Here is a 265,564-nt window from a genome sequence, read left to right on the forward strand (position 1 = left end):
ATGCTGCCAATACCAGCTTAAAGGTAAGACCTTACACCAATACCTACTTTTTTACAAAGGGGCAGTTGACATAGTAGGGAGCTGACCAGATGCAGGAATTTCTTTGAATTTGTCTTGCCTAATGCAAGTTGAAGAGTTTTTTAAAAAAGTAGCACAAATGCATGGGAAATGGTCCATGGAATAAGATGCTCTGTCACACAGGCATTTATGTGGAAGAGGTCAAGCAAAGCATAGTTGCAGAATATCCAGCAGGAAGGTGTTCAAATTGCTTCCACAATTTTTGACATATTGTATTCCTGGCTTAAAGCCCTGGGCTTACATTCTCTAATGATTGCTTACAAAATTGTTGTAAACCAATGTAGGGCCTTCTGCTTGTTCCCACTTTTCCTCCTCCAGCTGCAGGTCCCACACTGTAGGTTATTGCTTGCATCACAGCAGTTGTGGCTGCAGGGAAATCTATTCCACTTTCCCAACCACTGGGAGCTAATTACTGTTTTCCAAGATTAAATTGTACAGGGACTGCACTGACCCAAATCACTGCCTGCCTGCAAAGGCCTTGGCAGTTGTTGAGGCATGAGAAGGGAAAGGATGGGTGTGGGAGCCACGATGTCCTCCTTCCCTGGCTGGGTGAATCCTATCCTGTCTATCTAGCTGCTTTGGTAAGGCTGCCTAAAGCTGTTCCTCCATAATCACTTTGGTGGCAGCTGAAGAAATTCCTCCTCTTCACCACAGCATCCAACACTCCTTACAAACTCCCCTCTCACTGGAACAACTGCTTGGGTGGCTGTGCATGAATTGGGCTGGAGAGAACAGAGCTGCTAGGACTAACCTGGCACTTGCAAGAGGGCCCTATCCATAAGTGCAGAGTTGGTGTGGTTTGTTCCTGGCTGTGTAGGCTGCTGTGGCTGGTGAGACCTATTTGAAACCTTTAGTACTTCTATAAGCATGTGCTTCCTGTCTCCCTTTCTACCATAAGCCTCCTGCTCTCCAGAGATATTGTTATGGCAAAGGCAGTGGGGATGGGGCATGATTTACCAGCAGGACTTTACCAGCTTTACCCAACCTGGACTCTACACAGCCCCAGCTGAGCAAGCATTTGAGGGCATTCAGGGACTGCTGTGTGCCTGGTACTCTTCTTCAAATGCCCTCATGGAAACTACTGTTTTGGTTTCCCCTCCTGTCCTCTAAAGCCTGGGCCAAGTGCAGGCCCCTGTTAAAGACCCCCAGGTCTTTTTAAGTTTGAAAACACTACCTCGTGCTTGCCTGAGGCACAGCTTGGGGAATTGACAGCTCAGCCAGCAGCTGGAGGAGCTCACCCAGAGGAGCCCTTGAGGCTGTCATTTGCACTGGATTTTCTTGCTGAGTGTTGAGGAGGTCAGTTGAGGTTTTGGGTGAGGTTGTTTCTATTTAAGCCTGTCAGTTCTGTGAGACTGGAAATACCCCAGGGAGGGTCCCAAACACCCCAGCCCCTCTGACCCCAGCCATCAGCATTGACCTTGCCCCAGTATGCCAGCCAGGCACCTCCTCACCACTGGCAGGTGTTTGTGGCCGGGTGCACAACACCACATGGGTGTTTTGCAAGGCACATGCCACAGGGGGAACTGATACTGTTTTTTTTAACCCATCTGAGTCACACAAAGTCCAGACATGAGGGCTTAGACAACAGTAGATAATTGGATTGCTTTGGTTTTGGCAGGTCGAATCTTAGCTGTTGCATTACTTATAGTGCTGCTCTTTGAACACTACCCTGGTAGTCATCATTCACCTGCTCTGGCACAACAGGATTTCAGAGACCTCCTCATTTTTCCATGCTTTCCAATGCAAAAGTGAGAATTTGCTGATAATGTTTGATGTGTTCCTGCTGCATCACAGCTGTTACTGCTTTTGAAGCAGAGCTTTAAAGTAAAATTTAAGTCTTTACAACTGCTCCAGTCAGATGGCAAACAGAGAGGGAGGACTATGCTGCTGCCCAGGTTGTTGAAAAAGTGTGGGAGTTGTCCTCCATCTTTACACTAAGGAGGCAATCAACCCTCACACCATGACCTCTCCCAAAAGTGCTGCAGAACTTCTCTCAGGCTTGTGCTGCCACTGCAGGACAGTGCTGGCTTTCTGATGCTGTAGTCTCTGTTTGTGGCCGTACATACATATGTACCTATACTGGAGGGGTGATGAAATCAGAAGGTGACTGTGAAAACTTAATTAAGGCCTGAGTATGTGGAAAAGAATCTTTTTTCCTCCTGTTAACTGAAAACCTGGCTAATGATCAACAGTGGCAGCAATATTTAAGTGAGGCGTTAGAAGGTAATGGTGGGGGGGTTATGGAAAAAAAAATAGCATTTTTTTATATAAAAAGAAAGTATTCTTTTCTGTTTATTAGATTGAAAAAAAAACCAGCATTGGTTTAGGTGCATAAAATGAGGGGGGAAAACTAGAACTAAAAGTCAAGTCTGCCTGGGGAAGCACAGCAGAGAGTCTTTCATGACAAGCCAACCTGGACAGGCAGGAAAGACACACCAGAAGAGACAGAGAAAGAGGAAGAAGCCCCATGTATGGTAGCAGGGCAGCCTCCAGTAGCTACTACTTTTTTACCAGAAGGTAAAAAAGAAATTAGGGGAAGTTAACTTGGTTCTGTAGCTGGGTCTGTTTGACTGTACTGCACCCCACAGGCAGGATGTAGAATGCTTCTGGCCCTGCCAGGGAGCCCAGCTCACCGGGCTTGCTGCTGCAGCCAGAGGCCAGGGAACACAGGCTGGAGACCTGCAGGAGTGATCTGGATGTTTGTCACTTGTTGGAGGCAGAGAAAGATGGCCCTCTGAGAAAGGACAGGGAGAAGGGGATGTTCAGAGAGATTCTGGAAGGGAGGTGGGGGTCTGGTATCCTTGGCAGGGCATGGGCAGGAGAATGATTATCTCTGCAAAGTGTTACAAGTCAGGAAACCTCTTCTGGAGAGCAAAATTGCAACTCCCTCACTTAGAACCCAGAGAAGGGGGACAGAAGAGAGTTAAGGCATGGGCAGAACTCCCTCAGACTGAACCAAGGGACTCCTGAGAAGTAAAAAAGAGCAAACATAGATCCCAGCTCATGACACAAAGCACATTTTGTCCCCAGCAGATGGGAACATTTACTTCAGTCCTAGCCTCTGCTCAGGCCTTGGGAGAGGAAGGTGGAGATTCTGAGCAGTTACTGCTTCTGCTCCTGCCCGTGCCTTGCTCTGAGCACACAGGGGCTCAAGGTGTAGAAACCAAGCGCCTGGTCCTGTCCACACCAGCTGGATGCTCCCAGTCAGCCAAGGACAGCTGGACCCTCTGCTGGAAGACCAGAGGCGCATCTCCCCCTGCAGTGACAGAGGGAATCCAGCTGGCAATCCACTGAGCTAAGTCCCACCCTGCACCACTTTGCTGGGACATAGGTCACCCCTTCTTCATCCCACTCCTTAAGGTACCAGGCAACACCAGACACACCAGTCTTCCAGCTGCCCCATGGACAACTGAGATCCCTGAACTACCCCTTCCTCCATTTTCAGATTCTAGAATCTGAGTGCTAAACATCCTCCACACCCCCCAGCACCATTAGTAACTTCTAACACAGAGCAGCCTCAAGCACTGAAACACCACTAAACAGTCAAAAGATTAATAACATTAATTTTTATTCCAAACAAGACAGAACTACAGAACACCTGTAACCCTCCTGGTCATATTTCATGGAAGTCTTCAGAACACTGGACACACTAACTTACTACTCAAACTATAACAATCAGTGATAGGATGATAGTGCTGCTGAAGGGGTTTCTTCTAAACAAACTAGAAGTTAATGTTTAAGGGTTAACTTTCTAATACAATGCTCAGCTTTGTCTTCAGGTACTTGGCAACAAAAGCAAAAAAATAAGCCTGCTTTAGAACAGCAAGTAGGAATAATCAGAATATGTCATCATACAAAGAGAAGTAAGACTTTAGTAAGGTCTCATGCGGCTTGACGGGGGTGGTGCACGATTCGGAGGGGTAATTGCTATATCCAAATAGTCTCCTATCTGGAATTTCTGAGACTGCAATGTCATGGAATCATCTGTGCCCTTCCTGCCCGACATGGTGCTGCCGATCTCCTTCACCCTGTGAGTAGCAGAGGAAAAGCAAATTAGTTATCAGTGGCCAATCTCTCCAGATGTCCAAAACAGGAACTGCACTGGTTCACAGCTCCCTTCCCATGCCACCCCCTGCACTGCACACATGCAGCTGTGTACTCAAAACACTGGGGTTTTTCTCTGCAGACCTGGGTGCATCAAGGAAAGCTACACCAACTGCTCTTTCTCACAGCACAGAGGAGCCTCCTACCCTATTATGTTAAATATTAGTGAGAACCCCTTACCCCCTGCCATACAGACAAAGCACAAGACCCCACCAGATTCGAAAGCAGGGTACATCCACTGGACACTGACAAAGATTAGCTCATATCATTTTGAAGGAGAAACACCTGCAACAAGATCACTGCTGTAACTCAGGTGCAAGACCTACCAGGAACAAAGCATCATCTCAGGTTGGAGGGCCATGTTCCAGTTTCCAATACAGCAACCACTGCCCTCTAGCACACAGGTTCATAGTTTTGGGAACACATTGACAGGGATGGTCACCAGCACAATTTAAAGCAGTCACCATACAAAACTTCAGAAGTTTGGTATGTGGATTCTGAACTTTAAATCAGTATTAATAAAGAACAATTTACTGTTCTGGTGCCCCAAGTATTCTATTAACTCGCAGAAGAAATGTCATTTACCTATAGCCAGGCCTCTTGAGATCTGTAAAAACAATTGCAAAGTTGAAATGTGTGCCCTTCTTCCGTGCTTCTGGGTAAACTTCTTTCACTAAGCTGGTCAGCTCTTTCAGAGTTGCATCCATCCTAGATCAAACAAACAAACCAAAGTGCTTCACACTCTCAAAGGAACAGTAAAGAAAGCTTCCCAAAACATTTAAGATGGAATCAATATATTGCTACAACTTAACCATATGTTTGTCTGCCTTGGCCTACCTATGTCCACAGTTACCGACTGCAACACCTGGGAGAACTCACCACCTAGGGCACACTGGAGGCAACATGCTCTAGTGCAAATGTGTCTGATTCACTGCAATATTCAGATCAATCTCTTCATCTCTCTACACATTTCAACATCTGCATCTCCAGGCCTCTCTGAAGAGTTGCCATTTAAACAGCAGGAGCCTTTTTTTTAAAATACATTCCCACAAGGTACAGTGTAAGAGTTTCCTCACCTAAGCTGACATGTGTATTAAAATAAGCTTATTAACTGTTAGAGGAAATGTAAGAAAAGCAGAAAAACAAAATAGCTTTCCATTTCTGCCCTACCAGGCAGCACTCCTTTACCCAGCCTTCAACCAGAGCATGGCTAAAGCTCATATCTAGAATTTCAAGAACAAAAGTACTCAGTCATCACAAGTAAAGTGTCTCTAATTATACAGACTGTGCACTCACTCCATGCTTCAGGCAACCAAGAAGCAGTGTGTTGACAGACAATGCCCATTCTGACTTCTGCAGATGGGAAACAACTCAGACACCACCAGCAGCCTGGACAGAGTCCATAAATCCCACTTAGAAGTAAATTAGAACTGCATGCTTTGGTATCCACAAAAATTGATTTATTCAACTACACAATCTATGAGTTACAACTCTGGCAAACATCATGCAGGGTTTAAAAAGCAGCGTAATTCCTTTTCAAAGGCATTATTCAAAATACTACAAAGTCTAACATGTTTGCAACGGAGACTAAGGCAGTTCTCCAAAATAAATCTGAGAGTGATAAGAAGCAGCTCTGTTAAAGCACTGCTACCTGGCCATGCAAAAAGAAAATTCATTACTCCACTCTCAGAGGAGTCTGAGTTAAATCAACAAACCATTCACACAACGTTTCAAGCCTTCTGGGACAATTACATCTGCTGAATAAACGGGGCTGTTGGAACAAAATATGCGCATCAAAGGAGAACCTCTGCGTTGAGAAGATGTGCTGTGATAACCATCGCCACAGCACAAGCCACCGATTACATGCAGCAGTAAATAGGCACTTCGGCCGCACTAAACCTCAGTGGCTGAGCGCTCACTTCCGCGCAAAGCTGCGCTTCCAGAGCTAACTCCTCTCAGCTGCCAGGGCACAGCCACAGCCGCTCCACACCAGCAGCAGCGAAAACTGCCCGGAGCCTGTACAGCTCCTCCTGGCCCCTGGGGCCCAGGCGAGCCCCGGCTGGCCCCGCGCCATGGCCAGGCGCAGAGGAGGTGTCACTCACCAGGTGTAGATCTGCAGCTCGCTGGAGGGCACGTTGCCGCGGGAGAACTCGTCCATGCGGTGGTGCCGCCCATTGTTGGTGGTGAAGACGCGAAGCAGCAGCGGGCACGTCTGGGGGGTGAGGCGGGGGTGAGAATGAGGATGAGGATGGGGATGAGGGCGAGGAGACGCAGAGGTGGGGATTACGATGAGAGGCCGTTCGCCACGCCCCCCCCCCCTCCGCCGGAGGCCTCACGTCGTCACTAGACCTCCCCACTCCCCCCACCCCCGCTATCCGCCCTGGAGCGGCCGGCGAAGCGGCGCGGCACCAGCAGCCCGCACTCGGGACACCTTCTCGCGGTCGATCGGCTTCTCCGGCTCCTTCTTGATCTCCTCCTGCGTCACCCGCGACTCCACCGCCATCTTGCCGCGCCGCTCCCGGATGTCGCGCCGCGCACCGCCCATCTCGCGAGAGCAGGGGCGGGGCGAACCCGGCGGGGCTCCTCCCCCAGGCCTGAGGCACCGCCCTTCCCTCAGGGAGCCGCGGGTCTCGTGCAGGGGAAAGCTGCACAGCGAACCGCTCCAAGAGCCGCAGGGTGAGATAAACTAGCGGGAAATCTACTCAGAATCTAGTTTCCCTTAATATTACATTCAGGGAAAGAGCAAATGCATACGCTTCCCATTTTCTTTTTTTTCTTTTTTTTCTTTTTTTCTTTTTTTTTCCCCCCCACATGTGGAATCTTTTATTAGGTTAAATGTGAGTCTGCGGTCGTGTCTTACAAAAAAAGGGGGAATACATAATATCTATAAAAGAGTACAGAATAAGTGGTTTTGTGGTAGCTTTTAAAAATGTCGAGAGTTGCTTGTTACTCAAAGCAGTGGAGGAAGAGGGGCTCAGTTGTTTTCACAGAATTTATTTTCGGATTACTTCCACTGAATTTATTTCTCGTTTTGAGAGCAAAACTGTAAAAATAATTACAGTTCCCTGTAAAAATAAGCAGAAGCGTGCTCTCAGGTGCAAGATAATCACATATCAGGGACTGAAAGATTTGCTGAGACTGTAGGAGGCTGCCCGCTCCAAACCCTGCTCGAAGCAGGATCAGCAAGGGCTGCACGGATTCTGAGTATGCCCAAGGACGGAGTTCTCTGGGAAACCTGTTCCAGGGCTCAGTCGCCTCTGCAGTTTAAAAAAAAAAAAAAAAATAGAGAGAGAAACAAACAAAAAAGTTTATTTCTTTTGTCAGTTTGTGCCCTTTACCTCCGGTTCTGTGGCGGGACGTCGCTGAGAAGCCTGGCTGTCAGCCTTTGCTCCTGCCCCCCAAGTATTCCCACACAGTGAGCCGTGTCTGTGAACAGCCCCAGCTCCCTCAGCCTGTCCTCGTAGCACACATCCTCACATCCCTTAAGCACCCCGTTAAGCCGAATTTGATGCTATATTATTGCGGTGTGCCTGCACTCCTCACACCATTCTCTGTTGGTGCCTGCAGCAGAGAGCAGCAGCGCCACCGGAGCTGTCGCAGGTTGTGCCGTACGCGCCCCTGAGTCAGGGGGCTCCTGGTGCCTTTGGGCTGCTGTCCCGAGTGTAAGTCTAGCACCACAAGTAAGTATTTTAAGTTCTCCACCATGCAAAAAGCACCTGCTTGTTTAGGTGTTGTAAGTGTTGAAGAACCTGTTCTCTAAGGGTGATGTGGTTTGATTTCACTCTTCTGAACACTGTAGATGCATGTTTCAAAGGTATTATTTATTGAAAAAAGTATTTAGGGGAGGAAAATATTATTAAAATATAAAGGGAGATAAATATTATAAAAATACATTTGCATATTATGTTTCTCTGTATATCATAAAAAAGAAAAAGGGTTATGAGTCCATACTACCAAAAAAAAAAAACAAAAACAAACCTCTTGCATTTCACTCTAATATAAGAAACAGTATTTGGTTTAAAATGTTGATTTGTGGCTCACCAAATACAGGACAAAAGAACCAGCAACCTGCTACAGTTGACCCTCAGTTTTTATTAACTTCCTTTTGTAGTAGTCTGGATAGTGTTGTACAGTTTTTAATCTACATGAAGTTAGAGAAAATCATCATTTTGTTACCATAGGCAATGAGTCAGCCTTACCACCATTTGTGGATTTTGATTTCCCAGGCAACAATTCAGTTTATCACTCCAATAAAATTAATTATATCTGCCATGATAATACACATTTTGGGCTTAGTGTGTGAACTACCATTTCTGAAACAAAGGAATTTATGTCAAGTATTGTAAGGGAACAGCTGTAACAAATAAAGCACAATTCTGTTACGAATCTGAGTAGTTCCTTCTGCTAGAACTTTGGGAGTACATTATTTATGTGAAAATTGACCCTAGTGTGCCTGAGTTTTAAGTAAATTAAAGCATTAATTAATTTATTATGCATGAACTGTATCAATACAATTTATTTTCAGTCTAAAATCTTAGACTCTTACATCATGTGTTTGGAAGCAAAAGTTGAAAATTATTTGGAAATGAAAATGCAGTGATGGAGCTGCAGGGTGTGGGTTTTACTCGGGATGGGGCTGTCTGGTTAAACAAGGCATAACATCATAAACTGGGTTCCCACAGGTTTAGGCTGAGGTCTCATGTGCTGGAGTTGGTCCAACCGCTTGCTTTTGCCAGAGGAGGGGGATTTAGTTCCCGCTGCTTGTGACAGGTTTTTCTCTCCCTTCTGCCAAGCGTAACTCTCACTAGATACTTCCAAAAATAAGTTCCCCAATTTAAGAGAAAATTATCTAGTGGGGGCTGTTTCTCTCAGTTCATTTCACCTGACACTTTCTAAACTGATTCCACAATTGCTACACCTGGTGCAAGGCGAGGGGTGGGAAATGCATGTCCAGGAGCAGCTGGGAGGCAGAGGGAGAGAATAGGAATGGAGCAGGGTGTATCCCTTCAGTGTAGCAGGATGGTTGATTGCTTCACCGTCCCCTCACATTTCCTTAGGTTTTGGGGAGTAAGAGGTCTCCTCTGCTTGTGTGCTGTGCAAAAAATGTCTTTACATGCAAACACGTATACATATAGGGTACACTGTAAGAAAAATGAAAGATTCCCGCTGAGGTAGTGAGGCTGGGTAAGACTGTGCATAGGAGCAAGTCTCCAGCCTTTGCTGATGTGAAGGTCCAAAATATTATTCAAACTTTTCCTGTAGAATACCTGTGGAGTAGGAGACAAGTGGTTTGGAAGCATGGATTGCTCCTGTAAGTATTGTTAACATATGTTCTTAAAGAAGTGGTTATTTAAATAGCAAACTGTGAATTGTTTGTTGGGGCATCTAGGACACGCATGAATGAGATGGCGAGTTGATGCCATTAGGATCTGGGACCGGGCAAAGCTGCCACAGCCTTTAGAGAGGAGCACTGTGGGTCAAGGAGCCCACTGACCTACAAAGCACTTACTGTGAGTAACTTGCGACTGAAAGGGAAAAACAAAAGGAGCAGCTGGTACCGGGTAGCTTAAAACTTTCTAGGTACAACGGAAGGATTGTAGCAAATAACAAATGTCATTGGGAAGATACAGAAAGTAACGGCACAGCTGAGCCCGGGATATCAACCATGGAGGCAAACTCCCCGCCCCAGAAACTAGAAACATTGTAGCATGACCAGAATAAGGAGTTCCAAACGTTTCAGACTCACGAATGTATCGAACGCGAGTTCAAGGAAACTGAATTAGCCTCGGCAGCAGGTTCCCAAGGCTCCCGGGACTTCTGGCTTATTTGCTGTGTTTCTGACTTCTTTATAACCAGGACAATACACAGCTCCTTAGTTTTTCTTCATTGTATGTGTACGCCATAAAGCCTGTTTGATAGAGGACTTGATCTTTATCTTGACTGTGGGAAGTTCAACTACCCTATTCTGGCAACAGCACAGTCAACTTTCAAACATCTTTACAATCAATTGAGAGAGCAAAGTCTCAAATTAGACAGAGCTTCTACTGCAAACCAACTTTAACTGGTGGAGGAAGAGCACAAGCACAACTTCTTTGCAAAAACAATCACTGGTATTTCCTACCTTTTGTGTCATAGTGATGTCATGGGTGTGTTTTTGTGTTCAGAATGCTCTGTGTGAAGTAGATTTCACTAGTGTTTTAATTTCCTGTGTTTTGCACCAAAGTTAGTGTGAATTTCAAGAAGCCTGTCGTGCTGCTAGACAATTACACTGTTTTCATATAAGCTTCAGTTTCTGTTTCCTGTTTTAAATTTAGATGATTTGGGCTCATGAAATGCGCCGTAACTCTTGGGCTTCTGTGGTCCTATTCAACCTGCCTGTGAGGCAGCAGGTGAATGAGTCGGTGCAGGACAGGCTGGTGGGGCTGGGTTGTAGGAAAGGACTCTGGCACTGGATGTGTAAAGCCTACAGAAACCTCTGAGACAGCATCCTGATTCAGGAGCACCAAGACTTAGCTACCTGGGAAGAATCTGTACTTGTATATAAGTTACATATATGTTTTTCTCTTCTTTTCTTCTTTTCTTTTTTTTTTTTCTCTGCAAAGTCAGAAGACTCAGAAAGACTAAAAGTTAATAAAAATGCTTTGAAGGTGATTTACTGTTCTGCAGTATTGCAAAATGGTTTAACTGCTAATGTGACAGTAGCACCAGTCAGGCTGTGCAGATTTGTGCTCGCTCCAGGCACACAGGCAGTGTACGCAAGGCAGAGCCACTGCTGTGCCTTGTAAACAAGCTGCCTCATACCTGCCAGTGTAAGACCTTGATTAAATATTGAAAGTCATTTGTGATGTTGCCAAATGTTATAATTCTGCCATTCTGCTGGAACTATTCCACATCAGGTGTTTCCTAAAAGAGTATCCTCAGGATGCTTCTGTTTCAGTTTCAGAAAAAAATATTCAAAGAATAATGTATTAGGCAGATAAACATTATCACTCACATATCTGTTACTTCTGTTTAATTTAGATACCAACAGCAGTTTGTCAGAAACCTGCAGCATCCACATACTTTTGAGAAAGAAATTAAATTTGTCAGGTATGCTTACTCCTGTTAGAAATACTTTCATAAAGCAAACACACAGGATTGAACAGTAATATTACAAAAAAAAAAATAAAAGAAAATAAAAACACCAACAACAAACCCTGTGATTTATCTGAAGTCAGCTGAGACTAATGTTGGACACCTGGGTATGTGAGGGATTCAGGATGTCCACACTGCCCCTGAGCTCTGCCACAGGCCTGAACAAAGGAGTTGGGAACAGTGGGGATCAATCTTGTTTTCCTTAGGGTGTTGCTTCCCACAGGGCAGTGATAAAGTATGCAGAATGTGACCCTGCCTGCATCCCCTGAGCAGTGTGAGGAGGGAGCTGGAGAGCCACAGCACTTCAGGCTGATGCAGTGCAAAACTGCTCACAATCTAAATCAGCTAAAGAGTACAGCTTATGCAAGAGAGCATAAGCAAAAAATTCTAATGACCACTTGAATTTCACCTGGAGGGGATCAGAACAAACTGTGAGCTTGTAGTTGTCAGCAGAGGAAATCAGACTTCTGTTTTAAGAAAAAGTAACTCCTGGTCTGCCACAAACAGATATTTTCTTCTCTGTACAAACATCTGTGAAGGTGAGATGGTAAGGTGTGCTAAATATTCTATTGATTTTTCATGGTGGAGTTGTAGACTTGGTTACAAAATACAAAATTCAGGAAGAAATATCGCCAGAACCTAAACCTGGGTTTCATTAAAATGTGTAGTCATTTCTCTATAAAATACATCTGCTACAATATTCCAGAAATTTTAGACACACAATAGAGTAATAAACTGCTTTTATAACTTGGGTAATACTCTACCATAGATTCCTGATTTCCCCCCTACTGCTTGTCTGAAATTACCTCAGTAGAAAAACGTTCATACACTGTGAGGGAGGAACAAACGGGTTGTCATTTCAATAAGTGGAAGTTTTTAAATTGTGTATGAGACGTGTTTTATAGAGAGGACAACCAACGCTGGAAGTTGGTCAGCCTGTAATTCACTGCAGATAGTTGGGTCAGTAGTGTGGGTCCCTGCCTGCACTCCCTGGGAGCTGTGTTTCCTGGTTTTCCTTCACTGGTCATCTCCACTGCTGAAAGCAGTGGTGAGAAACCAAGCTAGTGCAAAGGTTTTCATTGCTGGTGCTTTCCCCAGTTGCAGATGCTGCTGCTGCCCACTGAGTGAACTGATTTTTCCTGGGGACACAGAGGCTGCCTGACCCAGTGCCCAGTGCTGGCTGCTCTGGGGCAGCAGCGCTGTCTTCCAAGTGCCCTACACGGCAAAGTCAGTGTGTTTCCTCATAACATCAGCAGCTGGAAGAGATGGCCTTAATATTGTCTTCCACACTTCCTGCGCAGACAAATCCATTCCCTGCTCGCTTCCTGGATTAATGTGATCCTATCCTTGAAAACGACACAAGTCTGAGAAAGGGGTGAGTGTCTCCATCAGATAGACACCTTCCTGTTCACGGTTTGGTGGGAACATTTCCATGAGTAAGTGTTAACAGATTAGGTTGATGGTTATTTCAGTATTTTCCCCCAAATATTTGTTCTTTTCCCTTCCCATGGAAGAATCATATTAAAGTACTTAACCTTTTTCTCCTGAGGAAGAAAACTCCAGCTGAGTGTACCAACATACACTTACTTTATATGCAGCTCCCTGGTTACGCTTCTCTTTATCTTGCCATACACTCCTAGAAGTTTCCAGTCTGTGGCACACACTGTTCCTATTGATAATAGTAAATGGATAAAGATCCTGCATGCCAAGAACAGATACTTCCCTCTTCATTTTCTGCCCCAGTGTGTCGGATCTTAACAGAAAGAACCTCTCTTGTCTGTGGTATTTCACACTGATTCTGCAATGATGAGGGTACTGTTGACAAGTGAATCCTCTCTGGACAGCCCCAGTAAGAGGCATGTTTTTTTCTGGCTTCCTTCTGGGGCTCACAGAGCCCCACAGAAAGTTTATGAGAGCAGTGCATATCCTTCATAAGAAAGGATGATGTTGCGCAAGACATTACATATGTCCTTCTTCCAGAAGCATCATCATAAGGTGTCAAGCAAAACTTTTCTCCAAAATAAGTAGTTCCATGTGCCCAGCCTTGTCAAACATAAAGCAAAGCCCCAGCACCCTGATACAGTTCAGCTGCCTTGCAGAAATATATTTTTTGCTTCAACAAGAAGATCAGAAAACAATTATCTTTCTCTTTTCAGTTTCTTTTGTGGTTTTTCTCTGAATGGCCACTGATGACAAAAATTTCTGGCTGCACTAAATTATCCACATTTTGTCCACAACACATCAAACCAAATTCTTTACTGAATGCTATGCAATATCAATTAACTCTAACAATCTTTTTTAAAGAAGGGAACTGTCCATCACTGGGAGTTTACAATATGTGATGACTGAGTCCAGAATGAATTCTGACAGATTGGTTGCCTCAGAGACACAGTGCTTAGTGGAAACACTGAAATAATCCTAATGGTAGTGGCAGGAATAGTGCCAGGAAAACAGAATGTGCTGTAGGCACAATGCAAGCCAGAATCACTTTGGCTCCTGCACACAGGAACTTCAAAAGTTCCTAGAAAATTTGTCCACACCTATTCCTTAGACTAAGAAGGAACAACCTCTCTACATGACAATGGTTATCAGCTGTATCATATTCCATTTTGCACATGGCAGGAGGTGCTGGGGAAATTGCAAATGTAGGAAGTCTTGCTGCAGAGCAATGAGGGTCCACTGGGGTTGTAGACGAGCAATGGTTAGGACATGGGAAGAAGTGCACACAGTGGCCAGGGTGCTGGCAGAAGAAATCACTGCTTTTACATTTCTTGCTGTTCCTATTGGTTCTCTTGGCAGAGCTGGTCGTGATGAGCTCTCCATAGAGTTGTTGCAATGAAACAGCTTGGCAAAGGCTTCATACTTAAAGAGTTTACAAAAATCTTGCTGCTCTTGCCTGGATTGGGTGAGGAAAGGATCACACAAGCAGCTGTGCTGGCACATCAGTGACATCAGGACCAGAGAGGATGGTAATAAAAGGCATCCCTCTTGAAGTGGTTCAGTTGGAGTCAGAAGATGATTTCTGTCCATAACCTGGTGTTTTCAACTGATGGGCTGTACGATGTGACAAGTTATGTGACAGCATGACAGACTGTGTCATCTCAGATTCCTGTGAGCAGCACTCTTCGTTTGTGTTCACAAGTTGTGTAAGAAAGTGCAGCTGTCCAAAAAAGAAATAAGTGCCTCACATGCTAAAGGGAAAATTCTTACAAATGAAGAAAGGGGGAGGAAAGAAACTATTTAAAAAGAAGTGGATAGGAAAAAAATATTGAGTTAATACTTCTTTACAATTAGCTTTATGTTTAGTTATCCCTGTCACAAAGCTAAGAATATTTCAGAATAATTTCTATAAAACTTCAGGGCATAGAAGAGCATGAGAAATGGCACTTCTATACCTCTTAGATTAGATTTCTTCAATGTGAAGCAAGATAAAATAAGCTCTATTTTATTTAGGCTTAAGGAATGTAAAGGCATAATAATTACCAGCTGATACACCAATTAAATGCGGGTCTTCAGAGTTCTAAAAGATAAAGCATGATTTATTTTGACACTGTCAAAGTTATTAATTGGTTTCTCATAAGAAACCATGAAGACCAGTCAAAATGAGAGATTCATGAGCATCCATCCATCTTGGGCTGCAAATAAAGTGGGAAGATTTCTGTATTTGTGCTAACATAGCTATAGTTTTTCTTTGAGCTGTGGCCAGCTAATGCAATGCCAGTGGAGGCATTACACATTTTTCATTTTATGTTTAGATGGCAGATGACATTTTTGGTCAGCCATGGAGAAGTTCCTACTGCATTTGCACTCAGGGATTTTGGTGAATGCTTTTTCATCCCACCTTCTTTGAGCTTCTCGTCTTAAGTTGGTAATTTTTGGTGGCAGAAGGCCACCAACAATGGGCTATGCACCTGTTCCTGGGAGCTCCAAAGTTCATCCTCCCCCTGCTCTCTTGTAGGCTGTGAGTTACACAGCCCTGTTAGCTCTGTACACATGCTGACAGCTGGACTGCAGGGGATTTTACTGTTTCTTCAGGCTGCCTGAATGAGTCTTGGCTTCTTGCTAGGACAGCAATCTCATGATCCCAGTCACCAGGATTGTGAGTGGCTTCATCAGTGGCTAGCTGGCGGAGATAATAGATGGGAAAAGGTAGTTGAAAGCAGCTGGTCCTTGGCAAAATTGAAAAACATCAGGTGCAACTGTTATTGGCCCTACCTGCATGTCACTGATGGAGCAAGGCTAGAGGGGCACTGCTGAAATGTGGGAATTATACTTTGTGCACACCATTAGCTGGCCCAACCAGGAGTAAAGCCAAAACTATGACAAACAGCAATGCAGTCTTTTGCTAATGTTATAGCTTTTAAAAGACTTCCAGAAAAGATGAGTCCTGCTCTCCTGGCTGTAGCAATGCATACCTAGTCCCATACCACCTTTTCTTTTGCTGCCAAATTTTAAACAAAGCCCTCTGACTTCTGGGGGTAGTCAAGGTCAATATTTGACGAACATGTGAAAACCTTCATGTGAAAACACTGTAGTGCTGTAGCAGAAGAGGAATGAGACAGACATAGTGCAGGCAGGGTGTTCTTGCTCAGGGAATGTGGCCACGGCAAGTCCCTGGAGAGTTTGAGCCATGGCGTGTGCCTGTCCAGCCACACCAGCACCGCCACAGGGAAAAAAATGGGACATTAAAGTTCTCTCACTGCACAGCTGATTCAGCTCCTGCACTGTCCTCATGCAAGGAAATAACACATTTCTCCCCTGAAATGATTTTGTATTTTCCTGAAGGGTTCTTAAAATATCCACGACACAAAGCATAAAGGAAAAACTGCTGGAATTTGGTCCTGCTGAGGGTAAGATAACAATGTGAAGGATATGAGGCAAGGTACCATTTCATTGTGCTTTACTAGTGCTTGTAATTACATCTCATCACTTGCAAGGCCTCTGCTGGCAATATTTCCTTCTAAGAATAGAGCTTAAAGGTATTTTAAGAATTCTATTTGTTGTGCAATTAATAGGGTAACACTTTGTTCTAAGTAAAAAGATCTGCTGTTTTGAGCAGTAACAGTATTTTGCATGTAAAAAGTGGGGAATGTTTTATTGCCAGCACTTTTCCTTACAGGGGGATGAATCACTTACATTCTTGGCAACCAAGCTTAAATTCACAAGAATGCTCAGTTTGATCAACTTCCTTCAAAACACTGAGCTCAAAGTACAGAGGAAAAAAGAGAGAAAGAAACTTGGATGGGCTTGGATGTGGAAGACATTACAAGATGGACATCCAAGCAAGAAGACAATAAATCTAGTGTACAAATTGTTTTGCCCAAAGCAAGTCACTGACTTGCTGTTACAAGAGGGTCCAGTCTAAATTAAGAGAGTACTGGAAGGGAAAAGTAAAACAAGGAGGAAAAGAGCCAGAGCAGAGAAAGAAAACCCCTGCCGATCTGGCAGACATGGCGGATGTTGTGTCAAACATGGGTTTATTTGCTAACAAAACAACATGAATTTTTCACAAAAAATTACCACCCTTCCCTTCAGAATAGAAGATTGTGCTGAGAAACAAAATATGAGAATACTGTTAGTTTAAATGAGAGTAAAGTGCCTATGTTCAGGCTGTTGCTTCTCGCAGCAAAGGCTGAGCACAGGGTGAACCAAGTAATGCCCTCATTGCTCCCCTCCACCTGAGCAATGGACCCCACAGAGGAAGGGGTGGCACTGAAAATGGTCCCTTTTAGTTTTATTCTAATGGATCCTTTTTCAACTGGATTGGTTGCCTGGGCTGGTGTACAAGCAGCCACCTGTGGCACTGCACAATATACCCAAGTGTCACTGGAGGAGATGACAAGAGTAAGGGGACATGGCAGAGAGGGAATGAAGAAGCTGGACAGGCACTGCTACTGTGCCACCTCATTCGTGATCTTCTACACAGAGCTGGTCTAAGGGACATTTGGCCCTGCTGCACCCTTGTGCTCAGGGACAGTCAAGTGGCAGCTTCAATGAGACCAGCACAATTGCTTGTTGGCTGAAGTAAAAACAGCCCAAGCAAAACCCAAAACATTATTTAGTGTGGAATTTCCCTTTCTCTAGGTCATCCTGTGGTCATGCAAACAGCTGTGTCAGTATAAAAGCACGAGAGTGAGGAGTGGTGGAAGACAAGAAGGGAAGTATTGCTGCCCAGTACCTTTTGATTTTCCCCTGCTCTTCACCCCAGTGTACTGCCACCCCTCACCTGCAGTGCACACAGCGAAGATTAAGGTGACTGTGTCATGTCCTGCAGCCAGCAGGACAGGGTGTGTTCCCAAAATATATTTGGTACTTGCTGAACCTCATAAGGGGGCAAAAAAGTAATTGGGGAAAAATGAGAATGTAGAGGCCTAGGAGGGCTGGGCCAGGCCATAAAGGATAAGTGCAACTCAAAGAAGGACCCAAGTTACTGCTGAAGTGTCGGTGTCTTAATAACCTCAGCATCACACAGTAATTGTTATTGTGTGTCTTCAGGATCCCAGTTTCAGTATGTTTCACACTTCTGTCATGCTCTGCAGTGCCAGTGTAGTGAATCCAGTATTGCTCTCCGATTCTGTAATCAGATATGTTGCTTATATGTAGCAAAACCCACACTTTTGGGACACGGAAGGTACTGTGTATTCACTAAGCAGCCACATCCCATTCATAGAGTAAGATCGCTGCTTCCTGGTCTGGTTTCCTGTACACAGATTGTACAATAGGTCAGCACAGGTCCTGGGGATATGTCCAGGTTTTCCACATGTGCAACCTTCCTATCCAAGCTGCAGTACAGACAATCCTCAAACATCTGTGCGAGAAAATTTTCTGGGCAGAAAACGAAAATACCTAGCAAATCTGGAAAGAGGGTAGCCCCAATTCAGAGCCTCCAACACATTATGAAACACTGGACCAAGATCCCAAAGAGAAATGTAAGGAATCTTTGCACTGGAGTTTTTAAGACTAGACAAGTATCTGCCATAGTGAAGTCAGCCTAAACTAGATCCTTCATAGCCTTATTTCCTGTAAGAAACTACTAGTTTGACTCTGCAGCATGAAGAATGGCAAGCACAGTCTGTTCTCTGCTTTGTAACCTGCTCTCTCCTTCTCCAGCCTCTTGCTGGAATCAGTGTGAAACCCAGTGCAGACATTTGGGGCTGGACACTGAAAAAAGGGAGATTTGTATGCAATGAGTCTGTGTATTCATGCATGAGAGAAACTGTGGCAGCAGTGGTGTTCCCTCATAGTAATGCAGAGCAAGACAGAAATGGGATGAAGGTGGTTTTGTTTTTAAGGTTTAAAATAAGCAGAACAAGAGCCAGTTGTTGTTTTGGAGAAGAGGAAAGCAGTTGATGTCAAAATGTTTCACCGACTTGGCAAAAATGCCAAGCTGGCCCTGCCTGCAGAATACAAGGACTTCAAAGGGCTTATCTTGAATAAGAATTAAGGGAGCCAGATCACTGTTTCCTACATGTATTCAGCTGAGGTTAAATGACATGCAAGGCTATATCCCAAGGGTGTGTTTTCCTGCTGATGCCAGCCAAGTTGCTGACACCTCTACCTGCAGGTTTTTGAGATCAGTCTTACTTTAGCTGCATACACCCAGAGGGAGCTCAGTTTTGACCCAGCACCAGGAAGAGTGGGTCACATTCTTACAACTGGTTACTTCAGGAGTGCTGGTCCACGGTGGGAACACTGAAACAGATGGCAAGGCCCTTGCTCCAGCAGTGAGCCGGTACTCAGGAGGGGCGTGTGGTTCTTAAACAGGATGCAGGCTGAATAACCCTTCATTCCTGAAGAGGGTGGTCCCTGAAGGTCAGGGCTGCCTTCAATGGTGTGGCAGCATGAGAGGAAACTGCCTCAGAGGGTGCTTTCATAATGCTCAGACTATGAATAAATTCAGCCTGTTGTACTCTGGGTTCCCAAGTGTTACTCACAAAAAAATGTGAATAAGGAGAATAAGGTTAGGAAAAGAACAATTCTCCAGCTAAACTTTCTTTACAGGATGAACAGGGGTCCTCCTCCCCCCACTCTTTGTCTGATTTCAGACAAAGGGCTTTGCATCCTGTTCTCTTTGCTGCCTGAAAGGAACATATGGATTGTAGGTGATATAAACCTGGAAGAGCTTAGCTCACTAAATACCTGGGGTTGGAAGGGTCCCCTTGATGTGATTTAGTGCAAACCTCTACTCAAGCAGGGTCACCTACAGCAGATTTCTCAGGACCATGTCCAGTCAGATTTTGCAAATCCTCACTTATGGGAAGTAGAGATTTGCAAATCCCCACTTATAGAGGCTTCACAGCTTCTCTGGGCAGCTGAACAGACAGGCAATGACCAAAGACCTGATGTCAGTACAGATCATTTTGACACTTTTTACCTTTATGGTAAATTATTAAAATACAACCTGAATAAATGTACTTGACATTCACTCGTTCTGGTGAGACGGTATAAAATTATGTGGACCAAGGCTGTTCCATACTTAACCCAGCTGCATAATTCTGGGAAAAAGACAGCCAAAGAGACAGTTGGGTGCTACATGGGATTAACACTCTGAGGTCCCATGGGAACTCTCCCAGGGTACTCAGGACAGGAGTAGCCATTCCCCCAGTCAGTGCTGTGTTAATTTAGTGGAAAGGTGACCGAGGGTCTCCGAACCTGTTACGAGAATAAATCCAGAAAAAAAAGATTTTTTTCCATCCTTTAAAACACAAAGAGTTTTCTAAGAATATTTGTCCCTTAAATTCCAGAAGATGAGGGAACAGATAGGGTCATGCTTTCTGTTCCCATGCTTTGGAGCCAACACTTTACCCAGACCATCACTGTTACCAAGGCAGCAACACAGTTCTGGCAGGAGATCTTATCTGAAATCTTAACAGAGGCACATTTAGGCTATTCAAGACAGTTCTATACTGCTCAAGCTAAAGTCAGTGAAATGCTTCATTCAATTAGCGAGCAAACACAGTCTGTCAATTTCCTCTGTGCAGTGCAGAGAAATCTGTCTGCTTCCTCCCCAAGTACAGTATAGCATATCTGAGCCACTGGCTACAGTAATTAGGATGGAGAAACCATTTATGTGGCACTATAAAGGTGAACTGGGTGTTTTGCAAGTACAAAAACAGTAAAGAAGTTCCCAAAAATTCAGAGTCAAACATGGTCAAGAAAAAAACACAAGGCAATTGTCTCCAGGGAAAAATGGATTCTGCAGAGATAGAGTCACCAGGGCAGGTCAGAATGAAAAAGGGAACTCCTGGGCTGAATGACTGGATGTTACTCAGAAACAGAGTGATTTCTTTCCTAATCTGCCATGGACCTCATAGGTGACCTTCAGGAGTCAAGGGTTCTGCTCATGAGGCCTCCCTGTAAAACCGGCATTACTTCAAATCACTCAGTTTCCAAAATAAATGCAGTCTATGAAAGAGAGGCTGGGAGAAGACAAGAGGTGCTGTGGCAGGATAGTATCAGGAGGCACTCAGGAAATGAGAGAGGGAACAGGGGAAAACAAGAGGAAAAATTCTGAAGAGTGAGGGGTCAGGAAGCCAATGGCAAGAATAAGAAATGAGATAGGATCTTTCAAGTGTAGGGGAGGAGAAGGTAGATTAACAAAGTTTTGGTTAGGCTAAAGGGAGTGCAGAAAACCTGAAAGAGAAGCTGTCAGTGAATTACAGTAGCTAAAACAGGTAATGGTGAGAGCATTAGGGAAGAACTGTAGCCATGGTGATAGAAAAGCAAGGACCAGTTCAAGAAGTACTGAGACAGAAAATAAAAAGCTTCAGATTAGGCCTTTCATGAGAGGCCAGTGATGTGAAATAAAAGGAAAGAAGATAAAAAATCCCTCCCTGGACGCAGAAATAAATAGAGGAAGTACAGAAATCAGATTTGAGAGAACTGATCTTTTCATATCAAATTGTGGCAGAATTAATATGTAATAGTAGCAAGAGCTTCAGCAGAAGAAATTTTAAAAGCCACAGGAATCTACAACTGGATAGTCATGAACTAAGTAGATAATTTACCCTCTAGAAAGGTACAGGTAGAAATGATCAGATGCAATCAGGAGAGGAGCATGGAACAATCAGCAGTGCCATATTTCAGGGGCCACCAGACAAAAGTCTCCAACTGTGTATTTTGTGTCACCCACTCTGGACACACACCTCCCCTCCTTTGTCAAGATGAGGATTCAGTGAGATGTTTCAAATGGTCATGATGAGCAGCAGTAACTGAAATTCCAAGTGGCCAAGAAAACAATTCTTGCATACAAACACAGTCTTTCCTTGCATTTCACAACATTGCACAAGGCTTAAAAAGTAATCTCCAAATTTGCACATCTGTATCACTGTGTACAGAGAATGGCTAAACAGAACTGGCATGCATTGAAATTCATGTCATAGCCAGAGCCTGCCCTCTTGCTCCATATGCACCAAGGGCTTGGCATTGCAGAGAGCATTTGAGTGTCTGGACTTATATGTGAATCTTTGAGAAGTGGAAAATAGACAGAAGACTACTCTTGTTAGGATGAAGGGAGTACAAAGGAGCATGGTGAGAAGCTGTATTAATTGCAGTACTTGAAGCAAAAAATGGCCGAAGCACAGAGAAGACTTTTAAAAAGGGAAAAAAGGAAGACCCAGAGAACTACAGGCATGTCAGTCTCATCTCCACACCCAGCAAGACCACAGAGCAGATCCTCCTGGGAGCTATGCTAAGGCACACGGAAAATGAGGTGACTGGTAGCAGCTAACATGGTTTCACTAAGGGCAAATCATGCCTGACAAATTTGGTGGCCTTCTACAACAAGGTTACAACAGTAGTGGATAAAGGAAGAGCAACAGACATAATCTACCTGGACTTGTACAAGACATTTGACATTGTCCCATATGACAACCTCATTTCTAAAATGGAGAAAAATGGATTTGATGGGTGCACCACTAAATGGATTTGGAATTAGCTGGATGGTCACACTCAAATGCTTAAGGTCAACAGCTTAATGTCCAAAGGGAGACAAATGACAGTGGCCTTCCTCAGGGATTGGTAACTGGTGCTGTTTAACAGCTTTGTCAGTGATGTGGCTTAGAGTGCACCCTCAGCAAGTTTGCCAGTGACACCAAGTCGTGTAGCGCAATTAATATGCTGGAGGGATATTATCCAGAGAAACCTTGACAGGCTTGAGAGATGGGCCTATGTGAACTGCATGAAGTTCAAAAAGGCCCACACCTGGGTCAAGGCAATCCCAAGCACAAATAATGGCTGGATGGATTGAGAGCAGCACTGAGCAGAAGGATTTAGGGGTGCTGGTTGACAAGCATCCGGGTGTGTTTTGGCAATGTGCTCTCATAGCCCAGAAAGCCAACTGCAACTTGGGCTGCATCCAAAGTAGTGTGGGCAGCAGGGCCAGGGAGGGGATTCTGCCCCTCTGCTCTGCTGAGACCCCACCTGCAGGGCTGCATCCAGCTCTGGGGTCCCCAGTGTAGCAATGGAGTGGATCCATTGGAGGACCATGAAGAAGATGACCAAAGTGCTGTAGCATTTCTCCTATGAAGACAGCTTGTGAAAGTTGAGATTGTTCAGCCTGAAGAAGAGAAGGTTCTGGAGAGACCTTAGGGCAGGCTTCCAGTACCTGAAGAGGACCACAATGGGAGCTGCAGAGACTTTTTATGAAGGCATGTAGTGACAGGACAATGGGGAGTAGCTTTAAACTGACAGAGGGCAAGTTTAGATTAGCTATTAGGAAGAAATTTTTCCTTGTGAGAGTGGTGAGGCACTACCTGCCACAGGTTTCTCAGAAAAGCTGTGGATGCTCCATTCCTGGAAGTGTTAAAAGGCTGGGTTGGATGAGGCTTGGAGCAATGTGGTCTAGTGGAAGGTGTCCCTGTGTCTCAGTGGCAGGGGGCTGGAACTAGATGATCTTTAAGGTCCCTTGCAACCAACCCAAACCATTCTATGATTCTGTGATTTGTAATCATGGAGATAGAAAAGCAAGGGCCACCCGAGTTTCTTTGCATGTTGTCATGAGATGATAAACAATTAGTTTAGCAATTAAACAATTGGTTGTGATTCTGTGGTTCTATTCACTTTGATTTACAGTGTAACAATATTCCTATTCATGTGTTTATCACATTCCAAGACTCAAAGAAAACTTTACTCATATAAGTTACAGATTAATTTTAACCAAAAATCTGTATTTTAATTATTTGCATATCACATATTATTCAACCTACAGTTTACTGACAGTTTACTGGTGATGAATAAAATCTACACCCTAACATTCAGAGCCTTGCTTCTTTAATCCTGGAGTTTTTATGAGCTCTAGTGGAGTATGTAAAGGTAATGTTGAGCAGAGACTGAAAGAAAGTAGCTAGAAAATTGAAAGCATGTTTAGGACTGCTGTGATGCTTTTTAGATGTGGAACTTTGTATTCCTGAAGTGAACTGAAAGCAGTGGCTGGTGTGGGAAGTTAATTCAAAATAGATGTGGGTTGAAAGACTGTGTGGAAGACTAGGAGACACGCGGTGATAATGATAGTCATCAAACAGGAGCACATGGTGAAGCATTTTTGGAGGGGAAACTCAGTTTCTATGCTGTTTTCATGTATATTATTCTGTGGCAATACTCTAGTAAAGCATTATGGAAAGCTGAGGATTTTTCAGTCTCCTACTGTAATGGATTGACCCTGACTGGATGCTGGTGCCCACCAAAGCTGCTTCTATTGCTCCCCTTCTCAGCTGGACAGGGAAAAGAAAATACAACAAAAAGCTCATGGGTTGAGTTAAGGACAGGGAGACAAAGCAAATTACAGTCATGGGCAAAACAATCTCAACTTGGGGAAAATAAATGTATTATCAATCAAATCAAAGTAGTATAATAAGAAATGAAAACTATTTCTTAAAATACCTTTCTCCCACTCCTCCCTTCTTGAATTCACTCCTGGATTCTCTACATTTTCCCCCACAGTGGTGCAGGGGGACAGGGAATGGAGACTGCAGTCTGTTCATCACATGTGTCTCTGATGCTTCTTCATCCTCGGGAGGAGGCTTGTCACACTCCTCCCCTGCTTGAGTGTGGGGTCCCTCCCACAGGAGACAATTCTCCATGAACTTCTTCAACATCAATCCTTCCCACAGGCTGCATGACTTCACTGACTTCTCCAGCATGGGTCCCCCTCAGTGTCACAAGTCCTGTCAGCAAACCTACTCCAGCATGGGCTCCTCTCTGCACAGACTCATCAGTCCTGCCAGGAGCCTGCTCCAGCATGGGCTTCCCATGGGGCTGCAGCCTCCTTCAGGCATTCCCCCTGTTCTGGTCTGGGCTCTTCCATGGCTGCAGGTGGATCTCTGCTCCTCTCTGGACCTCCAGGGGCACAGCTGCCTCACCAGTGTCTGCACCAGAGGCTGCAGGGGAATCTCAGTGTGCCTGGAACACCTCCTGCCCCTCCTTCACTGTACTGCGTGCCTGTGGTGTTGTTGCTCTCGTGTTTCTTTACTCTTTCTGGCTGCTGCTGTGCAGCTTTTTTCCACCTCGTTTTAAGTCTGTTATCCCAGAGGCATTACTGATATCCCTGATGGGCTCAGCTTTGGCCAGCAGTGGGCGGGTCCATCTTGGAGCCAGTTGGCATTGGCTCTCTCAGACACGGGCGGCAGCTTCTGGAAGTTTCTCTGAGAAGCCATGGCTTCTGTAGTCCCCCACAGCCAAAACCTTGCTATGCAAATCCAGTAGACCTAGACAGGGGTCCTTTCAGAATTTTCCTCAATGACATTTTAGGGGCTGTAAACCTGAACCAAATTTCAACAAAACTTTCTCTTTTATATGGATGGTATGGCACATACAGATGACAAGTCCCAACATGCAATTTTATGTTTCTATTGCCAAGGCCATGTGAAACTTAATCCCCATCTTTCCATCCTGCTTGTGATTATACCAATGGGTCAGGCCAAGTTATTTTTTTGATGCAAGTCACCCACCTCACAGATAATAGCAAATACTTCTCCTGGTTTTCTGGTATCCTTCTTTGCTGATAAAGCTGTGTAAACAAGTGCAAAGCACACAGGATTTTGACTCCCAGAGTACACAGAGGTGTGACTGTAGTTTTTCCTCTACTCAGTATCATTCTTTCTCCCCCAAGAAAATATCCGAGGTTTGTTGACTGGAGCGTCTTATGCTGCTTTGAGATGCCTTGCCAAGTTGTATATTATCCTACTTCCTTCAGGAAATCCAAACAGTGGAGGCTTCCACTGAAGCCCTGCCCCTCACAACTGCACCACGCAATTGCTCAGTCTCAGGCCCTCTCTTACAGCACAAGAAACATGGTGGCTCAGTGCTGGGCTCAGCAGGAGCTCTGAGAGCCTGCCACTTCTGAGGACAGACCTTAAACAGGAGAGTTCTGCAACACTGCTGTGCCAAGCCCAGGTGATGCCGTGAGCCAGCAGCACCACTGGGCAGCTCCATGCTGTCTTGCAGATATGGCAGGTATGCCGATGTAAGGCCAGCTCCATTGGCACAGTCACTGTGAAAAAACAGTTTACTTAGGAAAATGAGGTGAAGCAATAGGCTTACAGCACCACTGGAAAATTACTGTGTCAAAGAGAGGCTAAGCAGCAAGGAACTGAATTTCTGCAGAGTAACTAGGGCAAGACCTAAGTCTTACAGTTTTGCCTTAAATCTTTGTGTCTGAGAAATAGCCTAGAACTGAGAAATTGGACATCTCCTCTGACTGTGTTTTGCATACTTTTGTAATTTTGCTTCATTTTTAATGATGGTACGATCTAGTTTTTGATCATTATTTGGTAGATGAGGATTTTGGTTCTGGCTTTGCTGCTGAATTGCTGTGTTCCTTGTGAATGTTCATGCAGCCTAGCCTTGCTTCTCTCTTCAACTCCTCTGTTCATTTTATCTGCAGAGATGTAATCTCTGCTCTGAAGAGATTGTCCCTTATTGTGGATTTTGGGTAGCAATTGCAGCCTTCTGGTGTACCATCACATATAGCAAGATTAACTGGTATTTTCCCTATACCTCCCTGGAATGTTCTTGTTTAGTAGCTGTTCCACACCTGTGATGGTCTTATTTCTGTTTCTTTTTTAATTTATGATTACTTCTGTCACCTACTTCTCTCACTCTCTGATGCAAAAGCAGACCTTTGAAAATAGAGGTAGAAATAAGTTTTTCATACTTCTATAGCTGACATCTACCTCTGTTTGCCTGTTTCCACTGAAGCCTTATTCAGTGTATCTGGAGTATCTGAATGCTTGTAGTTCAATCTCTTACAGTTCAACTTCCATATTTTATATCGACTCACTCCTTTTTCCTTGTGCATTACTGATGTCAGTCTGCAATCTGTCTAATTCCCTTCTTCTGCACTGTGTCTTTTTCTTAGCCATGTACTTCCTTACCCATCTGTACTATTATTTTAATTGTCTTTGAATACACATTAATAGTGCTTGTTAACATATGCCATGGCTGCTTTTTCTATTCCATTCCTTCCTTTATTCTGTTCCATGTCCAGTTTCTCTCAGCATTTAATCTGTTGAAATTCATTGCTGTTAATTTTTTTCACTTTAGAGCTGACTTAGTCATAATAACAAGGCTTACAGGGAAAGATCCAAGTCTTGTTCAAAGATCTAATCCAAGGCTCATTACCATGGTCACTATTTTCTTGATAATCTTCCAGTTATATTTCCCTCCTTTTACAGACTCTGTCAGATCCAGCAACATCTCAGAAGAGGAATGGTTTCCTCTGAGACCCACATGTGGTAGTCCAAACCACACATTATGCTGGGGACCCAAAATGTGTTCAACTGATATCTAATCTGACACTTCCAGGTCCTTTTCTGAAGTACCACTTTTTCTTGTAAGGCTTTTGATAAGGCAGTATATTAAACATGCTAACTTGTGACTCCATTCAAGCCTTTAGCTGGAAGAACCATTTCTATGTTTGTAAGGTGAGATGGTTATAATCCATCTAGTGTTATCTTCCAAAGGCACTGGACTGTCAGCCTTCACTGCTGAACACCTTCATTAACATATTTATTCTCTCTGGCCATACTTATTTGTCCTTCCTTATCCATCCTGATTATCCATCAGATTTCTCTGGTGAGATGTCTAGAAGGTGTCTTCCTAGTGCTGCTTTTGAGGAATGTGACATTTAGCTTTAGTGATGTTAGTGATGTTAATTAAATGCATTAATTGCAAGCAAGTAACTGACTGAAAATACCCATGTTCAGTAAAGTTTTTTTCACTGCTATTTTACACTTCATTTGAATAAATGGCAGTCTGTCACATGAGTAATTTTTGTCTCTTATTCTAGGGTCTTATTTAATGGGATCAGATCTTTAAACATGACTTAGATCTTTTCTTATGTATGAGTTACTCATGGATAGAGCTGCATAGGGCTTTAATATTAGGCCTTCTAAATAGGTACAGTAAATTATCAGAGAAATGAACACAGTTTTCTTTTACATTATTGCTGAATTTTGTTGCTGAGCTTTGAGACATCAATTTAACATAATGATAGGTCACAGAAAGAGCTATTCATACAGAGATTTCTTAGCCTTTCCAAAGCATGGGAATTACCCCTCTTTCCTTACAGGCAGGGAAGTTCAGGTGAAGTGAAACAGCTTGCTGTCAGTCCCAAAAGGGACAGGGAGTGGAAAAAAAGTTGATCTCTGTTATCTTTGGCTCCACAGACCTGGGTACCACCCCCTCACCCAGATCAACATGAAACCTTTCAGTGGTGTATTAGCCTTCTGAAGCTTTGGATGGCCCCTTACAGCTGCAAAATGCCCCTTCACTGGTGGTGTGTGTGTGGGTGTGTGTGTGCGTGTGACTGTGTGTGTATGGGGCACTGGGAACTCCACAGGCTACACATGTGGCGCATTCCTCCCCATGTGCTCTGGTGCATGCTGTGCTCCTTTAGGAGTTTCCTAGTCTCAAATCCTTACCTTCATACCAGTTGCTCTGGGAATTAAAAAAATGCATCATTTGTCCCTTCAGGACAGGGGTTCCTCACAACTCCTTAATTTTTTTTTTCCCCTCGCACAGACATTTTGGGAAACTACCCTTGTCCTCACCAGTTCCAAAGCCCCTCATTTTCTGCAGCAAGCCAAGGGCTTTGAATACGCATTTGTTCCTCCCACACCTTTTCCTTCTGTCCGGAGTGTGAATCATTCAGAGCATGTGGCAGGAAGGATAAAGCTGTGATGGGGATATCGTTATGCTGGGAGATGCTGCTGTGCCAGGCCTTCAATGAAAAGATAATTGCAGGCTAGATTGATAGTTGCTGGATCTGGATACTGGAACAGCCCAGACCTGTTACCAGGGCTTCACATGTCCTGCGTTACCCTTCTCTTTTTCTCCAGGATCAGAAGGGCACTGCCTAAAAACTTCTAAAATTTCCAGATTGGGTAGCTGTGCTGTTCAAAAGCCATCTGCATTGCATCTGAACAAAGTGATGCCATCAAGCTGATTGTAGGGACTTGAACACTTCAGCAATTCATTTCCAAATGGAGGGCGCAACTGGCTCAGCAGTTCAGCTCCAAATGGAGAGCACAACTGGCTCACACTGGCGAAATTCCACACAAAGTCCCGACATTCCTACAGTCCTCTTGGGCTCTGCTGGGCTCCAGCTGCAGTCAATGATTGATACAAAGTCTGGGGCTGGGAGCAGAGTACATAGGAAAGTGGGACTTGTGAAATTCAGAGTTTTGAACCTTTTGAACCTGTGAGTGCCATAAAGGCAGCCTGAGCATCCAGAATGCCTTACCCAGTTAACCAGTCTGTGTGCAAGCTGAGGCAGTTTCCTGGTTGGATTTGTCCTATTTTGCTACTTTGTGCTGAAATAAAATAAATTTCTGAAATCCCAGGTCTCACATTCACTGCATCTTTGCCACTCCAAAAGAGTGCTGTGATAGGTCCCATAGGCATATTCCTAAGGGGGGGAAAAAACATATACCTAAGCCATACTTAGAATTTGGTTAGAGTTTATTTTTTTTCACCTACTCTATTACTGAAGCACTGAGCCTAACTTTGACCACCAGAAATGCAATTTTGCATCAGGGTTAAACACGTATATTATATTCACATATAGGCTGTGTTGTCTGTACTGAGCTGGAGAACTCAGAAGTGCTGTTCTAAACTGGTCTTGTGTTGGTGGTTTGGGAAGAATGATTCCCCAGTACGACTCTGCAAAGAAAATCAATGTGTTGAAACAAACATTTCAGTGACATTGTAAGGTCTTTTTCCCTTGTGCATCATTCATGTTATGTCACGCTGAGTTGTTCTAAACATGCCACTGATATTCTAAACAGGATGTCACTGTCAGCAAATTCCTTGTGTAAGTATGCTCATACATACATGTGTTAACATGTTCACTATTATTTCACATGTGTGTGTTCCTCCTTTTGAAAAAACTAGCAGAGAACTAGGCATTGCTGATGATATTCCTGGTTTACTTTTTCAAGTTTTCTGAATGGGTTCAAGCTTTTATTGGCAATTAGTACTGCGTAAAGAAAAAGTTCATCCACCCACATCATAATTATTTGGTTGTTAGGAGTATTTTTAGCAGCATGATCTGGTAACTGGTTCCAAATACAATAAGTTTAGAAAGAGACACTGCGGCCCAGCAAACAGTGAAACAAGAGTACAAGGAGGGGATGAGGCAACACACAGCATCAGATGTCAGGATGGAGCTGCACAGAGCTCCCACCTCCCTCGTTGTTGCAAGTGGGTGGAAGGAGAAAGAATGTGAAATAGTGGATCTGTGGTTCTTCCCACTTGCCCACACAGCAAGACAGCTGCTCAGGCAATTCAGCAGGTGAGTGCTGTAATCACCATAGACCCAACAGCATCACTCACTGAAGCAGAGCCATGAATAAACACAATGACCCTTACTCATGGCTGACTATTATCTAATAGTCTGAGAGCAGATTTGCTGTGCCAAACAGCCCAAATTGTATTGTTCTTTGTATGGAGCATCTTTCCTTCTGGAGGTGCCTTACTGGGGAGAAGATAGCTGGGAAGAAAGACTTGACAGTAATCTCCAAAAGCTTTACAAAGACCAAATCATGTTTTAACGAGTTGTCGTATCAACCTAGCTGATTTCAATTTCTGAATTGCATTTCTGAGGAACAGGATTTCCATTAATTAGGGTTTCTAAAAGGGTAAAAGCAGAAATTGTCTACAGAGTACCTACACCTATGGTGCACCAGCTGTATATGGACACTTTCTAGAGGATGGATGCAACCCATCTCACCTGTACTTGCTTCTCTGCCAGTGGGAATTCTATCCCAGGAAATCTGTGCAAATGCATGAAATTCATAAAGTGCAGCTGGCTGGAACTAGGAAGCAAAATAGTGTAGCTGAGTCTCATTCCCAGATGGATCGGAACACAGTAGGAAAACAAACAATTCCAAAGGATAAAAGTAAATTAAAAAATCTGTTTTACCTAGATTTAATAAAGTGCTTAACAAGCAAATCTTACAAAAGAGTATTATAGCACAGAGTAAGCAATTTTTATCTTCATGCTGTTCCTTTAAACCAGCCTGAACTTTGCTGGGAAAAGGTCTCAAGCCATTGAGCAATGTCTGGTTTGGGCAATCGTGTTGCTATGCTTCATCGGATAAGCACAGCAGTAATTCAGAAAATGAAGCCATGCTGCATCTGTCATATCATTTAAAATTTACTTCAGTTTTGCAGGTATTTGAAGATTGCAAAACAACCCACATTTTCCTGTAATATTCTGCCAACACTGGAATCTGGTCTGAACCTAATGGATTTCCTTATCTTTAGCTTTCCAGAGTGAGGGGCTTCCTCTTTCCCCCCCCACCCGGCCCTACAATGTGTTCCACTCAATGACACTATTGAAATTCTGACACCAATTTATATACAGTAACTGACTGCCTTCAGATGAGACACTAAACAATTTCTATGCAGCATTTTTCTCATGGAATACAGCACTCTGTTCTCCCCCCAAACCAGCACTTTTATAAGCACTATATTTTTATAAGCATTATTCATATATAGGCACTATTGACAGTTTTACATGGAAGACCTTGCAAAAAAAAATTGATGATAAACAAGTTCAGAGAAATATCCTGAGACAGGACTGCCCATGAGTATATAACTTAGAAAAATAGTCTCCCTGGCTTGGAAAAGGCTGTAACTATAGCTCCCATCCTAGAAAGACAGTTGTTATGGACTTCTCTTTATACGTGCTTGCAGTCCAGTGGAAGACACTGGGGCTCGGTGCGTGATTAAACGTGTCTTAGCAGTTTGCAAGACTGACATTTTCCCTGCCAATCTGAGCAGCCCTACAATGAGCACCTCTCAGCTGTGCAACAGGATTTTAAGAATTCTGAAGAATTTCAGGACTGCAGGCTTCTTCCATGTTAATGATCTAAAGATAAATGCCTATAGGTAAGGAAGTTTACTTTCTTATGGTTTTTATGCTGTATCAATACCCCCTGGTTATGACTAGCATGTATATCTGTCATGCTGAAGGGTCAGAACCAGCCTCCCAGATCCAAACATTACTGCACTTGGGAGTGTGGGGATTATTTCTCATTGTGAATTGTCTTTATTAAAGACCAGAGAAATATCTAAAATCGTATTATTCCTGCTTTCATGAAAAACAGGTTCACAGGGGTACTTTATCACTCTCTAAAGCTTCCTGAAAGGAGGTTCAGTGAGCTGGGGGTCTGTCTCTTCTCCCAGGTAACAAACAGCAGGAAAAGAGGAAATGGCCTCAACTAGTGCCTGGGGAGGTTTAGACAGAATCTTAGGAAAAGTATTTTGTCTGAGAGGGTGGTGGGCATTGGAACAGGCTGTCCAGGGAAGTGGTGAGGTCACTAGTCCTGGAAGTGTTCAAAAGGTACACAGATGAAGCACTTGGGGATGTGATTTACTGGTGAGCACACCACCGCTGGGTTAATGGTTGGACTGGATGATCTCAGAGATCTTTTCCAGTCTTAGTGAGTCTATGAATCTGGTTCCAGGTACCTCCATCCATAACAAGGTCAAATATGAAGTTTGCATCCAAATATCCTTTGCAGCTTAGTTCTGCATTTTTGTTCCAGATGTGAATTCCCTGTCTGTCCTCTGATAACTCAGAGCTCCATCGTCTCCTCAGCATTATGAAACAACATGAAAAACAAGTAAACTCCTCAAAAAAACCTCAAGCAAATCAGAAAAAAAAAACAACCAAGTAGGCATTGATAGTGTTGTCACTTTATGTGCCTGGTTAGTCCTGGATGAATGGATACTGGTAGGAATAACAGTTATCAGCACAAGACCCTTCAATTTAAATGAGTTTGGAGCATGGGATGAGTGGAAGAGCACTTCCAAGTCCCCTGTCTTGTCCAGAGAAGCTGTGGATGCCTCATCCCTGGAAGTGTCCAAGGCCAGGCTGGATGGGGCTCTAAGCAACCTGATTTAGTGGAAGGTGCCCTCCATGGGCAGGGGGTTGAAACTAGGTGGTTTTAAGGACCCTTCCAATCCAAGCCATTCCATGATTCTTCCCCAGCCCATTTCACCTCAACAAGTGGAGGCAGTGCCACTCGTCTCCCGCCAAAATCCAGCCAGGAGTTGCTGTGACGCGGAGTGGGTTTTATGAGGGGAAGGAGCGTCACTTCTTACTGCCTGTAAACCTACGGACGGGCGCCCCGAGGGGACCGGCGGGCAGAGGGCAGGCGGCCCCCGCCGCCTCGGTCCCTGAGGGTGCGCCAGCCCTTCCCGGCCCTTCCCGCCCTGGAAGGCCCTCCCCCCGCTGGAATGCGCCGGGAGGGGAGTGGAATGACGCGGGCGCCGCGGGGTCACGTGGCGCGAATGGAATGCCAACAATGTAGCGAATGTCCCGACTGCGCCCCGCACTCGGCGCCCGGGACGGCCAAGGGGGAAGATGGAGAGCGGCCCGCGCCGCCGCGGCCGCCGCCGCCGCTGAGCCGCGCCGTGCCGACCCCCGGAGGGCGAGCGGCGGCGCCGGGCGCCCCGGGGAGGTGAGCGGAGAGGGTGCGGGGGGCGCGGGCTCCCCCTCAGCCCCGGGTGGGAGCGCTCCCCATCCCCCAAAACTGCTCTGCGCGGAAGGAAAAGTCCTGTGGGGAAGCGGGGGGCGCGGGTGAGCGGAGGTGGGTCGGTCCTCGAAGTGGCAGCGAGCGTCCCGTGTGTGAGTCCCCTCGTGGGGGCAGCCTGGGCGCCCTGCCCGCACTCTCCGACATTTTCCGGACACTCGTGTGACAGCGCAGCCCAGCCCCGGCCGAGCGGGGTGGGGGTCCGCCTGTCGGAGGCCTCTGCCCCAGCTGGCCGGAGTTGCTAATAAATGGCCGGAGTTTATTTTGGGAGCTTTCTGCCCACGAAGGGAGTGTGGGGAAAAGGGGCTCCCGGCGGTACGGGGAGTGGGAGGCGACCCGCCGGGGCCAGACCTGCAGGGCGGGTGTCGCAGGGAGCGAGGGCCCCGGGGAGCCGGCCGGGGCATCCGGAGCCCGCGGGGTCCCGCCTGGCCGCGGCGGGGGCCCCGCTGTTCCCAGTCAGCTGAAGGTCACTGCCAAAACCCAGCAGCTCGGCACCCTCTCCGCTGCCTCGTGAGCGGTGTGCGTGTTGAAATAGCCCTTTCCCCGGGAAAGGCACTCGCGCAGATGACGCAAAAAGGGCTCGTTTGGAGTGTCCGGGCTTTGCGGTCACTCGCTGCCGGGCTGCTGTGGAGGGGGGAGGTGAGCTGTTTCCCACAGCCCTGCCTTGGGCCAGTGCTTGTGGCTGGCAGTGGGACACGGGCACAGAGTCGCTTTTGGGCAGTTCTGTTAGCGGGAGGAGAGGCAGAATCGTTCTAGGGAAATCCCCTTTCCACTTTTCTTCACTTCCACAATGTGCACACTTACAAAGAGAAGCACGGTTTGTATAATAATAAAATTCCTGACACGCTTCCCCCCATCGTAGCCCTCCAATACCAAGTGAGCAGTTCCTCCTTCCTTGAACTGGTAATCCAGAAAAGCCCCCAAAGCGATCCCTGTAAATTGAGAGAGGGAAGGAAGTTGTAGCAGTTTCTTAAAATTTTACTCCTTCCTATGATTTCAAGTTCATCTCACTCCAGAGCCTGCACAGTTTACAGGGAAGCAGCTCACCAGCTCGGGTGAGCTTTAGTTTCTCGCCTGTGTCCCAGCTCCACAGAGCCACCAGCACACGCAGCCTGTTGGTGAATGAAGGAACGAAGGAACGGGAATAGGTAGTGCTGCTGGGACAGCAGACATCAGCTTATAATTTCAGTGTGTTATTGATTGGTTGTTTGGTTGTTGACAGAGCAGCTGTTGGTATTTCACAAATGAAACAATCAGTTACTCAAAAATTGTTTAACTTGATGTAATTAAAGTAATGCTGCACCTGCTTGAAGTGTCATGTCTTCAGGATAATGGACAAGCTTCTAATAAGTACTGAACATGTAAGATTTTGGAAAAGAGCTTAGAACTGTTTAGTCAGAATGGCTAACAACTCAATATCTACTGATGGCAGGAAGGCTATTGATACATTTGTGCTGCAGGCAAGGTGCAGATTAGAAGGATTTGAAGTTATCCAAATCCAGATGTACAGTTAGAAATGCTTAGAACAGGACACACACTACATATCTTTTAAAGCATACAACCATTTTATTTTTTTTCTGAAAAATGCAAATCACAGGAAGATATAAAAAAGCCAGCAGCTTGTCTTCCCTTGTAAATCATCTGTAATATTTACTGTTCCTTTTTTTTTTCTTATCTTACATATATAGTTAAAAAAAACCCCAAACCTGCAAAATATGAAACAGGTTTTCAGCTAGCTCCAATACTTACTGTTGTTGCCACTCTCATCCATATTATCTAAATGAGCAACATTTCTTTCTAGTTTAAGCAGTATTGTAAATGTAAGCTGAGGAAGTTGCCAGCTGGCTTGACCCAGCATTATTAGACTGGAGCTTAGGCTAAAGGTCACAGAAGTTCTTTATGTGAAGCATGTGTGTAAGTGGGAAAGCAGTCTTTTGCTACAAAAAGGTGGGGGGCTTGTAAGCTTTCCTAGCGTGTCCCAGGCCTGAGGATTGGCACAGGGACTGAAAAGGAAGAACAACCCAGAGGTCTAAACCAAGCCATATGGTGCCTGCTGCTGTCAGGAAAAGAGAGACAATTATAGACCAATTAATTGCTCTGTATCTTCTAAGCACTAGCTAGTTGTGATGTAATCCAAAGAAGGCTGCAATACTATTGTGTTTTATTTTTTACCAAGTCAGTGTATTATCTTTTGCTATATTCTGTCCAAGTAGAAAAAAATCTGTTCTTGAGATCCTGCAGTTGCTTTTGTCTTCATTTGGGACAGTGAAAGCTTGATCTGTTACTGACCAATAGCTGGTTTGTGGAACCATCAAGATCTGGATGAACAGCTTTAGCACTTCCCTTAAAACAATTGGCAAATGTCACTGCCACTTCTCTGTGAGTTACTATTGCAGGGCATTCATGGAGAGCACCGTATGGAGGAGCTCAAGGCCTCAAACACATTATAGGTGTTTTTTGCTAAAGGAGAGTTTAAATCCTAACAAAAAACATTGACTTGAGTTGATCTTGAGTGATTAATCTTTGCTCCTGCAGTTCAGACTGGTGAACCATCATAGAAGAGTCTGGGGTCTGACTGCACTGTTGCATTCCAGATCTTGGTCATAGAGGAAAACTAGAAGTGGACTCTGTCCTGATGAGGAAGTGGTGAATGTGTCCTAATTCTGTTTGGCTGCACAGCAATAAGCTGTTTGCTTGGCAGTGAGAAATGAGGGTAAATACATGGAAATGCTTGGTTTTTGGGAAATGCTACTGCTATCACAACAAAGAGTTTTAAGTATGAGCATGGGAAAATAAAGAACAATGCTTCCCGGAGAAACCCTTTTCAGTGATAAATGTTCTATGATCAAAAGTGAAGCACCTTTAAAAAAAAATCCAATTGACTTCTGAGTGCCAATGAGAAATCTACAGTGTGTTAACCATCCTCTGTATTTGCAATTTGGAAAGAGCTGAGTGGAATTCTTCCCTTACCAGCAAGGTGGCTGGAGCACCATTCAGAAGTCACTTTGCAAGTGCAAATGGCAGCAGAAGAAGCCAACTTGCATAACCAGCATCAATAGCTTGCATTTCTGATTAGGCTGTCTTTTTAATCCTGTTCCAAATCGTGTTCCAAATCCACCATTATTTTATGTTTGTATGATGGTGATGCATAAAGATTTAGTTAAGGTAGGATTCCTGTTGTAAGGAGATTCTTGCTGCATGGAGATCACAAATAGTACAGTAGCTCAGCTGTGCTGCATAGGTGTTCTCTGTTGCATGTTAGAAGAGCTGACGTGAAGCAGAGAACATAGAGCTGTCTCAAAGTCTTGTTTTTCTGTGTTGGGATGCTATAGGATCTGGTTCTTCATCTTCTGCTCTTACTGTGTAGCTCCATTTACCCCTCTTTTCCCTTTCTTCCCTATAAGGCACAGCTAATGAAATACCATATACCCTTTCCTCTCTTCTTTCCCCTCCCCCCTTCCTTCCAGTTCTGGTGAGAACTGTTACCTTCAGGCTTTGCTAAGTTATTCATATGGAAAGGCAAAATTTCTTGTCTTTCTGTTATTCACTTTGTTATTGAAATACTAGAAGTCACTATGCTTAGAGTCATCAATATTTCTGTTATAAATCTCTTTCATAAACTTCTGAAACTGTGCTCAGCTAGTGTAAAACAAACAAAATCTTAAGTAGGGGGAAAACATTATCTAAGCATACTCTTCCCTAATTATGAAATAGGATAGGCTTGTCCAGAATTCGGTTATGCAATTGGGCAGGAAACCTGCCACAATTAGGTACTGTAAAATTCTTAAATTAATTTTTTAAACCTTAGTTTGTAGGAGTTTAATTTTAATTTATTTTGAAAATTAAACTTAAAAGAAAAATGAGTTATTTATTGGTTTTGTTGAGAAAGCCTTCTAGAATCCTGTTGAAAACAGATAAAGTGAAAATCATTAAAGGGTATCCAACTGTGACAGCTTAAGAGGTTAAACTGATTCATTTTCACTTGATGAATTGTCATGCTGTCGCTTCACAGGCATTTAAAATATCAAATTAATTGAATGTACTTTTAAATTTTCTTTTGTTTCAGACACTGTCAGTCTGCAAAATGATTCCACAGATTTTAATTTTCAGTAGGAAATGTGAAGATTGTGATCTGAAGTAAAACATTGGCAGAAATCTCTTGAGAATTTTGCCTTTTATTCTTCCCTTTGAAGGATTATGTTTACAAGAAATTGATACCATCAAGTGACACTTTTTTGAAATAATTTAAAAGAAACAAAGAATAAAGCTGTATTTATGCTCAGAGAAAACTGGATCAACAATGAGGCCAAAGACTTTTCCTGCTACGACATATTCTAGAAACAGCAGACAAAGGTTGCAAGAGATTCGAGAAGGTTTAAAGCAGCCGTCCAAATCTTCAGGTCAGGGACTGCCGATTGGAGCAAGCAGTGAAACTTCTCTGGACCCTAAGATTTTAATAGGGAAGGATGCTGCTAGGCAGCAGCAGATGAGACAAACACCCAAGTTTGGACCATATCAGAAAGCTCTACGAGAAATCAGATATTCTCTGCTGCCCTTCGCTAATGAGTCAAGCACCACAGCAGCTGTGGAAGTCAACAGGCAGATGCTCCAGGAACTGGTGAATGCAGGTTGTGATCAGGTACGTATGAGCTGGGAATGGGGATTGGCACTGCCATCAAAACAAGTTTATATTCTGGGCTGAAGAAAGGATTTCGATGGTGGCTTTCAAAATCATGGAAATGCACTGATTCTTCTGGCAGTCGTATTGCTGTATGAGCAGCAGAGCAGACGGACTTACTGGGGACAGACGTGCCTAGTGTGGGGTTCATTTATGTTAAAGACAGTCATGGTGACCTCTAAGATTCTTCTGTGATTTCCCCAGTTGATATATGAGACTGAACAGGGTAGCTTGTTTCTTTTTTGTTTCTTCATTTTCCCTGCAATGCTTAGTAACAAGTCTTAGCTGTGAGTAGCAGGGTGGAATTTTGTGTAGCACATCTAAGCCAAACTCACTGTCAGAAATAACTCTAAGAAATGATAGACACAATATCTAGTATTTGAAGAATCTCACTTGCTGCTGGCTAGAAGCAGGAGGGCTTGGATGGATGCTGAGCTGACTGCAGTGATTCTGTCCACACATTTTCTTCTTTGCTCTCTCTGCTTCTATTAGGTAGTAGCACTGCTCAGATCAGAGACTTGATGTAGAGATGCTTTTTTTTGTCATTGTGGGATTGATGGTAGAATATATTCTTGATTTAAAGGCCTTTCACATGGTGCAGAACACAGTGTTTTTATACTGAGCTGCATTCATCTTGCTTGTGCTTCCAGTGTTGGTGTCAACTTTCATCTCTGTTCAGAAGTAGTTCAAAATTTTGCTTTTTAGAGAAAAAATGCTGGTTTGAGTTCAGATTCTGAGTGTTGTAGGAACACTTTTCCAGTGTCATTGAATAGCAGTTGTTGACAAGCTGAAACATTTCCATTTATAGTCCTTGATATGAATTGGAAAGATTTAAAACCAAAGTGTTTTCAGTGGCCTCTCCTTGATTTCAAAACTTAGCCCCCCATTCACTCATGGCAGAATATGAGTCTCTTGACTCTCCTAGACTATATTCTGATTCTGTATAACAAAACTAACATCAAACATTATTATAAACAGTATAAGAGTATGCACTTCCCTGGAGCTAGATAAATATTAATTAGTGCTGTTTCTATGCCAAAGAGTTTATGCTATACAAGATAATCAGAGGTAGAGTAGATTACATATCTAATAAGAAGTGCTGCAGAACAACTAAACACTTCCTAGTCCAGCAGTGAACCAAGATGCTGTACTGAATTATTTAACTGGAGGAGCCAAGGATTTTCTCTGATCTCTAGTATGCCATGCAAACAGTGTTTTTTAGAGCTCTAGCCTCTAAATTTCCCTAGCTGTTTAGGATGGGAACACTCCCTGTGCATATGAGCCAAGGTTAAATGAGCACAGCTGGATTCTGGATTGGAAATGCACATTTGGTAGGTTACAGGGACAAATCGTTCACACACAGAACTTGGCTTGTTGGACTGAAATCTTGGAAAGTGCTTTGAGCACACTACAGCACAGTAATGTTAAACCAGTGTATAAAACAGAAATACCTGAACACCTGTTAAAATGTCTTGGTATTCAAAGTAGTGTAATGAAGTATATGTGTAATTTTTTTTATACATGCAGCTATTTTGACTTCAGTGTTGTACAGTGTTATTGCTGCTTCTAGGACATTGAACCCAGTTCTGACTCTGATGTGGAGATTTTTGTTCCTTAAATTTTCCTCACATTTTTGGTTGGGCCTTTTTTGTCCCTCCTCATTGACCATGATCCTTCCATCCTCCCATTTGTTGTTTCTCTCTAGCTGTGACTTGTTGCCCAGCAATGACATTATTTGGCCTATTCTTTAGGTGTGTTTGGCACTCAGGTCTAGGCTCAACCAGGATCACATTTGGCTAGAGTCCAAATAGAGGTTTCAAGACTGGAGTCCTGTGAATAAAAATGCTGGGCTTCCTAGTGTGAATCCAGACCACATGAAGATTCACTGTCCTGAGGGGTTGTGAGTGAGTGGAGCTTCTTGAGATGATGTGAATGGTATCTGACCTTGGAGGTGGCATGGGGTAGGGGGACAGACCTGATTACTACCTCTAGATTCTTATTTTCCCCTTGGAGCCTGAGCTGTTTTGAATGAGATGCTGAACTTTCTCATATCATGTATGTATTGTAAATCAGTGATCCCAACTGTCCCTGCTTGTGAATCAAAGCCTTTGATTCACAAGTCTACCTACCCTGTGCCTACCACGTGGACATCTTCTGCAGACCTGTAGACACTTAACAGATCTCTGATTTAACAGAGAAGTGAGGGCAGCTTCAGTTTCTTTGGGGATGTTTTTATTTACCTCTGAGCACAGTGCTCGTGTGAGGTTGGTAAATGGGCATTGAAGCCCACACCCAACCTTCCTGTTTCAAAAGCCAGGAGCAGCTGTTTTTCAGGTTAAGGATTTCAGTCCATGAACAGCTAATGTTCTACTTGAGCCTTCCACTAGAGCAAGCCTGCAGAATACAAAATCTTACCTCTCCTGATCCTGCTTCATGGTACACAAATCAGCTGTTCAGCAGCTGCAAGCATCCTGAAGCATCTGGCACTTTGTCATGAGAAGCTTTAATCATGAGCATTCTAGGAAGCTGTGAAGTAAGAGTAGAAGGCTATAACACTCAGTTTGATCTTATGAAAACGCCATTTTCTACCTGGATTTGGGCTGATACTTTTTGGTGTTCTAGATGGAGCACTGAGAAGTAATGCTAACCTTGTGGGAAATGTGGTGGACACCATGCAAGGATCAGGATTCTTCTGCAGTCCGTTTATTAGGCCACAATAAGGATTTTTTGAAAGGTGAAAGGAAGTAGTGACAATTGAAAGGAAAAGAATTTTAGAGGCTAGGGAAAGGATACTTCTATTTAATACTATTACTAACTCCATTCATCTCTCATATCTATAGCTTTGATTTTAACAACAACTATTTCACATCCTACAAGAGATGTTGCTTACTGGGGTTTGTAGCTCCCTGTTCTGCCTAAAGTGACTCTTAAGATGAAATTTGTTTTATTAAATAAAAAGGAAACATAACATTTTATTACTTTATTCTTGCTCTATGAAAGTCCTACACAGCCAGGAAGTTCATTATCAACCAATTGGTAGACTTGACAAGTATATGAAATGCAGTGTAATTCATGAAGTAAATATCAAATTCTCGTGTCTTTCTGTTGCAGTCATCATAGGTGTTACATGTGAAAACAGACTTTTTTTTTCTTTTTAACTGGTTAGGAAGTTGCGAGTATTCTTTTAAATTGCCTGTTTTCTTCCAGAAATATTTATTTTTCAGACATTATGTAGTTTATGATTTTATAGTGAAATCTGATCCCCTAAACTTAATGGGGACTTCACTGTTGAACTGAAAGAAGCCACAATTACATTTTTTTCTTTTTTAAGAGATAAAAAACAAAATAACACACATAATTAGTCATTGTTTTTCTGAAACAAATGGAGCAACTTGTCTGTTGTTTGCTTAAGTCATTTTTGCAACAGTAATTATTTAGTGAGTCTCAATCAGAAATAATTAGTGCAGCCCAAATAGTTTTGAAACTCACAGAACATGACTGCAAAAGACCAGACCTTTTTCGTGGTAAAAGCTTGAAGCCAAAAGCACACCTAATATGCCATTCTTCAGTAAATAAAAGTCCTTGGGCTTGGAAGTGTAACCTGCAGTCGGTGTAGGAGGACAGGAGTGTGGAGGGTCTGTCCTGTGGGATGGTAAACCACTGGAATCACCTGGGGCAACTGGGTGGCGTTTGGGGTGTGGTGGTAAATGCAGCTGCTGTTGTGGACTGAGTGTTTCTAATGAATAGATGCAATTGAGTGTATGATCAGTGGCATTCCAACAACCTGAATGGGCTGTACTGTACTTACTGTACTTCCTTAGAGCATAAACAGCCACTGACATTGTAATTCAGAGTGGGCTGCAGCAGTTCTAGATGAACTGTGGAACATTACACACTTGTCACTTCTGTGGATTTTTTTTTTTCCTTTCCTCAAGCAAACTTTCCTTTGAGTAAAGGAAGCCTTTTCTGGGTGAAAATTTCTAGACATGGTTTGTTGGGGCAGGTATTCTTAAGAAAAAATCATGTTTTAGGATTTTTCACCAGCTACATACTGACATTAACATGCTATCTGCCATACAACTATGAATATGGGAACTGGGGAAGTTCTTATACTTTATTTTCTCCAGAGGCTTTTATGGATATCTGGAGTAAAACATGTACCCCCATGCCAATATCAGGGTATTTTGAAAGGCAAGATCTGTCCATTAGTTACTAATTGTATTTTTTATGGAAATGGAATGCTGTCTGTGGAACAGTGTAATGTGTGTAAGAATATCAAGCTGACTACCTTGTCATCAGTGTTGTGCTGAATTCATGAGATTCAGTTTGTAGAAGTGGGGTGGGGTTTTTGATTGCTTTTTTTTTTTTTTTTTTTTTTAATTCCTCCTTGCATTCCAGGATTCTTTCAATCTCTTCATCATGGCTTACCTTCTTTTTATTGAACCCATTCGGCAAAGATTCTACCCTGCTTTGGGAATGCTGATTGGTTTCAGGTTTTGAGGATAGGGAATAAAGCATTTCTCTCAATACAAACAAATATTTGCAGTTCTTTAAGTGAGGAAAATTCTGTCCTGCCAAATAGAGCTTGGGCAAAAAGTCCATTTTTTTGCGTTTAGCATGTAAAAACTAGTATTCTGTTCTTCCTGTTTGATATAGGTCATGCTTGTCCACCTATGATCCATGTGTCCTCGAGCAGTGTTACTGAGCAGTAGGACTTTCCACCATATTGTTGGAGTGATGACAAGAAGCAGATACAGTGTAGAGTTTTGTTTGGATAACAGATTTGCTGAAGCTTTACTGCAGTAAAATATCTGTTGTGATGTATTTGTTAAGAAGATAAGTCTAAATGGACAGCTTGCCTTCAAGGTGACAGACAGCAAATTTTGTAATAGTAAATAAGAGAATTCATTTCATAATATTGGCCTGACCTGTAAAAAAATTTTGTGTTTGCTTGAGTAAACTTTACCTGTGTTAGGAGTTTTGCCTGCCCAGCCACTTAACAAAACGTCCAGGATGAGCAACTTAGTCATCTTCTGGACATTTTCAGTCCAGATTATTTGGTTAATGAAAAATGACTGAAGAATGAGCTGTTATAAGATTGCCTGGGGTTGTTCTGTGGGACTTAGGTTAAAGGTGAGGATCACAGAATATTTTGAATTGGAAGGAATCCACAAGGATCATCAAGTCCAACCCTTAAGTGAATAGCCCATACAGGCATCTAACCTGTGCCCATGGTGGTGTTAGCATCATGGTCTGAGCAGCTGAGCTAATGTGGTGCAAGTCATTACAAGCTGTGCTGCTTGTAGAAGTATTTTGAGTTACAGGGAAGATAAAAGGGATGTTCAAATGAGGGCACTCACTGCTGAATGCAGGAGAAAGGTTTTATTTTAGCAACTGGAATAAATCTGATAATTCAGGCCAACAGTCTCTTGGGTGTTCCATTTGCATCCATCATTTGAAGGTAAGTTGTTCACTCTGCCTTCTCTTTACGAGATGTATTGAGGGCTTGTTTCATAACCTTTTCCTACACTTTTTTCTTTCTAACCTCCCTTTTTGGTTTCAGTCTTTCTGAGAGATTTCCAGTGTAATGCAGTGCTCTTCCTTCAGAGCATGTAACGGAATGTGTTTTCCCACTAATATGCCTGAGGTTAGCAACTTAAGTAATTTCAGTTCTTAGTTGCTTCAGAAAAAAAGTGAGTCAGAGCTTTCCAGGGGCTGAAAGCAAGAGGTGGAGATTGCTCTTCAGCTGATAGCTTGACACCTTTCTCTCCTAAGCCCTTTCTCTTGTCTCCAGTCTTCCTGTGTTTCTGTTACTTCTTGATGATACTGGCTTAGTGAGCATACTTAGAGTCTCTGTCATGACACAACTCCCACAGTGTATTTGAGTAGGTGCTCTTGGTATTGTTCTGTGTGAGCATGGCTTGGAATATGCTTGTCCTGCAGAAGGAAGAAAAGTATTTTCCCTTGAGTTTTTGTGGTGGTGGAAATATCTATTAACAGTCATAAGTGATTGCATGTTCTCCTTTGCATAAGATTTGGCAGCTGGGCAGTAACATTGCACTGAACAAAAGTATTTTAAACTCTGCCCTTAATTCTTGTTAGTCTTTTTTCTTCTTTATCAAAGTATAGAATAAATTACATCTTGGTAGTAGGATTGTGTTTGAAATGACAGGATGGGAATCAGATGCTAGACTTCAGCTGTAGTTAAGTGTGAATCTTAAACTTTAGAGTTATCTTAAACTTTCCTGTTACTCATATCGGATAAACATTCTAGGAGCTTGAGAGTTAATATAAAAATAAAATTTTATCTTGCTCTAACAGGGTACAGGATTCATTTGCACTGGATAATTAAATTGTATTTATTAAAATTTAATTGCCAGTAGAATTTTGAGCTACGGATTTTTATTATTTTTTTTTTGTGAGAAAGGAAATTGCTTCTTCACAGTCACTAAAAAATCTGCCTAAGCATTTACTTCAGTCTCTGAATAAAAAGCTCTCATGACCAAAACTGAAGACTGCCATTATTATTCTAACAGGAAGCTGATATCACAATAGTAGTAGGGTGTAACTGTTCCTTTTGCATTTTTTATGTTGTTCTCAGCCTAAATATCTGCTGTTCTTTCAGCTTGTATCTGAGAGGAACCAGTGTGATTTCATATTTTATGCTGAAACTGAAAAATAGCATCTCTGCATTGGGAGAGGGATGTGGGGTGTTTTTTGCTTGTCTGTGGGGGCTCTTTTCTTTCTTAAAGAAATTGAATGGCACTTAGACATTTCTGTGGAAGGACTTGATACAAGTCCTTGTATACAAGACCTTGATACGGTCATGCTACGGCATGCTATGGTCTTTAGGGGTAGGTCAAGGTATGCATTTAGAACTTAGCCTAGGAGTGTTTTTAAGTAGTTACTAAAGTTACAGTTAAACGAATTAAAAGCTTATTATTATTTTATATTATATATACAATATATTATTATATTAAAGTAGCTAATTGAATATCAGTACAATGAAAATAAAAATTTGTTGCTACTCGTGATATGCAGGTATGTGCCATACTTCTGTGGAGGGATTTTTTTTTTTTTAATTGATTTTCTTTTTCCTAAAGCATGAGCAAATAGACACAAAATAACATACAATTACATTCGTTTTTCCTCAGTTTTTTCTTTCTCTACCCCCATTTTGAGCAGATCACAGTTTGTTGGTGCTCCCATGGGCCCAGCATTCAAGTTCTGCTTGACAGCTGCTTGTGGTGGCAACTCCTCTAGAATGTCCATGTCCCATGTGTGTTGTCTGTGTGTTCCCCCCTAGTCTCCCATAAATCAGGCTCCAGTACTTTGCTCCTTGGGGGCTGCCTGCCTCTGTGATTTGCAAATGCTTGTATGCAGTGCTGTCTGAAGTAGATGAGATGTGAAAGAGCCTTTCAAATCTTTTTACTTAGTGGTGCCAGCTGCTGTTCTTCCCATGTAGTGGATATGTCTATTAATTCCCCGTCATTGCCTTGAATCACTCTTAAGAAACAGCTGGTTAGACCCAGGTTTTCCTTTCTTTGACCCCGGAAAGAATTCTGAGTGGATTACAAGCTGCCTGTGGCTATAGCTACTCTAGAGTAGATGTTCCACAATAAAGTACTGCTGGAACAAATGGAATTTGCACTAGTGAAATCAAGCAGGGACAGACATATGATCACTATTTGCTTAAAGCTACAAATGTTTGTGTTAACTTGGGCTTTAAACTTACGTAGGTTATATGTATAGCATGTGAAATACATCTAACTTCTTTCACTGTTTTTGCTTCTGTTCATAACCTAATTGTGAGTGTAGATTAGATCTGACATTTTTATGTTGCTTGGAGCTGAGGCTTAGCGTGGGAAATGCTGGCCCTTATTTCTAAGTTTTTATAATTCCCTAGCTTTTTGGAAAAAAAAAATTAAATATAACAATGCCTCTGATTGCCATATTAGAAGCTGAAGTTACTGTGGCATTGTGGTCTGTGGTCTTATCCTAGTAGTAGCAGTCTCATGTCCAGGCTTGAGAGAGATCTTAATTTCCCATCTCCAGAAGATGCTTTAACAAAAGCCTGATGAAAGTCAGCTAGTCAAACTCTTGCTGTCTGCCTGCTCTCACATCTGCTGCACATCACCCAAAATACTGTTGCTGATAGAAATATTTTTGACTTGATGTTACTGAGCAGCTTCTGTTGAGGTGGTTCTGTCAGCTCTGAACTTGGTGGGGTCTCCCAGCTATGGCTGCAGCACAGCAAAACTGGTTTGTTGTTAATGATCTTGTCCTGCCATCTGGGCAGTGACTGGCAGTTCACAAGAAACTCCTGGGTTACAAACTTGAAATGAAATTTTCATGAATTTCATGAAACTATGAAATTTGGTTTCATACAAGCAATGCATGCGTGTATATATATGTATTGGGATGACTGCAGTGTCTGCATGGTACCAGCTGTTTGTGAAGAATTTAATCCACAGGATTTGGTACTGCATTGAAGAATTATTTTTCAGTCTAAGGAAACAATATTGTAATGTTTGAGGCTATGTTCTGCTTCCCTGCAGTGTTAGAGGTGAATTTTTCCTGATGAGAAACTTGTGCTCTTCATTTTGAGTGAATCCAAGTAATTAAAAATATTTCTCTAGGGAGGCAAAGAATGAAAAGAACAAGAGAGGATATGAAAATACTTAAAAAAATTTATTTCTAGGTCAATTAATTTTCAGAAGGCTGAAACCAAAGTACGCTGTGTACCTGTAACTTCATGAATCAGGTAATGGCCATGGCAAGGACAGTCTGTGAAAATAACTCTGTTCTGTGCTGCTGCTTTGTCTTTAATTGTTATCAGTGTGTGTATCCATGTGTGAAACTTGCTGTGATACACACAGTCACTTACACACTTAAAGAAATACAAACACAGTGGGAATTGGGAAGATGGTGAGATTTAAATATATGCTGTTTGAATGACCAAGCATTTTGCAATTATTTTCTGTACCCTTCTTTATTGTCCTTTTCCATATCCTTCATTATTCTAATACATGATTTGTAAATTCCTCATGTAATCCAGAGCATGCAAAGATGCAGGGTCTTGCACCTCACACGCGTAAAATGCTAGGAAGAAGACTGCTGCTATTGGGTGATAATATGGTTAAGTTTCTGCCCTTTGAAGACACTGACTTTAGAAGGAGAACTTGCAGTGTAAAAGTACTCCTGTAAAAGTCTTTATATGGCTACGTTTGGATTTTATCCACCATTTGAATCTGTTGGATGGGGGTTATTTCAAAACAAAAGAAAATGTCACAGAGACTCAGAGATCACTGTTGCTTTTCTGCAGCTTCATTCCCTCCCTGTTTTGTTTTGTTCTCCTACTGTATCAGTTCTTATCTTCCAGGCTATTCAAGTCTATATCTTCCTTTCTCTACCTGTTGTCCTATTGCATTGCTTTTTCTGCTCCACTGGTTTGAATGACTAATATTCAACACCTCCTACAGGCCTTTCTCTGTGTGCCTCTGAATACCCTAAATGAGTTGATTTTTATTTTTTTATAATTGCAAATTACTAAGGAATAACTCTTTTATAGACTTGAGCCTTTAATATAAAAATAATTGATGTGACGTGTTAAAGAATCATAGATGCAACTGTAATGTGACTTTGCCAGCACACCTTGTATGTTTTCATTTCTGTGTCTTTTCTTCCATTCAGTGTCAGGGCTTCATAGGCTGTGCTTAAACCAGCCACCTGTCCAATTCATGCTTTTCTTCCAGCATTGCCACAGTTGCTATTCGTTCCACCATCCTGCCAGATGTCAGCCTGATAAAGATGCATAAAATCCAATTCAATCAACGTAACTGGAACCTTTGAAATACTAATTTGTGTGGGGTATCCTTATTTAAAAAAAAAAAAAAAAATCTGGTTGTACCAATTAAAAATATAAAAAGTTGTGGGCAAAAGACAGAGACGTTTGAATCAAGATAAATTCACTCCATATTGGGATATTTTTGTTTTGGCACCAAATGAGTGTTTCTAATGATATGCATTACAACTTGTTGGAGCCTGTTTTTTCTGGTTGTCCAGAACAGTTCAATTCTATTTCAGATGATCTCTGTATTTTGGATGATCTCCTGACTGCCCATGTGATCTGTGCTGCCTAGACATGGTAGCAACCTGCTGGCTGTGTGCTGGAGCAGGGTGGAATTTTTCTCTTTCTTCCAGCTGCTTCAGTGATTGCTATGCTGTAAACTCACTTCCGTCTCCTTCCTGTGATCATTTCTGGCACGCTGGCTATCTCTCCTGTTTAGAAAATATTTTAATTGTATTTTTTAATGCAAGCACTATGTCCATTGAGTGCTTTCTGGAGGGTTTTCATGATGAACCGGTGAAACATGTGGTGTCGCGGTCATGCAAATAGTGGAGGGAAGCTATTGGTGCAGTATCAGTGCAGCAGTGCAAATTGAAGACCTAGAGCCTAGGAATCTACAAGTGGACAAAGGTCATCAGTGTCAGCCAGGACATGTGACGAGCTAGCTCCCCATACTACAGGAGGACCTCTCTGGGAAGTGCCAGCAAATTCGAAAGCAAACCACAGGAATTTTCATTTGCGTTGGTGTGCCTCCCCCCGCCCCTCATCTCTCTGTTTCCTGAGAAGTGAACCTTCAGGGCTCTTAGCCACATGAAAGTAACTAGAAAAAGTATTTTTTCAGTATTACTTTGGTGCTGTAAAATCATTTGCAACAGATTTTTTCAGGAACTTGTTTTGTAAGCGTTTGAAACTGGTGAAGGTTGAGAACTTGCTGTTGCAGGCCCTGCTCCTCACTCAGGCAGAAATGGGTGCTCAGATTTGCTGCCAGGGAGAATCTGTTGCCCCCCAAGCTTGGAACACCTCTGCTTAGGAGGGAGAGTCTGGGACATAGATGTTTTGGAGGCAGAGCTGCCTTCTCCCGGATTCCTGGGAAGGTCAGAGTGTCCTGCTCTGTGTTCAGCACCTCCAGTAGCACTGTTCTGGGCAAATAGTGCTACATGCTTAGCAGGATTTCTTGTTTTTTTACAAAGAACCATTTCTTGCTTTGAGCAGGAGGGTTTGTGCTCCCAGGCTCACCACTGTGTAGTGGCCTATGAATTCAGTCTTCACCCTGCCCTACACAGGCCAAACAGCAACAGCTGTAGCATCAGCACAGCATCTACACCTAGCTGGGGCAGGCCAGTTTTCTTAGTTTCTGCCATGCATATAACTTCCTTCTCTTACTCCCTCCCATTAACTTAGGGAAGCAGGACCATTTTCTAGCGTTAGACAAAGCCCTGAGTCAAACTAGTAAAGCCCTTCTTGCACACAAACTATTGAGCCCATGAATTTGGGGAAACTCCTGCCACCAAACAGATAGCTAGTTTGTTTTGCCACATTCACATAGTAGTTTTGTGGTTTCCCAGTCTGAGAAGAGGCTTTTTTTTTTTTTTTATTCTTTCTTTTTTCTTTTTGACTCATAAATCATGGCAGCTAATGGATAGAGGGAGTATTGCTGTTGAGGTTTAAACTCTGACAGGACAGTGATATCTGACAATGATGATGGCCAATGGGAAATGTAACAAGGATGAAGCTCCTGCTAAAAAGCAGGAACTGGGTGTGTGAGCAATGAGGATGATGCTTGGCATTTACCTGTGGGGAAAGGGCAGCTGGGTCTCAAAGGTGGTAGTGCTGAGCTTAACCATTAATAGCAAACTGTTTGTTTTAACTGGAGTATCTGTCTTGAAATAGGGTGTTAGCAAAGCCCTTCTCTTCCACTCTGCAGAGTGGAAGAAGCAGCAACCTGAGCCTGAACTGCTCTCTGCACACCAGGGAGAGCAGTGTGGGGTTCCCACCACAGTTCCCCCAGAGTGTGCCTGCTGCTGGCTCTAGCTGGCATCACCGCAGAGGTGCTTTCCCCACCCCCTCAGTTTACTGAATTTAAGAGCTCCAGGTTACCTTGCATTATTTCTTCCCACCCTCTTTTCAGTTTTTTGTTTGCTTGCTGTCTAAAGTCATATTTAACCCCTCATTCTGCCCACATGCTCTGTTCACAAGGCTTAATTGTTTTTCTTACCTTCAGGTAGCACCCTCCTCTATTCCAAATGCCTGGTTTCTGTGTTTGTTGCAGTGGTTGTTCTTGTTTTTGAGAAAATAAAGGACTTGCTTTTCATGTAAAAATAGCTTTATTATTTCCATATGCAAGGAGAAATCAGGGCAGGCAAGTTTCCAGGTTAGCCTGGAGATGGGGTTGAATAGTGAAACCCGCTGTTCCAAAAATGGGCTGGAGCCGGCAACAGTTCTCGATCTGCTGAGCAAACCTAACTGCCTTGGAGGGAGGCAGGATCCCTTTTTTGGGTGCACATACTCCATGCCGGTATTTTGTTTCAGAGGGGAGTCAAGCATTGCCATAATGAGCATTTTATTCTGTTAAGTGGTTGTTTGTTTGTTTTACTGTTTTCTCATTTCTCAGGTTCTTTTGGCGATTGTAGGCATGAATTTTGCATAAAGGATTACAAAGGAAAGTTTCTTAGGGCGTAGTTCTATACTGCAAGAATATGAAGACGTTTGCAGGAGTGGTCTTGTTCCAAGATTTTGCTCAGTTGGCAACTGTACTTTGGATTTTGTTGTCTGTGGTAGACTTCTTGTGAATCTTATTGCCATGTATTTCTATATTTATGTGAATCTGATATGGATCTTTTTCATCTTTATACTTTGCTAGGTCATACTTTTACTTCCTTCAGACATGTTTTAGATGTCTCTTTAAGGCTTTTAAAATTAGTCAGCTTGAATTTTTCCTTTAGCTTCACAAAAGTCACTAGAGAAGTAAGAAAAGCACTGGAAGGGAATTACAGGCAGCATCAAAAATGTTCCTTCAGAACAGAAAAGCAGATTTAACATGAATTAAAAACTCAGCTCTGTTTCAGAGTTGCAAAAGCTTTTCTATTCACCAGAGAAATGTTAAAGCTAGTAATTTTTGGCATAGTATTGGTCAGGGAAGCGTGACAAAGTGCAGTGGAATGCACTGAGCTGTGATCCAGCTTGTAGTGTTATATGACTTTAAGTGTATGGAGCATTGCAGGAAGTGCTACAGGGGGATGGGAAGGCCTTTTAATTTCATCAGCTACTGAGTAACAGTGTCCTCCTTCTTCAGACCCAGCCTGCAACAACGGGGAGTCCACCTTGGTTGCTTGGGTCAGAAGAAAAAAAAGTGAACTTTTTACCTGCACAATCTGCTCAGGACCTATCTGTTGTCTGAGCACTGCAGTGTAGAATGCAGTGAGATGAGAAAGTAGTGTGAAAGAAGAGCAGTGTGTTTGGGATTTCACACTGGCTGTGCATATAAACTGGGATTGCATCCCCAGCCCCACCATGAATATGAAGATCCTTGAGCTGAATTTCTGCCCTCACTGGAATCAGCTGTAAAATTCCTAGTGATTTCATCAGGCCAGAATTTTGCTGCCTATTTTGAGCAATAAAAGAGTCCTCCTGTTTCACCAGTACACACACATGCTAAGTCCATTTACTTAGACTTAGGGTTTGGCACAGATTTTGGCCTTAAATGGAAGTATGTTCAAATCTCTTTAATATTGGTAGCTTGGATTTCAGATTACATGGATGACTGAATAACCAGTTATAATAACCAGCCAAGATATTCCTGTAACTTGTAGCATACCTGGTATTTTCCCTTTCTTCTCTAAATTATGATGTCAGTGTTCACAGATTTTTCCAAGCACTTGTAATGACATTATAAAAAAAGTGGTTGTACCTTTCCTAGCAGAACATGATCTTTGGTTTATGATTGCATGTTAGAGACTGATAAAACTTCCGTGTGATACGGATGGTATTACCAGTGTAAATAGCTAACAAGAGTTTTACTCTTTGCTTCAGATTTCACATTTGCATTGCAATGATAATCAAATAAAAAGCTACCATTTCAGTCTGATATTGAGTAAAGCTGTTTGGTGCAACATCATTGTAAAAAATTAGGTCTTTACCCAGAAGGTATTACAAGCTGGATTGATTTTTCTAGGGTAGAGATGTAAGAAGGCTGCAATGCAGAAAAGATGAAAGGATAATGACATTCAGTGGTTTTATTGTTTGCATAGAGATCTCTGTCATTCTTACTGTCTTCTTATTTAACATTCTACAAGAGGAGACCTTGAGGTTGTACTGAAAAAATGGCTAAATGTTTAGTAAATGAGTAGTCAGCTGGTGGGATGTCCCAGTCCATACGCTTCAGGTTGGAAAGAATGCAGTCACTTGGCAGAGAGATTGCTTAAATGGGAGCATTGTAATATTCACTGAAAGCTCATTTGGCTTTTAGCACGTAGATCCTATTTAAAATTTAGGCTGTCAGATTATTACAGTTTAGGGTACTTATACTCTAGTTTCCTGGCTCTAAACTTTCGCAGAGAAAAGCTGCAAGTTGAAAACTGACTATTAAAATTGATATACAAGAATCGTTATAGTCACTCAAGTAATGGGCTACATATGGAACTACTATGGCTGTATTACTGTTTTACTTTGCAAGGCAGTACTTCGGATAGTTCCAGCAATCTCAGTTATTGCATGTTCTGAAACACAAATCCTGCCCAAATTCAGGTTTTTACACATAGTTTTGTATGTGTGTGTATATATATGTATGCACATACTTCTAAGCCTGCCTGTTATTGGCCTCTATGGTTAGTTTCAGAAGATAGTGGCAGACACCATCTTGATTAAAAGTAATTAACCATAATGCCAACAATTTTAAATGCTGATGGATGCCTTGGAGAAGAGGAATAGACAGTTACAATGCCTGTTACAGGAAGCAGATGTTGGCCTTGGAAGCACAGCTTGAACACTGCTGTTCAGGAGTCACTGCATCTGTGATGCTGCATCTCACAGTACTGTCCAAGGCAGTGTGCACACAGTTGGAAGCCCAAGTAAGTGGAAGTGAGGAAAGACCATTTCTCTGAAGCTGTAGAAACTGCTCCAAGATGACCTCTCAGTGTAATGTGAACCTGATCATCAAAATACAGGGAGCCATCTCCATGTATTATCACTGTGGAGGCTTGGCTTTGTTTTGCACTTGGCATGCTTGAAGACTACGAACACATATCTTCCATGAACCTGCAGTGTGCTATGATGCAGGGACATATTTAACAGTACTTGGCAACATGCTCGCAAGTTCGCAATGGGTAGGAGAACTGTCTCCACCCAGTTCTCTTAGAGCAAGTTTAGGAGGTTGAAACATGATTGCCTAACCAGGCATATGTCCTTACCTTTGGCAACTTTGTCAAACAGGTGCATAGAAACTGAAAGCTTTTCACTTCATGCAGAAATCAAGACATTCACCTGTGCACTACTGCACACTGTTGAATCTTAGTTTCTGGAACTCTGTCATAAGAATCCTCCCTCCTATGCCATGTAATGTTGGGCTTGTTACTGCTAGTGTTACCCCATTAAAGCATGGACTAATTTTCATTACGCTTCTGAAATAATCAAGGAGAGTATTGCTCAGTGTGGTTTTGCTGTAGGCCTCAATTTTAAAAATGTTTCCTCATGGAAGAAAAGTGATCGCTTGATTCTTTTTGTTTCTTAATATATTGCACCCTTAAAGATCTTAGAAGAAACACTGCTGTCTTTAAATAGTATTTGTGCAACTGAGCATGGGCTGTAATAATAATAATGATGATGATAGGAATTACAGAACCATAGGATGGGTCAGGTTAGATGGGACCACAGTGGGTCATCTGGTTCAACTTTCCTGCTCAAGCATCCTAGAGCACATGGCACAGGATTGTGTCCAGACAGTTTTTGAATATCTCCAGTGAGGGAGGCTCCACAGCTCTGGGCAGACTATTCCAGTGCTCAGTCACTGCGCAGTAGTTTCTCCTTATGTTCAGCTGGAGTTTCTGTGCATCAGTTTCTGCCTGTTGCCTGTTGTCCTACTGCTTGGCACCACTAAGAAGAGCCTGGATCCATCCTCTTGACACCCTCCCTTTATGCATTTGTACACATTGTTGAAGTCCCTTCTGTTTTCTCTTCTCATGGCCAAACAGCCCAGCTCTCAGTCTCTACTCAGGAGAGACGCTTCAGTACCTTACTCATCTTTGTAACCCTCTGCTGGATCCCCTTCAGGAGCTCTGTGTCTTTGTCCATGTACTGAGGAGCCCAGAACTGGACACAGCACTCCAGATGTGGCCTCACCAGGGCAGAGTAGAAGATCAGGATCTCCTCCCTCAGCCCGCTGGCACTGCTCTTCCTAGTGCACCTCAGGATCCCACTGGCCTTGGTCACATGGACACTGCTGGCTCATGGACAGCTTGCTGTCCACCAGGCCCCTCAGGTCCTTCTCTGCAGAGCAGCTTTGCAGCAGGTCAGCCCCAGCCTGTGCTGGTGCCTGGGGTTATTCCTCCTCAGAGCAGAACTCCACATTTGCCTTTGCTGAATTCCAGTTCTTCTCTGCCCATCTCTCCAGCCATCGAGGTCCTTCTGAAGGGCTGCACTGACCTCTGGGGTATCCTCCCAGCTTTGTGTCATCAGTGAACATTTACCTAATGATACTGGGCCAGGTATTGAACTTAATAGTAGTAATGAAGCATGAAAAACAATTGGCAGTTCTCCTATCAAATTATATAGGTTGGAAGCATTGGAAAATAAGAGTCTTCTAGAAGTTTGAGTAAAGGCTTGAAGGAGAGAGGTGAGGAATAATGATCCCCTGCCAGCATTACTGGAAACTACTAAGCAAGTGTGTCAACACTAAGTGACTTTTTCCAGAGAGTGTATCTGTTTGAACCTTCTCAAACTCCTTCCTCAGACTTCAATTGTGAGAGGAGGATGAGTAGAACCATGTCCAGTGCTCTGCTTTCCTCCCTCTCCTTTGTTTCAGTTTAATCAGGTTCAGACTTCTCTAGAGTTCAAAATACTGTATTTTCATAAGAAATAAAGTTGTTGTGGAATAGGTCCAATATATTCCAGAGTGTTACAGGGTTTTTATTGGCTTGATACAGTGAGATTTTTTTTCCTTCTCCTGAGGTTTAAAATTACTTGTCTTACATGTTGATTTATAGCCTGTCATGTAAGACTGTTTCCCCTTAGCTATATCTTTTTAAATGATCGAATGTATTTCTGAAAAATGTCCTAGTTTTGCCTTGAAATATTAGGTGATAACTGCACAAGAAAAGGAGGGATTAGCTTGTTAAACTTAGTATGATACTAACATACAAAATACAGCAATTAAAATCTTTCTTAAAGTAGCACAGAGAAAAAAAAAAAAAGTAGAAAGAAAAACCTTTTGGTCTGAGATATCACAAGTGTATTTCCTTCACCTGGGAATCTTGTAGGCTGGTGTGAAGGAAATAGAGGAGACTCCTGGGCTGTAGCTCCAGGAGAGCAGCTTTTGTTGCTCATGCCAGAGCCACCCGTCTTCCCTCTTGTTTCTCCCCAGTTCATTTTTGCAAGCTGTGCCAGCGCAGTGTTTGTGGAGCTGAGCAGTGACTGATCCAGGTTAAAAATAACTTTTTGGGGATGATAGGAGGGACATGAGCACAATTGAGAGGTACGACAGGGGGAAGGCACAGAAAGCAGCAGAGAAATTGAGAGTGATGGCATCTGCCTTGGCTGTCAACCACCATAAGAGGAAATGCCGAGAGAAAGCTTGGCCTTGTACTCACATGCTCTCCTCCTTCCAGCTGTGCTCCAGAAAGGGCCATCTGCTCCATGCTGTGTTATCTCACTCCTCCTCTTGCCGAGGTCTTACTGTCCCAGCTGAGCTGCTGCTGGAGTTAACCCTAGCTGTCTTGGGACAAAATGCTTCAACAGCTGAATCACAGGTCTGTGCTAACCCAGCTGGCTCTGGTGGCAAGTGTGGTCAGGCAAGAGGGAAGCAGGCAAGACTTCCAGCACAGGGAGAAGTGACAGGCAGCCAGGGACAAGACAGAAATAGTTTTCTGCCAGCACACTTGCAGCTGGAACAGCTACATGAATAGTAAGTCATGAATGCTAAAAGTAGTGATGTTTTCTACATTGCTGTGCTGATTTCGTTGATGGCTTGTGGCAGGTTTGTGAGATGATACTAATGTTAAGGAGGTGGCATTGAGGATAATCTTCCCAGAGGATTTATTTTCTTACAACAACCCAAAATACATCTCACAGCTTTTGCATGTGGAATGGACTGAGAAAGATGCCTCTTCAGGACTCTGTGTTCTGACTATTAAAATGTGCCACTTGGCTGGTAGCCATCAGAAATAACATTGAGGTGGACTGAGTAAAGATACTGTTAAGGAAAAAAAAAAAAAAAAAAAAAGGACAATTTCAGAGGTAATGTGAAAACCTAGAAAGAAATAGTTTTATATTTTCATGTGTACTTTTGAAAATAATTGCACAATAAAAACAAAGCTGGATTTAAGTTCCTTTCAGTTCTGGTCAACACTATCTTACATTTGTCCCCTACTCTTCTGTGTTGAGCTGGACTTAGATTCCTGCTTATAGTGTTTGTCTAGGCCACTAATTAAGGCATGTGTTACTAACTGGCTTAAATTGCTTTTTCACTTATTTATTTGTTTGTTTTTTTATTTCTACACTTCTCTATTCTCGTGGGGCACAGTAAAGGAGCAGTGGAGTGAAGCATTATCACAGAGCAGAAGTAGTCTTTTCTTCGTGCATCTCATCAGTTTTGGGGATCTCACTGGGCATTTCTCCCTCCCCCCGGTAGCTCCTGATCTGAAGAAGATGCAGCTGCTCTCTTGGGGGAATTGTTTACCTCTCTGTGGAATCTCGTCCTGGTCAGCTATGTGCTAAGAATGTGAATAATTTTGCTGTGGCTGCTTTACATGTAAAAAGCCAGACCTTAAGATATTTTATCCAGCTGAGGCCTTTTTTTCTTTCTCTTTTTCTTTTTTTTGCCTCTAGCACTGGTAGATTTGAGAGTTTTATCTTGAAACTGCAGAAAGCTGTGGTAACTTTGAGTGTTATAAAACATTTAGTACAAAGAGATATTCTTGTAGCCTTGAAAATCATTAAATGCCTTGAAAATCATTAAATGCCAGTCAGTGCTGTTTAGCAGTTCTTACTTTTGGAGCTGTAGTATGTATATGTGTATATGTATTTGATAGAGTTAATGAAACTAAATCAAGAGCTGCATGGAGACTTCTGGCAAATGTCTAATGAGATCCCTAGTGCTGCAGTGTATATCGCATTACAAGATTGAGCATATTGATTTTAAAATGTTAAAAGCTGAACAAATGCCTTTTTATATTTTTGAATGAGTATTTGGGGGGTAAAAAAGAAATACAGCATTACAACTAACACATAAAATTCAAAAATGCCAAGAAAAATTTTTAAAATAGTATTTTATGTAAAAGTTTTGCCTCTTCCTACTCTGAACAATAAATACAGCAAGTTGCCTTGCACAGAACTTGCATTCTGTGTGTAAGTATCTCTACAGAAAAATATTAGGAATCTTATCTCAAGATAAAACCCAGATGTTTCTTCAGTCACGTGAGGTGTCCTGTGTTGCACTGGGAGGCTGAGAGAGAAAGTAGTCTTCATATGTCTCACAGTAGAGCTGTATTTCTCAGATATATTCTTTCTTTTAGACTCTGCATTAATGCTTGATGTCAGTTGGGGTCCCATTGTGATACAAATCCTCAAAGGAGAGAACAGTTCACTGGTAATACATTCCAACCAGATATCCTGGAGGTTTTGTAAGTTCTTTTAAAGTACTCCCCAAACAAAAATTAGGGGAGCCAAACTCTCATAAATTTCTAAAGGCCAAATCAGGAATACACTGGAAACTTGTTTGAAAAATTGTTGGTACTTGACCTTGAAAATGAATGGGCAGCTTAATTTTGCTGTCTTCACTTGAACTTTCCTTGCCTTGGAGGTTTTAAAACAACATTTCAAAGTTCTAATGGTTTAAAACTGAACAAACCACCATATAATGTTACAAAAAAAACCCCAAAAACAGGTAGAGGAATATCACTTTGAATGTTAAAATCTTAAGAAGTAAAATAAAACTTGTAATGCCTTAAGTAGGTAGCACTCAGTAAAAGTGACAGAGGCACCATTAACAGAAATAGGTGCAAAATTTTTACAGGTTGTAGAGTTGAATATGGAGAAATGCAATAAACAGTACTAATGCATTGCAAATTTGCAGCAACACATAACTTTGTGGGTAACAGCTGTCTCTGGTAGCACAAAAAAAACTCTTCCAGTCTTTGACACAATTCTTTTCTATGCTTTGGGGCTTTATTCCTGGACAGCAAACTTTTTAACTCATCTTGCTGATGTAAATACCCAGTTTACAAGTTTCTCTTATCCAATTTGTCTAAGAAATTATTTGTAAAGTCTGTGAATATCTGTGAAAATCCTATTTTCTACATAACTCAAGATATATATATATATCTTTTTAGTAGAAGGAAGAGCAATGGGAAGCCCTCATCTTGGTGTCTGTGACCATTGAAAAGAAATGCTTAGATACACAAATAGTATTATTGTAAATGTAATTCCAGCCAAATGCATTTTTTGCTAATGCATGAGTGAAAAAATTAGCAAACATCACTTGCTGCTAATGAAGAGGAATAAGCTCATCATGAAACCTTCATTGAACTGCTATTCTATCCAGCTTGATTTAGTCACCCTGATAGAGTAAGAAACTGCTGTCTCCAAAAAAAGGAAAAAGGGGAGAAATGTGTGCTAGCAAGAAGGGGTCCGTGCTGTCATTCTCACAGCTCAGGATGTGAAAAGAAGGTCTAAGGGAGGGCATGGATGGCCTACTGATCTTGCAATATGCCCTGGCTGCTAATGGGTGTAAAGTAGTAATACCACAAAATATCCCCCCTGAGAGAAAGAACATGTAAGAACCCAATTCCAAGAGTAGAGTTAAATGACAAATGGCCTTTGCACAGCAAGGTGCTGCTTTTGTGTGAATTTGTCTTCTTAATGTATGTAGTGATTTAAGATTCATTGTAGCAGGAATAGGTATAGTTTTGGTTTTTATCTTTTAGGATTGCACACCTTGAGTGTAGGGACCCTCTTCTGGACTCCCAGAATGTAGAGTAGGAGGTTCATTTCTTATTCATGGCTGGATTTCATACATGAGGATTTTGGCACACAACTGGCAGTGAAGCTGTCCTGGAGCACTTTTCTGGAAACAACAGTGTTGTTCTGCTGTGTGCTGCACCTTTTCCTCAAGGCTGAGCTCAATTCTGCCTCAACCTTGAAGATGCCTTCTGAGCAAAGCTCTTTGTATGTTCTGTGTGTGTTGAGAGTTTGTGAGATTCCAGTGGAATCAATAAACTCCTGAAGGCAGCTTGCTATGACTTTTCTTTCCAGGAACTTGTATAGGTTCTTTGCTGGGTGCTGCAGTGTTATTAATATCCTCAGATTAATATTTACATTGGTCTTAATATCAGCATTGTTGGCTGAATTTGTGTGTTTCACTAGGCTGAGTCAGACAACGGCAAAGTGGAGGAATTAGTCTGGCTGAAGTCTACCCATTCTCTTGGGTGAGAAAACTTTCTGATTGCATTGGCAACATGCACAGTACCTTTCCTGCTCTGCTAATTACTTCAATGTGCTTTATGAAGAAGTGGTAATAAAACACTTCCTGTGTGTGTTATTTTTATATTTTCAAGCTGAATTCTGTCTTTAAATTTAGATTCTGGATTCATTGCTGCTTTCTGGATATAAATCATGCCAATCCAGAGGAAAGTTTCAAACCAAATGGCAACTGGGTTTTTGAACCAAGATTTTGAAGATTCTTGCCCCATGCATACCTTCCTCCTAGTTATAAAGGCTGTAACACCTGATATTGTCTATTAGCTTTTGGCAAACTCTGTGCTGCTCAGTGCTTCTGCTGAAGGGGTTGTTAGCTTCTCTTTACATCAACTCAACTGCTTTACTGTTAGGATAAAGAAAGCAGAAAACAGGGAGATGGGAGGTGTGCCATTCAACACTTTAGTAACGCAAATTAAAATCCAGAGGCTTAGTAAAATACTCTCCACTAGCTGTGGAGAAAGGATTCTGTGCCATGTAGAAAGGATTTGCTTTGGAGCACTAGATAGATGACTTTAGTTCTTTGTGTTACAGTTGTAAGCCTCAAAGTCTGCCCAGTGTTGGGCTTGGTATGAAAAGGAGATGATGAGTGTGATCACACCCCTGGTTATTAAAAAACGTGAAGAAAAACCTGGAAGGGGGTTTCAGTGAACATTACAGATTATAGTGGTGCTTGATTTGAGTCAACTCATGAGCTTATACTTGAATTTGTTTACTGATTGAACTGTGTTTCTTTTTTCTCAGGGTTCAAAAGCTATTGTAAGATGTTACCTTACCTTTGCAATACTAAGGTGTGGATGAGTGGTGATGTGCCTTGCCTTGTGGAATCAGGAGAAGCTCTTAAGCCACAATGGTTAATGCAAAGCATTGGCTGAAGAACTGTGTGGCAGACTCTGTAAACCTGCCAGTGCTGTAACTTGTAAATACTGCTTATAACATGATTATAACATGACTATAAGGTTTCTAAATTAGCACATAATAGTGCTCCTTCTCCAGTGCTAAGGATTAGGAGAGATTTATCCAACTTTCTGTCTGTTGATGGATCCAACATGGGTCATTTGGTTAGACTTGAACTCTAAATAGTTTAAATAGCTCTCCAATGAGTGTACTTAAAAGAGTAATGAGGAATACTTATGGCTGTATATACAATTGTTTGTTCTAAATTAGAAAACTTTTTCAAAATAGGATTCTTCTCTTGTGTCTGTGTAGGGCTTAGCACAGTGCAGAAGGCTTTGGGGTGCCATTACACAGTAGAAAGGATTTTGTGCAGTTAGGAGATAATTTGAACACTGCAGATGTACAAATACACTTTTTTTCCCTCTTCTTTAGTCTATCATTAATGTAAATCTGACCCCTTTGAATTATGGAATATGTATAGTCCTCGAGTACTACACGTGTTCAAAATGGAATGCTATGTGCTTGTTCCTTACAACTCTCTGTTGATGTGGGATCTGAAGCTGTGTGTTTTCCAGGAGAATTGTCTGTACTCAGGGAACTACTATTGCCTATTACTGTTGGCCAGGTAATAAACCTGCTCCTGATTGCTAAACCAGGAGTGTGTGCTCTTTGAAAGGCTGGGAGAGCAATCAGTTGCCTTCAGAAAGGGGCATTTGAGGTAGGCAGCAAATCACCATGGATCTTGGATGTTTACAGTATCACTCCACCAAATATCTGGGGAAACAGGGCTTATGCCATCAGCTTTTCAGACACTGATGTGCTTTTTCTAAGGCTGGTGTGGACAGGGAGAACAGGTTATTTGTCACTGTTCCTCAGGTATATCTATTAAGTTGCCTGCAAGATGAAGTTCTCTGCACCCTGCTTCCCTTCCTCTCATGCCTATGTCCTGGCTGGAAAGAGAGCAGCTCAGGTCTGTTTTTCCTTCCCAGCCTACTTGAAAAAAAGGAAAAAAAAAAAAAGTGGTATTCATGGTGCTTATTAATTATTTTCACTCTATTTATTATTGTTCTTAATGTTATGGTCTCTCTTTCCTTGCCTGTTTCTTCTTTCATGGCACTTGAGCTTTGTGCAGAGGGCAGTTTTGTTACCTGGAGCAGGACCTCTTCCACCTTTCTTCAGCCTTCCCCTTTCCAAAAGCTTCCCTTTGGCCTCTCCCTTTCCAAATCCTTTCCAGAGTGGCTGATGTGCTTCCAGAAACAATTCAATAAATGTATATATAAATATAATTAAATTACTCATTTTATCTGACTGATGACACAAATAAGAGTCTTAATTTTTACATATTGCTTTTAGGGGGCTCACTTGAAATCAGATTAATTTAAAGAAAATAATCTACAGACCTGTGCACATTATGTAATACCTGTATGTGTGTCAGTACATACACACACTCTCTGGGACATCAACAGGAGTTGTCTGATGAAATTTTTTGATTGGATTTGAAAATAGACATTGCAATGCACGTGTGTTTTCTCTTTAAACAGATTGCATCTCTTGCATAGTTCATCAGAACTTCTTGAAGTGTTTACATATGCACCCTTTGTCTGGAGATGCCTTGTTATAAATACTTCATTTTACAGGCATTTGTTTGGAAATATGTTGAGCGGCCGTGCTTGGTTTATTTCCAAATGTCTTAACTTTGGGACTGTGGATTGGCTTACAGCCTGAAGTTCATATCTCTCCTTTTCAGGGGAAGAACCATATTTGAACACCTCTTGGAATAGAAGAACTATCTTGTAAAATGGGAGGTGTCCCCCGTGAAACACCCATGGCCAAACACACTGTGTCTTGCAATGAGCTGTGGTGGGGGAATGGGCTACACAGGCTACACTATACAACAACAAACAAATACCAGGAAAAAAATAAGTTCTATGCTGCTAGGTAGTATAAGTTGCATTGTGTTAAAAACCATTTTGATGTAACTGGTACCTTTTGTGTTATCTGTCAAGAAGCTGTGTCGTATTTCCAGTTGCTGTTCTCGACTCTTTTTTCTCTCTTACCCTTTATAAGTTGGTGAAGGTGTTATGGTAGCTGCTCTTTATAAGTACCCTGCTGCTAAATCTATATAGCACTTTTCTAGGAAGAGCTTACATAGTTTTGATTAGTCATCAACTTAAGCAGAAGCAGCTGGGAAAAAAACAGTAGAAAAGTCTTTTCTGTGATACATGTGAAAGAACTTTGTATTCACTCTAGGACTAGGAATATAAAAAACCTAAAGTGATAGATTTCAAATGTTGGTATGACTTGTCTGGTTCATTTGATTCTTAACCAGAGTTGTTTTAAATCCTAAAATATATTAGAAACACTTTCTTCACCAAAAGATGGATTTTGTATGTGAAAAAAAGTAACAAGATGATCTAGTTACTTTTGTTTTATTTTGTCTCATTCCTTCCATAGCAATAGCAAATATGGCTATGGAAGGAATATAGTTAGACATCAGGAAGAATTTCTTCACAGAAGGGGTGATTAAGCATTGGAGTGGACTGCCCAGGGAGGTGGTGGGATCACCATCCCTGGATCTAGTTGAAATGGTGATATTCAGTCAAAAGTTGGACTCAATGATCTTAGAAGTCTTTTGCTATTGCACTGATTCTGTGGAATGTGCCATATTTTGTGGCTTTGAGGATAAAGGTAATTTATTTCAGAGTTGGTTTGTGGTGGTCATGATACAAGTGTTTCCGTGCTGGGATCCAGTAGAATTGACACTTCAGTCCTCCAGCATCTTTGTGCCTAGCACTCCAAGTTGCATATTTTGGTCTGTATTTAATCAACTTACTTGAAGAATAAGTTATCATGCTGTCATAAACGAAGCATTAACAGGACCCAATTGTACTGAATGCTGTACAAAGAGAGTAGTAAATATATCCATCTTCTGTAGGTGACTGGCTAAATAAAGACTAAAAGTGTTGGAGGGCAAACGGAATGAGCAGTGGCATAGCAATCACTGTCACATTAGATTTATTTTTATTTGTCTTTCTTCTGATAGGGCATCTACCAGAGCACTGTATCATTCACAAAATCCTCCCTCTGTCTTTTGCACATACTCCCGTTGTTAGTTCTGCTAATATCTCTTGAAAATGTGTATAAAAACCCATCTGGTTGAAGTTGTTCCATATCTGCAATTCCCCATTCCTAATTTATAGTCATGTATTTTTTTCATATGTTGATGTGATTTAATTTAGTGAGTCATATATTTTGTCATGTGTCTGTATTCATTTTCTGAATGCCCAGTTTTGTGTATTAGAGTGTGTCTCCTCTGCATACTTTCACCCCTGGTAAGTCTGGTATGAAGGGGGGAAAAAAGGAAGGAAGCACTCTGACAATGTGAGTTGGGAATGCGCAGTCAGTACAAAGCAGAGCCAGAGCATCCAGCTAAAGTAATGGATGACCTTCAGAGATGGAATGGCAGCAGAATTGAAAATAATTCAGGAGCACAAAAGGTAGAAATGCTGGAAACAAAAACTGAAAGCCAGGATTAAAGCCCCAAGTGACTTTACCACAAGGATAACTTTTCCACCGCTGTTGGCACATCATCAAGAGTGGTGTGTGCAGCTCTTATCAAAATCATGTCCCAGTCTGATCTTTTATGATACAGAGATGGGCTACTACACCAAGAAAGGGAACAAAAATCCCATTTGAAAAAAGAAAACAAGTTCAGCTCTGGAGGTCAAGCTGCAAGAATCTCTTAGGATGAAGGAGGCTCACTGTGTAGGTAACAGCAGAACTGCTGTGAAAAGACAAAACTGAAATCAGAGGTAATAAACTGACCCTTCATAAACTAGGCTGAGAGGGAGGTTTATTACTGCCTAAACAGGATAGCTTTGGAGGAGTTTGTAACAGGAGCAGTGGGGGCAGAAAACCCTTAACTAATCATGGGGTAGATGCCCCTTAGGTTCTGAATGGGTCACATGGTTTCAGAATGGACTAAGTGATGCCGTGGCACTCAGTATGTTTCTGCCTCTGCTAATTTCTTCCTGATTTTTGATGCACTAAAACTGAAAGGCACTAATGATACTCAGGATAATGCCTTAATTATGTAGCTAGAATATTTTAATCAAGGTTATGGTAGACATGGGAATTTATGTGCAAAATTTAGCCCCTGATGTTAGCAACCTGAAAACAGGCAAAACAAAAGTAAAGTACAAAATTTGATGAAGTGTCCAACTAGAGAATTACAGAGAAAATATTGCAAAATAGGTTTCTCTGTTCTGTGGGGCTGCAGCAGTTCTGATAGGGTACATTGTACACATTGTTTCCTGAACTGCTTGGGTTTTGTGTGTTTAAAATCATGAATGAAAAATCCTACAATGGGGGGCTATCACAGAAAGGCTTGTAATCAATGCTGGATCATCTCTTTTGGCATGAGCTTTATTTTTTGCCCTTCTGCAGGGAACCTGTATCTGTTTCCTGCATCTGTCACCCATCCTTTTTAGTGAATGGAAAGCAAGTAATTAATTTTTGTTGTTGTTAGCAATTAATTACCCTTGCCAAGTTTTGGAGGACCTATTGTCTCCTTCAGACACAATGTTCTTGGGAAAAAGTCTTACTTATTGTAACCTCTTGTGCAATCTTCACTTGGATGATAAATACATCTTGGCAACGGGGAGCTTTCTGAATGAAAAATGTTGCTGGACAACCCTGTAGTACAGCAAAAACGCAAACCTCTGCCAATGCTGGTGGAGTGCAGCCAGGCAGGAGGGTAAAATGGGGAAAGCCTTTCACACTGCCTGCAGAGCACAGAGATTAAGTCTTTATATGCACACATCCAAATATCTGTTTACCATCAAACAAGGATTTTTCCTATTGAGCATCTGAGCTCAAAGGTGGCCTTCCTTCTAGCAAAATCTTGAAATCTGTTGGAAAGCTGCCATCTGCCAGTGCAAGACTGAAGAAGTAGCAGAGAGTACGTGGACCATGTAGCAGTCAGGATTTGGTAGCCCACTGTAGGAATTAGCTGGGAAACTCCACTCTCCCAGTTTTTTTCATTTGAGTCCACAAATCTGGGATCCTGCAGTTTCCTCAGTCTGTTCTGTGGTTCATGGCCTGACTTTGGTTTTCCATTAGATCTGTCCAGAACCATAGCTGACCACTGAAACCCCATTTTAATATTGCAGCTGTTACATTCATTATAGTGTTGTTAGAGTTAATTGTAAGTGCACATTTTTTGGTAAATGCACATTTTGTAAATGTACATTCCCCCCTGTAGCTCTTTACTTCTACTTTTTCTGGTTGATTTTTTCACCAATACTTAGTGAGTGATGTCTGGAAGCAAAAAGGTGCATTAATAGCCCTGCACAGAGAGATGTTTGAATCTTCCAAAGGGAGGGAACATAGAGAATGAGTTGGGAGTTCTCCATTCTCTTGTGGTTTCTGTGCACACTGCCAGTGGCTGGTGTTTCTCCGTAGGCCTGGCAGCTGCTGTGGGGCAGCAGAGCACAGCCAGCAGCCAAGTTTCTCAATCCATACTGCGGCTGACAGCGCTTGGCCTCATGAAAAGGAAACAATCTGAAGCAGAGGGCCTGATGCAGTGTACCTTGCAGTTAATGGAAATCTTTGTTGACCTCAGTGGGAGCTGGACTCGATCCTGTGCCTACTTGAGTGTTTTGGCGTTGGCTACAGCTCCAAGTGGCTTTTTTTCCCTGGCTCGTTTCTGATTCCTTTTTTTTCCTTCTCTTTCTAAAGTGTACTTACCTTCAAGTGGTGTAAAATCAAGACAGCTACATCCATGTCACTGTATCTGGGCACTTTTATCCTCACCCAGTGTCTGTCCTTGCTTCCTCAGCCCTTCTACTGTCTATGTATTGATTTGCAAGATTTTGGCATTGATTTTCTTCCTTTTTGAGCCATTCTGCTGCTTCTCACAAACACCTTCCATCTCACTTAAGCCTCTGCTCTCCAACAAGTGTAATTGTTTAATCCATCTTCTGCCCTCCTTCCTCAACTTCAAAACAGTCCTTATATTGTTTTCTGGCAAATGCAGCCCAGGCCCCATCCCCAGCTGCCAACAGAGAGCCAGCTTCTTTCCCCTTCAGCAAGCTCCTGGAGGCCAGCCCTTGGCTGCCTCATGCCAGCCACGCTCCCTTGCTCGGCAGAGCTCATCTCTGTGATCCTCAGCCACACATCAGGATGTCTTCTGTCCCTAAGGATAAGGTGTTGGAAGCAATGGAGCTCTTTTCAGGGGACTGCCAGAGAGAGCTGTGTGCATGGACAGTGGCAATGGGAAAAACGATGCAGAGGAGGACAAAGGCTAGCTGCAGCACTGCTGCAGCTTCTTGTTACCCTCCACTCTCCCTGAGTATCACATGCCCCCAGAGGGATTTGTCTCCTGCGTGGAGAATTGTGATTAATTGTAATTTACCTCTGAGGAAAATATTTTTCCTTTTGTATGTGCATTTTTGGATTTCTTTTTATATTTTTGGTCGCTCTCCATTTGCTTGGAGATGATGTGAGGTTTTTGTGCATTAGTATCAGAAACTGGGGATATTGTGTAGGATGCTGTACAGGAGAAGAATCAAAAATCAAAAGAAAGGGGTTCTTTTGAGCCACAAAAAAACTTACTTCATTTTTCCAGCAGTAATGTAAATGCTGAGCAAACAGGTGTTTAATGAGGAAACTCTTTAGAGGGTGGGAGCTGACCTAATGAAAGATGAGAAGTGGGGAGCTGGAGCACGGGGCTGCTGTTGCACTGGGGGCTTGAAAGGGTGAGATTGCCCCTGACACACCTGCTGGTCCCAAGCTCTTGCTGGCCTCTTATGTTATCCAGCTGTGCAAGTGGAATGTGTTGTGCCTGTTCCCTCACATTATTCCCATGAAGTTTAAATATGAATCTCCTAAACTGTCCTGAAAGTAGAAGGTGCAGCTTCAGGAAGGCCAGTGCCATTTTTACTCTGCTTTACAGACACAGGCAATGGCAAAAGATGAGAAAGTTACAGTATGCTTTCAGAGATAATATCACTATGGTGGTGATAAAAATTTCTCCTATTTTGGCCCCTTTGAATTGTTTACAGCCAGCACAGATCAGAGAGGGAGAAATGGACCATGTAGGCTGCTTTGTTAATCATTAATACAATTGTTACCCAACATCCAAACCAGCCCAAATGTGCTTATAGAGAACATTTAATTTAGGAAACTAAGACTTGTGACCTAAGGCTAGATCCAACTGCTGTAAATGGGACAGAATATATGTTAGCAGGAATGTGAAGCAGGGCTGTAAAGCCCAGAGTCCCTGGATGATGAGAATGGTGAGCACTAGGATGTGACTTTGCTAATACTTTAGAAATGTATCCACAAGAAGAGGAAAGAAAGAGGAAAAAACATTGTGGGAAATTCTTTCCTTCATACATAATATTTTTCTGTTGATTTAAAATTGCCCTTAGTAATGTGTTGATGCCAGTGAAGTAATTCAGCTATAGGAAATATGAAACCAACTACTGCCTTTCTATGAATTATGAGTCATAAATTGTATGGAAAATATTCAGCTTGCTATAGCTATTCCACAAGCAGAATCTCTGACTAGTGAAGAAACTGCTGCCATTTTGGGGGGAGTAGGAGGGGTCTGAGTTAAGCAAAACAAGATGTTAAGTGCCAGCATGTGGCTCTGTGCTAAGTGTGAATTGGTGTCATCTGAGATGGGCCTCCCTTGCTAAATAAACAATTAGCGGGTATTTGACTCGTACTTGCCGGGTTGAGTGCAGCGAAGCTGCCCTTTGCTCCTGCTGGAGTTCCCTAATGCCAGCCAGTGCCCAGAACTGACCCGTGGGAGAGCCATGCACCAGTGCCAACCCAGCTGCCACATCTGCAGCCAGTCAGCCAGGCCAGAGAGGCACAACCTCCATCTGATTCAGTGCTCAGTGGGCAGGCTGTAATGACAGAATCCCCTTAAAAATAGCAGTAAAGTGGCAAGAGAACAGGATACTGACATTTGCAGGCAAATCCTTGGTGGTGTTCCTTTCATTCAGCTTCAGCCATCTAAGAGCTGGGAGTTCAGTTCAAGTTAGTTCTCTAATCATTACTAAGGTTCATCTCCTTTTTTATCTGTTTTATGAATTGCCTTTTGGAGATGATCACAGAAAGGTCCTGCTTTTGAGGTAGGTATCCAACTTTTGATGGGTGAAATTCTGTGAGTTCAATACAGCATTAAAGCTCTGGATTTCAGTTTCTCCATCATTTTAGAAAAGACCATGCAGTCTCATGAGGATTTGTGAATTTTGCTTTGCAACCATACGGTGCTAGAGTTATTGAAAGGTGTTTAATATACCTGAGCTATAACTAAAAGTATAAACAAATTGCAAGGAGCTGTAGAGCAGGAGTAGCTAACCATGGTTGTGTTTGAAGTTTAGCTGGAGCATTCATATTTGCCCCAGTTTTAGTTTTCAGGCTGTGTGTCTGGCACCCATACTAACTTCTCAGTGATGGACACGTGCCCAATAAAATACATCTAAAAAGACTGACGGTGTAGCTTTCAGTTTGGGATGCCCAGTCATTTTCCAAACAAATAGCGGATGATGTCCCAGATGTATTGAAAACAGCATTTTTTCTTTCTTATTGACTCTAGTAAGCGGAGATCAACCCCTGCCTAATTAGCTTCTCTGTGGTATTTGTGAAAGGCTAAGTTTTTACTGTGTCCAGGTGTGGCTGAAATGCTCTCAAATGCTAACAGCTAAATTTTCATTTCATCCAGTGTGAAACTATGCTGCCTTTTCCATACTTGATTCAAAGACTGTTTTAAGGGCTCTCGAAGTACACGTTTTAATTTGAGGCTATTTAATTGCTAGAATCTGGGGTAGGTTGTGCGTTTTGTTATTTTCTTCTTGTAATTTTTGAGTTGGTAAGGCATGCAAATGCTTTCAAAATACCAAGTCCATTTGGCTTCAGGCAGCTGTGATCTGGTATTTAAAATGTTCCTATTAATGTAAGAACACTTACTGCTTTCCAGCTTGCAGTCTATCGTTTGGGGTTTGTCACAACGTGATTCAATTCTTGTTTGCTTTGTACAGGAGATGGCTGTCCGAGCACTGAAGCAGACAGGGAGCAGAAGTATTGAGGCAGCCCTGGAGTACATCAGTAAGATGAGCTACTTGGATCCTAGAAATGAACAGATAGTACGTGTAATTAAGCAAACTTCACCAGGTGAGCACGTTGGTTTGTTGGTTTTTTTTTTTAATTGTCTTCTTCTTTCTTGCAGTAAGGTAGTTTTTAATGTAGGGTCATTGCTGGGGGGAAGTGTTGGACAGCAGTGTTCCACAGCAGTTTTGTTGGAGATGATGAAGTGAACCTGGCCTCACAAGGGATACAGCTAGCCTGCTTCCAAAGAGCTGCCTGTGTACACATTCAAAGTCCACCTTCTTAAACAGAAATCTGTTGTTCAAATCCAAATATTCCCCCATTGGACCAGAACAGACTAACTGGTATACAAATCTAGGGGGTGGACTTTGTCTCTTGACATCAAGATTATTTGCACAGCTTAATTATGTGTCCCAAAAAAGGACAGTTATTGCTGCTACTTTGTTTTGTGGCCTCTGATAAGGGAAAGCAAAGTCAGCTTGCCCCCAAGGCTCCACATGAATCCTGCTGATAGAGATGACAAATGGGTCTTATGGCTGCCTCCCACTTCCAGGTCAGAGTAGCCACTTTTCAGGATGCTTTGGATTGCCACAGCCTCATCAGTGCACTGCACTGTGTGCCAGCAGATGAGCTGTCAGAGGTGGTGTTGTAATAACAGCCTCACTAATGCTGGCCTTGTGTTATCACAGGAGAAAGCGCTGGCAATTACGGAGTTCATTTTAAAGATCTCTGATCATTTGTCCAACCTGTTTCCATTTCAAAACATTGCATTCTTTATGGTGTTGTTTAGTGTGGTGCACACCCTCAGTGTGCAGAGAGTATGCAGTAACCTGTCTTAATACCATGCACGTCCCTGTGTGTCTGTAGGCAGCAGGGCTTGTGTGTCAGGGTCAGGAGTCAGCAGCTGTGCTCAGGTGTGCTGCATCTGGCCCAGCTGGGACATGCTATACTGCAAAAAGGTTGTAATCCACTCTTCAAGTCTGTTAGTTCAATATGACTATTCTTAAAGGCTCTGTCAAGTCGGGATTTTAAAAGGAAATGGTTTAGGCATAAATGGCCAAGGTCCTGTGATTTGTGAGAGCTAAAGAGCCAGAAGGGGAACAAAAACATAACAGCACAGAATCTGCCCTTGTCTTTTTAGCACAGCCAGTGCTTTATACACCTGCAATTTGTCCTTAGATCAAAGAACTGATGAAAAGTGCCGTTAACACTTCCACTGTAGGAATGCTGCTATCTTGTCTCTGCACATTCTTCAAGCTAAGATTAATATGTTGACACTCTGAATGATTTTCCTTCCCAACAGATGGCAGATGAGTAATATGAGGGGATATTCTGTGTCTAACACATTGGAAGGAATACAGGACAAACTGTATGATGCCTTTGTTTAAATGAAGGAGAAGGAAAGAGGGATTTTTGAGAATGATGGAAGAAAGAGAGATGTAAATGGAAAACCAGTGTGAGCAGGTGGCTCACTGTGCAGAATATGGACTATGTGATGGCCTAGTAGTTTGTGGCAATGTTGGCTTTAAGTTATATAGAAAGTCCTTCCAGAAGCCTTTTTCCTCCCATTGTTGTACTTAACATTCTGCTCTGTAGCTTCCTCCTGTCTGAGAGCAGTGACTGCTAATCCTGGTCCAGCTTTAAGAAACAGGCTGTTGAGTAGTCTGATGAGTTCATAGTTAGGGAATTTGTGCTTCTATTTTCATGATTTGATAGGACTCCCTGATGATTCCTGGCACAAGCATTATTGTGAGCCAGTAGCTCGTTATCAGTAGGAATACTTGGCATCTATAATTTTAAATGTTCAGAATACTTAATTTAGATTTTGAAAGGTATTTTTATAACACAAACTTCCTGAACACTGTGCATGTGTGTGTATGTATGTATAGATGGATGAGTAATACAAAGTAATTGGTTCACCTGAATTGTTTGCTAACATTCTTCTGTGTTCTTTTTATAAAGGAAAGGGTATTGTGCCAAATAATGTAACCCGCAGGCCAAGCTTTGAAGGATCAAATGAATCTTTTCCGTCCTACCATCAGATCGGTAATGCAGCCTATGAAGGGACAGGCTTTGGAGCAGAAGGTGCAAATATGCTTACTGAGGTTCCAAGGCCATACATGGACTATTTAATCTCTACTTCTCAGTCTTCAGCTATGACTGCTCCTGTGCAGCGACCCTCTGGAGTAGGCACTCACAGCACACCAACAAGCCATCAGCAGAAAGCATACCCTGCAAGTATGGAGTCTTCTGTGATTAATTATCCAGTGGCTAATCACAGCAGTCAGGCCTTGCAGCTGCAGGCATCCCATGGCTGCAGCAGCCAACACTACGGCAGGCAGCACATGATGGTGCAGGGGGAACCTATGGGATATGGTGTTCAGCGGAGTCCATCCTTCCAAAACAAGATGCAGCAGGAGGGGGGATATGCCAGTCTCCCAAATAAAGGGGGAGTTGTGCAGAACAATACTGGTCATGCATTTCAGCAGGCACCAGCAAGCCTGTATATCTCACATTCTCATCACAAACAGGCAAGTCCTTCTTCTCATCAAATGCATGTAATATCCAGAGGTCCAGCCTTTGCTAATGATTTTTCAGACAGTCCACCACAAAATCTATTAACTCCATCTAGAAATAGCCTAAACATGGACATCTATGACATGAATAATCCTCAAGTTCAGCAGTGGCAGGCAGCAACACCATCACGCAGAGATTCTTTACAAAACCCAGGAATAGAAACATCTCCACGGCAACATGTACCCTTCAGACCTGATGCCGCTGTGCCAAGCAGAACCAACTCCTTCAACAACCACCAGCAACAGCCACAAGTGACAGTGTCTATGAGACAGGTTCCTCCAGGAAAACCCGATCCTTCCATTACATCTCCGAACACAATCACGGCAGTCACATCTGCTCACATCCTCCAGCCAGTGAAGAGCATGCGAGTGATGAGACCGGAGCCTCAGACTGCTGTGGGACCTTCCCATCCTGGGTGGTTGCCTGCACAGGCACCAGCTGTGGATGGCTTGGAGATCATGGAGCAGCACGTGCCACCGCCTGGAGCAGCTAATGCCTACCAGCTAGATGTGGATTATGGTAACCAGGAACTGCGGTGTCCACCCCCACCCTATCCCAAGCATTTGTTACTTCCTGGCACCTCTGAGCAGTTTGATATCAACTCCTTGTGCATGGGCGTGGAGCAGACTTTGCGTGTGGTTCCCAGTTCAACAAGCAACAAGGCTGAAGAGAGCAGTGAGCGAAATGATAAAGGCAGCAAGAATGCTAAAGCTGAAAAACCAAGCAAAGATAAAAAGCAAATTCAGACGTCTCCGGTGCCTGTGCGGAAAAATGGCAAAGATGAGGAAAAGCGAGAATCCCGAATAAAGAGCTACTCACCTTTTGCCTTCAAGTTCTACATGGAGCAACACGTAGAGAACGTCATAAAGACCTACCAGCAGAAAATTAACAGACGGTTACAATTGGAGCAAGAAATGGCAAAAGTAATTCTTGTTTTGTTATAATAAAATCTAATAGGGTCAAATTGATTATTGCTATATTTAATTTGTAAAAAAAAATTGTAAAGGTAGAATCCACTGAAGTATCAGACCCCTCCCTATATCAGACTATATCCACTCAGAAGTGGATAGGTCTGGGAGGTCTGGGAGGCTGTTTGAAAATCCTGAGATGGGAAATGATATTTCTTCGTAACAGAAAAGTAAAATGAAGCAAAAACACCTCCATATTATAGGCAATAACTTAGAAGGCAGGCTTGAGGCTGAGATAATTCTGGCAATACTTTGGCAGCTCTTGCAAAATTCTTTGCTCTAGTTCTTCCTCACTGTTCCATGGTTGCTGTTCATTCACCAAAGCCGTGGTTCAGCTTGGCAGTCACGGTGCCATATTTTCAGATGACTGTAATAATTGACTGAAAGTTGTCTGTTGAACACATGTAAGTAATAATGTCATGCAAGTAACCATCCTGGACCAGCTTGAACTGATTTTGGGACCATTGCCAGAACTTGTTCTAGAGGCAGGTGTCAGGGAGATGCATTTTGCATGATAGAGCTCCTTTCATGCCTAACTGTAGCTCTCGAATCCAAGCTGACTCTCTGATAGTGCTGCTTAAAACAAAGCTGCCAAGCTCTGATGGTTGGTCTGCCAGTTGTGTTTTAGTTTTCACTTGTGGAAGAGGAAGAGGTTTTTTTTTTCTCCCTTTCAGGCATGACTGGAATATGGCTGGTCTACTTTTGCATTAAAGGATAAGCTCTAAGGAAAGCTGTTATTAACACATAATGGGTAATAATTAGCTACCCAATCTTCCCTAGCACAGTCAGTTTCCAGAGTCAATTGATTCTATGCTCACATTCCACCAGAAAATGCAGGAGTTCATTTGTCGAGGTTAGAATTAAAATAATATTCTTGGAAAATCTCTTGAAACGTTGGCATTTTATTGACAGTTAAAAGTTTTGTCCTCAGTGCAAGTACAGGTTGTATTGTATTGCATGAGTTTAGTGAATATTTTCCTGAGACTGAGATAGGGAATGATCTCTAGAGATGTATGTCTGCATTTAATTGAGCTAGTTCTTCTCTTCTGACTCTTCAGCTTTCCCTTGTTGGAGATAATTCAAGTATCAAGAAAAACAACTCCTTCCCCTAGAAACCTTATCACTGACTGAAAATACACATGCAGAAGGTTTTGGCTATCTTAATACTGCATTATTCTAGAATTAGCAAGAACAGAGCACACTCATTATTTTACCCTAAAAAATAAGTATTTCCTTTATTATGGATTGATATAGTTATCTTTAATTTTAAAAACAGTATTCCTTGTTTTGCTGTTGGCTGTTTCCTTCAGTCTGAAACTTCATCCTACCTGTTGTGCAAGTTTCTGTAGACTTCCCCAATCCTTTATTCATACAGATTTAATTTTTATACCATGGGGATCTCATTGCATCATCTGGCTGCCTACATTCATCTTTAGATACCTAGACTACAGATGTGAAATTAAATCAGCCTGAGCAGCAGCCCTGTGGGTGTATGCTTGGATTTCTAGCCTGCTAATCAGTCAGCTTCAGCCCCCTCCACCCTCCCAATGGCCTCTTCTCACCACGCACTGGTCTTTCTCTCCAAAGTAGTTCAGTTGATGCCAGTTAATTCAGCATTTTGGAACTGGGGTGTTCCAGCAGAGAGAAAAGAGTATGCTGCAGGAAGTGAGTTGTCAGAGCAGCCTGGGGATAAGTCATGGGGTTTCTGCTGGTGGAGGCCACCAGTGGTTCTCAGCAGAGCGACAGACACTGAAGTTGGCAGAGCTGGCACTCTGTAAGCTCTGTCTTGAAAGGTGGGGAAAATCTGGTTGGATCCTGCTGCTTCTCTCTTTTCCAGGAGGTTTCTTCCCACAGCCCTGTGAAATGTTACTTGCAGTTACTGGGAGGCTCTCAGGAGATAGGAGGTGGACAAGCCAGCTGTTCTATATCTTGGGTGCAGAGGGAAAATAATAAATTTAGGAGAGAATAGCACCAGGGTCTGGGCTGCAGTGGCTGAGGAGAGACAAGACCTGAGGATTTTATGTACATATCTTGGGAGGGGGAAAAGAGAAGTTTATAGAAGAGATGCTCAGGAGATCTAAAAACCTTGAGAGCGGAGGCTCTCTTGTATATGGCAGAGGAAGAAACACAATTTCTAAAGAAGATTCCATGGCACTTGGGAGTGTGTAGGTCAAAACCAGCTTTTTAATTACAACACAAACCAAACAGCACCCAAGGTAGGAACTGTTAGTGTGAGTTGCCCTGGGGAAACATTCATGAACAAAGTGAACTGCTGCATGTAGGTTTAAGTTTCAGTTTAAATTAAGCTGGGCTTAAGTGCACATATATATAGTGGAGTGCAGTGGCAAAGTGCACATTTGAAAGGTGTCAACCATGGTTTGTTATGTTGTAGGCCCCTCTCTGACAATATTTCCCCATGCCTTTTTGTTCAGCCAAAAGAGACAGGCATACCAATCTCAGATATTGCAAATTCAGGCAACAAGTTTGGGCACAGTGAGTTTGCCCTTTTTTCAGAAATACCTCAACAGACAGTATATCCCTCATGAATACATCTTTTCTGGCTCTTGGTTAATTTCTCTGAGAAATGTGTTTTGGGAATGCTCATTTATTTTTCTCTTGCTATGAATATAACAGTACTAGCTCTTGTGGTTTGCTTTCCTTTGTAAAGGCAGGCCTCTGCGAAGCAGAACAGGAACAAATGAGGAAAATTCTCTACCAGAAGGAGTCCAACTACAACAGACTTAAAAGGGCCAAAATGGACAAATCTATGTTTGTGAAAATCAAGACTCTGGGTATTGGTGCATTTGGAGAAGTATGCCTGGCCTGCAAAGTGGACACCCATGCCCTATATGCCATGAAGACTTTGCGAAAGAAAGATGTGCTGAACCGGAATCAGGTGGCTCACGTCAAAGCAGAGAGGGACATACTTGCTGAGGCAGACAATGAGTGGGTGGTTAAACTCTATTATTCCTTCCAAGATAAAGACAATTTGTACTTTGTGATGGACTACATCCCTGGTGGGGATATGATGAGCCTGCTGATTCGGATGGAGGTCTTCCCAGAGCGTCTGGCTAGATTTTATATTGCAGAGCTCACTTTGGCCATAGAGAGTGTGCACAAAATGGGATTTATTCATCGAGACATCAAGCCTGACAACATTCTGATAGACCTCGATGGGCATATCAAACTGACTGACTTTGGACTGTGTACTGGATTCAGGTGGACTCACAATTCAAAATATTATCAGAAAGGTAATATCTTTACCCTTTTTCTAGGATGGTATTATGTTACTTGTTTTGAAACAAGCACTTCTTGGCCGAAACACCAGATCAGGAAACTGGACAGTCAGTGGCAATATAATGTGTCTGTCTCTCTCTGACTCACTCAATTAGCTTGTTTCCAGTCCTTTTGCTTCCAATACTGTTCAAAACCCTGTCAGTAATGTGGCTATCCAGTGCAGCAGCAGTAATTTTTCTGTTGGTACTGGTTTGGAGGGTCTCTTGTGGTGGTGAAATGATTTAATCACAGGTATGGAGTAGTCCATATGTCTCCTGCATGTGCTATTGAGTACTGATGTCTGTTGGCAAAAAGGTCATAAACAATTGGTGTAGTTAAGTATACTCCATAGTTCTGTGTCTCCCATATGGAACTATACTTCCTTGTGCTGAGACAGAGACATTTTGTTGGCCTTTTTGTATGGAAAACCAATTGTGAATGGGAGGGCATAAAATAATACCTTGGATTTAAAGCTCAAATGCTGTTCTTCACTGAGAGTAGGAGATGGCTCTGCATCTGGGTAAATACTTCTCTCTTTGTGTGTTGAGTTTTATGACCATGAATGTAAGCTTTCTCTCCCATTTGAAAGGGAGCCATACCAGACAAGACAGCATGGAGCCAAGTGATCTTTGGGATGATGTGTCCAACTGTCGATGTGGAGATAGGCTGAAGACATTGGAACAAAGAGCTAAGAAGCAGCACCAGAGATGTCTGGCCCACTCATTAGTTGGAACCCCTAATTACATTGCTCCTGAAGTCCTGCTTCGTAAAGGTAGGTAAACCTGTATTTTATTCCTGTTTCACTACTTTTTTTTTTCCCTTGAATAAGCTTGCTGCTTTGGAAGATTGTCATTCTAAAGGCCACAAACACTTAGCTCAGATTAAGGAAAACTCCTCATGCTCCAGTGTTTAGCATCACTTCACTGACACTGGGGGTGGCCACACTTTGTTTGTGTAATGTCCACATTCTGAGGCCTTCAAGTTGAGGCTGCTAATAAATTTATTGGATCATTTTAATGGTGATATTTTTCAAGTATAAAGCAAATTATCTGTGCTCATGGAGTACAACTCTGACCCCTATCAATTTTCCACAGACCAGTGAGTAGACATCTGATAGTTCTGGATCACTGATTCAGATAGGCCACTTAAGTGTGGATGATGTAAACTTGTGGAAATACGGCCTCCGCATTCCCAGCTGTAACCTGTAGAATCCACAGAAAGTTTTCCACAATTTAGTCTGGAACCCTGCATTCAAAAGCTTAGCTTGAGGAATTTGGACAGTACTTGGTTGACTATCCATGCAGAACTGACATGGGCACTGTAGTAAGGAGATTAGGTGTTTTAAGTTGTCCGCAAGCTGGATCCTAAGCCTAATCTTCTCTACCAGATTTCACATTGGATCCTACGTCATTTGATGACACAAATTCCATTGAAATCAGTGCTTTAATATTTTTTTTTCAGATCTTAAACATATACCTTATGGGTCTTGTCATAACAATTAAGTCATTTAAGTTGTTCCTTTGCTTGAAACTTGCTCAGAAAGTTGTCCATGGCTTTCTTCTGTCTGTAGAGCCTGGCTGTGTCCTTCAGCACCTTTTCAAAGTTGTGGAGTCACCTCCACTGAACCTAGGGTGGACATCAGTTGCTAAACATTTTTGTTATTCTTTGAGGTGCAATTTGTGCTGTGTAGCTGTGGGACTGGACACAAAAAAAACCTCCTTCGTTCTTTCTAATGATAATTTCATGATTCACTATTGTTGAGAATTTATTCATAAAGGTTCAAGGACAACAGGATTAGATCTTCAGTAACAGCAGTAGAATTTAGGTCAGCAAGCAGAAGTCACAAACCTTTTGTCTGAGAAAAGGCAGAAGTTTGTGCTGTGTGTTTTAATAATTAATTGCAAGTAGCTCTATACACATTCTCCTTGGCTAGTGGAGGTCAACCTTTTTGATTTGCCTTTCAGGATACACTCAGCTCTGTGACTGGTGGAGTGTTGGTGTGATCCTCTTTGAGATGTTAGTGGGACAGCCTCCTTTCCTGGCTCCTACACCCACAGAAACCCAGCTGAAGGTAAGTTGAAGCAAAGTTCCAGTCTGTGATAGCAAAATTTTAACCTTTTCCTTCCCTTCTCTTCCATGTACAGGCCTATTCCCCTTTCTTTTACTGGAAAAAGGACTAATAGTTAAAAAAGCCTGATTTTAAATAGTTCTGTGCAAGCACATATTCTTTGCCAGTAAATAAAGTCACTGAATATCAGACTAGAGCTGACTTGTCCAACTGCAGAGATAGATATTAGTTTTATGAGTCTTCTCAACAGAATTGTGATTTTTCAAGCACGAGTTCATCCATTTAAATTCCTTAGGGTGCCTATTAATACCTGATATGCCAGTAACAATTGCAGTTGGCAGTATGAGTGTTTCAAAGTTGAGCAATGATAATTCTTCATTAGAAGGGAACTGTCTCTTGACCACTTTTCCTAGTTTACATTTTGGAGACAAGGAGAAATAATTCTTTGAAGTCATTCCACAAAATCATGTGTAAACTGAGTATGTTGTCAAATCTGACTATGGGAACATTCAGGAAGGAATTTTCCTTTTTAAAAAATGGAATTGTTCCTTTTGTCTAGCCAACAATGTTTCTCTGGTTCATTAGAGTAATTACTAACAGGAAATGCAATCTAGCAGTTGGGTTCTTGAAGCTGTGAACTATGCAGACTGTGAGATGACTTGTTGCATGTGCACTCCTGTACAGTTCGTGTTGGCCATTGGAAGAGTTCTGTTTCCTGATCAGAAGTTCCTTAATACCTTTGTTACCTGCAGGTGATAAATTGGGAAAGCACACTGCACATTCCCTCACAGGTCAAGCTGAGCCCTGAGGCAACTGATCTGATCACAAAGCTCTGCTGTGCTGCTGAGGACAGGCTTGGAAGAAATGGAGCAGATGATATTAAAGCCCATTCTTTCTTTCACTCTATGGACTTCTCTACTGATATCCGTAGACAGCCAGCTCCCTATGTTCCAAAGATCAGCCATCCAATGGACACTTCAAATTTTGATCCAGTTGAAGAAGAAAGTCCTTGGAATGATGCTAGTGGTGACAGCACCAGGACCTGGGATCCACTAGCCTCTTCCAACAGCAAACACACAGAACATGCTTTTTATGAGTTTACTTTCCGAAGATTCTTTGATGACAACGGGTATCCGTTCAGGTATCCCAAACCTTCTGGAATGGAAGTTTGCCAGTCTGAGAAGTCTGATGTAGAAGACAAAGGTGTGGTGGATCAGACTGGAGCTTGTCAGCCTGTATATGTATAAATTATTGTATAGAGTACTCCAGATAAGACTAATCTCAAATCCAATAGGGCCTTTAACTGATCCTTTGGGATCTGATCCTGCAACTCTTGTGAAGGTGTATCTTCAGCTGAGGCTGGAGACATCCTGGGGTGTAAAAAAAAACTTGCAGGACCAGGTCCTAAAGATGACACTCTTGAAAGTTCAGGTCAGTTCTACTGTAAATAACTTTGTTCATAATTACACTTGAAATCCTGGTCTTCACCAAAATCTGCAAGGCCAGCAGTCTGTCATTTCTAGGCCTATTTTTATTTGAGGTCAGTGTCCCCCTTACTCAGATTAACACTTACAGACTTCTGCAACTGTCAGCGTTATTTTTTAAATGAATAAAGAGCACTTATATTTTGTTTATAGCAGGGTTTTTTTTCCTACTAAATTATAGGGATTAACTTTGACAAATCATGCTGCTGTTCTTCTTTTCTACATTTTTATTTTATCCATAGCACTTACTTCACATTTAGGAAGATGCATAAAGCTGAAGAACGTGATGAAAGGTCTCTGTGCAATAATGTAAGAAAGGAAAAAAAAAAAAGAAGAAAAATGAAAAAAGAAAACTGCTCTCTAATTTTCTAAATTTACTGATGCCATTGTATTCACATCGTGATTTTTATTATATGTATTTTCCACATTTCAAAATTGTGACATAACCTTAAAGCTGCTTTATTTCCTTCTGCTTATTGGAGTGTAATAGAAAGCGTGAGCAAGTGGCAACTTGGGTGTGATTTCATTGTCTAGTGTGTGAAGAATGTTGCATGAGCAGTGTTTTTCTATTTGAAATGGCCTTTTCTTGCCATTCACAGGCAGGTCCTGTGGATTCATTTTTCTAAGGGTCTAAAATTAGACCATTTTAAACCGTGTGTTGATAATGTGTTGTGTGGATGGTTTCCTCTTATGATTGTATCCAATATTAATTTTGTAAAACAGATTGCAAAGGTTATACCTGAGTAGTGATGCCGTGGTCTGATGTAATAGACAGTTCTAGCAAGCACATGTCATGGGCACACACATTTCCCCACTGAGGATCAGCAGCCAGGACATTACAATGGAGCAGATTTGTGGGGAGAGCCTGGATGGGGCTGGCTCAGGCAGGGAGCAGCACAGAGGCCGTGGCTCCAGCTGGCAGAGGCAGAACAGCATCCAGACTGGGGCATCTCCCAACACGGGGCTCCTGTAACGCGTCGAGGCCTTGCCTGCAGCTCCGCAGACACCTATGGAACCTGGAGGTATGTGGCTTTCCAGACATCAGACCCCACATGTAACTGGCTGTGTATCCCTTTAGGATCCTAGTGTTTTAGGCACTGACATTGGAAAATGTTGGCATTTTTGGTAGGTCATTCTGTCCCATTGTCTAGAGGTTAAAATGTTGCTGTGGCGGAGCACAATAGGCCTTCATTTCTGTCAAATTATAGGCATACTTTGAAATATCAGTTCTTAACTATGTTAAAATATGCATTTTTCTTGTATGTATACGTGAGAATTATTCAAGATGATATCAGAATACTAAAGATAATTAAGCCATACGTATTTGCATATATATTATATATAACTAAATAAGTAAACACACACAAAAATCCGTAATTCAGATTAGTGTAACAGTCCTATTTAAAGTGATTGACCTAATAACATTTGAGGAAAACACTCCTTTAATGTGTTTTTGCTTTGTTTTTATTTTTAAATCTGGAGCTTCATTATTTTTTCCGTATATTATTCCACATATTATTCCTTAATGTTTTAGCATATCCTATCCATTGTTTAGATATCTAAGCAAAAACATATGAATTCATCAGCCTAAACTAAACAAAAATGATTGTGTATTTGTTTACATTTGTATGAAAGGAATGTTCTGAGGTATGCAGTGCTTGTGTTGTGACAGTTCATGTAAGATTCAGTATTACTGCTTTTTTATATAGTAATGCCATTTTTTTGTTATTTACATCTATCTGACATTCTTCCATGTGGTAGGTTCTTTCTCAGGAACTCAGTTTAACTGTTATTTATTGATATATCATTGCCTTTGAAAGCTTCTACTGGCAGAATTTATTAAAAATCTGAATCAAAATCTACAATGTGTTATGTGTTATTCAATCCTCCTTCAAGATAGAAGTTTCAGTGGGTTTCTTTTTGTAATATTATTGAAGTTGAGCTACAAACGTAAGATTCAAATCTTGTCTCTCCTGCAGCATTTGATGTGGAATCTCCGGGTACCTTCAGACAATTTCTTCTGTCCTCACAGCCCTTAAGAATAAGGAGCAGGATTCCAGGTGAAACTTGGTTTGGAGTGACCAGGTCAGTGGATGGAACAGATACGGAATGGAATAGATAAAACTGAACACAGTCACTTTCTATGCTGTGGTGGTGCTGCCAGGGCAGCCACAACCCTGGCTTGCTCCCTTTGGCAGTTGCCTCTGATTAATTTCTAAAATGTAAATAATTCACCTGCACATACAGAATCTCTGCAACTAAGCAAAACAAGAGAAACCAGCCCAGAAGGAAACAGGTCCTTTCACCATTACTGATTTACAGTCTGTGCTGCAGGGAACAGAAGCCAACTCCCCTTTCATCTAAAGAAGAACTGATTTGAAAAACTGATCTTTCAAGTTTATCAGGCACTGTCTGTAAAAGTCTCTCATCCTTTGCAGACATTTCAGAGGTAAACAGAAACTTGGGAGTAAATTTTATGAAATTTGGGCAAGTAAACCTTGTGCCACATCCTGTGGCTGCCTCTAATTCTTGTTTCTGCTGAACTTCTTGCAAAATCAAGTACCTTCTTTTCAAAGGTTATAAAAAACTCAGGTTTGGTATTAAAATACCTCTTCCTTAAAAACAAAACAAAGCAAACAAAAGAATCCCAAACCCAGATAACTTTATAAAAAACCAGAAAACTATATTGCCCAGCTGCCAGGAACAGAAAGGAGCCTCTTCAAACCTTTTACACCCCATCCCTGTATTCTTCAGCAGGGCCAGATTTGCTGAGCAGCAGCAACAATTCTTGAGAAGCAAATTATTCCTAGTTGGATGCAAAAGAACTGGCAGTGGAAGTTATAACCTGGTGCCTAGCTTGAGCAACATGAAAGCTAAATGAGGGAGAGAAGCATTTGACATTTAAATGGAAATGGAAGAATGAGGCTGTGCAGGAAGCAGGCGATAGCCTGGAACTGGATGGAAAATTGGTCTCACGGGCACAAGAAAATTCTTTTCCCTGTAATTTTTGAGGTATGAAATAACTGCTTTAAAAGCTTTCCTAGAGAAATTGCAACGAGATGAGGAATTTAGAACATATAATTTGGTGTGATCCCAAAATGCAGAAACATTGGCACAAAATGGCAACTGTTACTAAATTTATTATTTGACTTAAAAATAATAAATCTTTCCCACAGGAAATAATCTTAGGAATAGATAATGTAGAAATAGCAACCATTAAAAGACACACACATACACACACACACTCCTCCCCAAAAAATGTAGAAATGTTTTTCCTGGCAGAGAAAACTGCTGCAGCAAAGAACATGGAAACTGTGCCTAGATTGTGTTTCTGTTGTGAGCAGTGAATGAACAGTGGGCAGCTTTTTGTAAAAATGGAGTCCTGGGTTCCATCTTACCAAAGCAAACTGAGGATCTGATCCATAAAGGTGGGGGCACCTTCTGCAAATGCAGCAGTAGCTCCAGGCCTTGCAGAAGAAACTGGAGGCTGGTGACATGGACAACAGAAATTTGAACAGACTGATGAATGCACTGACTTTCAGCTCTGATGGTTTCAAAAGTGCCTTTACTTCACTGTGAGATGAAAAATACCTGTGACAGACAGCACCTATTATTTTCTAATGTGTGAAGAAAGCGGGGCTTCCTGAAGCAGGCCTTGGGTCATCTTAAATGTTTCTCAGATTTCAGTGGGGCTCAAAAAATAGAGTTAAGGCGCACCCCATCTCATCCCCATGACCAAGAAAGCCCCAGGTACTTAGCTGTTGTAAGAAATGGGGAAATTGAATGTGTAGGAGGTACGTGTGGGCCGAGGGAGATAGCTGATCCTATTAATCCATGAGTGGCAGCCAGGAAAAAGACTTTAAAGATGGTCCAACCTTACTGCAGCATGCAGTGGTTACCCCATGGGAGTGCACGTGTTGGGGAGAACATTCTTGGCACCTCCTGTTGGTCTCACCCTTGTTGGGAGCAGAGCAGCCTTCCCAGGGAGTTCTGTTGGACAGGAGTCCTGCTGCACATGTCCTTGCAGTGAGCCAGGCCTGCAGCTTTGGGTGCTGCTGTACAGGGAAGGGAGGCTGCATTGGTGCCCCACTCTCCCACCACCTCCATCCCTGGGCTGCTGTAGAGCAAAGTGGAGCAACAGCTCACCCCGATGCTGCTGGTTTTCCTAGCCAAGCACCACAAAGGAGCTCATCATGTGCCACAAAGTGTGGCCACAGATGGAAAGCTTTTCCCCATAACTCCTGGCTGTTCCTATGAAGGCCACATCAACTGTCAGAAATACGCTTGCCATTAAGTTATAGTGCTTTTTTTATTCCTGCTTTTATGCTGTTGGGCAGTTTTGGATGAGGTTTTTTCCTTTCTTTTTTCAAGGCAACTGTGGGCCGCACAATTCTGCTCCTTTCCAAAGGGAGCTCTGATAGCTTTCTGTGGCCAGAGGGGAAACTGAACTAGAAAGGAGAATGATCTGCAGGGCACTCAGTAACATGGCAAAGTTAGCCCACTAAAGTGGGTTATCTTTAGTAGTGCAAAGTCTGAAAATGAAATCACTGCTCCTGAGGGCAGCCTCTCCTCAGCCTTTCGTGGTGGCCTCATGCTCTGCTGAGTTACAGTGTCTTGACAGCTGCTTTCCATAGCATTGGTCATTCTTGGCCTCAATAGCAGCAGCAAACTCAGCTCAGCAACTGCCTGTGGCTTTTACTGGTCTGATGCCAATTTCTAAGCAGTTAAGTTCACTAAAAAGAGACCTGATCGTGCTCAATAGCACAGCCAGCAAAAAGGAAAGGAGGGAACACGCATTTACCTTTTATGTGTCTAACTTTGCTACTGGGACCTTGGCACAAGGACAAAAGTGTTCACTGGCATTCTTGTAAAAGGCTCAGTTGTCCAATACTTTACAGGTATGTTCTCCAGCTATTTATATGTTTGGGTTTGCCTCAGCATTTGAAGGATGGGTAAGAGGTTTTCTAGGCATGAAATCTAACAGGTAAGAAAAGTCAAAATTCAGCTTCAAAAACGCCTGTGTAGAGTGTAGTTTACCCTGATGTTATGACAGAACTCCAACAAAAGGAAGGAAGGCTTTTTTATAGGAGGAACTCACTTGGGTGGAAATCAGGAAGACTGCAGATACTCAAGCTGACCAGGGACTGGCAGGAAGAGCAGTGGGTATCAAGGCTGGCTTGACAGCTGGATCTGCTTTGGCTGGGGCCAGGGATGAGCAGACAGTAGAAGCATAGAAATGCCACAGTTGGCAGAGACTTCTGGAGATCTGCATTCCGAGCCTCACCATGGGCTGCAGGCTGCACTGGGACTGGCCAGCCAGACTTTTGTCCAGAAAGGCCTCCAGAGATGACACATCCTCCCCGGCACAAGGGCCTAAGGCTGAGCGGAACAGAAGATGGCTATCGCCAACCAGATCTGCGGCTCTCCAAGCCCTTGGGAGCCTGGCTCTGGGGGTTCTGTGATTGTTCTTGGCATCGTGACCCTGCAAAGAAGCTTCATATCACCATGGAGTGTGGTACCACAGCTGCAGGAATGCATGGCCAGACAGTGCCCAGCCAAAGGATCTTGAAGGAAAGTACAGCTAAAGGGCTGTGTGGAGGATTCTGAAGCTGGTGAGGGGTTGGGGCACAGACCACTTTGGCTGTTCCCCAGCCTTTGCCCAGCACTCAGCGGAGCCATGCACAGCCAGAACACAGCTTTCACCTAAGAGGAGCCCATTTCAGAAAATATGCACCTACACAGCCGTAGGTGAATGAGGTGACTGCCACAGATCAGGCACCTTTTCACAAGCAGAAGTGCCAGATAATTGGCAGAGCACTGACAGGAATGATGATCTGCTACAAAACTGGTGGGAGACCCATTGCATGTCACCAAGGGGAGTAATAATGCCTTTTCTATATCTCTCTTCTCAATGTCTGCCTTGTCCCTGCTGTGCAGAGGGACTGTAACACTGACACATGCCAGCGCTCTGCCCCCCAAATGCTTAACTCTGGAAGAATTATCTAAATAAAAGTATCTCCCAGAAGAAAGTCATCTTTCTGTTCCCAGGGATTGGCTGGGGACAGGCTGTTTCCCTCAGGGAACTCTATTTGTGTTGCTGAAGGCCAAGTCCCTGGGCAGAAGGAGGCAAATTCAAATCCATAGTGGGTTTTCTTTTCCCAAAGAAAATACTTCACATAGGAAAATATTGGTTTGACAAAATGGAAATATTTTGAGAGAATTTACCAGTGCATGTACAATCATATATCTAAAACATGGTAAAAATATTTTGTTTCCAAAGAAATCAAACCCCAAAAATGTAATAAAAAGGCAGAGGACTTCTATTTTATATTTAACACACTATATTCAGAATTACAAACATTAAAATGAACTGCTGTGACTGTGTCATTTTGAAGTTTCCAGAACAGATTTTGGAAATACAATTTCGTGGAAATTTCCAACTGTGCATTCCAATTTAGGCCTGAAGGATTGTTTTAACATTCAATTTCCCACATAGCAGGATGTGCCAACTTAAACTAGCTCTAAAAATAACAAAAGAGGTCAAACAAATCCAACTAATATCTGAAATGAGAATGAACTTAATTGACATCCTCATCTCGCATGTGGCTCTGATGTTATCAATCTTCTTGCCCTCTTCTGAAGTTTAATCCATATTCTAGCCAGGGCTAGCAATGAATGGAATGGGAATCACAGCAGGAGGAGTCCTGAGGATGTGATGGTCCGAGCCAGTGCCTGCAGTGCCATTGGTGGACAGTGTCACACGCTGGGGACAGACCAGGAGCACACAGAGCAGTACTCTCAGCCTGAGTGGGGGGCTGGCCAAGCTGCTGGGTTTGCTCCCCACAGCCCATTCCCGTGGCTGAGCCCATGGCTGGGAAGCACCGCCTTGTGAAGTGCCAGAGCGGGACAAGCAAAGGTTATTTACCCTGGCTCGTAGCTGAGGCACTGACACTGCTGTGCACACAGTTTGCTTTAGTTTGTTGAAATGCTGTGGTTTGCTGATTTGGAAATATTCTTTTCTACTCTGGTTAAGTCAGGGGAACAATGGTGGCTGGAATTGGTGTCCCAAGTGGCTGCATGTTTGCAGCAATGCAGAAATATCTTGTTACTGCTGTTTTCAAAATGAACCATAGTCCCGATGTGCTTGGCAGCTTTCCCAGTGGAAGGTAAAGAGTAGTGTAGATGACAAGATGTAGTGATGTGAAAGCATTTCAGGGCTGGCAGGTTTAAGGCCTTTAACCACGGCCCAGAGCAGACAGGCAGGAGCGGGCGTGGTGCAAGGGTAGGAACTGTTACACCTGCTGTGGCACAAGTGGAGCGGTGAGCAGTCACTACTCCTAAAGCCAAGTGGTACCCAAGCATTTGTGCCCATACTAGTGGCCTTAGTGGACTTATGTCCCATCCCCTAGGGATGTTCTTCTGTCCCCACTAGTTGGGAAAGCCTGACACGGGGCCAGTGAGCAGCTATGCAGTGTGGACTGTGCTGGCCCAGGAGATTACTACTGCAGAAGGACATATCTGGGGGACATGGAGCCACCCAGGGTGTTAGCCAAGCCTATGTTTCTACTGTCACAGCTAAGCACGGAACATCAGCTGCCTCACAGGTACCAGGGTAAGAGTGGCATGTGATGCCCACAAGAAAAAGTATTCTGGGGTGCCTCTGCGTTTCATGTCCCTATAAACTGGTGCTGTTTGATGGAGGGGCCTCCTGGTTTCTTTGACTGAACTCAAATTCCACATAGCAGTCAGGACCAACCCCTGCCTTCTGTAACTCTCTAGCCAAAGCCAATTCCATATTCCTAGCAACCTTGCACTTGGCCTCAGTAGTTAATGCAATCACGACCTTGAAGCCTGCAACTCAAAGTCACAACAAAATGAAGAACTTCAAGCAGGTTGGAGGTGACTGGAGGCAGCCTGCTGAGCAACCATGATGGCAGTGCCTCTCTCTTCAGTGCTTTACTCTTGTGTTTGGTTTCTATTAAATTCAGCCCACTTGAAGATCTCCTTCACAGGGTGAGAAACCTGGTGGCAAGCTGCAAAAATTCTAATTGCTCAGTGTGGCGATAGCTTGGAGGGTTTTATAACAGCTGGCTCAATAATCAGCTGATTTAGTACATGGTTTTCCCAAAGCAGACTAAATTGCTTCCAGCACATTCCTGCTTTGGTTCCTGCAAGACACCTTGAGATGACCTTATGCTGCTTGCTCTGAGTTCAGCACAGGAGGTTGGACCTGCAGGACCCCTCCAGCCTCGGGACTCTGGGGTTCTGGGCCAAGGATGGCAAAGAGATTCTGGAGGCTCCCCTGGCCTGAAGGTGGAAGCCTCAGCAGCAGAAAAAAAAGAACCAATTAATAAGATGGAAAGCAGTTTATCTGGAAGAAAACCTCATTTTTTAGCAGCTGAATAGCAGCAGAGGAAAGCTTTAACCATGAAGCATTGCTGTAAGTATCAAGAGGAGGAAAACAGTGCTGATCTGTGGGATTAGGAGTCACTTTGTGGTAAGGACAAGTCGTGGTGTGGCACAGACAGCAACTGGACAACCCCAGTGACAGCAGCTGGAGCTCAAGGGGCAGAGAGCAAACTTTCCGAAACAGATTGCAGATCTCTGGTTCTATCTGCTCTTTTCTGATACATTGAAATTCACTTTGCAGCTCAATGACTGACTTAAATTAAATGATTAACATCCTCACTCTTACAGAAAGCATCCTCATCCCTTTATTATGAATTTAAATGTTACTTTGAATTTTCTGAGTGTCAACATGCATAATCAGGCTTGACTTCCTTTTGAGAAATATCAATAAAATAACAGCTTCTACTGTCAGGCTCTGGCACAACTCCCAGTCATTGAGCTACTTGAAACAACATTTGTCATTACTAAAAACCATTTCTGAAAATAATACGAACTGTGCCATAGAAGTTTAACTGCTGCCCTCTTTTGGGTAGGATAATTACTGCTCATCTCTGTCGGGATGCTCTACCAGCAACAGACTTGGAATTAACTCTGCTTCAGGAGCACAGTGGTGGAATGGTTCTGTACACAGCATAATATCCCTGAATAGCCCAAATTCCACATACTGTTTGTACTTTACAATGTGGCTTGCCTATGAAGGATTTATGCAATCAGTGGTGGTTTCTTTGTCCCTCTGTTCTTCTTCTACATTTCCTGTGGGCACTGAACAACTCTGTGCTGCAGGACACTGTGGATCACAAACTCAGATTGCAGGCTGAGTTTTAAATGAGTTTTAATTGCTTGTGGAATACCAGGGAGAATAGTGTAGATTTATCCAGTCTCCATGGCCTGATTTTCAGATGGCTTTCTCTTGTGCTGGGAAGCCCAGAGTTAATATGTACTTATATTAACATGAACATATTGTGCTTCTATTAAGATTCTTTCCCCTAGTGTCTGTATTTATTTTTGAAGCAAGTAACAGCAGTTAAATGGTCACAAGGGGGATAACCAGAATCTATCAGAGAAGATACTGGTAAATGTCCCGAGACAAAAGCAGTAGAAATGTAGAGGCAGGAAATGATGTTTGAAGCTCAGGGAAAAGACACTAAAGAACACCTGTGCCTTTGCAAACCAGCTTCTAGTTTATTTTTAAATCCTGGTGAAACATTTCCCTTTAAGTCCTTGCACAGGCAGCTACAGCTGATCAGTGAGAAGAAGCAAGAGGTGACCAGTATGGAATCATGGAGATTTTGGGGGAAAATGTCTGTGACTGGTTGGCACGCTTTCCTCCCTCTGCCACTTTTCCTTTCAGTGAACAAAAAGTGAAACAAGGGAGATGCAGATTCAGAAAACATGTTCTGTGGTCCCCCCAGCCTGCCCTCACCTTTGGCTTCACTTGTAGCACTGAGGGGATGCAAAGACTTGTCACTAGGATTACCTTCCCTTCCCTCTCCCTAACAAACTCCTGAGCAGAGGCTTGAAATATGAGTTTATCATATGTCAAATCCATGGAAGAAGCTGAAACACAATGCCTAAAAGGTGTTTACAAGCGTTTTATTTCTTAGTTGCCTCTTCTTCATTTAGACAGCTCTGGCAACTCTCTGGTTGTGATGGCACAGCCATCACAAACTGTCCCCCCATCCCAAGTCCAAATCCCATGGAGTGTCTGAATTCATGGTGCAAAGATGCTCAAATACCAAACCTTGCTCCACTCCTTACAGGTTACTGAGGATCCTTCTTCAAACTGATGCCAGGTTGGCACAAAACAAGATTCTCACTGGAGACAAGGGAGTGCTTATCTGACCAGGACAGACTATTTTGTTAAACATGTTCTGGTATCTCTAAGGAAAAGGGTGGCAAATTGTATCTCATTGAGGTACAGCAGGGTGAAATTCCTGCTCCAGAATGCAATTTTTCAGTTTCTTTTTTCCTTATCTAAAAGTAGATGCTGCTGTATAATTCATATGCTGTGTGAATTTTCTGCAAGAGATTTTTTGATAAGTGCATATATTCATCTTTTAAAGGATGAGGAGGTAGTTGATCCCTCTCTAGCTTGATATTATTTATACAAAATAAAACATCTTTAACATGTGAAATCAAGAAAGCTTCCACTATATGAGAGCCAGTACTCTGATGAAATGGACTGTCACACGAAAGGTAAGAGAAACTTTTGGCTCCAGGAGATCTGAGGTCCATGATCCTGAGCCCCTCTCCTACCTCCAGCCATAAGGCCACTGACTGTGCTCAAGCAAAAGCAGCCTCCTATTTGTTCACAGGTGAGAAAGCTGAGACTTGAGTGTCTCTTGTCCACAAACAGATGCAGAGCTCTGGTCAGAGGTGCCAAATAGGTGACATAGGTGTTGGGTTTTTCTCTAGAGCAAAACTGGTTGTCTCTGGTGGTTCTTTCAACAAAGGATTGCATTTATTGTAAGCTTCTAATAAGATATCCAGCTCACCCTAAGAATTATTTATGGGATCTGGCCATGTATTTTGAGATGACACCACAAGTTCAGGCGCTGATGTCCCTTTTGTTGATCTACTCTTGGTGATTTTTAAGGCTGAGATCTGGATGTCCTCAGCATCTGCTGATGCTAATGAGAGCTGAGAGCACCCCATGAACTCACTAGATTAAGTGCTAACCTTAATAACTGCTGATCTAAATGTTCCCACTCCAGCAGCCAAGGACAGGAAAAATGTTCTGGAAATTTAATTTAATCTCTCAGCAGGAGTGTCCTGCGTGGGGCTCATCCCTGCTGCTGGACTGTCTTCTCACAGAATGCCTCAGTCACCACCTTTGAGGGACCTGCTGATTCCGTGTTGAAATCTCATTCCAAATGCGATCCCTTTAGATGTTATTTGCTTTCACATGGCTACAGCCAAGTTAACCGTGCAAAATTTATGTTCATGGTGTCTACACTGTCATGAACTGGGCAGAGAGGAGGACTCATTGTTTAGTAACTGTGGAGCCCAACAGTAATCACATCCCACAGGCTTGCTAGTTTGGAGAACTGTTTAGTGGAGTAAAATGCAGTGATGGTAATAATCCCCAGATGCTGTAGGAGATAGAAACCAAAGCTGTGGTTGGTAAAGGCCATCTTGTGGTAAGGCACTCGTGTTGTCATTTTAAAATAGTCCATTGGGAGATGCCCTTATGTTAAAAGAAATTACTTGAGCCACAACCTTTCTGCATTACTGGTGGTATTTTAGGGACCCAAAAGTGAAGATGACATTTTCCAGTAGGCACATAGTGGGCGAGGGCTTGACAGAGACGAGTGACAGTCTGGCCCCAGTCACAGGGTGAGCCGGGCTGCAAAGAAAAATGGAGTTTTTTCTTTTTGAGGTAGATTTTAGAAACTTATCTTGTTTTAAATTTAATTGCCTGGCAGTTTTAAAGCAGGTATCCACTAATGCTTTTTAAAATAACTGCCATAGTTATGACAACTCCACAGATATGCTAAAACAAGACTAACAAATGTGCTAAGCAAAGGCTGCCACAGTCAGGTCATCATCCAGAGCAGAGCACAGCACGCTGCTGTACAGCAAGTCAAGGAAGTGAACAGGGTGCTGCCAGTCCTCAGTAACTTTGGAAAATGTAATGGAGATATTCCATTGCTGCATATTTTGGCCAAAGTGCAGACATGTGCATACATTCACTGTTCTTTGAAGCAAAGCCAAGATAGTTGTCACCTCACAAGGAGCTTACAACAAAGTTACACCAGGTTGCAGCCAGCAAAAAACTGATGGTCTTCTGAAATTTCCCAAATATGAAACTCAATAAGGAGAGTTCTTATTTTAATATCTTGCTTTATACCAACAAAGCCTTGAATTTGATCTGAATTATGTATTACTTGTATATTACTCTCACTGCAGGCTTAATTAATATCAGTGTCTAACACTTACCTATCTAATTTTTAATACTCAGTTTTTGGAAAAGCATCTATTCACAGAGTTGGCTATAAGGTCAACTCTGCTTCAAATAACAAGTGACAGCAAAATATTTGAAGAGTAGTTCCAGTACATTTAAAAAAAACCAAACAAAACAATTCACACACAGAAAGGTCATCTCTTCATGCCAGAGAAACTGTATGAATCACTGTTACTCTGGGGACTACTATTGCTTGATGGGTAAGACCTACCCTGCTCTTTTCCAGTCTGGATCTCAGTTTAGGGGTCGTTGTCCCCATCCAACAACCTTTCCATCTGTGGTTATGTAAAATAACAGATTGATGATGGGGAGAACACCAACTGCCTCAGATGAAGAGGAGTGTGCAGAGGACCACTGCTCAAGTCAGACAGAGGAGAAAATTTTTCTTTTGCCTTTAGTTGTCCTAGACCAGCTGTGCTGCCTCCATTGCAAATATACAGCACTCCTGGAATAAATGCAACAATGTCTTACTTGGAAAGAAGATAAGAGGAAAGGAGGGATGGGATCCAAACATAGGCAGCTGGTGTTCTCTTAGGCAGCCTCAGGTAGTCCATGGAGAAGTTTACTAGCAGTGTCTGGATACAGTCCTGACTTAAACAAGTCACGGAGGCTGAATGGTGCTGTGGTTTCCAGAAGAGATTCCTCCAGTTGAGGATGATGTTGATCAGCTGGGAAGCTACATGGCTGCTCCCAGCACAGAAAGGAGTGTTTTGCCAAAAGTACTTCATGAAATAGAGAGAAGGTGGGTGCCTCTGGGACTCCACTTTCCTCCAAACAGTGTCATGGCTTTTCTTAAGAAGCTGCCTCCAGCAGTGACAGATGCTGAAGGGGTCTCTTGGGTGTTCCTCATGCCTCTCTTGCTTGCTCTTGCCATTTCACATCATGACACAGTGCAGCTGCCATCTCTCCAAACACCATCTGTGACAGCAGTGGCCAGTCCTGTTTCATGAGCACCGTCTTCACCAAAATATTTACAACAAAGAAACCGGGTTCACCCCTTCTAAATAAAGGTGGATGCAGTTGCAAGAGTGGCTGAAAAGAAATGAAACTGCTTGTTCCCAAACAAAAGTTAATGCAGATGCCATGATTATTCTATGATTTCAACAACCCTGACAAAATATTACTGATACATACAACTATGTTGGAGTTGGTACATCAGCCTCCAGCGCATTTCCTGACAATTTAGTAATGACCATTTCCTGGCTAATAAACACAGTCCCGTAGTTTATTTGCCTTAATCACCTTGGCCTTCCGCTTCAGAGTTCATCCAGTCCAAAACAATGCTCTTGCTTTTCTTATTTCTTTGTTTGTTTTATTTTTCAGACACATCCTGATGTCATAACTAGCAAAGGAACAGGACAGGGGACATTACAAACATTACATTGTTTGAACTGTTGTAATGTCCCTTTGTTGGATCCCACAGACCTGCCATTGCCTGTTGTGTTTCTTCCAATTTTCCAACATATGAACACTAATGCATATTTTACTTAGATTATTCTGGAGAGATTATTTCTAAATGCAGTTGCTGACAGTAAGTTATACCGATGGCAGTTAATAAAACAAATCCTGTACTAACGGCTTTAAAAAGGGGGAGATTCAAAACAGCAGCCACAGAAAGAATAAACACAGTTTTAACCTGACTCCTGTCACACTTACTGTCTCAACATCCCAACAGAAACTTCCTTCAGCATTTCAATGCCCAAGTCCTTTGAGTGCCAGACATAAATTGACCAAATCTAACTCAGCATCAAACCTCCTTGTTACATATGTGACATTTCTCCCTCCTTTATCTGTACAAAAAATTCATTTGGATGAAACCATTTTCTCTAAGACAAGGTAAAGGGCAATTTTTGGTCAGTATTTCTGTGCACAAAATATCACTTCCAAGCCTTAGAATTGTCTTGTTTCACTGCATTGTACTGTGACACCCTGAAAACTCGACCCCTCTGGCCCATTGAATGGTTAGAGTCTGAGGAAAACCATCCTCTCAGTAAATCATCAATACTACTCTCCTTGAGGCTAACAGAACTGTTTATTTCAGTTGCTCTAGTAATTTAGGCAAGACTGTTTACTCAGATGCTCCCTTTCAAGTGACACGTTCTGTAGAATTACTGAAAAATGTGTTGGCAGACACTCCAGCAAAGAATAAAGTGGAGCAGGTGATTTGCATGGGGAGAACTTCTGCTTATGAAAATGAGTGATGCAACAAATGACCTTGTTTTCTTCCATTAAACTCCTAATTGGGAATATTTTCCTTATGGCAAATTTTCAATACATTATCAATTTGATTTTGAAATTTCAAGTTTTAAGGTAAACTATCACAGGATGGAGAAATCATGTGTAGATACTGATTATAAATTAGGATTGCTACCTTCCATTCACCAAAGCAGGACCCTTACCTACGGTTTTTGATAGTAGCACACAATTACTCTCAATATTTAAATTTGACATTGGTTGTTCATTCACAAAGTTTTGTTTGTTTTTTTTACAGTTTAAGCTGGCTTTAAACTTGAATTTTTTTCATACAGTAAATTCATAATGAAGCGTGCTACCAATGTCCCCCAAATCCCCAAGCCAAACTGAATTCCACCCCTGAGGAGTGAGAGTAATTCTGTCAAACCTATGGTATTTAGGAAGCAAATTTTTAAAATACAAAAGATATAAAATGTATCTCTGTTATAAGATTGTTATTGTTCTTTCCTCGATGGGTATTGTTTGGGGGGGCAGACTAAGCTAGTAATAAAACTGCTGGGTTCCCAAAGCTGTGATGTGACATTCAGGAACTGCACTATCTGAATACGTGCTTGCTCTTCCCATTGACTTTTCAGCCCCATGTCATTCTCTTCCTGTGACAGGGGTTTTTGGATCCATGGGACCTTTGAGATTAGGGAATTAATCTTGCTGAAAAATAAACCTGAAGGGATGACTTCAGTTTGGGTTTTTTTGTGGGATTTTTTGTTTTGTTTTTTTTTGGTTAGGAAAGCTGCCCAGCAAGGGTCAGTGTGCAGCCTCACAAATGCTTGTGCCAGAGCAGTGCTGGAGGCAATGGAGATGAAGCAATGGCAGGATTGAAATGCTGCCTGTTGGATTTGCTGCTGCCCACGGCCCCTGCCATGTCCCCTTGGTTGAGCTGGCATAACTGAGCCACTGGTCAGTACACTGAGAGCAGAGAGCTTAGGCCAAAAGGCAACCCAGTGAAACACTTGCTACTAATTTTAGCTGGATTGATTTTCTGAACCACTTCAGTGCATGGTGACAGGGACAGTCATTCCAGCACAGCAGAGGGGCACAAGGAAGTGCAGGGAATGGAATGATAGTGGCAGGGTGTGCAGGGTGGGGGCTGCCTGAAGTGTTACTCTTGCTGAAAACTGTCAGTGTAATCCTACTGAAAGTAGCTCAGTCACTGCAGGAAAATACATCAGTACATGGGTCATCAGTCTCCACGTTACTGTTTTTCTTTTGGAACAGATCACACATTGATTTCAGAGCATCAGCTTTCACCTCTGATCCTCCTCTGTGCACAGGCTTCCGTGGGAATTGTACTTGGAATAGGTCTCAAGGTTTTGCACCTATGAGACCAGGAGCTCATCAAGAAAAAAATATTATTTCATCAATTCAATGTTATGTTTCCCTTTATTCAGAAAAATACTTGCAAGCAACCGCAATATTAACAGACCTAGTTTGGGAAGCTACGTTCCCAGGAAATTTCATCTGTTTACTACAAATATGCCTTTGACAAGTCAAGGCTGCTTATCTATGAGATATAATACTTTATATCATAATGTAATATTTCAATTTCTTTATGGCTAACCAGATTATTATGTATTTGCTTTTCCAGTCAATGCAAATGTAATTACAAAATAAAACTGCTGTGTGGTTAAATAAATCAAAACCTTTATCTGAAGAAACAAATGCAACTTCACCTGAATTTATCTGCATAATTACGTGAATGTAACTTCCCTGACAACATTACACATGGACAACTGAAAATGAAATCATTGTTGAAATCCTTTTTACTACACATTCCTTTAATACTCTGCTAACTGAGAAAGAAGACAGGGAAGAGAAAGCTGTGACAGCTTCAAGGAGTTGAAGCACATTCTGACAGTGCATTGGCTCATAAAATCTTCATATCCATACTGCTCAAAGTACTCATCTTCAACCCCAGCCATTATGTGACTCCATCTCCTAGATCAGCTGCAGTGCTAAAGGGTTAAGGGGCTGGCCATGGTTGTTCTTGCTTTGTAAAATAACTCTATGCTGAAATGCATGGTCACTAAAACTTTTATGTGTATCTGACAAATTTGTTGAATTGGTACTTAAAAAAAGGACACAAAAATACATAGAAAATTGTGCAGTGCTATGCTGATGTTTAGCTAATATGCCTTCTGTATGAGGCAAGATGGTCATTAGATCTATATGAGAGTCTGATCCAGAATGGGAAAGCCTACATAACTATTCATTTGTTTTACAGAAACAAAAAACTACAGAGTCAAACCATTATTTTATTCCAGATTAAATTTTCTGGAGTTCAAAAGCAGTTGTTCCATTGTTGCACAGAAATTATTAGTTAAACTAAAGATGCTCAGGTTTATTATAATAGAAATTATTAAAGAGAGAACTAAAATGGATTGTAGTGGAGAGAAAATGGAATGAGAGGATTGTCTAGAGGAGCACCTAGAGCCATGAAGATCAATCCACTGACAACTTTCCTTGTGTTCCTGTCAGTGGCAGTTTACAGCTGCCATGCACTAGATCCAGTGTCTCAGCAGTGCAGCCAGGGAACTCCAGCTGGACAGGTCAAAACTGGGTGCACAGCACATAATTGGCAAGCAAGCAGCAACAGTCACCTCTGGCCACTTCCAGGCAAAAACTCTTAACTAAGTGTCATATATAACATAAGTGTATATATAACATAAGTGTATATATAACATAAACCAGACGATTGAGGATACCAGTATCATAAAGTCACCCCAGGACATTAAGGTGAGATATCTTGGGAAGAACTGTGATCTTGCTAAACCCCTCCTTGAAAACAAGGGAAAAACGAAGAGACTTGTCCATCAAGTTCTTAGAACACCATATCTGGGGACCAAAGGGAAACCTAAACCAGGAAAACCAGCTTCAAATCATTATCCCCTAGTTCCCCTATGCTCATACTAGAAACTGAGTGGCAGTAAAAGGGTTTGCTGACCACTTTCTTTAGCTAAGGTTACAGGGTTGGCCACCAAGGTACCCATTTCCTCCCATGTCAAACCTCAAAGCAGAGAAGACAAAGCAGGGTCAGTGATCCCAGCTGCTGAAAGAGGGACTGGCTGGGCATCTCTAGAACTCCTGCTAGGAAGGGCTGGCCAAATAAGTAGGAGGTGGGTATATACGTGGCATGAGGGTATAAACTAAAATTTGTATACAGCAGCCTGAGATCTCCTGGTCCACCTGCAAGATGGAGAATTCCTGTTCCTTATTTAGGATAAGGATTAGCAATTTCTTTATAGCTGTCTAAATTAATTGCCCTATGCAGAGCTGATTCTAGTACTAAGAAAATCCATGGTGAAGTCCCTGAGGGGCTGCTGCTGAAGAACAAAGATGGTATTTCTGCCATACAGACTGCATTGCAAAGGGACATGTCAAGGGGCTGGAGAGCCTATAAATAGATTCAATTTTAATACTTTCATAAATGGCTTCAGAATGAAAAGTAGAGCACACTAATGAAATCTGCAAATAGTTTTCAGGCTACATTCAGTAAAAGATTATTAACAGCGCTATAAAAGGGAAAACTAAATGGTGATACACGGAATAATAAAAATGTCATAAAGTTTTTTACTGGATGACTTCTGGGATTAGCCCTCTAAAATTCCTGCCATATGTGTATTCCTAGGGGTATGTGTGTGCATCAGCTGATTGGGGGACACCTAAGCTACTAAAATGATATGGATGTGAAACTAGTGGAGACAATTTTACCACTTTGGTCTATACATTTCCAACAGCTACAGGAAAAGCAACTCCTTTGTAAAATGTCATCCGGAGTATCATTTTGGTCTGGTGGTCGTTTTTTGAAAGAAGATCAATACATGTCAGAATAGAAAAAACATTATTTATGGAAAGGAACTTATTTATGGGAAAAATCTCTTCTAATTCTATATGAACTCACAAAATTAAGAATAAGGACAACATAATATTCTAAATATACCTAAGATAAACATGAGGAAGCAAGGAAGAAAATCTAATTGGGATAAAGAATATCTATCCATGTGCTAGCAAATATAGTGAATGTAAATAAGCTGGAAGTCAGAAGGATTTACAACTCTCCAAGTCAAACTGTGGAACAGCTGCTCAACAAGAGATGTGAGGACAAGAAAATTAACTCACCTTAGACACTATCATCTTGTGCACGGCTGCACATGACTCTGCAAAGTGCGTGGCTTAAATTTAGGACTCTTAATACTTCTGATTCATCACTATCTGTTTTATCAGAATTACATGACAATTTTAGGCAGTAAGCTTCCCCTCATAGGTGATAGACAACTTTTTTTTCCCTGTTTGACTTCATTAGGCTGTGATAATTATATGGATACTAATCTAATACGAATCTCTGATAAGGCTACCAAATGTTTGGACTGTCTGGTATAATTGGACCTGCTAAAGGATCTTTCTAATGACTCAACACACCATGAAAATTAATACTAATTTTTTTCAATAAAACAGTCAAATCCATGTGGGGCTAACAAGAAGAGTTAATTTCTAACAGTGCAGTGCTGTGATGTGTTGCAGGAGGCAGCAGAGATGTGCAAAATACAGGCAAGACTTTCAGTGGTTCAGAACCAGGTTGCCAGTAGTTATCCCCAGAGCAAACTTGGCAGGCAAGAGTGATGGCCACAGCTCATACTAACTTGTCACCCAGGAATCACCTTCTAAGGTACACTGCCATGTTCCATCCACACAACTCCAGGGAAGAAAGAAATTCTTTGAATATCCAAGTTTATTCTGGAACTGCCAAAGCTGAAAAATCTCCTCATTCTTAGGATGAGCTTTTCAGGGAGCTGGTGCAAACTACAGACCCAAAGTGAAGCAGTAATATGGTTCTATGCAATGATCATTCTGCCCATGGACTCCCAGCTACTGGAGAATCTGTTGGCAGGTACTTCTACAACTTGCTTCTTCTATATACGGTAGAAAAGTAAAGAGAAACTAAATGAGTCCTGTTGCATATTTCTGCTGCAACTTCACAAGTTAGCCACCTTCAGACAGCCTATGTACAGCTAACTACTGGACCTTGCTTTCTCTATTGGAATTGATTTCATTACATGGAACACACTTAGGGTGACTGTACAGAGGACTGGTCAGCTGAGCAGTTAGGTTGCTTTCCAGGGACTGCCTTCAAAACAGGAAATGGCTAGATGATGAACCAGCTTATGAGTACTTCATGGTATTTCTGCATCCAGGAGGAAAATTTTTGAGCTTAAGTTTGTGTCAGACCTCCTGAAGGGAAAACCTACAAAGTAGTATGGCAGCATTTCCAAACACAAGTGAAACAAGCCCGTGGGTGTGTACGTGCGTATGTGTTTGTGCTAGGCTATAAAGGCTGCATTGGCACCTTCTGTGAACTGCCACAGATATTTCACCTATCAGCTTCTCCAGACCACACTGTTTGTCTGAGAGAGTCACACATCCAAATTGGGATGAATTCTCTAGTACTAAGGTGGTAAGTCTTACCTAAAGGTCTTGCTGAGGATTTCCATGTAGGTCCTTGCTTTTTATGCAGGATCAGTGACAATTTGGCTGTGACTTTTAAGTTACTGAAAGGAAAGAAAAGTCACCTCCTAAGCAGATGACCTCAGGGATAAACTAATAGGAGTAGGAAGCCCTTTTCAGGGCTGCATCTTTAGAGCAGGGTGAAAATATAATATTTTCAGAGGAGAGACTAAAGCATCAGTAGTCTAGCCTTTGGTAATCAGAAATGACTCAATCTTAAGTGAATGACACTTACATGAAACAAGTGTCTAGAGACAGTAGCCTAAAATACACTAGTGCTGCATTGATCCCTTTTGGGTTGGTAAGTTTGCCTTGACAACAACTTTGAGATGAAAGAGACAGTAAGCCGGCAGTCTGAGCTGGCATTTGTGTCCTTCAACATAGAAATCTGCTGCATGAAGGTTTTTAAGTGTTTGTTACAGATAAGTTGAAACAGGCTTGCTTAAGCTATCATCCTACCATCTATTATACTAGGAAAGTGCTCCCAAATATTTCAGAAGTCCATGGCAGAGGCAGTGCAGAGGCTGTGTGGAGGAAAGCATACATATTTTCCAAATACTCAGTGTAAGCTATCACTGATAATCTTCCAAGTGTGAATCATAAGCAACATATTCTGATCAACCCGTCATAAATCCTAAAGATAACTCTAAAGGTCAAAACAGCTAAACTTAGTGACTGTTCTGTTGAGCTCCCCCCTTCTCAGCACACTGCAGTGCTAACCCCGACACGTCTGGTTGCCAGACAAGTGGAGTCAGGAAGAAACAGAACATAAGCAGATACAAACCCAAATACAGCAGGTTTCCTGTAAAACAATTAATGCACTCACTTGCTTTAAACAATGCTTAAGCTCTTATTGGTACAGCTTCAAATACAGGAATGAGTATCATAAGATGCCAAAAGTCTATATCTAGTAGAACTGCCCACCCAGCCTACATTTTTTAACTTTACTGACGTGTTGCTATCCAGTGTCAATCTATTCCAATGCAAGGCCTAGCTTGTGAAAAGCCAGTTTAAGTACAAGGTGTGTGCCTCTCTTCTTGGGCAGAATATTAGTTTAACAAATATGGAGTCTGACTCAGCCATCTGTGTGTCTGACAGTCTCCTGAATTCCCCTTCTGCAGGCTGCTGTTCCAGCAGCTCAGCTGATGCTTGGTGTGTGCTGTGGCTGCTCCTGGCCACTGTGACTGTTCACTGCTCTGACAGTGTCACCAAGTTCTGCTCACACACAAATACACTGCACACAAATTCTCTATAACCTCATTCTTAGCCCCTGTATCTTTTCCTGTGTAATAGAGTTAATGATTGGTTTGAATCTTGCTTCCAGTAAGACCCAGTCTTGCAATGTGGAGGTTGCTCACATAAATACCTAACATTTTGCCTCTTCCCAGGTCAATTCCATTCTTAACAAAACTGAGAACTTGAAATTAAATACTTGAATGAGCAATCCAGCTTTGCAGCACTGCTTACTGCTGTTTTGTAAGAAATAAACTGAGAGCAAGTGACCAACAGCACTGGGCAGTACAACAAAACTTGCTTACAGTAATTTTGGTAGAAGCTTTTCCTCCAGAGGGGAATAGTGACCTACTGTGCCCAGGTAACTTGACTGAAGCCATTTTTATGGAAGTCTAGCCAACCTAGTCTAGGTTGTCTGAAGGATTTAATCTGAATTGTTTTGAAGTGTCTGGTGGGAGATTTTGTGTGTCACTGGAGATGAGCATCACAGACCACCGCAAGTGGAAGAGTGAGTACTGGAAACAGTACTCTGAACAGATTTCTGCTAGGCACTGATGAAAAGACAGCGATAAATCAGGAAGTATTGCAGGAATTTATTGCAGAACTTATTTGCAATTTATTTACAGGAATTTATTGCAGGAAATCCAGCAGAAATCCATGCCGTCAAGGTAGATGTTAGGAAAAATGAGCCTGGGAAAGGGAGCAAACTGGATGTTTGCCAGAGAAATGAGGTCTAGTGAGAAAAAAAGTGCAGGCTATGTAGGAAAAAATCTCTTGAACACTGTTGGAAATCAACCCTAGGAACATCTTAGGAAATCAAGCACAGAAAATAAAACAAGATGTATGTCCTGATAGGAGAGGATGGTTCCTAAAGCTTCTACCTAACCAGTGATGAAAGATTAATTCCTCACCAAGCTTGCCACTTTCATGATTGCAGTTGTCATTGTGCTTTTGTACCGGTAAATCCAATTCCCTGCTGACTGTGATTTCCTTACCTCATCTAACTCACTGCTCAGTCACTTCTATTTCCTTGCACTAGACTTTGTCAGATGCTCCTGACCACAGCAGATCTTTGCTAGTTTCATTGTATGTGTGCACAGGACTGATTAACACATTCAAAACAAACCCAAATTCATGACTGGTTTAAACAATCCAATGTTTCATTTCCCTTAATATTTTCATCTTTAGCCCAAATTGGCAGTAGTTGGCTGGTTTCAGCTATGGGAAAAAACAAGGTAGAGAAGGACTACTAGAGCAGGAAGCCCAGGCTGCACTACCAACAACACTCTTTCTGGCAATGAGTCCAAAACTGAACTATTTTAAGAGGATTAGCACCACAAAAGAGGAAAGCGTGAAGGAACAATGTGATGCATCTTTTTTAGCTATCAGCAGAAATAGCTGCAGCATTCACTCTGACTAGATAAATGAACAATCAGCTTTTCTGAGACTAACCAAGAGAACATTAAGATTGTAATATAGCTGAGAGAAAATGTGACTACTTGAATGTGTAATTTTTACTGAAGATTACTCCGCTCAGTCCTGCCACTCAAAATGAGGACAAGATATACCTGATGATGATATGGCAAAATGCATGATTTTGTCTGCACAAATCATATCATTTGTGAAAGAGCAGTAGATTTAACAAACATGCTAAAGTGTGCCCAAATAGGCAACTTCAGGGCAGAAGGGATAAGTACAGACTGATCAAACCACTATGCCTAATCAGGGAACAGGCAGATGGATCCTGGGGCGTCATACCATTACCTAAAATGGAATAACCACCACAGCAGTATAGACTGAAGTCTGACTGAAGTAGGAATCTGGAGGTCCTGGTGGACTGTGGCAAGGACAGAATGAACAGGATGAACAGGGCCACTCCATGAGGATGAATAAGCTGAGGCTGACCACAGGACAGGCAGTGCAGTACTCTCACCAATCAGGGTGCAGTTCCATAGGATTTGGGTAGGGCTGGAGTGGTGACAGGTCTTCTTGAGAGTCCAAGACAAGGCAAGATAATGAGTCATGTTCAGAGTCCAGACAGAAAGTGAAGCCAGAAACAGTAGAAGACAGAGTCAGAGTAAAGGAGAAAGGGTTAAAGACAAAGTTATATATTACACAGGACCATTGAGGAAGGACAACTGATGAGCCATGATGAGAGGAGACTGGGCTTGGCACAGGCAAACGTACAGCACTGCACGTGCCAGGTGAGAGTGTCAGGGCAGTTAAAGCCCAGCCATGCACTTCACTTGGCCTGACAGGAGCCAAGCTAAACATAAGTGAGCAGAACACCACAGCGATGAGCAAGGCTACCTTTATAGAGATATATTAGGTTGTTTTTACAGGCATGTAGCCAACAGCTCAAAAGAAGTACTAGTCCTCTTTACTCAGCACTTGTTACATCACGTCTGGAAAACGACATTGCGCTCTGGGGCCTGCACTATGAGAAAGAAGTTGACAAACTGCAGTGAGTACAGCTGAGAGCACTCAAGTTGGGGGTGGGAGCACATGTCCTGAGAGGAAAGGCTGAGGAAATTGCATTCAGTCAGAAGGCTGGAAAGGGAGCCCAAGAGTTTTCTTCCAGCAACTGAGATTATCAAGAAAATGCAGCAACACTCTCTACTGAGGTACACAGCAGCAAGATAAGAAGTAACAGACATATGAGGGCATTCTGATTTAAGGGAAAAATTGACACCAATCAAGCACTGGCACGGTTGCCCAGAAAGTTGTGCACTCTCCATTCTTGGAGGTTTTCAAGACCCCACTGAACAGAGCCCTAAGAAACTTGATCAGAAGGCTGAAGAAACAGAAGTTGTGTGTAGAGACCTCTTGAGTCCTTCCAACCTGAAAAATACTATTTTTCTATTTCTATTTCTAAAATTTCTATTGCTTTCATGGCTATTCAAGTGTGCTGCTAAACACACTAAGCCACAGGAGAATGAAGGACCTTTGAGCATGCTGAAAAAGTTGTTGAAGAATCTCATTTTGAATACAAGTTACAAGTACAAAAATACTTAATTGAAATAGTTCTTTACTGAACACAGAATTCTTTAAAACTTGGGGTTTTTTCATACCTTTCACAGATTTTTTTTTTTTACATTTTACCTCTTTGTACACAAACTTCTAAGTCTTTAGCTCTGTTTTCTGTTTTTTAGAGTGAGACTTGTTGTACATGACACTGTTTGCCCAATAAACACACTCCAGGACTTACGCATGTTGTCACACTCTCACTACCTTCAAACTGCTCCATCTCTGACAGTTCAATTTTCTTTACATTGATCCCTCCTTTCAGTGCAGCCCTGCTGATCTCCCCACATTCTTCAACTTCGATGTAGAACATTACCCTGAAATGCATGTTCTAGTTCTACCTCCTAGGTAAACCCCAAAATCAATAATTTACATGGTTCTATTGCTACTTTTAAAATTGTCTAGTAAGAAACACTGCCATGCCCTCTTCAGCATTGAAAGCTGTCATTTCTTAGGGGAAAAATACTTGCATTTTTCTTTGGAATAGGAAAGACAGGTCTCTTGCCGTCATTCATTTCCTCGATTCCTCCTTCCACCTTTGGCTATTACATTGTATCATCTGCATGGAAACATTGTCCATTGACACTCAGATTATGTCAGCAGTCTACAAGCATTCAGCACTGCTATCAGCTGGCTCAGCCAGCTGATAAATTCCAAACCTTGCATAAATTCAGCACTTGAGGTCAGCTAATGCCTTCCCATGGCTGAGAGAACTATGGCTGGAAACACCTGGCTGTGTTAAGAGCAGAGTGCTCCAGCGGGTTCAGGGGAACACAACAGCTGATGGTGCTCAGTGCTCTGCACTGTGAGGGCCGTGCTCTGAAGGCGATCTGGACTGGACCTACTCACTGAATGCTCCTTAGCAATTGCAGATTTTCCATTTTGGCTTCATCTGAAGGTATCAAAGCTCCAAGTTGGCTCTAGTGTGCAAACTGAAGTGGAAACCAGATTTGTTTAAATGGCCAACCACTCTTTAACTAAAATACAATGCCAGTGAAGGCATAATCTGAGAGTCCTTTCGCTCCTCTGGGTGCACAGCAGTGTTTCTTCAGCATACCTTTCAGAATTGACACTGTTTTGTGACTCACAACCAATAACATGAAAGGAGCTCCAGGTGGATTTATGTGGGGGAAAGTGCAATTTAGAGCAGTTTTAAATATTGGTGTGGATTTTTTTGTTTGTTTTGTGGGAGTTTTTTGGTTTTGGGGTGTTTTTTGTTTGTTTGTTTTATTTTGGTGCTTTTTTGGCCGGTTTTTTTATCTGCTGTAAACCAGATCATTTGTAAAGACGCTTACCCCCCTCACCCGTCCCCACCACTTTCTAAGCTATATTTTATAAACTCAGCTTCTCATCGCACCACAGATCTGCAAGCACTGCAATGCACAAGGGATTGCCAGCAACCAGCGCCTGCGGCCGCTGGCACCTGAGCTCGTTGGGAAGCACAAGGAAGCGCATACCAGTCTGCAGGGAGGGTGCCAAGAGGACGGCGCCAGGCTCTTTTCAGTGGTGCCCAGCGACGGGGCGAGGAGCAATGGCCGCACTTGAACACGAGTTCCACCTCAACACGAGGAAGAACTTCTTTCCATGGAGGGTGGTAGAGCACTGGAGCAGGCTGTCCAGGGTGGTTACGGAGCCTCCCTCTCTGGAGACATTCCAAACCCACGCGGACACGTTCCTGTGCAACCTGCTCTAGGCGACCCCGGCTCGGCAGGGGAGTTGGACCGGATGATGTCCAGAGGCCCCTTCCACCCCTAACAAACTGCGAGCCGAGCAAGTGCGGTGGCCCGGACCGGCAGCGGCCCCGCTCCGCGGCTCGGGAGGTTCCGCTGAGGGCGGGCCCCGCCCCGGCGGCGGCCGGGAGGGGCCTGAGGGGCCGGGCCGGGCGGAGGGAGGCGCGCGGGGCGGGCGCTGTCCCCGCCCGGCGCTCGCGGTGCTGCGGCGGCGCCGCCGCTTCGCTTCCGCGGCGGGGCCGGGCCGGGCCGGGATTGGCCGCGCGGCCGCCTCGCCCCAGAATGCAGCGCATGGCGCGTCATTGAAGAGAGACCATGATGGCGGCGGCGGCCGCGGCGGCGGGGGGCGCCCCCGAGGTGATCGCCCAGCTGGAGAACGCGGCCAAAGTGCTCATGGTGAGGCGGGCGGCGGCGGCGCCTCGCCCCCGAAGGGGCGCCCGCGCCGGACCTCTCTCCCCTCCCCGCCTCCGTTCCTGCTGCCCTCGCCCCTCGGGCGCGGGGCTCGGGGCGCAGCCCGCCGAGGCGCGCCGACTCCGCCGCCCCGTCCCGCTCCCCTTTCGGCCGGGCTCCCTCCCTCTCTTCCTGTCCCTCCGCCGCCGCGCCGGCTCGTCCCTGTGGCCCCGCAGCCGGGCCGGCCACGCCGCGCCGCTCCTCCATGTGCCGCCCGCTCCCCGCCGCCCCGGGCAGGCTGTGCCGGTTGCCTGCGCCCCGCGCTGCCCGCCCCGGCTGCCGGGTGCCCGTCCCCCAGCCCCCGCACCGCCACCGTCCGCCGCCCAGACCCTCGCCGAAGTTGCCAGTGAGCAGCTCTCCCTCTCCTTCTCGGGGCCGGGGCCCCGGTTACTTCCTGTGGCCGCGGGGGAACGGAGGGAGGTCGCGCCAGTCCCCAGCCCAGCGGGGGCAGCGAGGCACCCTGGGCGGCGGGGAAGCGGCCTCGGGAGTGGCGCGATCCGGTTCCAGAGTTTTCCTTTAAGCGGAGGGGCACCGGGGAGCCGGAGGCTCACGGTGCTGCCGTCTTGAAGCAAAGCCATTAGTGTTACTTCGCACTTGATCTGTTTAATTATCAGTTAACTGTCCCTGCTGACTGTGTGTTGTCTTGCTTTCATAATTGCGTGGAAAGGAAAGCCCATATGGCAAAGATCGGGAGTGTGATGGAGCTGGATACCGGTAGTGACCATTGGTGTTAAAACATCCTAGATTTGCATCTTTGTAAGACTTGTTTGAATGGAAAGCTCTGTGCTGTCTGGTATGGTTTAAAGGTCTTTGTTGCACATCTTCTGTACATACCAAGCTGAAAGCCTTCCTCTCGGAATTTATCTTGCCAAAAAGTGATTTGGACAGAAATAAACTTTGTAAGGTGTTGCTATTAATGGGGTTCCAAAAGAATCAAAGGAACAGTAGCAGAGTTTTTCTGGTATCAATAATTAATCAATAGCCAGAGCCTGAATGATTGTGTTTTAATGTCTCACTGAAGTAGCATGACTGTAAAGTGAGAGGTAATCGGCTTTACTTGTGGGTATCCCATCAAAATATGTGTTACTCCTTGTCAAGTCAAAGCCTGAAGAACACTGACTGTGTTTCCAAGCAGGAAAGTAAAGGTAAATAGCTTGGCAGCAAGCGCTAGTCCTTTTAGAAAAATACTTCACAAAGTATGCCACCAGTGATGGGTTTCAAGCTTTGAGCTGCTTTTGATTTGTGTGTGCTTTACAAAACTTGTCTGCGTAGATTGTTAGATGTTCTGGTAAGGTCTGTGTGTCTGTGTTTTAAAAATAACACAAATGCAGTAATTACTGTGAGAGTTTGACTGCGTAAGGAAAACCGGTAGCAAGTATTTCTGTGTAACAGAACACGTGTGGAACGAAGCTGGTGGTTAAGTAGTTCTCAGTAGCAAACGGATAGCATGTGCAGCAGCATGCTTGACTCCAAAGTCTTGCATCTGTGCTTGAAGACTAAATGTAACTTGTGTGGGCATTGTTTCCCTAGCATAGCTCTGCCAGCACAGAGAGGGAAAAGCAACTAGCTGTGGAGTTGAATTAGGTAAAACCTTCATATCGTGAAAAGGCACAGGCCTCTTATGGTAATGTTTGTGCTTCTGCTGAAGAATAGTTGCTGAACTTGCTGGTAAAAATACATCTTGCAAACACGTGGATGTTAGGATCCTTGCTGAATTTCTACCTTCCTTCCTATAGCCTCCGACAGTATGAAACCTGAGTTGTGTTATTTAGCTTTTTCTTCTTTTATTTCTTTTCCACAGCTGATTTTGGAAGTTTCATAGCAGTAAACTGTGAAGAACTGGTTAGATGGCTCTTACCAAGGAAGCTGCATGAAACAGAGATATTCATTAAAATGATCCATGAGGGTGAGGATCCAGAATCAGGCTTTAAGTAGGGTTGGCTGTGGAAGAGCTGTGAGAACTGTTTAGGGTTATTGCCCTGTGTTCCCTCTCAGCGATCATTGAGTCTTTGGATAGATGCAGCAGAGGAGTGCAGCTCAGCAGGTGCTTCACAAAGGTGGACATGAGACCCCAGAGACTGAAAGAGTTAGGAGCTCTGCTCCTGTTCTGTCTTGCTAGCAACTGTGTAAAAAGAGGGGCCTAATTGTGTTTCAGGACTGCACCTGGACAGTGATGATCTGAATTTCATTCAGCCAGAGGGCAGCACTGTTTGGTTAAAGGTCCGCTTGGGGATGAGGGCAGCAAGTGTGGCGGATGGGAGAGGTGAACTGATCAAGCAAACTGCTGGGATCACTTAGATAGGTATTTATGTAAAAATCTGAGGACTTGTGGGGTGAAGGGTGAATAACGTGGTGCTAGTGTTGGAGGTCATGAGTCAAGGTCAGCACCTTGCAGTGGAGCCACACCTGAAACAATGGGAGAAGGCAGAGCTGTAAATGGTCTGACGATAGATGGCAGAAGGTTTTAACTGGGAAGGGAGCTATGGAGGGATTCAGCTAGGTTTTCTTGTGACAGTCTGTTGCAGCTGAGACAGTGACAATCCTTGCAAAATACAGATGGCTAGGGATGCACCAAAGGTGTTTCAGCATTTCAAAACACAGAGCAGGGAGTGGTGGTGGTTTATTTGCTATTTGTCTTGATTTCAAACTGAAATACTGAGCCTTGAGGAGAATAATGGTGTGCTAATAAAAAGATCTGAATGTGTTTAATTAACTTTCCTTGAGGATAAGCATGGATTACTGTGAGCTCTCTAAACCTTTGATAAGTATTTTTATAATTTTTTTTTTTCATTGCTCTGAGGTAGTTGAGTTTTCCTTTGAAAAATTACTTTTTTAGATATCAGATAAAGCATGCCCAGGTCCTGATCTCCTAAACTGCTGATCTTTAAGGACTTTGCAAACCATGGCATGCCATGTTTGAAAACTGGAAACATTCAATCTTTTCTCTCAGCATGCTTTTCTACTGCTGGAAAGTCTTTTCTTGTGTTGCCAGTAATGCCTTTCAATGGTAGTTCACATTCAAAAGGCTTAATTTGAGAAAGGATTGGAATTTGGTATAAATTGATGAATTGTTACAGAAGATGAAACATATGTTGTCATTAGCTGCCAAATATGACTTTGAAGGCTGGTGCTGTGACAGTTTTCTTTAATATGCGTAAAAGTATTTGCAGTATAAAAATTTGGTATGGTAATTCCTTTCTAGTAAAGCCATGTTGTGTTTAGCTGAAGTAAGATTCCATTAGTGCTTTGCTGTGAAGTTTCTCAGTGCCACAGGCTGATATCCACCTTTGGCCTGTGTGACATTTGCTTAGTAAAAACCATACACCAACATCTGTGTGAACTGAATTAATTTACTCCTCTGTTTCCTACTGGCATGGTGTCCCTTGACCATGTATCTCCTCTCTGTTATGTTCTGTTTAGCTCAGATGGTAATTAATGCCAAATATAATTAGTTCTAGTTAAGCACTGTTTTTTAATAGCTGTTTTCGTGGGTTATTGAAGACATTGCTTGTATTATTAAGGAAAGAAATGTAAATTTCATCCCAGAAGTGAGAGGATGAAGTAGGAAACATGCCCAACACTGTCTAGTTATTGCTGAGAGTTTATTAAGGCAGGTTAAAATTTTCTAGCATCTGGTATTCTCTGACATCTAAATGTAAATTCACAGGTTATTGCTTGTTTACCCCACCTCTCTCCAAAAAGACGTGCTCTGTTCTTACCTGCAGCTTCACTTTCTCCTTTGTGACTCTGTGCAGAAGATATTAATATTGCTGAGATGACATAGGAATTAAACAAGGGAATGGATTTCTGTCAGGTTAGCAAGATGTATTGGCTATCTGTGCAGCCATTTAGGTTGCAGGGCTAGCACAGGGGCACTGAAATTAGATTTTTGGACACGTGCAGAGCTGCTCTGCCCCTGCTAGTGGTGAGCTGTCAGGTTGGCTCAAGTGTATAATATACCTTCACTGTACAATTTACTTGCTAACTCAGACTCTTCTGATATTAGAAATGCCAGACTTCACTTAGAGCTGCACACTGAAAAGAGAAGAGGTTACAAGTTTCAGAAGGGAACATTCCAGCTGGAGAGAAGACAAAAAAAAAAAAAAAAAAGATATCACAGTAAGTGTGTTTGGTGAAGGCAGACTGTGTAGGGAGACTGTGATCTCCCATCTTTGGAGATATTAAATACTTGACTGAACAAGTCCCTTAACAACCTGATCTGACTTTGAAATGAGTTATTTTTTGGGCAGGGGATTGAGTGAAGTAGGTCCAGAGGTGTATGTTAGGCTATTCTATGTGGTGTGGCTCTTGAAAAGTTCAAAGAACATTTGAGTGAAGGCTTTTGCAGAAGAATTCCATTCTTTAAAAGTTTGTGAATGTTCTGTTTTGACTGTGGTCTGTTTCAAAGGGTGCATGTTGGGTATGTGAGTGGGGTGGTATGGATTCTCACATCACCACCTTCTCAGGGTACCACTTAGTTTGTGATTTGTCCTGCTATTCTGATGGAGATTTCAGGTAAAGTTGGGTAGTCTGACAGTCGTCCTACAAATTCCACTATCAGATGTTCACATAAGTTTACAGAATAAGAGAGTGCATTAGTAAGACCAGATTGTTTATACCATCAACCATGACAATTTGTATGGTTGACTCTTTTTGACGTGCCTTCCTTGGAGGTCAGGCCTGTTGCGGTAAGTATGGTCAGAAAATAAAACCCCTTGCTTTCTAGCTAGTCCTCAGAGATCAGATGGGCTGTGTGCAGATAGGCTTAATTTCTCATTTATAACCAGATAGACACTAAAGTCTGGTCATGTTGAATAAGAAATTTCATGGTTGTGGAGTCATGAATGGTCTGTTTCATTGAAGCAGCAGATTATAAGTTCTTCTTGGATTGCTAATAACTGCACTCGACTACAAAATATCAGTGCATAGCTCTGTGTACAAGTGTTCCCGGGTAAGCTCCAATGCAGTCAGAGACGCAAATCTTACCACAGAGTTGTGCCTGCCTTGAGGAGAGGAGAGGGGCAAGCACATTGACTTGTCTGCAGAGTGGGGTTGTAATCTTGTCCTTCCATAGTGGAGAATTTCAAATATCAGTTTTATACTTCTTGGGCAAATGGATGAACGACCGTAGTTAAAAATCATTGGCTTCCTGTTGCCACCATCATAGATGTGGGGTGGGGGATATCTGTTTTCTTATTTTCATATTGGTGGGTGTGGTTTTTAATTTATAAACAAGGGACTAATGAGGGTCTTTGGTTGGTTACCTTCATCAAACTGAGCTACCTATCTTGCGGCTGAAATAAACACATCACAGACCTGTGGTACTTCAGTGTGCTCCTCCACATGGCTGAGTCATCAGTGGTGGCCATCACACCTTCATCAGGTCTTTACTGCCATCGTTGTCTCCTCAGAGGAGCAGATCTAAAGCAAGGCTTGTTGTGCATGGTGAAGGGGCAGTGAGGCTGAGGGCTGGCACAGAGACGTGGGTGCTCTTCTGCACTTCACTGAGGCTTCATCAGGCTGAGGGGCCCTTCCTTCAGCCCAGGCACCATTCGGTTGTTAAGCCTTGCTCAAGCCCAGGTGCAAGGTGAGCAAATGGCCAAGCTTGTGGTTTTGCTGAATCAGCCTCATCAATTCTCCACTGTCTCACATCTTGACATAACCAGCCAGTCCGTTCTACACAAAGACTGTGGCAAACCTTATTCCACAAGGAAATTCTGTTTCTTGTTGCAATATATCTTTATTGTGAGGCAATTTTTCAGACTGTGAAGGATGGCTCATAGTAAGGGTGAAAGGGAAAGATGGACTAGCTCTGCTTTTGTTATGGCAGGTTGCCTGTTAGAAAAAATCAGACAAATGAATCATTCCAATGCTAAGATTTGTGAAAATCCTCCAAGTTGTCACCCATAAGACAAGCAGGATGTATTCTATATTATGGCTAGAATAGACAAAACTTCTGCTCAGATAGGTTTTTTTCCTAGTGTTGGCCTCTTGCTACTGATGTAGAGAGGTCTGAAAAGTTAAGGATGATCCTTTCACTAGTAGCCGCTTTATTTGAATTAGCAATTTCAAAAGCTTGAGGTGTTATTGTTTTTCTCCCACAGATATGTCCAGTTGTTTTTGGAATGCCTTTTTTTTTAATTCTAGTTTTCATATGTATTATTTAGTCTTTATATATATATATAGGTATATATATATAGAATAGGCTTGTCTGAGTGCAATGGGGTTTACAAGTATTTTTGTAAAAAAACAATAGAGTTCTTTGAGTAAAGCCTGTTGTTTGACAATTTAATGCATTCTTAAATTATGAGAAATGACTATAAAGTATTCTGATTTTTATTCTACAGTATCCTTTGTGATTTTTATAATTCTCTATCATATTGCATCCTCCCGTCATCTCTTAGCTAAACTGAAGGGTCTTGTCATTTTCTCATATGGGATATTCCCCCATACATCAAGTCATCCCTCTGTAATTTTTTTATATTTATGGTACTGTTTTTGAATAAACTGACCAGAATTCTGTGATGTAAGTACTTGAGGATTTTAGATGGCTGTAAATTTTTGATATTCTTCTGTATTCCTTTCCTAATAGTACTTAACATTGTACTTTTCTTTATTGCTTCAGAGCAGCAAGGTCATGTTTTCAGAGAACCATACCCAAGCGGTCTAGATTGTTTTTTGGAGCAGCACTGAGTAATTTGAGAGTCCACTGTATATTTGTATAGTTTTTTCTTCTTTTGCTTAAGAGCTGGTATGGTTGGTGCCTTTTACAGGCCCACAGTTCAGATTACAGCCTGGGAGATAAGTACATGCAGCATGCTCCATGCTCGTGAAACTCTTACCTGGGAGCCAAGAACAAATGTGCATGGAGTTTATCTGTACTGAAGTGGAGAGCTGAGATTAGAGAAGTGAGAACTGATGGAGATTCTGATATATTTGAAAAGTAAACATCATGTTTGATGAAATTAAAGTCTAGTGAAATGGGATTATACATGCTTAGGGTTTATTCTTCCTGACTGTTTCACAGAGGGAGTATTTGTTTTTTTGAATCAATATGTTTCACACCCATTTGACATGTCACCATTGCATTGACATATTTCTATATTTTGTTCTGAGTAATCAATGTAAATACTGTATACTTGCTTCTACATTCATCTGCTGGGGAGCTTCATTAGTCCATAACTACATCTGGTTTATTCTTCTTCAGGCACTACCTACTGCTGTTTTCTCTTTAACCTGCTTCTTAAGAGTCTTATCACTGTTATGCTAATCTGTGTTCATTAGTTAATTAACAGCTTTCCCTATGGAGAGGTGGAAGAAATCCTCTTGATTATTAAGTTGAGCTGATCCTGTCACAAGCAGATAAGTAAAATATTCCTTTTCATCAGTTTCTGACACTGTTTTGATTCTAAAAAGTCTGAACTAGGTGTACATAAGAACTCTGCAATTTTGATGTGTAATGAGGTGTATGAGTGGCATAAATCCACATATGTGCTGGGAGAGGTGGCGTACAAGGGAAAGTGTCAAATCTGAGCTGTAGGAGATGTTGGTCCTTTGGACATTGAAGTCAAAAACATCTTATTGAACACGGAGTAGTTGTTAAGATAGGGATTTTAGGGAATGAAGGAAAACTGACAGGAGGATATACTTTAAGTAGTCCCTCTTCTTCCTTTTTCCTGTCTCTCAAAAAGGAAAATCCAAAACTGTCCTATTTAGAGACATAACACTGAGTGGCTGCTGTACAGTGCTGTCTTTGGCTCTGCCAAAACATAGGATAATAGTACACCCATCTGAGTGGTTGCATAGTGAACTAGATTGGGTAGTGAATTCAGGGAGAAAAATGTCTTTTAATTAAAGTAATTTTCACTGTGTTGCATTAGAGACAATTCTACTACCTTGACTGAGATGAGAGAGTTTGCCTATCTATGCTCCTGGAAGAAATTTGGTCAAATTATGTTGTTAAACCACTAAGGAAGTAGCATATACAATTATCTTCCTTTTCAAATAAAAAATTATTTATTTTTTTTTAGTAGAAAATACAGTAAAAGTTATTTAAGTTGGTATAGGAGCAAGTGAATAATGGTTTTTCCTTTTGTTACTTTGTAAGTCAGGTAAGTTGGTTTAGTGCTGCCTTCTAAATTCAAAATTGACAGAACTACAAAAGTGAAAATGAAGAAGGGCTAAAGGTATATCATAATTTGTGCTGAAATTATGAATTTCACTCTTTGTTGTCATTCAGGCCAGCTGTGTTATGTGCAGCTGTGCAAAATGCTAGAGGCACAGCTGTGGTAGTGTTGAAAATATGCCTTATGCCAGGGTCTCTTGAAGGCTTTGTATAATTAATTCATGGCTGTGAAATCAATGAAGTGCAGAAAGGTGTTTCACCATGGAATTTACAGTTTATAATGGCGGTCCCTGGGATTTCAAAAACCTTGGCTAAAGTAAAGAATATCTGCAGTCCCAGGCTTGTGAGTGTGACATAGACTATATTTTCACAGGAGCCTAACACTGAGTGGCAGAGAAAAAACATTACTTGATTTTTTGCTGGATTGATTATCTGCTAGGGCAGTGAGCTGGATTGGCTGTCAGAAGGCCTTGCCAGTTGACAAAGCTAGCACAGGACAGTAATGTGTGTTTAGGACTGGAGAGGAATTACCATGGCTGGAAAGAATGGAAGATCTCCAAGCACCACAGCCTTAGAGTTCTGGAGAGGCAGCCCCTCTTCATTACTGTCAACTTAGACTAGGATCCTGTTGTAATGATGGAAAATGATAATACCAACATCCTTCACAAATGTGTTTTGAAATCTGTTCATTTGAAGAGCTGCAGAAAAGCTACATGGTATTGCATTGGAGTGAGTGGTATGTTCCTCAACTTTGTATTTCAAGTTTTTCGGAATTGGGTAGTTTGATAGATTTTAAGACACAAGGAAGTGATGGAGCCATATTCTGTCACTTCTTCAGGCTGCTACGGAAGGACCTTGAATTTGACTCTTTCATGTCACAAGTAAATTATCCTGGAGCATAACTGGAGCATAGGTTTTTGCTCCAGTAGTGTGTGAAGGAGGGCAGGGGCAGTTTGCAGAATTCAAAAAATGTGTTGCAGCATCATTAACATAGATTGTGAAAATCTGGTAGCTGTGTGGTAGCCTACTCCAGAGGCTGCATTGACCTGTGCCACAGAGCATCTGTGGCTCTGGAACTTAAGCACTGGTTTGCACAAAGATCAGTGGTGCAATTGGATGACAACCAACACTCAGTTGGTTAAATAAACTCTTCCTTTATTACTGTAAAACAATGTTCCAACTATTGTTAATTGTGGCATCAGTGGTGGGTGCAAGCAGTATCAGAGCTAATAAGCAGCAGAAACAACTGTACAAGCACAAACCACGCTAGCTCATTGATTAGTTACAGCAGAGCTGCCACCTGTGTCTTGTGGCAGCACAAGAGAAGTCATATACCTGTCTGAGGACAGGTGGAAGGTATCCAAGCTGGTGGTCTGGGGTTAAGTGTCATCCTCTGGCCCAGCATCTACATGTGTCGCTTCTCTGCCTTGGGCAAGCACCAAAGGCTCTTCTCCTTTTGATTATTTCATTTGGTTCTGCAAAGAGGTGATCTTCAAGGTTTTGTTATGAACTTCCCCAAAACTGATCTGCCACAGCTTGGTCTTGTATTGGTGTTCCTGGCATTCACGTGGTCCCTTAAGTCAATTGCTCATTCATCTTATCACGACTTCACACAGTTGCTGTTGGTGCTGGCAGACCTTGCCTGCCTGCTCTGGGTTTCACCCTATAGCTCAGTTGGTTTCCTCTTGTGTTACACCCCTCATCTAAAAGCCACATTTTACACATTTGTCACTGATAGATTTCATGAGGATGTCTCCACAGCATCTCTTTGTATATGTGTAAACAGGAACTGGAGATCCCAAGTGGGAGCCTGTGTCTGTGTTGCACAGGACTGCTGCCCTGGGAGGCAGGGGAGGAAATACGTTCCCCCTGTGCAGCTTGCTGCTGGTTTCATACTTGGTGCCTTAAAGCTGAACTGTGTTGTTGAAGCCATGGCTGAAAAGCATTGCATTAACCTTCATTGATCTTAAATGCAGAGAGAGCTTTGTGTTTTCTGTGCATAATCATTTTGTTTTGGTTTTTGTTTTGTTTTTCATCAAGGTCTTAATTGTTCATCTTCAGTTTAGCTTTTTCATCTCCTGGGCCATCAGCTTCTACTGTTTATTTCGCTAATAATGTTGCTGCTATTTGACTTCTCTTTCATGGCTGCAACTTGCACTGTTATTGAGGAAATGTGCAAATAAATTTACAAAACAGGCACACTCCTCTCTGGTGACAACAGTATGAATGGTGCTTTCCTCACCTGTCAACAGCAGCCACCAAAGCCCAAGCACAAAAACAAATGTGCTTCTTCCTGAGAGAATTAGGGAGCATAAACTGCAGGCCCTTTATTTTGTGAGGTTAAGTGGGATTAAGAACAGATGTTGGGTAGATTCAGTATAATGAATTGTTTAGTGGGGAATATATAAATATTAAATTCTAATATCAAGAGAAATGACAATATTGTTTCTGGAGCTAGTCTCTCCTGTTCATTTTACAGTAATATTCCCTCTAATAGCACTGAGAATAAAATATATTATTACGACCATATTTCTTCGTGATAATTTTTCAGTGGAGCTTGAATGTGTGGAGCCCTGTGAGTCTTCAGAATTTGAGACTAATTTGTGCAGGTTTCTTAGAGTGAACTCAGGTACTCATTCACTAAAAATTACATTTTCTAAATGAAATCCCCAAACATTTTTGTATGGAATTAAAAAAACCCCGCAACTTTGTCATAGAAAACTTATGTTTAGAAGAGGTTTTCTCAAAATATGTGTCATGTGTCTTCTCTCCTGGTTCAGGCTGTATTTGCAAGAGCAGAGCAAAGTGGTGAAACAAGGTAAAAGTAGAAGACATCTTACTGTCTTGAGCATGTACAATTCTAGATTTTTTTTTGCTGTTTCCCAGTATGGGCAAACTGGGGAAAGGACCTTTTACAAGGTGTGTTCAGTGAACGTTCATAATTTTTCCTGGGTTTGAGTGAAAGATGTTATTCTCTTTACAAAATTAATTTCAATTTCACAATTTTTCTTGGCTTTCTGATCTTCCACCTAATGCAGGTTATGAATGTCTTCCTCTGGCCTCTATTCTGCTCCTCTTCTTTTGCTAAACCTTGACTTCTTGTCTATACCTTGTATCTGTCTTACCTTATCTGTTTTCTTACATGATTCAGGTATTGTACTTGGTGTGTGTTTGACTTGTGTCTGTAAGTTTTCATTAATACCCTAACAGTTAAAAGCCATTAATAAATATAGGCATTTTAGGCCATGCCATTTTGGGAGTACAGTAAACCAAAGGAGTTTTCCACATCAGATTTAGATAAACATTGAAAACTTTCTTATCTGACTTTTAATCAACTCTTTCTAAATAACTATGGTAGGACAAAATGGTTTTGACATTTTAACAAGATTGATGGTGGAGGAAGTCCTAAACTCTGAATTTTGGCAGGGAAACTGGCTGCCCTGTGTGCCTGCCTTTCTTCATTAGCTTGGTGAGAGGAAATGCTTTTTTGATAGGAGTCAAACCCTAAAACATCCAAAAATCAAAATTTATCACTATCTCAGTTTAAATATTTCATGTAGTGATGGCTTTTGACTTGTGTTTTGGGGTCTGAAGTGCGTGGGGGTGACCCCTGTGATGTCTCACTCCACTGCACATGCTTACTGTAGAAGGCTACATGCAAGTAAAAGTAATCCCATCCTTACAGCAGGGGGTGGTTATAGCTGTTCTTCCAGCAAGTAGAATTTGAAATTGAGCAATAGGAAAAAAATAGATAGTATAAGACACTTCTTCACACACAATATGAAAGTTTCTTTTGCAGAAGGAGAGCAGGTGCTGACTGTATTTGATGTATAGCGAGCCTGATAAATGGATCATATATTATGTACACCTCAAGTTACAAACTTTGGAAAATGTGTATTTCCTTTACCAGCATTATTATGCTCTCCTGTCCAGTAGAAGAGGCATCACAATGGTTCTTTCTTTACTTCAAATTTTATATTGAAATTCACTGTCACTATCCTGGCACATTTTTTTTAATGGTGTCTGTGCTGTCTTATAGGCACAGAAATGAGCAGTACAGAGGTGAGCTACTTGAATCTTATGATCAAGTTGCAATCAGGATTTCAGAGGCTGTGGATAGGCTAGGATCTTATCTCTTGCTGGAGAGCCAGGACCTGTCGTGGGGATAGTCCACCTGGCAATGAGGTTTGTGGTGTTCGGTGGTGCTGAGACTCCTTTTCACCCGTGTATTACCCGTGTATCTTCCATGCCTCCTTGTGGGGAAAGAGAGAAGCAGATGGAGTTGGTGGGAGCTGAGGGAGAAAATTGGTTAATTTCCACCAACTCTCCTCTTTCTTGCTTCAGGATAAGCAAGACAAGGTCACTCCAGCTCCAGGCGATGGTCAGAGGATGGTCTTGCCAAACTGGGTATTACTCAGAATTTAAGGCCATCCACCACCAGCCCTGTGATACCTGAGGAGTAGCTAGAATGCATGGGGGATTATTTTCTGCCAAATCTCCCATCTTTTAATAGGATGATCTTGCCTTTACACAGTTAACGGAAACAGGAGAGCAGGACTTGAGGATAGTGTGAGTGCAGTTGTTGTAAGGGCACTTTGACTTTTTGTATCCTTTAGTAACATATTTTTAGGGTTCTGTACTACTACGGTAGTCATGTGCCATTTTTACTGAAGTCAAAGTGGGTTGATTTTATTTGTTAACATTAAATGCTTTGAAAAGGTTTGGATTTTGAACAATGAGATTTTCTGTAACTGTTCTGTGTAGTTACGGTATTTTTCTTATCTTTGTCTTTCTCTTACATAGTGAGTCACGCTTTCTGTCTTGATTGAACTTTCTCTGGCATGCATGGATTGACTTCTTGTTGCTTTGTTGGCTTTTGATGACTTCAAAGGACCACGTGGATTTTCCCATGCCATCAGTCAGTCAGATGTTTTAGAAAAGTTATTTTGCCAAACAGAACTGCAGGTCAGACCTCATTTGTGCTTTGAAATATTAGAAGAGTGAATGTAGAGATTATAAAATAAATAACATTTAATTTAAGGGTCTGAACTGTAACCTCATGTCAGCATTCATCTTCCCACTGTCCACAGCCAGACTATTGTAGGCTAAATATCCATTATGGGATATTTCTCAGATTTAGCTGTGTTGTGCACAAAAATAAATGAAAGGTAATTTCAATGGAGAGCCTGTAATAGTCTATATTTGTGGATCAAATTGTTAGCAGAGAAGTAAAATCTCAGTAGTGTTTGTTGCTTGCCTTGGAGAGAAGTCTTACCTCAGAAGATGTTTTGTTGTTGATGATAATGATTTACTTCGGCTCTTTAGTCAATTGATGTGTGTGTGTGTATATATATAGTATCTTATACAAGGACATTACTAAACTGAGAACAGTTCTTATTACAAACCACAATTTTGCTCCTGTTTTGTTCTTGCAAAAGACTTAATTACATATTTCAGCTTCAAAATACAAAGCAAAAGTTGATAAGAAAAGAATAGTCTTTTTTCCCTATTGTTAAGTTTCTGTATGAAAGCAAGATGTGAGTGAGTAGGTGTGTAGGAGGCAATTCCTCCAGCACTCACACATTTGTTCTAAATATATACTAAAAAACACTGGGCACTCTGGGGTTTAAATAATTCAAGTCATAATTACTTTTGGAGAAGATTTTTTTTTTTTAAATCAAAGGAACTTTTTGTTCAGAAAGACTTAAATCCCCATCATGTTGTCTCTACTGCAGGTTTCATTGGAAGTTATTAATTGCATCTTTCTTACCCATCTTCACAAATAATATTTATCTTTTAAATTGGAGGATGAGTTACTGCTGTAATTTAAATGATTGTTCAAAAAAGTAAGTGTAAAGGAAGTCATTGGAATGTAACTGGAGATGTTTTTTGTGCAAAGTTTTCTGTAGTAACTGTTAATGAAAGCTAGGCAGTCATGACATGACAGATCTGACTGGGACAGCAAAGGCTGCTGTTGATACCAGTTGTCTAAGTTCCTTCTGGCCTTGTGCCCAAGGCTGGAATGTCTGATCTACTTGTAAAGCAGTTGCAGAGCTAAACATGTTCATCTAGTCTGAATTGTTAGCTTGTGGCATCTGCTTCATGAGAGGACAAGACATCCTTGCATCATTAGGTATCAGTGTCTGCTAGAGAAGTAAGGTGAATGTCTAAGAATGAAAGTATGGCTAATTGTCCAGTTCTCTGTGCCTGATCCCTTTATTTAATCTCTTTGATTAGCTACTCTAAGAAGACAAGTGACAGTTTTTGAGTGTGCTGTGATATATTGTAGGAAAAAACTTTATTTGAAACACTTGAAACGTGTTACTGCTAAAACTGGAATGGAAACTTGTTATGGCTTGGCTCCACAAAAGTCAGGGTAATTCAGACTTGGGGGATGCTGCTTGATGTGACTTTGGTAGAGTTAAATTTGGAAATCTCCTTATTCTGACAGTCTGATTTGTTTGTATAAATTGCTTATACAGCAGAACTATTTTGGGGAGTAGCTCTTTTAAGGTATTTGTGTTATTTAAGATAGAGAAATCTGTTTTTAGTGGGTTTTGGTCATCTTGGTAGAGAAACACAATAACTTAAATCTGAATGACTTCTGATTATTTAGTTATGCTGCAGCTGTAACAATTGCTTACATGGGTGGAGTAATATATTTAGCTGTCCTAAATGCTGTATGTGCACTAGTTAAAAATTATTCCTTGCCCTTGTGTTATTTTCTCCTTTTTTTCCTCTTTCTATTTTTGCTTCTACTCCTCAGCTATGTTATCACCATGACATAGTGTTCCCCTGCACATGCTTCTCAAGTTCACTCATGATCTTTCTCCTTTGCATATGCCTCACTATTACTTGGCTTCCCTTCCTGCTGGGACATGTTGGCAAGCCATCTGGGCTTCCTCTATTCCCTGCTTCTCTGAGCATGTCTTGCCTGATGGTGGCTGTCAGCAAAGTCCAGACCCAGCAGTGCCATTGCCATCTGTGGTGGCTTTTGCTTATCCCTGCATCTGATAGAGATCTGTTTCCTAAGCTCTTACCCACTGGGATTCCAGGCTCGCCACAGCACAGAGTCTAGACACCATTCTGAAGAACAAGAATGTCTTGAACTGAGTTTTCATAAGCCAAGAGTGACCAGAGTTTAGCAACAGTTTTATTGTACCTTTTGACTGCAAGGAAGGCATAATTCCCCTACATGTTTGGGAAGCTAAGTTTGGAGAATTTGTGGTGAATTTTATGAAGTCACACTTCAGTAGAAGTATCAGATTTTTGTTTCTGCCCTTGTCAAGTTTGTAATGTACTTCACTTGCAGACGTAAACATTGCCTTTGGCAAGAAGGGCTTTAGTACTTGGCTTTAGTGCTAGCAGGTACAAGCAATTTGATCCTCTTTTTTTTTTTTTTTTTTTTTTTTTTTTTTTTTAACCAAGAAAATTCTCTTAGTAGGCATGTTTGCCTTTCTGTAATCCTGCTGGTGTTTAGGCTGTGATATTCATAGGGGACCTTTTTTGTAGGTGGGAATACTGTGGGTGTCAGCTTAAAGCACTCCAGTGTACTCTATCTGTGTTCTCCCAAGCAGCAAAGTCTGGAGGAGTGCATGACTATTCTTTGTGACATGCTAATTTGCAGGTTTCCCCCAGTGTAATTGTAGGAAGATGCTGACTTGAGTTGTATTCAGTGCTGTCTTACCATAGCAAAAGTGAAAAATCAAAATTTGTCTTAGCAAGTTTCTTGGATTTTTTTCCTGCAAGGAATGAACGCTGCTCACGCAATCCTTAGTTATGTTTATATTTCATCATGGCCAGGATTTTTCTTAGCAAAATGATGATGCAGAAGTACCAATGCAAGCTGGTTAACTAAATATTTAAATAAAAAAAAGACTCCGTTATTGATTTTAATAATAATGTTGTCACTTGAATGGCAGAAGTTGTTACTTTTAGGATACTATCAGTGTCTCAGTGTCTTTAAGTAAGCAATGAGTAACATTATCTGGAATCCACATTGATATTAGAAGAAACTACTAAGCAATCAACTTCAACAAGGTGTTGAAGGTATTGAAGAGGTGGAGATTCAGAGTCAGAAACCAATTCAATCTTTTTTATTTGCCTTGTAAGAAGTTAGACATTTTTTACAGTGAGGGTAGTGAAGCACTGGCACGGGTTGCCCAGAGAAGTCACCCCATCCCTTGAATAGGGAAATATTCATGGCCAAGTTGGATGGGGCTCTGAGCACTCTGGTTGGGTGGAAGCTGAAAGTGCATCTGCCCATGGTGGGGAGTTGGACTAGATGGCCATTAAATGTCCCTTCCAGCTACTGTGTGATTCTGCAATTATATTCTGTGATCTAAAAATATTAATAAAATAATCTAACTTCTAATATTAATAAAAAAAAGTTGTATTTTGTATATCTGTTATGATTGACATGAAACTGCCTGAACAGAATCACTTGGGAGGATGGAATTTGATACATTTATTTTTTAAAGCAAAAAGTGTTTTCAGATAAGAGGAAGGAGCTGAAAAAGCAAACTTCAAATGTGGATGTGGTGTTACTTCTTCAGGCAGTTAGTGGTAAATACACAGTGACTTCAACTTCAGCGTTAATGAACATGTCATACTTGCAACCTGTTTACTTCTTATGTATCTATTTGTATCTCTTCTTTGTATCTATTACTTTAACTTCTTGGCAATTTCTGTCCTGGCAGGTAAGTCATAATTATATTTTTAAAAGGAATATTACTGAGGTAGGAAATGCTTGTATAAAGCAGGTGTTTCTGCATACATAGGTGTAGGTTCAGTTCCTCTGTATACATCTAACTACTCCTATTGAAAACAGAAGAAAATCCCAAGGCCCTTATTCTTTTTGCTTGTGTGTTACATTACTTTCATTGTTGTCCAGGCTTTCAGGTAAGTTTTGTGGTCCTGCAAGTGTTAGTGCTAGTCTGCTACAGTGTTTCTAGCCTTGTCTTTTTTCAGTTTCCCTTTCCTTTGAGTGGATAGCCTCCATTTGAAACAGTAGTCCTGCTGGATCCTATTAGTGGGCACTACTGCTTCTGGTCCTTTTCTGTACCCAGACAGCTTTGGTAGTTAAAAGATTGTAGTTTTATTTATAATACTGTGTCAAAGAGGAACTCTCATCTTATAGGACAGTAGCTTGTTATGCTAAAATCAGAAAGATGATCACTGTCCTGGAGAAGTTTTCATAGGTTACTTGCAAGGCAAAAGAGAGGATAGATGCTCAGAGGTAATGTCAGACAGTAGAGAAAGGAAAGTGATATTGCTGCAAATGGTTTCAAGGTGCCAAAAGAACCTGCTCATTACCTTACAGTGTTTTAATTCCTTTTAAGTTGGATAGTAGAGAGGAGTTTGAAGGAAACAATTAGGAAGAACACAGTGAATGGGCATGTGCGCTCTAGGGGATCTTCCAAACATGATGAATGCTTTGAATCTATTTCTAACCCTATTCTGCCAAGGAGGTGCTGAGCACCAGGGTACAGGGCTCTTGGGCTCACTAAGCCAGTGTTCCTAAAATGTGAAGTTTGCACAGAATATACGTATATGTTGGCCTTTTCTTTAAAGCAAAAACTAGATGGACTTAACTTTCATTGTACAGATAAATATTGTCTGAAGGCAGTAGACTGTGAGCTTTAAGCTCCCTCTGGTGGCTTTACAGTACAGTTCAAACCTTGACTGTTACACTTGTCTGCTTTGGACAATTTTGAGACTTGAAGTTTGTAATGTATTATTAACTTCTTTTAATTTTAAAAATTAATATAGGACTATGATGTGGCATATGCCTTTCCAAGGTGTCAAAGGTCTTCTGTAACTGGACTTCAGAGAAATAGAAGAGCTAAAATAATATAAAGCAAGAGGTCTACTTTCTAGTTAGTAGAAGCATAAAGGAGGTATATCCCATAAAACTTCTCTGGTTGTTTTCTTAGTGGTGCCATAGATTGTAGTGGATATCCCTGAAAGTGTTCTTAAGTATTACAGAACAATGAAAGTACATAGGACCCCTGTATGTCAAACTTAAATATAATGTGTTAATGCAAAACTAGTTTTGGATCAGGTAGCCCTGATTTGGTCTTCTTGCTCTAAGGATGTGAATATAAATTACTCTGGGCTTGCAAAAAGTTATGCTTTGTCACACCCAAAAGATTCATTCTAGCACGGCTATAATTAGTGAGGCTTCATGAGACTGCAGAGCTGTGAGCTGCAAGGTCAGTAGTGTTGAAAGGGAAATGTCACTCCACTCCTTTTCTCCCCATCATTGCCCTGGCTCTGGCACTTGTCTGGCTTTTTGATGTTTATTAGACTAACAAATGTTCATCCCCCTTGCTCCCAGATTTCCTCTCTATCCTCCTTTTCTTTTGTGGACTAGTTGATAGGAAGTATCATGCAAAGAGGTAGCAAGACCATGTAGGTGGGACCAAGAAAGGAGTAGGACCTCTCCTTTTGGTAGCAGAAAGTTATTAAAATAGGTCACTTGTCTCAAGAAGATTGATTCTTAGTTCTTTTGAAATATCATTGGGCAGAGCTGTGTGTTCCTTGAGACTTAAAACTATTCCCAGTCATTGCACAGCAACAGAGGCTGTAGATTGAATGCACTTTAAATGATAACTGGTGCTGAAAAAAAGCAGCCTATCACCACCCAATATATCCCATACTGTGCTGGATTATGCTTTTGTGTTGGGTTATGGTAAACCAGACAGGGTCCAGATGAAAAAATCTGGGCTGATTTTTGGTAATTACTTCCCCAATCTGTTTCAATGTGCATTTGCACAAGTTCTTGTCTATACAATGTGGGGAAAACTTTGGAGCTGCCTTTTTTTCAGTTGGTTTGGTTTATTTACCACAGCTCTCACTGAAGTGTGTATCAAGCTGTTGCTGTGTAGGTCATTCCTGCGTGTTTGATAACCTGCTGCAGATATTTTTTCTGGCATTCTGTATAACTGGTTCTATTGCAGTGAATATAGCTAGAGTCTGTGCAGAGGAGGATGGTCCTTCACACTGCAGAAAACATAAACAGCTGTTCCCATTAGGAACAGTTCCTGCTGCATGCAGGAGACTTGAGGTTACATCACAGAAATATCTGTTAAATCAGATTTCTTGTGGTTTATTTACTGGAAAATATTTCATTTATGTTAAAAGCGTTGGTCTTGATGCTAAGGTCTTGATGCTTTTATTCTCAAAGCAGTGGATCTAAATCATAACTGAAAGATAGATGGCACACATGTTCTTCTCAAACTGCTAGGGACAGGGTTGGAATGTGGAGTTTGGAAGTTCAGCTGAAGTTCAGTAACCTATGCTGTCACCTTGATCCTGCTCTGCAGTTTGGATGTGATCTTCCGACATGTGTGCATGTTCCTTTCTCAAAGGTTAGCATCACTTTTGCTTACCGTTTGTGGTGTCAAGCCCAGTATCTTGTGCTCTGTGTGTTCAGATAAATCCCAAATAGCAGAAGTCAGAGAATATTAGTGGCACAAGTGTAAAGCAGTGTAGTGCTGTGAGCTGCTGATACTTTTTGCATGGCTGTTTTTACCTCATAGGGCAGTGGGGGGTGTTGGGGTTGCTCAGTCAGGTGAGACTGCAGCGCAGGCAGCTCCTCTGTACTTTGTGGGCACCTCACAGGGGTCTAGGTTATTGCATGGTTTCATGCTTTTCCTCTAGCTAGTTTTCAGGTAGAAACTGCACTGGAGCTGGCTCTCAGGAGGAGAGCAGCAGGTGTTACCTGAGCAGCCAGGGTGCCCAGGAGGTAATGGGGTGTAAGCTGAGGAACCACCATAGCCATTCTCAAATGAGCTTCCTTGTCTCTTCAATCACACACAGTCCTCAGGATGTCAACTTTTATATTAAACACTAGATGGTAGTATGTTCCTGGTATTACTTTATTTTTGAAGATACCTTCAGTAATTTTAAAATCGCCTGAATTTATTAGACAACTAAATATTTTAAAACAAATGTAGAACTAAAGAAAAAATAGTGCTTTGCTTCCAGGACTGTGACTGTGCTTAGCATTTAGTGATGTGCAGTGGCATTTTTGGTCTGAGTAGAAAAAGGATTGGTTTGAATTTAGGTCTGACTTCTTTCTTCAGAAACATCATTAGGAAACTATACTTGAATTATTCACTCTCTGCCTGATATCTTGATATTCACGTCTATGTGCATGCAATGTAAATACAGAGTGATATATAAGAAGAGGTAATGCCTGAGAACAAACAGTTTTGCCAAGAGATACTTGGTTTTGGTGTTTAACAATGCAAGCATTTATAAGTTCATGACATTGCTCTTAGTATATTTTTGATCAGTGCTTGAATAACTTTTTTTTTTTCTTTCAGGCACCACCTTCCATGGTCAACAATGAACAACGCCAACATGCTGAGCACATATTCTTATCATTTAGAAAATCAAAATCACCATTTGCTGTTTGCAAACATATTTTGGGTAAGTTTCAATAAATTAAGTTAGGCATATAACTGTAACTGTGCTGTTCTTTTGCAGCTGGGACTATGAACATCAGTTTTGACTTAGATGAGGGGTACTTTTTGATGGAGGGTGAAGTCTATTACTGTCCTTTTTTATTTCTGTCAGTCTCAAAGCTGTAAGGTGTCACTTCATGTAGCTAAATTACTAAACTGATTTAGTAGATTTCTCTTCAACGTGGTTACTGTAATACTGTCTCACCTGTGCAGCTTGTGCAACTGCCAGTGGTGTGGTTGCTTGGCTTTGTGCTTGCTTCCCATTAAATCAGCCAACAATGCAGTTTTATTCACTTATACCAGATTTTGCATTGGTGCTAAAATGAGAGTTTGTGTCCAGTTGAACAACTTAGTTGCTGTTGACAGCCCAGCTGGAGGAAAAGAGGAAAAAGCTAGAAAAGTTTCTGTTCACCTGGTGGAAGCAAGACAGCATTGATTTGTAAATTCTGTTTGATTATACCTGTGGAGAAAGGAAACAGGCAGATACCACCCTTCATCAGAAATTTTTTGGATTTTAGTGGAAGTGCTCTAAATGTGGTTGTGTAGCAAGTTAAAAAAGAAAAATGTTTTTACAGCTGCTATAGAGACTTAGAGCTTGGCAGCTAAATCTGAAAATTACAGGAGCAGTAAAGATGTAAGATTGCTGCTCAGCACTGAGGTATTGACCAGATGTGAGTGCTGGGGACAGGTAAGGGGGAATTTCAGTGAAAACTGATGCCAAGACCTGACAGGGATAACCTCAAAGTTTGCGCAAAAGAACACATGCCAAAACCACAAAAAACAACTTTTCTTTTAAAGAGTTTGCCAAAATGAACAGAGAAATATTAGAATTGTGTTGAAAATATTGTTTTCATACTTAATTAATTCTGCAGTATTTTTTTTGGCAGTTATTTCTAAATTTACTGGATTAGAGACTTACAATGAATGAGTATTATGATGTCAGTATTGCAGACCTACTCCTATGTTATACTGTGATGTATAGACCAGGAGCTTCCTTTCCTACATCCACTCTGCAACCAAAATTTTTCTCTACAAATGAGTTTCTTTTGTGTTTAGTATATTATAGGATTACTGCATGTGGTTTGGAAGACTGCAATCACACTTTTTGCTTGATGGGTCAGCAAAACTGATGCTTCTGGTTTTCACATTGATTTTTAGAGGAAGTTAAGTGAGTGAAAACATCCTTAAGTAACTTTGTTTGCAGACAGTTTGGATCTAAATGATACATTCATCATCAATAAGAAATAAATAATGAAATTTCATGAAATCTTTAATGTGGGTGGTTGGAAGGGTGCTGATTTTAATGCATATTACATCCTTAAACTTTTCATATGCTACCACCATTGAGAAGCCAGCGTGTTTCCACATGGGGCTGGTTTTTTATAGGAATGTAGGCAGTTATAATGCTGAGACCTGGAACTTAGAGATTTTTCAAAACTTTGTGCTTCCTCAGTTAGTATCTGTACAATCTGGACAGAAAGAACAAATAGTTAAGGTTTGGGAGTTGAGGAAGAAGAGGCAGGGATTATGAAATCAGGAACCAGGGAAAGGAAACAAACTGTTCATGATGAAGAATAAAAGAGTTGAAGTGTATTGAAGAGATGTGCACAGGAAGGATGGGTTGGAACCAGAGGACCAAGTAGATGGCTTTAAAAACAAACAGGAAAAAACATGGTCAAGATGGAAACTGGAATGGAGGTAGAGAGAGAGAACAAGGATGATGTCATTTGTGGATAGAAGAGTGTGTGAATAACACAGGGAGAATAATGGAGAAGGTGAGCATATAGAAAAGGGGAAGAGCCACTACTATATTGTTCTTTAGAAACTTGGAGCTGAACCCAAGAACCACAACGCTCTGTGTTCTGCTGTAAGCTTATAGCTGTTCAGTGCACAGGCAAAACTTGTCCTTCCTTTAGTAAGTTCCAGTGGTGCTCTGGCTGATTACAGGCTTACACTGGGGGCTGCAGGTCTGTGCTGTCAGTGTCTGCGGGACTTGGCTCAAAGGAAAAACTCCATCCTTTTTTAATTACATTCTCTTTTTTTCATATGTATGTTTGAGCTTGGTACAGTTAGAAAAGCTGAAGACCCAAGGTAACAAGAATTAAAATTCCCATGCAGGAATAATGTGTGTTAGACATACACATTAATCTTTTGCTTAAGCAGTTACTTAGTTTTCCAAATTAAGCTAAGTAGATTTAAATGTGGTTTATTTGGATTTAAGCATGTTTACCTGTGTGGATTTAGATTTGGATCCTAATTAAATTGCTTTAAAATATTTGAATGTATTAGCTGCTATCTTTGCTATAGAACTTGCATATAAAGGAAATTTATATTATAAACCTGTGTGTATGTAACTGGGGGAAGAAAGTTTGTTTTGTAGTAATTAAAAGCCCTTCATGTCATGATTGAGGTTTTTTTAAATACAGTTTTTCTCATCCTGGCAGGTCAACTGCTATAGCTCAAACTCTGCTTCTTGTTTGGGAATTTTATTTCATCATTTCATATTTCATGTTTTTGCCACCCTGTGGCTGCACCCTTTCTGAAAGCTCAGAATGTTTTGAAACTGGCTTCTGAGATATTACCTGCTATTTCCAAGTTAAAATTTTGAAAAGCAAAGGAACAACAACAAAAATGTTTCTGTAGCTTTCTGGCATCATAGAAATTATATTAATATTCTGGTATTTCTCTTTAAATTGTACTTTGTAGTCACCCAAACTGTTCCTTTTCTCCATAATATGCTTTTATACTTTCCTTAGTGCATCTGTATACATAGTAATACCATATTCAGATAATAATGGCAAATGATTCCTACAGTGTGGTCAAAAATTATTTTTTCATTAACTCAAACTAAATCTGGAAACTTGAACATCATGTAGAACACTTTAAATATACCATGGTGTAAAATTTTTTGCTTGGATAATTAAACACAAATATTACCTGTAAGTGTAAGTGGATTTGGTTCTTTTTATTACCCATGAAATAACATGTATTTTTATGCACTATTGGTTTCAAAGGCAAGCATAGAAATATCCAGCTTTGACATGCCTGTAATATTAATCACTTTTATTAATTAATGTATTGGAACTAAATCTGTCATCTTGTTTATTTTATTCCCCCATTGTGTTAGCATTCTTATTCTGTTCTTTGAAGCACAGACAACTTTTCTCCTAGGTCATTGAATAATACTGGACAATTTGATAATTGGCTTATTATTTCTCCCTCTTTTGAGTTGTAGATTCCTTCTCTGTTTTTATAGCAACAGTATTCCATTTAATAACAAATTACAGTAAATTCCCTTTTTTTTTTGTTGGAAGCACATCCAAGCTGAATACATGTTTTTGTTGCTTTTGTTTTTTCCCACAGAAACTAGTAAAGTGGACTATGTCCTATTTCAAGCTGCTACGGCGATAATGGAAGCAGTTGTAAGAGAATGGATTCTCTTGGAAAAAGCTAGTATTGAGTCACTGCGAACATTCCTTCTAACCTATGTCTTACAAAGGCCTAAGTAAGTATAGAAAACACACCTCTGAACATGCAGCATCCTGCATAAAGTCTGGGTTGTCATTTTTGTTTCCCTGGGTAGCAGTGCAAGATCATTTTAAGAATTTGTATTCTAGTCTTAGCAGTTAATTTCTGTCAGCTTTCCCTGACAGAAATTAACTGCTATTCACACCAAATATTTGAAAAAGAAATGCATTCAAAATTTTATTGAGCATTGATGTCCAGAATTACATGCAAATACATTTGTGTAATTTTGTTTACAGCCTTCAAAAGTATGTTCGGGAGCAGATTTTATTAGCGGTAGCGGTGATAGTGAAACGGGGATCATTAGACAAATCAATTGACTGCAAAAGCATTTTTCATGAAGTCAGCCAGCTGATCAGCAGCGGTAACCCCACTGTGGTAAGTATTTTGGTTTTTTTCTTCAAAAGTTGAGCTGTCTGTATCGGCAGTTTATGTTATATACTGAGTGGCTATGAAATATTTTATACTTCGCTTACCAATTAGTCATTAAGTTGGTAACTATTCACTCATTTACCAAATTGAAGATTGTTTAATGTTTTGGGACTAGGGGGTAATACATGTAGCTCTTAGCTATACAAGGAGACCATATTATTAAGGAATGTTTTTATGAATAGTTGCTTTGAGTGCCATACTTGTGGGTTTGTAGTTTATTTTGGGGTTTTTTTTGTGGTTTTTTTTTAATATTATTATTTGTTTGTTTTCCTTTTTTCTCTGGTTTTCTTTAAACTAATAGTAAGACCTAAAACAGATTTTCCGTTAGCTGGGAGGTTCTTTGCGTGCTCCATTCCCCTTCCATCTGTGCAGTGCTGCACTCTGCTGCGGCTCAGCTGTTGAAATAGACTGCGAGCAGGAGGCATAGGCCTCTGCTGTTCTTTGGGAGACAAGTAGGTGGAGAGAAAGGGGTGTGAGGAAGTAAAACATGGAATGGAAATACAAAACTTATTCTTGATTTAATGTCATACTACTAGGGGTAAGTGTTACCTTCGATACTGAGCTTGAAGTGGAAACAAGGTGTCCAATATCTATCTATGCATTTAGTGAAATTCCGTTTGCTATGCCAGGGGATAAGTTTAGAATAGGTCATAATAGAGGCATGTAACTAGAGCTTAAAGAGAGGTGATTTTTTCTCCTACCAAATGAAAATCAAAGAGTATATAGATTCCATGCTGAAACTTTAACTGAAGCTTTTCTCAAAAAAAAACAACCTTGAGTGAACTGGCTCTGGACTGCTGAGCTTTTGGAGCAGCAGTTATACTAGATAGATGGGAGGGGCAAATGTTTAACTCTGAAAATTCAATCAAAGTGTACTAGAAGTAATCCAGCTCATGTCATGGTCCTAAAAATAGTGTGTCACCTCTGAGTAACAAGTAATATTGCTCCAGGGTATGGAAATTTCATTTAGTCTTGTAAAACTTAATTTCACGGTTATTTACCTTAAGGAAACCATTTTAGCCTTTTGATTCTGCATAATTCAGATAGAAATGGGAACTTTTTAGGAAGAACTGAGTTAATGCTTTTTTTCATGAAACATAGTCTTATTTATTAAAACGCTGTTACAGCTGAGGTTTTCAAGTTTTATGCATGACACTGTGTATGCTCATGTAGTTTGTAGGATCTTTGCATAAAGATACAAAAGCAGCATAAATAGAAACGTGGACTTTGAACTAAGTAATGCACAGTCCAACTTGTACAGTTGTATTCTCTGCATGCACTGTCCACAGACACACTGCACAAAGCATACAGCAAGCTAAGACTGCTTGCTCCAAGCATATCAACCATGCTGTGGAGAAGAGTACGTTGCAGAGGAGCTCTGGCTGGGGATAGGGGTACTCCAAGTTCAACTCACTGCCAAATTGAGCTCAGTTTTTCATTTCCCTTTATTTAATTTTCCTTTTATTTCCCCCTCTTCACGAGTATTAATTTCTCCATAGTTTTTCCAAAATATTTGTGCTTAAGTTTTAAGAATGGTATTGAACATGTCTAGGATATATAATGATGTTTTCTATTATGGTGTGCTAATAAGACTTAAAAAAAAGAGACAGGTGATTCTGCTGAAGCATCTTTTCTATATGGCACAGTATATGGTTGTTAGTCTTTGGTAAACTGGTTATAAGCACATGGTCTCATGTGGTTTATATTATAAACCAGTTCTTATTCACAAAAATGTTCTTGTAATTTTCTGAGACTTAGCTGCAAGAGAGACTCTGGTACTGGCACCCAGGACTGGCATGTGCAATAATAAGCAGTAGTAAAATGGTGTTTTGGCATGGTACCTGCCAAAACTGCTTTCTGAAGGGAGTCAGGGCATGCCTCTTGTATAAACAAGTAACAACTTTGAAAACCTGTATAAAATAATTCATACAATTAATTATTTATTATTTTAGTTATCTTTTCAAATATGGCTGGGTGGTTTTGTTTCTTTACTAGTGAATCTGTAGTGTTCAACCATACCTGTGGGGCTGTGTGGGACTCCCGTGGGGCAGTTGCCTTGCTGCTGTGGGGAGTCTCAGCTAAGAGTGCTTCAGGGTATGGTTTGAAGCCCACATCGTGAAGGGAATGGTGCTTTCAAGAGGTATGGATAGTGCCATGCACTGTCACAGGTGTTTCTGGAGATTCGTTTCTATTAGTTACTTGTAAATGCAGGTTTGCATTCAAATCAGGGAAGATGCTAGGATGTAAGTATTGAAAGAGATCAGCAGATGTTTTCCGGTCCTCTGTGCTCCCCTGTGGAAGGAATCATTCCATTTTTCTGACGTCTTTCCACTGGTGTGATACGCACTCTTGCCTCCTTGTACACTCAAGTTGCAGAAGGATATCATACCTTTGTGACTCCTAATTCTTTTTCCAGTTTCTTTGTCCTTTCTGTATCCTTCTCAGCCTTCTGTTATGACCTTCTGCCCAACCATTTGTGTTGTTCTGCCTGAGGTTTACTACACTTGAAGTCAGCAGCAGGTCACTTCATATTTAAAAATACTTAAAGCTCTCAAACAAGAGCTATCAGCAGCTTTTAGCTGCTGATAATTGCTTAGAGCATGGTACTAATAACACCAAGGCTGTGGGTTGGATCCCCATATGGGCCATTCACTTAAAAGTTGGACTTGATCCTTGTGGGTCTCTTCCAACTCGGAGTATTCTGAGGTAATGGCTTTTTACAGCCATACAGTTTATAATTGAAAGTCCATTTTAAAAAAGCAAAGTATTCTCTGTTTCTTTCTTATTTTTCTTCCCTGTTTGCTGTGAATCTCCTTGATCCATCTTTACCTTGCAAGAATAACATAGGTACTTAATCTTTTCCATTCCCTGCAGCCCTCTACCCACTTTCTATGGGATGTCAGTACTAACTTTGTGATTATCAGAGAGTCCTGCTCCCTGAAATCTTTAGGAATTTTGAGTAATATCTTGTCAGGATCGAGTCTTGATAGTTGGGGTAATAAGGAGGGCAGTGAATGTAGATGGTACGCTCTGATGTGTGTCCTTCTGCATCAAGGATTTGATGTGCTTACTACCTCAACTTCTCAAGTTCTAGTTAAGATCTTCAGAGATGTATGCATTTTGAGGCTAGAACTTGAAGGTATATAGTGGCAAACTGACATGTATGCAAGACTGATGGATGAACTGTTGAGAATGAAAAAATAAGAGGGAGGTTGAAAGGAAGATAAGAAGAGGAATTGTGATGAGAGTAATAAAATGGCTTTAGTGTTGAGTAATCTTTTAATAGTGGAACACAGTGTACATGTTAAGGAAATAACAGGACGATAAGGAGAGTTAATACTCCAGGGATGGGAAGGATGCATGGTTAGAGCCAGGTTTAGAACTGGAGTGTTGGCCTCTGCTGCTGGTTGTCTGCCATTTGGTGCTTTATGAATCTCACAGAAGAAACCTTTGTTTGAGAAGAAAAAGCAAAGTTTTAGTCTGACTGCTGATTATTTATAACTGAGTTTAGGTAGTAATCCTCTAGAAAGACAAAGATTAGCTTTAGAGTTCTTGGTTTTGTTTTTCCTGGCTCCTGTATTATCAATGCAAGCCATCCCTCTGCTTGTGAAGGAGAATCTGTAGTCTCCCTCTGACAGGAATTTCAGGATCTCTTTTCAAAATCTTCATCTCTCTGGGGGACAGAGCTTCTGGCATCAGACACAGTATCATGAGCCAGTCTTAAAATTCTAAATACATGTTTTATATCACTGATTTTAAGATTTTGGAGAATTACGTGGGCCAAGTCTTTCTCAACTATAAATGCCTTCAATTTCTTGACCTTTGTGTTCAAATATTCTGCTTTTGCATAGCTGAAGGATTTCATTTGTCCTTCATCCCTGCCAGAAGGACAGGAATGCTGGCAGCTAAGTGACTGACTCCCAGGAGGAGGATCTGGTCTGCATGTGAACACAGTCAGATTTTGTTTAAAACCAGACCAAGATATGGATCACACCTTGATTTCTTCCAGTATATGTGTAGGCAGATGCAGAGGGGTCCAGCTGCTATAGACTTGACATGGGACTGGGAAGCAGCAGAAGCTGCATTTTTTAAGATCTGCAGTGCATACAGTAGAATGTATTTTAATATAAAGCTCCATATCTGAAGGCTACATATTTTTTTTGTATATGGAAGATTTGTCAAGACTCACTGGGAAAGCTTTGGAATCCTAACAGCTCCTTCTCTTGCAAAATTTTTAATTCTGTTGTTCTGTTTCCCAGTGTTCCTAGTTGGGTTAGAGAGAAGATCCAGCTGCTTCAGATTACCTAAAGCTTCTGAGGGATTGCTGTGAATGGATTTCATGTGAGTGGTGGGAAATATTAATAAGGAAAACTCTAGGCATTCATCTTCACTGAGGTTAATCTATCCATTAGAATGGCTGCCTGGATAACTAGTTATGTTTATTTAGCATTTGCAGTTCTTGTTTCTGTACTTTAAAGGGAATTTTACTTCTGGAAACCTGTCTAGCTGTTACTGTTTCATGTTGTATGGTAGGAATTGGAGAGGCCCTCCTGACTTTCACATTTTGACAAAAACATATGTATTATGCATCCCAAGTTGTGTCTTCTGGTCTAGCAAAATTGTTACCTTGTTCTATGAACCTCATTGCCCTTGAGACATGTTGAGTATAAAAAAGAGGGTGAACCAGGATATTTAGGCTGACAAGTTCTCTTTAAAGGCCTAAATTAGTGTGTTAAATGTTGGTTTGGGAATTTTAGGAATCTAGAAACTATTCCACATGTGAGGTTAAAACTCATTGATAGATGTGTAAGAGAACTTTAAACATAAGTGTTTTTTTAGTAGTTGAATTAACCAGGGTGCTTTTGCAGTTCTTAGATTTTTCCCTTGAAAGGGAACTGGCTTTACCAGAGATGCAGTACAGCAAGTCTCCAGCTTAGTTGCTTAATACCCATTAGAAATGGATAACCCCCAGTTATATTTACACTAGAGCCACAGTTTCAAAGACAGGGCTGGGAAGAGAGGAGGTGTGTTCCAAGTGGTGAGGTGTGCATCCCCTGTTCTATGTACGGCATACTCTCTCTTTCCTCAATTTTGCCATCTTGTGAGACTTGTGCCTGTGGAGTCCCTCACCTGTGACTTCACGGACTCACTGGGATAAAGGAAATTGTATCTTTCCATGTGTTGCAGCATGTATTTTTTTTTCATTACAGTGGTGTCAAACAAATAAACAGGCTTGAAGTGAAAAGCCTCTTTTAAGACATTAGCTGCTTGGTGTTTAGTCATTCTTCCTTTCAAAGGTACTGCCCTTTCATAATAAATGTTTTCAGTAACATACTGGATGTTTGTGCTAGTCTGCTTAGAAACAGCCCCTTCTCCCTCACAGCCTCTCCTTTTATTCTTTGGGAAGATCTGCTGTGGAGCACAGCTGTGTAATGCAGCTCATTTGATGTAGCTGGCAGTATGGCAGGCAGAGGCAGGCAAGAAAGACCAGGAAGGAGTGCTGGAAAAAGTGGGAGGAGGGAGGACACCTAGCCACCCAAGAGCACTTGTTGGGGTGGTGTATATTCAAAGCTGTGTGCTGCTGATGGTGAGCTGCATGGCTAGTATAACTATTCATTATTTTGAGTTTAATTGAAAATCCTGTATTTGTTCATGCAGCTGTGGTAGGAGCGAAGATCCAACTGGTGGTGTTCAGGCAAGAACCTGGAGAAGGATATGTTACTTTTATAAATGGTTTTCAGGCCTTCAACTTCCTTTATGAGATTACTTTTTTTTTCTCTCCTGATTTCTGCTTCACAGCTTTGCCTGTCTCCAGAGAAACAAAGAAAAACATGTTTTGCACCCTGTGTTCCAGCAAACTCTGCCTGGACCTCTCCCATTATTAGTAGAGCCTGCTACTTCCCTTCTCTCTTTGTCCAAAGCCTGCATGCTTCACATGCCACAAGATCCTCTGGCCCATAGTGGTTCACAGGGGAATTGATTTTCTCAGCTCACCCCTGGACATTTCCCTTGGTTTGGCTGGGACCCCCAAGGAAGGGGAAGCAAGCTCTTGCCTCTTGTGCTGCTGTAGCTCTGACATGTTAACCTGGTGCTGCTCATCTGTCTTTGCTCAGTGGCAGACAGGGAATGAGAGGAAAGGAGTGCACTACCCAGCCAGTCCCTTACTGCTGACAGCAGCTGTGGGTCCTATTCCTATCATCCTACCCTGATCCATAACCTTTTTTCCACCAGTTGGCTCATTTGGGAAAGAACAGATAAAAATCTGTGGGTTCTTCCTGGTGCTTGCTTACATTTCTTCAGAATATGTTCTGGTTTTCTTTGGTTGGGAACCACTACTTCAGCTCCTGGGTCCCCCACCCACCTTGCAATACTTCCATGTTGAAGAGTTGGAGTGGCCCCCATTATTCTGTGTACGTAAAGATATTTCTTTTGGCCCTCTGGCTGTCCTCTTAACCTTTCAATTTGAAGTTGCAACTTACGTTCTTGTGATTTAGATACTCTGAAAATGCTAGCAAAAGCAGCTGTGCTTATTCAAGGAAATTAGTATTCCCTTTATAAAGAAAGCCTTGCTTTAAACAACTTATTTAGTAAAATTGCTTTTGATGCATTCTCATTACAGAATTCTGTCAGGAGCAATGCAGCTAATTCTGCTTCTGATACATTTACTCTTTGATTCTTCCTGCTCTTGTGCAAGTTAAGTTTAGATAGTTTAGGGATACTATTAAGTCTTCACATGGCTTTCCTTTGGTTTCAGTAACAGAGTTTACATTATACATATGGAGACAAAAAGTCCTCTAAATGCATATTCAGGCTGGCAGGGATGTAAAGTGATAGGGTAGATGTTATGATTTGCTCTATTCAGGCAAGACCATCATTCTTTTAAATATGCTTACTGCTTTTTCTGTAGGTATAAATGATACTTGCAGAAGGCACTGCATGATATTTTAGGTTTTGTAGTAAAATGAATTCTTTGATCAAACCTCTGACAAACTAACTGTATCTCTGCTCTGAATTCAAAATGAGGAAACAATTTTGGTATTGGAGTTCATTCTGCTTTGTCTGTTGGCTTTATTGCTGCAGAGCTGGTGTACCACATGTCCATTTTTTCCTAGGGTGTATTTGAACTCTTCTTCCTTTCAGATGCTTTGTAACCTAACTACCCTCAAATGAAGCACTTCATTTATTCCATGGGCAGCCCAGGCACAAGTGTGAAATCCCTTCAAACATTACTGCTTTAGCTTCTTTTATAGGGGACATTCCATTTGGAGGAGTAAGTTGTATTTACCTTTTACATCTGAGCTTTATGAATGATATATAAGTGTTGTTTATTGTTAAAATGACACACGGTCTTTCTGTAGTGTCTGTGTTTTATTAAAGCCATTTAAAAAGAAAACCACTAAAAGGATGTTACTACTGGGTGTCTGATTGCCAAGTTAATCTCTTATCACAAGTCCCATTGATCTTCTGTTTGAGCAGCTGAGAGTCTATTTTATGTATAGCGATCTTTCATAAAGTTTATTCCTGGTAATAAAGCTAACTGGGGTGAGTGCCAAGCTATTCTCAGAGGCAATCCTCTCTCTCAACAAGAGAAGGATTTTATTTTGTTAGATGGGCTTATTGTTTGGGTATGTACTTGTGGCAGAACTAGTGAAATTGCTACGGAGTGAGTCAAACTAGGTTCAGAGGTGTACTCTTACTGGTATGAAGTTAATGGCATTGCTGCACAATGGACATTCAGATCTGGCTTTTAATATGATGCCCAGAGTCACTTGCATTTTCTACTTATTACAGTGTGCTATTACTAACTTGCATTGTTTATCTCTCCTGTGGTGTGGCACAAACCTTAAAAAAAATAAATTAAAAAAGAACCAAAAAATTCCCAGCAGAAAACAAATGAACGAACCAACCAACTAAAACCACAGCAAAAACAACCACCAACCAAAGAAACCCCAAAAGCAAAACACAAAAACCCCAGAATCCCCCACCCAGAATTTTATATGTGTTAAGTGCATTCAATTTTTTAAGAAGAAGAAATTTTACTTCACATAGCACACCACAATTGGTTTCTCTGAAATTGTTGGTTTTCATATTTTTGAAATCTTTCTTCTGATAATATTTATGTTGAGGTACTTACTGTCTTCACACCAAACATGTCTGTGTATTAAAAAAATGTAATTCAAAATATTAGTAGTTAACCTTCAGTAAAATTACTTTATGAAAGTCAAGTTTTATTTTTAGTAAAATTTACTTGAGCTTTATTCCAGAGTTTCTAAAATATTTTTGTCTATTCAGGAAAGTTTCATAGATGGCTGGGCAAAAACTCTTTTGAGCTGATAATTGGTTTATACTCATGAAAATGGCCATCTTACTGCTGTGCACAACAGTCTGTATAAATTCCTATAGTCTTATGGCAGTTCTGAGAAGCAGTGGTGGTTTTGCAGAGCTCTGTGCAAATACTTGACATTGCAAAGTTACGGTCTTGATTGTTCCTCTGCTCTTTTCTGAAAGCTGGACTCATGGTGGCTGGCATCTGCCTTCTAGGAAACCAGTCTCAAGCCATCTCACCTCAGCCTGTTGTTGCAGTGAATTTTAAATTACTAGCCAGTATCTTCTCTTTGGTCTTCTGCTCTGGTGATCTGGATATACGGGAGTGCTTACAATTCCTTATGGATGCAAGGCGTAAGTGCAGGTGCCAGAAGCATGTGGATGTGCAAATGTTGCACATGAGGCCCTTGGAATGGCGAGGGAATGGGGCAGGATTTGCACCCCAGGTATTGAAATACCAAGTTAAGGAAGTTGATGGGATGCTGGGAGTTCAGTAGGAGGGAGTAGAGTAGAGGGATGCAGTGTGCCCTGGTATTGGCTGTGAGCTAGCCTGCTGGATAGAATAAGGTGTCTAAATCTAGTAACATCATTTTTCTCCTGTCATGCTTAAAGCAGGTACTGATGTCCCAGAACTATCTGAGCTGGCTCTCCTTGAAATCAGGGAAATAGGTCAATGCTCAAGTGCTCAAGTTGCTTTATTGGACTCTTAGCAGATTCAGTCAGCTTACCTGTCCCCACTGCTCTTTACACTTTCAAAGAGATGTCCCTATCATCAGTCATAAAATTTAACCTTCCTTTTAAATTTTTCCTTGAAGTCAGGAGAAAAGCACACAAAAAAATCTGTAGCACACTTTTACCATGCAGTAGCACATTACTCTGTAAAGAGAAAGGATAAATTATTACATACATACAAACAAACTGGAGAAAAAGGAATGTGCTATTACAGCTAGTATTGTTTGTAATCACAGTGGGAACAAACTTTTCTTCCTATTGTTCCTACCCATTTGAACTTGGTGATTGATTTTCCAGTAACTGGCAAATAACTGCAAATGATGGGTAGCCTGCATAGCTCACCTGCTTGTCCTGTGGTGGTCTGGGTGGTGGCTTAGTGTCCAGATCATAGTATGCTAAAGCAGAAGCAGTTTAGTTTCAGCCTGGTTGTTGTACTAATGGAGCCACTGATACCACTTGGTAATCAGGGTATGTTACAGAGCATCAAAGTGTACAGATTTGTAATTGCAGCTAGTGATGTCCTTATGTCATGAGTCAGTAATTTAAGCATCAAATAAAAACTTGTGTTTTAAACTATTTAGATAGTCATGTGAGAAAACTTTGCATTGTTTCTTTAAAAACATGTATTCTGATCTGAAACATTGTGCTAAAGTCAGACTTGAGAGGCTTTTCTTAGTTGTTAGGGTTTGGTTTTTTTTTACCCAGGTTAATTATTTTCATACATGAGTTTTAATGTTTAATACTTAATACTAGTCTATGCTGTTTTGGTTTTTTTTAAATATTAGATCAAATCTGTATGCCCTCTAACTAAAAAAAATATTTATTGTGTGAATACCTTGCAGAGAAATTAGGAAATAAAATACTGAAATGTTTGAGCCAATTAGAAATACTTCTAGTATAGAAATGACAAAGTTGCAATTTTACTGGAGTATTTTAAATTGTGATGCTGGTTTTCACTGGCTAAATGTTTCTTTAGTCATATGTGTTTGACAGAGCTGCCTGTAAATGAGAAATAGTCTGCTTGAAATAAATAATTTCTTTAAAATGGGAGATCTTTTACTTAGCAACTGATCAGGAATATGCTGATCTGCTGTACTTATGGAGCTTTATTGCTTAGTGGAAGAGAAAACCTGTGTATTATCACAAAGCAACTATGGTTGATCTGTCTGGAACTTATTTAGCAAGTAAGAATGTTAATTTAGTGTTTACTGACTAAGATAACTAGTCGTCTGGGGGGGTCAAGGTACTGACTTCAGAGGCATTTCTGAACAAAGATGTTGCAGTTGGTGGGTGGATGGCACTGGTCTCAGCTGTTGTATGAGCTTGCATAAATAGTATCATCTCCACTTTAATCTTTCGGGTGTTCAGAGGTAGTGTGCATATTTCTGTTTAACCCCTGGACACTTGCTGGCATGCATGACCCTTTAACAATTCCTATCCCTCTGTCCATCCCTGCCACCTTGGCTCCAAACAGTCTGGGAGGATAGCCAGTAATTTTGGAGCTTTTTGTAAAGAACATCTCTTTAACAAAAAGTCTTTTCATTTCAGCAGCATACGCTTTCTATTGTGCTTGTTACAGTAGTGTACACACAAGTCTGAAGTACTACTTGCACCTCCACTGTGCAATACTTGGTCCCCTTTGTGTGCAAGGATCAGTTAAAAGATATTAAAACTGGTGATGATGGTTTCTGGACTTTGGCATCAGGAAAAAAAGCTTTTTTTTTTTGTGTTTCAAAAAACAGCAACAAAGGCTGGAGTGTTTCATACAGCAACTTGGCTTTTAAGTAGTGTTTTAGATAAGGATTTCAATTACCTTAAATTTTAAGAATGAAAAAGGTAATTAAACCTTCAGTCTTCATGAATCTATCTCTCTAAAATTAACATGCCTTTTTCTCACCGATTTTATATCATTTCAGAGACATAATTTTGATAGAGTAGATTTAAGGGTTATTTCTGAGGCTTGTCAATGTGGTGCTTTGGAGGGAGGTACTCAAGATCTTTCAAGTATCGGAGCTCTCTGTGAATTCCTCTCCTATTTTTTTTTTTTTTGATGGAGAGAGAGGGAAAAGATGTAGTAGGTAGTGTTATTGCAGGTGTTGTTTTTGACAAACTTGTATCACTTTTGGTGCTATAAAGTTAATCATGATCAAATACCAACATGGTAAGTGTAGCAAATGCAAAGAAGGGCCAAAACAAACATCAGAGTGTGCTGAACTATTAGATCAATAGAAATAAGTGGACAGTGAATCTTCCCTGAGGCTAATACCTGTAAAGGCCTGTGCACAGGGAGACAAAGTAAATGGCAAGGCTGGGAAATGGTTTGCACTAAGTTGGTTTCATTTGTAATGATTATCACACAGATGCCAGCTTTTATATTCCTCGAATACTCAAATTTCTTCTTTAACGATGGAACCCTGATGATTCCAGAAATGGTTCATCCAAGGATCTATTTTCCAGAAAGTTTTGACTTGTTCTAGTTTGTGTTAGAAGGAACTGAAGTAGTAGTTGTATTAAAATGCTAATAAAAAAATTAAGGACACTGTAGGTGCTATTGCATTATTTGACATCTTTTAGTTATATTATTCCCCCTTATTTTTTTTATAGCAAACTTTGGCCTGTTCCATTCTAACGGCGTTGTTGAGCGAGTTCTCAAGTTCAAGTAAAACCAGCAACATTGGACTAAGCATGGAGTTCCATGGTAACTGTAAACGTATATTTCAGGTAAACTAGTTCTGTATTGATATATGCTACCTCTCTTTCTAAAATTTAACCATTGAGAAGCAAAAATACCTTGTTGTGCCAGCTGCAGTCAGGTACACTGTATGCCTAAAAGCATTTAATAGGGCAAATACTGGAAATAATACAGATACTGGCTACTTCAGGAAAATTGTTAATGTATTTTTTAAAAACTTGTATCAAAAATGTGCAACCCCTTTGTGCCCATTTTATGAATGTAGAGCTACAGATCTTTATGCCATTGGACTCTTTAATTCCTTGGCTACCAATTGCAAACAAAACGAATACTCTGTGGAACAATGATAGTCTTAAATATAGCTTTGGTTTAAAGCCAAGGAGAGCTATGTATGTATTTAAAAATATTATTGCAGATGGTGTAGTCTGGTAGTCTCTCAGATGTATTGTTTGGCCAGTCAGAAATGTTTATATGAAGGCATTGCTTTAAACTGACTGTTGTGGAAAAACTTACCAACTTTTTTTCATGCCAAAGACCAACTTTTTTCTCCACCACTTATTAAAAACATATTGGTTTTTTATCTTTTAACAACTAGTATTTATATGAGGATTTTTTTCATAGTCTTTGCAAATGTAATCAATTAATTTTGACAAAAGGTGGGGTTCTAACTGGCAAAGTATTTCCTATTTTAATGAAAATAGGGTGAAACTGGAAATTTATTTTTCTCTCTGGAACAGTATTTCTTATTGATCAATGTTTCATTAATGACTGAGATACTGCATGTATTGTGTTCGTCCTGACTGTAGGAGGACGATCTGCGGCAGATCTTCATGCTCACAGTAGAGGTACTTCAGGAATTCAGCAGACGTGAAAACCTCAATGCTCAGATGTCTTCAGTGTTTCAGCGTTATCTTGCACTAGCCAATCAGGTCTTAAGCTGGAACTTCCTTCCTCCAAATTATATCCTTTTCATGTCGGGCCCTTTGCTTGCCTTGACTTGAGTCACTTCTTGGGTGAAGAATAAAGTCTTTGCAAGGAGAGTAAAGCATAAGACTTAGAAGCTTTGTGTTTAATCCTTGATTTACGTTTTCTTCTGTTAGTGCTTTTTGTCGCCACCATACTTGCTAAGAGATGCTCTTAGAGAAGCTGCTATTGGTCTTCATTAAAGTTTAGAAGTATTTTACATAAAAGAGAAAGCACACAGATCACCCACCTTTTACAGGTTTATGGTCTGTCTGGTTGGTGCAGGGAGCAGGAAATGTGCATTGTGCTATTTCAGTGTAGAACCATATGGTGAAGAGTCTAAGCCCTGTTCAGTTTTTATGCAGATATCTGATCTGTCTTACTTTTCTCCCTCAGAAGAAGTAGGGACAGGCAAATGCCTCGTCATGTAGGAGTATGCATGTTCATGCAGGTAAACCAACTCCCCATAAAAGAACATGGTATATGCTAGAACACAGAATTTCTTCAGACTAAAAAAAAAAAGTATTTGGTAGCTGAGAAAAGAAATGTCAACTTCATTTTACACTTTCATTTTATATTAATGGCTTTAATGGAAGCCACTGCTTCCACTTCGATATTTTTGTGGTATCTGCTGATCATTAGTCCAGAGAAAGGTGGGGCTGGAAAGTAGAGGAGAAAATTGGAATCAGAAAGAGAAAGGCTCTTAGTGAAGGAGAGAAGAAAAATGTTCAGTCCAAAAAATGGGCTAGACAAATATTGTAGAAGTACTCAATCACACTCTGCATTTATTAGGGGTTTTAGACAGCATGTGTTGTAAATCATTATAGTACCTGTTTTAATAGCCAGACTGCCTTTAAGAAGCTTAGCAAACTTTCCAAGAGCCAAGTTTTTAAGTTGGTTTATAAACTTTTTTCTTAAAACTTTTGAAATTGCTACCAAGTTATACATACTGCAGGAATCTTGATGTTGCTCTCAAATCCACTGTGAAGGATTTTATTTACTTTCCTGGTGTGACAGTCAGAAGGTGATACCTGTGTGGTTTTGTTTTCTTTTAGTCTGTTCATTATGCAGCAGGCAGCAAAAGTAAATTTATTTGAAACTGGATATTCCTTGGTTCACATCTGTAAAGCAAAATGCCTGTTATATTGGCTTTAAGAAAGGTTCCATGGATTAAAAGTAAATATCCCACTTCTATTCATCCCTGAAGTGATTTGGCAGGGGTTCAGAGAGGAATTCAGCGCATGTGCCGATAAAATGGAGACTGTAGTCATTATTGCACCTTATAAAAGTCTTTGGAAGTGGATTTGGAATTTCAAATAGAAAGGAAATGCTCTTGTATTGTGCAGTGGTGGTTCCTTCTGAATTTTAGTCTGGCTCTGTGCAAACTTCCGGTGTAGTTCTAAATACAGCATCATAGAATGTTAAGGGGTTGGAAGGGACCTTAAAGATCATCCATTTCCAACCCTCCCTGCTGTGGGCAGGGACACCTTCCACTAGACCAGGCTGATCAGAGCCCCATCCAACCTGGCCTTGAGCACTTCCAGGGTTGGGGCATCCACAGCTTCTCTGGGTAACCTGTTCCAGTGCCTCACCATCCTCACATGAAGAAATTTCTTCCTTCTATCTCACCTGAATTTCCTCTCAGTTTGTGCCCATTACTCTGTGTCCTTCCACTGCAGTTCCTGAGAAGAAATCCCTCTCCAGCTTCCCTGTACCCCTTTCAGACACTGCAAGGTTGCTACGAGGTCTCTACACAGCCTTCTCTTCTGCAGGCTCAGCAGCCCCAACTTTCTCAGCCCATCTTTGTAGGGCAGGTGCTCCAGTCTCCTATCAACTACATGGCCTCCTCTGGACTTACTCCAACAGTTCCATGTCCTTCTTACACCAGACAGCCAGACCTGTACACCAGGTCTGTAGCCAGTACTCCAGGCTGGGTCTTACAGGAGCAGACGTAGAGGGAGAAATCTCCTTCAACCTTTTGATGCAGCCCAGGATGCAGTTGTTCTTTCTGGGCTGTAAGTGCACATTGTTGGCTGATGTTGAATTTTCCATCAACCATCACCCCTAACTCCTTCTCTGCAGTGCTGCTCTTAATCACTTCTAACCTATTGGTGTGCCTGGGATCTTGGCGTAGTTAAAAAGTGAAGGCTGTAGTTCTTCATGAGCTCTTTGTCTTCAGCTAAGGTTTGTACTGGTGAAACAAGAGAGAGAGAGATCCATGCAACGTGTGGAGCCTTGGAATTCCAGCTTTCCTTTATACATCTAGATAATATGAAGTGGTTTAGGTGTTAGTAAATAAACGTCACTAGAAATACCAAAGCAAGACGTACTACTGCTTGATCTTATTGTCTGCTATTTGGCCTACTTTAGATACTACAGCTGTTAAACAAGTTTTGGCCATTTCTGGAGATCAGATGGACCTAAGTGCTCTTAATGGATCCAGTTCAAATATTTTTGTAATTTCTCATCTACCTGAAATCTTTTTGTTTTCTAGCATTGGATATTTCATTTTGTTCTAAGAATTACAGCACCAGCTTGGGTCTTCTTTATTTATGTATCAACCTGTTTTCACAGAAGTTGGAACTTGAGAAAAGTTGGTCTTAGCTGCCAGATTCAGAAACTTTTGGGGTTTACAGTGCCATGTTAATTGTATTGTGGCATATATCTCTTTTCCTTAAGATGACCTCTTTAACTGTTGATTGTTAGCTCTTGGGCAGTGAAACCTAGCTTGGCTATAGTTTCTAAATAGATAGCACATTACATAAGAATGTAAGAATTGCTGTGTTGATTGATTGGTTAGTGTCCTTTTGGTGTCCTCTTTCCAAATCTTGACAGTACATATGCTGAAGCAATAGGCATAAATTTAATACTTAAAGCATGGAGTAAAATGATCCATTGTATTCTCAGATAAATCTTTTTTCCTTTAGTTGGTATTTCCCCTGGCAAGATAGTATTGATTCTCAGTATTCCCTGCAGCACTACAGTAATCTGCAGTATATTTATGTAATATTTAGCAAGATTCTTGTATCCCCGAAAAGGGGAAGTAGCATAAATGTAGATTAACTGTATGGTGGCTATTGCAAAGTGGCATGTTACTCAAATCCCCAGGTTGTTAGAATACAGTCAAAACATACCACTTCTCGAGAGTTCTGTGCTGTTATAAAACAACATTGTAAGTGTTACATTGTTAAATGCAGTTTTGGACAGTGTTGCCACCAATTGTAAGAAAAGTTCTAGTAAGTCTGTTCTGTCAATTGCTACCATGAAAGATACATTCTGGAGTATCCACCTCCTTGGAGCAGCAAATGAAGAAGCTCTGGAACCTACCTAATTTCAAATTGGAACTCAGTATTTTTAATTTATCATGGGATGTGGTGCCTGCTGCAGTACGAGGGACACAGCACAGTGACCTAGGAAGCCTCCTTTCAGTGATGTCCAGTTTCTCCCATTTCATTTTCCAGCAATCATCTATTGTTATTTTTATCTGCCACCTTGAGATATTAGTTTACCCGGTGTTTGTGGAGGCTTCAGAGACAGTATCTTGTGGTGTGTTGGCTTCTGCACAGTGTCTTTTTTCAGTGCTGTTACAGTATTGCTAAATGTTATTTACTTGTATGGAGCTGGTTTTAACTGCAGCTTTTCTTAAATGAATGCTTCAACTAATTAAGGAAGTTGATCAGTACTAAAAAGTACAGCCCTCTCCTTTACAAAATTTCCTTCAGAAGTCTGACTTTTAGTACATTGTGAGTACCCAAAGTCTCCAGTTAAGAAGCTGAATGTTGTTGGGGTTTAATACACCTTGACATGGACATATACATCCTTTGAAGTCAGGATGTAATTATAAATTCTATCATTTTATTTCCAGAGATACTAGTTTTGTTTATGTTGGGATTTTTCTGTTCCTGGCAGCTATATTCCAATAGACTTTGGCTGAATGTCCTCAAATGTAGAAGTTCTTTAACAGAACATAAGAATTCTGTGCAGCTGTCTCCCATCTACAGAAAGGTGTCTATCCTGTCATTAAGAGCTGTCATAGAAGTGCTTATCCCTTATTCTTCAATATATGGATTACAGTAGATGAATAAAGAGATACTTGAGCTTTAGTTCATGTTTTGGGTTTAGTGCCTGTACTTGCTCGGAGGCAAGCTGGCAAATTTTCAAGTGATTGTAGAATAGGGAGTTTAAAATGCAGGTTATGTAGACCTAGTGGTTTCCACTCTACTAATACACATCATTGCTGTTCCATTGGAATTTTTGATCCCAAGGCAGTTGTATGAACAGACTGAAGCTTTTGTCTGATCTGAATCTTTTTGTGTTCCTTGGCCATGCAGTTAGAGAGCTCTTCATATCTCTGTTTTGAAAATGTCTTTTAAACCTCAAGCCAGGATGAAACACCTGTCTGGGAGGTTCTGTGAACCAGATAGTCCTGCAGACTTTTAAGATTTGAGCTCAGTCCAACCCAGATTGGTAGCATCTGTTGTGAAAGTGCATGAAAGCCACACAGAAAACTCACGGTTGGTTTTGAGGAATGGTTCAAGCTGGCATTGTTGCTGGAAAAGTATCCTGCCTTATCACCTCTCATGAGCATGATGCTGAGCAGGGAATCACCTGGCTAAAAATGTGGTGGGATTTTTTTTTAAGCAGGTTTTGGCCCCTGGTTTGATTTGTTGCACAGCTACAGAAATGATTCTATCTGTACAAAGGAGTAACAATGTAGATTTCTTCAGCTGCTTTCCATAGGCCTTGTGTTTGTTAGCAGCCTGGAATTACCCTGAATTTACTGCAGCAGTCTGTTCTTATCTGAAAAATGAAGAATATCCTGTCTATTACTTGGGATATAGGGCAAAATTCAGTATAACTGAAACAGCTGTATTTAAGAGAGCTGCATTTTACTTTTATCAGACTTTTATCATCTACTGCTCTTAGGTGAAAGCTGACCTAGCTTTGAAATCCCTGATGTTTAGAAATTATTTCTAGGATGCTATGTGTTTTCTTGACAGTCCTTTCTATTAATTTTGGGGAAACCCAAGAACATTGGAAGATCCTCTGAATTCTGTAATAATTGCACTAAACATATTTGCATTGATGTTGAACTTTTTAACAATTAATCTTTCATCATTTCAGTTTTCCTGAATGAATTCTGTAAATCAGTTTGCAGTGTAACATCTTAACAGCATTGATATCAGAAGAGGAAAAGAGACCAGGAATGACCATTTTTGTGAAGGGGAGCTGATATTCTGGTTTCTTGCCCCAATGGTTTTTAAGTTTCCAGTTTTGCAGTGATGGTTTACAGCACCCTGGATGGCAGCTGATGTGGTGGAAAGGTGTAACTCCTGGGCCACATCTGTGTGGCAGCACAGATGTTTTAAGTGTCAGTTAGGCTGGAAGTGATCAGCTTGTATATCATAAGCTGCATAACTATAGCAGCACAATGTACTGAGAGCTGCAGAATCCACATGGGTGGTCATGAGCCTTGGAACTGGCATGGCTCTGGAATTGGCCAGGTTTAAAATTAGCTTGGGTGTTCCTGCACTTCCTACTCCTGTTCCTGCAATCTGAGTCCAGTGTCTCGAACACAATGTATTGTTTCATTCTCATGACTGTTAAGAATACTTGTGTTTAATAATATTTAAGCACATGCTGGTTGCTGGATGTATTTGCTGAGAGTGTGAAGTATGGAAAGGTCTGTAAAGGATTTCTCCATAGGGGGCAGCAAGCCTCTGCACCAGTTTTAGGCAGTTGCTCCTTAGACTCCTCACATGTGTATGGCTCACTAGCTAGAAAGCCAGAGGAGGTCTTAAAAATCCAGATAAAATCAGTATTTAACGTAACACTAGAGGGCAGGTACCTCTATAATGCAGTTTTATATTTTTAAAATGCAAGTCTGAGACTGGCACAAAGTACAGAAATACTTCAAAGAACAAAAGTAAAGTGATTAAAACAACTTTTAAGGAAGATATTCAGACCTTAACACTCTGAGTTTTCCCTCCATTTCTGAGATGTTTTTCACTTCTGTCCACAAACTTATGAATGGGGTTCTAGTAGAATAAAGCTCAGCTTTGATTTTTGAGTTCCAAACTTACTGTTTTGTGGAAGAACAAGCCTTGCCTCTCATGGAAAAAAGACTGTGGGATTCATTCTCAGATACTGGAATTTGTTGAAGTACTGAAGTAAAATATTATAATCCCTCATGACTACCTTAGGATATGAAACATTTTGATATTCGTCTTGACCTATCAGTCCCTTCCTGGGACAGAGGCTGTGAGTGAAAGGAAAACTACGCATTTGTTGGTTTTTTATTTTTGTTGTTTTCATATGTTCCTCCAAGAAACACATAAAACCTCAAACTTTCTTTTCTAAATTAGTTTTAAAATAAAAAAAATATAACTTTGAAAAACTACTCTTATTTTTCCTGCTCCTGAACCAAAACCAAGCACAGAGCTAATGTCTACATGCATAAATTGGGTCAGAGATAAAAGAAAATATCTTTTAACATTATGGTCTTCTCATCTTCCTCTCTAAGCAGTAATATGGACCTTATCATACATTAAGGCATCTAATTATGTTCTATGATTTTTAACAGAGTTCAGTTCACATCACTGAATAATCTGATTCATGCAGAAGATTCAAGTCTCTGAAGGAATCAGTGTCCCAAATCTTGCAAAATGGGTGAAACATTGACATGCTTCTGGTAGCTGTTTGTTAGCCTGAATTTCTGTTTCATTCAAAGTGAATTTTATAAAAAGTTAATCATTCCTCAATAGACCTGGGAATGTTAGAAGTGTTTGTATTATTACCAGAAGTGGTTTACAATTGTTTTTCATTCTGGAAGCAAAAAAAAAACCCCAAACTCTTCAGGATGTCATCAAAGACTAATCAATGCTTACCATTTATCTGTATTATAAGTCTAAATCAAACTTGAGTGCTTAGAAAAAAAGTGTTTTGCACATTTCGTACTTTTTGATTCTTTGTGAGTCTTGACAAGTAAGTTAATTTTGGATGATGAGGATTGTATTTGTCCTATGTACACCCATGTACAAGGTAATTTAGTGCCATTTTTTCAGGTTTGGCATAACTAGACTGCTGTTACTAAGACCAAACTGTAGCACGATGTAAGCTGGAGTATTTTGTGATGTCAGTAAGCATCTCCACAGCCAGTTTCTGCTAATGCTTGCATGCATGTAGTACCTGCTGGAAAATGGTTGCAAGATCTCCACGATAGGTGGAGTCATAATTTGTAATGTTCAGTGAACAGATATTTTACCCACAAATCTCCTACTGTCAGATGTGTCATCAGTCCGTTAGCAGGAGACTAAAATAACTATAACTATAATAACTATATAAAATAAGACTAAAAATAACAGGATAAGGCTGCGAAATAGTGAGTCTTGTTAAAACAGTGACAGCAAACTAGTGCTTCTTCTATTCTACATAAAAAATATTTTGTAGCTGGTCCCCTCTGTAGACTCAACCTAGCAAAGAGTAAATTTTTCACAGATTGTTAATGTGTTTATGGTTGTCTTCTAATAATATGTCCAAACCAATAGCTTATTGGAAAGTCACAGCAAAGGTCATTCTTGTCAGTAAGCGATTTTAAAATACCATTTTGACTAAAGCATTTTAAATTGAAAGGAAAAAAGGCATAGCTTAATTTGCCAGATAAAATTAGTTTTAATTTAGGATATTACTCCTGATAAAGGATGCTTGCATGTGATAATTTCATGCACTTTTTTTGGGTTTTTTTTTTTAGTGAGTAGAACCAAAGCATATTTGATTAATTAAATTACTTCAATTAAATTTACTTCAGATGGAAGTAAAGTAGAAAATGTTGTGACTTTTAGCTTTTCCCCATCTGAAATAATGCAGATCTGGTATAGTTCAGCATACATTGATAATCTTGAAAATTATGAAACTGCTATTATTTTGCACTAGTGTGAAAAACCCTGTTTGTTCTTATGCAGTATAATGTGCTGACAGCAGTCCTGGACACATACCACCAGTGAAGGTCCCCTTGGTGCTGTACTGTGGAAAAAGTCCTTTTTTTTTTTTTTTTTTGGAATGGGGTTTTGCAGTGTTGTCAGGAATTTTGTTTTGTGGCAGAACTCAGAAGACAAGTTTAATTACAAATAAACAAGTTGTGCATCTTGCTTTGTGACGCAATTTTTCATATTAAGCTACTTGCTTTAAATATTGTTCCCTTAAACAAAACCCATCAAAAGTTAAGGTATCTACTGTTTTGACTGATACCACTGTAAAATTTGTTTCATTCTAGACACAGAAATAGTTTCTTATCCACGTTTTATAGTACTAGATTACTTACACTACAAAAGGTAATGCTGTTCATTGCCAGTAAGTAAATTATGTGCAGCTGAACGTGCTGTTACTTACTCTGGCGGCTGGGTTAGAAAGGGATCAAAGAGAATAATGTAGGGTTTAAGAAAGACAAATAAAACATTAGTAAAACTGCTTTAACTTAGCAACTACTACTTGAAATGGGTGATGTCACAAAGGGACACTTCAAAAACATTTTGATTTTTGATAAGAATTATTGTGCGATCAGACTGACAAAGAAATGAACCTGTTTGTTTAAATGTTTTTGCTCATGTCTCTGTTTTTGCAGTACATTTGCAGAGTTTTGTAAATTAAGTTTTAACAAAATACATGGTGAGAGCTGAAATGAGTCCAGCAAAATTGTGTCTTTACAGTGTGCACATTTTTAACACTTACATGTTGAATATGAAGATGCCTTGTGCTGACTTGTGCTTTTGTTCTTTTCAGTGTGATTAGAAAATGCAGATTAATGCAGGGCTAATATATCTGCATTCTGTGACACATATCTGGCTATGTAGAAAAATAGGGTATAGATTTCAACGAGCTATATTTAGCTATGGTAAGGCCTTTTTAAAAGCTGCCAGGAAAATTTTTTAGAAAATTATTTCCTATTTTGTATAAATTTTAACACCTGTTAATTGTGGTTGCTTTTTTCCCTTCTCGCTGTGTCACATTAGACACCCTGGTTATCAAAGTGATCATATCGCTATGGTATGTCTCATAATTATGATCAAACTGTTATCTAACATTCCTGGAGCATTCTTTTTTTCAATACTTAATACCTTTTATTCCTTGGCCTCATGCATGAATTATGCTGTGTATGTGAAGAGGCTTAAAGTTTGTTTCCATTACATTCTTTCTGAATGGATCCTGTTGTATCTAGGATTTTTTTAAAGCCAAGTAGGAATGTTATTGTTGACCTTGACACCAGATAACTGGGCAGACATTATATAGCTATGTTTGAATCCTCACAAAATGTGATGCTAAAGCCAACAGAATCCTGGCGCGAGACCCTCCTGGACAGCAGAGTTATGGAGCTTTTCTTTACAGTAAGTTTCTTTCTTCAACTTTCATAGTCCAGACCACAGGGAAAGCAGCTCCTTCCTGTTCTAAAACTGTTGTTGGACTCTTCCCTTTGCATCAGGTAGGACTGATTCTGTTCACTTCAGCTTGCTTATGAAAGCAGAGAGAATTATTGTCTTTTTCCTAGGGTACTGAATTTGTATTTTGCCTTTTAATTGCTTTGAACTGATGATCACTGGCAATAAAAAAAGGTTTATAGTTATCTCAACTTTTATATGTTTAATACTTCTGGACATGTATTCATCAGACAAAAGCAAGCACAATGAGCAGTAGTAGAGTAGTGAATCTTTCAGATAAGGTGTAATGGCTCTCAAAAGATCAAACAAGTAGTGTGTGTTTGCTGATATTAAAGCATTTGCTCAATAGAAGAGCTGAAAATAAGTAATGTAGTTGTAGTTTTCTAGCCACTTTCAGCATACAGAAATCTGCATCTCTTTCCTCAGCACAAAGGAAATCCACAAAAGTTAAAGTATAATTAGTTAGAAGAGATAAGGAAGAAGTAGTGTTGGGAGAGTGGAATGTAGTACTCACTTTCTGTAACTTAAAAGCCCCAAAATGTTAAAAATGGGTAGAACTTGTTTTGTTTTTACAACTGCTGGAAGCAGTTTGTAATTGTTGCTCATCTAGGACTTTTTGCAGCAACAACATATATTGGCTTATAAATTCATTTGCTATGCAATTTGACTTAGGTTACGTCTCTTGGGATCTGAGAATTCAATGTTCTCAGGCTTTTTTTTCATTTTGCAAAGCAGAGAAATGTGCTCAAAATTAGGACAAAGTTGTTACGAGACAATGTAAATGTAACTCTCCAGTGCTGCTTGACAGTATGTGTTTGGATACATGTCCTTGCTTGACAGGATTTTCGATAAATTTAAATTATTTTTTTACTGCAAGTTTATCCAGCAGTTTTGAAAAGGTGAAAAAAATCACTGGCAGAACTCTCAGCAGCTACACACAATCTGAACAGCTGTCTAGACTATCCAGACAGTTGCTACTGTCAGCTGTGAACCTCCACATGCAAATAACTTTTTGGCTTACATGTTAACCCTTCTTCGTTTAATTGTATGATGTTGTCAGAGTTGCATATCTGTTTCCTTGATTGGTTTACAATTACTTATTTGGGATAAGAAAAATATTTTAATAATATGCAGAGTAGTTTTAATACATTTGCATTTTACTCAATAGCAACCAAGGCTTGCCTGTATCTTATTATTTCTGAATGAATGCTAGCCAGGGCAGTATGCTGTCAGTTCTGGTCTTAGATTCCTGATTTGCAGTGGTTGAGGCTTGCAGTAGTAGCTGGCTATTTGAAGTATTGTAAGTAAATGGTAGTAATTTTTATTCATTTATCCGATCTGAGAAATTTTAATAACCTTGCGAAAGTTGGCAGGACTGCTGTGTTAGAGCAAGAGCCTTCATTTCTAATCTCAGCCTCATGTGTGTGACATATATTGGGAGGGGTATTTCTGTTGCAGGGTTTGTTTCTCCTGCTAGTTTGATCTTTCAGGGATTAACTGTGTATCTAATTCAACTAGTTATGAGTTGGGTGAACTTGCAACTATAACACCACAAAAAAATGGTTAGTGTTTTAACTGTACTTTTTGGTATAATATTGCTGGAATAATTTAGCTAAATTTCACTTCTGGATGAAAAACCTACTCTATATTCATTTATTAATTCAATAAATCTCTGGAAAAAATAGGCACGAGCATAAAAAAAAATTTTAAATCTGTACTTGACCGATTAAAGTAAGAATGTGAGCTTATGTTTACTGAAGTAGTAAGATTCAAATCTAGAAAGTCTCAACAGCAGAAATAATGACATAACAGTTTGCACAAATGCGGGAAGATTACTGTTGGCCTTGTATAATATAAGGGTGTTACCAAGGAAGTGATGCATTCATTTTTGTATATGTCTTCAGTGTTTACCTCTGCTAAAGAAGCATCTATATAATCTTGATTGAACTTGTTGACTAACTTTAGCAAGACTCTATAGCCTAGGCATAGTTAGCATAATAGAGATGACTGTCATTATTGCTGTTTTTAGAAGGAGCAAGCATGTCTGACTGGCTGGCATCTGTTTCTCTCTTTAAGACATAACATTCAATAGACAGTTCAATTTTCAACATGTAGGTGAGCCTTAACTAAATGTTAGTTTCAGTGAGTTAATTCAAGGCTTGAGATTGTGAGCTGAGTCACAATCTTGATGTTTGACACGGTTTAGGGAGTTGCAGAAACCCTTGTATTTCAGCCTGAGTGGAAGTTATAGTACGCTTTTTTTGGTGTGTGCTCTTTTGGATTGAGAGCCATGTGACTGTTGTAAGAACACCCTGTTTTCATGTATTATTAACTACCTCGCTTCCTGAAAGGTACATCGAAAAATCAGAGAAGATACAGATATGGCCCAAGATTCATTACAGTGCCTGGCACAGCTGGCATCTTTGCATGGGCCAGTCTTTCCTGATGAAGGTTCACAAGTTGATTACCTGGCACACTTCATTGAGGGATTACTGAACACTATCAATGGGTATGTATGGCTGCTCTCTAAATTTAGATGGCATCTTTTAATCTTTAGTTTGGACTGTAGCATATCTGTGTGGAGAAGTGGTATGGCTTGCTTATTTCTGGATATAATTTGTGCTTACTGTTGGATTGCTTAAATTGAGAAAGGGCAGATTAAAATAGGTGGTGCTTATTATGAAATAGATTTATTGATTGAAAATGTATCAACAAAAGCAATTCCCTTTTAGCAATTTTCTTAATGGCAAAAACCTGCTGTTTCTATCTATAGAATTGAAATAGAAGACTCTGAAGCAGTGGGAATTTCCAGTATTATCAGCAATCTGATAACTGTATTTCCTCGCAATATTTTAACGGCCATTCCAAATGAACTTTTCTCTTCATTTGTTAACTGCCTCGCACACCTCACCTGTTCTTTTGGAAGAAGCGCTGCCTTGGAAGAAGTGGTAAGTAGCTGCTCTCAAAAAAGTGGGTAGCCTTTTGTACTTCAATTTGTGATAAGCATAAGGGACATGAGAGTTTGGCTATTTTGTTAATATTAATGTTGTGAATTCAGTGATTTTGTCCTAGATATTTCTGAAATCACACATGAGAGGATTTTCTTTTTATTTCACGCAATGTAATGAATATAATTACACACTGCGTGCATCTTTCAGGCGCTGTTTTGATTTCAAGTGCATCTTAATTTTTTAAGTGAATGGATTAATTTAAAATATTAAAGTCCTAAAGTATTGCTGACTTGCTGTTGTAGATAATGAACAAGCTGCAGTCCTGAAAGTTTAAAATGACTACATGAACATATGAACAGACTGAAACTTAACTGCTGCCTAGAGTTCTGAGTCAGGAGTTTCTGTTTGAAGTGAGTGTAGCCGTTAAGATCTGTTGTTAACATCATACATCGAGGCTGTTCAGATCATACCTTCATTGCTGACACAGTTCAAATGGTAATTGTGCGTAGAAATCTAGCACAGGAGTCAAGAGGATATTTTTCTTTTGAACTTTGGTTGTAACATTAAAGAGCAGTTAGCATAGCCCTAGTGTTCTGCTCCTAAAAGTTGCATTAAAAATAAAAACTACCACGGACACATAGTTTAAGGAAAGCAATTTAAGAATTAAGGTGAAAAATCTTGCACTTCAGCTATTTATGTGCAGTGGCTATAGATTTAAAATGAGACTATCAAGATATTAACTGATATTGCCCCACTATCATCACAGAGGATGATTTTCTTTGTTTTGACAGTTTGGCACAGTGACAGAGTGAGTTTGAAAAAAATTATAGAAGTATTTAGTTACAAAGTTGATGAATGTGTTTCTTTACCAGAGAGCACAGGTGTATTAATTAACACTCATTGCAGAACATTAGATCATGTCTTCTCTGCAAGGTTAAAATGTATTATATTTGGCCCAGTGTTCACTTAAACTTTTCATTTTTTTATGTCTTAATCAAAAAATTGGTGTTTAAATTTAGAATCTAAAATACAGCTCCTTTCCAAACTTCATTGGTCAAAATTTGTGTGCTTTTGAGCTTTTCTAGTAGAATATTGAATACATATTCCAAGGTTCACCAATACATTTAGAAATGCTCCTGTAGCCTTTATAAGATTCTTCAAAACCATAGGCAGCTATCATTTAATTTCAAAGGAATTAAAAGGATGTTATTTCCTCAGCATCTTGGTACTTGAGAACTGGAATACGCAATCACGCTTAATGAAAACAGTGCTCAACATGATGCCATTTTATAAAAATCTCTCAGCAAGAGCTTACACTAGCTTGTACCACTATCTGGTGCAATGATACCTTGTGTTGTGCCTATAGAAGTACTACTTTGCATCCCTGAAAAGAGTCTTTTGGCTTAGGAATGTCCTGGCCATGGCTAATACGTTCCCCAAGTTTCTTTTAGAATGCATGCAGGGATACTTTCTGCAAGCTTGTGTGCTGTCTGTAGTTAAGAGCCTTCTGACAGATAAAATATCCTGTGTGTTGGGTTCATTAGAATCCTCAGATAATATTCCTGGAGCTTTTCAGAAATATGAAATACAGCAGAATGCAGGTGTACTCCTTAAGTTTTGCTGGTTGGTAAAACTGTTTTCTGCATATTTCTGCTACTTCATATGCCAGCAGACCATACCATATGAACATGTCAGAAACCCCATCAGGCACAAGGATCTACTTAGCTGAAGACCTGCTATGAAAACTGTCAAAATATAGACATCCTGAATCAAAATCCACAAACCACTTCAAAGCATCTAATACTGATTTTCAACCATGGGGAAAACCCCACAATCCAAGCATTAGGTTTGAATGGTGTTTCATGTTAGCCTGCTATTTGGGCTGGGGAGGTTAGCTGAAATTAGTTTAAACATTTGCCTGAACCAGCTACAGCGGTGCAGGGAGGGCAGTAAGCTTCAGCAGCGCTGAGGATTAGTTTATAGGGCATGGTGAACCAGTAATCTCTTCCTTTAATGGCACTGGGTATGAGAGGATGCTCATCCTTATGTGTTCTTACCCTTATGCTCATGTGTTGAGCTTTGCTCAACACTTAATACTTATGCAGAAGTAGAATCAAATAGTCCTCCTGAGTTGGTAAAGAGTATGAACAGGATGAAAAAATAAAAATAAAATATAATAAAAATATAAAAAAATAAAATAAAAATTAGATCAAAGGCTTCTTTTTCTCAAAACAGATATTAATATATGGTTTCTGTTTCATGATATTTTTTCAAATATCATGTGATAGCAGAGATCATTCTGAATTTGGTTCCCTCTGCTGTGCTTCCAACTCTTTGCAGCTTGTTGCTGCTTGACAAATTTTCAAAGTGTTCTTTCTTCAAAGGATCAGCAAACTAGGAAAGAAGGACCAATTTTCTTTTTGTTTATCATAGAGGAAATTAAGAGGAGCTAAGCATCTTTGCTTTAAATTTACTGAGTTTATCTTGTCTCCCCTGAAGATCTGAGTTTTGGTGCATCAGAATGATTCAGCTCCCAGTCTACAGCATGGCACTTCGCCTGTATGACATCTTTGGTAGCCCAGCGGCAGCTAATCTGAAATAAGGATTGAGATGTCTTAGTAAAGTTTCTTTGGAACCAGATTAGTTCAATATGGATAAAATCTTTCTACTGTTTGGGCATTTATTTTGTGGAGGCACTTATTAATCCTAGATTGCTTATGAGAATATCTCTAAGTGTTGAAATAATTTTTCTTCATGGCATGAACTTTTTTATTACCTTTTTGAATAAATGAATATATTTGCTATATTTGAGTGTATTTTGTTGCTCATAAAAACATGTGTTTATTAGTTTATACTCTCAATTACTCAAAATTATTTAAACTAATATATGTAAGTTATAAATGTAGATATATTACATACGTGTCAAAATACTTCAGGACTGAATGATGGTCTGTAAATTCGTATGTCCTTTAGCTAGGTTTTAAAAAGACATGTTCTGGTGTTCTTCCTAAATTTATGACTTACGTTACTGTTGAATACAATTTTGCCTCTCTCCTTGTCTTCTTCAGGTTTTGTTTTCACAATTGCATCAGTATGTCCCATATTTTAACTTCTGGAAATATGACAAACTTGCAGTTACAAAAGGATGCTGTGGAGCTATCTTGGAATGCTTCCAATGTGATATCAGTTTTTCCTCTTAATCAGTCATCCAGCCAGTGTTTTCTTTTCCTTGCCTGTTCATCCAACCGTGTTAGTAACTTCACTGGAAGTCAGGAATTCTTGTGTCTGGAGCATGATTAAGGCCCTAATATCTCTTTATTTCATCATTGAACCATTTTACTAACCTCTGCTATCTCAGACTAGCTTCTGTGAGCCATCCTGTTGGTTAAAACTTGAGAAGACAATATCTTAGTAGGCTGTTTATCTGTACAGTCACATTGAAATTTTTTGAAGTTGGATGTATTTACAAATGTTCAATTTTTGCATCAAAACAAAAAGTCAATAGTTACATTAAAAATACTTTTTTTTAAAAAATGGCCACTTTGCTGTTTGGATTCTTTGCCTACTACTCAGGACTTTATTTTTGAGAGAAGTTATATCCTTTTGCAAGTTATGTACTATATAGAAGCACATGAATAATTAAAAACAAGAAGCATCAGTTGAAATGCGCTAAGTAATTATAGCTGCAGGCTTATTCTGTTCTAATTAATTGGGTTTTGGTTTGTTCTTAGAATAAGAAGTTGTGATACATCATCAAAACTGACTACTGGCTGGAATAAGGTTTCTTGAACACTTGCAGTCTTGCAGTGATTTCCTCTGGAATCATTGTTTTTTTTCCCTCTCTGTTTCAGAGATAGCAGAATACCTATAAATCTATATGCAGTATCAGATGAAGAGAAATAGCTAGACACATTGACAGGTTTTTAAAGCCTAGCAAGTGTGAAAGCTGCAGTGACCTTTTCAATGCATTGCTTCAGTTCATTATGATATATTTTTAGATGTCCTTGGATCCTTTTTCTGTTGGTTTCAACAGTAGAACATCTGTATAATATTGATAAATATAACTATGTTTCTCTGGTTTAGTTTAGTAAAAAGATGATTTTTTTTTCTCTATCTCTTACAGCTTGACAAAGATGACATGGTATATATGGAGGCATATGATAAGTTGCTGGAATCTTGGCTTACTTTGGTCCAAGATGACAAACATTTCCATAAAGGTTTCTTTACCCAACATGCTGTTCAAGTCTTTAATTCCTACATTCAGTGCCATCTAGCTGCTCCTGATGGCACAAGGAATTTGGTAAGCCTTCATTGTAGTAGTTCTGGATGATAACATACAGTAACTAGTCCATGTCTTTTGGTGTGTGTATGTTATGCAGCTAGTATAGAATTGCCATTTGTGACTTCAGAAATGAAAAAAATTGATGAACTTGTTATTCAGTTGTGATTTCCCAGTCTATTTTTCTCATTCTGGACAGGAACTAATGGATTCCAAAGTTGGAAACCAATTTAAAAAAAGAAAAAAATAAACCTGTATCTTAAATCAATGTGTATCTTATTCTTTCCAGATACAGTGACAAAACTTTTGACCTTCCATCTGGATTAGAATTCTAGTTAAAATTCTCAATTAAATTTGGGGCCTTTTTATGATTGTTGCCTCCCATGCACTATCTTCAAAATGTAACTGACATGATTATAACAGATATTTATATATCTGAAAAAATGTAGACTGACTGTGCTCAAAGCTGAAGAAACTTGGAATATCACGTAGTCCTTTTGGATAAAATAAATTCCTGGTTGAGTTTTTGAACAGTTGACTGTGTAGAGAAAATTTAAAAGTATATCAAGTATTTCTTGAGCCATTGAGAAAGAAAGATGATTAGTCTGTTTGGCAGGAATCTGGATTTACTAAAATAGATTCTTATACAGAAAGTTGGATGTAGATGTTGGATGAATTAGTGATTGCATAGATTCAATTCAATAACTGTATAAAATCTCTCTTTAATTTGATGCTTTGCAAAGGTTTCAGAGATACCTCATTCTGAAAAGCACTATGTAAAACATAATTCTGCTATCTCAATATGTAACAGATGGTAAAATAACAGTGCCAAAACTGAGAGAAATATTTCAGAGGAGAGCTTTGAATTCATATCAGGCAATCTTGACATAACTTGTGTACACAGGTTGATTCATGTCATTCTGTGAGATAAGTCATTTATCCCATGGGTAACCTTTAAAAGCCACAGCTGGCATTTTAGAATGCTTCTTGTTCCATATCAAAGCGGTAACAGGAACTTTCAGTCTCTGCTTTGAGAGCAGAGGCTCATCCTTCAGTAAACAGCTGCAACTTTGAAGTTGCCAAAAGAGAATGATTTGCTGGGTTACATAAAGGAAAGATGAGTTAAGAGCTCTTTGCATAAGGAGTTGTGTGTGGATTCAGTTTTCCAGGGCCTCTACAGAAACAAAGCAGACTGATAACTTTCTCCGCCTCTTGTATTTTACTTTGTTACTTGCATAAATTTTACAATTAAGAGATAAGAAAGAAACACTTTTAATATTTATGCTTGGTTTCTGCATATCATGGTTCATCTGTTCAAGGAATAAGATCTGATTATCATTTAAATAGTTTTATAATGCAACCAAGATAAGCTTTGAGAAATTGAACACAATGCAACTCCTGCAGCAGCAAGAAATAAAGCTGAGATCATCAAGATTATTAGTCTGCTGTTTTCTGAGTTTACAACACTTACTTTTAATGTACTTTTTTTTAAAATTTAGTAGTACTTTTTAAACCTACTATTTCCTGTCAAACAGTAGGTTAGGGAAAACCTTTAATTAAAGGGCTAACATTTATTTCATCATGAAAAATACTACCTATAATGTGATTTAAGTAAGATCTCAGACAACTGAGAACTATTAAAATGTTAGCAAATGAACTGAATGTGGCATTTTGGTACTGAGATTGTGAAATGCTGATTTTAAAACAATATGAACCCATATTGACTCTGTTTAACTCTTCTGTGTCTAATTTAGTACAAGTCTGTTGTTCATGCAAATTACCTTGCAATAAAGAGCCAAAATAAAGCAGAAAATTGTGATCATAAAGAATTTAATAAGCATGACCCTAACTAGTTGCATCTAATTTTGTTGAAATAACCGAAGACTGCCAATGGTGTGGCCTCTCGGGAAGAAGAAGAAATAAGTGAGCTGCAGGAAGATGACAGAGATCAGTTCTGTGACCAGTTGGCCAGCGTAGGCATGCTGGGGAGGATTGCTGCAGAGCACTGCATACCTCTTCTCACAAGGTAAGTACAAAAAGAATAGTTTTGAATGCAAATCAATAAAGCTGTCACATAGGAAAAGCCTAACTTTGCCAAAGCAGTTTAAAAACAGTGAAGCTGCTTTGTTATTTGTCCACAGTTTGCTAGAAGACCGAGTGACAAGGCTCCATGGACAGTTGCAGAGACATCAGCAGCAGCTACTTGCCTCACCAGCATCAGGTTCAATTGACAATAAAGTGCTTGATGACCTGTATGAGGATATTCATTGGCTTATTTTAGTCACAGGTTAGTGAACAGCTTTAAATAGTACTTAATCTGGGAGTCTTATTGCAACTGGAACACCTCAGGAAAAAAAAAATAATCCCTGTATATCAGCTACTCTCAATTGACTATACATTTCATCCCTTAATATGATTTCATCTTACATACAGGACTGGCAGAGTCCTTGTCTTGCTATCATCTGCCTTTAGTAACAGGAATTATCTCTGATGATTACCTTGTGTAAAAAGCTTCATCAATGTCCGTTGGAAATTCCTGCAAGTAATTTTGTTATAGATTTTGAGTTGTGTTATCAGTCAGCCTACTCAAGGAGTTAAGTCTCTTCATGGTATTGTGGTGCTGTCTGGGTGCACATGAATTAATAAGGGAAGCAACATGAGATCAGGGAAATGGTGATAGAGAATCATGTAAGTTCTACACTTTCTCAGCACTGATATTCCATGGCCTGCTATTTTGCTATGTTTTGGGGAATTTAGAGTCTTTCTGCTCTAAATTTAAAGCCTTTTGAAATTAGAGCCTTTTTGGGTTTGATTTTTAGATGGCAATACTTTCTGTATGAAATGTATGAAATATTTGTGGGACTTTTTTGAAGATCTGATGTTCTAGTTGCTCTCAGATGTTGACATGAATGTGTTTATAATATTTTTATAACACTGAGGTGAAGTTTGTAGCTCACAGATAGTTATGAGATCAGATACTGAAAACTATAACTAAAGCTGGATTTAATATTATCTAGATACCAGAGTATTGTATGAAAACCCATGCTTCACCGGATCTGCAGTTGCTAGGTGAGGAAACTATGTTACAGCACATGTACTTGAGGTCTGAAAGACTGACAGATTTGAGATGTTAGCAAAACATCTCCCAAATGATATAGACTCAGTGGGGAAGCTGTAAAACAAGGCTTTTTAACCACATAGCAGAAGAAAAGAATTACCACAAAATCTTTTGTCCCTCCCCCAAGTAGATGAATTGACTGCAGCACTTTTACATGAAGCAAAACTCATCTCTATTGGTTTTTAAATTGCTAGTTTATTTTTCCAGTCTTGGATTATTGTCAATTTAGGTTTTTTTCCTACTGAATGACTTTAAGGATTCTAATTAACTTGTATGCATTTAAGCAGGGTTAGTCAGGGTCTGTACAAACATTTGAGTCTGGTGTGATGTCTGCAGGTAAGCCTATGGATTCTTGAATCAGAAAGCTGTAAATTAACCTAGGGTAGAAAGTTGTGATCACTCTTTCTTTTTTAATGTAAGGCTACCTCTTGGCTAATGATACTCAGGGAGAGACTCCGCTAATACCTCCAGAAGTAATGGAATATTCCATTAAACATTCAGCTGAGGTTGACATCAATACAACGCTTCAGATTCTGGGATCTCCAGGAGAAAAGGCCTCTTCCATCCCAGGGTACAACAGAACTGATTCTGTAATTAGGTAAGAATGCATCTTGTATTATTAAGTGTGTTAACTGCTTTTTCAGAGAAAAAAAAAAATAGAATGTGAGTAGACTTCTTGTCAATGTGAAAAGTAAACAATATGTAAACTTTGAACATTGAAAAGGGAAAGATTGATCTGTTAGTCTTAACAGACATCATGAGCCAAAGTCTTGGAAATACACAGAAATGGTTTTTATATTTCTACTGAAAACCCATCTTTTATCTCTTTCTTACAGAAAATCCTTAAAACTACTGAAGTAAAAAAAGTTGGCAGATCAAAATCTTTAGATAATATATACTCTAAAATTCATTCAGCACATATACAGCTTAAGCAAATGCTTTCCAGAACATCAGTGAGCTTCTCTACTTTAAATATGTGTTACTGTTTTTGGAGAATAATTGCTCTTTTCTCTCTCTCTATTTCTCTCTCTTGCCTTGCATTTCAAAGCCAGTAAATTCAGGTGCTTTTTACTTGATTAGAGTTGAATTGCTTTGTATTATCCTAATCCTTCTGTCCTATTTTGTGAAAAATGAAAATGGTTTTGGTAGTTTCATTGCTTCTTCAAAAACCGCTCTCAACATCCTCACTGTCTTTTAAATCTGCAGATTGTTATCTGCTATTTTAAGAGTGTCAGAAGTAGAATCTAGAGCAATAAGGGCAAATCTCACACACCTCCTGAGCCCCCAGATGGGCAAAGATATTGTATGGTTCCTCAAGCGCTGGGCAAAGACTTACCTCCTAGTAGATGAAAAGTTGTATGATCAGGTAAGGATGTAACTTTTATGAACTTATTTGTGAGTATTAGTAATAATAGTATCCTGTGAATGTAGATGTCAATTTAGCTATTTAAAAATGCAGTGCTAAAGTATTTTTAATGTTATATGGGTTGTGATTTATTTTGGAATTTGTTTGAAAGTTGATGTTTACTTCCATTTGCTAATTTGAAATACAAGTTTTTAGGGGACTCTTGCACGTTTTGCTGTAAATGTGATTTTTTTTTGGTAGCCATTGCCATATCAGAATAACATAGTGCTCCTGGGCTGCATAGTGAGTGAAACTCACTGACTGCAGTGCTGTTATAAGTCATGACTGTCCATCAGAATTTACATTTCATCTCTAATATGGTGATTGGTCTTGATCCGATTCTGAGTTAGATATTTAACACCATCACAAGGTAGTATACATTAGCTAGTGTCATGCTACCTTCTTTCCTCATTCTCATTGTATATATCATGATTTCAACAGTGTGTTTTTTGTAAAGGGCAACTTGTTACCGTGCTTGGACAGCACTAATCATGATTAGAACTTGATCCTGATTTTGCTTATCAAACTAACTGTAATCCAGCTAGCTTGCAGAGGCCACCCGTCCTGAGGAGGTCTTGTTGGCTCTAATTTTTGAGAATTCTCCTCCTCCTCCCCTTTATTTCCACTATTGAAGCAACTAAGAATACTAACGCTTCAGGAGGCCTCTCCTTAACAATAGGTATCACAGACTTCTAGATATTTGGAGTCATGTTATTCAGCTCATACATATAGCACAGCTAAGAATTCATAAAGGAACTAGTTGGACAAGAATTGGATTTCATATTAGAAGGAGATCCAAGTGAAAAACAATGTGAAGAAACAAAACTTAATCTGAGTGTCTAGAAAATGCACACATTTAGTTTGTGTTGACATGTTAAAGTGATTGAAACCTCTATTTAAACCTTATGCTCAGTCATGAGTTCTTAAAGGTAGAAGTGTTAGTGGTGTGCTGACAGGAAGCCCCTGCACACTTACTATAAAGTCTTTGGATTTCACTCTTCAGAAATTTTCTTTAAAGGTAGGAGAACACGTAATTTCAAGGAAGCATATTTTAATGTGCCAGGACCAGAATGTGACATGTTTCCTAAAACAATGTGTAGATTAAAGGAACCATCTGCAGAAAGCAGATGCAGAAAAATTGAGGTGAAAATTAATTTTTACAAGTTTTTATATATGTCAAAAGCTATATTTATTTCTAATAATTTTTGCCACTGAATTTTGAAGAATTATGTCTTAAATTCATGGAAACACTTTTGGGAGGCGATTTTGGGATCTTTCTTTTAATTATTAAAGCTTTTGAACTTTCATTGGCCTTAAAAGCTAGACATAATCAAACCTTTTTTGTAACGAGGTTGAAACTTTTCTTTGTTTTAGATATTGTGCATAAAATTGCAAGATAAATTTGGCAAAGATTTTTTCTATTACACGTATTCTTTGCCTTTGTCTGTGTAACATTTGTGTAATTTAAGTAGGAAAGAAGTGACAGCCTGAAAAGAATTTGCTGACAATGATTGCCATACACTTTTGGGTTCTGGCTTCTGTAAAACTCACTCATTTTAATGCTTTTCTTATAGATAAGTCTGCCATTTAGTACAGCATTTGGTGCTGATACAGAGGGTTCCCAGTGGATTGTGGGTTACCTTTTAGAAAAAGTGATCAGTAACCTGGCAGTGTGGAGTTCAGAGCAGGACCTTGCAAATGATACTGTACAACTGCTAGTAACATTAGTGGAAAGGAGAGAGCGGTAAGTTGCTATACCTCTGGAAGTCAAAAAGTTTCTTTTGCTTCCTTTAAAGTTTTTTGGCCACAGTAATCCAGATATAGGGCACTTCATATTCATGTCTGTAAGTCAAATTACTTTAGTAGCATACTATAACTGAAAAAAACCACCACAAATTTGTCTGACAAGCTGAGGAGTGAGACCTGTATTTGACAAAACATCACCTAATTTTTATTGCTGTTTAGAAGTGCACTCTCCTTCCCTACTTTTGTGTCTCACTCGTAAACAGTGAGAAAGGAAAACTCTCCTGGTCTCCACTCTTATTGCAAGGATTTTTGTGTTGCTGTTAAATTTTATTGATTAGGAGTTCAGATACTGGCTAAACCAGTATGAAATATGTTTTGTAAACCTAATTTTTTTTTTTCAAAATACAGGTTTTTTTGGATTCAGTCAAATTTCAAAAAGTTTTCTTTGATATTGCAAACTGTGAAGCAGGAAGTTCTTGAATGCTTTATTTCTGTCAATTGACAAGCAATTATACGTGAAGTCATGCATTCACAGTCTACTCAAAGACTGTTCTGATGTATGAGGATTTAAAATGTTTAAGGATTTTTCTTTTTTAAAAAAATTAAACCCCACAGGAGCTAGTTTTGGAATAAATTGCTTATTTTATTATGATGTAATGAGACTAAGCTTTTAATCCATGCAATATGTCCATTAACTCTTGTGTATGTGTGTAAAACTAAAGCACATCCCTGTTTTTCTCCTGTATGAATTGATCTATTTCTAGAGTATATGCTTTAAAAATCTGAGAGCTGAGGCATTAGTAAGATGAAAATCAAAAGGCAATTTTGCCTCAGAATAAAGGAATTTAAAAAAATATAGCAACAAAAAAAATTCTGGCAACTGCTAGAAACCTGATGTGCTCTGTTCATACAATTTTGTGAAGTCTTTAATGATTTTTTTTTCCCCCCTCTTTTAGGGCAAACTTAGTTATTCAGTGTGAAAACTGGTGGAATTTAGCTAAACAGTTTGCAAGGCGAAGCCCTCCTCTTCACTATTTGTCTAGTTCTGTGCAGAGAACACTAATGAAAGCTTTAGTTCTAGGAGGTTTTGCTCATATGGATACAGAAACAAAGCAACAATACTGGACAGAGGTAAGCTGTTTTGATACTTCCATTAACTCCATATAAGCAAGCAGTACAAGTTTAGGGAATTTTATAGTGACTGACACAAAATCAATTTGTGTAACATATTTTGATATTTAATACTGATGATTTTTTAAATTCTTCTCTCTTTGATGGTCAGTGTTTGTATCTGTTGTATCTAAGTTTTATCTGGAATATCTCAACCCAGAAAGAAACTACTGGTAATTAATTGGAGGATTTCTGAGGCAGACAGTAGAACAATATATTTGAAAGAGACTATTATAGAAAATTAAAAATTTCCCTTGCACTGAGACATTTCTTCCTTTCATTTTAATTTTATGGTGTTATGAATTATTCTGTTATCAACTGATGACAGTAAGTAAAAAGCTACTGTGGAATGAAATGAAGCTCTTTGGGCCCTGGTTGCATTAAAGCTCAGGTATTTATTACCAGAAACACTGATGCTAGAAAGTAGCTGAAATGGCATCAGGAAGCACCATGTGACTTGGTAAAGCATTTGCCTTCTGAGAATAACATGCTTTTATTGGTAGAGCTATGACACTAGTGATTTAAGGTAAGAGTGTAATACAGTGGAAATAACTGGGGAAAAAATAATTAACTATTTTTATGGAAGTTTCCAAATACAGATGAGGACAAATATTTTTGCTATTGAGAATCATAATGTGGCAAAATAACTGAGCATTACTCTTAATGGTTTCATATTATTCTTAATGGTTTCATTAATAAGCTGTAACAATTTTTTCCCCTAATGGAGAATTTGAAGGGAATCAAATGCTTTGAGCCAGGGAAAGTCATTGTCATTTGTTTAAATGCTACAAAATGACCTGAAATATTTATGGAGGTGCTAATTTTGACACCTGCCTGCAGGCCATGATGGACAATGAGAAGCACTATTCACTACCACTTCTGCTTGCATTAATGTGACAGATAATAACATAACTGAACCATTGGAAACTGGAAGTGATTTATTCTTGTACTGCCATGCCAAAAGCAATGAGTTTGCTAAATTATTTAATCCTCACATCTCATATAATATTATGATTATCTTAATGTGACTTTTCTGAAAAATTTCAAGGTTCTTCAGCCACTTCAGCAGCGATTCTTGAATGTGATAAACCAAGAAAACTTTCAGCAGATCTGTCAGGAGGAGGAAGTGAAGCAGGAAATCACTGCTACATTAGAAGCACTCTGTGGCATTGCTGAGGCTACCCAGATTGATAACGTAGCAATTCTCTTCAATTTCCTAATGGACTTCCTTAATAATTGCATTGGATTAATGGAAGTATACAAAAACACACCAGAGACTGTTAATCTCATAATAGAAGTCTTTGTTGAAGTTGCACATAAACAAATTTGCTATCTTGGAGAGGTAAATACAACCAGAAAGGGAAGGAGGGGGCAGAGTATGTGTGTGTGTGTGTGTGTGCACGTGCATGTGTGTAAATGTGTATACAGTGCTATTCCTTAAACAAAATAAAATGTAGTGATTTTTATGGAGAGAAAGAAAGACTATGTGGACACATCTGTTAAGGAATTCCTTTGTTTCAAAACATACCCTTGTGAAGATTAAAAGCAGGGCATTCAGACTTTTTTTTTACCAATAATTTTTACCATAGTTCATCATTAGTCTAACTATGCATGGATGGCAGAAGAGGACCGACTATGTTGAGTAATTTTATAACTTTTTTTAAACTTCCCTGAAGTCTAGTCTAGGAGTACTGCAGCAGTGTTCTATGTGGCAAATGCCTACCATAGAGACACTGCCTTAGTCTTAGTCAAGGCACTATTAGACACAACAAATTAACAGTTAAAATTTTGACTTTGTGCAATGCATTTGTATCTTTGCACTGTTGGCTAATTTTGTTTTCACATCTGGAAGAGTTCCAAACTGGGTATGCACAAAGAGTGTACTGTGGCCCCAAACTTCTATAAGTAAAGTGTCACCCCATGGGATTTTGTTGGTAATCTAGTTTGTGAGATTAGTGAGGTATGTCAGTCTGTCCCAAACCACTCTTGTCTGGATTTTTGTTAAGACTGAAGAATCAAGAAAATTAATGTTTTGCTCTTTCAGTTGGTATCATATCAATATATGGCCATAAGTGTTCTTATTGTCTAAAGTGACTGTTTCCTTGATGATTTTGTGTACAGTTGGCACAAAAGTGATCATACACTGAAATTAAAATCTTAAAGTATTATCTACCAAGTAATGCCGTCTTAGTGTTTCTCTTTTAGCATATGGAAGTTTCTTATTATGTAAAATTGTTTTATAGGCCAAAGCCATGAACTTGTATGAGGCCTGCCTAACTCTGCTCCAGGTGTATTCCAAGAATAATCTAGGTCGACAACGGATAGATGTTACAGCAGAAGAAGACCAGTACCAGGACCTCCTTCTTATTATGGAGCTTCTCACTAATCTTCTATCAAAAGAATTCATAGATTTCAGTGATACAGGTATTCAGGAATTGGTAATTGATGAACCACATGTTGTTTTCTAAACTGAAAGAACCATTTTGGGGCTTGTGTTCAGTCCATGTAAAGTAAAAGCTGAAGTTTAGGCTTAAATAGTTCAGGATATGGAAATTGCTCTTTAAAGTAGCAAAGGACTTTTCACAATATTCTAACATCTGAAATTATCGCTGTCATAAAATAAATTATGGATGTATGAAACAGCTTGAAATCTGAATGTTGCAAGTCTGAATATGTTGTACCAGCAGTTTTATAACAAAAAACACATAGAGAAGTTGTAGTAGTAAAGTACTGCAAAAGAGCAGATGGGTTGTCTTCTTAGTACAGGATTCAACTTCTGTGAAATGTTGAGTCATTAAAATTCCATCATGTGAGAGTCTTCCGTATTCCTCTTTCACAGAACATGCTTTATGGTTTGTGGGTGTAGTTAAGGGTTCCCTCTTGTATCCCAGCCTGTTACTTTCTTCAGTTAGCTGTGGTGCATTGCTTTTGAATAAGCCAAAACACATTTCCATGGTCCATATCTCACCATGTTCTACACACTTTGCACAGATAACAACCCAGGCAGATTCTGTTTGATACCAAGCATGTTTTGATATTCATTGCTTTTTGGAGATATGTCTTTAAAGAGAGAATCTTGTGCTCTGAAATGCAGCACATTATTTTTTCATCATGCATGCACAACACAAGTATAGAACCAATTTTAGACTTTGTCCATTGAATGGACAACCCAGTGCTTTTTAAAATTTTGCTTTGAGATCTGGATGTTAGTTGCATGGAAAACAGCATGAAACAAAGTAATGTGAATAAAACCTAGATGCAATGCCCAGAGATCAAATCTATTGCGTGTTTTCTGTATACTGCTGCTGACTCAATGCAGGAGTTATAAAAGTAAGGTCACTGCCAGTCGATGGGAAATGTAGGCCTTAACCTAAAGTCCTTAACCTGTAACTGGAGAAAACTTGGCAACATCCAAACTGCAGAACTTTCTCTGTTAGCTCTCCCATATTTTTTTTTCTACTTCTGTTCATAACAGATATTAAACCATATGTAAATATAATATATATATATATAAAGTACAAAAATGCAGTACTATGCTTATGTGTGCAGGCATGAAGCAGCTATCACTAGAAAAAAATGCAATGTTCTGTAATGGAAGGGAGCCCTCAGTATCTGAAGTGTTCTGGTTTAGCATGCCATCTGGTACAAGTGATTATGAAATGCTTAGTCCTAATGAATATAAATATAGAGTGATGTGACAGCCTCCACTCACTAAGTTTCTATTTTGATACAGTGCCTCATGGTTTTGTTTGGAGAGAGGAGACTAGTCCTATTTTTAAAAATGTCTGTATTATAAAGAAATGGGACTGTTCCTTCAATATGTTTAATCTTCCTTTTATACAAAATATTTTTTTTTGTTTTTGCAGATGAAGTATTTAGAGGACATGAGCCCGGGCAAGTTACAAATAGATCTGTATCAGCAGCAGATGTTGTCTTATATGGGGTTAATCTAGTTCTGCCTCTAATGTCACAAGATCTGCTGAAGGTAAGTATATTTTTTACACAGAGCTGGTAGAATATGTAAGCTTTATAGTTATGAATTCCCAGAATTCGTTCCTATATGCATTCCACCTCCATAAGCTTAATTTTCTAGACTTCATAAATGTAAATAACTGTTCCATAGTTCTAAATATTATTTGAAAAGAAACACTGTAAGTTGAGAAAATGTATGTCTGAGGGTCCTAAACAAAACATTTCTTCTAAAAGCAAGTCTCTGTGCAGATCAACAGCCAGACAGGAAATGTGGGTCACCAGAGTGCTTTTTCTGATAGTGTCAGAAATGTGACAAGAAGCATAAACAGCGATATGAGTTAAAAGTAACTCTTTATTTGCACAATACAGATGGCTGTCGATTGTAGGCATCAGCAGCTCGTCAGTAGAACAGTAAAACATGAAACAATGGGACAGCAGCATTTCATTGTTGCCCTGTGTTCATGTTTTTCTTTGAATTAGGGGAACACTTCTAGGGGGTGTCTCAGCTGGCCCCTCTGCACATGCCTTCTCATCCGGTAGCACTTGCTGAGCACCAGAGCTGCGTCCATTTTAGATCAAACCAAGGCGAGGGATATACCCTGGGAAGCCCTCAATTGTGCTTCAAATGCTCACGAGGCTTCTACCTCACAGGACTAGATCTGTCTGTGTCTGAAATAAAACTCCTTTAATTTGTATAGAGCAGATATCAGACTGCCACCATCTACTGTTTAGTAATCTTTTATTGTACCACGGTGTTTGTATTGATACAAAGTTGTAGACATTCTAATGACTTGTTTCCTACAAAAATTCTTTTCTTCAGTGCAAAACATCAGTCATATCTCTTTGTATTGTTGAAAATTATGCCAAAATAGTTACATGATTGAATCTAAAAATACCATGTTTTTCTTTTGACAGTTTCCATCCCTGTGTAATCAATATTACAAATTAATCACTTTCATATGTGAAATATTCCCTGAGAAAATTCCACAACTTCCAGAGGACCTCTTTAAGAGCCTAATGTACTCACTGGAGTTAGGGATGTCATCGTATCCTTTACAGAGCTTGGGAATGCTTTTTAAAAAAATCTAAGTTGCTTTTATAAGGATCTGTTAATTTTTTTTTTTCTTTTCCTATCAATATCTGCATGTATAATTATATATCAGTAATTGACTCTTACACTGCTCTCTGGGGATTGAGAGCTTCACTAGTTTCCACTGAGATTCCAGCATTAGCTGAATTGCCTCTGGCTTGTGGTGCTTGGGCACAGCCTTTAAGTAGCTTAGCATGTAAGTTTTTTCTGGCAGCCATTCCAGCCTCCTCCATTACTTCATTTCAGAGTGTGTAACTTCATAAGCCTTCAGCTGGTATCCCAAAGCCATTCCTGAATTAGTGTCTCAGCTGGTAATACAAAACATTGCTGCTGTTCTACTGGGCTGGCTCCAGAGCATTTCCTGTCAGGGTGCCAATGGGCTCTCCCTCTCATAATGGGAGTACCATTTTCACTAATCTGTGGCACGTGTCAGAAACAGATGAGCTTGACCATAAGGGACTCTTTCTGAAAATGTTATGTCAGAGAGGGTTATGTTACCTTAGGGCATGTAGCTAATAAAAGAAGGTAATGAAGTTGGAATCCTTTTTTCACCCCCTTTTTCTAGCATTTTTTCAGTTTGATTTTTTAAATTAGTAACTTTGTAATAAAAAGAAACCTTGAAACATACAAGCATTTCAGATATTTTCTAGTGTCACAGCTGGGTAGTTTGACCATAATTTAATTGAAATCTGATTTCAATTCTTTAACACCCATTATCAGAATGAGCTCAGAGGTCTGCCAGCTCTGTCTGGAGGCTGTAACACCGTTAGCAGAACAGTGTGCAAAAGCACAAGAAACAGATTCAACCCTTTTTCTAGCAACAAGGCACTTTCTTAAGGTAAGGCGTCTTTCTTGTTACTTTGTTTTTTTGCGTGAAGGTAGCATCCAGAGCCCAAACAGTGGTCATATCCAGATTAATCATGATAAGAGGGCATGAAGAACCGAAGGCTAGGGTACAAAAGAGGATGGAGGTGTAGAGGGAACTGATCCGTTATTGTCAGTAAACAAAAGACCTGAGCCTCTCAGAATGCAATTTTTCTATCCATGCTCTGTACTAGAGATTGACAGTTTTAGCAGTTACTGGTGAAGCTGCAAACAAAAGGCTTCCAGAACTCTGTGAACTGGAGGCTGGGTAGAGTACTAAAAAGGCATGAAAAAGAGCATAGCTGGGAACTAGAAAGGAAATGCTGTCATTTATTCAGTGTATCTAATGAATTACACGTTTTCTTAATTCAATATCACATTCAGTACTTTACTTGTAGGACCATCCATTTTAATGAATTTGGAGTGACCTGGTAGCAACCAGGTTCCTAATAACTGGTAACAAAGAAATTGTAGAATTTGTGTGCTTGTCTTCTGGTTTTGTATAGGCTTGAGTTTTACTTAAGACATCTTTTCTTATAGATGTCTTTTCCCAAACTGACATTGGGATTTCTGAGGATTGCTCATTAAATGCTTCTATCAGACAAGCTGATAGAATGAGAAACTTGCATAATTTTGTCTTAATGTATCTTCTAATTTAACATAGTTTCATTCCTTATTTCTGAAATTCCACTTAAAATTTTAATATTAGTCTTTACTAATCTGTTCCCTGTTTGACTTTCTGTGGGCTATAGGAGTCTCCAAAGCTTGAGGAAAAGTTCTGTATTTTATTCTGCAAGAGCAAAAACTTTTTTCATTATTTCTCTGGCATATCTGCAGCTTTTGGAGAAAAATACAAGTGATGGAGTGTTTCTCTGAAGAACAGTTGATATAAATCAACAGGTTCCAGTGCTTTGAGATGTGAATTTATACTGTTAAGCCAAGAATCAACTTCAAAAAGAACTTGGCTTCTAAATTTCTGGTATCTAAATTAGAAAAAAAAAAAAAAAAAGGCAGCAAAGCAAACAGCAACCTTGAAGATGAGCTTCAGCAGCAAATGTTTGTTAAGTAGAAAATTAAGTTTAGACTTATACAAATACTTCTGTTTTGCGATTTCAGATGGTTTTTGATATGCTGGTACTTCAGAAGCACAATACAGAAATGACAACTGCAGCAGGTGAAGCATTCTACACATTAGTGTGTTTGCATCAGGTATGGCATTCAGACACCCTGAAAAAAAGTCATTTATTAAAGGAGAGTGGTTATTTCTTGTGCACCTGATAAATCATGGAATCATTTGGGTTGAAAGGGGGCATCCTCAGGAGATCTGCCTGTTGCAGCTGCAGGTCTTTGCATTTGTACTTGCTGAATTTCATGACTCTCCAGTCAGCTCATTGCTCCATCCTGAGTGTCTCTAAATGTCAGTCCTGCCCTTGTATGCAGTGGCTGCACTCCCCAATTTGGTTTTGTCCCCAGACTTGAGAAGAGTGTATTTCCTCTCCTCCTCCAGGTCACTGACTAAAATATTTAACAGGACAAGGTCCAGATGAGAGTTCTCGGTGCCACTTGGAACCAGCTTCTAGTGGAACATCAGCCATTAGCCTCAATCCTTTACAGGCTGATGGTACAGGTGTGTTTTTACACATGTAGTAGTTCACCCATTTAGACAGTAAAATCTTAGCTTGATTGCAAGGGTGCAGTACACAGGTACTAAAGACCTGCTTTGCCTTAGGGTGCACTGCTCATCTTAGCCATAAATATAAGTCATTTTGTCAAAGAAGACAAGTTGGTAAAGCATTATTTTCCCTTAGTAAATCCATACTAGCTGTTCTCAGAATCACAGAATATGCTGAGTTGGAAGGGACCCGTGAGGATCATAGAGTCCAACTCCTAGCCCTGCACAGGACCATTCCCAAGAGTCACACCATGTGCCTGAGATCAGTGTCCAAACACTTCCTGAACTCTATCAGGCTTGATGCTGTGACATCCTGGGGAGCCCAGCCACCCTCTGGGTGAAGAACCTTTTCCTAATACTCAATGTAAACTTGTCCTGACACAACTTCAGACCATTCCCTTGGGTCATTTGACTTTCACATGCCCAGAAATAACTTCTAGGAGTACTTGTTTCATGATTTTCTTAGTCATTCAAAGATGATAGACAGCAGCCAGTAATGAATGACATGACCCAGCTGTCTGAACCCTTGGATAGATTCTGTCAGGTCTTAGGAGCTTGCATGCATCAAGATTTCTCAAGAGATCCCTGGGTTGATCCTCTTTATTATGCATAGTTTGTCTCCTCCTTGAACCTTGTCTCTAGTCACACAGGTCTGGAAAAACCTGTCAGTGAAGACCAAGGCAAAAGAAAGCATTGATTATTTCAGCCTTACCTCTTGTCTACTATCATTAAATCATCTATTCAATTCAGCAGTAGAACCCATCTATTCCCTGTTCCTTCTTTTGCTCTTACAGTACTGGTGGAAGCTGCTTTTGTTGTCTTTGTCCTTTGCTAAATTCAGCTTTAGCTGAACTTAATTTTTTTGTCATTGTTCTTGTCCAGACGATGTTTCTGCTTTACTCCTTTCTAGCTGTTCCTGCTTCTGTTTCCTGTACGTGTTGCCCTTGTGCTGGAGTTCAGTCATTAAGTCCATGCCTAGCTGAATCAGTGTCCTTATTGTTTTCCTCTGTATCTGGACAGACCATTTTTGTGCTTGGAAGAGGTTGTCCTAAAAGACCTGTCAGCTCTCTTGAGCTCTTTTTGTCTTCAGAGCTCACTCCCACAGGATCCCACCCACCAGTCTTGAAGAAAGTGACATCTGCTCTTCTGATGTCCAGGTTGTGTACTTGGCTGACCTCTTTCCTCGCTTTCCTAGGAATCCTTAACTCCACTATTTAATGATAACTGAAAGCCTGGCATTAATTACCACATCCCTGACCAGCTCTTACTAGCTGTGAATACCAGACACAAAGTCACACCCCTGGGTAGCCCATCTGGTATGTGTGCAAATGTCAGGGAGCTGATCTGATCTGGAAACTTCCTCAAGTTTCTTTAACTCAAGTTTCCTCAAGTTGCTTTGAGACTACTAAAAGCCCTGTTCTGGAGATTTGTAAAGAGATGGCACCCCAAAAGATGATGTCATCTTTACTGCTTCTCCTCTGATCATGATCCATAAGCACTCAACTAGATTGCTGCCCAGTCTGTAGAAAACCGTCTTTAATTTGAGCTGCCTTTTCACAGAAGTGTCAATCTTCTGTCATCTGCTGTCCTGAAGATCTCTAACAAGCTTCCACTGGTCCCTTGGAACACTCCAGTCATGCCACCTGTCCCACGCATATCAGTGCCTGCAGTAATGTTGCAGCTCTGAACCTGCATGTGGAGATTTAGCTCCTTCTGTTTCCAAAGCTGTACACATTCCTACACACGCATTTCAGGTTGGCCTCCTTTCAGCCTGTTTCATCCTTTCTGAGGAGCACTTTTAAACCCATCACATTTCTTTGTGTTCTTAATACTCTTGGTCTGTCTCTTTACTTACGTACAAGTTGCTACCACTATCCCTCAACATGCCCTTTAAAGCCCTTCCTGCTGGGTTGGCAAGCCTTTGCCAAAGACAATGCTAAGCCACTTCGTCCTATGACTCCTCTCTCCTGTTAGCAGCCCTTATCCCTCAAAGAGGGACTTGTGAGCATGTAAGAGAAAAGGACCTTGTGATACCACCCACAGGTGGCAAGTTCTTTTTGTCTACCCGCACCTAACCCCTCATGGGTAGAATGGAGGGAACTGCCATTCTGATGCCTGTGTCCTTCACCTGTGCTGCCAGAGCTCAGTCCCTTTGGACTTGCTTCAGGTGTGTGCCCCTTGACAGTGTCCTTCTAGTCATGTTTGACATGTTTCTTTGTCTTTTGTTTCTGTCTAAATAAGTATGAGAGTAAATAGAAAACTCTTAGGAAGGAATCTAAGCTCTGTGTCCCTGGGAAGGAACCCTAGAATACTGAGTGGGAGGAGATGAGGGGTATGGAACATGGGACAGGCATCAAGAAAAAACAGTCCAGTTTTCAGGAATAAGCCTATTCTAAGTAAGAGCCAGAAGGCCCTTTGTCTTAAAATTGTCATCTTACACTGCAGTGCAAAGCACTGTACCTTCCTTTGAAGGCTTCTTTAGCCTTACTAAAATATCCAGCCTGGATGAAGGATTTTATCTGGTTTAGAGGTAAGTGAAAGGCTGTGAGGACAGGTGAAGAGGTACTGATGGTTTTCTGTCACAGCCTTTATTCTGGATCTTGTCCTGATGAGAGAAATTGTATATATTGTATCTCTCTCTTCTTTTTTTTAATTTCTTGTTTGTTTAACAGGCTGAATATTCAGAGTTAGTTGAAACATTGCTATCAACTCAACAAGATCCAGTAATTTACCAGCGGTTAGCAGATGCCTTCAACAAGCTTACTGCAAGCAGCACTCCTCCTACACTGGACCGTAAGCAGAAGATGGCCTTCTTAAAGAGTTTAGAAGAATTTATGGCAAATGTTGGTGGACTTCTCTGTGTAAAATAAACAACAAAACTCTATGCCTAATTTAGACCCTTTCTGCAAAATGCACTGAGAAATGCTGAATGCTGACTAAATCTTGTACCTGTCTCTGGGTTCTTTGCAGCCATCTCAGATTCTAGAGAGCCTGGAAGTTTGAACATGACACCATGGCATAGGAGAGGTCAACTTTGAATCAGCTTCTGCTATTATGTGTTAGCTGCAATCTGTTATACTTGGGTGTGGAAAAGAATGAACAGATAATCTGAATTGAGTTTTTTTCCATTTATGCGCAAACAGATATGGGCACAATGAAATAAATGCAGTGCCTTTCCCCCTACACTGGTTTAAAATATAAGTGGTCATATAAACATATGGATTTCTTTTCTACCCAAAATCATGTTGGAGTGTGATGCAGATACATATAAAGCTCGAAACAGTTTAGCTGATTTTAAGCTTTATTTTTCCTCTCTTAAAGTTTGAGTTTGTGTTCCAATGGGGAAGAAAAACCAAATGGTATTTTAACTTGTGTTTAGTTCTGTTTTTCTACATCAACCTGACATTGCAGGTTTAATGCAATGCAGGTTTTTACATTATGTTCTGCTGCCTAAAGTTCAGAGAAAAAAAGGTGTATATTTTTGTTCCCCTAAAATGAACTTTAGGAACTGTAGCCATTTCATTGCCTTAATTTAAAAGAAAAAAAAAAAAAAAGCTCATATACTTTAGGTGAGAAATTTAAGGCAAGATTTGACTCTTGAGAGTTGGTTTAGGATGTTGGCACTGAGCTGCTGTGTACCTGTTGCAGCCCTTCATGTTGACGTGTTGTTTTGGAATGAGTGTCTAATGCAAGGTTCATGTGTAGTTTTACTTTCAGTATCTGTTTCGATTCTCACCTGGGTTGCATGCAACTGCAATGTATTTCTACACTGAACTGTTTGCTTAAGCAATAACAACCCAAAAGGTGTGAATTACTGGCAAACTTTGTAAAGTTGGGGCATTAGCTAAAACAATTATGCTAGCACAGGGGCATCAAACCCTTTTACTCAAGCATGTCTGCTTGACTCCAGTGGAGAAGGGTAATTGGGAAGTCTGCTGTAGGAGATTTTTGTTTTTGCTGAATCCAGTCCCACATCTGCATAGCTCTCCCAGCTGCTCTGTTCTTGCTTGTTTTTTTATATCAGCACTTTAGCTTTTATTATAGCTGAATATAGTGCCCTGAGTATACAGAACCAACAAGGGAGAGCAGCACATGAATATGAGAGCAACTGCTTTGTCTTCTGTCATGAGCCAGAGGAAACTGAAGCAAACACAAATGCTGCATGTCTAGTAAAATGATTTTTTGTGGAAATACCCGGAGGCAGAAGTGGGCTCTTCTGTTTAAGATCTCTGCTAGATTATGCTGTTAACTATTTCCCATGTGTTTTTACAATTTATATAAAAAGTCTGGTATACACCTTTATATGGCTATGTATAGCTTCATGTTTGCAATTCTGTGCCATTCTTCAGCTGTTCATCTCAAAATTAGTCACAATAGCCAGAATCTCACAATAGACACAAATCTCTAATACTGTGCTATAAGTGATCTAAGGCTTTTTTTTTTTGCTTTTTTGTCTTTTAAGTTAAATCCCTAAGTGTCTCGAGCATGGATCCACAAGGCCAAAAATGCCATCTCTTTATTATACTTTTCTCTTTTGATGTGAAACTGATTTCTTCACTGATGTGAAAACTGGGCAAGGGCAGATTTATATGTTACAAAGTGACCATGAAACTTCTCAATGTACCTTCCCAGATAGTATTTTATTTCTAAGATAACTTGCATAGTATTTTATAACAGGGGTATTGCTCTCAATATTTTCTTGAAACTCTAGTGCGTTTCTTTAAAGGATTTCTTGACTGTGCACTTGCACAAAATACAATGATCCTGGCAGATCATTCTGTTCCAAACTGTTGTGATGGCTGAGTTTTTATTTTTAAATTGGGGTTTGCTGTTTTTAAAATTGCTTCTGGAGTATTTCTGAGTTTGTACATTGGATAGAGCAGGAGTTCTGAAACCTCATTTTTTCAGATGAAGGGCAGTGAAGCCTGGGAACATCAGCAGCAGTAGGAGCTGCTGGTTTGTTATTATGTGCTCGATGTCAGGTATCTAGACTGAAGTCTTCAAAGAGATCATAGCAAATATTCCATGTTTTGGGTCTGACTGAGTAACTGATACACTCAGTCATCCTTTCTTTTATAACTAGCTCTGTCACTATTGTTTTATTAATCCTAAAGCTGGCTCACTATTTAAGAATATTTATTAACTTTAAAGTTTTGAAATCCTTTTGCATATTGTGATGAAGGGGAGCACAAATTGAGTTTGTATTCTGGGTAGAGTAATGTGCATATCCATTATTTTTCTTGTCAGGCCCATTGTGTTGTAACAAGCAGAGAGACACAGCATTTTTGAGTATCAAGACTTTAGCTAAAGTATGAACACCCTCTTTCAAAGACTAGTTTTAAAGTTTAAAAATTTCCTTTGCCCTTCATTTAAAAATAATATTATACGTTAAAGAAAAACTGTCCTAGTAAGGATTTGTTTTTGGGTTTTTTTGTGATTTCCTGCCTGATGTTACACTCTCCTGATTTTTAATTTTACTTTCATTCTCATATATTCAACAGGGATCTTTCCATGCCATTTTATGTTTCTTTTAGAGCAATGATAAGATGTCTCTCCTTAGTGACATCCATGAAATGATTGCAAAGGCTTCTGGAAATAAGTCCTGTTCATTCATACTCCTGATAGCTTGGTGACTGTTTCTACCTGAGTTATTTGACCTCTGTATCCCTACCAAAAAAAAATGGAAAAAAGAATCTTCTGGATCTTCTACACATCCAGTTGCTGTAAATCGGGATGTGAAAGCACACTGAGGTCCACAGGAAAGACTCAGACTGTTTGTAGTGAACACTGAAAGCTGATTCCACAAAAGTGTTCTGAAAGTTTTGCAGCATCATTGCACTGATTTTCCATTCACGGTGGGAAGTGAATAATGGTTCTAAAAATGTGCCTGTGTTTTGAAGGAAGAAAAAAGGCAATTCAAACCAAGTTATAAACGCTACATGATATAATTGTAACAAATATATTTGTCTAGACTTTTCTTGCTGAAGCAGATTATTGGACCACTGTTGTCACTCTGACTATTTTCTTTTCCATTTTGCCAGCTCCTTCCCCATTGTAATAGTTCTAATGCTGGCATAAAAATTTTGTTCAACCTATAGGTTGCAATGCTGACAAGCATGACCATCGAGTTCAATCATAAAATTCAAAACCTTGTTGAAAGCACAGATACATAGGGACAGAAAGAAGTAGACTGGATGCATGAAACTTTCACTTTCATGTGCATTTATGCCTTAATTAGCTTCACTGAATTACCATCAGAATCTGCTACTTTTTTGCCCGGAGGTTTGTGTTTCACTATTTAATGGTAAAGGGCTCACCTTTTTTCTCAGGAATGAGAAACTTGTTTTCTCAGCATGTCCAAATCCTAGTAGTTAAAAGAGAGGGGTTGGAATTGAAGTCATCACTTTCACAGTGAGTAGAACTCACTAAAGCCCCAGTGTTTACCTGGGCAAATCCCTTTATATCTAAGCCATGTAGTTCTAGAAAATAAGCTTACTCAGAGCTGTCAGTTGTCCATTTAAAATCCAGTTCTTTAAAAGGGAAAGCAAGTTCTAATTTGTGATCTGTAAAACAATTAAAAATACAAATTTGCAGCATTTTGCTTGTAAAACACTCTAAGTAATTTCAGGTTTGGTTAAGTAATTACATAAGAAGGGGTGGTTTTTTTTAATGGAAGTAGCTTGATGAATATAAGCGCAGGAGTAGGAGCCAGGCTCCTCTAATTTTGTAATGTTTTTCCACAGGATCCTCTGTGGCTGTTGGCAAGTCACTAGAACTGTGTTGTTGTTAAAATAGCATTAACACTTACCTACCTCACAGGGATGTTGTGAGGATTAGCTTATGCCTATAAAATGCATTGAGGATCTGAGATGTTATGTAAATATTATATACTTTAATTTTAGTTTTGTGAGGTGTAAGTTTTACTGTAATGAAAACAGAAGATTTTCATAATTGTAAAGCCCAGTAGAGGCAGCAGTGGTACAGTATTCCCAGGACTGATCTACTGCAGTACAGTAATGCTTGCTGTAAATTGTCATTATTTCAATTACAGCTGATTGAAATGGCGGCTTCTTCTTAAATAAGGTGAGATTTGCCACCAGTGTGCCTCGGTTCTGATCTACAAAGGGAGAGGACAGACATTGGTTATTAAGGCTTTGGTGCCTCTGCTTATGACAAGTGCTGCTTGTGGTGGTAGGGTTTTTTGTTTGATTTACTTTTGGGTTTTTTATATTTTTCTGCAAGGAACAAACACTGCTCATTTCTCCCATGTCTGTTCCAGTCACTAAGTACAACCAAAGCCTAATGATAACAATTAAAACTTAAAGAGCCAGCCCTGCTCCCCCATAAATTTGCATTTGAGTAGATTGTGCTCTGTTTTCAGTAAATTAATGTTTTTTAGCACTGATCATGAATCAAATCATGAGGTGTGTTTTGCTCTAGAGCCTCAAGTTCTCACCTATCTTATAAAACCCTTTTTTCAATATGAGATTTCCTGGGGCTCTAGAAACAGAAGTAAGATATCTCTGGCTTTCCCTTCTCTTCAGTGAATTAAAAGTGATTCTGCTTTTCCATTTTTCTCATTCCCTGCCCTGCTTTTCCTGTCTTTTTAAGCTGTTCTTAAGCAGATTTGGAAGGCACTTCCAACCTCAAGAGGAAGATAATACTACCCATGTAATTTTCCAATCTGTTACAGCTTGATACTTGAAATTGATAAAAATCCTCTCTAATAGCATTCACCACACATTTCAATCTCCCATTAAACCATTCTGGAGTTTTTAATAAGGAAAAAAAATATAATATTTGTTCTCTTTGTGCAAAATAAGAAACCTCCATGCAGTGAACATGCAGTTTTTAAGGCAATAAATGCTAGTACTGCTGTTGGTCAAGTGTGTAAATATTTTAAATGTGTCATTCAATACTGTGTTGAGTTTATATATTAAAAACACAGGGATTGAAGTGCTAGTTGATTTCAAGTATTGTTTTATCTGTACAGTTGAAGATATGAAGTTGCATAGAAATATTTCACAGTTTATTGCAATAAGACTTGGGAAATGGCTGTGTAATCGAGCCTTATCATGACTGAATTTTCAACTTTGAAATGATGACTCTGTGTATTTTTAAGATCCATAAGCAGGAAGAGGATAAAATTGTTTTCCACTAAAGATTTTTTTTTATTTTGTTTTGGCCATGTGTGATTTGTGTGTATTCTTGTTTAATGTTTTTCTAAAATCTCACCTGTGTTTAATCCCTGAAAAAGCCTTTGTTATACTTCCTTACAGTGGAAACATAAATAGCAACATTATGAAACCTTAGACTACACCTTTTGCTCTTTGGCTACACTGAATACACAGCAATTAGGTTAAAAGTTGGTGGAGTAACTTTGGTTTACATCAGCACTTAAGGCATGAGTTTGTCTATCAACAAAAAAAAGTGTGACATGGGGTGAAACAGCAGTATCTCACACTGGACTGCAATTACCAGAAATTACTGTGAATATATAATCAGATTAATCTTTTCCCCCATCTTCCAACAGAAGTTTTAACAGTGACTTTTTTGGTCACTATTATTGGTGGCATTTGTCTACTCAAAAGGAATACTGATTTCTGGGTCTTTAATTTGTGTGTGTCTGTATGTGTGTATTTAATCTAAACAGTTTTTATGATGGTATCTGGCACAGAAATGTTCTCCAAACTCATAATCTGTTCCTATGTAAGGAACATCTAACAGCATGTTACTTCATGGATATCAGAAAAGCTCAGTTGCAGGCAGCAGTTCCTAATGTGCTATAATGCATTTAAATAAACAACAGGTATTTTCTATTGTTCCCCTCTTACTTCCATGCACTTGCATCATTTAGAAAAGGGAAAAAAAAACGCTTCACAAATCCTGAAAGTAAAACTACGCAACAACTATGGTGGTGACAGTTTGCTATATATCTTGGCTGTATGTATCACTAGAATTTTACTGGTTTCAAAAGTAAGATTATGCAGTTATATATTTATATTAGCATGGTTTAGTTCAGTGAATATTTTGGGGAAGGATAGAAGCATTTAAGGTAATGTTGAGGAAATTCCTGAAAGCAATTGGTAATACTAACAGCAGCATATGCAAGAGCCTTTCATGTAGAAAATGGAACTATTCTGCTTTACCTTAAATATGAGTTCTGGAATAAACTTGATCGATTTGGGTACAAAGCCTTTATTCACCCTTGTTTGTCTAAGTATACACAAACCCCATCAATTTTGCCTTCCTGAAACTTACATTGGCTTCAGCTGTGAGTGGTGGAGTTGGTGGTGTATTTTTTCCTTCAGTGATTTTGCATGTCTTACAAGCAGAAAAGTAGGAAAGCACAACCCTCCAAGTGGAATTTGTCTGGACAGCCAACCAAGGAGCAGGTTGTACATGAACTGGTAGAGGGAAGGGGGAGGAGAAGAAAGTGTTAATTTTGCAATCTAATCCAGAAAAAGGAAAATAGATCAGACTTCTAAAATAAGAAAACTTCTACAACATAGAAGTATTATTTTGTAAGTTTTAACCCTTGACATCTTGAAAGGGATTAGTAAAAGCCTGCCATTTTATCAACAAGTTTGTTGGGAGAAAGTACTGTTTTGGAATTCTGAAATGAAATGTGATACTATTAATGTAAGTTTTGTTAATTAAATAATAAATTCATCTTTATTTTGGAAAACATTCCACACAAATCTATATATCCAAAGAGAACAAGGAAGCTACCCACTGTGATGGATTGGTAGAAGTTTTTCTGCTGTCTATATTTGAATATTGTGGAACAGCTGTTTTCACTTTAATATCTATTAATGGTATTTGATTTAATTTTCCTGACACGCTGTTGCCTTTGCAAGTTAGAGTAAAGCAAAGCTGTGGGTGTGATGTACTTCCCTTTTTCTTCCTCTCTCTGTGTGGCCTGTTAATGGTTGTAAAGAGAAATATGTTTGATTTGCTTTAACTTACTGTTTTGGATGCTGCAGTTTAGGTTTGTGGCATATTCAAACTCTTCCTATCTCCGTGTTTGGTGTTCCCTGAATGAAAGTCATCACTAGACTCCAACACAAGTATTGATTGGAAAGCCTCACTGGTAAATTGGTTTAATAAGCTGTCAGGACATTTGCTTTAGTTTTGGAACTGCATAATACTACTAATGGTCTCTTTTTCATTGAAATGATTGTCGTAACTCACAAAAAAACCCCCCAAAGCCAAAAGTCCACCACCACACTGTGGAATCTCTAGGAAGATCACTGATGTCCTCACACAAGATCAACACTACTTTGGGGAAGGCTTATATTCTTCTGCCACTTTAAGGAAAGACTGTTCTTCTGAAGTACTTTCTGCCTGCTTTTAGGCTGTTATGCACTTTCATGATTTCTTAACAAACTACTGTTAAAATGTACTGTAACATGGATTTTGATAAGCGCACATGTATTTAAAAAATTCACTCAGCCTCAGGAAAGCTGGAAAAATTGGATACCTGTTTTGTATCTTGGTTAAAATGTTTGTTACCTGCATCCCTTAAGATGGCCAGATAATGTCTAGATCCTGTGAGTGTAACTATTTAAGATACCAGTATAGTCTGTAAAAGGAGGACAGTGTAATTTTGCTTTAGGGACAGAGAAAAGGGAGTCCTTCTCTTATTTTTCTTAGCAGTATATATATATAGTCTGAATTGGAGTTTCAAAAGCAGAAAGCAGTAATAAACCCCATTTACTGTTCAGGAAAAGAAATGTTTTCTTTCGTAACACTATCTGATTTCTATTTTCTTCCTTCTCCTTAAAGAGCGTGTGTGAAATGAGTGCAGAGGTATGTGTAGGAAAAAGTGTAAAATCTGCTGCTGTACATGTTTGCTACTTGACTGCATTTTCTGTTCCACTTTAATTTTACTGGTTTTGCTAAATATATTTTATATATTTTCCTTCCTGCTTCTTGTGATGGCAGAGTGATTACATATTTTGAGGGAAAAAGCAAAAACAACCATGACAAGGGTCTGGGGCCAGAAAATGCCATGAAGATTGGCTGTTACTGTGTATCTTGGGATATTTTTTGAGAGAATTGTGAAAGTCAGAAGCTGTGGTAAAATCTATGGGGATGTGAAAATGTACAGAAGTACAGGTACTGGTAATTTCTGTTGTAGGGTTGGGTGGTTTTGTTGTTTTGGTTTTTTTTCAAATGCTTGTAAAGTCTGTTTAAAATGTCAGTACCGCTAGGTGGTATTAAGTGACTAATGGTCACTTATGCAGAGCATTTTTCTGTCTGAAAGCTGTAGCCCTCTGTGGATCCTGAATCACTTCCAAGGGATGCATAAAGCTTGGCAAAATAGAAAGAAGTCACAGGGATCCTGTCTCACTGTCATGTTTCTAACATTTCTATCTCCACAGAGAAAGAGTTGGGACTCCATGAACTATTTAAAGATGAAAGCTTACTTCTGTACTTGAATTCCTGGAGAGACTGCCAGCTTTTAGGAGGCTGACTGTCAGTCTGTCCTCCTGTTGTGCCACGAGGTCTTGGGAAGCTGTGGTGCACCTGGCCCACAGGTACCCCACGGGGCTCCAACACACATTTGATTTTGCATCTGTAGGGGGAACAGCTTGGGAGTGAGAGTAAAAGTGCACCAAGCTTTGCTTACAAAGAGGAGGTGTTGCAGGTTATTTTCCAAGTAGAGTATTTCCACTTTGCTATTTTCCATCATCAGGTGTAGCATTATGTTGTCATTAACTAGAAATAATCCTTGTATGGTTGTAAAGCATTGTGTGCTTCGCTGCCTTCCAAATCAATGTGCAGTTGGTTTGCCAGCCCTAAACATGTTGAGGTTTTTGTTTTGGGTTTTTTTTCCAGAAAAAGGGTACTAGAAACATTGTAGAATTAATGGCAACAGGGAAGATTCTACAATTAGAATTTAATAATATATTTTCATCTTAATTAAAGCAGATTATATTTTTTCATATGGCTATGGCTTATACTACACTAAGAATGAAACTAGAATTTCATTAGTAGAGAAAAAATACAAGACAGTAAAAATAAAAACTCAAACCCCCAAACAGAAAAGCATTGTAACAAGTTGCTATTTCCGGGGTAGAACTGTGTTTTAAAACACTGTTTTTGATCTAGAGAATGATTAGTGAGGGGGCAGTGATCTATGCCATCAGGCTTGTCTCAAGGACACCGGTGTCACTGCTGTGTGACATGGGTCTGTCAGTGAACGGACAGGGAGACAGCTTAACTGGAAATACCTGTCTGCAAAAAATAATAGGGAACAATAAAGCCCAAATATTTATAAGAAATTTCTTTCAGGATGGACTTTACAAGTATTCCTGTGTTTGTGATTCATTTGTCCTTGCATCTCAAAGAAATTGCAGTAAGAGATAACCTGTTTTTTTTCCTTCCTACAGGGTCACTTGAGCTCCTTTGGAGCTTTGCTTCTAGAACTGTCGTGTAACAGGATTCAGGCAAGGCCCTGAGCTGTGTTTGTTGCCAAGTAGTATCTGATATCATAACCTAAATAATGTCATCCTGCCCGCCCCCAAGCCCCCACACAGCCATGTGCCCTTATGTGATCTGTCTAACCTTTCTGGTGAGGAGGAATTGCTTGCCAAGGGGCAGTCTGCTGCTCTGGGAAATCTGGACTGAGAGTGTGTACTGCCCTAGTCTTATTTCTGCTTTCATTATCAGCCCTGTTTTTCATGTAAAATGCCTTACAAACATGCACGAAATAGAAAAATTACTGAAGTGTCACTTTACTGTAGTACCTAAGCCACATTTCTTGCTGCACTCAGTAATGCTATGCAGGTATCAATATCAAGGCAATTATCACTTTGCACAATGCAGGGAAAAGGGGTTGGTTTGTTTGTTTTAAATTACAGCAGTGGTGATAGCATAAATAGATATGAATGCCCTCCATATGTGATAGTCTTCTGTGCTGGGATGAAGACTTGTTTTTGTCGAGAACTTTCAACGACAAAGTGGGTAATGCACTGAATGCCAGATCCACACTGCAAAGAAGTCTTTTAAACCAAATGAGAATGTCCACAGTTCTCTACTGTCATGAAAAACCTTGTTTCCACATTAGGGAGGTTAAAAATATGGACATCTGAAGAAAAATTAGCCTATCTCCATACCCTGTGGTGGCAAGAAAATTTGATTATCTGCTGCGATGTAAGCTGTGCTGCAAAAATATGTTATCATGAATTTAATATTTCTGTCTTCCAAAGCAATAGTTCTGCTCTGTTTGTTAATGCCCAGTGCTGAGCCCCTGACTTTCTGTTCAGCCACAATGAAATGTTGTGGCAGATGAAGACTGAGCAGGTTGTAGGTAAAACAGCAGTTTCTTATTCAGCTCACTGCTGATACTTGTTGCTCTGGAGAACAGGAGGAGAGTCTGCTGTCAGGTTAATAATCCAGTGGGCAGCCTCCTGTGAGTTGGTTTATAGGAGAGTCATTGCATGATAGAAAGATAACACTATGCACATGATTTTTACAGATATCAGACTTTATAAAAAAGGAATGAGGAAAATGGGTGAGCTTTTGGTCTTGGGGCAATGAAATCATGAGAAGTGCCAGACAAGCATGTTCTTCCTATGCATGAGAAACAGGAAAATTGGAAGTTTTTATAACCAAAGGCAAAGATCTAATGAATTAATTTTTTCCCTGCTGCTTTAGTGAGATCCCACCTCGAACACTGCTTCCAGCTCTGGGGTCCCCAGCACAAGGACGTTGCTCTGTCGGAGCAAGTCCCAGGGAGGGACACCAGGATGATTAGAGGCAGGGAATACCTCTTGCGTGAGTGAAGGTTAATAGAATTGGGCATGTTCAGCCTGGAAAAGAGAAGGATTTAGGGTCACCTAAATCTTCTAGTACCTGAAGGAAGCCTACAAAAAGGATGGAGAGAAATTTTTTATAGGGGTATATAGTGACAGGACAAGAGGAAATGGCTTCAGACTGAAAGCAAGTACGTTTAGATGAGATACTAGAAAGAAATGCTTTACTGTGACCGTGGTGAGGCACTGGAACAGGTCCCCCAGAGAAGCCGGGGATTATCCCTGAAAGTGTTCAAAGCCAGGTTGGATGGGTCTTGAAGCAGCCTGGGATAGCGGAAGGTGTTCCTTCCCACAGCAGTGGGTGTGAAACTAGATGGTCTTTAAGGTCCCTTCCAACCCAAACCATTCTATGATTTTATAAAGTTAAGCAAGGAGGTATTTTAAAACTTGCTATCTTTTGAAAGCATCTAAGAGTCGGCTGGACTTCTGTTTGTATGCAAGAAAAGGAGCTTGTTCCAGCCTGCTAATGGGTAATAGAAATGGAAAGCCTGGACAGAAGAGCCAGATGTAAAAAAACAGTTTGGGGCTCTGGGCTGCGGTGCAAGGCAGAAGCTCGTGGTTTTTGAACACTGACATGTCACTCGAGGGCTGCCTGTGCTCTCCAAGTCTGACAGGCCGCGTGTCCGTGGCTGCCCAGCCGCACTCCCGTACCTGTCCCACATCCCGGCGCACGCGCAATTCCCCGCCGCGCTCGCGGGCGGGGCCTCAGGGGCGTGGCCGGGAGTTCCGCCTGACCCCGCCCCTTCCCGCCGCGCCCAGCAGGGGGCGCGCGGCCCCCGGCGCGCGCGGGGCGGGGGCGGGGCCTGGGGCGAGCTGCGCGCGCGCGCGGAGGGAGCCGGCGGGCGGTGAGTGGCGCGAGGGGCGCGCACGCGGGGAAAGGCGCGGCCCGGGGCATCCGCGCGCGCCCGCCCGTGACCGCCGTGAGGGCGGCGGCGCTCCCGTCCAGGGGCGGCGGGGCCGCGGCGGCGCGGAGACCCCTCACCGACCCCATCGCCGACCCTTTACCGACCCCTCACCGGCCCCTCACCGACCCGTCACCGACCCCTCACTGCCTGACCCCGCTGCGCCCCGCGGGCGATGGCGGCCGAAGTGTGGACGGGCTAGCCGGGGTCACCCCTTGCCTCCTCGGGGTTCTGTGTGGCTGGGGGGTGCCCTCAAAGCGATACACGCGGGAGGGGACGGCAGGAAAGGGCCTTCTCCGGGAACCCTCCGTGTGTCCCGTCAGCCACGTGTAGGGGGACCGGCCGTCCCGAGCTCCGCCTGCGCGCCCTCAGTGCTTTCTGAAAAGGATGGGAATGGAGCTGGGACACATCCTATTTTCCTTTTGCTTGAAGTAGCCACCAGGCCTGCTGACTTTACTTTGCTAATCCAGTGTAGTTTCTGTGTATTTGGTAATCCTCTGAAAACTTCTCTTCTATGAACTTCATGTGTCACTTTGACGCATTGTGAAATCCCGGCTTTTGAGGTGTCAGGGCACAAGGCCAGACATTTAGTATCTTTCCAGTCTATGAGATCAGGACTTCTCTACCTCCAGACAGGTGGTTGCAGCCCCTTCCAGGTGATTTTCATTACGGTTGCACACCGCTGGCCAGCTTTTCTCGGTGTGTGCTGCAAACACCGTGGATGATGAGCTGCGTATCTCAGAGACTGACTTGGGCAGATTGGAAAAAACGCAGAGAACTAGATTTAACTCCATTTCGTGCTCTCTGCCTTTTGTTCGAGGTTACTCTTAGAATAAAATCTTTTCTGAAGTTGCACATACGCTTTTTGTTTTCTTGGTAAAAGATCTAAAGGGCTAACACTCTTCCTAGTGATGAATGGCATGGCTTTCCAGTTGTATTTCTATTCCATGGCCTTTTAGCAGTCTTTCCTACTGTTTTCTCATCACCTGTTCTCCACATGCCAGAGGCACTGTGGGTTTCTGTGCTTCTCATCCTCCTACAGAACTTTCAGGGTTGCTTTTGGACTTGAAAGCAGTGAACTTTCTGGAAGGGATAGTAAAGGGATTTCAAAGAGTAGAACTGTCTTCCTTGAAGAAATTTACAAGTCTTGTACACATAAACTCACTTTAAGAGTTTTCTGATGTAGTTCTTAAGCATGAGAATGTCTTCATGCTAGTAACCTGAGTCACTATATGCATTCAGAAAAATATATTGAATTTTGGAGGCGTTTGTAATAGGTGTATGTAATATTTTTAGCATATGTTCTGAGTTACCTCTCCTTGCAAAACATCACAGTTACTTCTTGGTTCCTAAGGCTTTAATTTACAAACCAAAAGGAAGGCTATGAAAAAAATCAACAAAAAGATTATTAATAGATAAAAGATGTCTATGGCAGTATGCCTTTTTATCTCCTGAAACAATGGCAAATTCTTCATCAGCAGATTTATCTGTGCGGGTGTGGTTTCATGGGCATGGATTTAGTCCTTTCACATGCCAGTAGGGGCTCACTGAACAGAAAATCAAAAAATTTCAACTTTTGACTAAAAAGCAGAAACTTTGCTGTTCAGTTTCAGCTTTCAGCTGTTTCAGTTTCTTAGTGTCAAAGCATAGATGTGTTTTTGCTTAAGGGGTAATAGCAAACCAAATTACTGTATGTATCATTCAGTTAATAAAAAAAAAATTGTGTATTAAGGAGTGATTGCAAATTTCTACCATTTCTACCAAAAATGAATTGTTGGCTAGGACCTAAAATGGGTCTATGTATTGTTAGAGTTATTGTTATGGTTCTGTGTATTGTTAGAGCATTGTGGCTAGAAACTGTGTTATCTGTCTGGACATACAGTCATTTCTATAATAAATACTTTAAATAATTTGTAATTTAATAATGTAAATATTCTTAAAGCATTTGTGTTCTATTCAACAAAATCTATGGGAAGAATAATGATTTTGGTTTTACTAGGTAGATAGACTGTGGAATTCTCTTGTGTGAGGCTAATGTCTCAGGTGGGTCTTTTGGCTGTGAACAATTCCCTGTTCGGCCAGCCTGGCCTGAGAAGCCAGCAAGTCAATAAATGATACTCTGGAAAAGCCAGATAAGAGATGTCCTTAGGTGTGTGCTGTGTCAGAGGAATGGCAATGTTATCTCACAGTGCTAGGATAAGGTACCATTTTTCCAGCAAGAAGGAAGAAGCTGTTTTAGGAGACTTCATCTTGAAAGCTCTGCTAAAGCAGAAGGAAGGGTTGAAGGGGAGGAGACTGCCAGTTCTGGAGCTCTCCTTGTAATGCAGGGAATGAGAAGAAAAACCATGGGCAGCTCCACTTGAAATTACTCAAAATGTTTACTCACTATTCAGGTGGCCATAGCTCTTGGTGACTTCTGCATAATGCAGGTGTGTCCCTGTCTCCAGGCTCAGTTAAAGACATTGCTCGTGTGGTGGTTCTTAGGCCAGATGCAGGGAAAATGGGTTTCTTGAGCGAAGGCTCTTTCTCAGATTTCTCCAGTGCTTTTCACGTGCTGAGTCCTTTCAAGCAATTCTTCCACGAGGTGGCACCGTTCCCTGGGAGAGGCTGCTGCGCTGCCTGGGGTCAAAGGGCTCAGGGATGCTTCCGGGCAGAACCCACTTCAGCAGCTTTCTGAAAATGGCTGTACTTTTCCGTTCTTTCCGTGTCTCTTTGGAGCTTCCTGACTGCTTTGTGGGGTTTTTTTTAGTTTTTGTGTTTTGGGGTTTTTTTTCCCTTTTAGATTTGTGGCATTTAGAGGAATCATTTTTTTATGGCATGGAAGTTAAAACCAGGTGATGCCGAGCTAGAATGCTGGTTTACTTCATTTGGAGTTAAAATTGTGTGGCTTTTGAACATGGAAAGGAATGACCAATAGCTATCATTATTTCTAGGAAGGAAGGGAATTATTTCTACAGGATTTTCCAGATTTTCCTGTGAAGGAAATGAAGAATTATAATGTCAACTTTGCTGTAAGAATACAAGCCAAATCCATGTTGTATAGAAAGGGAACAGTGTTGCTGTTCTTCCTGAATTCTCTGTGGAGACTTGTTATTTCCAATTGACCTCTTGCTGATTTAAGAGCACTTAAGCAAAGGGAATAAGTTTTCTTTTGTTTAGAGGTTTTCCTAGTTAGCTGCATTCTTGGTGGAAGTTGTTTTACTTCACAAGATTATGCTGTTACAAAAAACATTCACCATTGAAAAGGGTTTATTTAATTAATTTCTTTTTTCTTGTTGACATCTAAGAAAATGGACGATGATGATGACATCCCCCAGCTTTCATCCCATACGTTGGCTGCCCTCCAGGAGTTCTATTTGGAGCAGCAGCAGAGAGAAGGCATGAAGACCTCCCAAGGGTTTAATCAATATTCCATTGGCTCAATAGAAGAAGACTGGGTAAGAAACCATAAATTTCAGTAAATCAAGCACAGAGGAGTAGCCCTGACCGAGTTTCTTTTGTGGCTGGATAATAAAATGAAATTAAAGAGGGGAATGCTCAGGACATTCCTATTAATGGATGGCAACACTGTAGGGAAATTTTTTTTAGTATTAAATCTGAGTATAGTTGTTTGCTCTGCATGTGCATGGGGGGTACAAACTGAAAGTACATGGAGAGGGAATAAAGCTGCTAACAGAAGCATCTGTCCCTTCTGGAAAATTTAACTCCAGCCTGGGATAGTAGTAAAGACTCTGCCCTGAGTCTGAGACAAACATAGTGTAACAAGACCAAGTGATCTTTCATATCACATTTTCTTGTGTGTGTTTTATTTCTTTATTTTTGAGGATGGCTGTTTTACTGGTTGTTTTTATTTGTGACAGACTGATTTCTGATTTGTCTCTGGGTTGGGTTTTTTTGGTCTTCTTTTTTCTGATCCATTCTGATTTAGGTTCTTTTTTTTATCCTTTTCTTTCTTCCTATACTGTCACTTTTCAAAGTCCTTTTTCCTTGTCTGCTGAAGTAACTCAATTTAAGAGCACATAAATAATGTGCATCTGCACACCGGGTTTGAAATACCTTGTCAGTGGTTTGGATTACTTGGTTTTCCTGATACTGCATTTCACGCTTTGGAAACACAAGGGTGTAAGGTATTTGCTGTATATCTGTAACTAGGTTACAAGGTAGAAAGACTGTCAGGATAACAGTCACCTTTCCAGTTGACAGTTTGTGAACTGAAAAGTTGCTATGGATTGTGGTTTTCTTCAGTTACGACTCGCCACACGTAACTCTGCATAGCACAGCCAGAAGATTTGATGTTGTTTGTAATTGTGCATTATCTTTCTCAGCAACTGAGCCAGTTTTGGTACAGTGATGAAACTGCATCGTGCCTGGCTAAGGAAGCAGTTCTGGCAGCAGGAAAAGGTGGCAGGTAGGTTCTAATAATTGTGTTGTAGATTTAACATATCTTTTCTGCAAATATTTTGTTTCTGCTATATAGACAAGAGCATGCAGTTTAATTCATTACTCATTATACTTCAGTTCTGTTCAACTGAGATAACTGCAGAGCTGCTTTGATATTATTTAGTTAATAGTTTATACTGATCTGCCTGTTTATTATGTCACTGAATGTTGTAGGCTGTACCTTGTAAAAGTTTACTATGAATATTCTTAATTTTTTGAGAAATACAAAGTGCTTCAGAGCATATTATTGACTTGTAATTACTTTCTTAGTTTTTATATTATGTTTCTGTAGGACAGATGGAAAAAACTTGGTTTTCTTCCTACTTTTATAAACAGTAATTTTTCATTTTTTGAGTGTACTTCCTTGCTTTTCTGAAACAAGACTTTCTCTGTAGTTAAGCTTAAGATCTTTATTTAGCCTAGGGTTGACTTCCATATTTAAGACTTTGTTACTAAAGTAATTAATTGTTAGAATGGAGGAAGAATACTTTCCACTTTTGGGACTAATGTTTAAGATGTTTTCCCAAAGCCTCTCTGCGGACTGCTGTAGAATTTTATTGCTGTTGTTTGTCTTTTAAAATTACAATTTTAAGTTACTGTGTGGTTTTTTTTAGGATAGCGTGTGTCAGTGCACCGAGTGTGTACCAGAAACTGAAAGAACAGGACAGTGAAGATTTTTCTGTGTGTATACTGGAGTATGACAGAAGGTTTTCTGTGTATGGAGAAGAATTTATTTTCTATGATTACAACCACCCTTTGGACTTACCTGAAAATGTCCTGCCACACAGTTTTGACATCGTAATAGCTGATCCACCCTATCTATCTGAGGAATGTCTTCAAAAGACTGCAGAGACCATCAAATATCTAACAAAAGGAAAGATTCTGCTTTGTACAGGTATAACCAATAAAAATATTAGGTCCCCTTAAGTACCTTTTTCTCTCTTTCTAATGACAAACTTACATGAGAAAAATACTAACTCAATAATCTGAATTATCATCAGTTTAAGGAAGAATATGCATCCCAAACTTTTTATTTGAGTACTTGAGTTCAGCCTTTATTTTAAACAGAAGGCAAGTTGGTTTTAATAGTTCAAGCCAGTACTTTCTTCCTATGGCATTATGAATTTTACTGAATTTTTGAAGAACTATAAAGTCATCCAGCAAAATTCCAGAAATATAATTTTTCTTGTAGAAGGGCCACTTTATAATTGCAGTGATTGAAATCTGGAAATGGCAGACACAGGTGCAAGTTATTGTTTATGTGTAAGTTTATGCTGAAATACAGCAGAAGGAATTAAAAAACAGTAATAAAAGCAGAAACCAGATAAACAGATATCTGTACTTGTGGAAGATGCACTTGCTGGTTTGAGAAGTGATGTGTGTCTACCCAAGTAATGGCTTTTCTTAAACTGTATTGTTACTACTGTATTGTTATCTGAAGACATCTGGGAAACCTTTCCAAAAAGCAAAAACCCCTCTGTATGTACAATTTGAGGGAAGGCAGCCGAGCAGACAAAATAAAGAAAAATTAAAATAATGTGGCCACAGAAAGCCTGCTCCTTGGTTTAAGTGCACGTGGCACACAAGGGTGGTTCTCAGAAGTTTTTCCCTAGAATGGATAGGTGGTCCTTCAGTTTTCTGCTCAAAGCAGTGATTTCTCAGTGTAGCTGCAAATATCACACCATGGTTTATGTAAGTGAAAGTGTAGATGTAATCTGTTTGCATTTCCCATGGCGCCCTACCATTTAACTTCCTTGGAATGTAGCAAGAAGACCGAGTTCAAGTTTGCTTGCTGTAAAAAGGACACTGATACCCTCTACTTATTTTTATGAAATTTCTTGGACATTCATTTCCTTGGGATGTCTTCCATTTTTCTAGATTTATTGTAAGTTTCCCAGTAGATTCTGCTGTTAAGGAAGGGGGAGAGTGTAGCTGCTTTCAGCCTGCCTTCCTTAAAAAACCAGCCTCTCTATGTATGCATTTTGGAGGAGCTATTAAAAAAGTTCAAATATTCTGTAACTCTCTTTCTTTTTCAATACGAATTATTTTTGCTGCAGGTGCAGTCATGGAGGAACAGGCAGCAAAGCATCTTGGTGTGAAGATGTGCAAGTTTATTCCAAAACACTCACGAAATTTAGCCAATGAATTTCGATGTTATGTGAACTATGCTTCTGGACTGGACTGATTCTCCTAAGATCATCTACAGATCTACAACAAGTCAAGCTTCTTTCTGTTTTTTATCAGTTACAGCACATTTCTCAGGGCTGAAATATCCAGTTCTGAGTACTGTTTTCTGGGATATCTGGAATCAACAGTGTGATAGCCTCTCTCTTTTAAATGAGTAAGCATTTGCAGTTACTGTGTTTCATATTAGGTAAATGCAGACCAAGCAACGCAGGTGCTGGATAATGGGAACTTCTCTGTTAGAGTTTCATTTAATGGTAGCTTTTACCATTTGAGGACACATCAGTGAGATCTTAGAAGTGATTTTAGCTTATAGCAACACATAGGTGTTTGCCTTGCAGGCATCAGAATCATAATTGCCAAAGAGTTTGATACTTCTGTAGTAATGTGGCCCATACATGTCCCTTAAATCTTGAACCACAATGGCTCTGATTAAGTGTAGTGCCTGCTTTTTAATAATTTCAATATCAAACTAAAGAGGATCTGCAGGTATGTCAAATTTATAGTTACAAGAATGGGTTTTTTTTCAGTTGTCTGGTCTTATCTTTTTCTCCTGTTCTACAGACAGCAGCAGAGCAGTAGAATAGAAGCATCTTAAAAATCATTGAATCTTACAAGGCCACTGAGGAATAACATATTGATAAACTCCCACTGTTTCAAATAGAAAAGTGTTAGATTTATATTCAAGGTTTGGATTATATGTTAGTCAAAATAGATGATATACTGGAAAAACTTTGCATAAGTAGAGATTTTTGATAATTGAGAATTTTAAAGCCAGTTTTGACTAACCTTTTAACTACTACTAAAGTACTTTTGGCTGAAGTTCATAACTTTCAAGGCACTCAACACTTATAATCTCTAAAAACACTCTACAAAACACAAGCACTTGTCTTTGTATGCCACACTGTGTAAAGGCTAACCGAAATGCTGCATCTACAAACTGAATCACATGAAATCAAGTACCAAATTTATTTTGTGGTGGGAATAAACCTAATTAAGCTTGTGATATGAGACTTTTTATAAGGCAATGATAATACTCATCTTTCTGCTGTTTGAATGCAGATTTTCCCATCTAGTGGAGTAAACAGCTGACCAGAAATAATATAGATGGATTATAATCCTTCCTCAGAGAGGCACTTAGAGAATGGTGCTGTCTGAGCTGGACACAACTGTGAATCATAAATATCCACCCAAGCCACTGTAGCTCTCCTCCCTATTTTCCAAGAGATCTGTTTGCTTCCCAAGGCTTTGCCCTCGTCATATTTTATACCTGCTGCTTCTTTGCTGCATGTAGTGTTCCATGGTAACAGTTTTCTTCTTCTTTGACATGCCTTGGTTTCTGTCAGACTGGTCACAGGTGTTGTTAAAATGAGGGAAGTGCAGCAGAGGAAGCGCTCGCAGGGAGAACAGGCACTGGCCTCTCCTTTCTGGTCTGTGAGCCCATGGCCCATACAGTCTTGCCTTTCAAACCAGATGCCATCCTTGCTGATGAGCCAGAGCTCCTCTGGAAATGACTGTCCACAGGTGAAATACATCTGGGTTTAGGTGTTTTCCAGGAGGCTACACCATCACTTTTATGTGGCCAGATTGAAAATAAAGGAAATCACAATGGTAATTGCATACCTGCTGGCACTAAGCTGTACTTTAAACTGGTTTATTACCTCAGTGTCTTCATACCAAACAGATGGAGACAATGAAGTAACTCGTGAAACTTTGTTTTTAACTACACAGAAACTTCAAGTGGGACAGGTATGATTGCTGGAAGGGATGATACTGTTTCCTGCCACCCACCTAAATTAGAATGTTCAAATTGAAGCCTCACCTGCTTTGCTGCTTGGCTCACTTCATTTTGGTAAATGTGTTATTGGGCTCCCCATAGCAAGAGTTAAAAGTCAACTTGGCTAACTTCATCAGAGGTATTTCTTAAAAAGTGCACCATTCAGTTGTACCAAGAAGTTCAATTCCAAGAAAATCACTGCTGCTTCTCACATGTAGGTCAGACCACTTTGAAAAGGGGCACTGTGAAGATGCATAGTTATGGAATTAAGGGTACATGAAAATCTGTGCAGATGCATTCAACACAGCAGCCTGTTGTCCACCAGCTTCCCTCTTAAAAGCCTGGAGAGTGCAGGCAGCTGCCCAAGCAGAGCTTGACTAGTGGCATTTACAGCCTTCATCAGTGATAGGAGGTAAGCTATTTTTGTCATACTTGATTCCTGTTTCTGAGAAGGGTACAAGTCACAAATATCCATAGTGAATTTGTATTTTGTGCCAGTGTGGTAACTTTAAGAAATAGTATGTGACAGCAAAACCCCCTTTTCTTCTGTAACAGGATTGTGAATAAAAATATCAGTGTCAAGTAGTGATTGACTTTACTGGGGGTGTCTGATGGATGGACTTTCTGATGGAACAGGCTTTGGTGAAGTGTCAGCACCATGCTACTTTTCCAGTGGCATTTATGACTGCACAGTCATATGTGCTACAGCCTCTTTAACTACCCTGGTCCAGGCAGTTGTTACGGCTGTTCCCTAATCCCAGTGAGATTAATGGGTGTTTTTACTTTCTGAGCACATCACAGCTTTTTTCCCTTTTCTTCCTGCTGCTTTCATGTTCATGTTGCCCCATGCAATTCCCTGTTTACCTGTAGCTGTAGATCTTCACCTATTCAGACAGACACCTTCAGGTGATGACCGGCAAGTAAACCCAAACTAGCATCTCAGGCTTTCCTCAGCCTTCCTGAATGATTGGAATTTTCCAAATTACCTTAAGTGATAATACAGACAAGAAAATAATCTCTTTACTGAGGATATTGTTCAGTGTTTTGTGGGTCCTAATGTATTCCAGGGACAACCTTGTTGAAGGAAAAGATTTTCCTGGCACAACAAAAAAATTTCTTAAATCAGCTGCAGCTGCCAGATAATTCTAGCTTTGAATTGTTTGCATTTATTGGGCCTGGAGTTGGTTCAGTGAGGCATTTCATGTCTGCCTTCTGTCAACAGTTTGTGAAGCCTTGAAGCAACTCCAAGGAACACTCCCTCCCCCATGCAAATTAAAGGCTTCAGCAGCTGTAACCAGAGGGCTGGAAGCTGGAAAATGTCACACCACATTGGAAGTGAAACTGATATAAATCCATGATGTGATGACCTTGTTAAAAAAACAAACAATTCCAAACAAATGCAAACTACATTTAACACTCAACCTTTCCCACATGAGTAATGTGGAGAGAAAGGATATATGGAAGGATATTTTGAAGGCCAGCAAGTGTTTGTGTAGCTAATAGCTCTTGTTCACTACCAAAATATCAAACAGTTGCTTGTGCTAAAACATAATCAGCTTTTAAGAGACACCAAACTGGAAAGCTGGATCAGGAAGCAGATTGGCTCAGCTAAAAAGTCTGTCACAGAGGAAAAGGAGGATTAAGAAGGGAAAATGTGCTTCTGAACAAAATCACATAAAGATGCCTGAACCATAGGAAACTTTCTGCACTTGTTGCAGTGTGATGAGGAGGTCGCCAACACAAGCGCTCTATTGACCAATGGAGGTTTTGCAGTTCTCAGCTACTTTCAGTCATCCGATTTCTGAAACTTTCTATAATCTGAAACATCTCCTTTTCTGGATTGGACAAACTGATTGTTCCATTTACCTGATTTTAGCTTGCACCTCCCAGGAATTCCCTGAACATGCTCTAGTTACTTGAAAACCTCAAAATGACTCCATGATTTATGGCTGGAGGACAGGAGAGTTGCAATAAAAAATGAGATTTTTTTTTTCCACCACATCATGCAAATATATTCATGTGCTCTAATAACTAATTTGTTGCAGACAAATTTGTATAACAAAAGTGTGTGGGCAGACAGTGAGTTCTGCTGGAGGGCAGTGTTAGGCCAGACTTAGCTGGTAGCCCCTCTGGGTATTTATTACAAGTGCTGCATGGTTGGATATTTTGCTGTTGTTTGGGGTCATTTTATTGCCTGTTGGGGTGAAGACTTTGCTTTCTATGCCGTGGAGACTGAAGGTTCAACTTCACACTGCTTTAAGTGCATTAAGTGGAGAAAAACCTCACAATGTAATGGTGAAACTGGAAGGCATCAGACAACTGAAACATCACCTCGTGCAGTGTTTCTCCAGTTTTGTGGGTCAGCCTCCCTTTTGAGCCCCTCTGATTACCATTGCTCTCTGCTCAGAGGGTGAGAAGTTCCTCCACATTAGGAGGAAGGAAAGAAGTTGTAATTGCTGCAAGTATTTACATTCTCTGGGGAAAAGGTAACTACCTATAATTGCTGGCAGCAGCCAGGCTATTAGCTGTTCTCTGAGTAGTATAAACATTTTATGACCATCTTTGAACTCACCTTTGAGGATCCCATTGAGCTAGAAACACCCAGTCTGAGGAAACACGGGTCTGAAGACATGGAGAATTGAGGAAAAGCATCCACACAAAAAACACAGCTACAAACTTCAATCTGACGTCATGATGGGAATCTTTATTCATTTCTGGAGTTCCTACAGTTATTCTAGGCTTTGTAAAAAGTTTCACAGATTGCACTATAAAAATACTGCTATACTAGACTGAGTCAGAGAAAGCACAGTCAATAGTTATGCACAAGACATGGAGTTGTCATATAACTTTCATTCTGTCTTCAACTTGTTAATTGTGATTAGCTCATAGTCTTTCCATTCTTCTTCCAACAGCACTCCAAAGAGGACTGTGTTTGTGTAGTGTAGGGGCTTTCTCTGCTATGAATTAAGGCAAATTTCGAGATTCCTGATGTAGCAGATACATTGCTGCATATGATGTTTGTTCTGTAACAATATTGCAGTCATGATCCTTCAGCTGTAAAAGAGATTCTCTGCTATGCATTCAGAGGTTTATCCATTTTGGAGAGTGTGCCCTCTGAGGAATTATGTTTGTGCAAGGCATGCTTGGTCATTCCTGATTCTCATTCACTAGGCTGAGTCAACTTCAGTCTCTTGTTCTGGAAATGCAAGTTTTTGTGTATGCAGGGTTTCTGGTGAGGGCCTGCCGTCAAGTTCCATCAGCAGTAGGCTGCACAGATGGAAGGCTGCTCGTCCACAGAGCATCAGCTTTTGCAGGTGGTGGCCTATTACATACAGCATAAGGAGAAATGAGTAACAGTAATTATAAAAATTAATTTGATTTAACAAGTTTGGCTTGGCTGGGACTCAACTCAATGACCTCTTGTAGGATCTGGAAGTTAAGACCTAGCCTCCTTGCTCGCCTGCAGTGCACCTGAGCTGAAGCCAATCCTTGGTACTTACTTTTTAATGGGGAATCTCCTCTCCTAAAACAAAAAGGGTTTTGGTCTTTCAGCTACATGGAGCACAGTTCTATCACAAAGTAGTTAAGTGGTCAGTGATGGGTGAAATCAAACACAGAATTCTTGAGACCCAAACTGTGTTTTTTCTAACTTACATTTTCTGAGAATTAGACTTAGTCCACATCAAGAAGGTCTGCTGCATTTTTACAATATTCTAGCAAGTTTTTTCTCAACACCTTTGTACCCTTAGCAATTTGGCAAGTTTAAAAATGGCAAGCACATAGAACATGGCTTCATGAATGGCTCCAACTTGGGAAACATCTCCTTCCTGTAGTATATAAATTAGCCAAAGAGATAACAGCTCAGAGGCAAAGCTTGGAGTTTATGCAGTATAAAGGGAGACTCTCCCAGCCTGAGAAATTATCCTTTTAACTGCTGATTTGGTCCCATGTACAGCAGCAACATGAATTTTGTATAAGGGTACCTAAAAATAGAATATAAGAGATTCCTCAAAAATATCTACAACCAGTAGCCTGTTACAGTAATAGCTACAATGTCTTACAGTTGCATCATCTTCTAAAATTTACTGTGAATAAGCAAATATAAAATGTTCAGCTCTAAGGAAAAAAAAAAAAAGGCTACTTTGGAGTTTGCAATAATGAACTAAATAAGTTTACATGAACTAAAGAAGTTGAATTAATTGCCATCTCTAATGATCTGAATGACTGAATGACTGGGCTTTCCATCTTCTATCTGAAATAACTGTAAGCAGAAAAAGAGGGCAAGTGAGTCTGTTTGCAGCTCTGGTGCAGTTTCCTGAGGTGGTGAGATGATGATGTGAGGCCAGTACTGAAACATGACTTTTTGTACATTCTTCATTCTGATGAGGGCTTGTTCTGGCCCACCAGCAGCTTCACTTCTTGCTTATCTATGCTGGAATTGACGCTCTCTGCCTCCTTTTCCTGCTCAGGGACGCAGGTGCAGCCCACAGGGATGGTGATGTAATCCTCGGTGTAGACGTAGCGGCCTCCGGCACAGGCGGGTGTGCGGCGCAGGATGACCGTGGGCATGAACACCGGGGTGCTGCGAAAGTGCAAGCTCTCCTCGCCAAAGATCCCCATCAGGCAGCCTTTGCACAGGCAGTAGGCTTCGGGAATGTATTTAGGGTATCTCGTGGGATCATAGGAAATTCTAGAGGGAAGCAAATAAAGATTCATTGGTACCTCTAAAACCAGGTACGTTAATCTGGAATTATATAATCTTATATATTATTATAATTATTATATTATTATAATAATTATATCATGTTTTTGTTGTTTTCACCAGGAAAAATAGCTGTAGCTGTTGCTGTCTGGCTTGTAATTTATAAAGAAAAAAACATGAACAGCTTACAGAACTGATTAGGTCCTACTCAGAGGAGTAAGAAGTGTCTGGCTTTCTGAATTATGAGATTCAAGGGTTTCAACAGAATGAGTTTTGCATTTTGGACCGAATGGATAAACAGAGCACTAAAAAGGACACTTGGGCATTTCTAAACTTTTTATCCGCCTTGAATTCTTCAAAAACTGGTCTAAATCCTTGTTAACCTTGTTATTGTTAAAGCCATGACATGATGTTTTAAAATTTAGTGATTTAAATAGAATTGAATTATATTTTTATTTCTGCAATAGGTTTTTCTCCCTAGTATACTTGGGGTCATAAATGTGCCTTCCCCTTGAAAGCAGAACTCTGTATTGCTCTTTCTAATTCATGTCCACTGCATCTTCCTCTAACCAGAGAAGAGCAACATTTTCATGCCCACACTGAGATAAACTGCAGCTTCCTGGGATGGGGCATCCACAGCTTCTCTGGGAAACCTGTGCCAGTGTCTCACCACCCTCACTTCTTAATTCTTCCCAGTATCTGATCCAAACCTGCCCTCTTCCACTTTAAAGCCATTATTCCTTGTCCTATCACTCCATGCCCTTGTGAAGAGTCCTTCTCCAGCTCTCTGGTAGGCCCCCTTTAGAAAATGGAAGGTTTAGCCTGTCTTTATAGGAGACATTCTCCATCCCTTTGAGGAGTGTTTTCATGGCTTTCTCTGGACTCACTCTAACAGGTCCACATCCGTCTTGTGTTGTGGTCTGTCTTAGGTTGCAATGCAAGATGTAACCAAAAGTATCTATTCTATTACCATCTGTTAAAACCAGGTGGGGCAGTGTTCCTTATCTCTTCCACCACCCATCCTCCCTCCAGGGGGATGTCTTCTGTTAATGGGCCATTGAGTCTCACTGCATGACTGAAAAAATTACATCATCCCATTGTGAGATGCTCCACCCAGGGGAGGAGCCAAGCATTCCTATCTGAATATAATCTGAGACTTGGAACACCACAGGCAGCCTTTTTCCACTGGATTCCCAGAGGAAGACCAGACCGTTTTACATCACCACTGGACCTTCAGAGGAAAATTACACCCTTCTACAGGATCACTGCTTCAACAGAACCACATCTGTCACTCTGGGAGGGCTGCAGCCACCATTCAGACTGCTACCAACACCCTGCCCAACAGGGTGTCAGGCTGTACTCTGACATTTTATTTCACTCTGACTCTGTACTACTGCATTTTATTTTAATTTTCCTATTAAGTTGTAGGATTTTTTTTATTTATACATACTAGTAAAGAACTGTTATTCCTACTCCCATATCTTTGCCTGGGAGCCCCTTAATTTCAAAATTATAATAATTTGGAGAGAGGGGGTTTACATTTTCCATTTCAAGGGAAGCTCCTGCCTTCCTTAGCAGACACCTGTTTTTTCAAACTGAGGCATGGTCCCAGAGCTGGATGCAGTCTTCCAGGGGGTATGTCTTAATAGGTCTTAAAATTATCTTAATAGATTTAAAGCAGTTTCTAAATTGTGTTTCCCAGGGTTGACACCACTTCCTTGGGTATCAGTGTTTGCCTTTCATCTCTTCAGGCTGTCTCTAGGATGAGAAGAGGTTTCAGGTTTGGAAGAGGCAGAACTCTAAGTCAGCCTCAAGCTGTGACTGCAGTCACTGCTAGTCAACAAAATCTGTCCTTGTGAAAACAGTGCAGCCTGGCTCTCCCTCTCACACCCATCTTTGGGTTGACTCTGATGTTTTTCTGGCCACAGGATTGATCAAGGGATTCATTCAACTAAGGAATTACTCCATCAAAAGCTGGGATTTGGTCTGTCAGCTCTCTTGCCACACATGTACACAGAGCTCTGCACCAACCAGCCAGAGTGAACAAGCAGCTTTAGGCAGGGAGAGAAGGGAGATGCCCTTTTCAGAAGTATCACTAGTTTATCAGTTAAAGGAAATCTGGAATCACAGGTTTTGCCAAACACGAACTTGATTATCCTGTCATCAAGGAAGAGACTTTCATATGTATATATAATGACCATTGTGTATAAATATTTTTTAAAAATTAAATTTAAGGAATTTGTTTTCCTCACAAAAAAAATCAGACCAGTTCTCTTATAGCCAGATATCTGTTATGTTGCAGATATTTTTTGCAATATTCCTCTGTCCCATTTATATTCATTTACTTTCCCCAGGAAATACCTTCATGGTACAGGATCTCACACCAGTGTGAAATAAAATGGTAGCCAGCAGAAGAGAAGAAAGGGGAACACAGGCCTTTCTACTGTGATACATTCCCATTTCAAACTCAAGTGTTAGTAATTTCAGTGGTGGATTGTTAAACACACCATGTGTCAAGTTATTGGTATTTCCTCTACTGTAGTATCTCTAGCACCTGGTTTATGATGTTACTGGAAAACATGAACATGCAAACATGAGAGGTTTCACTCATACCAGCAGAGCACAGTCGCTGGAATCATGGTCTACAACCGTCTTTCTCCTCCAAATTCCCACATGGAAAAAGTCAGGTATTAATGGGGTGGGGTTTTTGAAAGATGCTGTAGATGTGGCATGGTTTTCTACTTTCTGAGGGGGAAAATCTCTTATATTACTAAGTTTGATGTCAATACATCATGTGAGGACTGGAAAGAATCAGAGAGAGTCCAGACTTAATGATATATTCAAAATATGGGTATGGTTTTGCATCTAAGCCAGAACTTAAAGGCTGAAGCCTCTAAGTAATGCCTCCTGAAATTAATTCCTTAACTCAAATGTCACTGAAATTTGGAGTCATATACAAGGTTCTACATCTTCAGATCAACCCTGTTTAGAAAAGCCATATAAATAAATCCTCATCTGTGTCTTTCTAGGCAACCCAGACCAACTTGTGTCAGGTCCACTAACAAACACCTGTAATACCCAGCATTTAGCTGAATAAATGCAGCTGGACCTGCTTCCTTCTGTTTGCATGAGCTGAGCATAGTCACTCTGTGCAGAAAATGACCACTGCTCCAGCTGCTGTAGTTGGATTCCTCTCCTTTACTCCAACCACTACATGTTTTAACATCTTCTCCCGGAAGAGGGTAAACACTTTTGATCAGCTTAATTAACCAGGTAAAAATGCATGCTCCAAATTCCTGCTACGTCTATCCTATGCTCAAGAGATAAATGGAAGAGTGGTGGCGAACCAGAGAAGTGCAGCTTTCCACTGGTACTCAAGTGTCCCCTGCAGCCTTGTGTCACTTGCTGTGGCCACTGCTGCAAACCAGACAGCTCAGATGCTTTCATGAGGATTGCCTTGTCCTGTGAACTCAGGTCACCACTGTATAAGGCTGTTTGCCTCGCCAGCACTCCTGGTTCACAAGTGACAGGAGCAGTGAGCTGTGCTGGGCTGCTCTATTCCCATCTGCTGGAACAAGAAACAGGTTTGTGCTGAACTGGAACTGCTAATGAAGTGTGACTCTGCTGCTTTTCCTTATGACCCTATGAGTGCTTTGAGAGCTCCCAGTGAAAAACAAACTTCCTGCCATTTATGTACTAAGCCTGGAAACTCAAGAGAAAACTTTCTGTCAGAAGTAAAACTATTGCAGAGACTTAATCTGCCTTCTCCTGTACTGCTACTTTTATATGTAGTATTTTTAACAATATTGTCACTTCATAATTTCCAAGCTTCTGATTCCACAGGGTCAGATGCTGCTGTGCTGGGGCAGGGAGCCGAGTCTTCAGAAAATCACTGCTAGCACTGGGCTAACAGCTGGATGTTATCAAAAGTCTAATAAGCAGATCATCATCCCCTTCCTTCACACTCTGAAATGCTTACAGGATTAAGAGTGAACAGCTTTTTTTCCCCCTTGCCAAGACATTTATTTCCCTATAGCAGGTGTCCTTTTGTTCATGTAATGCTTAGTTTGTTTTATATACAGGCAGCAACATAGCTATTACTACTATAGGTAGCCCAGTGCTAACTGACTTTCTGAAGAGTTGTACAAACGTGCTCAACTAAAAAGGGTGGCAGCTCTTGCATCCCCTTGTATTCTTGCCCTTGGCTGCATCTTTGGGACATGCACACCGAGTCACATGGTAATGTTAAATCCTGGAAAATGCCTTGAATAAGCTTCTAGAAAATGGCTGAAGTATTATTTGAAGGAAAGCTTTCCTGTATGACTTTGTTCAAACACACTGCAGACAGTCTTGGCTTTTACCAGTGAAAAATTACTTGCCTGTATTACTTTTATTAAGATTTTATGTAAATGAGCACTAAAACAAGGATGCTTATAAACTGAAACTGGTTTTTGAAAAACAGAAAAAACAAGCTGGGCAATGTTTGAGAGAGTGACTGGCTAACTCGGCTAACACCATCAGAGCGACACCGATGATAAAAGTTAAATCTTTGTAAATTAACTATTAGTAGATGTGGGATTAGGCCCCAGAGGTAGAAACAAAAGCCACAGGATTTGGAAATACAGAAACATGAGTGACTTCTTGAATACACATAAATGTTGCTAAGCTCACGCAGAAGTGTGTTTGCAAGCTAGCTATGATTATTATTATAGCCTTAAGACATCAGAAAATAAAAACAGAGCTGATATATACAGCTGGTTAATGAATGTCATCTGTGCTCTGCAGCACCATGAATGGAATCACAAATCAGCACTACCTGTAAAAGTGCTGCTGACTTCAGCGGGATCAGATTTTTCAATGTTTACTCTGAGCTTTATGATCAGACCCCACAAATATTTAGGCAGACATTTAAAATTAATCCTTTTCATAATGGCTCTTGTCCATGAGCAACTTTACTGTGCATCTCTGGAGCTGTTCTTGCACTGCTAATGATTCACCATGATCGTGGCTTCTGTAAATGTTAACAAGAGCACCCATCCTGTGCTGTCAGCAGGGGCTGCAGGTCCGCCTATCATTAATTCTTGTTAAGCAACTCCGAACCATAGCAGTAGCCAAGGTGTCCATTCCAGAACCTCCTTGTACAAGTAGGCTTTCTGGATTTCATTGACTGCCCATGTAATACTGCTAAAAAGGACAAGCAACCCCTGGATAGATGTCAAAAGCTGGCACACAGTCAGCCTGATGATTTCATGGAAGGATGATTTCGTGACAGAACTTCTTCTGCTGGGTCTAGCTTTTTAAAAAGCTGGGTAATTTGTAGCCCAGCTTCCTGACCTGCTGAGCAAATCCAGCGTGCTCAACTGACTTCAGGGAACTCTGCTGTCTCTTTATAGCTCTGCAGAGCAAAGAGTGATTTGCGTGATTAAACTCTGTGCCCTGAGTTATATACTGATCTCCTGTGGCCACCAGGATGGAATTTCAGTATCAGACACACGAGCTAGTATTTTTCCCCTAGCTTTTGCCTTAAATACCACCTGTTGGTTGATGCTAGCAGCAGGGTCAGGGACCAGATGGATCTGTGGTGCAATCCATGTACAACTCCTGTATCTCTGGGTTGCAGCAAGCCAAAAATTATGTAAGTCTTGATTTTTGTATAACCAAATTAAGAGACCAAGCAATGGAAAATTAACAGTAAGCACAAAACAAAGACAAGCAAACAAGCCATACAAAGATTATCTGAGCTTTGAACCATTCAAACCTAATTCTTCCACACTTAAACAGCATGATAGGCTTGGATACAGATGATGCAGTAGAGTCAACATGATACTAAGTAATATATTTGATTCTTTCTCATAAATGCTGATATGAAAAAATTCCAGTTGACTTGGACTGAACAATCATGTGAACAGAAGAATTACAAGCAGCAGCATTAAACAGCTGGGAGCAGGTGCCTGGGGAGATATTCAGGGGAAGGTAAGTAGAGCCAGACTTAATATCTTTATTATTAATGACCTGGAATAGGGAGTATAAACAGTATGTTAATGAAATCTGCAGATGGTAACAATGGGAACTGCTGCAACACCAATGAAGACAGAGAAACAGCATGAGGTATCTCAGGCATTAAAATGCACAACAAAAAGAAAAAAGAGCTTTTATGCACAGAGCAGAAATTAATTGCACTGTAAGTCTTTAGGTGCAGAAAAGAAGCTGGAGAGCAGGACGTCTGTGAGATGCTGGAACAGGACAGGCATCTTGATGCAAATTTCAAGCAGTCAATTTCAGCCTTTGAGCAGTGTCCTGTCGGGGTATACTGGGGCGGGGGGGGGGGGGGTGGGTCTGCCTACAGTGAATTTATTTATGAGCATTCACCACTAAAACAGCTTTGGTGATTCAGAAGGCAGTTCAGGAGACAGTAATGAATCTGTGAATGGGAGCAAATTATGAGACAAAATAATTAAATGGAAGTAGGTTTGTCGAGAAAGGGCTGTAGTACAGAAGAGAGCCACTTGCAGCTTTTCAGATTAACACTCCAGCCATGGAGAAGAAATTGTTGGGATTGTATAAGTGAAATTGGTTAATGATTGACAAAGCATAATGGGACATTACTTGCAGTCTTTAAAGGAGAGCTGTGTGTCCCTCTCAAAGGTAAGGAGTAACTCTAATGAGATTAAGGAGCTTCCAGGGCACCCAGTTTAAGACCACAGAACAAAAAAATAACTTCACACCTAGCTTCAAAATGTATGAGATAGCAGGTGGCAATAGCTAATGCATGTTAGCAATCTTATATTTTACACTTTAATTACACATCTTGAGATATCTGTTGCTGTCTCATTGCACACTAGTGATATAGTAAAAACACAGTCACAAAAAAAGCTGCAAATGAGATCTGTTGACTAGATAGAGTACTCAGGCCTCTTTACCCTAGAGAAACATTTTTTCCCTCTGAATATAATTTTAGATTTTGCTTTTAATAGTGTAATGCTTCTTCCCCACTATCTTTTAAAATTCATAGCTTGGAGATGTCATCAAGTTACTTGTATGTGAATGGTTAGTGTCTGAAAACACTTTGATGAAAAGTACGGTGGATTTATTTTTGTAAGCCAAGCCCCAAAAAGCAGCTGGTTCTCCATTAAGAAGTAAGCCTCCAACTGAAAATAAATACCTGCCCAACAAGATGGAAGGATGGAAGGCACTGTTTTCAAACCAGAGGAACAATTTTCTGATAGCACTAGTATTTTGCAAAACCACTGTGAAAAATACCTGAGCCCAATGGTAGGTGTTTCGTTCATGGTATTTGCTTTGTGCACTCTTGGGTAGCTTAAAAATCCTCAGTCTTCTTAGAGAAAATGTATTGCTAAAAATACTTAGCTTATGAAAGGCTTACTGAGCAAATAAACTCAGTAGGATTACTTCTTCCACTACAAGCGAGCAAAACCCATGCCATAAAATAAATATTTATTGGAGAGCCTAACAAGGAGATAACTGTTTGCTGAATACACAGGAACTGCATCAAAGCAGATACCAGGGATAATGTATAAAGAGTAGCAAGAAAGTCAGTTCCTTTTAAGTTTGCACGTTTTAGCTTCCTGTTGTCTGCAGTCCTTCACAGAAAGCTGTAAACAGAACTCAGTTTTATTCAAACCACCAGAAGACTTCACAGTCTTCTGAGAAAGTGATCACACGCTGGGTTTAGCTTACTAGCTCAGTGATTCCCAAGCTTCTCCAGAGCTTCCAATCGAAGTGCAGGCCCTCGTTTCGTGTATTAACTAGCCTCACAACAAATTGACTTTAATTAGTTGTTTTTATGCCCCCCCAAAATAGTCTGTCAGCCCCTGTTTCCACCTCAGGGGAGGGAGGTTTGCAAAGCACAGGTTGAAAACGCAGGTGTTAACACAGGAATATTGCTGTGCCCTTGCCTACGTTCCTACAGACAGCAAAGGGGACATGGAGCCCTTGGGAGAGTTTGGTAGGTGACCAGAACACAGGCTGAACCCAGATGTATTTTAGAAGCAGTAGAGCAGCTGGAGCCACATTTTGGGGAAAACATCTGAGCCCCTCTGTGCCTGCTGCAGAGTCAAGAGGTGGGTGCTTCTTCGGTGGTGGTCCTTTCCTGAGAGTTCTCTGATTGTCACGTTTGACAATTTGCCCAAGTGACTTTTTGAGGGTGGTCTGTGCTCCCGGGTGGGTGTGGATGCGGGTGTGAGCTCCGTCTCTCGGCTTGCTCTACCTCACTCGTTTCTCTTTTCGCGCGGTAAGCATATTCCTCACACAAGCTGTTTTTACATAATTACCTTACATCGCCTGCTCAGACGTGTGCTTTAGCACCTTTCCTGTTCCTGCAGGCTGCTGCCCGGCGCCGCGGCCACCCCTCACCTCCCGAGCCGCCCCGGGCACGGCGCTGCCGGTCCCGCACGGGGACACCGCCTGGGCTCCCTTCAGCCCCCCGGGGCGGCCGCACCCCTTCTCCCGGCGCCCGGAGTCACCTGTACGCCCAGGGCGATGCGCTGCGCAGGTTGACGGGGAGCCGGACCCTCTTGTCTGCGGGCGGCCGTGTCCCGGCGGGGCAGCTGGCGTTGTGCTGGCGGCCCGGCGGCTCGGGCTGCAGGGTGTGGTGGAAGGCGCTGAGCATGCCCGCCGCCAGCCGCCCGTACAGCTGCTCCAGCAGCTCCTCGGGCCGCTCGCCGCAGCTCCGGGTCCGCGCCGGCCGCTGCTTGGGCGCCCTGGCGGCCTCCGGGCGGAGCGGGAGCAGCGCCGCGCAGAGCAGCGCCAGCAGCGCCGCCAGCGCCGCCCGCACCTGCAACGACGGGGCCGTCAGGGGGATGGGGACACCGGGGACACCGGGGACACCGGGGACACCGGGGACACCGCGCCCGCCCGCCCGCCCGCCCGCGCCCCGCAGCCCCCGGCCCGCAGCCCCTTACCCTGCCTCGCTGCATGGCGGCCGGGCTGCTTCTCCTCCAGGGAGCCGGGGAGAGCGGCGGGCTGCGGCGCCGCGCCGTGCCACTGGCTCTCCCGGCGGAGGAGCTGTTGGAAAAGTGCCCCGCGCCTCTCTGCATCTCCCCTGGCCTCGCCTGCCAGGAACATGTTCGGCGGCGCTCACGGAGGCGGCGAGCGCTCGGCGCCGGGCGCGGGTCGGTCCCGCATCCCAGCGCGGCCCCGGGGACACCCCGCGGGCACGGACGGATCCAGGCCCCGCCGAGCCACCGGCCCGGCGCTCTCCGCACTCCCGGGGGTGCCGTCGGGAGCCCAGCTCTCCCTTCCCACAGCACCGGCGGCACGGCAGGAGCCGGGCTGTCCCCAGCCCCGCAGGGACACTCGGCAGCCGGTGCCACGCTCTGCTCCCGGGCTCGAGGCTGAGACAGAGCCAGGGGGATTTGGCCCAGTCGGAGCCAAAGTGTCGAGGCTGATGCGAAAACATGCGGGGATTTCCAGCTGGGGAAGGGACTGCTCTAGCCCGGACTCCCCCAGTCACTTTAGGGCAATCGGCACTGCCCCTCGCAGGGGTTTGGGATTTCCCATTTGCCCGACTCCAGGAAGCACCTCTGGCATGTTTCTCCATCCCAGCTGTGTCCTGTCTCCAGCAGGGCCCGAGGTGGCTCATGTCCAGCACGAAGACTGGGGCTGGCGAGGCCTGATCCTCCCGTTCCTCCTGCCGAGGCGGCCCGGGGCACACACCCACGGCAGGGTCACCGCTGGCTGCAAGAGAAGCTGCTTCAGAAGAAGAGAAATTTGCATCGTACAAGAGAAATTTGTATCCTAAAGGAGGCTGAAGTGAGTCTCACCTCTAATGGTTTCTCCATCTATTCTTTATTATTCTTCATAATTATATGATGCAATATATTCATGGTCTCTGGCACAACCCACAAAAATAAGCATATAAATAGTATTTGGGTTCGTAAAAGATGTGGTCCACTGAAACGGTGTGCATTAAAACCAGACTTTAGAATTCACCACTTGAATCAAATATTTCATGTCCTCTGATTAAGTCTTGCACATCTCTTGAGGCATTTAGGATAAGGATAGTTAAACATGAAAATACTGGTTAGGAATAAAGGAAAATAGGATCATGAATCATACAAGGACTGAGAAACCCCAACTTGGTAGCACAGAAATACAAGGCATCGACTTCACTGAACAGGCTGGAGTTGAAGCAGAATGGTCTGGTATTCGTGATGTAGTGAAGTGACTTGTTGTGGTTTTTGAATAGTCATACAGTTAAGTCTAACTATGATTTTTAGTGATTTTGGTGCCATGTGCATCACAGGTCACTATCACTTATTAACAGTGTCTTGACCTTTAACTGTGTGGGATTTGACTCAGATTTCAGCTCTGAGGAAGGACAGTTTTTAATTGAATTCCAAACTCTCCTTTGCAGTCATATCCTCGAGTGAGAGACACAAGATGTGTGTGTCCATATAGCCCAGCCCAGTCAAACCTCTGACCTTGCACCTGGCCTTGTGTTACTTCACCACCTTCGAGCGGTATGTGTGGCAACATGGCAAGTATTTATCACCACAGGCCTTTTTATATTACTCTTCCTAAGGCAAACCAGCATCCTGAGAAGTTTCAGATTTCTGAGTAGCATGAGGATGTCACACTTGGCTTTGCAAAATCTTTATTTGTGTACTTCCTTTATATGCATTGACATTTCTGGGAGAGGTCTGCCTCAAAAAATCAAAGATGAAAAGAGAACAATAGCGCAGGCATTAAATTGCCATTGAATTTAAGGCTTTGTGTCTTATCTAGGAAATATTCTAATTCTGTACGATAGTTGCATTGTATTGTCTTATGAGAAATCACGTTGATTGAAATAATAAAAACCACAGAAGGGCAGCAAATGAGATTCCATTACAAAGGAACTAAGAGTCTGTCCTATGCCAGTTCTTGTGGCATAGTCTACCCTACACACATCTGAGTCATAAAATATTCCCTAATACACTTTGGCAACTTAGGTTCTTTCACGACTTTCAAGAAATTACTAACCAGTATCTTTGTCACTGGTGTTAATTTATATTTTTTTTAGAATTTGAGGGGGATTTAAAATATCTATAAAAATGAAATATTGAAAAAATACCTAGTAATATGAAATCTGTCCTGAATGTGATGTAATAAAGGATATTTCAATCAATGAAGTCAGAACTATGTCTTTCACGTGTATGTAATATTCTAAATGTTCTTTCTGGAGATTGTCATTCAATATTTGTATTTGGGAGTGGTATCTATCTCTCTCCTGAGATTATCACCACAGTGATCCATGTCTGATAATAAGTTCAGTTCCACAAATTTCTGCTATGAGAAAGAATGTTCCAAAGAAAACTAAGCTCTGGAAGAATGAGACAGACATTTTTAGTGAGGTTCATATAAATAAGAAGAAACATCTTCTGCACCTGATTCCACCAGAGAGCATTTCATGCCGTGTTAAACACTGAAATGTGTTTCATGAAAGACACACCAAGTTTGTGTCTTCAACCTTAAATTAACAACCTTAAATTGTTACCAACAGCTGGAGAAAAATGTGTCATAGCAGGACAAAAAAATCCATTTCAAATACATTGTCATCAGACCATTATGACAATTTGGAAAATTACTTCAGAACCATTGGAATGATGGTGAAAATCTGACAGTAAATGTAAGAATGTAGCCCTTCCCAAACACATTAATCCCCAAGGAGCAGCGTTGTCAGGACATTTTCTGGCTGGGGTTGTTGTCTTCTGTAGCTGCTCTGGCACACAACAGATGCTTTCAGATAAATAAATACATAATAATAAATACTAAATAAATACACATAAATAAATTGTCATTGTGACAAACATTATTAATGATACCACAGTAATATGCTTGTCACAAAAACGGCAGAATTGCCCTACACTGGCATATTCCAAATGCTTATTCCCATCCTGCTACAGCATTAATGAGATCCTATCTCTATCTGAAATAATGATGTGAAAAAGGTTTTATAAATCATCATACAGACCTTCAAGTTGAACAGCTCATGTTGTTGGGTGGAACAAACATTCAGCTGGCAGCCTCAGCAGGTATGAATCTTCAGAAAGAGAATTAAATTACTCTCTGAAGATGTCCTTCTCCTTCACATTCCATTTGCAGATAACCTGTCACCCAAACTCTCCTGTTCCCATTCATCTTCCCTTGCAGTTGCAAGCACTGTATCACCACTTTGCAGTGTCCATGGCATGGCATCTTCTGCAGCAGCATCTCAGCATATTTTACAGTTGTTAGGCAATTTAACTTTGCAAAAGCGAATTCTTGAGAAGTACACAATCTTCAAAAGGCTTTATTTTGCCAAGGGGGAAACTGAGGAGCAAACAGGTTAAAAGTAGCCTTTTTGCCATAAAGTCAATCATTCATGTCCTTGGCATCAAGAATAATCAAAACGTAGTAAATTGGATTAATTCCTTACAATCTTATAGTGCTCTTGCAAAGGAACTGAAAGAAACAGCCTTTTATCATAAAACTATTTATTTTATTGCCAATTGATTGGCAATTTTGGATGCCACATCCCTAGAAGTGTTAAAGGCCAGGTTGGATGGGGCTTGAAGCAACCTGGTCTAGTGGAAGGCGTTCCTGCCCACAACAGGGGGGTTGGAACTGGATGATCTTTAAGGTCTCTTCCAAAACAAACCATTCTATGATTCTATGCACTGTATCTTTGTACAATTTTCAATTCCTATTTTACTCCAGAATAGCTTTGTTTTAGAAGTAATAAGTCATCAATCTGTAGTGAAGGATATTCAGAGAAAAACATTAAATATGTGATTAAGAATGTTTTGATGCTGTAGAGCTAGGCTTGTTCAGAAATAAATAAAATACTACTCAAGTAGTCATTTATATTCAGCTACTGTACAAAGAGAGGTTTTTCATACATGTAAAGAGAAAGGTAACTTGGTATGTGAAGTTCCTATCCTGAGGAAGATCTCAAGTCTAAGAGGTCAATTGAGCATTGTTTAATATGTAGTTTTAATTTAAGTATTGTATAATAGATCTTTTCATGACAATAGAAGCTAAAATACTTCATGAGTCAGTTTATCGAGGAGGCCAGCGTTTTCCTAGGTTAAATGTTGCTGCTCTTCAAACATAAAATAATAAATTAATATAATAGCAGGAATCTTAAATGATTGAGCTACTAATTCCAGAATGATAAACACAAGATGGGGGTTTAAATGCTGCTGTAGGCACATACCTGCAGTCTCTGGCTTCTGGAGATGTAGCCTGTTTTGTGCAACCAAGCCTGACAGAAAGTTTCTGCTTGAATTTCTTGGAGGAAAATAGAATTATTTAGCTCATTCAGGTTTCCACTCCTGTGGTTTCTAAGACCTATTGCAGGACCAAGGACATCATACATGGCAGCAGGGAACACAATTCACTGCACCCAAGATAAGTGCCAGCCAAGGACAGGGTCAGGGGCATCATATCAACATAGCACAATAATCCCATATAACACAGGTACTTATTTGAAACAAGCTCCACTGGCCTGGACACATTTCCTTGGAGATCTAAGATGCCTGAATCACGCAGGTGTGTTCATCTGTGGGACAGCCTGAGGCGTTCCAACAGCACGGTGACACAGTACTTTGGACGTGCATGTAGCTTCCTTCTCAACAGATTCCAGTCGTATTAACCTCCATCAGTGATCACTCTTCAGCCTTGACTCCAGTCCTGTGTTCCTTCACAAAGAACATCTTACACCAAAGAGGAAGGATGATGTGCTGAAGCTGCTTCCAAAGAGTGGTTCCAGGCCCAGGCTTACCTTTGGATCATGCAAGGCAATTGTCTGGGAGATGAATTGTCATGGTCCAAGACTGTGCTACTGTGCACTACTGTGCTACTTGTCTTTCAGAACATGCAGTACACATCCCCTCCTCTGCTCTGGGCTTGCCCTGGCAACGTTGCAGTTCTAGTAGAGATGCAGCCACAGTGAACACGGTTTTGAAGTGGATGAACCTGGGCTACATAATTCTGACTGTCAGCAGGACTCATTATTCCAGTGCTGGAGTTGGATCACATGGTTGTCAGGTCAGAAAAAGCTCAACTCTGCTTGCAAAATAACATGCAAATTCATCATAACCCAAAGCATTGTATAATCAGATCCTCATGCTATAGGAAACAGCATGTTCCAGAAGTCCCTGGGAGGCTGTACATAGGAAACAACATGTTCCAGAACTGCCTGTGAGATTATGCAGGGCTGGAACAAAAGTGCAGTTGTTTGTAATCCACAGAATTTTACCCCATGTACAGTTATGCATCTGGGCAGACTAAATCAAGAAACTGCTGCTGCTCAAAATCTCTCTGACGTCTGCAGGAGCGCTTCTACAAGACTAAGTTGTGAACTGTATCCTAAGTCCTTCATGCTGCTGTATCATGGACATACCTGTGTGACTGCAAAGTTTGATTAGATACAGGGGAGCTACAGGGGCGCCTTCTGTGAGAAGTTTCCAGAAGCTTCCCCCATGTCTAGTGGAGCCAATGCCAAGCAGCTCCAAGACAGTTGTGCTGCTGATCAAGGCTGGGCTGGTAATGCCCCTGAGACAATGTATTCAAGAACAATTTTTTAAAAAGTTACTGCACAGATGTAACTGTGGCCAGGGCAGAGCAGGGTGAGAACACTGGGAGTGAGTCAGCCCTGCAGATCCCGAGTGCAGAAGGAGGGGCAGGAGGTGCTCCAGGCATTGGAGCTGAGATTCCCCTGCAGCCCGTGATGAAGACTGGTGAAGCAGCTGTACCCCTGGAGATCCACAGGGGAGCAGAGATCCACCTGCAGCCCATGGAGGAGCCCACGCTGGAGCAGGTGGGTGCCTGGAGGAGGCTGTGACCCCATGGGAGGCCCCTGGGGAGAGGAGCCCATGCTGGAGCAGCCTGTCCTTGAAGGGCTGCAGCCCGGGGAAGAGTGACCCACACGGCAGCAGTTTGAGCAGGACTGCTGCTCGAGAGATGGACTCACACTGGAGAAGTTCATGGAGAACTGTGTCCCACGGGAGAGACCCACGGTGCAGCAGGGGAGTGACTCCCCTCCCTGAGCAGCAGGTGAAGCCATGGAACTGACTGTGACCCCCCCATTCCCATTCTCCCTGAGCCACTGTGGGAGGAAGTAGAGCTGGGAAGAAGGGAGCGGTGAGGGGAAGGTGTTTTCATGGTTTATTTTACTACTCATTATCCTGCTCTGATTTTCTTAACAATAACTTCAATTAATATCTCTAATTTAAGTCTGTTTTGCCTGTGATGGCATTTGGTGAGTGATCTCTCTTGGTCATCTCAACCCATGAACCCCTCATTATGTTTTTTCTCCCTGCCCAGCTGCAGAGGGGAGTGACAAACTTCAGTGGGGGCCAGACATACAGCCAGGGTCAACCCACTGGAGTCTACTCAAATGTCTTTGTGCTAGACCACGGCAGTATCTCACCTCCCTTCTCTTCTGCAGTGTTTCACAGGCTTATCTACGCTCCCTGCCACGGTCCCATATATTTTCTCTTACTGTGATTAACTCAGATACCTCACACCACCGCAGACTGTAGCTGAAAATGCTCCCTCCTGCATGGCACATTGTGTCCTGGTGGTCTAGATCTTCCAAGACTAAGCCTGACAGAAAGAATGACCATGACATCCAGGATGATGTCATTCTACAACCAGAGCAGTAGATATAGCAGGACTGAGGAACAGGCAAGAGAGACTTGCAGAAATAAGACAGCTGCCATCCTACTTCCTGCTCATGTTCTTTTCCACCTCTTAGAAGGATCAGGTCCCAGAGCTTTTCTTCCTTGGTGATCCCCTCAGGGTGTTCTGTAAAGAGCACTGAACACGCTCTGCTTGTACCCTCAGGCGGAAGCGGTGCAATCCCAGATGGAACGCTGCTCCAGTCCCATGGGAAGCATGCTACACACAAGGCAGCTCATAAACCCCACAGGACACTTCTGACCACTTGCAGGCATCCTATGAAACTGGGCAGTGTTCTTAAAACCTGAAAAAGCATTTCATGAAGATACAGAAAGACTTCACTGTCACTGGGGAACAGTCTGAGCACTGACACTGAGAAGGAGCACTGAAAATTTTAGAAGACGGAATTCTTGCATTTCAAAGTGCAATAACCAAAGTCTAACTATTAAACCAAAGTTATGCCAGGGATCCAAAAAGAAGCCATCTCAGTGGACTAGTTTTCCAAGTATTTATTAGGAAATTCTGAACACCTGACTAATGTTTTTCATCTCCCCAAAGTGATTCCTACTACAGGAATTTAACGTCTCAGTAACCTCAGATCAAACTTGTTCAGTTCATAAGCAAAATGGTGATTTCTGTAACTGACTTCTTTGCCCATACTCAGGCTGTAGAAAACTACCACTGTGTGGTCGGTGCCACAGCCTCCAACGTGAGACTCAAAAGCTGCAACCTAATTAGCAACTCTGAACAAACTAGGCTGAAATCCTGACAGCTCTGACCACTCAAAATAAAAAAAAACAAAAATAAGGACATTTTGCCAAGAGACTGCAAAATGGTCCTGGCTCATCTAAGTGTACACTAAAATTAAGATGCTTTCTTTGGTATCAGTGCAAAGTGATTTGCTGGATTGGGACCTTAAGGAAGACCAAGGTTATACCCAGCATTTTTAGGTCAGTTCACAGGACTTAAATATATTCTGGTTTTAGATGAAGGATGTGGGATTTTCAATTTTACAAGCATTGCTTCGAGGTATTCTGCATTGAAAGATGAAATTTTAGAGGCTTCTCTGTTTCTTATTATCATCATATTTATCTCTGAAAGCAAAAGCTTTACACATTTGATACATTTGATACAGCTTACAATGTATATGCATGAGTAAAATAACCTCACCATTATTCTTTTAATCAATCACAGAAGACGCTGCAATTACAAATCTATGTTTTTAACATAAGGTACCACATGTTCAAAGTATTTCACAAACAGTTTATAAAAATCCAGTACAAAATCATTATGAATGAAAAAGTTTTTCAGCTAAAACTTTTACAAGGATTAAAAAAATGATGAGTGGCCCATATGCTATTCTGGAAGCAGATCCTCTCCTAGTTCTTCATCAGCAAAATCATCTTCCTCTGCTCTTTTTCTTGCTGCTGTTTTTGGTCTTTCTGGTTGCGGGCCAAGTGGATCTGCGTAGGAGGCATCTAGGGTTTAAATAAATACATGTGAAACAGTTACAAACTATTTTAGTTTTAACTTTAGCTGGTTTTAAACATACAAAATCAAACACAAGATTAGGATTTAGCAGTACACATCTGTGTCTTTGAAATGCAGACAAGAAAGAGCATATGAACGCTGAAGGAGAACAAAACACTGCATTCAGGAGCAGAGGCAGGGCACAAGAGCAAAGTTCCTGAGTTCTACTGATGGAAGCCTTTTGGGTTTGTTTTTTCTAAATAAATTTCTCTTATTATACTACAGTGAGAAAAAGACTTTAGAAACATGCAAGGAACAGTAAGACTGATGACTTGTTTGAGGAATGGCTTTTTAGAAAGTACCACATTTGATATGGATTTGGGTTTTTAAACCCCTTTGAAAATTCAGTCCTATTGAAGAACCTATGACTGCAGAATGGCAAGAACTGACTTAAATGGTGCAGCAGACAGATATGGAAAGTTATATTAACATGGGCCACATTTCTTAATATTTACAATTACTTTATAGTGAGCTCTGAACAATGAAGCAAAAGCCTCATTTTCATGGGAAAATATCTCCCCAATTATCTAATTTTACATACTCTTCCAACAACTTTTTTTTTTTCCTTTCTCCTTATTTCTCCTCTCCCTGAGGACCATGAAAGTAAAAAAGGTGTAAGATGTCCACTTGCCTATTTCTTTACTGCTGCTACTTTCATAGGGTTCACTTGCTCCAGGCAGAGCTTTTAGTTTGGCACTCAGTCTTTCCCCTTTGGTACCACCACTATCTGGGGAACAGAAAAAAAAAAGACAGATAACATGCTGTTATGTTCTGTGAAACCACGATGCAAGAAAAACATCAATTCAGCTACTACTATCTGTCAAACCAGACTTGGATGAAACCATCCTTTCATGACAGACACAGTACTCATTTGTAATAGTGGTCTTTAAAACACAGCAGACACTGTGTCCACACAAGTGTGTGTGTTAATGTTTTTTAAAAAGTATATACAGCCTTATGACTTTGGAGTAAACACATTAAAATATTTCTGCTTCGAATGCTGACATTTCAGTTGCTTATAAATTACAGTCACATTTTGGAGTTAAAATAAGCATGATAAATATAAACACTGTCACAATGTACACAGGACATTTCCTATGTTTGTGTGCTTACTAATACATCAGTGTGATCCACCTGCTCAATACTGTCAAGGTTAAATGCAACACTAAGTTTGCTTTTAATTAGAAGAGTATATTTGCCATGTGCTGTCTGCGTGGCAGGCAGGCAAAGCTCATGTGTACAGACCATGCTGGCCCTGCACCTCGCTGTAAACACTGTGCTGGCAGCTCAGTTTGCAGCAGGGCCCCAAGGAATGTGTCGGCTCCAAGGGCTGCCTCCTGCCCAGACAACATCAGATTAACATTCTCCTGCCACAGCAGTATTCCAGACACTTTAAATATTCTGTTCACCTCTGAATCTCTTTTTCACATTCGTGGCAAGCTTTCAATCTCATCTGCTACAACAAATTTTTATGCAATATTTTTTTCTCCTGGGAGAAAACATTTTGAGTTTGACTTGGTATATTTACAAGGCAGGATGTGCAGCCAAATAGAGACATGTTCATTTACAACACCAAACAATGTGGGAAATAAAAGTCTTCCATCTGTAAGGAGGAAAAACAGGTTTCATTCAGTAAACATTAATTACAAAATCTGGACTTGGCAACACATTTCCATTGTCTTAATTACTACAAGTGTTATTTTAATAGATATTATTATAATTAAAAGGAAAAAAAAAACCCAAACCCCCAAAAATTCTACCAAGATGACAAACCTTTATCTCTCTATAAATATTACCACAGACCTCTGTTTGCTTACCCCTATATAGGAAAATGTCTCTGCTCCAAGAAAAATCTAACACATACAGTCACGTATCATTACAGTTGAAATTTCAAAGCAAGGAATATGTATTTTCATGTACAAACACTTCCCTTGGACCGATTCTCACTGACAGGTTTCATGAAAGAGGTGAATACTTGAAGGATTTGAAGAAACTGGGAGGAAACAATGAGTTTTCCTGGAGAGGAACTCAACCAAAGGGCTGTGACATTACAGAAGGGCCTCCCCTTGACTTCAGTTGGCTCTGGACAGGCCTGTGCAACAAGGTGAGAGCTGGGCCTCAAAGATGGTGTGGATGAAAATATTTTGAAGGAAATACAAATAATCAATGAGAAAAAGAGCAGGATAGAAATAGGCACAGTCTTGCATAATGGAAAACAAGTAATTTTTAAGATGATAAATGAAGTTGTAAGGAGCAGTAAAGAGATGCAAACACAGGAACAATATAGCAGACTACACTAGGAGAAGACTGAACTAGTCAAAGAGACTCCACAGGTTTAATTGGTTGGTCCCAGAAAGGAAGAACTGCATGTAATGAAAATAAAAGAGGAGGAAAATGGGATAACAAATGTTTTCAACTGCGAAGGAGGAAAACACATGGGTGTTAGTGATACTACCAGAGGAAGGTGAAAGACTATATAAAGTGAAAGAAGGAAAATAAAGATGGTAGACAAACCAAACTGTGTGGGATCATCATAATACTCACTAGTTACCTGCACATCTTACTGCCCTAAAAAAATACAATTGAAAACAGAGGCTTCTTTAGATTCTTTAGATGTTCTAGGATCCTTAAGTCTTATTAGGTACATTTAAAAGTAATTTACTGAAAACTTCTCAGGTAGATCAGCAAAGTAACACTGCTCACCTTACTTCTGTAGGAGCATTATATCTATCAAGAGTGGAGGGAAGGTTAACAACCCTTCTGGTTAGTTCTTCACATTTAGCTTTAATTAGGCTAATATGCAAATCCACATCAAGTCTCTGGACTGCAATATGCTCTGGGCACACCTGAAGATGAGGAAGAGGAGTACCTTTCATTTTAAAGTGCACCCAGAAGAAAGTAAGAGGTGCTTGATATCATCTGCATTACATGGATATGTCAGACAGAAGCTCAGGAAGTGGGAGGTCTGGCTTCAATGATTTCTTAAACCTGAGCAAGTTCAAACCCACAGCTCCAGCTGAATGTCCTAGCTGTTGAGCCATTTGGGATAAGCTTTGCTTGACACTTGCCATGGGATAAGGGTTTGGATGCCAATATTGCAGCTATTAAAAATTTTGTTGACCATATAACATGATCTGCCAGAAGTCTAAATCTCATCTTCAGTATACATTCACACGTAACTTGGCAATGTTAAGGAATATAAGCTTGCAATACAGACTTCAGGATTTTGGTATCCTACAGTGAAGAGAACTTCAGGGAAGGAGTAGTTTTTAAAGCATTTTGTCACAGACATGCATGTTTGTGGAGTCATGTTTTAAAATTTCTAGTCATCATTCTTTGCTGCTCTCACCCCATCTAGAAAATGATTCTATATACATTTATATACATTTTGAATTATGGGAATGAAATCAACTTTCATTGAAATTGGAGAATATGGAGAAGAAAACAAAGCTAACAGTGTGACTCTGGATGAAAAGCTTCATTTGTAGTTTTTCTCTACTAAAAGCACAGCTTTGAGTGTTGAAATCTGTCTGCACCTACAATCAGAGGACTACAGGTAGATATTTCTGAAACTGCAAATTAATTCTCTCTGTATTACTGTATTAACTGTACAAACACCTGCTCCTAATTCAAAGCAGCTGTTGAATAATGGAAGACCACCACTAAACTAAATTGCTCTCTGCATCTAAGGAAACCTTCACTGCAACAATATCTGCAGTCCTTATTTATTAACTTATTGGGCTTTTACCACATAAGCTATTACTGTAGTTCATGTGGAGGCCATCCCCACTGTACTCACTTTGGGGTGACAACGTGGACGCCTACACAAGAACTGACCGCAGGAACGTGGCTCCAGATTTCAGTTGAAAAAGCAACAGGAATCGATTAAGCAGAGCTGGTCAATATATTTTTTTAATCTGATTTATAAATGCATTTACTCTGTAAAATCATTATACTTGAGATTTGGATTATCATGCTGACATTACCTTTCCCTTGCAGTCTGTGTTCAGCAGCCTTTACTGAGGACTATGCACACAAAGACATAAATAATACACTCTGCATGCCGATATCTTTTACAGTGCATTCCTTCCTCTCATCTGTTTAAAAGTCATGGTCATATTATTATATTTAGGATGATTAAATTATTCTATTAGAATTGTTTCATTCATTTAGATTTGTTCAATGTCTTACATAAACTGATTTGAACTAATTTCTTCACAGAGAATTTGGATGGGAATAAAAAAGAATCAAAATATAAAATCTAGTTTTTAAAAATGGCCAATTTTAAATGGCAGAACAATGAATAATGCAACATACTGCAAAAATAATCCTATTTTTTAGTAGTCCTACTTTAAGTAGTGATAGCTAGCAAAAAAGATTCTCAATTTTTTTATGTGCTTCTGTACTTCCTGTGTCATGATACCTGTGTGTACTTCAAGCCTAGAAATCCATTGTATTTGTATTTTTTTTTTTAGGGGAATTTTTAGGGGAATAGTTGCAATTACAGGAACGAGACTACTGCATTGGAAATTCCTCCAGTATCACAAAGGACGTAAATTAGAAATTTTAGTACTATTTTACTCATCAAGAAAAGACATCAAAGGTAAGATTGTTTAGTAATCTACCTCCTCTGTAAAATGTTTATGTAACAAAGAGCACAGTGGGCTAATGCTCCACTAAATCCAGAATGTGTTTTAAGTGCAGCTCTGTGTATCTTTCATATTTGGGATGAATGGGCATTGGTTTGAGCAAAGAGAAGAGTAAGTTCAGTACAGAAGGCAGAATAATATATTAAAACTATGAAACAGCATGGGAAGTAGATGCAATTTATAACTTTGCTGCTGTTCCTTTTGATTTGAAATTCTGTTGAATGAAAATGGTTTGTGGTGTGTCAGTTCAGCTAACGCCTTAGTTCAGAGCAGAAAGCAGATTAAGACATTCTCTTCATTTCAACAGATTTCCCCTTCTCCATTAATTAAGAAAACTTTTTTCTATTTTGCACACACAGCCAACGGAATCATCCCACAATGACTTGTAATTAATGAGGCATCAACAGGCACACAAAGCCTAGCAAATATAAATTATTGTTGTGTCCTGGCTGCAGGGTAACAAGAAAATCTCTTGTCTTTATCACAGTCAGGATTACCTGGGATGCCCACAGCTCTAACATCTAAAACATATTTCTGTAATATATAAGGAGGTCCCTCTGGGAGGGTGTTTTAATATGGGAAATCTTTGGGGATGGTCAAACTGACACGGTCATCAGTGAAATGAAAAAGGGAAAAGACACCTAAATTATTCCCATGTGGTTTATTTTCCAAATTCATCCTGACAGGCCTAGGTAACAAGGAGAATGTAAAGTACTCAGCCTTTCATCTATTGAATTCAACACTGCTTCTTTGGGCTCCTGTCCGAGACTGCATGGCTCCTCTCATCCAGCACAAAACTCCCCATTCAGAGAGCTGGGCAAAGGCAGAAACCAAGTAAACACTGCCATGGGAATGGATTCCTTTACGTCATACTTTGCCTTATCTACACATATAAAGGCATGATGCTATTAAACAGGAAAAATCCCTTATGGCAGTAAAAGCCACAGTGCATCAGCTGCTAAACTCTGGAGGTTACAATCCTGTATTTGCAAAACACAAAAAAGTGAGTATGAAAACAAGAAAAGATTACTGGAAAGAAAATCTTGGAGAACTGCCTAAACTCAGATGTACTGTTATCTCCATTCAAGGTTTCATGGTGCTGTGGTTTTGGGTTGTTTTTCTCCTTTTTAAAATTAAAAATAGTAATTTTAACAGGACTCTATCAATGGCATTTGCTTCCAACATAATCCAAGTAAGATTGAAAACCATAAATCTGACAGTTGTGGGGAGAAGAAAATTTCACTTTTTATAACTGAGTGACAAATGTGTTCAATTTTGGGTAGGGATTTTAGATTTAATGCTTATCTTTCTCTCAAGACAAGAGCAGACTTTAACAGATACTGACATAAACATCAGTTTTCTTGGTCCCTCTGTTTCCATTCTGTCTACCATTCATACACAGACCAATCACATTGCTGAAACTGTCCTTTGGTGCATCTCATATACCTTGTATTTTAATTTATATTGGCAAAGTACTGGATGCCCTATGAAGTACAAACCTTGCTGCCATAGTTCTCTTTCTTCTTAGCTTCCTCTTTAAAAGCAATTTTTGATCATATTTACTAAAACAAGGAAACCTGGATTATTAATACTCTAAATATAAATAACTATATAGGGACCAAGTACTTTTAGAGAAGAAAATCACTTAGGGATGCTAACAAGTACAGGGACAGTGAGCTGGTAAGAGGAAAGAAAGAAAACAGGCATCATACCTAAAATATTTGGAATGCAAGACTTCAGTGAGCTAGTAAGTACTTTAATTTTGCTAGTAAGTACTAAACTGAGGAGGATTCCATGCTTCGCTGGGTTCAGTAATGATGGCAAATCCCTCATACAGTGTAGGAAAATGATTCCTTTTGGTCTTGGCAACACCACTGGAAAAGACTAACCTTAAAATGTATACAAATGTGGGTTTTTTCTTTCCTTTTGAAATCATTAATTTATCAAAAGCACACTAATATTATGAAATAAAATAGCCCATGTTTATATTTCAAACATGTCTTCACACAGGCCATGCACAGAAATTTATGAAACTACAAATTACACCTCATAACCCAGGTGAACAAAGTCAAGCATTGGACAAAATAAAATGTTTGGGTGCTCCTCTTAGTCATCCTCAGTACAATGTGGACAAAATACAACACAGTCCTTAACATCTGATGCTGTGAGTGTCACATTTCTTTACTTGATAAGGCTCCCCAGAGCCAACATTACCAGTTAAAATGTACCCAGTGCCTTTGACTCATTCTAAAAATACATATAAGTAGTACAGCTTACCACAACTTTTAATTAAGAATCCCAGCAGGAAGTTAACTCTAGGCTCAGTACAGGACCTTCTTTGTACCTCTGCTTGTTTGCCGAGTCATTTCCAGAAAGGCTGAATCTTTGGCACAGAATTTGTATAGTGGAGACTTCTCAAACATGCTCTTATACAAACTTGTTCCCAAACTCTGTTTTTTCTACTCTTTCATATATTTGACACAATATCTTGAACTCAACAATCTAAGAATTACTGATAGGGAAAATTCTAGGTCAATGCTGATCCTTCTTAACCTCTCATCCTCTTCCTTATTTCTTTAAAATTAAAAAAAAAAAAAAAAAAAGACAACTTTCCATAGATACTTCTATGGAAGTTGGATTTCTATATGGATTTCTACTTTGAAAGAAATACTGACAAACTGGTACTTTGGGGGATTTATGTTGTCTTAGCATCCTTTCATCATGAGCCTTATGTATATCTTCTTTTGCTGAATAACTGACTCTCTCCCTCCTGAAACATACCCCTTTTTCCCTAATGAGGGTGGGGATAATTACAAAATAGCGCTGGAAGAAAAGAGAGCCTTTGTACCACTTCCCTACACACCTGATGAGAAGTTTTGCACAGCTGTAAATGCCCCTGCCTGCCACCAATGCTGCTGTTCATTTCTACTTGTTGTATGCCGAAATGGATTCCACTTTATGACAGAGAACAGGCACCAATCCTGTCTCACACTGCTGTTTGTCTGGCACCTCCAGCTGGCTGCCTGATCACAGGGTTTATGTAACAAAGGAGAGCCCAGAAAATCTCCATCCTCTTCCATACCACTCTGTTACTTAAATAAAGAATATCTTTGGCCTGAGGCCCAGAACAGGTAAAATTCAATCCTAGGCGAATGGTTGTTTCTTCCACACATCAAGAAATTATTTAAAAGCTTCTCTAGTGTAACTACTGAGCTGAAAAAGGAATGAGATCTCTATCAAGCACCTAACACTCACTCTTAACCTTCAGAAAATCCATGGAAGCAGTCTTTGTAAATATAACAGCATTCTAAAGTCATCTTCAGATTACATTAGTAATTGCCATGACTTTTCATGACCCTATAGAATTTGCATATATCTGCTATGTAGGTGGAGAAATAAAATTACCAAAGAAGAAAAAACATCATAAATTATTTCACTGTAAAAGGAAGGGAAGAGAGGCAAGAATTCATAGGGAATATCTTGTAAGGAAACCCATTGATATCAAGATAAGCAAAAGGCAGGATACAAACAAACCATTTTCTTTTTGGTCAAAATATGCATTTTTTTTATTTTTTTATTTTTTTTTTTTGTGGGTGGCTGAAGTAGCCTGAAGTCTGCTAGTTTCCTATGGATTTAATAATGAGAGGGAAAAATCATCAGCCCTGCAATATGCAGGCTACCTAGTGCAGAAAAGACAGAACAGGGCAGTTTCCTGACTTACACTGGAAGAGTTTATATTTATGGAAATCAGCACTGTAAATCTACAGAAGCAGGGAGACTGAATAGCCAGAGAGTGAGCTTTCTTGTAGGGAAACTCCAGAACTCTGGTTCTGCTATACAGAGAAAAGGGGAAGGATGAGCTCATATAGGAAAGGGTATATTATCCTTATTACAGAGTTGGCTGCACAGAACAATCTGCTGAACTTGGTGTTAACAAACACCTAACATTGCAGATTACATAGTGGCCACGAAATTCCCTTTCCTTCATGTTAAATAAAGAAACAATGAATTCCTATTTCCCATGACTTATGTGTTCTGGTTTGTTATAACAAATGATTCCTTCTAGTAAATATTCCAAAGTTAAAAATGTTCAAATACCAAGTTAATGGGATAAAAACACTCAAGTCCACAGTACTGAAAACAATCAGAAATTTAGCTTTAGGAATAAACTAAGATCTGTATATGAAACACAAATGTTGGACCAAATCCATGCTGTACAAAACAACTGTACCAGTTGTGATTTCATAGAGCAATGAGAAAAATCAAAAAGTATGAAACAAAATTTGTGAAGTACTTACATATTACTCAGTGCATATTTGCATGCATTTCAGGATGAGAGGCTTTACAAACACCTTCAGAAAATCTGTTTTCTTCAGGATCCTGTCAAAACTGATATTTAAACAGAGGCCCTGACTACTTACCACCACTTCCTTCTCTGCGGCTACGTGCACTGCCATCTCTGCCAGATTTAATGCGCTGCAGAACAGTGGAAAAGGTTTAAGAAGAACAGAACAAAAAAACCCATTTAGTAATATCTATTAGAGAAAATTATTGAAATTTCAACTCAGTTTATTAATAAAACAGTAGAAGGATGTTAAACTAGACTGTAACTACTAAAGCTTGTTTCTCAACACAAAAAATTGTCCTTAAAATCAGGGTTAAATCCAATGTTTACATAAAACAAGAGTTCTGTGAAATTCAAATAAACTATATCAAAAATTATTTTTCTTCAGATAGAATTTATACAAGGAATGTGCATAAAAATAGCTCAGATGTTTCTTTGTAAAATACAGCTGAAAAAACAGGCAACACAGCTCTCCTTGCCTGAGTTCAAAGTAGCCTCTGCCCATTAACATCTTGTAAATCCCACAAGCATTTTATTATTGTAAAGACTCAAAAGGAAGAAGTGGAGGAATCTATAAAAAGAACTATTCACCCTATGGATCTTGGATTTTGAATTTTTGGCACAGAACTGTATTTCACAGCAAAATTTAATTTGCTGTTGAGTGTTAAATGCAAGATAAAGGTGAAGGTAAATACTTTAAAAGCTATGTTTAAAAAGTCAGTTCTCTTGCATAAGGGAAGGTACCATAAACATCTCCCAGCTGTGTTTTTTTTGAGTGTTATTTGAAAACTTTAACAGTTTACCAAAGCAATACCTTCATATGACATGGCAGACAGATCTTCTGGCAAAACACCGAATTTCTTATGCATACATCTTGTCAGTTATAAGAAGGGACACCTCAGTGAAGGACTTTTTGACAGGTAAGTACAAAACTTGATGTTTAAAGCACTCAGCTATAAATAAAGTATCTCTGCATCTTATTTCAAAATATGAATTCAGGATCTGATTAACACATCATGTCTTCAGGTAAATTACTGTAACTTCACTCATTTTTCACCAGAAAAATATCATGAAGTCTGGCAAAGTTGGAATGATACCAAAGAAGTGAAAGAACTTCCAAGATTCATGCCAACAGAAAAAGGAAGAACTCTTAAATCAAAACCCACAGGAGTCAGACAGGAAAGCATTGAGCCTAGTGTGAAACCAGGACTGGTCTTGGAGCAATTCAGTCTGGGACCAGATTTTCTCACACTTTTATATTTGTTTTGGGAAATCCTCAAGTCTAAAATATGTTCTCTGAATTTTGGATTATATATCCTTTTCACAGCCCAGTGAAGTAGCATATATATCAATCCTTCAGGAAGTCTATCCAGACTCTCCAGCTGTTGAATGACTGACAGCAAGTCTGACAGCAGAAGCTGAGCTTCAGTCTGCCCAAGGGAAGCAATCCCTATGTGATAGTGCCCTCTTGGCATTTACATCCCAGGACTTTCCTCCCAGAATATTACATAAGAACTACAGCTTAAACATATGAATAACTCCTGTAAAATTCCAAGTGAGTAGTTTGCAAGTAATCCCACACTAAAAGCAGACATTCAAAATAGGTTTCCACCCTAAAAATGCTTACTTCTCCTATGACTGCAAAAGACATTTAGGATGGTTAGCCCAGATGTGGATGCCTGAAGGCAAAGGCAGTAAGGCCCCTCCAGCATTTGCACCTCTCATCACTGCTTCTCACCACACCCCACGAGCCCCGTTCTCAGTCATTAAGCTCACTTAATGGAAATAAATAGTAATGTGTGCACACAGCAGTGCCAAGGAGGCTCTGTGAACTTTTACACTATTACCTGTCTTTTTTAGAGTGAAACATGGAAAAGGAAGACTAATGCAGTAAAAAAAAACCCAGGCAAACAAACAAAACCAAAAACACCAGCCCCCCTCCCACCGTCCCTCCCGCCAAACGTTCCAACGTATGAAGGTTGCAGTAAAAATTAAATGCTGTGAGAAGCAGGGAGAAAAATTTCTACAGGGAATGAACTCCACAGATGTTCCCAGATTCTTGGCTGGAAGTATTTAACAACTTGTCCATATTTGAGAGCTGAGGGAAATAAGTACTCCAGAATATTTATTTTGGTATAAACTCCATGTGGATATACTTATTCCGGAAAAACAATGCCAAAATAGAAAATTTTGATGAATTTCTACAGGAAGACAAAGTGTGTGTGCAGACTGTGAAATGCAGGTATACTACACTAGCATTTTACCTATTTTGTCTTCACTGGGTGTAATTGAGAAGTCAAGGGCCAGTCTAAAATTGGGAGCAGGAATCGAATTCTATCTGGTACTGCTAACTGAAACCAGTATTCCTATTGGAAACTTAGATGGTGAAATATTAAATTTTGGTAATTTTAGAACTAGAAAATAGTTTATGACTGTATGGTCATGGATGACAGAAGGAACTTTGGAAAAAATACTCTAGTAGTTTCCAAAGCCACATGGCAGAGAGAAGACTAAAAATCACACACACACACACCCCCAACGAAGAAACAAACAAAAAAAACCTTCCCAAACCCAAAACCAGAGGATGGGAACCCAGATGTAACATTAACAGCAAAAGAAGGATCTGCAGGGCTATTGTTTGCAAGACAGCACTGATGCAGAGATGTGATGTAGTCACTCCACTATTAATGCAGGACAGCTGCATACTGAATCACAGCATGTCCTGAAACATCTTTTCTTAGAGTCTTTGCTCCTTTACCAACTTTACCAGTGTTCATTTTTAAGAAAACTGTGTCAGTGGGTTCCCTGGGGGCAGAAGTTATTCCTTTCCTCTGGGAGGAACTTGGAAAGTTTTCAGAGTGTGGCAGAGGAGAAAGCCAGAAGAAGGAGCTGGGAGCATGTCCCACCAAGACAAGCAGCTGCAAGACGGAGCAGAAAGCAACTCATCAGACTTCAGAGGTTCTGAAGAGAGTATACTTGGAACCACAGGGGCAGAATTTTGCTCCCATTCAGAGCTTACTCAGGCTGGAAATACTGGCCTGTCTGCAGGAATGAAGCTGACAGAACTGATAAGAAACTTGTTTTATTTTTGACAGTGGCTTTTAGAGGGCAAAAAGGCAAGAGGAGTGTTTGTGTGGGTTTGTTTGGGTTTTTTGAACTTACTGCATTTCATCTGCTTAAATGAAAATTGGTTTAGCTTAAATTACAATACAATCAGGCTTATTCAAAAGGCTGGATTTATTATTTTTCTGGGTAACACACTAGAGGAAATATTTGAGCAGATCTACCTTAAAGCTTTGACTAATTAAAAGTGCCATCATAGACACTTATCTGTTCCAGACAGGTCTACTCTACTCTGTTCTCTTGAGACCTCAGAGTTGTGTGTCCAGTTCTGGGGTATCAAGTGTAAGGACATGGACCTATTGGAGAGGGCCCAGAGGCCATGAAGAAGAAAAGAAAGCTGAAGCACTTCTCCAGAAAGACAGGCTGAGAGGGTTGAAGTTGTTCAGCTGGAGAAGAGCAGACTCTGGGTAAATATTGATTGAAATATTGGAAAAATTGGAAAAATTGAAATTGTGGCCTTTCAATACTTAAACGGATCTTAAAAGAAAGACGGGGACAGACTTTTTACTAAGGCTTGTGGTGACAGGACAAGGAGAAATGGCTTTAAACTGAAAAAAAGGTAGAGGAGAAAAAAATGTGTCGAGGATGGTAGGACACTGGAACAGGTTTCCCAGAGAAGCTGTGGCTGCCCATCCTGGAAATGTTCAAAGTCAGGTTTGATGGAGCTTTGAACAACCTGACAGTGGAAGGTTTCCCCATCTACAGCAGGGGGTTGAAACCAGGTAATCTTTAAATGTTCCTTTCAACCTAAACCATTCCATGACCCTGCTCTGCAAGGTTGATGCTGTGACAGGATATATGACTCTTGAACAGGAATATTGAAATGCAAGACACAGAGGGACCTTCCCACATCACGGCTGAATTATGATCACTGTTAAAGTCTGAACAGTCTAAACCAACTGTGCAATAACTTGTGCAACCAGGAGTCTGTGTTAGATCCCACTGATACTTTTGTCATTCAGGTATGACTTAATTAATTCCCTTAACACAAAGAAGTCAGAATGAAAAGAACCCCATAATTAAAACGTAAGTTTTCTGTTCCTAAAATCTTAAGTTACTTGGAGGATTTAAACTTTTAAATATTCTGTCCGTAGCCTTTTCCTCAGCAAAAAATATAGAAATGTGTTTGGGAAAGCTCTTGTTTCCCATAAGAAAAAAACAAAGAGATATGACAATTTTAGTTTTTTTTAAAAATTGTACTCAAATATTAACTTTATTAAAGAAAAGAAGTGTTTTCCTTAATGTCTTTGACATTTGCCCATCTATAATTAATGCCTTCAGCGTAACAAAAAGGCCAGAATTATGTGCAAGGAAACAGCCTTTCCTTCTCCAGGGACCTCCCTCTCTCTAATAAATTATAAAATAATCCACTTTTAACTGGTTTTGTTGCTGAGCTTTCTCAAGTAAAGCACTGAGGTATTGAAAGTTACTGCAACCAAGTATGTATATCAATGTCTTGAAGTAATAAGAAACCATGCAAAGCCTGTTTAACACACTTCAGTGAATCTCTTAATTGTGAGTTTTGCAGAATAGGAACATTATTCCTGGTCATCTGTTTTGCTTACTGATACAATTATGGGGAGACAAGGAGGAATATCAATCACACTACAGCTGTGGACTGCTTTCTTTTGTCCATTTTCCCAAGTGCTTTGAATTTTACACTTACTGAAAAACCCAGTCAGTACACTTCAGCTAGCCCCTCAAACAAAGTATGGTTGTAGCATGAAGCTGGAATCCTTCAGTCAGTGTTTCCTCCTGTGAGCTTCATTTTTAAAGTGTCCTAGTGTTCATACTCAGTGTGTATACTCAGGCTTCCCAGAACTTCAGCAGAAGTACCTAAAGATGTATGTGCACATAATCTGGCATCAAAGGGGACCAGGAAGTGTTACTGAGAGCAAAGTAAATTAGTTAAGACTTAATGTATCCTAATGTGACTATGCAGCTTTGAGGCAGTTCTCTGAACAAACAAAGCAAGCTTGAATACTCTGCACTTCAACAGGATAATGCTTTTCAAATAAGCAGCTGTTTTTAATTTTAAAATCTTATTTATCACCAGAATAGCAAGAAAACAATGCACGAGTGCACACACACACACAAACGTGAGCTCACTCTTCTGAACAGAACACAAGTTATGATCTCATACCTTTCACAGACTGTTACTTTTCCATGCAATTTTTTTATTTTTTTTAAGTTTAAAAATTGGCACTCACGTGAATAGTTTACTTCTACCTATATAATATGTCAGTGCTGCAGTTTTGTATATTAGAAAAAAAGGAGTTCTTCTACATGGACAAATTCTTAGGCTTCCCAACTCTCCCTATAGCTGCATTATTACTTGGCTCATGAATACACTAAAGTATAAAATAAAATCTGGCAAGTAAGTAGGAAAGACGACATTCCACAGACTTATGCGAATTATGCAAGTGGCTCCGGCATTCCCATCATGTCCACATAGTCCAATCTTTCACTAATATTCAAAAATCACAGAAAATCTGGTGCTCAGAAACTATTCAGACAGATGCAAGACTGACCAGAAATATAAAACTAATCCTCCCAAACCCCCAAAACATAAGCCTCTGTAAACCACGAAGTTAACAATGCATTTTATCTTGAAGTATCATAAAAACTACTTCAGCTACATCTACATCTGATACACAGATAAACAAACTTACCTGTTCTCTAATTTCTTTTAATTTTTCTGCTTTCTTGAGCTTTGTTATATATTCCTGCACTTCTTTCAGCCCCATGTCTGTGCAGAGACGAACTAAAAATCTGAGGCCTAATTGGAAAGCAAAGCATTGTTAAAAAGAGACTTACAAGCAGGTCAAACTACAAGTGCACCCTGACAGAACTGGATATTCTGTTTGCAGAATGGCAAACAGTGCAAATAACTGCAAAGAGGGTGACTCCAGTCCAGTATCATCATACAAGTCGTGATATTTTGCAAGCAATTCAACATTTTCTGTGTCTGCATCCATGAACAGTACAAATACCATTGGTATATATGGAAGGCAAAAGGCAGACTAACTAATTTAGCTCAGAACTCTTGACATTTGCAAAATATTTTGGAAGCTGGAAAGCACAGAAATGATACTAAGATGTTACTGAAGAGCTCCTATCAAGAGAATTTTATTGATAACAATTTTGCAAATGCCAAGTGAGTCAAAATGGTTTTTTCCTCTGGCTGTAGTTGATTTTTTAAAGAATAATATTTATAGAATCAAAAACCCCAACAAAGCTGACATGAAAATCAACTGTAACTGTATGATTGAACTAAAAGAATCCCTAAGAAACATTCTCCTGAGACACTCTACCAAACTCTGAAAGCACTGCTGGTATACCTATGTGTTTGTCAACATTCCTTTCAAAGAACTGAAGCAGAAACAAGCAGGACATGATCCATTCACTCCAGACTGCTTTCACAAATATATTACTTCATGTTGTGTGAAGTTAGTTTTCTTCTGGTTTAGGAAGCCCAAGATCAGGGAGGGATGAGGGAAGAACCATTGTTTCATCAGCAGCAAACTTAAATCAATTAATCTCTTGCCTAACTCCTGCCTCCATCTGTGAAATCTGTAGAAACTACGTTCAGAAGCATATTTGCATTTCTAAAAATACTAAATGCTCCTCTGAAATATGTGTGACCAACATGAACATGATATTTTGCTTATAACTTTGAGGAGTCACAGTACTGAATTTCACTTGTGCAAGAGAGTTGTGATTCCTCTTTAAAAAAGCAATAAATTTGTTAAAGCAGAACGATATGATTTTAAAATAAAGTACAATGAATGTTCTTCCCACATTGCATCTGAAAGCACAGACTTGTTGGCGACAACCTTGTATTTTGGAATTTGTGAGGCACAGTGTGGGATGGAAGAAAATGTTTACATAACCACTGACAACCCTTATTTTCTACAGGGCTTTTTTTATTTAGAGTACAGGTGTGACTGATTTTGCAAAATATTTTACTCTTCCAAGTTGTGTTTCCTGTAGTTTACTTGGAAATCCTCAGTGGATTTTTCAGAGACTGGGTGACAAACTACAGTTAAAAACCCAGCAACAAAATCTTACCCTCTATGTTTTTTTTGGAAACCCTGACTTTGATAAAACTTAGCAATAAAATTTTCTCATATCCAGAAATTTGTAGCAGAAGTTTCAACTAGCAGGAATTAGAAGTACAAATACATATATTTTTCATAAGAAAGATTAAATAAATAACAGTTATAAAATCTAGGACGTATGCACGAGAAAGAACTCATCCAATGCAACTCAGCTAAAGTTTACTTTCATTGCTCTTCTTCAGCATTACCCTTGTATTTCTTACATCACCCGTCAGTGTTGTCACAAAAAACATGAGAATTCAAATGGATAAAAATGTTCATTAGTGAAAGTATTTTCATATGAAAAATAAATCATGTGATTACTAATACACCTATTCAAGGTAACAAAGTTTTCTTTGATAGTTACACCATGGAATGAAACAACTTACATTCAACATTCTCTGGGAATTTCCTGTGAATGACTTTGTATTTCTCCAGAGCTTTCTGGTAGTTGCCTGCAAACAAAACAAACATCTCTTATCCACATATTCAAACATAAAAAAGAATACTTGATGAGAAATTGGAACACCTTAACATCAATTCATCTTTTCAGTTTGAGTAAATGATTTAATATTGTAGGACCAAATTTGATAAGACCAAACTTAGCATTCTTTATTAACGGATAGTAAAAATTAAGAACATCTGAAAACAGTCCCAATTACTCTGCAAATAACAGAATTAATGAGGAGGAGGTTCATGAATTTTGCTTTTCTTTCTGACCTTCTTCTATGACACCATTGTTCCAGTGTTTCATCATGCTCACAATAAAGAATTTCTCCCTTATTCCCAGTGTGAGTCTAGCCTTTTTCAGTTTAAAACCATTGCTCCATGACCTGGAACTGCAGACCCCAGCTTGTCTTCATCTTTCCTATAAAACCCTCTTATTATTCTCCAAGCTGAACAACCCCAATGAATTACAAAAAAATGTAACAAACCTGCAAGCAATTACAAAAGAGTTACAGAACTTACCGCTTCTCCTGTAGCAACTGGCAACCATCAGCTGCCACTTCACTTGTGTTGGCCTGCATATAAATAAAACAAAATCACATACGCTGCCAAACTATGCAAACTCTGCATAGCACTGGTAAAGACCTACTATTTAACTATTAATCAATTTTTCACCTAACATGTTGCATTCCTAGAAAGAATGTAGCCTGCTCAGCTCACACTGCTGCACCATGCACCTGTTTCCAGGATTTGATGTCACTCATTTTTCAGTCCCATGTTAGAGATTTTCTCCAGCTCACGCTTCTGTGCCCAGACACAATTAGCAGACCTGACATATGAGCCACTAATCTTTGTCAGAGATACAGAACCATGCAATGGGGAAGGAACAAAATGCTAAATTGTATTCTGAGGAGGTCCCACCACTAGGGTACCATGCATGCCCAAGGGATTCCTGCCAGGAAGCACAGTCCCCACTTAGAACTTTGAACTCTGGCTCCCTCTCTGTGCTATCACTTCGATGTCCTAGCTGCTGCCTGTACTTCTCTCTTTAGCACATAATGGTGACAGTATGGTCAGAGAAAATATTTGAGATGCTTGGGCATGTACAATAAAACTGTTGGACTCTTTCCTCATTTTTACTAAGATAATGTGAAAATTAAGAAATTTTCATGTTAACAGTATAAGCTAATGCACTTTGCACGTGTGGCTTACAATTGAATAGCAGCATATCAAAAAGGTACTGTAATTTAACATTTTCAGAATAATTTTCTACTTATCCTCTTCAGTTTTTCTCTCTAATCATAGCACAGGCCATTTTTAACTCTAAGCAATCTGTTTGCCAGGTAGCTGCCAAGCAAGTTCATGAAATACAAATGTTGCACCTTTTTAGTTTCAGCTGAATGTGTCTCCTGCATAGAAAGGCAGCTAAACACACACCATAATAGAATTTATTCTGCAGTTCAGTATGAAAAGTCTAGAGAGGATAAATTGTCAGCAGCAAGTACTAACTGCACTAACTCCTTTATTAATGACAAATTTAAGCATGTTTGGAAAAATAAAATAGTGAAAATCTGTTTCCCAGTTCATTGTCTAACATTTTCTCTTAGAATGCAACTCAAAAAGTAGTTATTGTGATTAAAACACTGAAAGCACTAAACAAATTTTTAAAAATGCTGTTCACAGTTAAAATAAGGATATAATTTTAAAATGCAAATCTATTTAAAGTTAGTAGCAATTTATATTTACATTCATATTTACCAATTAGCATATCTAGTCTCTATTTTTAATACCAAATAAACAGCAAAATATTTAGGCTCTGTTATCTGATACTAAAAATCCTTTCCCACAGAGAAATAATTTTTCTGTATTACAGATAGATTACAAATAATACTGAAGGATTTAATATGCCAATTCTTCGTAAGTACTTTCCAATCCACATACTTCATGCATGGAGTGAGCGCGTCATGAAGCACAAAATATTTAAATCTTTGCCAAAACAAGATTATGAAATAATTCTTTTATTCTCAGCTGTTTCTTTCCAAATTTTCTTAGAAGGCCATGAATGCCAACATAAGCAATCTTGTAGCTTGACTAAAATATGATTTTTTTAAGGTGGCCAGTATTTGTAGGGAAAAGAATACTGGCAAACCTGTGAACTGTGATTTCTGTCAACTTTCTCCCATGTATTTTTGTCTAATCTACTTCTCTATTTCTTTATAAAAATACTACCATTTAAGTGAAGTCTGTTTTTCTCTATTTTTTTCATTTTAACCCTTAGTTAAACCTTAGATTTTCTCATATGTAATTAAATCTACTCTAACCCAAGCATCTCAAGCCAGAATTAGGATTTCTTACTGAACTTTTTGCAACCTATTTGCAGTATAATTTTTCCTTGAATTATACTGTACAAATTTTTTGTTCATATGCTGTCTTGTACATATATGTAATTCAGCTTCACAGAACAAAAAGTGCCAAATTTTAGACCATCACAAGAGAAGCAATAACAGAGTTTTTCTTAGTCTATTTTTTTCATCGTTTTCCTAAAACACAAAACCAGAAATTCACACTTGTTGGGAGTGATTTTTAGTTCGACTATTAACACAAAATTCTTCATGAACCTACAGACAAATATTTGTTTCCACATAAAAAGGTTGTGTGCATATGGTTTTAGAATTCTCTTTAAACTCTGGAATAAAAATTTAAATTTGACCATATTTTATTTATAAACCATTCTCTAGTAAGGTCCCTTTCTGAAGTAAAATAAAGTATATGGCCTATATACTTACTTACATGCATCATAAACTGCTAAAGAACAATTTGAGCAATTAAGTTGTTGAACTGAACTCAGTATAATTCAAACATACTTATCAGGATCAGTTCAGCCTGTCAATTTATTTTCACTGACTTCTGCAGTTTTGTTCACTTATATGCCTTGTTTGATGGAAGTAGAAGTTATGTGGAAAGAGGAAATGCAGCAAGATCAGTTAAAACACGCACTTATCTAAACCACCAAATCCTCACTACATAATGAAACAATATAAAGGAAATATTTCAGAAAAAGCCACAGAGAAAGAGGTCTTGGTGGCTTTGGAGAGCTGTTCTCCACTTCATAGTTGTGTTTAATGGCAGATAATAGAGAAAAATAGGTTCTAATACCTAACACTATCTTGGGCCCAATGGAGGATCTTATTTAACACTGAAAATGCACAGTAAGAGCAAAAACATGCTCTAAATGAACAAAAAGTTGAGAAAACTAAAAAAATTACACAATTATTCTCAACCCTGCTGTTTGTTTATAGTATTAAAGTTATCCAGCTGATTTATCCCTAGGCATACTGATGGATGTCTAATCAGAAATGTGAGTAGGAATAAAATAATAACTACTTACAGGATAAGTGCTGCCCTTTCAAAGTACTCAATGGCTTTTTCACAGAACTGGGTGTCAATGTAATACGCTCCAAGCCACTCAATGACCTCAATGTTGGAAGGGAAATACCGGTATGACTGACAAAATAGGAAAGGTGAAAAACCACACAACCTTAGTGATAAACAACATCTTTATGTTGCTTCTGGAATATCTTACTCAACTGTTTAATTCTCCAGATGCCCAAAACATGTATTATAAATGAATGGAAGTAGTGTGCTACACTAAGTGATCCTGGTGGGGGAGAAAAAAAAACGCATGCCAAGTTTTCTAATTGCAGAATGCTTTTTAGAAGTTACCCAAGATGAGTCTGTCACATTTTCCATTTAGCCTTATTTGAAATACTATTTTAAATAGCTTGCAACAGCAAAAACATTTACTTAAATCACATCTATGTACAAATAACTTACCGAAAACGTTAAACAATGCTAACTAATTGTTACAAACTTACAGTTCCATGCTCACATCAGTCTACTGGAAAACTCACCCCAAAGCATTCCTTTCTATACATAAATAGCACATGAATAACATTTTCAGCTTTTTAGAAATTCCCTCTGAAATAAGGGGAGGGAATCAAGCACAACTCAGCTAGCAATTCAGATTGAAACGCAGCCTTTGGTCATCCTCACTTTGCACAGATAAAGAAAGAGAACTCTCAGATTGCACCAGACACTTCCTGTCTTATTCTTGTTTCTAACATAGAAGAATCTCCATGAAGTATGGACAGCAGTACAGTTGGCTTGAAATGAAAGAAACTGCCTATCTTTAGGCAACTGTATACATAATGTATAGCTACACTGTTAAAATATATATTAAAACTTCCAAACATAAACATAACACAATATATACATATCTCCATATCTATTATACAGACACAGTTTCCAATCAACTCAGTCACATCACACACTTCTATTATATCCTGATTTTATTTTGTCCCAGGCTATATTATAAATTAACATTGTCACAGGTCAGTGTAAACAATGGCTACATTAAAGAAATGGAAAGTCTGAGGTCAATATCCACATGGAAACATGACCTTATGTATTTCCTTAGAATCTGACTATAAAAATCAGACTTTGTGAACTCTCCCACAGTATCTCTTTTTTAGTCCTCTTTCTGGATGGCATTTTATGTTTAAATTAATCAATTGTTAATTTGATAAAGGAACCTATGGCAAAATTTTCTTTACTTAGGATAAAGTGCATTGAAAAAGTAATATAAAAGCAAGTACCTCACAGTAATAATGAAAAGCTTGGGATTTATCACCTTCAGTATCATATAAATTCCCTAGCTTTGAGAGTACATATGGATCAGTTGGTACTACACTGATCAACTGCAGCAGCCACTCTATGGCTTGATTGGGATCTTCCATGATCTGGTATCTGAGTTTTCCTCAGTCAAGGACTGATGCCAATGGTAGTTCAATTTACTCAGAATCTCTACTACTTTATCTAATGCAATCCACACACTGAACACTACACCAGTCACTGTAGTGTGGAGATACAATGACTTTTTTTTTCCCCCACACCATTTTCATAACTTCATTTGTATCAGAAAATGTTTTTATTCTAGAAGAAATCTATGTCTGCTCTCTCACTTTAGAACCACATTGGACAGAACTTTGGGCTCAGTTGTCCTTTCTCTCTCTCTGACACGAATCTTACTTGGACTTCCTCATTTATAAGAATGAAGAGTGAGAACCAGGCCATGTATTTGCAGTCTTTACAAGCCGGCTAGCTTCTGTACTAACAGCATTTTGTTCTAAAGTGACTAGGTAAAACTATTCCCAAGAACAGCCTTTTGCCAGCAGGGGGGTTTTCTGCTGTATGTCTAAGGAGCACAGCCCAGAGTATTCTGGTCCAGAGAACAGCAGTTTCAGCTGTAACTCAGCCTGCACCGTGCTCTTCCCTCCTGAACGGCACAATGGCTCAGAGCATTGCAGCAGTGTCAGCTGGAGCTGCCCAACCTGTTTTTTCAGTTTCTGCTGCATCCTACCTGACATGGAAGAAGCTTCTGAGAATTGGTAGAGAGCACTTTTAGCAGGGGAGCAGAGAAACTCTTCCCCAGATGGATGCTCGGGGCTGTCAGGCCATTTATTCTGCTGTAAAGGGTCTACACATAACATAGAGTTCAGAACCCTTTCGTATTTTTGGAGGTTACTTATTTTACTGACTGGAATATATTTTTATTACCTACACTATTCTTAAAAGTGTAGTACATCAAATGGAATCTATTCTGCCTTGGGGAGGATTTTGTTACAGTTTGGCCATCCTCAGAAGCATTGTTAAAGAAGCTCATAGTTTAGAATAGCACTGGTGATGTGCAAAGCCAATCTCTTCCCTCAGTTTTTCAATCTGTTGAGCTTTTGCAGTGCTGGGAGACAATTATTTTCTTACACATACACTAACTAATCTGAAAACAGCTTTCAGAATGGAACTTCACATTTACTAGCTATATTTTTTTTTCTTAAATACTTAATAATTGTGCTTACATCTGCCACATTATTTTCATAATAAAACCAGTAGCATTTTAAATATTCCATGACATAATTTAACACTGAGTGTAAATCTAATCCCTGCAATGTGAACAATCTTAATGTTCTTCACTTGCTTCACTGGAAATATTGAATATGGGTTATGTTCTGGTCTCATTTTTCTCACAAACACCAGACAATAAATTAAATAAATTACTATAATGAACACCATAGTAAATTTCTAAATGACTTTGACATAATTGAAACACGTATTTCAGATTAAATGAGTTGACTAAAACCACCATTCCTTATCATTACTCAGAAAAAGATACATGCTTGCTAGCTGGTAAAGGACTTGGGCACTATTTGGAAGGATTGCATGGAGTTTCAGAAAACAATCCAAAGCTTCATCTATCCTGTTTAACTTCTTGTAAACTAAACCTAAAAAACAAAGGTTACAGTATTAGTGTAATGAGAAACAGATTACTTCAGCATATTAACTGAAAGAATACTCAAGGAAAGCAAAATAGGAACACAGTACTTGGGGCAGTGTACCTGCTTTGACTTTAAAGGACTCTCTATTTGTGAGAGCCATGCACAGAATTCTTATCAGCCACCATAACCTACCAAACTGATAAACACAAGGAACGTGAACCCAATCAAAGACCAAGAACTTATGTAATCTCATTTTTTGAACAAGATGAATGAAGAAAAGGCAAGGCTTTTAGAAGAGAATTACTCTGATAGTTTAATAATGCTGAAACTGGTATCCTTTTAGTAGGTAGTATGAATTTCTTAATCTTCAAAGTAACTTATTCATCTGCAATTACTAATTGATGTTGTTAACACTGGGAATTTTTTTTGCAGAACGGACAGGTAGTACAAGCTAGTAACTTGCCATAACACAAATTACTCAATGAAGTAATAATAATTCACACACATTTCTATAAGAAAACTTTCAAAGACAGATTCTCAGAAACACTAGTTACCTTCAGTCAAAAGCTAAATTACAATAGCACCTGTGACTTACCAAGATTATAAAGTGCTTCAGTGCATAAAGAATCATTCCTGAGAGCTTCTTTATAAAATTCAGCTGCTTTTTCACAGTCTCCATTTGCAAAAACAGTATTTCCTTTGTTAGTTAGAGCTGCTGGATTGTACCTATCAGAATTTACAGCTAAATCTGCATAGTTAGTTGCTTGTTCCAATTCATTCCCCTACATGAACAAAACAAACATTGTAATAGTCATTTGTCAGGTAATTTTCTTGCAGCTGTGGCTTCTTACAGGAATTTCAGAGGATTGAGGATGAAAAACAGCCCCATTATTCAGTCCTAAAGTATTTTTTATGTATTTGCATAAGGTAGATCTTCTCTTCCAAGCTTCAGATAACACTTGAGACATGTTTTGGCACTCTGTCCCATTCAGTCTACAAACTTTCTTTGTTGCAATAAAGTAGCATTTATTTAAAAAAAAAAAAATAAAAAAAAAATCCATACCATACAAACTTCATACACAAACACACCTGCCTAAGCCACATATTTCACATGTTCCTGAAGTTCAGCCAGGGTCCCTAGGGCCTGTGTTTTAAATCCAGCCACTGAGCTTCTGCACAAATCCAACTGCAGGCATATTTCTGTGGCCTGGGGCTCACTCTTCTTCCCATCAGTAGTGTACAAAGGGACCTGATCCAAATTTCAACTGGTGTTCCAGAATAAGTACTCTAAGGTGCAGTTTCTCCTTGTTCACAGATATTATTTAGGCAGACACAAAAATTGCTACAAAAATTCAGAAGTTGCTATATATATAAACTGAAGTTCTTAACTGGTTTGTGGAAGCAAACACTTACCAAATAATAAAGGAATGAAAGATTTGTTGCAGCTGCACTCTTTACCCTGCTATCCTTCTTTTCAAACATTTTCAAAGTCTCCAGTGCCTAGAAATAATTTGGAAACAACTTATTTCACGCTGAACTTATTCCAAAATCCTTTCAGAAAGCATTGCTAAACTTCACAGTAACAAACAGCTCAAATTATCAATTCATATACTCACATACATAATAATTACTAGAACTTGCAAAACACACTTGTGAGCATGTACACACAAAAGTGCATCTGTATTTATACAATATTAATTTTCATCACAAAATTTCAATAATATTGGCTATTTCTTACCTATCCAAAATTTAGATTAGATAAGGCTACTGTGAACTACAGGTATCTGACAATTCTCTAAGTACAAAACACAGTGTTAGATGATTTGCTTTTAATCTAGTCAACTAATAAAAATTCTCATACCTATTTTTCTAGTTCTTTAAGTGTACACAAATGAATGGATATAAAACCCTTATTAAAAAGACAAAAAAGAACTCGCTATATAAAAAATATCCACCATAGTGTAAGACCGGATTTCAATGTGCCTTTGTCTTGCATAATAAGATGATGACAATTGTCTAAGTTTAGGAAGTACTCCAATGTGGAACTTGAGGCCAGAAGATTTTGTTAAAATTTTAATATGAAAACTAAGTTTCATAAACTTCCAAATAAAGATGATTATAGACAAAAAAAGATCGTATTTATAGCAAGTAAACTACAAAAATCCCTCTGATATTAAAGACAGCTTTTTCTTTTCATTGACTATGGAATAACATTTGTAACTGCAGACTAAATTATAAAATAAATCTGTCTCTCTTATGCTAAATATTTATATTAACAACACAAACTGTTAGAATATCACAGGGAGCCCAGTTCCATCATCTATTACAAAACAGATGTGGCAACCACATTTTAACCATCAACATTAGCAATTCAAAAGTCTCCTTCCTCCTTTTCATGAAATCTTTAGGCTGCTGTTTACATATCAAAGCAAAGGCATGATACTATACATTAAATGCCAAAACAAATACAGAGAGAAGTTTTAATTGTCTGTCATATATAGTTTTCACAGTTACTCTACACAAAAACCACAACTGTATTAATGATGTGCAAAATGACAAAATATATATAGCTATATGTAATTCATAGATTTAGTGAACTACATTCTACCCAAGAACTATGAACTACTGATGATCCTAATATTCTTCTAATAGAAAATTGTTTTAAAATAGACCAATTTCAATCAAGAAAAGTATTTCAAAAACTTATGCTTTAGATTTTGTGGTCTCAGAAATGTAAGAATTGTAACTACGATACTTTTAAACTTTTTATATATATGTTTGTGTCTTTCTCCAAAAAGGGAATCATCCCAAATACTTCCAGATGTAACATTACTATATCTGACGTACTCTACTCTTAAGAAAAGATTTGCTTCTTCATGGAATTTACTTTTGGTGAATTTAGAGCTTTACAGTTCAAAGTTACTTTCTGAAAAGACATTTTTGATTGTATCTGATTAATTTACCTTCACTTTTACTGCTAAATGGCACCTTGGATGATAAAGACTGGACAGAAATGCCCTTTCAACATATAATAAATGTTCACAGGACTCTGAACTCAGTTCATTTACTGGTAAATGATGTTGTGGGTTTCTTGAACCATTTCAGCAATTATGAGTCCTAGGATGAAAATCCATAGGCAATATTCCTTTTGTCCTTGTAAAGCAGCACCACATTATCAGTTACATTTAAAGATTTCTAAAAAACTTCTTTTTAATCCCAACAATAACAATTCCTTAAGTTCAACAATCAAAACACAGACTATCCAAACGATTCTATCTGACTTCCTTCCAGTGTATATAAATTATTTTCTTACATTAGTTAAACTTCAAAGCAGCTTGTCTGACTCTATCAGAGTGTGCCAGAGATGTTAAGAAGATGCACGATTAATCAGCAGAATTTTGTTTTTAAATTAATTTTCAAATTTTTTTTTTATATTAAAAAAAAATCAAAATATTTTACACACAAAACTAAACACAACATGGTAATCTTCCCATGAATTTTATATTTTATATGCAAGGACTGTTTTAAATAATATATTCATTATGATGAATCCATACTTAAACCCATTGTTCTAACAGGAGAAATCTATTTTTGTTTGGGTTTTTTTAAAAAAAAGACACAATAAAACCTCAGCCTTGGAACTGAGTATTTCAAAATTTTCCATTCTTGTTAGTCAGCCAAAGGTGTGTTGAGCAGTTGGTGAGTTAGGAAGTATATGAACAACAGACAGACAGGATGAATGTAAACTTCAGCTGCAGTTTTATTAGAACAAATATAAAGATGCTCTGCAATCACCATTCTGCAGTCCCACTCCACTGTTAAGTGATTCCAGTGCAGGTTAAAGGTATTCTGTCACATAATCCAAGTAAAAAGGTTCTTCTCCCCTTACTCCTAACTTCCAACACACTTCCCTCTCCCTCCATTGAAATACTCCACAAAACATCACCAACAATCTCTGTATCGTTTTATCTCTGAGAATTGGTTTTAGTTTTTTTAACCTATACTGAACACCAACTGGAAATCACAAAAAAATCACCATTGAAACGATAAATTCTTGAGATCATACTTTTTACCTTCCTGTAACACTCTCACTCTTCAAAAGCTATCATCAGTAAAGCTACCAGATTTGCCCAAAACTCTGCAAACTCATACTGCTTCCAGATCTTAGAAAAGGTTTCAGTGTGATGGTTTTGGCTGGGATAGTTAATTCTTTTCATAAAAACTTGTATGGGACTCTGTTTTGGGTTTGTGCTGGAAGCTGTTGATAACACAGTTTTAGCTAAACTGGGCTCACACAAAGCCAAGGCCTTTTCTACCCCTCACCCCACCCCACCAGTGAGTGGACTGGGGGTGCACAAGGAATTGGGACAGGACACAGCCATGACAGCAATGGTCTCAGACCATAAAGTGTTATGCCCAGCATACAAAGCTGTGGGAAGAAGGAGGAAGAGGGGATTTTTGAGCAATGCTGTTTGTCTTTCCAAGTCACCATTATGCGTGGTGGAGCCCTGCTCTCCTGGGGATGGAGACACACCTGCCTAGCCATGGAAAGTGGTGAATGAATTCCTTGGTTTCACTTTGCTTGTGTGCACAGCTTTTCCTTTACCTATTACATTATCTTTGTCTTAGCCCATGAGTTTTCTCCCCTTCACTCTTCTGATTTTATCCCCAGTCCCAGCAGGGCAGAGAGTGAGTGAGTGAGTGAGTGAGTGAGTGAGTGAGTGAGTGAGTGATGGTTAGTTGCCAGCTGGGGTTAAACCACAACAGACAGACACGCAGGTTAATACAGGATAACCCTCTTGCTGTATCTACAGGGAAGGAGAAGAAGATAAGACAGACAGAAAGAGCAGGAGATGCTCAGAAAACCAGAAAAGCTTAAATATGAGAAGTAAAAGCAGACTGAGGTTAAGCACGTAGCCCTGTGTGCACCCCTCCGAGATGTGGGAATATGAATGACCTTAGAAGATGGCAGGTATCTACAGCTTCAGCTCTAATTTTGCTGTATATGATGTCCTGTAATTCTTGCCACTTGTGCACAGCTGAGGATTGCTCTATTTCTTCTTATTTATCAAGCATTCCTATTACTGAATGTACTGGCCAGTGCATGTTAGAAGAAAGCCCATCAAATCCTGTCAGATATCTGAGTTTAGTTTTGTTCAGGTTAAGCTTTTTTCTAATTACTCACTTTCCAAACCAAGAATTGTATATAAAGGAATAACAGAAGAGCCAACTAAAGTATAAGGACAATTTATAGTATTTTAGGGAATGCTGTAGTACGTGGGGAACAACAAGAATACCAGAACATAAATAGTAACTATACACAGCAGGTGCAGCTGCATGTATTCTGGTACTATAGTCAACCTAATTGAGAGAAAGATTCAGCTCATATTAATGAAAACACCCTCAGGCTGATTAGCAACAGGATTTCTAGGCTCTATTGACTGTACTGACCTCAGTTCCATTAACAGCAATGACAGCTTGGACACTCAGTGAGGAAAACTACGCTTAGGTGTTTCAATTTTGAAATGCACTGCATTCACTCGAACTTCCATGGCACAAATTTCATTTAGATAAAACTTGTCTCTTGCAAGTGTTTATATAAAGTTATTTTACTGATCAGCATCAAAATAATTATCGTTTGCGTAAATCACACTTTCCCTTGCCAAAAAATATGCTGTGGCTGACAAAGGTATCTTTTCAAATACAGTATTAAAAAGTACTAATGAGAAAACTTACTATACCTGGTTAAAATTCTGTTGCCTCAAGTAAGTAGTGGCTTTATTTATTTCCAGATCATTGGCTAACTCTACATAGTGGGAAGCTTTCACCACATCAACACACCTGCAACAGAAAGCAAGCCATGAAGATAAACAAAATGCATCTGTGCAAATGCCTCCAAGTTACATATTTTTTTCAGCTAATTTGCTTTCCAAACTGAATTTTCTTAGCTAGTCTTTCTTCACAGTGGCAAAGAGCACTCTGATTAAAAATACTTGTAAGAATATTTCAGTCCTATAACCTACCCTAATTACAGTATCTCTGCTGACTCTTGTTTCTTTTAAGTCAGCTGCCTAAATATCACTTCACTTTCTATCACTGAGCAATACTTGAAGTAAAAAACTGACTGAATTAATTTTTCAAGACATTTTCTTTGGCTGCATCCTATAATGTGGTTTTTCAAATTTCATCTCCTCATGCATATATTACCAAACCTATAAAAAATATTAGTGAACAGAGACTTTGTGTCCCTAAGCTACATCATAATAATAAAGTCATAATAAATCTCTTTCTGGTCATCCCCCAGTTATTTGTGGCTTAGGGTCTTCTGCAAAAAGAGTGCAGAACAGAAGGCAGCGAACAGTTCAGATGTTCACTCACAGTCACTGTCTTCCACAGTTTTCTGTGATCTACTTTCAGCTGCCTGATCATTTGAAGTAAGACCTTTATTTATTGTATGCATATCCACTTCTCTCAGACACTTGGAAAATAGGCACTGTAAATTAACAACTTGGGATGCTTCTTTAATCCCTTCCACTATTTTTTTAACTGGTGGAAAGCTATCTTCTTGCCTTTTAATAGTTGGCTACTTTACCAATGGAAGTTTAATTCAACAAACTGCCTGCTGTTATAGCTGGTTTGGCACATGGACAATCTTTAGAAAAACACCTTTTATGTTAGAGGACAAATTGTTATAAAAATTGTTTAAAACATAATTTATTGTTTCATTACAGATGTCTTTGCAACATCAAAAAAGCATTTTTAGCAGTTAGTTTTAGCATCTTTTAACCATAAAATGCAATGAGATCTAACTATCCAACTGTTCTTTATGAAATATGACAGATCAGTCCCAATATTATGTCACATTTTAAGTAAGAAGTTATGAACTCTGAAAAATTTTCTCTAAATAAAATGAATTTGATTGAAAGCACATTTAATACTCAGACGACCCATAATAAAGTTTGTAATTAGAAAACTAAGCTCCAGCTACCGGTTAAACTTCTTCATTGGGGCTTGAATACCTCAGCTTAAAATAACAAAGAGTAAATCTGTCCTGATACACAAAAATAATCTCACAGATCTCAGCAAAAGCTGTTTAATTAGCCAGAACAGATTTGAGAGTGTTACTCCATGACAAGTATGCTGTGGATAGCACTAAAATAACTGAGTATCTGACAACATTTTCCAGTTTTTGTGAACAAAAAACAAGACACAGAGCAAACAAATCTGACTTGCTCGTGCTAACAAATTAGAAAACAACAACCTAATTTTTCACAAGACATAATATTTAAGTCCTGATAATTCAGAATGGCAGAAGTAGGGATTATAATTATTATTTAACCATCAAACACCACCTTGTGGACTCTAGCAAACAATACATGTCTGTGTGAGAGATTGTTTCCTGTTAGTATAAACAGCTTTCCTAATGAATTATAATTATAGGACCTGCAAAATTTGAGAATAATCCTAACAAGCCATAAACCCCAGGTAAAGGACAGTCCTTGTTTCCCATCAAACATTATTCATTACCCAAACACTAACATACCTGTTAGTGCAATATAATAATATTGTGCCTGCAATACATAACATTCATTTGTATACATATTATTTTCCAATGCTATTAAAATACAAAAAATATCAAAGGAAGCCCTTATAACAAAAAAATAAAAATATCCTTTGGAAAAGTTATGCTATTAATTTTTTATACTGTCATTACAGGAAGGGTGTGTAATTGAATTTGTTTTAAAGAGAAGAGTATTCTGCTGTAGAAAATATCACAGGAAGCAAAAGCTAAACTGTACATTGAAAAATAAAATCCAAATAATGAATTGTGTAAACAGCCTATCACTGTGTACCCTTGTATAAAAGTTTTAAGAAATGGTAGATTAAGTTTATATTTATAAACATTAAGTTCATAAATGAAATTCAAGCAAACCTTTCTTAAAATTTAGATTCCAGGGTTTTATATAATGATTCTATGGTGTGATCCCCAAGTTTTCATTATGCTATCCTCAACCTTAAAGACTAGCAATCATTGCCTTCCATATAGCATTTGTGTGCTGAGACTTTTAAAAGCTTTGAAATTTTGAAACTGAATTTTCAAATTCAATTGAACTTTTTGTGTGAATTCAGAATGCCAGAAAATGTATAATTAAGAGTTGACTTTCAAATAAAATTACTTTTTAACATACTCTATTGCTTTGTTTTGTTAGAGGACAAACTGAAAATAGCCTGGTTGCTGTGTTTGAGATGCTCAGAGAACTGTGTTTCCCAGGCTGCTTCCATCTGTGAACTGGTTTCATAACCAGCACAAGAGTTGACATAATTTAGACAAAAAGAAGCCCCACTTGACTCTTACCAGTCATAGCCTACTGCAAAAGATGTCTCAATTGCCGGTGCAATGAGTTTAGCAGCTGTCATGATATATTCCTCTGCCAAGGACTTCCTAAAGGAAAAAAAAAACCACAAAAACACAATACAAAAATATGAAAGAAATTCTTCACTGTCAGGGTGATGAGGCACTGCAACAGGCTGCCCAGAGAAGTGGATGCCCCATCCCTGGAAGCGTGCAAGGCCAGGCTGAATGGGGGACTCTGACCAACCTGGTCTAGTGGGAGGTGTCCCTGCTCATGGCAGAAGGGCTGGAACCAGATAATCTCTAAAGTCCCTTCCAATCCTATACTTGCATACAATTCTATGTCACCATTTCAAAAACATGCATAGAAAAAAAAACCAAAACCAAAATGTATTCTGCCATCTTCCTGCACTCAAATCTCAGAAGTCAATGTAACCAGTTCCCTGTTACCACTATTCCCCTGTATCTTGATTAAGGTGTTAGTCTTCTCTGTTTTCCTTTCACTGCACACTACTTATATTTTTTTTAAAAACTCAAATGCTGCTAGTTTTTAGCAGCGTACCCTGTAACATTTGGGGTAGACACTCTACTTTAGGGCAGTACAATAAATTGGGTGATCCAACAGGTTCTTCTGAGCATGTGCTTTCCTAAGAATTGGGAGGACACTTCTGTAACAAGAGCTGCGGACAAGTGACTAAAGTGATAATCCTTCCAGGAGCTAAAATTCAAGGCACCACAGTCTTAAGAACAGAGTCCACCATTACCTCTCACGCTCTATTTGACTTAAGCTGTCGTTTTTAATGGCTTCAATCAGTAGATTCATATGTAGATCATCCTGGAGGGGGGAAAAACAACTGTAAACTATACCAGCATACAAACATTTTAATTCTTTTATAGACAATATGACTGCAAACATAAATTGATGTAAAATATATAGTCTATGATGTCACTTACTTTCCACATTAGAAAAGGCTAGCTTTAGTTTAAAGTAGTTTTCTAAACGTATACTCTGAAATTTGGCATTACAACTATTTCAATAGTGTTTTTCTGCTCGTGTGTGTCATCACACCTCACATTAAGGTTGTTACCAGATGTAGTTCATGGCATGTGTATCAGACCAGGAAGGCTGCAGATCACAGTGACAATATTCTCATGCTTAAAAATAAACATTTGCTGAAAGGCTGTGGTATTCAGCAGATGAGGACTTGTGCCACCTCCTCATTACAACAACTTGCATGATCATCTTATGGTTTCTACCACACATCTCTGTCAGCTCTAAAAGAAGCTATGCAGGGTATGCTAGGTAGCCACTCCTTCCTCGTTTATTAGGGACAGATCATAGATTTATGCAAAATAAAGACCAGAAGGAAATCATGATCTTTTCTCTGAACTCTTCATAAAAAAATAGAGAGCTTGGAATGTCTGTTAAAACTATAGCTTGCCTACCCTTAGAAATTACCTCTGCAGTCTCAAGGCTTTCTTCCAATGAATGATCTTACATAGCCTTCAATTAATTCAAAGGCTTAATGGCCCTTACTTTTATATAATTTCTTCTATAAGAAATTATATAAAATGTATTAAAATATATACATATATATCAATAAATATATCTGTATGCTTCATACATTAGATTTTATTTCCTTATGCTATGACCGTAGGAAACAACAGATACTCTTAAGCTGCAGACAATTTGAAGATTAGTTATATATTTGATCTTTAGGACTGAAAGACTTGCATCACTGAAAAAAAGCAGAAGATGAAACACTTGATCATTTTATAAAAGATTTTTCTAAGAGGGACCCTGAGCCTATTAACTATTTTTTCCTCTCTTTAGCATCATGGAAAGTCAAAGGAAGTCCAGTTTCCAAAAAAGTCTAATAAACTAAAATAAGCATCTGCAAATGTCACTATAGTTTCTTCTGTAAAATATTATATAAATACAATATTACAACTTTTATTAGCACTCACTCGAGGAAATTTGCATTAACCCACTCATTGTTTAGCACCCTTTATTTTACCTTATAAATATTTTATTAAAATTCTATATAAATGAAGATGGTGAAGCAGTAAGTGTAAGTAAGCCCAAATGAATTTCAACAAAATCATTATGAAGACAATCTTGTGGTGTGGGGTTTATGTACATCATATCTTTAGAGGAAGAAAAGATTTAAATGTTCTCTCATTTTTTTTACACATCTGAGCAGTACTGCCACACTAAATTAATCCTGGTAAAAAGTTATTTCAGATACTTAAATACACATCAATTTCCATAGTCAATACAGTCCAAGAATTCAGTATCTCTCCCTCTTTCTTCTGATTTACTTTATAAAGACACAGTTTACTTTTTTTTCAACTTACATTTAATGAAATGTATTTGTCTTCATAATCCACTTCCAAGGGAACTTCAATGAGGTTTTTGAAGGCTTTCTTCATTTGCTCACCATTTCCAATAGCAAAGTAACATAGAATCAGGTTGAAGCCTGCCTTCAGGTTTGGGGATATGCTCATTATTTCTTCAAATGAAGAAATGGCATCAACATATTGGCCAGTTTTAATAAATGCAACTCCAATATTTTCCATTATTTTTATCCTAAGTAAGAAATCAGGTTTAGGTTATATTTTTAACTACTAAATCATACTGTATCCACAACTTGTGCTTCATAACCATGACTCATAGAAGAAACTCACCTCATCTGTTTGTGGGAACTAGTAATCTGGTCTAGAGCCATACGGTAGAATTTGATAGCTTTGGAATAGTTTCGTTGTTTTAAATATATATTTCCCATATTTACCTTCAGTATACCTATCAAAAGGAATCAGTGAGTTACAACATTTTTAAAGTGTTTCATAGTGACAGAGTAGAAGAACTTCTTAATACATTTGTCTTCATTTTAGGATAGCAATGTCCCTTTAAAGCATCACTGCACAGAACCGCCTTCTGTGAATTTAACTCAAGAGAAGATGAGAGAGAAGATGAAGTAGTCATGAAATCTAGAACTATCCTGTCAGATGTATTCTGATTTTGAATTAAGGGGTGAAATGGAGATTATTTACAGTGCCCTCCAGGAAGACAGCTGCAAATAAGCATCTCTGAAAAAAAGGAGTCTCAAAGATATGCAAAATACTAAAAGAATTAAAATTAGTACTAGAGAAGACCACATAGCATGTGTGGCATGAGAAAATTATGTATTTGTCTTTATGGTTTAGTTTAGCCTGTGAAAAGAAAAGGCTTCATGAGTCAGTATAATTTAATGTGGTTTGGCTCTCTGAGTCAGAGACTCATAGTCAGAGACTAAGAATATCTGTCACCCACTCTGAGTGGCAGACATGAGGGCTGAGTTCTCTGAGTATCAGCACCAGGCAGATGCAGTCCTCACTTTGTATGCCTTACTACCAGTTTAAATCCGCTTTGGATACAACCTACCTCCATTGCTGAACATCTTATTCTTCACTATAACTTGGTAAGTAGTCAGTGCTTCAGCATACATTTCATTAGCAACATACTGACTGGCCAGATTGAGGAGAACCTATAGAAAATTGGAATTACAGGTACAAGAAAATATTCTCAGCAGCAATAAACTTAAATTCATAGTAGATAATTTCAAGTTCATTTTACCCTGGAACTATTGTCTTTACCGTTTGTAAGCTTTCCCTCTTTAATGTCCCTTTGTTCTTGTAAATTGATATAGAGGAAACAAGTTTAAAAGCTATTTATTCTAGGTAATTCTTTTATTTTTGTACATAAATTACTAGCATTCAAAGTTATGCTACATGGGCCTTAGACCTAAGTAAACACAGTGCTATAATGTGAGGTTGTTAAAAAATATTCATGCAAGATAATTCTCAGAAATTGTGTGTAATTTATGACTCCCAACATGTGGAAAATGCTCCTAATGCCTGTGGTCACTCAGTATAGAAGGGGAGGTTTTTTCCAAACTGCTGTTTCACAACAGAAGCTCTGTTGGTGTCAGGTAGAATAGCTCTGCATTTTTTCCCACAGCTTTACTCTGACCTTCATGGTAAAATAAATTATCAGGTCTGCCTAATTCAAAATATTAATTGTTAATAATTGTCTCTACAACACTACCTGGAGTATGAATTTAAATATCCGTCAAATATTTTTATGCATGTTGCACCCTTTTTTTAAAAAAAAAAAAGTTTACTATTTGAAAACCAGAATGTAAATCTAGATACCTGCTTTAAGATTCAGGAAAACTACTATATCCTATTTCATGTAACACATTCTCAGACACTTTATGGTTCAATTTAAAGGCAGCATCTGATCTCTCCTGTTTTGTTTTCTCCTCTCAGCATATTACACTCTCTAAGCTATTTATTTCTGAAATACAGGGTCTGCATTTGCTATATTTTGATATGCAGGTTTTACATGTGAGTAAATATCTGGAATACATATCTATGGAAATTCTCCTCCACTTAATGCAGACTCCATGGTTTCTCTGGTATTTGACATGCATGGAAATGGCCTCAATGACATGAATGGACCTCCACTGTACACTGCCAGGAGCATTACAACACAGACACACCCTTCAGGAAACACCAGCATTTCTGCTAAGGAGGTTTTTTAGCAACATTTCAGTTACTGAAGATTTCTGAGCACTTACTGTGTAAGTGAGGTCTAAGTTGATACCTTCTGGAGGAGCAATTTGTTCACGTTGTCTCAACAATTCTCTTTCCTGTCTTCCAGCCTCTTTTGCTTTCTCCAGAGCCTTAAACAAAACACTATAATTTAACAGTGCCTTGAATCCTACTGACTCAAGACGATGAAATCACATTCAAAACAAGTATGAAGAGAATACATTCATGTCTATTTTCTTTGGTTTACAGACTGCACCAAATGCCTGAAAAAAGCACTACAACTCATCAAAAGGATTTAATTAGCAATAAGCAGACATACAGCTATCTAAGTCTGCTTAGCTGTGTAATTATGTACCAAATTACAATTCTTTGCAGATTAATCCTTTGTATAAGTAATGCTTTGGGTATAGCAAGTGCCATTAGCTGTCCTGTGTGCCTCCACAAGGGTGCAATGATTAAGAAAGTAATGGTTACTACTCAAGGTGGCTACTTGGAAGCCAGTGGTGAAGGAAGTACTTCAAGATATAGTTTGATTCCTAGTCCTCATGATAAAAGGCAAATCCAACTTTGCTATTAAACAGATAATTAGTTCACAACTTAGATAACTTTTGCAGGAAAATGGATATTCTGCTGGACTTGTCAGAAACAAACATCCTATAGGACCCCTGGAGTCATCTGATACAATCTACATAAGAAACAACCCTTTGATATCATGAGCATTCTTGACCATACATGCAAGAGGCTCAGGAAAAACTAACAAAATAGATTGGTTAATTAGCCACAACTCAGTGGCACAACAATGTTCTAGCATCCTCTGTAACAGAACAAATACATTCAAACTGTCTATTGGAAATAGTTCCTTACCCATGGTAACCTTTGATCATACCTAGGAACTGTTAAATGCTAGCTAGCCCGGACCAGAACTCTGCCAGTACAATTAATTTATCAGACCCATCTGAAGAGGTCAATGGACACAGGGGGAAGGGAATTTTTGAAACACTGAAATGTTAAATATATATGTCAGAAATACAGCCCCTACCCTTTTTTTCAGCAAAGCAAGATATCACTAGACTAGAAGAGTCACAATAAATTTAGAATTAAAATAATTTTAATAATTTTATAAATTTGACTGCAAGTCATTTTGAAACATCTATCTATACAGATTACAGCAGAAATGAAGTGAAATTCAGAAAAACTACCAATTTCAAGTCTCCACAACTATTGGCAACACAGCTTTCTTCAACCAGTTCATTCACTTTTTTTTCCAACTGCCTCATCTTCTCTTCTAAACTAAAATAAAAATAACAACAAAAAGATTAACACTAAAGTTAAAGCAACTGCAAACACTAAACTTTTACACATTATATTCTCAGTAAAACAACACAATGACATATCACATGGCACAACTAACTTGTTTTTCCATCAAAGAGAGTATTGTGTGAAACAATGCCTAGAGAAGATTGTCTGAAGATATCACATTCACACTCTTGAGAACAGAGACCAAAGAAAACATAAATTCTCTAACAAGAACATTACACAGACAAATTTCACGAACCAAATTTGCTCAGAATTACAAAACAATAGATGAGCTTTCATATCAAACACTAATGAAATTAAATATCACATTAAAAGCAATTAATTGAACTTTTATTTGCACGCATAACTAAAGCATTGCTTGCAAATGCAGATTATAACAAAAAGTTGTAGTTCTTCTAGACTTTTTCCACTGATAAATAACCAACATATCAGTGGGATTCCTTATTCCTATATAGCTACATTTGGGGAACAGAACTTTGGTACTGGAAACCTCAACAATTTTCTGAGCAAACTCCCCAGTATTCGCACCAACCTGCAAGTTTCAGCTCAAGTGCTAAGCTCAGAGTGAATAGGGAGAAAGAGTAGGCAACCTTCCCCAAGTTCTTCCCAAAGAGCTTCAAGAATCGTGGTGTTCCTTGCCTGTCACACACACTTTCATGGTCCTGCACAATTCTGTGTAAGTATCACAGCATTTGTGTGGCAACAGCTACAGCCAGGCTGCTGAGCTAGCCAGAACCAGAAATCACTGACATCAGATGCTCCTGACACAAACACAAATATTTGTGGCATTATTCCACCAAGTTCAGAGCTTGGCCCCTCAAGGTTTCTGTAACTGCCTGGATGTTTTTAAACTCTACACGTGGTTGGTTTTCTGTTGCTGTTAATGCTTTGAAAGAATGTAATGCAGAACTGAACAAACCTGTCTAAAGTTTTCTTTTCCAGAGGTGAAGCAGGACCTCTTGCTTGGCCGAGAGGATCAAATGAAGAACCTGAAAAATTAAGTGAGTACTGAAAACTGTAAAATAATACATCCCTGTGGCAGCTGGAAATTTCTACAAACCATACCTCTCACAGCCGCTTTAGTGTAACCTGCAGCTTGCACTGCTGTCATTGGTCGAGAAACTCCATCCTCACATAAAGAAGAAGATAAAATAATCTCACTAAAAATTATGTTGTAAACAATACAGACATAATTATATATTTATATATGTAATTTTTATATATTCTATATATGTTATTTTAATGACTAATTGTTCATTGCATGTCAGTAAGTGCAAGAAAGTACTACACTGTTATTGCTTCCAAATCTGTTCTAAAATAAAACACACATCACTACCCTCATGCTTTCTGACAGTACTATGTTCAAAAAAGGACAAATTAAAAGTGCAGTAATTTGTATTAATTCAATGAACTTCTAAATACTTGTATCTAACACTTACCAGAAAAATTCATCATTCCAAATGAATATAAAATGCAAATACTGGAACTTTTACCTGTATAGCTCCTGTCATGGGTCGTCCCATAGATGAAGTTAAACTTGCCTTTGACTACAAAAATAAGTAAGTTGTTTGAAATTGTCATTCACAAAGCGTAAGAAGCCTACATATGCTCTTCTCAACACTAAATTTTAAAAGTTGAGCTAACTCTCACATAAGTTCATAGCAAAATTCCCACTTATGTTACTCATATGCAGTATACTGCCAGTGCCTGGCAGACTTAGAGATGTTGAATACTTCGGTTAGCACAAATTCACAATAAAGGTTTTTTATGTGTTTGAATACTTCCATCAGCTCTTTTAGAAAGAAGTTATTTAGAAAATTATCTGAGGCAGTATACTTTCCATTATTAAATTATTGAAACTGCTACCTTGAAATTGAACAAGTAATTTATATAAAATACTTCAGTAAAATTCTGTGTAGAGCTGATAAAATCTGTCACTGTATTAATCTCTTAAGTTGTATTTTCATGCAGATTTATTTTATCAGTGCATCTAAGAATACCCAAGAACACAACCAACTTTTTCTGACTCAACTAGAGATGTTTCAGTGCTCATATTCTTCAAGACTTGATTCCACTGTAACTTCCAGGAAACTTTCCCAAGCCAAAATAACAACCTATTCAGATTCCCCTGCAAGTGAACCCAATTAAGAGCTTGGACTATAATGCCTTATGCAGTACAGAAGATTTGCAGCATGGTTCAGAAGAAAAACAAACAGTAACCATGCCTTGACCAAGTGCAAAGTTGTGAGCTAAAACTAATGAATAGATGCAGTTCACTGGAATGAAACTCTTAACTTGAAAGAGCTCACTTTGTGTGTGGAATTAAATTGTACATTTATATTTTGTAAATGACATTTGCATTAGATACAACAGAATAAAAACTTGCCCCAAATCCAGTAGCTAGAGGTCTTGGACTTGATGTACCAGGAATTTTGGCTGTCACCTGGGTGGAGGAAAAAAGAGAACCAAACAAAAAAAACCCCACCAATTAAAACATGTATGTGTCAATTATTAGTGTTTCTACACAGTAAGATCTGCATTAATGCAAAGTGTTTAAAAAGGTACTTACAGGGGGCCTTCTTCCATGACTTGTTCTTGCTGCCTGTTGAAAAGCCACATCATTTTCTAAATCCTAGAAAAGACAAAAACATTAACCCTTTTAAAACCACAACACCCAAACTCACAATTCTACAACCTTCAGACTACTGAAAGCAGATTGGCAAAAAATCAAAAATTCTTCATGAGATACTTTAAGATAACTGAACAGGGTTTACTGACAATAATTTACAATTATATTATTTGTCTATCTTTTTTGGTATTTCAGATTAGGAAATGTAAAAACTCATTATTTTCTAAAAACACAGAGGAAACAGAGCTGAAGTCATAAAACATCATATGAATTTATTTTTCCATCCAAATGCTTACTACTTATGCTATTTCTGAATTTTGACATTAACAACTGCAATGCAAGATGTTAAAACATCTCATGTCCTGCTGCAACTCCCATGGATTGGGTACTGGGATTTCACACAAGATGCCAAGTCTTGCTAGTGGTCTTGGACCAAAAGACACCACTGCTGTCCCAACTCCACCACACCAGCAGTTACCCAGAAGTGGTCAGCAGGGCTTTAAGATATTCCAGATGCTCTACTCAATTGCAGAGAGACCTGCAGGACTCCATTCTACTCATTCCAGTGAGCTCCTCCAGCAGCAGCACAGTAGAAATCGATGACCTACTGACCACTCAGGAGCCTCTTTTGTCAAAAACTTGCTGCTGCACACAGGCTGGGAAACACCACACTGAACATGTCTACAAATAATTATGATTCTGTATTTCAAAAATTCTAACCATTACAGCATCTTAGATCTGCTGAGATCTGCACAAGTGTTTAGTTGGAATAGAAAGCAATCAAAGAATTAATTATTCAAGAAGATCCCTGGGAAACTTCCAATGTTCCCTGCTAATTAAAATATATTTCACTTCAAAGCAGTTGTAAACTTGTACATTACCCATAAATTCTTATACTTCTAAGTTAAAATTCTATGTATGGGAAAGGTGAGAAACAGCAAATACTTTACCTCTGTGTCAAACATGGGATTATAATCATTGTATCCAGAATAGAGATCATCCTCTTTATTCTCAGGAGCCAGATGCACATTTTGCATCATTTTTCTGTGAAACATTTAACATGCCAAATGTTACCTCAAAGGTTTTATAAAAATATTTTAAAATGCAAAATATAAAGAGTGGTAGTTTGATTAGTAGTCATAAGAACTAGGACTCACCTATAAACAATATTAAATGGCACCACTTCATGGATCTATATTTTTGTTTATACTTATACCAGTTATGAAAATGGCTTTAAATATATTTATCATTAAAACTAAATTATAGTAACAAGTAACTGCATTACTACTTCTAGAATGGTATCTTTCCACTGTCAGCTAGCTCATGTTTAACACAGCTCATATTCTAAAGTTAGTATTTATAGGCCAAACAATAGTAATAAGTCTAATGAAATGTATTTCATCTTGCTTTGAACCTTTCCTTTCTTTCCCTTATCCCTTGCACCACCCCTTTCCTCCTGCATTCTAACATCAACATAGCTACAGTTATGAAGCCATTTCAATTAAAACGGGTTTTAAAAGCTAGCATTAAAGACGCCCGGCTTCCAAAGTCTTTCTCCACCAATATTTCCCTAACACGATGCGTTCACCTGCTGGCCTCTCCCTCATGGAGAGCCGACACTAAGGTGTCTCACTTTGCCTGGCTACCTGCTTTCATAAAAACCTCAAGAAGACAACGTTTGCTTTCATCGATAACATGAAGTACATGCCCTTTAGCAAGCCAGCTTCAGCCAGGACGAAGCCAGCTCCTCCGCAGCGGGAGGATGGGGAGGATGAGGAGGATGAGGAGGATGGGGAGGATGAGGAGGATGCTCCCCGTCGCTTCCCCGCGGTGCACCGCAGCCGAGCCGCTCCCGGCGCGGGTTCTTCCAGTGGGGACCCGGAGATGTGCCCCGCGGCGGGGGGGGTGGCTCAGGGCACGGGCGGGACTCTGGACCTCGGCTCGGCTCGGCTCGACCCAGCCCGGCCCGGCCCGGCCCGCTCGGCGCTCGGCGCTAGCGGCGTTGCCCGGGCCACGGCGGCGCTCCCAGCATGCACCGCGGGCGGGGCCGGGCGCTGCCGCCGTGAGGGGCGGGCGGGGCCGTGGGGCTCGGGCCGGGCCGTGAGGGGCGGGCCGGGCCGTGGGGCTCGGGCCGGGCCGTGAGGGGCGGGCCGGGCCGTGGGGCTCGGGCCGGGCCGTGAGGGGCGGGCCGGGCCGTGGGGCTCGGGCCGGGCCGTGGGGCTCGGGCCGGGCCGTGGGGCTCGGGCCGGGCCGTGGGGCTCGCCCTCAGCTCGCTGCTCCGGAGCGAACCGAGGGAAACCTCCGTGAAAAAACCCTAAGACGCGCTTCATTTCCAATCCATTCGCAATCCAAAACGTCACCGTTTCTTCCAATGAGCTGCGAAATCTTCTCTCAAAACTGAAAGGCTCAATTAAAAAAAAAAAACAACCAAGAAACCCAAAGGTTGTTAAAGCTTCCCATATGCCACAGCCTCTGAAACTAAATTTTAAAAGTCCCTAGTGTCTCATAAAAAGATTATTCTCCTCGCCGTCTTTACTACTTTCTCTTGGTATTTTGGAAACCCTGGGAAGTGTCAGCTGATTTTCCCACGGCAAATCATTATAGTCTGGAGAAAGTTTCCTATGCCTAAACGGAAAACAGAATAGAGAAGGGATTTCTGAACACACCTACAGTATTTTTAAGAGAGAAAACATTTTATGAGACGAATTGTAACCCCTACCGCATTATGCCAACAGCATAAGAAAGCTGCAAAGACAATATACAGAACTACCCATTTTATGGTCAGGGTTTGTGCACATTATGCAATGCCAGGGTCTTCTGCTGCTCACCTTTCAGCCTCAAAGTCCTTTCTGAAGAGATAAGACGCATGCAGAGGACATGAGCGAAAGGTCTTTCTACTCTGGCTCCCAACAAGAGAAACAAAGATAACATAAAGAATTATTAAGACATTATCACTTCCTGCATTAACCTGTTCACGTTCCATGCATGAACCACTTTCACACACAAACTTGAGACTTGAGACCTTTTGACATGAGAATCTTTATACCTGAATTTTCTAGAGTACAAGTAATTTGCAGAATAACAGGGTGGAAAAGTTTTCAGCTGCATTACTTGCCACAAATCATAACCTTCGGCATAAGATACATATAGAGATTTATAGCCCCTTTTTTTGTGCCTGTGACTCTTCATATATAATTGAACCTATGGCTTTTAGATTTTTTTCTCATTGTCCCCAGATGCATTAATATGCATCTGATTAATTAATATGTATTAACATGTACCTGAGCAGTAGGTAGATTGTGTGGTAAGAGACCTAGCTCTGCTATCCGTGTTGTCCGTGTTGGGAACCTGGGCATATTGGTGCACTATTCTGACGTTTCAACCCAAATATCTAGGGCAGTGAAAAGACGGCACTGTGTCAAGGAGCAGTGCATCTTATTTGTAAATGAGGTGGTGCCAAGGCAACCCTGGAACCTGACCATGTTCCTATTGTCAAACTTCCTTACCCTCCCAAATTGGGTGTGTACACTCAGACTTAAGTGGCCCCTGGCCTGTATGTACTCAGACCATCCTGGGAGCATGCCATGGCCCAGGTCCTTAGACCTTGCATTCCAGATGCTACATTTGACATACAAGAATGTAAGAGTCTCAATGACTTTGTTCATGTTTCTAAAACATGTGTCAGTCAAGAGGATTAGTTTGGGTTTTTTTCTGGTGCTATGATGTATAATTACACCTTAATACATGAAGATTTCACACAAACCCTCAATATCTCAGGATTCTTTGTGGCAACACAAGGCACAGCACTCATGGGTTGTGATCATACGACATCATCTAACAAGATGATGCTACAGTAAGAAACCCTGTAATGGTGTAAGATGATGTAATTGTCTTTATTGGCTAAATGCAGGGGACAACCTAAAAAGTGAGACTGCCAAAAAAAAAAAAAAAAGAAAAAAAAAAAGAAGAAAAAAAAGTAAATTTAGTATATAGTCCAAGTAGCATTGTATGCTTTAAATTCCTGATCATTTTAAGTTGGATTAAAGCACGACTGTCACTAAATGCCCCACATCAGTCCTCTGACTAGCATCAAGTTACATAGTTGTGCAGCTGAAGTAAACTGCTAATCTGATGAGGTTTTCCTTCAGTCACTATTCAAGACATCAAGTATCTGATCCAGTGAATTAAGTGAAAATTTATCACAGATTAAACAGACCATGAAGCTATACTCCTAAACAGGAATTTCTTTGCCTTTCAATACATGGTGTATCTGTCTTTTACCAGTGGTAACTTTGCAGATAAGGACTCAAACAAACTGTTCCAGGACCTTCTAATTTGGGTTCAGGGGTTACTGGCCACAGTGTGCCTGTTATAATTGCTGTTAGTGTGTACCTTTTATAATCGCTGTTAGTGTGTACCTTACCCTTGCTCTGCCAGTTGAACTGTTCATCGAACCAAGCACTGATTGGTGTTTTTCTGAATTGAAAATGTAACTCTCCCACTCTAATCTTTAAAAAGGTAATTTTCTATTACTGAATTCTGGGCTGACCAGGTCTTCGGGATTTCCTGCTGTCACACAGAAACCATTCAAGTAGCTCAACTGCCAGAAACAGTAAAGCTGCATTTAACTGCTCCTCAGGGAACTAATGCATCTAGTCAGCATACAGTTTGAAAACAAAATGAATGGAAAAACCTCCTTATGAATGATACATATGTTGCAAATAATGTATATAAAACCATAAAATATATGAATTGGAAGGGATCCACAAGATCATCTAAGTCCAGCTCCTGGGCCTGCACAGGACACCCCAAGGATCACACCATGTGCCTTCTATGTTGTACCACATGTTGTAGTTTGGGTTTAAAATGCATTTGCAACAGGAAAATTATCTTCTTAACAGGTATTTTTTACTACTGAACTATATAACCTATCTAGTTGTGCTGAATTGTGCTATAGTAGTATCTACTTTACTACTATTTACTGTCATATTCTTTCAGATTGCTTCTTTAAGAATCAGCATTTTAGCAATATTGGTAGTATTTGCATCAGGCCATCTGCACTTTGAAAGACCACCCAAATTAACAACACAAACTAATAATAATAATTAAAATTATAGTTTTAATTATAACATCATTTCAATACAACCACTAGTTACAACACAGAAT

At 40.1% G+C, this 265,564-nt stretch overlaps 6 protein-coding genes and 1 long non-coding RNA gene across 26 annotated transcripts; 4 read left to right on the forward strand and 3 right to left on the reverse strand.

The window, feature by feature from the left end:
• Window positions 1-3,629: 3,629 nt before the first annotated feature.
• Window positions 3,630-6,755, reverse strand: SAP18 (Sin3A associated protein 18). Its single transcript, XM_023919585.2, has 4 exons — window positions 6,614-6,755; window positions 6,285-6,394; window positions 4,768-4,890; window positions 3,630-4,106 (listed from the first exon to the last, which is right to left on the reverse strand). The coding sequence occupies exons 1-4, from the start codon at window positions 6,725-6,727 to the stop codon at window positions 3,950-3,952; spliced, it is 504 nt and encodes a 167-aa protein (XP_023775353.1). The 5' UTR covers window positions 6,728-6,755; the 3' UTR covers window positions 3,630-3,949.
• Window positions 6,726-81,818, forward strand: LATS2 (large tumor suppressor kinase 2). 8 transcript variants are annotated; one of them, XM_086881861.1, is made up of 10 exons: window positions 6,768-6,858; window positions 7,750-7,862; window positions 12,415-12,691; window positions 37,423-37,995; window positions 69,517-69,649; window positions 71,546-73,083; window positions 75,797-76,379; window positions 76,994-77,176; window positions 78,369-78,475; window positions 79,225-81,818. In XM_086881861.1, the coding sequence occupies exons 4-10, from the start codon at window positions 37,657-37,659 to the stop codon at window positions 79,717-79,719; spliced, it is 3,378 nt and encodes a 1,125-aa protein (XP_086737987.1). In that variant the 5' UTR covers window positions 6,768-6,858; window positions 7,750-7,862; window positions 12,415-12,691; window positions 37,423-37,656; the 3' UTR covers window positions 79,720-81,818. The 8 variants fall into 8 exon arrangements, with proteins under 8 accessions (XP_086737985.1, XP_086737987.1, XP_086737989.1 ...); XM_086881859.1 differs by lacking the exon at window positions 12,415-12,691 and having other exon boundaries at window positions 6,726-6,858; XM_086881863.1 differs by lacking the exon at window positions 12,415-12,691 and having other exon boundaries at window positions 6,797-6,858; window positions 7,750-7,844.
• Window positions 81,819-106,248: 24,430 nt separating this feature from the next.
• Window positions 106,249-183,669, forward strand: XPO4 (exportin 4). Its single transcript, XM_086881885.1, has 23 exons — window positions 106,249-106,464; window positions 126,976-127,081; window positions 130,480-130,621; window positions 130,881-131,019; window positions 142,735-142,851; window positions 143,629-143,782; window positions 153,053-153,165; window positions 155,568-155,725; window positions 155,990-156,164; window positions 160,291-160,467; window positions 162,330-162,472; window positions 162,588-162,733; window positions 163,985-164,162; window positions 164,771-164,930; window positions 166,544-166,713; window positions 167,672-167,846; window positions 168,934-169,227; window positions 170,129-170,309; window positions 171,752-171,870; window positions 172,773-172,903; window positions 173,668-173,785; window positions 174,928-175,020; window positions 178,156-183,669. Exons 1-23 carry the CDS (start codon window positions 106,384-106,386, stop codon window positions 178,351-178,353), a joined length of 3,468 nt encoding a protein of 1,155 aa, XP_086738011.1. The 5' UTR covers window positions 106,249-106,383; the 3' UTR covers window positions 178,354-183,669.
• Window positions 183,670-190,093: 6,424 nt separating this feature from the next.
• On the forward strand, window positions 190,094-199,191 carry EEF1AKMT1 (EEF1A lysine methyltransferase 1). 6 transcript variants are annotated; one of them, XM_086881891.1, is made up of 5 exons: window positions 190,094-190,151; window positions 193,496-193,645; window positions 194,534-194,616; window positions 195,263-195,543; window positions 196,706-199,191. In XM_086881891.1, exons 2-5 carry the CDS (start codon window positions 193,499-193,501, stop codon window positions 196,831-196,833), a joined length of 639 nt encoding a protein of 212 aa, XP_086738017.1. In that variant the 5' UTR covers window positions 190,094-190,151; window positions 193,496-193,498; the 3' UTR covers window positions 196,834-199,191. The 6 variants fall into 6 exon arrangements, with proteins under 6 accessions (XP_086738017.1, XP_023775432.1, XP_023775423.1 ...); XM_023919664.2 differs by lacking the exon at window positions 190,094-190,151 and adding an exon at window positions 190,178-190,697; XM_023919655.2 differs by lacking the exon at window positions 190,094-190,151 and adding an exon at window positions 190,190-193,219.
• Window positions 199,192-201,293: 2,102 nt separating this feature from the next.
• On the reverse strand, window positions 201,294-212,499 carry IL17D (interleukin 17D). Its single transcript, XM_086881892.1, has 3 exons — window positions 212,233-212,499; window positions 211,795-212,105; window positions 201,294-203,299 (listed from the first exon to the last, which is right to left on the reverse strand). The coding sequence occupies exons 1-3, from the start codon at window positions 212,365-212,367 to the stop codon at window positions 202,984-202,986; spliced, it is 762 nt and encodes a 253-aa protein (XP_086738018.1). The 5' UTR covers window positions 212,368-212,499; the 3' UTR covers window positions 201,294-202,983.
• LOC147654235 (uncharacterized) lies at window positions 203,630-209,457 on the forward strand. The gene is made up of 2 exons (XR_015284755.1): window positions 203,630-205,998; window positions 206,341-209,457. It is a non-coding gene; the product is annotated as an uncharacterized LOC147654235 (long non-coding RNA).
• A 6,972-nt stretch (window positions 212,500-219,471) lies between the features above and the next one.
• IFT88 (intraflagellar transport 88) lies at window positions 219,472-265,004 on the reverse strand. 8 transcript variants are annotated; one of them, XM_086881887.1, is made up of 27 exons: window positions 264,822-265,004; window positions 263,227-263,297; window positions 261,349-261,442; window positions 260,339-260,401; window positions 260,156-260,212; window positions 259,263-259,316; window positions 258,835-258,898; window positions 258,689-258,758; window positions 257,652-257,742; window positions 256,479-256,583; window positions 255,281-255,383; window positions 254,545-254,659; window positions 254,215-254,446; window positions 252,621-252,691; window positions 251,860-251,946; window positions 249,245-249,344; window positions 244,917-245,003; window positions 244,099-244,285; window positions 243,401-243,509; window positions 241,827-241,977; window positions 240,560-240,675; window positions 237,694-237,746; window positions 237,114-237,179; window positions 235,297-235,403; window positions 229,578-229,632; window positions 221,139-221,234; window positions 219,472-220,455 (listed from the first exon to the last, which is right to left on the reverse strand). In XM_086881887.1, exons 1-27 carry the CDS (start codon window positions 264,846-264,848, stop codon window positions 220,334-220,336), a joined length of 2,553 nt encoding a protein of 850 aa, XP_086738013.1. In that variant the 5' UTR covers window positions 264,849-265,004; the 3' UTR covers window positions 219,472-220,333. The 8 variants fall into 8 exon arrangements, with proteins under 8 accessions (XP_086738013.1, XP_023775459.2, XP_086738012.1 ...); XM_023919691.2 differs by having other exon boundaries at window positions 264,948-264,995; XM_086881886.1 differs by lacking the exon at window positions 264,822-265,004 and adding an exon at window positions 263,680-263,802.
• Window positions 265,005-265,564: the final 560 nt, after the last annotated feature.

Source organism: Cyanistes caeruleus, chromosome 3 (genome assembly GCF_971803275.1).
Source record: "Cyanistes caeruleus chromosome 3, bCyaCae1.hap1.1, whole genome shotgun sequence".
Taxonomy (NCBI): Eukaryota; Metazoa; Chordata; class Aves; order Passeriformes; family Paridae; genus Cyanistes; species Cyanistes caeruleus.

What these genes read in the sequence shown, in the direction of transcription:
- LATS2 (XM_086881859.1), top strand. Translation starts at nt 37,657, where the DNA reads ATGAGGCCAAAGACTTTTCCTGCTACGACATATTCTAGAAACAGCAGA. An exon ending in AATTAAGCAAACTTCACCAG is followed by an intron (nt 69,650 to 71,545) that starts GTGAGCACGTTG and finishes CTTTTTATAAAG; the next exon opens with GAAAGGGTATTGTGCCAAAT. An exon ending in CCACAGAAACCCAGCTGAAG is followed by an intron (nt 78,476 to 79,224) that starts GTAAGTTGAAGC and finishes TGTTACCTGCAG; the next exon opens with GTGATAAATTGGGAAAGCAC.
- SAP18 (XM_023919585.2), bottom strand. Translation starts at nt 6,727, where the DNA reads ATGGGCGGTGCGCGGCGCGACATCCGGGAGCGGCGCGGCAAGATGGCG. An exon ending in GAGCTGCAGATCTACACCTG is followed by an intron (nt 4,891 to 6,284) that starts GTGAGTGACACC and finishes TGTTTGATCTAG; the next exon opens with GATGGATGCAACTCTGAAAG. An exon ending in CTCAAGAGGCCTGGCTATAG is followed by an intron (nt 4,107 to 4,767) that starts GTAAATGACATT and finishes TGCTACTCACAG; the next exon opens with GGTGAAGGAGATCGGCAGCA.
- EEF1AKMT1 (XM_023919641.2), top strand. Translation starts at nt 192,849, where the DNA reads ATGCTTCCGGGCAGAACCCACTTCAGCAGCTTTCTGAAAATGGCTGTA. An exon ending in GCAGCAGGAAAAGGTGGCAG is followed by an intron (nt 194,617 to 195,262) that starts GTAGGTTCTAAT and finishes GGTTTTTTTTAG; the next exon opens with GATAGCGTGTGTCAGTGCAC. An exon ending in AAAGATTCTGCTTTGTACAG is followed by an intron (nt 195,544 to 196,705) that starts GTATAACCAATA and finishes TTTTTGCTGCAG; the next exon opens with GTGCAGTCATGGAGGAACAG.
- IFT88 (XM_086881886.1), bottom strand. Translation starts at nt 263,754, where the DNA reads ATGCCCAGGTTCCCAACACGGACAACACGGATAGCAGAGCTAGGTCTC. An exon ending in GAAAAGAAAACTTTAGACAG is followed by an intron (nt 257,743 to 258,688) that starts GTTTGTTCAGTT and finishes TTTTTATTTTAG; the next exon opens with TTTAGAAGAGAAGATGAGGC. An exon ending in TGAAGCACTTTATAATCTTG is followed by an intron (nt 243,510 to 244,098) that starts GTAAGTCACAGG and finishes TTTGTTTTTTAG; the next exon opens with GTTTAGTTTACAAGAAGTTA.
- XPO4 (XM_086881885.1), top strand. Translation starts at nt 106,384, where the DNA reads ATGATGGCGGCGGCGGCCGCGGCGGCGGGGGGCGCCCCCGAGGTGATC. An exon ending in ACGCGGCCAAAGTGCTCATG is followed by an intron (nt 106,465 to 126,975) that starts GTGAGGCGGGCG and finishes TTTTTCTTTCAG; the next exon opens with GCACCACCTTCCATGGTCAA. An exon ending in TTAGTGGAAAGGAGAGAGCG is followed by an intron (nt 166,714 to 167,671) that starts GTAAGTTGCTAT and finishes CCCCTCTTTTAG; the next exon opens with GGCAAACTTAGTTATTCAGT.
- IL17D (XM_086881892.1), bottom strand. Translation starts at nt 212,367, where the DNA reads ATGCAGAGAGGCGCGGGGCACTTTTCCAACAGCTCCTCCGCCGGGAGA. An exon ending in CCGCCATGCAGCGAGGCAGG is followed by an intron (nt 212,106 to 212,232) that starts GTAAGGGGCTGC and finishes CCGTCGTTGCAG; the next exon opens with GTGCGGGCGGCGCTGGCGGC. An exon ending in GCATCGCCCTGGGCGTACAG is followed by an intron (nt 203,300 to 211,794) that starts GTGACTCCGGGC and finishes GCTTCCCTCTAG; the next exon opens with AATTTCCTATGATCCCACGA.